The sequence below is a fragment of the Schistocerca americana genome, chromosome 2 (genome assembly GCF_021461395.2).
Source record: "Schistocerca americana isolate TAMUIC-IGC-003095 chromosome 2, iqSchAmer2.1, whole genome shotgun sequence".
NCBI lineage: Eukaryota > Metazoa > Arthropoda > Insecta > Orthoptera > Acrididae > Schistocerca > Schistocerca americana.
The window spans coordinates 592,385,530-592,673,887 of NC_060120.1; the positions used below are offsets into that span (position 1 = coordinate 592,385,530).

The following is a 288,358-nucleotide window of genomic DNA, read 5'->3' on the forward strand; positions in this document are numbered from 1 at the left end:
CATTCCAGGTCATTCCGCTATTGACCGTTAGCAAGGGTGCCCATGCCCGTGGGCAAGAGCGAGGGAGAGGGGGGGGGGGGGGGGGGGGGGGGGGAAGGCGCCCACTAGCTTTCGGGGAAGGGAAATGAGGGAACAACTGGAGTGTAGTCAGGTGGACTTCTTTCAAGAAAATGATTTAAAAGTCGGTATTATGCAGGTCCTTAACAAGGTCAGAATGGGAACTTTATCATGGCTGCTTAAAAATCGCCATTCGCTTCCAAAACATAAAAAATACACCGTACCCTAAGATATAGCATCCCATTCCTACGAACTGTTGTATGGGCGTGGTTGATCGTAAAAATTGTATTAAAGGTGGCTTTATGACACTAATATTTCCTATACCTGAAGAAAGATACAAACAGTGGGCAGTTAAAGTTAACGCAAAAGATGGTAATCGTAAACGCGGTTTGTGGAAACAGACAAATTATTCATTTCTGTGTGAAATACGAGCCAGTGGCGTCCTGGAGAGTTTTTTTGTACAAAGAGCTGGGGTATAACGGAACCTTGCTTTCGGTTCTGGAGAAGTTTGATTGAAAGGAAAAAATACTTGTTAATAAATCTTAGTTAAAATTCACTAAATGAGAATTGGTGCGTAGGTAGTTTTATCTGTATCTAAAAAATCAGCGTCATACACACTTGGACGCTCCCCTGTACACATATTTTTAACGTCTCTATTGCGAACAACGAGACGCCGTCGACAATTGACGATTGCAGACAGTGCGAGATGCCGCCCCGACCGCCCGACAGTTGTGCGCGCTGCGCGGGCAAGTCAGTTGTGCTAGTGTACGTTTCAATCCAAACGTTCGTGCAGACGTTATAACTCGATTCTGCCGTTCCACGATTTAAGTAAATTGGTATCATACATATTCGTTAAGGTTTTTTTTTTAACTCGTAATGGTTTCCTTTGTATCGGTCAACTTATTGTCGACGGCTTTTTTTTTTTTTTTTTTACTTTATTGTAATTTTCATACCTATACAGATACATAGGTAGGCTGGCAGCAGCATCGTGCGCTGCTCTTCAGCCTTCGATTTTCCAACGATAAAAAAACAGTAAGAAGATACATAATAGTTAGAGTGACGGGTAAAAAACAGTAGACATACAAAAATACAAAACAGGGAGCCGTTCACACTCGATGAAAATTACACTGAAACACGTTGGCACGGCGCACAAACACTGATGATTCGATGGCACAGGTGAAAGTAGGAGTGTGACGGTGAACACTAGCACAAACACGACAGCACACACACGAGAAACTGATGGCGATGATCGCTGGCGCGCAAATGTCCACGTAACATGTGCGAGTCCGGGGACCTGTCCAGGGGGGAAGAGGGGTGAGGGGGAGGGAGAGTGGAGAGCAGAGATGCCAATGGCAGAGAAGATGGGAGGAAGAGTAGAGGGACGGGGATAGGGAAAGCCCGGGGGAGGAGTCGGGAGAAAGGGAGGAGGGAGGGAAGGGGGAGAGAAGGGAGAGAGGGTGCCCAAAGGAAACAAACACAGGAAGAGGGAGGGAGGATCAAAGTTGGTAGGAGGGGTAGATGGAGGGGAGAAGGGCATCATCAGGGAGGGGGAGCTGGCGGAAGCCACCTTGGGAGAGGGTGTGGAGAGTGGAGAGATGGAGAGCAGGTGGGACGTGGAAGTACAGGCGCGGCAGCGGATGGGGCGGGAGGGGATGGGAGAGACCAGCAGGTGAGGAGGATCGAGTTTGCGGGAGGTGTAGAGGATCCGTATCCATTGTCGACGGACTGCGTATCCGGAAAAATAATCCGATATGGCACAAATGTCCTGGGTTGCCAAAGTCTTTGTTTGGGGTTGGCAGTTTATTTCATCACTAGCCTTTGTCTAACTTTGTCTACTACAGGGTGTCCAGAAAAGGACTCCCTGATTTCAAAATTAAATATCTCGAAAACAAAGATCGAGAGGAATGCAGTAAACGGTATGTTTATTGTGAAAGCTGTAAGAAGTTTATACAGCAGTTTGAAATAATAATTACAAAAGCTGCTAACAGATGGCGCTGTAATCGCCATACGTAATGCCTAGTATAAATAGTGATCGGAAGCCCAGAGCGATCAGTTCCACTATTGAAACGTGAAAGGAGGTTAGCGTACCGTAGGAAGAGATTAAAACCATGTACTCCATTTAACAACGCGTTTTTCTAGTGCTAGAGTATCACAGGTTAAAATAGAGTCCTACAGCAACAAGGCAAAGTTTTCAAGCATGATTTAATGTTCCAAAAGGACCCAATGCGAAAACCATTTGTACGCTCTTCGCAAAATTTCAACAAACAGGCAGCGTAACTGATGATCTAGTGGGACATGTTGTCCACAAGCAAACCGCAGTTACGCCTGAAAATATCGCCAGAGTTTCTGGAATTATTCAGCGAAATCCAATGTCATCCGTCCGTAGAATTGCATCTGAGACTTGTTTGAAGCGTTCCAGCACGCAGAAAATACTGAGAAAGAGCCTACACATGTTTCCATTCAAAATTGAAACGCACCAAGCCATACCCGTATGAGCTGTGCAACAAAGGGTTGCCTTTGCTAATCAGATGCTCACAATGGTTGATAGTGAAGGGTTTGATGTTGGCTGCATCTGGTTTACAGATGAAGCACACTTCCACCTGAATGGATAAGTGAATAAGCAGAACTGGCGATTTTGGGGTTCCGAAAAGCCATATTGGTGTGAAGCGAAACCCCTGTATTCTCCTAAAGTTACTGTGTGGGCTGCAGTATGCAGCAGAGGCATTATTGGCCCTTTTTCATTCGAGAAGCGGTCACTGGTGCACGTTAAGTTGCAATTTTGGAACAATTTGTCACCACACAGTAAGCGTTAGAGAATCGACCAGGTACTGAATGGTTTATGCAAGATGGAGCCCGACCACATCGGACTGAACAAGTGTTTCGCTTTCTTGAGGAATACTTCGGGAGTCGACTCATTGCTTTGGAATATCCCAAATTTACTGGTGCAGGCATGGATTGGCCTCCATATTCGCCGGATTTGACTCCCTGTAACTTTTTTTTTTTGTGGGGCACAGTGAAAGACATGGTCTACCCGAAGCATCCCGCCACGCTGGACGAGCTTGAATCGGCGATCTCTATGGCATGTGAATCCATTTCGGTTGAGACACTACGAAATGTGATGGCGAATTTCATTCTTCGTTTGCGCCACCTCTGTAGTGCCAATGGCGAACATTTTAAAAACATTGTGATGTGATTGTTTGCAAAGATTGTTTTCATACGATTATTTCACTTATGTATGCTGATATGAGCTGTCCAGCGTACAGCGCCGTTAGCAGCTTTTGTAACTATTATTTCAAACTGCTGTATAAACTTCTTACAGCTTTCACAATAAACATACCGTTTACTGCATTCCTCTATCGATCTTTGTTTTCGAGATATTTAATTTTGAAATCAGGGAGCCCTTTTCTGGACACCCTGTAGTTCCAAGACTACTCAGGGTTGTACACTGTGCGATTTGTGCTTTTACCAGTGGGGGGGGGGGGGGGTGTCTTAGGGGGTTAGTATAATTATACATTCCAGCAAACTGCATCCCTCGAAGTCGTCCAGGGTGCTCTGTGAGTCTGGTGGGGCTGGCGGGGTGGGGGAGGTGCTTTCTGCCGGCAGTGCTCTTCTTCGACAGACTGTGTAGCGACACAGGGGTCATGGGCGGCGCCGTGGCCCGCGATCGGCGGCCTTCCAGGGCTATTGGCATCTTCATGTAGAGCTGCCGCTGTATATGTTACTAGCTTGGACCGTGGCGTTACCGATGGTTAAACAGTTATTTATAATTAGATGTTGATGCCGAAACTCACTATTCACGCGTATGCACTATCAGAAAAGCCATCCCTTGTTATATCTTTAAAAGTACATTATAGGTAAAGCTTATTTACAAAATCGTCTACATACAGGTATACGAGGGAAATTCAAAAAGTAAAGGCACATTTGTGAAACGCTGTACTTATTCTGATGGTAGAAAACTGAAACATACGTTATTTTTCTACGTAATCTCCCTGTACTTCAATGCAGTTTTCCCGACGTTTAACGAGGTTTTTTTTATTATTTCACCAGAAAATACGTTTTTCGATTGCCTCTGTAACCTATTCTGCACCGCAGCAATGACTTCTTCATCATTTACAAATCTTCTTCCCTGTAGTGCTTCCGTTAAGGGTCCAAACATGTGAAAATCGCTTGGAGCCAGGTCTCGACTGTATGGTGGATGTTCCAGCATCTCGAATCTCAACTCCTTTACTGCATCGGCTGCCCGTTTGGCAGAATGTGGGCGAGCGTTATCTTGCTGCAGGATGACACCTCTTCACAGTTTTCCACGACGTTTGGATCTGATTGCAAGTTTTAGTTTCGTACGCAAGACATCACATCCACCATACAATACAGACCTGGCTCTAAAGCCTTGTTTACGCTGGGGCGATGTCTTGCAACATTGTGGCATGCTACGGAAATGTGACGAGCGTCGTCTTGTAGCATGCTACAACAGGCAGCATCTTGCGGCGTATGTTACATGCGGCAGGTTAATTTATACCAAAGCAACAGAACTTGTGCCACACGAGTGTCGGTCTTGCAGTATAATGGGTGATAAAGCGATCGCAGCGACGGCCTACTTGGTACTTGCACATGTAGCTCACAACGGAAACGAAAACCAAAGGAAAAGAAAACGATGGTGGAAGACAAGAGTATTTAAAGAAGGTCCACGAAATAGTATCCTAGGAACTAGAAGCACACTTTGGTGCGTTATTTAGTAATTTTACGAGAATGATGACTGAAGACTTTAATTACTTACTGCAGTTAACGACACCTCTTATTGTAAAGAAAGATAACAACATCCAAGACATTATTTCACCAAGAATTCGATGGGCCATCACATTACGATTTTTAGCCGCTGGCGATTCATACAAGTTACTAATGTACTTATTTAAAGTATCATATTCTGCTATTTCCCTCATAGTGCCAGAAGTATGTGAAGCTATTTCATTGGTGTTGAAGAATTACATAAAAGTAAGCATGCAACAGTCAATACTGATTTCATTTAAGTAATGTTTTATTGGCATTTTAAGCAAGTTAAAATGGATATTAAAGAACTGTTAAAAAATACTTGTTTCTAAAATCGAATTAATACGAGCTCTTCTGTTTCTGTTTGAACAAATTCGTCACAGTTATTATTGTCCACATATACAATTTCACAGCTAGGTTTTGCAACCAATGATTCGATGCTCGGAGTTTGCTGTTCATACTCCCCCAAGGCAGCTTTAAAAAGAACATTTGAAAATATGTGCTTGACATATGTGGGAGGTACATGTTCTTCAGGAGCTACATCACCGTCATCTTTTGATACTGTGTCCTCTGCGTCATCAGTCTGAAAAAATAGGGAAAGTAATGAGTATGTTTTACTTTTCAGATTCCAAAGGATACTGAAGAATGGCAGAAGGTAGCAAGAAATTTCGAAGTGAAGTGGAATTTCCCTCACTGCATAGGACCCATAAATGGCAAACATGTGCAAATTATGTGTCCTCCGAATACTGGAAGTGAATACATCAACTACAAAAAAACATTCAGCATTGTCCTTAAGGCAACTGTAGAAGCAAATTACTGCTTTCAATATGTAAATGTTGGATGTCACAGGGACAGAAAGAGAGGTAGGAGGAGATTGACTTAGAGGGGGAGACAAATTGACCTTAGTGAAGGGGAGAGTGACGGAGGGGTAGGAGGTGATAGAGGAGAGAAGCAGATGGACAGAGAGAAGGGCAGGAGAAGATGGGGAGTGGGAGAAGAAGGAGACGGACATAGGGGGAAGGTATAGACATCTGGGCAATTCCGAGTTTATTTACTTCATTTATACAATTAATAAATCTTCATATGTTGTTAATTAAAAACTTTGTAAATGATTCATGTAATATAGGACACTCAAACTATACTAAAATATGAGATGAATAAAATGTAAAATTAAAATTTTTGTGTTGTTTTGTGCTTAATTTTAACACTGAAATTATAAGTGAATGTTAATTTGTAAAATCATCGTATTATGACAAAGCCACAGCAAAGTGTGGCCGGTTCAGCTAGTACTACAGTATATAATTGTCATTTTAACTTACAGAGTTTAGTTGAAGAGACGAGATGAATGATACTGCTCCAGAAGATTTGAGGGTTTGCCTGTTGGTTTGTCAAGGGCGCTATGGTGCTGAGACCTGATCCACCTTGCAGCAAATTTTTCTGCATCGAAGAAATGCAGTGGAGGTCCATTTATTGAAATAAAAAGTAGATTTGAAAGTGTCGGAATTTGTAAGTGATTTTTCTGATCAGTCAGTGTTAAATTCGTGGCACTAAATCCGCGTTCACATTCGGCCGTAGATATAGGTATAACTTCGACTGCTTTCACAAGTTCCTTCACAGAATTGGGCATGTGTTGAGGATTTTCTTCATAGATTCGAAAATCTTTAACTAGTGGCGCACAAGTGCTTTCACGTAATTTAAAATCCACCTTATTACACAAGCGAGAAAGTGACATGTCACCATAAAACACACGTTCATAATCATCTGAAGGCCATGATCTGAATTTAATACGTCTATATCCGAAAAGAAATCCAGGTCCTCAAAGCGGTTTTTTATATTGTCTACCAAAGAATGAAAAAATTTCTTCCGAAATGTCTGAAATCTGTTATATTCATCACAAGATGGTTCTTTAATTAATACCGCTTTGAATGCACGCTTTTCCTCCAACTCTTGTACTATCATCCTAATTCGTGGCGAGTCATTTGTTTTCAGTGTTTCAAGAGTTCTTATAGACATGTCAATTTCCTGTTTTGCTTTAAGGACTGAAGAATTTCTGTTCTGCATAAAGAATGATAATACTTGCAGAACTTCTAGGGCCTCATAAAGCATAACTAATTCCATTACAAGCAACCACTTTGAGAGATGTTTAGTAAACCTTCAAATTTAAATCTCTCCTGAGTTGATCGGGAATCATCATGTCTCAGTTTTTCAAAAAGATAGACAAGAGGACTGTGACTTTCAAGAAGAGCTCGAACAGCATTAAATGAGGAAGCAACCCAACGTACGCGAAAAATACGGCCTAGTTTTAATAGCTGCGAGGATAATTCTTGTGAAACACTTTGTAGTATTCTCTGATTTTTGGGACTTCGAGAAAACACAGAATATAAGGGAACTAAAAAAACCTTAAACCTGTATATGGTATACATCTGCTACATCATTCATAACATCGTCGACAGCTAATTTTATTTTGTGGTTCATGCAGTGAACGACAGTTAAATCCTTATGTAAATGACGACGCAATAGAGCGGCTACGCCTTTGTAAGGTGCAAGCATTGTTGAGGCACCACCTGTTGCGATACCTACAAGGTGGTTTTTCAGTACATCATTTGTAATGCCATTCTTTTCAAGAGCGGCTAACAGTGTGCTGAAAATGCATTCTCCTGTCCCACTTTCTAATTCAACAATGTCAAAAAATAATTGCAAGCAACTTCTTCAAAGGACAAACGTAAATATATTACTAAACAAGTTTTATTGGAAACCGTTGTACCTTCGTCCATCGTGATACCAAAGTTTGTACCCGATTCTACAAGGAAGGAAGCAAGATTCTGTTTCATTTCTTCTCCTACAAACATAATAATATTTCGGCATAAAATGGTCAGAATGAAGCATATTGCCGACTGATAAACCATTAAGCTTTTGTAGTTCGATTACTGCAGGATACGATTTGAATGATAATTTCTGTTTAGCTATTACATATGCAGATCTGAACAATGAAGCAGTTGCGATTACTTTTTCTTGATGCTTCTTTCCCCACAACTTTTCACTTTCATTCACGCATTTTTCTAAACTTCTCTTTTCTTTTATACTCATGATTTCTACGCACTTCATGTTTGATTTGCACTTTGCATGATCCCCGATTTTATCATTTAGTTTTTTGGCGTTATTAGCAGGAACACCAGATAAAAACGCGATATCGATACGCACACGTTCACTGCTTTCCGCCTTAAGTTCACGAACCTGTGAACACATTGTGCATATTACTAAGTTTTTGTCATTTACGTACAGCCACGGCTTAGTCGTTTGCCAGTTTTGAAAACGTGATAAGGCAACGCAATTTCCTACTACAATCTCAAGAGTACTGTTACTCCCATTCCTACCTTGAGACGTGTCACAGTTTTCAGTCACCGGAGATTCAGTCTCTTCCCCTAGCACCATCATTACCGTTTTATTTTTTACATTCACTGTCTATTTTAACTCTTTTAGCACTACTGTTAGTATCCTGACTGTCAGAGTTTGTACACGTATCAGGTAATGCACTGCTCTTACGGAAATCAGAAATTTTGCTTTGTTTGAATGATACCCTGAAATTCCGTAGTTCTTACAGGCCCGGACGCACTCAACTCACTAACGAAGCTACTGAAGCGGGAACGTGTGAAGATCGCCGTGTGTTTGGCGGACACGAGGCAACGAACGAACGGCACCAATTAATTTGGAGTACGCGATGCTGGGGAGCCTGTGTCCCGTCTGGTAGGTACCGTTGCTCACTTCGCACTACTTTGTGCTTTCGTCCCAGGCGCGTTAGTTCGCGCCATACCGTTGCCAAAAGGCGGCCTAACGGTAAATGTTCGCGCAAGTACCGGGCCGGTCAGGGGCCGGGGTGGGAATTTCAGCCCCCAGCTCACCCAACTCTGCGGTACGACTGCTGCGATATGATTGCCACACTTCTTCCCTCACAAGCTCGCAAGTAAACGGATGGCGCACCTTAGACTAAAGCAACAGTGACAACATGAGAATGATGATTTAGTTCTAAATGTTTTAAAATGATTAACTACTACATAACAATTTTTCAAAATTAATAAGCAAACATATTAATAGTATTAATAGTAAGACTGTATTAAAAACTTGCAGTGTTTGGCTCCACAAATTTAAATTATATGTAAAGTTTTACTCCAGTGCGTGGGAAATAAACATCCCAGGTTGGGATGCATAAAAGAAAACCAGAGGAGGGGATGGTCTGATGCAGACGGGGGGGGGGGGGGGGATTCCCCCCATCCCCCCCTGCAACCCTGCAAATCGCACACTGGGGTTGTGGTGTACAGTTTTATGTTGCTAACGAAGTGACGAATAGAAGAGCCATGTTTTTACTATTAAACAGGTGTGATGTGGTGGTAGTCTCTAGTTGCCCTAAAAACGTTGAAATTATTCATTTGGTGTATTAAAATACAGGCTAGGATGTATATTTAATGCGGTATGTTTCTGTGGCATCTGTGTTGGGAAGAAGCAGTATGTGTCTGACTACCTCTCTATGTATCTCACATTCAAATCTTGATCAGTTCATTCGTTCGTTTCTTCAGTTACCGCTACCTTTACTCTCATAGTGTAGGCTAGACCATCAGTGAGAGACAACCTGCGTTCCTGCTGCTGATAAACGCGATTACACCGTTCGTTTGCGAATTATATTTCGAGAACTGTGAGCTGACACAGCTCAAAAGAAGCGACTTACTTTACATTTCGCTAGTGTTCTTTAGCTTCAACTCATACTATTCGTGCGTGTCTGAGTATTTATGAGTCTGTTTTTGGTACGGACAGGAACTATGATTGCTGTGTTCAGATGAGAGCCGAGTTGGTGACTCCTCGCTCACAGCTCCAGTTATGAAGCTTGAGGGTGTTGCCAATGAGCATCACCACAGGGGGTCAAATGGAGTGATCCTAGGGACGTCCAGCAAGACCCTTGCATCCACCGATCGTTCAACTACTGTGACCACACCTGGCACTGCCTGCTCAGAGGATGATTGCTCACCCATGGTCGAAAAATTGGAAAATTGTGGTAAAGGTCTTATGGGACCAAACTGCTGAGGTCATCAGTCTCTAAGCCTTTCTTTCTTTTGCTTGCGCCTTGTCCCACGGGGTCGGCACGGTTAATCGGATGTGGCAATGTTAGTTGAAGGGGTGGCTGGATGCCCTTCCTGCCGCCACCCCGTACCCCCTGGGAAGGAATTAGAGTACCCCAACTGTCTTCGACTAGTGTAAGCCATGGAATAGTGCGAAAGTGTTCAGATGTCTGCAAGCCATGTAACTGAGGCGGGACGTGGGGACCAACCCTGTATTCACCTAGGGGGATGTGGAAAACCGATCGGTCCCTAAGCCTATACACTACTTAATCTAACTTAAACTATCTTACGCTATGGATAACAGACACACCCATGCCCCAGGGAGGACTCGAACCTCCGACGGGGGGAGCCACACAGACCATGACAAGGCACCTCAGACAACACGGGTACCCTGCGCGACTCACCCACGGTCGAGTGGGAGGTTGTTCCAAGGTGTGGCCAGTAGACAGAAACTTCTCGAGAAGCCTGTGGGAGGGCTCCACAGTTCATGCGACAATCAGGTTTCAAGCAATATCTTGACTTATGATCTCCCAGAGCCAAGTGAAGTCGCTCGGCCTGCTCCACAGGAATCCTTTTGGCCTGCAAGGTCTGGGCATTTAGAGAGAGTGGGATTACTGGTAGTTGGAAGCTCCAGCATTAGGTATGTAATGAGACCCCTTATAGATATGGCTACAAAATAGGGGACAGAAACCATTATGCATTCTATGAGTGTATTGGGAGGAGTGATTCCAGATGTGGACAGGGTGCTTCTGAAACTCATGAAGAACGAAGGTTGCAGCCAACTGCAGATGGTGACTTATACTGTTACCAACAATGTGTATTACTTTGGATCGGAAGAGATTCTGTCTGGTATCGGGCAACTACATAAAGTAGGAAAGACTGCCAGTCTTGCTCGCGAGATGAAGGCGAAGCTCACCATCTGTAGTACCGTCCACAGAACCGACTGTGATCCTTTGGTACAGAGCCGAATGGAGGATCTGAACCAAAGGTTCATGCAGTTCTGCAACCGTGCAGATTGCAGATTCCTCGACTTGCGTCATAGGGTGGCGGATTTCCAGGCTCCACTAAATGGGTGAGGAGTCCACTACTTGCAGGAAGCGGCTACATGAGTAGCAGGGACTGTGTGGAAGGGACTGGTCTGTTTTTCTTTTTTTAAGTTAGAAGGTCTCACAAACGTGCTGAGAGGGCTTCAGTTTCAAAGGATGCAGGATGAACACAGGAAGAGGGTGGACACAGTAACGATCAATATTGTAGTTGTAAACTGTCGTAGCTATGTTGGAAAAGAGCCAGAGCTCCTAGCGCTAATAAGAAGAACTGAAACTCAAATCGTTACAGGTATCTTGCTGAAATGTCAGTAGTAGTTTACCTGGTAGTGAAACTGAATTAGATAGTTCCTGCGAGCTAGTATGGATAACCGGAATAAATTAATAACTGGCTTCTTTCACCCACCCCCTGATTCACACTACACAGTTACTGAACAGCTTAAACGAAACTTGAGTGTTATTTAAAACAGATACCTCAATCATACATTTATAGTTGTTGGTGACTACAGTCTACCCTCAATGTGTTGACGAAAATACGTATTTAACGTCGTCCGAAATCGTGCTGGATCATTTCACAGAAAATTATTTTGAACAACTAGTTCAGAAGCTCACTCGAAGTGTAAACGGTTGCGAAAACATATTTGGCCTCTTAGTAACAAATGATCCTGACCAAATAAGGAGCATCACGGCAGATACAGGGATTAGTGAGCACAAGGCTGTTGTAGCTAGACGGAATACTGTAATACACAAATCCACCAAAAATAAATGCAAAATACATCTATTTGAAAAAGCAGATAAATCTTCGTCTGACACCTTCCTAGAGAGAGTCTCCACTCCTTCAATCTAATTATGTAAGCGTAGACCATATGTGTTTTAAATTTGAAGAAATAGTATCGACGAAATTTGAGAGATATATACCAAATAAATTAATAAGAAATGGTACTGATATCCCATGGTGCATAAAACAGATCAGGACACTACTGCAGAAACAACGAAAACAGAATGTCAAGTTTAAAAGAACGCAAAATCCCTAAGATGGTGAAGTTTAACAGAGGCTCGAAATTTAGCACGAACCTCAATGCGAGATGGTTTTAATAGTTTCCGCAATGAAACTCTGTCTCGAAATCTGTAAAAAACGCAGAGATGCTGGTCATATGTAAAGTGCACAAGTTGCAAGACGCAGTCCATACCTTCACTGTACGATGACAGTGGTGATGTTATCAATGACTGTGCCAGTAAAACAGAGTCATTAAACATGGTTTTCCGAAGTTCCTTAGCAAAATAAGAAGAAGAAAATATTCCAGAATTCGAATCAAGAATAACAGCCAACATAGCTTCGAAGTAGACATCCTCAGTGTAGCTAAACAGCTTAAAACACTTAAGAATAGCAAGGCTTCCGGTCCAGATTGTATACCAGTCAGGTTTCTTTCAGAGTATGCTGATCCAATAGCTCCATAGTTAGCAATCATACACAGCCACTCGCCCGTAGAACGATCGGTTACCAGATATTGGAAAGTAGCACAAGTCACACCAATACCCAAGAAAAGAAATGGGATTAATCCGCTGAATAGCAGACCCATAACATTAACGTCGATTGGCAGTACGATTTTGGAACATATACTGTGCTCGAACATTATGAATCACTTCGAAGAATACGATTTATTGATCAACATCCGAAACGGAATCCAAAAACACAGTTTTTGTGAAACTCAACTAGATCTTTCTTCTCACGAAGTAATGAGTGTTATCGACTGGGGACGTCATATTGCTTCTATAAAGAGAAAGAGCTTCACAAATTGAGCAAGTCTGTAACACGTTGGGTAACTTTCGTTCTTGTGCAAGCAGTTATTCGGCTTGATATTGACTGATAGAGTTGTGATATCCACCTGAGGAATATCGTGCCAAATCCTGTCCAACAGGTGCGTTAGATAGTCAAAAATCCAGAGAGGGATCCTGCCTATAATGCTGCAAACGGTATCAACTGGACAGAGACCTGGCGACCTTGTTGGCTAAGGTAGGGTTTGGCAAGTACGAAGAAGAAGCAGTTGAACATCTCGCAGTGCACTTGAGGGCATTATCTTCCTGAAATGTAAGCCCAGGATGGCTTGCCATGACGGGCAAAGAAACAGAGCGTAGAATGTTGTCGACATACTGCTGTGCAAAAACAGACATAATGTCTATTGGGATAACAGCAATCAGTGATTTTATGTTACTTTAAATCCGTCTTGATTGCAAATTTTTTTTTATTATTCATATGACCGGTTTCGGTTCATTCAGAACCATCTTCAGATCTGTAAAAATAATTATACTAATTTACTATTTCACGAAAGCAAATCTTTTTCATCCTATCTTATCAACATCAAATGCACCAGAACGTACCTGATATTTAAGTTACAGGAGTAACCCGTCCAATTCAGCAACTTTCACATGCTACGTCACATAAAATTGGTTGGCAGAGTGCACGTCATTTATATTAATTATGACACTATTACCGACAGGTGGCGTCTGGTACATTTGTTACATTCCATTTGCACATACTGTATTCAGTAGATCTTTTTTATATTAAAAATATTTAATTAAAATATGTAGATGTCAAAGCTAAAATCTGTACTTGTCAGGATTAAAAAACAGTAAAATTATCATTTTTATACGATCTAACAGGCATAGGGCGATTTATATATCTATGGTGCTGGTGTGAACTTGTTTTCTTCAACGGTCTGCTTCCGTGGTTCCCGCCACTTTGGTGTTGTGCCGCGGCCGCTCAGTCGTCTGCTGTCCATCGCCGCGGGCAAGAGGGCCGCACAGGAGGGCCCCGTCAACGACGCCAGGCGTTGCACGCGTCTTCCGGCTTCTCCACCGCGCACCATCTCTCATCCCTCGGCCGATGTGTGTCAACCAAAGGGATCCTGATGCAAAATGAAAAAGCACCCCAGACTATCACTCCTGGTTGTCGGGCCGTATAGCAGGCTACAGTCAGGATAATATCCCAATGTGGCGTCTCCAGACATGTCTTAAGTCTTGAATCTCATTGACTGGAGTAGAATTATCTTCATTGATGAGAACTACTTCGAACTGAGCGCCAATGACCAGTGAAGACCTGTCTGGAGACGCACTAGACGGTAGTGGGATACCAACCTGACTGTTGCCCACTACACAGCCCAACAGCCAGGAATGATGGCCTGGTGCACATTTCGTAGCAAGACCCCTTTAATTGTTATCTGCGGCACCCTTACAGCACAGCAGTATGTCGATGGTATTCTACAAGCTATTTTTTGTGCTTCGTGGCAAACCGCCCTGGGCTTACTTCCAGCAAGATAATACCCTCCCACACAAGGTGAGTGCTTTTAGTGCTGGTCTCCGTGCATGCTCATCACTACCTAGGCCAGCAAGGTCGCTGTATCTCGCCCGCTTTGAGGAAGTTAGTAGCACTATGGGCAAGGCCCTCTAATCACCTCGCGAATTTTAGAATTTAATGCACCATTTGGACAGAATTTGGCATGATATCCTTCAGGAGAACATCCAACAACATTGTCAGTCAGTGCTGAGCCGAATAACTGCTTGCATAAGAGCAAAAGGTGGACCAACGTGTTACTGACTTGCTCAATTTGTCAAGCTTTTTCTCTTGAAAAAATCATCCATTTTTTCTGAAATTGTAATAATTTGTTTGTTTGTACATGTACAACACATCTAGCGATTTCCATCAAAGTCGAATAAATCTTTCGTGGTGCCTCGCTTTTTTTCTTTTCTTTTTTTGTCTTGCAGATTGGGAACAATGAAAGTGATCCTTAAAATGTTTTCAACATTGACCACGGTTAATTAATATCACAGAAGATGCTGGAAATGGCCACATCACTGATTGATGTCGATACAGTGCTCAGCTCAATTTATCAAACTGTAAGATTTGCAGAGCATCTCTGCCTGAGGGATAGCAGGAGTAGTATTTCCAGAGTTTTGCTGTAGCTCTTGCAGTGGGTAAGGAGTTTACAGTACACCTGACCCTTCAGTTTGCCTCACAGGTAAAAGTCCCAGAGGGAAGGATCAGTCAATCAAAGTGGCTGGGAGATTGCATGTCTCTAATGATTGTCCTCTTCTCACCGAAAACCACATGCACTGTTGCTCAGTGTTGGAACAAAGGTCATATGAGCCCATTCTGCAGTCTTGCCAGATGTATCCAAGATGGCGGCGATGACTTCATCCAAGATGGCGGCGTGTCGAGTGGAGCACAGTGCATGACTTCATAAAAGATGGCGGCATGTAGACTTGGTAACAGTGCATGATGTCATCTAAGATGGCGGCCATGATGTTATTCAAGATGGCAGATTTTGGCGGAAAGTTTTAATTTTGACAGGAAAGTGCTACGCCCACCCCCCCCCCCCCTCCCCTCACCCATAAAAGTGGTGGGAAATCCATATTCCAACAGGATAATGCATTACACCACAGTTATTTATACTAACCTAAGAAAATCACATGAAGCTAGGACAACTGGGCTACCTCCACTAACCCAAGTCACCCAACTGTCACATCTTCCTAGGAAGTGGCGCCAATCTAAGAAAATTGCCGGAAGATAGATCAACTGGCCTACCTCCACTTACCTAAGTCACCCAACTGCCACCTCTTCCTAGGGATTCGTGGGCAATGGAATCAGCCTGCACCGGGCTACTGGAGTGAGCAAGAAGTGTACTTTACTTATTTTCGAACAATTTATTCAGGGATGGAGTATATTTATCACAGTGATACAGAACACACACTCTGACATGCCACACAGCATACAAACCTGCAAATTGCTCCCAAATAACTCATGTATAATGCTCTACACACGCGCCTCCTAATTGTAAACTGACAAAATAAAGCATTGCACAGCCTACAGACATGGAAACCACTCGTAAATAATGCAATACATTTACATCCAGAGACCCAAACAATGTCTAAATTGTAAAAATAATAATCCATCTAAAAGACCCTGCAAACATGCTTGTTAATTGTTAACTATCAAAATAATGCACCAGTCTTTATTTAAACAATTATAGTCAGCACCACCATCCAGTGTGTTCGCCAGGAGGTCTAGACTCCAACTGACTTAGTGCACACTACCACCAGCAGAGGGCACTGTCGTCTGTGACCTCATCTGATGAAGCAACTACCGTTATTCAAGATGGCGGCATACATTGTGTTTACCACAAGGCCTAGTACATATTGCCAGCAGCAGAGAACGCTACAGTGGACTTGGAATGAATTTTTGTGAATGCCACGCCCACCTGTACTTGGAAGGAAATAGTTAAAGTCTCCACCACGATCCTCAAATGACCGCCACGTCCCCTTACCAACCCACATTGTCAGGCTAACCTACGCTAACGTGTACTAATGTATACGAATGTGCACTAACGTGTACTAACCTGCACAATGCATGATGTCATCCAAGATGGTGGAGGGAAATGGCAGGAAAACTAACTCTGCCTATAATGGGCAATTTTTTTTTTATGCAAGCAATGTCTCCACCACAAGATCTAGACTCCATCTGAGCTAGTACACTTTACAGCCACCAGAGGGTGCTGCTATCCCTCCTGTGATGTAATCCAAGATGGTCTGTAGGGGGAAAACGGCGCGAAAATGACTCAGCCTGCGCTGGGCTGCTGGGCAGAGTAAGGAAGGAGTGTACTCTATTTCTTTTCTAACAAATTAATTAGGGAAGGTGTATTTTTGAACACTGATACAAGACACATGATCTGACATGCCTGGGATCACCCCACACAGCCCACAGACCGGTAAACCACTCCTAAATAACACTTTCCAGACACGCAAACAACTCCTAATTTACCGAAATAATTTCAGTACAGACACGCAGACTCCTCCTAAATAATGTACACAGTAATGTGTAGACACCCTCAGTACTCATAAACTGTCCAAATAATTCACATCACAGCTTACAGACCTGCTCGCAAAATAATGCAACAGACACATAATCAATGTGCGCAGACACCATCCCCCCTCTCCAGTAGAGCACACTGGAGGTTAGCGGCAACTCCAGCGAAGTGACGCTGCCGTCAGCTGTCAAACTACACATAGATGCCCTCAAGCATGAGGCAGCGAAATCCCATTCATACCTGACTCCAAAGAAATTTCTGTCCAAATATGTGATCACCTAGGCACTGATGTCGGCGCGACTGGCCAGGAAGACGTGTGCAGACAGAGTCATCGCCGGATGCGGGTGAAAGCTGCATCTATTTTCAGGTATACAGCCACTGTTATACTGATGTCACAGAACTTCAAGGCACAGCCCCATATGCAAGACACCTCCGAACAGCACTTGGCTTTACTGTTGATGACAGAGTAGCTATAAACCTTCGCAAACACATCTAACAAAGTTCTCAATCTTATACTCATTTCACGTGACTATGTAAAAAAAAAAAAAAAAAAAATGAACTTAGTCGACCTTGCGGAAATTGTACACTGTCCCAGAAATAGTTAACGCTCTCTTTCTTTGTGTCTCAGCTTGTATGCACGAAAATTCTTGCCCTAACAGAACCTGTTTACGAAAATAACGCAGGATAATGTCGAATGCAGTCCTCTCAGCGCTCCTAACCTGATAGCCTTCTTGCTCTCAACATACGCAAATGTTCTTCAAATGGCTCTTAGCACTATTGGACTTAACATCTGAGGTCATCAGTCCCCTAGAACTTAGAACTACTTAAACCTAACTAACCTAAGGACATCACACACATCAATTCCTGAGGCAGGATTCGAACCTGCGGGTAGCAGTTGCGCAATTCCAGACTGAAGCACCTACAACCGCTTGGCCACACTGGTCATCGTGCAAATGTTCTCACCACTATGTAGAGGCTCCTATATCCTAGCACAAAGGATCTGAATGACTTGAGCATTATGATTGGCTCTTATCGAATTTATCCGCCAAATTGCTGTTGTTTCTTGGTATCGAAGCGCCATCCACGTTTTCTTTCTTTCTGCAGATCAGACTTTCAGCGGTAAAATTATTCGGTACAGATCGCTAAAGTGCATTGACAGTTAAACCTGTAAAGTTGTCTATAGACCATTAAGTAGATACGATTCTCACAAGGATATTGGAAGCCAGGAACATATTTACCAGTGTATATACAATTAAATATTACGATTGCTGTTACAGTCTGACACCGATTGATGTACAGATAATGTCTCCTCTTGACAGCTGTGCTTCAGGAACGATTCTCAGTATCTATAACACACATAATTTTTCACGTAAAAAATCTCTCGTGGTTATCGATGTGCTGAATCTATATGTATCTCACGATAGGACACACAGTCATCCTCTCTAGTCATGCCGCAACATAAACCACAGTAACTTTATAATGCAATATATACACATTTTACACAACATAATCCACATTGACTTTACAATGCAATATATACACGTTTTATACAAACAGATCTTTTAGATCTGTACAGCATCTAATAAATTATGGTATACCTACACTCACACCAGCTCAGTCCTAGGGAAGCACCGTCCACCTTTTCTTTCTTTCTACAGATGAGACTTTCAGCGGCAATTAACTACACTCCTGGAAATGGAAAAAAGAACACATTGACACCGGTGTGTCAGACCCACCATACTTGCTCCGGACACTGCGAGAGAGCTGTACAAGCAATGATCACACGCACGGCACAGCGGACACACCAGGAACCGCGGTGTTGGCCGTCGAATGGTGCTAGCTGCGCAGCATTTGTGCACCGCCGCCGTCAGTGTCAGCCAGTTTGCCGTGGCATACGGAGCTCCATCGCAGTCTTTAACACTGGTAGCATGCCGCGACAGCGTGGACGTGAACCGTATGTGCAGTTGACGGACTTTGAGCGAGGGCGTAAAGTGGGCATGCGGGAGGCCGGGTGGACGTACCGCCGAATTGCTCAACACGTGGGGCGTTAGGTCTCCACAGTACATCTATGTTGTCGCCAGTGGTCGGCGGAAGGTGCACGTGCCCGTCGACCTGGGACCGGACCGCAGCGACGCACGGATGCACGCCAAGACCGTAGGATCCTACGCAGTGCCGTAGGGGACCGCACCGCCACTTCCCAGCAAATTAGGGACACTGTTGCTCCTGGGGTATCGGCGAGGACCATTCGCAACCGTCTCCATGAAGCTGGGCTACGGTCCCGCACACCGTTAGGCCGTCTTCCGCTCACGCCCCAACATCGTGCAGCCCGCCTCCAGTGGTGTCGCGACAGGCGTGAATGGAGGGACGAATGGAGACGTGTCGTCTTCAGCGATGAGAGTCGCTTCTGCCTTGGTGCCAATGATGGTCGTATGCGTGTTTGGCGCCGTGCAGGTGAGCGCCACAATCAGGACTGCATACGACCGAGGCACACAGGGCCAACACCCGGCATCATGGTGTGGGGAGCGATCTCCTACACTGGCCGTACACCACTGGTGATCGTCGAGGGGACACTGAATAGTGCACGGTACATCCAAACCGTCATCGAACCCATCGTTCTACCATTCCTAGACCGGCAAGGGAACTTGCTGTTCCAACAGGACAATGCACGTCCGCATGTATCCCGTGCCACCCAACGTGCTCTAGAAGGTGTAAGTCAACTACCCTGGCCAGCAAGATCTCCGGATCTGTCCCCCATTGAGCATGTTTGGGACTGGATGAAGCGTCGTCTCACGCGGTCTGCACGTCCAGCACGAACGCTGGTCCAACTGAGGCGCCAGGTGGAAATGGCATGGCAAGCCGTTCCACAGGACTACATCCAGCATCTCTACGATCGTCTCCATGGGAGAATAGCAGCCTGCATTGCTGCGAAAGGTGGATATACACTCTACTAGTGCCGACATTGTGCATGCTCTGTTGCCTGTGTCTATGTGCCTGTGGTTCTGTCAGTGTGATCATGTGATGTATCTGACCCCAGGAATGTGTCAATAAAGTTTCCCCTTCCTGGGACAATGAATTCACGGTGTTCTTATTTCAATTTCCAGGAGTGTATTTTATACCGATCGCCATATTTCAGCGACAAGTAAACCACGCAAAGTGCCATACTTATTGTCAAATATGGAAATTACACTGCTCTCCCACTGATGACAGGAGCTTGAATACAAGAACAGAAGTATTTTTGCATGGTTTACCATAATATTATATCATTTTCGCGGAACTTCTCGATATCAAGCACACAGCAGTAACCTCCCGATCGCTCACGCAACGCAATTCCGAACATATAAAACTTTAGCTATGTGGAGCGTGCGTGTGAGACCACTCAGTAACTAGAAACAAACAAATGAAAAATGATATTCCCACCCGCGAATACTGATCTCTCTGATGTAACAGATGCAAAATTATTCTTATAATTTACAAACCAACTAAGCTTTTCCTCATGTCTAGAGAACAAGGAAACGTCTGTTTCACCTACTAGATGCACACCCCACAATCGATCTTCTCGCAACTAAATAAAGGCGCGAAATGTGCAGAAGCAGTCAACCGAACAATTTACATGGGAGGGAATAACAGTCCAATTCAAACGCACCTCCGTATTCATTCTCAAATTTCCACTTGATCACGAAATCTATCCAGCGCATACTAAGTATTAGTTCGCTATTCGATATAGAGGATGGCAAAGTTAACTCAGATACAATCCTACACTCCAACAGGCCTTTGCTTTCGGACGGATGCTGCCGTTAACGGGAAACGTGAATCATTCTAGAAAATCCGTTTCATATATGCTTTATCATTATATTTACAATTAAATGTTACGATCGTGGTCTCAATTGAACGGCATTCAACAATGAGCGAAGAACCGGAAATACACCCTGCTGAAGGCTGTGGCTTTGGAAATGGAAATGTATGTACCTTCCTTACGACTGGACATAGTCGTTTCCTTTACACAGTCACAAACTTTATATACCTGATGCTCAAATGTGAACATATCATGCATCTCCTACTACTAGGTATAATACTTCATCAATAGTTGATTGATACGATACAAAATAATACTGACCGAAAATCAGTGATGGGTGTGCCTGTCTCTTAGATTTCTCCCTGCGAGTGCTATCATTGCGTCTTAGAAAGAGAAATGTATTCGGCTGGTGTTAAAAAACCCGATTTCAACAACTGCTGCATGTTACTGTCACAAGCGATCTTGGTTCTACAGGTGCACACAAGTATCCACTTTAAAAGCTACACCCACTTTACGAATAGAAGTACGACACTACCTCTGAATGAGGTGTTTTTTTTCTGGACAAGCACAGTCATGATGATTGTAACAATGTATATTATCAGCCCATGATGCAACCTCGTCATAAAATTACTGCATTTTGAAACTGATTCAGCTGAGGAATGTGGTATGTAAGCGGTATTTGCGACTCCCTCAAACCGCCCCCAGATAGATAATTCTATAGTATTTGTAGCGCATTCTGTCTTGAGACCATATCAGAGGTTCTGCAATATATCCACAGAGTTATAGGTGATTACTGATTGAGAAGGAACAAACACAAACAGTAGTAGTAGATGATGTGCTGATTGATGTCGTAAGAAAATGTACACTAGCTTCCCAGATCTCCAGTGTTACACTATCCTCTAGAAATGATATCCATGATTTGGAATCACGTCTTTCCATTCAAGCACATACCTGCATTGGATCCTATTGACAATTGCTTTAATGATTGCAGGCACTACTCAATCATATTTCTGGCACTCTCATATCTCTAAACGAGTTACCTTTCCTGAACCTAGCTACTACAGTCAAATTCCAGCGTGTTTCTAGTCACCCCCTACGCATCTTGCAACTGCTTCCATTTCTACAGCTTTCTGCATGTGATCGTTCCAGATTAAGTCAGTACTGTGCACAAGTCGGAGAAAGACATATCCGCCACCCTCTGCAACCCATGTAGAAACAGAACGACCTGAGTTACTGCAACAGGACCCTGTTTTGACCATTCGGTAGAAATGCACGCAGTGTGGTATGTCTCCAAACTAGATACAGATACTACAGCCCGAAGCAGATCTGCATCCATTCAAATCATTCAGCATGCTATCATCGTTATTCTCTACCCCCCAACAGAGAAAAATTGTGAACTATAAAAGCTCAACTAACTTCATCTGATATAGAAGTCACCCAGGCACTGATGCTGGGGCGGTGATGCAAAGCTGTGGTGGGGCTCCAGCGAGGAGAAAGAAATTTTGCAATGCTCTCCAGAATAGCGCAGCGTGCATCCATCCAAGCATTCCTAACGGTATACACAGCCCCTCACCGAATTTACAACTCAAACTGCTGCTGCTGCTGCCTCCTGTGTGTCACGATCCTATTAAATATACAGGCACTGCAGAGGATACTTTAAAGTTTGATCACCTTTACTCTAGATGAATGATCGTATCACACAGACTATACTAAGTCGCAAAAGACGCTCCCTCTGGTCCTGTTTAGTTGTTTGAAACACTGTTTTCTAACACGCTCTTGTACAATGCCAAACATTTCGTTTTTCTGCCATGGCTTCGAGGCCTGTGCCACGTTCTGAACTAACACTAAGAAGTTCTGATCCATGGCTTTTCGCAGGAAACTAGATGTTGCACAATGTAAATCATGTCTTGGCTGCAGATTTCTAGACTTGCGCTATTGTGTGGGGAATTGTAGGACGCCCCTAGATAGGTCAGGGGTGCACTAAACAAAGGAAGCGGCTACTCGGGTAGCAGAGTACTTGTGGCGTGTACATGGGTTTTTTTTAGGCTAGGCAGTAGTGCGAGGTGTCCTGATGAACACTCACCAGTCGACGTGCAGGCAGGGAAATCAGGAAGCGGTCAGTGTAAAGACACTTCAGCTATCAAGATATTAGCAGTAAATTTTCAGAGTGTTCGGAAAAAAATTCCTGAATTTACTGCCCTCCAGGAATCTTGTGGTGCGCAAATTATTCTCGGGACTGAGACCTGGCTGAACCCTGAGATAGGAAGTTCTGAAATATTTAGTGAGGGTTGGAACGTGTATAGGAAGGACAGATTATACACCATAGGAGCTGGTGTCTTCATTTCAGTTGACAAAAATATTGTGTCTACTGAGGTCGAAGTAGACTGTGATTGTGAAGTTATCTGGACACGTTTAACAGGGATAGAAGAAATAAAGTTAATAGTTGGGTGTTATTACCGGCCACCAGGTGCCACCATGACAGTTCTAGAATCATTCAAAGAGAGTCTACACTCTGTATCGCAGAAGTACCGAGATCATGCTATATTAGTCGGAGGCGACTTCAGCCTACCTAGTATAGACTGGGATGTCTATGGATTCATTACAGTTGGTACAGACAAGCCGTCGTGTGAATTACTTTTGAACACATTATGCGAAAACTGTCTTGAACAGCTAAATCGACAGCCAACGCGTAATGGAAATATTTTAGATCTGGTAGCCATGAACAGACCAGACCTCATCGACGGTGTCAGTGTTGAGACAGAGATTAGTGATCATGATGATGTCATTACGACTATGGTTACGAAAGTTAAAAAGTCGGTCAAGAAGGCTAGGAGAGTGTTCTTACTAGAAAGAGCAGGTAAGCAGTTGTTAGCGTGCCACTTGGTAAATGAATCGACTTCATTTACTTCCGGTACGATGGACGTGGAAAAATTATGGGTAAATTTTAAACACATTGTAAATCACGCATTGGAGAAGTATGTGCTGAAAAAGTGGGTTACGGACGGAAAAGACCCACCGTGGTTTAACAGCGCAATTCGGAGAATGCTCAGGAAGCAAAGGCAATTGCACTCGCGGTACAACAAAGATCGGGAGAATGAGGACAGGCACAAGTTAGTAGAGATTCGTGCTGCTGTAAAAAGAGCGATGCGCGAAGCTTACAACCGCTACCACCGTCGTAGCTTAGCAAAAGACCTTGCTGAAAACCCAAGGAAATTCTGGTCTTACGTAAAATCGGTAAGCGGGTTGAAGGCTTCCATCCAGTGACTCACTGATCAGTCTGGCCTGGCAATGGAAAACAGCAAAACGAAAGCTGAAATTTTAAATTTAGCATTTGAGAAATCTTTCACATCGTGCAGACATACCACCGTTTGAGTCTCGTACACATTCCCGTATGGAGGACATAGTGATAGATATCCCTGAGGTTATGAAGCAGCTGAATGGGTTGAAAATAAATAAATCGCCAGGTCCTGATGAGATTCCAATTCAGTTTTACAGAGAGTACTCTACTGCATTGGCTCCTTACTTAGCTTGCATTTATCGCGAATCTCTTGCCCAACGTAAGGTCCCGAGCGACTGGAAAAAAGCGCATGTGACGCCTGTATATAAGAAGGGCAGAAGGACGGATCCTCAAAATTACAGACCAATATCCTTAACATCGGTTTGTTGCATGATTCTCGAACATATTCTCAGTTCGAATATAATGAATTTCCTCGAGACAGAGAAGTTGCTGTCCATTCATCAGCACGGCTTTAGAAAGCATCGCTCCTGCGAAACGCAACTCGCCATTTTTTCACATGAATCCTGCGAACCATGGATGAAGGGTATCAGACGGATGTCATATTCCTTGACTTCCGGAAAGCGTTTGACTCGGTGCCCCACTGTAGACTCGTACGAGCATATGGGATTGGTTTCCAAATACATGAGTGGCTCGAAGACTTCTTAAGTAATAGAACCCAGTACGTTGTCCTCGGTGGTGAGTGTCCATCGGAGGTGAAGGTACCATATGGAGCGCCCCAGGGAAGTGTGGTAGGTCTGCTGTTGTTTTCTATCTACATAAATGATCTTTTGGATAGGGTGGATAGCAATGTGCGGCGTTTTGCTGATGATGCTGTGGTGTACGGGAAGGTGTTGTCGTTGAGTGACTGTAGGAGGATACAAGATGACTTGGACAGGATTTGTGATTGGTGTAAAGATTGGCACCTAACTCTAAATATAGATAAATGTAAATTAATGCAGATGAATAGGAAAAAGAATCCCGTAATGTTTGAATACTCCATTAGCAGTGTAGCGCTTGACACAGTCACATCGATTAAATATTTGGGTGTAACATTGCAGAGCAATATGAAGTGGGACAAGCATGTAATCGCAGTTGTGGGGAAGGTGGATAGTCGTCTTCGGTTCATTGGTAGAATTTTGGGAAAATGTGGTTCATCTGTAAAGGAGACCACTTATAAAATATCAATACGACCTATTCTTTAGTACTGCTCGAGCGTTTGGGATCCCTATCAGGTCGGATTGAGGGAGGACGTAGAAACAATTCAGACGCGGGCTACTAGATTTGTTACTGGTAGGTTTGATCATCACACAAGTGTTACGGAAATTGCTTCAGGAACTTGGGTGGGAGTCCCTGGAGGAAAGGAGGCATTCTTTTCGTGAACCACTACTGAGGAAATTTAGAGAACCAGCATTTGAGGCTGAATGCAGTACAGTTTTACTGCTGCCAACTTACATTTCGCGGAAAGACCACAAAGATAAGATTAGAGAGATTAGGGTTCGTACAGAGGCATATAGGCAGTCATTTTTCCCTCATTCTGTTTGGGAGTGGAACAGGGAGAGAAGATGTTAGTTGTGGTACGAGGTACCCTCCGCCACGCACCGCATTGTGGATTGCGGAGTATGTATGTAGATGTAGACGTAGATGTTTTCACGGCAAATGCTATAATACGCACCACATCGGCTGATTTTAAATAAAACACGCTTACAACATAAGGAAACCAGGAGAGTTTGCTCGCGTAGTGTAGAGTCTCCAAACTACAGTCCAAACGTGATTCACGAGCTCTACATTTAGACTCATGTCTCTCACTGATGGAATAGCTGTTAACTCTACGTTCCGTTTCGACTGATTCCTCATATTGCAGCCATGTATGCGATCACTGTTTCGGTGCAGTCTACCCGCCTAAACTCTCTCTCCAACTCAAACAAGCGATATCAGTCAATCATTATGTGGTGACCAATACCATGCCAGTGCATGGATGGGATGGAAAAAGACACCATCAATGTACACCAATAATAATCATCACAGTTGATAGTGCGAACACTTTCAGCAATTTTACAGTAACATCAACACCTGCCAATGTTGTGACAGCATGTTTCCCCCAATTTCAGTATCATAGCTAAACCACCCCTCCTCCACTTTGCGAGTATCATTGAAAACGTGAATAGATGACTGTGCAGTACGTCCATTCAGTGTTAATTCTCGAACACATAAATCATCAAAGTATACCACACAGTGCTCCACATATTTCTGTCACATCAAGCATTGTTTCTAATTTACGATCTATCTCTCTGCTTATGGGAGTCACAGAGCATTCTCTCTGACTTAGGGTAAAATTAGGGAGTGAAAGATCCTCCTCAAACTGTCATTGACCAACACGCCCTGCTACACCGTGTAATGACACATTCCGACGCAGAGACATACAATACCTTAAAGGCTGCACCAAAGATTAAATTGAGAGGCATGTAGGTTATAATCTTTGTAATGTTCACATTGGATTCTCTTTTGTTTCATACTCCAAGAAGGGGCTAAGGGAGACTTTCGATTGTTGCCTCGTGGAGGATGGACGTAATTTTTGGTGTCTGCGGAAAGGCAGCCATATTGTTAGTAATTATGGTTTGTGCGACGAGCTGAGCAAGTTTTATTGTCTTGTGAATAAAAAAATAGTGAGAAGTATCGAAGTGTTACGAAAATTATTTAAAGCAACGTAGCATTGTATTCCTTGGTTTCCACCGTCTTCGTGAAGTGAACCGATGCCGACTTAGGAAGATACACACGGTCAACAAAGAGCAGAGCTTCGATGGTGACTGATGAATTAATATGATGGTGACTGATGAATTAATATTGTGGCAGAAGGACTAATTCTACGTCTAAGGTGAGAACTCTGATTAAATCAGCAATAACGTAGAATTCAAAATGTAATTAATCGGAATGGTAAATTATATTACAGGCATATTTCACGCAGCACTGTATTTGTCCTCATTCAAGCCGGTCAATACAATCCGTAAAAAAGCCTTTCAAAAATTCTAAAGTTAAAAAACACAATAAAAACGAAATGTTTTTTTATTTATTTCGCCACACTGGCGACCGCTGACAGGGACAGTGCTGGTGGAACAAAGAGTAAGTACTTCATTGTTGTGCTACAAATGTACTTGTACTAATTACTGTTTCTCTGTTACATGACGCACATGGAAAATGACGAATAAGGTGAAACAATATTAACTGTATAAACGGATGGCACAATAACCAGAAGGAACAACGACAAGGATTAACAAAACTAACGTAATCGTGAGTGACGCAGCTGAGCCGGAATTAAGGTAGGAAAGCGCAAACGCATGCAGCGGCTGCACCTTGGCTTAGCTCCACTTAAAGCAGAACCTTTTCCTTTCCATATTAAAATCCTGGTAGTGTTTGTGGCAACACACAATGACACTTTGATAATTACTTTTTTATGTTCAACAATCGCAGAATTAGAAGACGTAGTGCGCCATCTTGTAAATTTCCGACGCGCAACAAATAACAATCGCGAGATATTTTTATTAATTCAACTGCGAGAGAATTTAAAGATTTAGATTAACAGTAAAGTACAGATAAAGATAATATCTTCACAATGGAATCGGAGAACTTTAATTTGACAAATGTTCATGGACACGTCACCGATTCTGACAATAGTGACGTAAATGATGACGCAATTAGTTTTTCAGCACAACATAATGTAGAAGTAAATACAATTCAATTGCACTCCACAGGGATTAACAATAACGAACCACTTGCAAATGAAACCTTGTGCACAGTCGATGAAGCATCGATTACCAGATCAGATGAAAATATTTCGCGTGAAATCAGTGAACCTAGCCCGGTTTCGATTCAATCAGACCGTGGCAGAGAAACAATGGCAACAAATAATGGCATAAATACAAACACACAAGCTTCGTCAGTTACGCTTGAGGCATTATATAGTCTGATGTCAAACATGAGCGAGAAACTGGCGAATCTAGAAATCAGCCACAACACAACGAACACAAAACTGGCGAATCTAGAAGTCAGCCACAACATGACAAACACAAAATTGTCAAACATGGAAATTGGGTTCCAACAGCAGTTTTCAAGTGTAAACACGCAATTTGAACACATACACAGACATTTCGATCAACGCTTAAATAAACTCACCAATGAAATCGATCAAAAGATCGAAGACAAAGTCATCAAAACCGTCAATAGTGTATACAATGTATTGGCAAATGACTTAGAAATGAAATTGTCAGATCTTACAAACAAACAGGAACAGGAACTGTCAGAAATAGTAGAAACACACAATCAAACACAAACCGTACAAAAAGAAATACATGAAAACGTACAGCCTATTCAATTAAATTTAACAAGAGTACAGTCCGCATGTGAAGAAATACCTGACCAAGTTAATAAAGTTAACGAAGAAGTCGGTTTTCTGAAACAGGAGACTCGACGTATCAACGCGGACATTATCAAAATAAATGAAACTTTAGAAAACGGTAATGTAAATGAATCAATAACTGACCTGGAAACAAAACTTTTTGAAAAATTAGGTAATGAAATCAAAGTAGCCGAGGACAGAATACGCAAGGAAATTGCTGGTAGACTGAATGTTTCAAATGACTTGCCTACGTCAAGCAACAGGCAGCGCGACACTTATTCGCCCGTGCCAGATTACGATGTCAATAACGCAGAACATCACGCGCCCAGTCCGGCGTATGTGCACGCACCGGCACAGGCAAACAATGGCTATTCGCCAAACGCGGTGCTGCAACAGGCAGTAGGCGTGTCGCCTTGCATCTCGACGATTCTAGTCGATGAGAGCTTGTTGAAACATTAACAGTTTCCAGTTTTCTCCACAGAATCCAGAAAAACTCATCCAGTCGTATTTGTAAGAGCATTTAAAAATGTCTTACCAAGAAACTGGACTGAGGCACAGAAGATTAGATATGTAGTAGGCTTCACACAAGGCGACGGACTTTTGTGGGCCACAGACATGGCTGAACAGTGCGTCACCTACGAACAATTTGAACGTGCTTTCTTGGAGAAATATTGGTCTGCTGGGGTCCAAGAAAGACTGCGACGTGAGGTATTCAACCCACAACCGTTCAACCTCAAAAACGGCGGGTTGAGAAAGTATTTCGAAAAGTACTTGAATAAGACGCGCTGTTGGAACAATCCAATACCGCACGTAGATGTTCTCAAAATTCTGAAAAACAGACTACCCGCGAACTTACGCGAAAAATTGGTAACCATACCGGAGAACGACCTTGAATACTTTCTTTCCGTGCTTGACTCAATTGATCTAATATACGAAGAAGAGCCGAGCACAAGTAATCGGAATGAATATTCCGGAACCAATCAAAACAACGGTAACGGATATCATTTTAATGGCAGTGGACAAAACCCACACAGTTGGCATCCGTATGCGACAAGGCCAAATAATGGAACCTGGAATTACGGAAATCGGAGGAATTCGGCGCCACAGAGACGTGAAGACCGAAGGTATAGTACAGATTACGGTCCACGCCGGTATGGAAATGATAGAAATCACGTGAATGATTGGTCAGGCCCGCGTGATGAAAGGCGGCACACAAATGAAAATTACAATAGTTACAGTAATAGGAATGACAGACCAAGGAGGAATAGCGACGGCCGGTCGCAAGAAAATGTTGCACGCAGCGGTCCGGAAACTAATTGGCGACAGAATAACCACTCACTACACTTTGTAGAGGTAACGGACAGTACTGAAGCAACAATCGGTCGTAATGAGCCCCCACCGGCCGACCGATTTGACAACAGGGGGCACAAACAAGCACACATTACATCTTAAACAATTATTTTTAAGATATGATCAGGATGCGACCGTAGAAGATGATCTATGTGAAGAAGAGATGAAAGCTACGGACAAGGTAAGTGACCTCGTGCAGGCTGTAATAACAGCAAAGATAGGAACTATAATTACCAACGTAATTTTAGATACAGGCGCATCTACGAATATTATTTCTAACAGTTTATTTAAAGAAGTTTCGAAAGTATTAAAAGTACCAGTGTTGCCAACGGAAAATTGTAAAATCTTGACAGCTATAGGTAACAAGTCAAAAAGTATTAAGTGGCAGACGCAAATACCTGTTACCATAGCGATGTCACGATAAACTGTACATTCTTAATCGTTGACAAGTTAATCGTCAATTGTATTTTAGGCATGGAAGTTTTCCGGCAGTATAAAGTGAACATCGACATAGGCAGTGGACTTTGCTATTTCCGAGTGGGCAGTCGTAGTGCGAAGGTCAATCTTGTAAAGTCAACAATAGGTCGTAATGGCCAATTACAGAAACAAGCTGAAGCAACGATAAGGCATGGCTATGTGCTTCGTGCGGCTGCCTCGAGTCGAATGAACATGCTGCTGCCTCCAGGCACAGTTATCAAGCCACATGACGTCAGAACTTCCTGCCCCCACTCGCGCGCACAGCGCCAGCGCGCCTTATCAGTGTTGCGCAATCTTGATTTTCCAGCAACACGGGCCTAGTAATACTAGGGCCCGTGTTGCCCGACAGCCTCGCTCAGCGGCTAAGTCCGCTTCAAGGTCACACGCCTTACACAGCAGCATAAGGCAAGTTTTATTGATAGATATTCCTTTCCCCGAACAATTAGACACGGAAATAATTAACGAACAGGCCGCCCACGAGAAGGTAGGAAAATCCACTTGTCTTTCAGAAACTCAACAAAATGAACTAGCAGATCTTATTTATGAATACCGAGACATTTTTAGAAAACAGCCGACAATAATCAAAAAGTATGAATACAAAATGGAAGTCTACCCACATAAAACGTACTGCCATAAATCATATGCGATACCATGGGCAAAGAAGGAAGCGGTTCGCAAAGAAATAGATAGAATGGTTCTGTGGAAGGTGATAGAACCTTCGCATTCACCGTACTGCAGTCCCATCCTAGCTGTCAGGAAACCTGACGGGTCAGTCAGATTAGTACTTGATGCGCGGGAAATTAATAAGATCATCGTACCAATACGCACTAGGCCGGAGAACTTAGATGAGCAATTGCTCAAATTTCATGGAGTGAAGTATTTAACATCCGTTGACATGAAGGCTTCGTATTGGCAAATAGCCCTACATAGTGATAGCAGAAAATATACTGCGTTCATTCATGCTGGCGGAAGCTATCAATTCCAAGTACTGCCATTTGGACTCAACGTGAGTGCTGGGGTGTTTATAGAGGCTTTAGACAGAGTATTGGGTCCAGAACTGATTAGCAAAGTGACGTTGTATGTAGACGATCTCTTGATAGCCACGGAGACCTGGCAGGAGCATGTGGAATTGGTACACAAAGTGTTCCAAAAGTTCCGAGAATATGACGTCACAGCAAATTTTAAGAAGTCCGAATTCGGAAGGGATCGAATAAAATTTTTAGGCCACATTATTTCACCAGGCGGAATTTTACCAGATCCAAAAAAGCTTGATGCCATAAAATATTTCCCCTCACCACAAACACGTAAACAATTGAAAGCTTTTCTGGGGCTCACGTCATTTTTTCGAAAATTCGTGCCCAAACAGTTACTGAATAGTGATACCCTACTCAACCTTTTAAGGAAAAACCACACATGGTTGTGGACAGAAAAATGTGAGGAAGATTTCGTAAAAATCAAACAGGCACTCATAAACGCACCCATTCTGAAGCATCCTAACATGAACTACAACTTTTGTTTGAGCACGGACGCCTCATGTCAGGGATTAGGCTCTTGTCTGTTCCAATTAGTAGATGATAATGGAAAACAGAAAGTAAACATAATTAGTTTTGCCAGTAGAACGTTAACGGAATGTGAAAGAGCCTATTCGGCAACTGAACTTGAAGCGTTAGCTGTAGTGTGGGCTTTCCGCAAGTTCCAGTACTATCTCGGGGGAAGGCATACACGAGTGTTTTGTGACCATCAAGCACTATCGTTTTTACTCACATGCAAATTGTTGCACAAACGGATTGCACGTTGGTGTTTATTCCTCCAGGAATTTGATTTCGAGATAGTTTATATCAAGGGTGAACAGAATGTAATTGCCGACGCATTATCGCACTTGCCACAAGGTTTGAGCGAGTTCAATGAATTGATCGAACAGACTTCCGATTTTAGAGTTTTTCTGATGCATGATGGCACATTTCAACCATATTACAGAAATATGTGTAAAGACATGAGCAAACTACAAAAGGAAGACAATAGATGGAGACAAGTTATGCAAAAACTGCAGGCAGATGACAATAGTACATTGAAACAATATTACACAATGTCAAACGATGTTCTTTTCTACGGGCGCAATCCACAATCCAACACCTGGTGTGTCTGCATCCCGGAGGAATACATAGACAATTTGATAAGACACACACATAGAGTATGGGGACACTATTGGGTATCAAAATGTACAGCGAAAATATCAACGTATTGTTACTTCCCGAACCTCAGACGCAGGATTGAACAAATAATAAAAAAGTGTACAATATGCCAGAAGGTTAAACATCTTAATAGATCTTGTTTGGACGTATTACACCCTATCATTCCAACTAGACCAAGAGAACTAGTTTCCGTGGACGCAGCAGGACCATATCCACGAGCTCGGGGAGGAGTTAGATATGTGATCGCATTTTATGATGTCTTCACAAAGTACTTAAAAATGTATGCTATAAAAGCAGCACTGTCGGGATCAATAATCAAACGCATGATAGAAGACTACATACCACTAGTGGGAAAACCGAAAATTATATTAACTGATAATGCAACAAACTTCACTAGTAATTAATGGAAAACATTTCTCGAATCTCAAAACATAAAACATTTATTGGTATCCAAATTTCACCCAGAATCGAGCCCGGTTGAGAGAAATTTTAAAGAATTTAATCGCTTTATAAGAACTTATATACCAAATAAACAGACAAAGTGGGTGGAATACATAGCCCCCTTTCAGCATATTGTAAATAATTTAATTCATACTTCAACAAGCTTTACACCCACAGAGTTAATGTTTCAAGGCAGAGAACTTGACGAATGGGCTAAACCTTTACCTAAATTAGCCACAAAGGAAATAACACTAGACGAAGAGGTACGGCAAGCATTGCTACAGATGGAAGAACAAGCAGAAATAAGGAAAAAACAATTCAACAAAAAGATAAGAAAGGTTACAGAATTTAACATTGGACAGGAAGTACTATTACGTACCCACCCAAAATCCTCTAAAATTAAGGCATTAAACAAAAAGTGGCAGTTGTTGTACGACGGCCCTTTCATTATAATAGACAAACCCCACCCAGGATGTTATCTGTTAGGTAACACACGAACGGGCAAGATGAAAGGGTTATACCCCCACAAGGATATCAAGGAATTTTTTCATTAAAGGTTATATATTATTTTAGCAAAATTGAAATTATACAACCTTGGATCACATAGTAAAATTGCTGTCGTTAACCTAAGAAACTTGCGAAAAAAAAAAAAAAAAAAAAAAAAAAAAAAAAAACTTTTAAGTCCGGTGTTCGTAGTTTAAGAAGTACATTGAAAAAGACAGTCAGTTAGTGAAAAACATGCATTAAACTAGAAAACATAACTGAAATTTCAGTTAAACATCGAAACTAGTAATCAACTGGGGGCATATGCCAGCTGAACAACGCATAGTTAACCACACCTAATGAAACATGTGTTACTGTGAGTCTTTAACACTATAAAATAAACCATACGGTACTTTTGTAGTCTAACTCAGTTATTTAAGAGAGAGGAACGAAGACAAATTAGCGCGAAGGTCAGAGTTTGTTCGCTTGAGACGAGCAAGAAACCACGCTTCGAAGTTGCAATCCAACGCTCAGCTCATGAGCACGCGATAGCTGCATGTCAAGACGAGGTCATTGGCCGCGCTGTAGGTAGCGAGCCGGTGAGAAATCTTCCCCCTTCCCTGTCCGATCAGCTGAGTGTATACAAAGCAAGAAGGCGCATGCGCGGTCGAGTCCAGGCGTCACGTGACTCTATTACACGACGGTGGCTATCGCGAATAGTGTTCACCAACAATGCAGAGTTTTCCCCGCGCCTACAGTCCAGTCGTGGTACATAAGCGCGCTTGCGCGGAACGTTTAAAAGTTTTGAGACCATGCTTACTATGAGACACAGAGATGAAAGCCATTCAAAAACAAGAAAGAAAATGGTACACAAGTCTTGTAAATAGTAGTTTAGAAAGTTTAATTATAAGCTGGTACTACATTTGCTGATGACATGGTCCTTCTAGCCACAGGGGAAAAAGAATTACAGGATTTGGTGGACACCATTGCAACTAACGGAAAAAAAATATGGAATGAAAATTAACACAAATAAAACAAAAGTATTGGCAATAAAAGGAAATAAGGAACTAAAAATTGTGCTGAATGGAGAAAAACTAGAACAGGTGCAAAATTTTAAGTATCTTGGAAGCAGGATAGACACCGACTGGAAGTGCACCACAGAAATTAAAACAAGGATAGCAATGGCAAAAGAGGCGTTTTATAAGAAAAGGAGAATCTTCTGCAGCGGTATGGACAGAGAACTCAGAAAGAGACTCATAAAATGTCTTGTATGGAGTGTTCTTCTATATGGCGCTGAAACATGGACTATGAGGAAAAAAGACAGAGAAAGGCTGGAGGCTTTTGAGATCTGGACATGGCGGAAGATGGAAGGAATAAGTTGGATGGACAGAGTAAAAAATGAAGAGGTACTGAGAAGAGTGGGAGAGAAAAGGCAGTTACTAGATGTAATAAAGAGAAGAAAAAGAAATTGGATTGGGCATATATTAAGAAAGAATGACGGACTGATAAAAACAGTTTTAGAAGGTTATGTAGAAGGGAAAAGGAAGCGAGGAAGGAAGAGATTCCAGATACTGGATGACATGATGGACGGTACAACATACAGCAGCCTTAAGAAGGAAGCAATGGATCGCAGAAAATGGAGAGGCAAAGGACCTGCTAATATAGCAGATAACTGATGATGATGACTACGTAATAAAAGTGAACATGCAAGTACATACTGGTCATGGATGGTATTGTGATATTATATTATACTGAGTAAAAATCTTAGCTTGTACGGAAGGAGAAAGAAAAAAAAATAAAAATAAATAATGCAGATATATAACCGGAAGAAAGGCCATGTACACGAGAACAACACACAATTACATATAGGGAAAAAGCAGCAAAGAGGAAAGAAAAGAGGTAACGCATGCATTTACATTACACAGTAGCGAGCGATTTTCAGAATGAACAACAAGGCAAACGCGTTAATTTTTGTGACTAAGGAAGAGAATGACACAAGCTTTAAAATAGGAAAATAATAAACAGATCTATGCAACGTGAGTAACGAACTGAATCGCCCTCAAAACAAATACCTAGGGTTTATAGAGAGAGAGACACACATTAACGTTAGGAAACACCTGAAGCACTCTGCAAACAACTTTGTAGAATATATAAGCTATACACGAGGATACATGTACGAAAGCTAAAGTGTAAAGGAGGAAAATAGGGAATGTTGCGCATTAATGGACTGTAAGGCAGTTATGTATGTAAGAAGAAATATTTAGTTGTAAGTATTATTAGTATAAGGGACGATGCTCATCACACCCTGAATTATTTTGGAATATTGAAGGAATGGTGCAGGGTACCGAAAAAGGGCCCCACCAGCAATGTGTATATTATAGTGGTAGATATTTTTTTGTGTATAAACGTATGTATGAATGTGTGAAAGGCGAAAGAAGCTCTGTACATGTACGGAACTTAAACAACGTAGAAGTATATAAGGAAAATTAAACTGTAAGACAACCTCGTATAAACAGGTATACCTAACGTTAAGAAACAATTTAATTAAGACTTTACGAGTTTACGAGAAAATGCGAAAAATCTGATACAAAGTGCAACATTAGCGATGCTTCACTCATGTATGCAAAAGGAAGGTATGAATTACTTTACCCACTTGAAACATGAAAGGAAAAATCATGTCAAAATTATATCTTTCACACGTATAACAATTTACAGTCACAAAGAATGAAAATGATATCGCCGCTATACGAGAAACAGGTAAGTAGTGTGATCGACGACCTGTAAGCAAAGGAATCGTCTATAAAATGAATTATGAACAAAAACGTCATAAAGAATTTCATGCTGCACTGAAGCTATGAAAGTCTGATTGTTCGTGTACATAGATTTTCATGACAACCGATGCATTAAAATGTCTGTATTTTTTCTCCCATGATAACACAAGACGCCTATAAGCGCACTTTAATTGAAGATGATACACGCAAACAAGGGCGTGCCGCTATTATGAAACTCTGTGCATAGTAATAGTAGTTACACCCTGAACTTCAAAATTTTATGTTTATATGTCCATGTTAAGGTAGGAAGTTTTATTAGGGTTAATGATTTACAAGCACACCAGAATGTGCTTACGCCCAAAAACACTGTACATATTAGGGTTATGCTGCATAGAAATGATTATTTCGTGCATTTTCAGATTTTATACGCAAAAAACCGTAGCATACACGTAGTCGTTGCCACTACCCTAAGTAGAAGGTAGAAAATTGCCTTCCCAAGCTTCAGTGGAGCGGCTACAGGTGTATTCTCTGCATGCTGATGCATGTCGTTGCGTATGAAAAATATGTAACGGAGGTAAACCTTAACTTATACTCGAGCTCAAGAAGGAAAACAAAGGACTTGTTCCTTCTAACAGATTAATGGAAAAAGGCGAGTCTGTGTGTCAGTAAAATCCAAGACGAAGAAGCCACTATGAGTGGTCAAAAATTTTTTCAATTTTAGTCGATAGTTTTTTCCTGTAGTTAATGTAAACAATGTATTGTATGTATTATATGTTATTCCATTGTATGTGATGCATTTTGTATTTCATGACAAGTCCCGTGACTTACAAATTATGTACATTGACCAGAAGTATTGAGGGGAATGAATCTCAGTACAATAGGTAAAAGGGGTTAATGCGAAGAAAAAAAAGTGTAGTGAAAAGGAAGTTTCGATCGCAATACTCGCGGTTAAAGTGGTGTGTGTAGAAATTAAAATTGTGCAAAGTAGTGCTACGTTGCAAGTGTGAGCGAGCCTAAACAAGTGACATCGAAAATTGAAGCTTGTATCGTCAAACTACCCATGGCGTCACAATAGGAAAGGACAATGCCAAACAAGTTTGACACGGTACGCTTCTTACCTGGAGCTGCATCGACGGGATCGTCCTCCGCCTCGCACATAGTGTGGTGTGTTCTTCGGGGCACATATTCCAGTGTACCTCGTCATATCCAGTCTAAGTACTGGAAGGAACTACAAAAAGCACACGCATGCTGAGGTTCGGAAGTCTCGACGGTACCTGCACGTCGGTGTATATTCAGTGCACGGGCGCGTGCATTCAACCAACGTCGCCAGCTAACGGACGACCAAACAATCAGGCGCGAGTATCACCCGCCCATATTCAACACTGGGTCTAGCGAACAAAGCTCGTCGCCCCAGAATAAATACAGAAAGCAATACAAGGACTTAATTTTCACCTCTGATGAGCAAGGAAACATTTGTAAATAACGTTGTATTCATTGTATATTTTATTGTACAAACTTTACCACATGATGTCGTTTTCTCAGTATTGACCAAAACTTTGTATATTAGGATTAAGGTTTGTAAATATTAGCATAAGTATACCAAAAACTGACACACACTCAGTAATACCAAAGAATTCACAGTGCCGTGAAAATGAGACAATAGAAATGAAGTTTGAAAATAAAAGACCCCCAAACCTATCAATTGCAAGGTCGACTACTGTATCCTGTCAACCAAATAAAATTTTCTAGTGACAGTATACAGTAGGGGGCCAGTTGTAATGACACATTCCGACGCAGAGACATACAATACCTTAAAGGCTGCGCCAAAGATTAAATTGAGAGGCATGTAGGTTATAATCTTTGTAATGTTCACATTGGATTCTCTTTTGTTTCATACTCCAAGAAGGAGCTAAGGGACACTTTCGATTGTTGCCTCGTGGAGGATGGACGTAATTTTTGGTGTCTGCGGAAAGGCAGCCATATTGTTAGTAATTATGGTTTGTGCGACGAGCTGAGCAAGTTTTATTGTCTTGTGAATAAAAAAATAGTGAGAAGTATCGAAGTGTTACGAAAATTATTTAAAGCAACGTAGCATTGTATTCCTTGGTTTCCACCGTCTTTGTGAAGTGAACCGATGCCGACTTAGAAAGATACACACGATCAACAAAGAGAAGAGCTTCGATGGCGACTGATGAATTAATATTGTGGCAGAAGGACTAATTCTACATCTAAGGTGAGAACTCTGATTAAATCAACAATGACGTAGAATTCAAAATGTAATTAATCGGAATGGTAAATTATATTACAGGCATATTTCACGCAGCACTGTATTTGTCCGCATTCAAGCCGGTCAATACAATCCGTAAAAAAGCCTTTCAAAAATTCTAAAGTTAAAAAACACAATAAAAACGAAATGTTTTTTATTTATTTCGCCACAACCGTTAGCGAATTAATCTGCAACCGATCAGAAGTAGACCTCTACACTTCACGCCTCGTGAATGAATAGAGCTTTCCGAGCCCTCATCTATCCAAGTGCATGAAATTTCTCTAGATGCGCCCATGTCAAGGAGCTTAGCACTCCTTATCGATGTACAGTAACAGATTTCAAAGTGTTGTCTTGTAATAGCACATGGTTAAGAAGAACAAGAAATGAATGATTTTTATATATGATTGATCTCCAGACAGAAGAGTTCGGCGCATTTTTAATTAAATCAACCAAGCTATCAACTCTAAAATATTGTTCTAGAGTCTAGGATCGGTACCTGGAAGGTATTGGTAAGAAAGAACATAAACATACGCACTCGTATGGCTACAACGTTCTGCACTTAAAACGCGCTATAATGTTAGATCACATGTGTTTCCAACCTATCAGCCAAATGGAATATAGCACTGGAAATATTCCAATGTAAGAAATATATTTCAACCGCAGGACATACATCCTTCTTCCCGATATCTCTGCCATAAACTGTCTTACCGAACCGTAAAAACAAAAAACAAAATTACTTCCTTAAAACATTGACTCAGTGTGATACGAGTACAATACAGCTTTCTGGAGATGTATAGCGCCCACTGTTCACATCTAATCATGGTTCGGAAATTACACTATACATGCATCAGCCCTACATAAAATGATCGTTAGTAACGGCGAATACCTCTTACAAGGAAACAGATAAACGCATAGCAGCAGTGTGCAACATTCGAAAATTACAAGTTTATGTTGCTCGATTCATTCAGGTTCTTTGTGCTGGGAAATGGTTAGAACATTTGCGTATGTTGAGGGCAGGAAGGCTATCAGGTTAGGACCACTGGGAAGACTGCATCCGACGTTAACAGGTTCTGTTAAGGCAAGAATTTTCGTGCATACAAGTTGAGACATGAATAAAGCGAGCGTTAACTATTTATGGGACAATATATGCAAGGTCGACTAAGTTCTTATTGTTTTTACATAGTCACATGACATGAGTAAACGATTGAGAACATGGTTAGATGCGTTTGCGAAGGTTTGTAGCTACTCTGTCATCGATGGTAAAGACAAGTGCTGTCTGGAGGTGTCTCGCATATGGGGGCTGTGTCTTGAAGTTCTGTGACATCAGTATAACAGTGGCAGTATACCTGAAAATAGATGCAGCTTTCACCTGCCTCTGGCGGTGACTCGCGACTGTGACAGCGTGCGTGTCCCTGGTTGGTCGCACTGACATCGGTGCCTAAGTGAACATGTATTTGGATAGGAATTTCTTTGTAGTCAGGTATGAATGGGATGTCGCTGCCTCATGTCTGAGGGCATCTGCATGTAGTTTGACAGCTGATGGCAGCGTCACTTCGCTAGGGTTGCCGCTAACCTCCAGTGTGCTCTACTGGAGAGGGGGTGGCGGATGGTGTCTGCGTGTGTTGATTGTGTATCTGTTGCATTATTTTGTGAGCAGGTCTGTAAGCTGTGCTGTGCATTATTTGGACAGTTTATGAGTACTGAGGGTGTCTACACATTACTGTGTACATTATTTAGGAGGAGTCTGCATGTCTGTACTGAAATTATTTCGGTAAATTAGGAGTTGTTTGTGTGTCTGGAAAGTGTTATTTAGGAGTAGTTTACAGGTCTGTGGGCTGTGTGGGGTGATGCCAGGCATGTCAGAACATGTGTTTTGTATCAGTGTTCAAATATAGACCATTCCTAATTAATTTGTTAGAAAAGAAATAGAGTGCACGCCTTCCTTACTCTGCCCAGCAGCCCAGCGCAGGCTGAGTCATTTTCGCGCCATTTCTCCCCTACAGACCACCATCTTGTATTACGTCACAGGAGGGATGGCAGCACACTCTGTTGGCTGTAATGTGTGCTAGGTCAGATGGAGTCTAGATCTTGTGGTGGAGACATTGCTTGCAAAATAAAAATTTTTGTCCATCATAGACAGAGTCCTTTGCCCGCCATTTCCCCCACCATCTTGGATGACATCATGCGCTGTGCAAATTAGTACACGTTAGTGCACATTAGTGTACATTAGTAGACGTTAGCGTAGGTTAGCCCAACAAAGTAGGTTGGTAAGGGGACGTGGCGGTCGGTTGAGGATCGTGGTGGAGACTTTAACTATTTCCTTCCAAGCACAGGTGGGCGTGGCATTCACAAAAATTCATTCCAAGTCCACTGTAGCGTTCTCTGCTGCTGGCAATATGTACTAGGCCTTGTAGTAAACACAATGCATGCCGCCATCTTGAATAACGGTAGTTGCTTCATCAGATGAGGTCACAGACGACAGTGCCCTCTGCTGGTGGTAGTGTGCACTAAGTCAGTTGGAGTCTAGACCTCCTGGCGAACACACTGGATGGTGGTGCTGACTATAATTGTTTAAATAAAGACTGGTGCATTATTTTGATAGTTGACAATTAGCAAGCATGTTTGCAGAGTCTTTTAGATGGATTATTATTCTGACAATTTAGACATTGTTTGGGTCTCTGGATGTAAATGTATTGCATTATTTATGAGTGGTTTGCCTGTCTGTAAGCTGTGCAATGCTTTATTTTGTCGGTTTACAATTAGGAGGCAAGTGTGTAGAGCATTATACATGAGTTATTTGGGAGTAGTTTGCAGGTCTGTATGCTGTGTGGCATGTCAGAGCGTGTGTTCTGTATCACCGTGTAAATATACTCCATCCCTAAATAAATTGTTCGAAAATAAATAAAGTACACTTCTTCCTACCTCCAGCAGCCCAGTGCACTCTGATTCTATTTCCCACGAATCCCTAGGAAGAGGTGGCGATTGGGTGACTGAGGTTAGTCCAAACGTCCTTTTTTTTTGGAGCAATTTTCTTATATTGGTAGCAAAACCCCAAGTGACCTTTCTTTCCTGCCAAAATTCAAACTTGGCGCCAGTTCCTATGAAGAGGTGGCGGTCGGGTGACTTAGGTTAGTGGTGGTAGCCCAACTGTCCTATCTTCGTACGATTTTCTTAGGTTAGTATAGATAACTGTGGTGTGATGCATTATCCTGTTGGAATTTGAACTTCCTGCGTTTTTCTGGGGAAGAGCACTTTCTTGCCAAAATTAAAACTTCCTGTCCAAATCCGCACTCTTGAGTGACGTCATTCCCGCAATCTTGGATGACGTCATCGCCGTCATCTTGTATACATCTGGCTACAATCCCGAGTGGACTTGTACAAACTTTGTTCCAATACTTTGCTCCACTGTGCTGAAAACATGCATACAGATGTCTGTGAGTTCATCCTCATATGGATTAAACTGTGTTTGGTCTTAGCAATGAGCATCAGCAGTTTGGTGAAAAAATCATGTCACAATACAGGCACCAGATACTGTATTCCAAATGCCAGACTTGAGATTATGCAACAGCTCTTCATTGTACTAATGGGGATTTTCTGTCGTATAATGACGCATGTTCTGTAAGTTCATATATGGTAGGCGGGGGCAAAGGTGCACATGAGGCAAAGATCTGAATGTAGTGTTTTTCCTACTTGTGAGTGTAGTGTGGTAGCCCTGCATCTTCATGAAAGAGTTAGGTGTGTTGTGTCAATTGTTTGCGCTTTGAAGCTTTCGAGATATGAGGTGGGTCAGTCTTTTGAAACTTTAAATCTATGTTTTTATCACATAGTTGATGGCTAACTGTCTGCTTTAACAAAATTCTACTTTGTATGTAAGTGCATAACCTATATCACGCTTTAAGTTCAGTTGTTAATTTAACAAGTAGCTGATACCAGAAGTTCATAAATCAGTGCCATGGGGCAAAGATCCTACGAATTTCGAAGTAGCTGGGCTGGAAAAATGCCTGCATGCCTACCTTTCCCACAAAAAGTGTGTCTTTTTTTCTTTGGTTTAACTATTGAACACATAGGTTTGTAACGTATTAAATGGGCCTTAATTTGTATAGTTATATATAGTTATATAGTTCATAATCGGAGGGACACTTCATGGTATACAGTCACTGTAGAGAAACTTCTAAAGGGACATAGATTAATGTGTAACAGGTGGAAAACAAAGCATAGGGCTGTAGATAAAGAGACTCTGAATGAAATGCATTTGGCTATCAAGAGAGTAATGTGTGATGTCTTCAACGAATATTGTCAGATGATATTTTGCACAACGCCAAAGAAATTCTGGTCATATGTAAAGGCACCAAAGTTAGTGTCAAGTTCCTAGCCAATAAGGCAGGAACTGCGACTGAGGATAGCAAAATAAGAGCTGAAATGCTTAACTTGACTTTCAAATGCTCCTCTACAAAGGGAAGCCCAGGGGAACTGACCCAATTTAATCCTTGTACCACTGAAAATATGAATGAAATAAGTATTATTATTAGTGGTGTTGAAAAACAGCTGAAATCGTTAAAATTGAACAAAGCTCCAGGACCTGGTGGAATCCCTATCAGATTCTATATGAATTTGTGGCTGAATTAGACCCTCCTCTAACTAGAATCTGTCATGGATCCCTTCAACAAAAAAACAAGCCCATTCCTTGGAAAAAAGCGAAGGTCACACCTATCTACAAGATGCAGTACCACACCTATGCTTATTGTCAAATGTATGATCATATGGGGTATCAAATGAAATTTGTGACTGGAGTGAGGACTTTTTTGTAGGAAGGACACAGTACATTGTCTGGATGGAGAGTTAGAAGTAACTTCAGGTGTGCCCCAGGGAAGTGTGTTGGGACTCTTGCCATTCATGTTGTATATTAATAAGCTTGTAGACAATATTAATAGTAACATCAGACTTTCTTCAGATGATGCAGCTATCTATGATGAAGTACTCTCTGAAAGAAACTGCTTAAGTGCTGAGTCAGATCTTGATAACATTTAAGACTTGTGCAAAGATTGCCAACCTGCTTTAAATGTTCAGATATGTAAAATTGTGCACTGCACAAAATGACAAAAAAGATAGTATCTTATAACTATAATATCAGTGAGTCACTGCTGGAATCGGCCAACTCATAGAAATACCTGGGTGTAGCACTCTGTGGGGTTATGAAACAGAATGATCACATAGGCTCAGACATCAGTAAAGGAGGTGGTTTATTGGTAGAGTACTGGAAAAGTGCAATCAGTCTATGAAGGAGATTGCTTACAAAACACACATGTGACCAGTTCTAGATATAGCTCAAGTATGTGGGACCCATACCAAATAGGACTAACAGGTGGTATTGAATGTATACAGAGAAGGGCAGCACGAATGGTAACAGGTTTGTTTGATCCATAGGATAGTGTCACATAGATACTGAAGGGACCAAACTGGAGACTCTTGAAGACAGATGTTAACTATCCCATGTTCTTCTTCTTTTTTGTTCCTTTTCCCCCCTCCTACTTGCCCCACAACTTCCTGTCACTGCACCTGTTGGCAGTCTAGTCCTTGCACACTCCACCATACATTGTTCGTCCCTCTCCCACCCATACACTACTATTCCTATCCCACCCACTCCATGTGATGTTGCAATCCATCCCAAGATGCTGGAGTTGGTGGTCGTGTGTGCGAGAGGTGTGCTTGCTTGTGTGTGTATGTGTGTGTGTCTTTATTGATGAAGGCTGTGGCTGAAAGCTATATGTGAGTGTCTTTTAATCATGCCCATCTGCAACTTGGTGACTCTTCTTTATGATACATAGCAATCTATCTTTTCCTACATTGTTGACATTCCTACCAGGAGTTTCCATTGTTTGAGTTTACATAGTTAGAAAGAAACACTCACCAAGCAGGAAGTCAGAAATGTGGTCTATGATAATTTATTTAAGAACATGCATGAAGACCAGAGTACATTATGCAAGAGGTTACTCATCACGGAATATGAAGATTATACTATCATAAATAAAATAATCAATTATTTAACACAAATATTTAATACAAACAGCAAAAGATTTCCAGGTACGAAGATCATAAAAAGAAAAGAAAATCTCAGATGGAACAAAACAGCTATAAAAGAGAAGATGACATTTGGGAAAGCAGATTTTCTTGATGAATCTCAATGATAAAGTTTCCTTGGGTTATCAGCTGAGTCAAGGCGTCATTATGCAGCAACATTTTGACAAGTATTCTACTTTTCATATTCAGGCAAAGTGTCAGGTTCATGTCCAATGCATGTCTTTATAGCCACTGGACCACAGGCTCCTCTGCCTCGACTGCAACGGCTGCGCTTATCACATGCTTCTGGAAGTGGTATCACAGATGATGAAAGGGAGAGCCACAGATGGGGCTGGGGCGGGATGGGAGAACCTGCTGCATACTGAATGGCTGGAAGTCACATCCTGGCACTGCTTGTCTATTCCATCTGCTGCCTTTGATGAGGTCACATCATAGCACTCATGGCATATTCTTGCAACCTCCACATCCCATGTAGAGCTCAGTGGGATACTGTCATCCCGAGTGACGAGATTATCATGGACCCATACAACCACTGCCTCTTTGATGATCAAGTTCCAGAATCCATTTACCTGGCTCAGCACCTTGGTCTGCTCAAAGCAATTATTTGACCTTAGTTGAGGTTGTGCTCTACCTGCAGATTTGTCCATTTGACCATGGCAAACACTTCTCACATGTTCTGAGTGGAGCTGTGAAATACACCGTTGCATCTGGCAGTTGTCCTGTTTGTACCATTCACAACTGATGCTATAGACTTCAACTGTCCATAGTCCTAATCTGTCTTTCATTGAGAATGTTTCGAAATGCCAAACACTTTCTGTCTTCTTCTGGATAATCTTCTTTCTTCCTCTTGTTTGGCTGGAGAGCACATCTTATTTCTGTCTCTGAGTAGCTGTTCCTGCAAAAGGTTTCCCCAGGATGCCACAACTTAGTGGGTAAGAATCTCCTTTGTGCGTAAGTCTCATGCTCTGCACACCAAGGTGTTGAGCACAGATTTTCATTCTGTTGGATGGTGGCAGCTACTGGCATTTAGGTACAGGTCTGTGTGCAACTTTTTTCTGTAGACAGAATGTCCCATCTGTTTTCCTCTTTGTCAGGATACTGAGGATAGGTAGGCATCTATTTTCTTCTACATCCATAGTGAATTTTCTACTGTCATGTATGCTGTACTGAAGAAATCCTTGCAGGTTTTCTTCGCCATGACACACTGTGAATGTGACATCCACATAACAGTGCAACACCTCTGGTTTCAGGTGCATGGTTTCAAGAGTCATTTCTTCGAAGTGTTTAATATATTTTTTTGCAATGCCTGGTGCTTGGTGGTTTCCCATGGTGACTGTTGAAGTGTTGGTAGAACTTTCCACCATATTGGAAGTAGGCAGTAGTGAGCGCATGACAGAACAACTCCACAGTGTGTCAGTCAAGTGGCTCCCTTGTAATGACAAGGAGTCCTCTAGTGGTATCCACGTGAAAAGTGATGTGACATTGAAGCTGGCCATATCTCCCTTGTCCAGATACATTTCCTGAAGCACCTTCACAAACTCCATTGAGTTTTTGCTATGGTGTGACCCACGGGAGGCTTCAGTAGCTGTGCTAAGTGTTCAGCTATCCCATATGTTGGTGAGTTTATTGTGTCCAATATTGGACCTATACTTGAGTATTGTTCATCAGTGTGGGATCCGTACCAGATCGGTCTGACGGAGGAGATAGAGAAGATCCAAAGAAGAGCAGCGCGTTTCGTCACAGGGTTATTTGGTAACCGTGATAGCGTTACGGAGATGTTTAATAAACTCAAGTGGCAGACTCTGCAAGAGAGGCGCTCTGCATCGCGGTGTAGCTTGCTCGCCAGGTTTCGAGAGGGTGCGTTTCTGGATGAGGTATCGAATATATTGCTTCCCCCTACTTATACCTCCCGAGGAGATCACGAATGTAAAATTAGAGAGATTAGAGCGCGCACGGAGGCTTTCAGAAAGTCGTTCTTCCCGCGAACCATACGCGACTGGAACAGGAAAGGGAGGTAATGACAGTGGTACGTCAAGTACCCTCCGCCACACACCGTTCGGTGGCTTGCAGAGTATAAATGTAGAAATGTAGATGTAGATAGTGGAACTCCCTTCTTGTAGGTCTTTAGGAAATCATACAGCCATGGTGGCTTTAAAAGGCCATACAGCTGTGGTGGTATCGATGCTCGTGGGTACAACTTACTGACCATATCCAGAGTTTTTTAGGAGTGAAATGGTCTTCCTTGTCACCATTGGCATAGGATCGTTTTCTAGTTGCTTGTAGGCTACGTCTTGTAATAGCACATCAATCCTCTTGCAGTAGTCAACTGATCATAACAGTACTGTTGCATTGCCTTTACCAACTGCTAGGATGACTGTTCTTCATCTTCTCAGTCATGCATCATCCTGTGTTCTGCTGCAGAGATGTTTGTTTTCTGCACTTTGGGTTTGTCAAGAATCCTGCACCTCTCCTCACTTCTTCGCCGGTATTTGAAGGAAGTCCCCAAATGGCTAGCTCAATGCTGCCGATGATTATTTCTCGTTTAGGTAGAATGTTATGCACCAGTGCAAAATTAGTCCTTTTCACCCTGAGATTTTGTTGCCTGAACTAATTCCTTTCCAGTCAAATTGATGATGGAATTTGAGCCCTTAGTGGCAGTGTTCTGCATATGAACCCATGGAAGTTGGTGGAACTTGATGCATTGCTTCAAGGTTCCTTTGTGCTTGCAGATTTAACCAAATGCAAAGTTACTATCCATCCTCCACATATGCAGGATGAGAGACTGGATGTCAGTTGCAGGGGGCAGGTGAGAAGAGTACACCTGATTTTGTCTAGTTCAAGCATCATGGTGTGGGTATGTTCCCACACCAGGGCTTAATTAGAACACTGTAGAATATGTTATGTCCTCATTGTGTTGATCAGGTGCAGATGTAAGCAAACTGCAGCATCATGTCCTCGTCCTGACATCACTGTAAGAAAGCCAATTTGCTAAGGAGACTTGCTTTCTGGAGTCAAAAGTTTCAGCAGCTTCTTCAAGCTGTGCTGGATCTCTTCCCCACAGAGGTGTGATATTTGGGAATCCAGGCTTTCTCAGATTATCAGTTGAGTCACAGCATCATTCTGAAGCATTCATGACAACATAAAGCTCACTATAGAGATGGAAGAAAATGGATGCCTATCTTTCATTGATATCCTGATGAAGAAGAAAACTGACTTTACAATGGAACATCCTTTTCAGGAAATGAATGCAGATGGACCTGTACCTAAACCCCACTAGCTGCCATGATCTAGCACAACAGAAATCTGTGTTTACCACCTTAGGACAAAGTGCACGAGGCATATGTGACAAAGATGGTCTACCCACTGAGTTACAACATCTGTGGGAAATCTTTTGGAGACACAGGTAAGATGCGCTCTCCAGCTCATAAGAAGAAGAAGAAGAAAGAAAGAAGACGCAAAGCATCTGGTGTTCCTTCTGAATGCTGGACCATCCATGCCCAAGACTGCCAGGATTTTGGAGAAAAGACACATCAGAAAAATTTTCTGATCACTGGCTAAAATCAAACATATGCTTGGCTCAATAAAAGGCAAATTAGCACTACAGACTCCTCAATAAAAGACAAATTAGCACTACAGACTCCTGGAGTCCATAGCATCAGTTGCGAATGTGGTTAACAATACATTGGCCAGATGCAATGGTGTATTTTGCAGCACAACTCAGAACATGTGAGATGTGTTTGTCTTGGACAAACAGGCAGATCTCCAGTCGCAATCTTGTCAACTGGGATAGCAGTTTCCAACTGAGATCTGCAGGGATGTGGAAGGTGCAAGAATGCACCAGAGTGCTCTCATGTTAAGGCAATGAAGGCAGCAAATGGAACAGATGGACAGCGCCAGAATGCAATGGAGGGACCCTGCAGCATACCACGAGGTCTCCCCCCCCCCCCCCCCCCCCCGCACTACTGTCCAGGATTCTCCCCACTATTGTCAATAACAACCATTCCAGACATGTGCAATTGGCACAGCTGTTGGAGACAAGGCAGGGCAGCTTGTGGTCCAGCAGCTATAAAGACACACAGTGGACATGAACCTGACACTTCGCCTGCAGATGACACATAGGAAACTTGTCAAAACGTTACTGCAGAACAATGCTCATCAATAGAAGGTGATACAAATATGAGAATTTGCTGAATGAAACAAAACTATTAATAAATATCTTTGAGAAGATTTAAGTATGGTAAAGCAAGCAATAAAACTTTTAAAGCAAAACTAAAACTTATGGTGAAGGAAACAACAGAAAATAACAAAACTTAAAGAAAGCAAAATAATTTAAAATAGCAGATGGTGCAGTATCTCACAACAAAGACAAAACATATAGAAATTCCAAGATTTCTTTAAATATCTGAATAGTTCAAGAGATAAATCACACATATAGTTAGTCAATAATGAAAATAATGACATTCAGAACAAATACCAAATTAGTTATATAAAACCATTTGAGGTATGAAGAAAGGGATAATGTCACATATAATGATGTTTCAATACAAATTTAGGCAAAGTAATATAAAATGAGCTTGCAAAATATTTTACAGGCTGTTTGTAAAGAAAGACAATTCCTCAAAACTGGAACAATGCTGCAATTTCCTGCTCCAAATAAAAGTAGAAGATACCCATAAAAAACTATCGATCTATCATTTCAACCTCTGTAACATACAGTTAGTAAAATTATCACTACCTATTCAGAGAATACATTGGATTTTAATCTGGAAAAAAAATCTTGCCTTAGAAGGGGATACAGTAAAATGTACTATTAGCAAGAGCTAAAGCAGAGCAATAGTTATGAATTATCATGTAGCTTGTGACTAATTGATTTTTATGAAGTTTTTGATTAATTTTCAACTACATTTGCAGTAGTAGGCCTGGGGAAAACCATGATTCAAATTATGTTAGTATATTCAAGAATATATAAACCGATGCTGCATCAGCCAACAGACTTCATCAAGATACAGAAAAATTCAAAATTTAAAGCAAGGAGATTCCTATCACAGAAATGATTCTCATCATTTCAAGAGGAAGTGTTCATTTACAGGGTGATAGTGACGGGGCCAAATATTTCATGAAATAAGCATCAAACGAAAAAACTAAAAAGCACGAAACTCATCTAGCTTGAAGGGGGAAACCAGATGGCACTATGGTTGGCCCGCTAGATGGCGCTGCCATAGGTCAAACGGATATCAACTGTGTTTTTTAAAATAGGAACCCCCATTTTTTATTACATATTCATGTAGTACATAAAGAAATATGAATGTTTTAGTTGGACCACTTTTTTCACTTTGTGATAGATGGCACTGTAATAGTCACAAACATATAAGTATGTGGTATCACGTAACATCCCACCAGTGGGACGGTATTTGCTTTGTTATACATTACCCATGTTAAAATGGACTGTTTACCCATTGCAGAAAAGGTCGATATCGTATCGATGTATGGCTATTGTGATCAAAATGCCCAACAGGCGTGTGCTATATATGCTGCTCGGTATCCTGGATGACATCATCCAAGTGTCTGGACCGTTTGCCGGATAGTTACGTTATTTAAGGAAACAGGAAGCGTTCAGCCACATGTGAAACGTCAACAATGACCTGCAACAAATGATGATACCCATGTAGTTGTTTTAGCTGCTGTCATGGCTAATCCGCACATCAGCAGCAGACAAATTTTGCGAGAATCGGGAATCTCAAAAACGTTGCTGTTGAGAATGCTACATCAACATCGTTTGCACCCGTACCATATTTCTATGCACCAGGAATTGCATGGTGATGACTTTGAACATCATGTACAGTTCTGCCACTGGGCACAAGAGAAATTATGGGTCAATGACAGAATTTTTGCACGCGTTCTATTTAGCGACGAAGCGTCATTCACCAACAACAGTAACGTAAACCGGCATAATATGCGCTATTGGGCAACGGAAAATCCACAATGGCTGCGACAAGTGGAACATCAGTGACCTTGGCGGGTTAATGTATGGTGCAGCATTATGAGAGGAAGGATAATTGTCCCCCATTTAATTGATGGCAATCTAAATGGTGCAACGTATGCTGATATCCTATGTAATGTTCTACCGATGTTACTACAAGATGTTTCACTGCATGACAGAATGGCGATGTACTTCCAACATGATGGATGTTTGGCACAAATATCATGTGCAGTTGAAGCGGTATTGAATAGCATATTTCATGACAGGTGGATTGGTCGTTGAAGCACCATACCATGGCCCACACATTCACCGGATCTGACGTCCCCGGATTTCTTTCTGTGGGGAAAGTTGAAAGATATTTGCCGTCGTGATCCATCGACAATGCCTGACAACATGCGTCAGCGCATTGTCAATGCATGTGCGAACATTACGGAAGGCGAACTACTCGCTGTTGAGAGGAATGTCGTTACACAAATTGCCAAATGCATTGGGGTTCACGGACATCATTTTGAGCATTTATTGCATTGATGTGGTATTTACTGGTAATCACGCTGTAACAGCATGCGTTCTCAGAAATTATAAGTTCACAAAGGTACATGTATCACATTGGAACAACTGAAATAAAATGTTCAAATGTACCTACTTTCTGTATTTTAATTTAAAAAACCTACCTGTTACCAACTGTTCGTCTAAAATTGTGAGCCATGTTTGTGACTATTACAGTGCCATCTATCACAAAGCGAAAAAAGTGGTCCAACTAAAACATTCATATTTCTTTATGTACCACATGAACATGTAATAAAAAATGGGGGTTTCTATTTTAAAAAATGCAGTTGATATCTGTTTGACCTATGGCAGCACCATCTAGTGGGCCAATCATAGCCAATCAGTGTGAACTGGTTTCCTGCTTCAAGCTAGACAAATTTCATTATTTGTAGTTTTTTCGTTTGACGCTTATTTCATGAGATATTTGGCCCGGTCACGATCAATGGACCACCCTGTATATATAACTTCTGGACCCTCTTTAGTCTGCCAATAATGTGGTAACATCTATGTATCATATAGATAAACTTTAACACTTAGAGGAAGAACTTAATGGGAAAAACGTGAAAGTAGGGTAGAAAATGGGTTATAATCACACTAAAATTGTGGTATCATCTAAAGAACAAGGTGCCATGGCAAGGACGGTACCTTGTGATGGACCCACAAGCACAGTTGCTGCCAGATGCAATGATGAATGGTGTAGACACGCCCTCAAGAGTTTCAATATACCATTGCTGGTGAAGACTTATGTCAGAGCAGAGTCCCACTCAGCCTGTAAAGGGACATCCTCCTCTAGCATTATTTTCCCTCAACAGAAATAGTTGTCATCAAAAATATTTTTGAATTTTGAATAGGTTAATATTATCTCAGCTGTTTTTCTAAAAGAATTTTATACGATTTTGTACACAATGTATTACATTTGAGGCTAAAATCTGTAAAAAGAAATTACTTCATTTTCTTTGTTACAATTGGTATGTATTAGCTCTGAATGTACAGTGAAATAATTTTCTTATAGAAACATCTGGAATTATGGAATATTTGGCACACTTAAAATTCTATTATTAATTACACAATTTAGTACCATTTATTGTATTTATTTCTGGATTCATTTATAAAATAATAATATAAATTAATAGATATTCATTTGTCAAGAGAATTTGTACACCCCTTGGAATATTGGTTGTACCACAGAGTGAAGCAGTAGTGGGAATGCCTCTGATGTGATCGGACATGTGTTTGTAATTTGGAATAACAATGTAATTTTGATTTGTTAATGTGAAAATTCAAAAGACAGTTTGATATAGAAAAATGTGAGAGAATAAAATATTCGTGAAAACAAAAAATTCAGTGCAGGCTTACTTCAAATTTATAATGTCAATTGGAACCATGAGAACCTATAATGCCAAAAAATTTCAGCTTCAAGAATCAGCCCCTAGACGTGAAGAACTGGAGCCAACTATGAGAAAAGAAGGGAAGTAAAAAGCTTACTGTGAATCTTACTTCCCTCAAAACTTATTAAAAGAGTTAACAATAAAGACAGCGACAATCAACAAACGATGCGAGGGAGGGGTAGATTACAAGTGGTGGCATTATCCCGTCCGGGATCAATTGACTAACAATGAAGTTGTGTCTGTTGCACAAGAAGGGAGAGTGATTTGTGTCATTTGCAGTTTATGTATGAACAGATTTCTGATCATGTGAAGAAAGAAGACTGAAGGTTGCCCACCAAAGTAAATATTATCAACAGTGATGGTATACTATCAACAATGACGGACCAGATTGAATGAAAGAGGCCTTTACAACTATAACCATGGACATTAAAAAATAAAGATAAGAACAAACTATTTGTGAGGTTAATTTGTTTGTGGACTCGTGTGCTTGTTAACAAATGAACAGAGATGAGGGTACGAGTAAAAGCTGTAGAATCCAATCAGGACATGATTGAGCTGAGTGAAATCATAGTCAGCAAAGAAACAGTAAAAACTGATATTTTACAGTTAATTTTGGCAAAACTAGAGGTAATGAAGACAGATAACAATAGCAAATTTAGTGCAGTTAATGATCAGTTGACTGAAAAATTTACTTCACTACAAGGACAATTAAATGACCTGAAAACTGAAAACAATAGTAAAATGGGCAGATTGCAAGACCAAATGGACCAACTTAGTAATCAGGTTTCAGAGCTAAAAAGCAGGTTGTTAGAAAGGTTAAAAAGTATGAATGAAAAAATTGATGTTTTAGAAAATAAATTTATTGTTTTGGAAAATGAGTTCATAGTTGAGTCAGCAAGACAGTTGAAGAATGTTAATGACATCAGAGATGAACAGAAGGCCCTAGCAAAAAAAAAAAAAAAAAAAAAAAAAAAAAAAAAAAAAAAAAAAAAAAAAAAAAAAAAAAAATATGGAACAAAACATCACCAGTTTAGACTAGAAAATTTTAAACATTGAAAACATATGCAAACTAATGTAACTGTTTGAGATGAAAAAATTTCAGCATTTCAAGAAATTCAAGAGAACCAAAGTCTATGCGCAAACAGTGGTATTGCATGGTCCAACACTTCTATCAAAAGTTTTCCATCAGACAATTTACATCCAGTGAATTTTCTGCACCACTGTATAGATAGTTTTGTGTCAGGCATGAATGACAATCAAAAAATTAAATTTGTTAAAAGATGTCTTGAAGGTGAAGCACTATCATGGGTAAATTTAAATTTAAGTCAGTGGGAAACATATCAAAGTTTTGAGAAAAGTTTTTTAAATAAATAAAGCTGAGCATGGGAGAATTAAAAGTGAATTTTTGAATGGTTCTAATTATAGGAATAGGGATGATACTTTTGAAAGAGTTTTGTAAGAACTAACTTAAAAAATTAACACACCTTAACAAACCATTTGACAAAATTACATTGATTAATTCACTAAATAGGAGATTACCAGAAAAAATGAATTGGGATTTAGTACACGGACCTGACAATTGTCTTGAACAATTTTTACTGTAAGTTGACAGGCTGGATAGGGCAGTAGAAAGAAGTGTGTACCATAATAATCGTAATTATAGAAATCACAATGGGAATAATTACTGAAACAAAGATAATGGTAACTTCTATCAGGATCAAAATGTTAATAGAGGCATAAATTTTTAAAATCAGCAGCATGGGAAAAATGGGGATAACCATGGGCATTTTAATATAAGAAACAATCATAGAAGTAACTACTCGGGAAATGGCAGTTTGCCTCAATGAAGGTCCACAGTTTTGGGATAAGGAAACACAACAAGCACAGGATCCCTAAGTTACACTTGCAATTAGAGGATAATAACAGTGTTAGTGATATGGCACAGGTATCTGAAACTGAGCAGAAAGAATAACAGACTTCTCACTTGTGTTTTGATCAAAAGTTTTTGGGTACTATGTTTAATTATGGTGATGTAGGAGCTAGTCACAAACCAGAACGTGAGAGTAGTGAAACTTTTAATGTAGTATATACTAATGATTTCTTTTTTGGTCAGAAAACTGTGTTATTGATGTATATTTTTGATGTAGATGTGAATGAGAGCTGTGAAATAACTGAGGTTTGTAAGTCTGAGACTTGTAGCTTATTGCAAATGAATGTAGATGAGGTAAGTGCCTTTGATGGAGATGAGACTTGTTTAGTTAGTAATGTTGTTGATGAGGTAATTTTGAAGGAATATGATGATGATGAGTATCAAGTATTTGTTGAGTTTAATAATAATGAAGTTTCAGAGTTTTTTGTGAATGACATTGACAATCATTAATGTCATGCAAAGTAATGATCCAAACAGTAAAGGTGAGTTATCTGTAGGCCCGATACGGGTAGCCTCATTTGTGGTATATCTGAAAAAATTTAGAGACAAGATTAAGTACAGTAAGAATTTTGTGGAAATGCCCATTGTAGGTGAAAAAGATAAGAGGAACTACTGGCAACCAAAGCAAATTGGTAAAATGTCAATTACTGTTAACTTTTAGTATAGAAGACAGGAACTTTGAACATGGATGCATAATGATCCCTAGTCTGGAAGGAAATATACACTATGTTTTCAGATTCATACGACTGTATACTTGTGTTTTGTTTTTCAGGAATATAGTATGTAAGATGATGTGATTTCTTAAGTTCTATCTTATCTATTGACTGATTTTAAATCTATGACACACTGTGTTTGGAGGTTCACACAACAATATATATATGCTTTGTAATAGATTTGTGCTTTATCATCTTATTAGTGTAGTTATTTCATTACATTTAGTTCTCTTTATTAAAGTTTCATATGTGAACACTTTTTAATCCTATCCGACATAAATCCTATATACTTGCTTTTGGAATATAAATAGGCAGAGCATATGCCATGTGATGTGAGGGAGGAACTGAACAGCATACTTAGTGCACAAAACAATGTTTTTAGTTTGATATGAATGCTAGATGGAAGAAACCCTGTCCGTTGGACCGTGTGATCAGAAATCTAGGAAGGAAACTGAGAGATGTGGGTAGATCCACTTCCCACATTGCCTTATGGCTGTATCCTGCTGGTCCAGTCAACTTACAACAGTTCATGGGTGCTTGGTATTGTACTCAAACGTCTGTCAATTACATCAGTGTTGTAACTGATATTTGTAAATTGTTAGCTAAGAAATTATCCTATATGAAGAACTCATGGAACTATCTGTTTAAGAAAACAGGTACTGGCAAAGACAGTGTCATTTTACATTAATGTATGTTTTTTCAAGTAGGGGGTTTAAATTCCCAATACATTATGTAGCTTTAAATCAGTATGCATTTTCTATCAATTGTAAATGAATATTCTAGGCCACCATGTACATAGATTAGTTTATATGAACAATTAGTAAATAGTGTGGAAGACATTTACGAGTATAGACAGTACAGCAAGATGTATACATGTCTGAGTTCATACACTGATCTTGGTCCTCAAGCTACTCGACTACATCATCATTCAAAGCTATTTTTGACTCTGATTACCTATATTTATCCCGAGTACTGCAATATTGTATCTGACTGGAACATGAGTTGTGGAGATACTCATGCTTAACTCTTGTTTTGGGTACTCCTAGTCATCGCAACTGTGTGGGTGTATTCAAGGAGAGTGTGTGACAATTGATTGAGGGTAGATGTGTCCAAAAATTACTCCTTACATATGACTGAATTTATTGATATGATTATGAACTTTATTCATTTTGTTGTGTCAAAACATCTTTGCTGGTCTGTACCCAGAGCGGTTTGGATTTATGGGTTGGTCCCCACATCGTAAGCCCAGGCCCTGATATCTTTCCATTATTTTGTCCTTTCATGAGTCAACATATCCTAAAATACTTCTGGTCTATGTGGCTGATTGATTTTTTGTTATATTCCCACTCATGATTGAGTATATTCTTCTGGTCTGTACCTGTTGTTGTGAGTTTTTTGAGACAGCTGACTTGTCATACATTTAGGCTCTGAATTTTTTTCTCTTCTCTTTTGAAGATTTTGAAGGTGTGACTTTATAGATATAAACTTGCAATTTGTAATTCTAGTAATTTACCTTGCCTCTGCACTTATTTCTATAGTTCAGTGTTGTAATGTAGTTGTTTTGACTTTATATCATTTGTCTTGTGACAGAATGTTTCAAAGATTTGAAAATCTGAAGATTTGAAAATCTGAATGCAATGTTCTGATATACACCATGTGATCAAAAGTATCTGGACACCTGGCTGAAAGTGACTTACAAGTTCGTGGCACCCTCCATTGGTAATGATAGAATTCAATATGGAATTTGTAGCTTCCACTCTCGCAGGTATACATTCAATCAGGTGCTGGAAGGTTTCTTGGGGAATGGCAGCCCATTCTTCATGGAGTGCTGCACTGAGGAGAGGTATCGATGTCAGTCGGTGAGGCCTGGCACAAAGTAGGCTTTCCAAAACATCCCAAACATGTTCTATAGGATTCAGGTCAGGCCTCTGTGCAGGCCAGTCCATTACAGGGATGTTATTGTAGTGCAACCACTCCGCCACATGCCATGCATTATGAACAGGTGCTCGATTGTGTTGAAAGATGCAGTTGCCATCCCCAAATTGCTCTTTAATAGTGGAAAGCAAAAGTGCTTAAAACATCAATGTAGGCCTGTACTGTGATAGTGCCATGCAAACAACAAGGGGTGTAAGCCCCCTCCATGAAAACCATGACCACACCATAACACCACCACCTCAGAATTTTACTGTTGGCACTACAAACGCTGGCAGATGACGTTCACTGGGCATTTGCCGTACCCACACCCATCAGATCACCACAATGTGTACCGTGATTCGTCACTCCACACAAGGTTTTTCCATGGTTCAATCGTCCATTGCTTACACTCCTTACACCAAGCATGGCGTCGTTTGGCGTTTACCAGCGTGATGTGTGGCTTATGAGCAGGAGCTCGACCGTGAAATCCTTGTTTACTCACCTCCCACCCAACTGTCAGAGTACTTGCAGAGGATCCTGTTGCAGTTTCGAATTCATGTGTGAAGTTCTGGATAGATGTCTGCCTATTACGCACAACGACCTACATGTCCCCTCATGTTTCCAATTCACTAACACATTGGAAATAGTGGACATAGGGATGTTTTAGGAGTATGGAAATCTCGTGTACAGGTGTATAACACAATTGACACCCAATCACCTGACCATGTTCGAAGTCCGTGAGGTCTGCGGAGCGCCTCATTCTGCTCCCTCACGATGTCTAATGTCTACTGAGGTCTCTGATATGGAGTACCTGGCAGTAGGTTGGAGCACAATGCATCTAATATGAAAAATGCATGTTTTTGGGGGTGTCCAGATACTTTTGATCACATAGTGTATTTATAGATTATGAATTGTACAGCAGATATTTTTCTTATGTTTCCTGTAATGTGTTATGTATCAGATACTTCTATACACCTGTATTCCATCTTTTGGCACCATTCTGTACACTGTTTGTCAAACCTTATATATGTCAAAAAATATTGTAAACACTTTGTTTCCAAATTTTGTAGGGGTTGGGGGGGGGGGGGGGGGGGGTGTTCGGATAGGGACACCCTCCTCTAGCATTAATTTTCCTCAACAGAAGTAGTTGATACCAAAAATATTTTAGAACTTTGAATAGGTTAATATTATCTCAGTTGTTTTTCTAAAAGAATTTCATATGATTTTGTACATGATGTATTTGAGGCTAAAATCTGTGAAAAGAAATTACTTCATTTTCTTTGTTACAATCGATATGTTCTAACTCTGAAAGTACAGTTGAAATTATTTTCTTTTAGAAACATTTGAAATAATGCAATATTTTGCACACTTAAAATTTCTATTATTAATTATTCAATTTAGTACTGTTTATTATGTTTATTTCGGGATTCATTTGTAAAATAATAATAGAAATTAATAGAAATTCATTTGTCAAGAGAATTTATAATCCCTTTCAAATATTGGCAATACCGCAGAGTAAAGTAGTAGTCAGCATGCATCTGATGTGAACAGAAGTGTTTTTGTAATTTGGAATAACAATGTAATTTTGGCTTTGTTAATGTGAAAATTCAAAAGACAGAGTGATATAGAAAAATGTGAGAGTAAAATATTTGTGAAAACAAAAAATACAGTGCAGGCTTACTTCAAATTTTTTATTCCAATTGCAACCATGAGAACCTATAATGTCAAAAATTTCAGCTTCAATAATGAGCCCCTAGACTTGAAGAACTGGAGCGAACTACAAGAAAAGAAGATAAGTAAAAAGAGTATTGTAAATCTTACTCCTCTCAGAACTTATTAAAAGAGTTAATGATAAAGACAGCGACAATCAACAAACGATGTGAGGACGGGGTAGATTACAAGCCCACTCTGCAGTTATTGCTAAAGATGTAGCATCATCTCACTATATGGTCAACAATGTGAGAGTTGTATCTGACAGAACTGCAGCAAAGTTTATAGACTACTGAAGTTTGAGAGGATAGACTACTATCTTGAACCATATCAAGTAATATGTTACTGTTCAGTGCCAGTATCAAAAATACATGACATTCCTATGGCAGTGGATTGTTTCAAAATTAGGTATTTCATCTTGTTCAAGTTATAATAAAGTGATCTAATATATGTTATAGTATCAACTTGGCCTCCCCCAGTAATAATCTATGGACCGACCAATGTGCCAATGATTGTTATTTTGTCCAGCGCGCGCACACACACACACACACACACACACACACACACACACACACACACACAAAAATACAGAGTGTATGCCAAAAAGACTAACAGTACACATTAACTATAAAGCATAGAACCAATTGCTGATGTTTTGTGCTTAGAGCAACTGATAATAACCACTGGAAAGGGGGGGGGGGGGGAGTAGAAGAAACATGTGCAGATGAGCAAAAATGGTTTGGAGTGATTTTGATATGCTAAAAAGAGTTTTCAAAACTAAACTTGTTATGTGTCATAAACACAAAGATTAAAACGAATATGCATCACCAAGTTTTGACATGCAAACACTGAGGGTTGCTGAGCAATGGTGGAAAGGGTTTTGAGTATTACTAGGAAAACCAAGGAAACAAGAAAAATGGATCAGGCAACAAACAGAAGCTGACAATGTAATTATGACTAATTAAAATAAACTTGAAAGGGCAAGAGAAGAAAACAGCAACATGTTTGTGCATAGTTGAAGAGAATAATACTGTATAAAAGTTAGAGACCAGCTCTATCCAACAGTGTATGTCAAATGGTTGATGATTATTATGATACACACTCATAAAACAACTGCTGGGAGCAGCTGCCTTTCCTCTTCTTGCCGTTTTCATCCTAGTATTTCCATGGTTGTAACATTAATTCATAAAATCTAGAACACTAAAATATAATCTTAGAACACTTTTTTCCGTAGTTGGAAAAATGAAGACATACCACGAAAGTGTATAAATATAGGACAGTGTCTTATTAAAAGCCCTCTGTATACCAGAATGAGCACTTGAATAAGTATTGATAAATGAAAACATACAGGTACGTATGAAGTCCTAATTACTACTATAGGACTGAATGTTGCATGCCATATGATTTTGTGTGAATATGGTACAACAATAGGAAATTCAGTAACTATAAAATGCAATTTTTCCCTAGAGTATAAAAATGGAGTGAGAAATACAGAGTTCACTGCTCACTCTCTGTAAAAAGAAAATGCTGAATGGTTTGTTTTCCTGTTTGCCTGATTTGAAATGTATTGAGGTTTAGAGTATAAAAATGGAGTGAGAAATACAGAGTTCACTGCTCACTCTCTGTAAAAAGAAAATGCTGAATGGTTTGTTTTCCTGTTTGCCTGATTTGAAATGTATTGAGGTTGTACTGATTTAATGTTTTATTTAAAACACTCTTTTAGACCTTTGTATTGACACAGTCATTCATGGTGACAAATGTGACATGCTACATTGTAATCTACCATTCACGATCTAAAGATCTGACTGAACTAGACATGTTTGCTTATTTCTGTTCACATCTATCACTGAAATAAACCACCCATTACAATCTTTTATGTGTTGAAAAAGAATGGATAAAACAATTTTAAACTCTTAGTTCATTCTGCCTGTTGCGGGATGTATTCTGAATGCATTAACACAAACAACAATAGCTAAAATAATTAAATGCTTGTGGCTATTTTAAAATAAAATTGTGACAATAATTGGCTAGTCCCATATGATTTTGACTCATGTGCCTGAAATTGTACAAGTAGTAAACAAGAAAGAACTCATTTTTTTTAATAAACTGCTAGTGACTGAAATCAAAGAATAAAGCTATATTAAAATGGATCATCCCACGAGAAGTCTGCCATTCTTGAAGGAATAATGTAGGGTAAAGAATGGAGGAAGGAGTAGCCATACATAAAATGAGGGGGGAAATCAACATTGATTAATGTGAGCATTCAGATGGAATCCAGTCCTACAGTGTTGATTCCCTTCCTTTTGCTGCTCATTTTAACTCCCTCTTTAATGAAAGAAGGCGAAAATCATGAAACACATTCCTCTTGCTAATGGTATAAAAATCTATTTGGCATGCTGGAAGAACATCCAGCCTTCATTCTACATTCTGTAATCATAAACAGAAGCATATAAAGCTCTGAAGTATTGACCAGCTTCTGAGGAAACACATTTTGGATACAAGAGCATATTTTCAGTTTCTCCAGGCACTCAGATACTGATACAAGGTCAAAAACTGTAAAACGTCCAACACATAAATAGCTTTTGTTATACAACAAATTTGTATTTAACAGACTGATATACACAGGAGGAAATGGGAAATGCTCAATATTTGTGTACTGAGCATGACAGTATTTTTCTTTTATATTCACAAAGCCAGTTACTACAAGGCACTCCATTTTGTTATGGCATATTTTTGCAAGTGGATATCGGTTATAAAAACAAGATTATCAATAACTGCACATAATATATTACACATTATAAAATGACATTTTACATGGAGGCAGCAGATATTAAGTTTCTGTAAATGTATGATGATGAACAAAATTATATTATTTTTGTCATTTGGACTATTCATATACACTAACATTCAAACTATTTTAAGGTATGTGATTATATACAAACTCTGAATAATGAGTCAAACAAGTGACTTCTGTACACTTTAATATCTGCTAAATTAGAATACCGTATTAAAAATACAATTCTTTCAACTTTCATTGTCCATAGTATCAATTATAATTACAGTACTGCTATATAATTTATACATCATTAACTAGAAGCATACCTGTACAAATTTGCAATTAAAATTACGGAAGAGCACTGTGTTCACAGCTGTAACACATTTTTGTATCTGTACTCAACACGGCAACATTTTACCTAATCAGATTATTACAAACACATTTCAAAACATTTATTGAGCAAACATTTTTCATAAAACGGGAACTGCAAAATTACAATGAAGGTAGTTTGTATTCCTGTAGGAATTTCTTTTGCTGCATTCAGAACCTAGCACACTTGAAATTTTTTCATATGGAGATATCACAGTGACACATCAGAAAATAGTTCACATCACTTTCACAATTTGGAAACCATGCACACAAAATGCAGCAGAAGTTATACCAGAATACACTACAGTTAGATTACATAATACTTTAATTCATTACAAGATTGAAAATCAAAATAGATGTTTAAATAATTTTTTTACTAATTGTTCTAGCTTCACACAGCCCATATACCAACTTTCAGTGGCTCAGTAGTTTGTAACTGAAATGCTTGTGCAACAAATACAATATAATATAATATTGAAGAAATATTTTATGTGGTGCACAGTAGTTCAACTACACTGGCTTACCACATCAACACATTTGAAAATGTACTTATTCATATGAGCTGATGGTCTGGTGCTTGTGATACAGTAAACATTCAAACTGAAAATAGCTTCCCACTTCAGGGAGGTAATCTTAAAAGAAAAATGTTTTATTATTTATGTTAAAAATATCAGAAAAAATGAAAAACCTATTTTAGCATGCCCCATTACAAAATTGTACAAAGTAAACATAATATTGATATAGGTGATTATGTTAATGAATTGCTTTGAATTTTATATTGAATGGTGTCTTTTTATGTTGCTCGAAGCAAATCAAACTGTGTGATATTCATGAATAAGGGGTGTTACTCTTCAAGAAAGAGACTGTTCAAGAAATTTCAAAGTGCAACTGCAAAAAGATAACCTACACAGTAATACTGATTTATTTTTGAAATGATGCTCACTCAAAGTACTGGCACTAAAATAAAAAAAGTCCATTAGGTGTATAAGATTCAAATTAACGTATCAGTGATCATACCAACATTAAAGAGGGAAAATAAAAAAAAAATACATTTCAGGGGAATTTCCTCAGATGTTTAGTAAATTTGAAATTTTCTACACCTGATTTCCTCACAAAATTAAGCTATTACTCTTCTTCCTGATGCAACAACAATCAGAATCCAAAAAAAATTCAAGAACCACTGTTTTGCAGTGCACATGGAAATTTCAGTTGGGAGGCCTCTTTGATTCATCTGATGTTGTAGCTAACATATTAGTCTACATCCAATTATTACAAGACACATATTCCAGCAATTCTTTTGTAAGATATGATGAGCATTTCATTGATTTTACTTACAGCTACTATCACAATTCTTTCAAGGGATTATTACGTCTCCTTACATTAATAATTTTTCATGAAGAGCAACTATGAAATACTATGGACAAACAAATTTATTGTATAGCAGAAAATGCAAAATATGGAAATGGAGTAAAAGGTATTAAGGCTTACACTGCATTTGATGTAAGACTGTATTGTCAACAAATACACACATATTGATCAAAATTGATTTATAATCAGAAACATGGTTGACATATGAGGAAGTATTCAATATACTGCTAATCTTTCACTGCTAAAGTTTCTGACCTCAGTACCATGAGTACAAAAGGAACTGTAACAGCATACCTGAAACTGACGGTGGTAAAGAAAAGATAGTTCTGTGTTTGGTATCAGTCACTTTGGATCACAAGATTCAGATAATCACGATTAAACAGGTATAAGTGCTTTAGTACTAAATAGTCAACAGCATGGAATGAACATACATAGTCAGGCGAAAAAATGAAAAAGTATATCACACGAGCAAAACATTGCCAACTGACATCTCATTTTCCCTTCCAAAGCTACTGACAACCAACTTTAGAATTATAATTTCAGATCATTTAAAAGTAAGATCTTAGTGGTAGATACAAGCTGTGAAAGATGAATCTTCTAATTTCTGAAAGAAGGTGCCTTGAAAAATAAAAAGTTAACTGAAATATGAACAAAGAGATATTACACATAATGCAGAATAATACATCATTTCTATTTAGATGGTGTTGATACAGATTTGGATGAGTGCAAGATACAAGAAATGATGGAAGGATGAAACATTCTGAATAAAACAATGTAAAACTGTCTCAAAGAGAATTGTGTTGCACTCAACAGGCTTCAGTTTACAGGCCCATCTAGTATGAATCTGTGCTGATGCTGTGTAGTTTGAATAGCAACAAATTTAAAGGTTCTACTGTTACAGTATATTTAGAGAAATACAACATTTCCTATTTCAGCCCTGTTTCCGGATGAATTCATTGTTCATATACAGCCAGTGTACTCGCAGTTATCTTTGGCTGTTAGATTCCGATTAAAATAAATGATGTAATTAAAGTAAATATCAATTCAATACTGAAATTTTAAATAGCAAATATCCATTACTTTTTGTCACTGAAAACAATCTAAAATACTTCTACAGGTAAACAGTAAGTGAAATTTAGAACTGTTTCTAGATTGCATACAAATGCAAAAAGGGCCTTTTTCCAAGACCCAGTGAAGACATCTTCTTTTCACAAGGAGATCTCTGTACATGCACAAAGCAGCAGTAATTTGAAAAAATAAAATTTTTCACACTGAAATATATGTACCTACAACATGCTTTTATAGTAAGATACCTCAAATACAAACAAGAAAATTGAGATCAAAAGACATTAAGTGGAAGATTACATGTATCCAACTGTGTTGTTTATCTAAGTTCAACTATTCAGTCTTAATGCAAAAACTGTGGAGTCACCTGAAATTCTGCAGGTGATTGAGCTGTTTGTGGATCACCATAATTACAGTGAAACTTCTATACAGAAGAGATTCTTTCTTGTGTATAACACAAATCTGTATCGAGTATAAAAATCTCATACTGATAGAAGTCTCAGCAGCTTACAAAAAACGAAGCTGGCATGTTCAACGCAGTTTATAAATTATTATTGTTCTATCACACAAGTAGCTCAAGATAAACTGTTCCTACAATATGAGAACAGCGTCACATTCTGTTCAAACCAGCACCTCGCAGTAATTTTACATTGTACTGTCAATACCTCACACTTATGAACTCTTTTTTTTTCATATGGAAGTTTGTTCACACTCCATCCATACACAGAGCACAGCAAGTAGTAAGCAATTCACAGCAACAAAACAGCACCATCTGCACTATACACTAAACTGAATGATCCTCAATGTCCCTAGAAACAGTCCAACACACTTATAAAATTACACAACATTTTCAACAAATTTACTTCACTAGCGGTGAATTCCTGCAGATTAAATTTCTTTTGAAAGTGGAACTGTGTAAGACATCTCATAACAAAAGAGATTTGTTCTAGAGTAAACTCTTCATTCTTATACACATTAATGCTCAGAATGTAGCATTTTGAAACCGATAGTGCCAGAAGTTCTCATAGGCCTTTGGCACATATATTAACACACACTTCAGTCATTATATGACTCCATAAAACTGTAACCAATTTTCTTAAAAATGTTGAAAACACAAGCTTCAGTTTCCACTGGAATCAGCTTCAGTTTCCACTGGAATCAGCAACCACCAAAGAGACCACACGTGAAGCTCTTCTACTCAAAGGGAGCACAATCACACTAGATGTCCTTCAGCTTCTACAGAGGCTGGGTAACCAAGATTAGGATTGAATGTCGAAAGTAGCGGAGTGGGACCATTCTGCACAACAGCTGGTGGAGGAACAGGAGGAGGGTTGTGGGAAACTGTGACGTCAGGAGGCGGCACAGTAGACGGCGCACGCACTGCACTTCCCATACCAGCAGCAGCTGTCGGTCGCCGCAAGGAGCCTGTCAGATGTGCAAACTCAAGCTGGGGTGGATATGCCACATAACGGGCATCAGGCGAAATGTTGTAGTATGGACCATCTGCATGGCTAGGCGGTGGTGGTAGTGTCGCATAATGCAATTTTGCTCCTGCAAAGAAACCAGTTAGAAATTCAAATACTTGCACTGAAACAATTTCATTTTAGTTTATGCTTCAAAAGTGTTTGTGATGGTTAACACAATATTCAGATTAAAAAACATGATCACAATCAGCCTCTTTCAATCAATATGGTTTTGCAAGCAAGATACCTGACGAAAATTTACTGGAAAAGAACAAGGAGCACAGTGCTATACCTAAAGACTTACACAACATTTCTCAATAAATTCATATTTTAACTGCAGAAGACAATGTAATAATGTGCAAAGTCGAATGCATTCCTGAATTATTAAGAAAATAAGAGCCCCTGCACAACCTTTTACTGTTATCAGAGTACATATTCTGTTACCTTCTACACTGGGATTGTAAGTATTTCTGTTCATTGTCTCTGAACCCTCCTCGTGATGAGGCTTTGGCTGATGTTGGACCTCATAAGCAGGGTACTGGTAAGGATACTCCATCTGGTCAATCAAGTAAGTACTTGCTGCTGGTGGTTTTGTGTTGTCTTCCTATTGAGAGAGGAAATTTGATTTAAGTTTATTTAAACCAGCTACACAAATATACAACAGTCTACATTTAATTTACTCTTTGAATGTATATAAGCCATGCTGACTGTTATGATAAAAAATAGATCTGGGGTCACTTCAATGTGAAAATATTCCATTTGCAGTAGATTACTTTACTATGTTTTCAAGTACTCATCTTCTATTATGCAACAAGCTGACCTAGGTAAGATCAGTTTGGGTCCTGAGGAATGTAGATGAATGCAAGGCAATACTGACTCCACAACTTATCCTGGAATATAGGTTTAATAAAGGCAAACTGATATTAATCGCACTTGTAGATTTAGTGAAAGCTTTTGTCATTCTCGGCTGGGATACAATCTTTAACATTCTGAAGATAGCAGGGTTAAAATACAGAAAGTGAAAGGTTATTTCAAGGGCGATGTACTTCAGGACAATATTATGGAAATGGAAGAGGATGTAGATGAAGATGAAATGGGAGATATGATACTGCGTGAAGAGTTTGACAGAGCACTGAAAGACCTGAGTCGAAACAAGGCCTCAGGAGTAGACAACATTCCATTAGAACTACTGACAGCCTTGGGAGAGCCAGTCCTGACAAAACTCTACCATCTGGTGAGCAAGATGTATGAGACAGGCAAAATACCCTCAGACTTCAAGAACAATATAATAATCCCAATCCCAAAGAAAGCAGGTGTTGACAGATGTGAAAATTACTGAACTATCAGTTTAATAAGCCACAGCTGCAAAATACTAACGTGAATTCTTTACAGACAAATGGAAAAACTAGTAGAAGCCGACCTTGGGGAAAATCAGTTTGGATTCTGTAGAAATATTGGAACACATGAGGCAATACTGACCCTACGGCTTATCTTAGAAGCTAGATTAAGGAAAGTCAAACCTACATTTCTAGCATTTGTAGACTTAGAGAAAGCTTTTGACAATGTTAATTGGAATACTCTCTTTCAAATTCTGAAGGTTGCAGGGGTAAAATATAGGGAGCAAAAGGCTATTTACAATTTGTATAGAAACCAAATGGCAGTTATAAGAGTTGAGGGGCATGAAAAGGAAGCAGTGGTTGGGAAGGGAGTGAGACAGAGTTGTAGCCTCTCCCCGATGTTATTCAATCTGTATATTGAGCAAGCAGTGAAGGAAACAAAAGAAAAATTCGGAGTAGGTATTAAAATCCATGGAGAAGAAATAAAAACTTTGAGGTTCACCGATGACATTGCAATTCTGTTAGGGACAGCAAAGGACTTGGAAGAGCAGTTGAACGAAATGGATAGTGTCTTGAAGGGAGGATATAAGATGAACATCAACAAAAGCAAAACGAGGATAATGGAATGTAGACGAATTAAGTCGGGTGATGTTGAGAGTATTAGATTAGGAAATGAGACACTTAAAGTAGTAAAGGAGTTTTGCTATTTGGGGAGCAAAATAACTGATGATGGTCGAAGTAGAGAGGATATAAAATGTAGACTGGCAATGGCAAGGAAAGAGTTTCTGAAGAAGAGAAATTTGTTAACATCAAGTATTGATTTAAATGTTAGGAAGTCATTTTTGAAAGTGTTTGTATGGAGTGTAGCCATGTATGGAAGTGAAACATGGACGATAAATAGTTTAGACAAGAAGAGAATAGAAGCTTTTGAAATGTGGTGCTACAGAAGAATGCTGAAGATTAGATGGGTAGATCACATAACTAATGAGGAGGTGTTGAATAGGATTGGGGAGAAGAGAAGTTTGTGGCACAACTTGACTAGAAGAAGGGATCGGTTGGTAGGACATGTTCTGAGGCATCAAGGGATCACAAATTTAGTACTGGAGGGCAGTGTGGAGGGTAAAAACCGTAGAGGGAGACCAAGAAATGAATACACCAAGCACATTCAGAAGGATGTAGGTTGCAGTAGGTACTGGGAGATGAAGAAGCTTGCACAGGATAGAGTAGCATGGAGAGCTGCATCAAACCAGTCTGAGGACTGAAGACCACAACAACAACAACAACATTTCCAATTGTATAGAAACCAGACTCTAGTTACATGAATCAAAGGACATGAAAGAAAAGCAGTAGTTCAGAAGAAATTGAGCAAGTTGTAGACTATCCCTGATGTTCTCCAATCTGCACACTGAACAAGCAGTAAAGGCTGGCTGGCTGGCTCTGAGCACTATGGGACTTAACATCTATGGTCACCAGTCCCCTAGAACTTAGAACTATTTAAACCTAACTAACCTAAGGACATCACACAACACCCAGTCATCATGAGGCAGAGAAAATCCCTGACCCCGCCGGGAATCGAACCCGGGAAGCGAGAACGCTACCGCACGACCACGAGCTGCGGACAAGCAGTAAAGGAAATCAAGAAGAAATTTGGAAAGGAAATTAAAGTTCAGGTAGAATGGACTTGGAAGAGCAGTTGAATTGAATGGATAGTGTCTTGAAATGAGATTATATTTTGAGAATCAGCAAAAGAAAAACAAGGATAAAGGAATGTAATCAAATTAAATCAGTCAATGCTGAGGGAATCGGATTAGGAGATGAGACACTAAAAGTAGTAAGTTTTGCTGTTTGGGTAGTCAAATATCTGATGTTGGCCAAAGTATAGAGGGTATAAAATGCAGATTGTTTATAGTGTGAAAAGCATTTTTAAAACAGACGAATTTGTTAACATTGAATACAAACTTAAGTGTTTGGAAGTCTTTTCTGATGGTATTTGTATGGGATGGAGACTTATGCAAAGTGAAATGTGGATGATAAGCAGTTCACACATGAAGGAAATAGAAGCTTTTCGAATGTGGTGCTATAGAAGAAAGCTGAAAATTAGATGGGTCCATTACATATCTAATGAGGAGGTACTGAATCACATTGGGGAGAAAAGAAATTTATGGCACAACTTGACTAAAGGAAGAAATCAGTTGGTAGAACACATACTGAGCCATAAAGGAATAGTCAATTTGGCAAACGAGCAAAGTGTGGTGGGTAAAAACTGTAGACACAGACATGGCTGCAAATACAGTATGGAGGTTCAAATGGATGTTGGGTGCAGTAGTTGTCTAGAGATGAGAAAGCTTACATAGGACAGACTAGCATGGAGGCTAGCAATACATTATAAACACAATTTGCATGTGAACAGAACTTTCAGCTTTTGTGCATCCAACAATGTCATTTGGACGCACTGAGTTATCTGTATGATTAGCCATCAACATAGCTTAAAATTAAGTGATGCTCAATTTGAGTCATGTGACACATCATAATTCTGATGCAGTGCTTGTCTGACACCTCAGGATCAACATCACAAACCACTAAAATAAAAGCAAGAGCCTCCTCTGAAGGGAGGTGCTTTGCTCTTGGCACTTGGGCAGTTATGGTGACAGTCTTGTCATGATATTGATGAGTGCAGCTAGCAGATGCTTTGCAAGCCACAGATGTGTATGCGCATTTTTCCAAGATTGTACCGTATTGTATCTTTTTTAGGGTGAAGGTGGCAACATTGACTCACTGAGACAGTGAGATATTTCAGTGTATAAATCTCATGTTATTGTTATTGTCCTGAACAATAAAAAACAAATAGTATTTCAAGTTTTAGTTCGTTATTTATAAAGTAAAGACAAGTAATTTAATCAGGGTAGTGGATTTGGGAATCTACATTATTATATGGATTTTAATTAATGCCTTTTATATAAACTATAGGCAGATCTGAACAATACAAATGTACACTATAGGTAGGCAAATGGAAAAGCTGAAAAAAAACAGGCATTATTAATAGAGCATTTGTAACATCTCTCAGAGCTCAGAAGGAGGGATCAATTCCTACCTTACTTTGACTCCCTTTAGCCATTGTTTCAATTTCATTTTATTACAGATCCTATCATATTTTTCAACATTGTGTTTGGAATTAATAGACAGCTGAATGAATGATATCTATTTACAAATACTATAATACCAGCAGTAGAGAGAGGAAAAGCAGTGCCTCAAAGATTGTGAAGACAAATATTGAAATTCTGGGACGTGAGATTACTTCACTAACAGCTACAATAAATTATGACAGACAAAAGAAAATGTGAATATTTACAGGAAGGATTCCCAAAGAGCAAAATGTTAAGACTGTGTGTGGTGCAGCAATGGTTAAGGATGTAAAAGCCCTTTCAAGTCAATCTGGGTTCATATCATCATCCATTTTACGTGCTTTCTCTAAATAGTTTCGTGAAAATGGTGAGCTGATTCTGTGGAAAAGACAAACACCACTATCCTTTTGTATCCTAATCTATTGTTCTACCACTAATGACCTCATTTAATAGGATGTTACATCCTGATCTTCTACCATACTTTTTACCAATTTGATCTAATTTTAAAATTATTTTTTATCACTTTAGCATTTCTGATCTTTTCCATTCTCCTATAACATTGTACTTTGATGCAACAAGAATATTTTAACAGTTCAGCCCATGACAGAGAAAGGCAAAGCCATTATTATTCTAATATGCAGAGCCAAAGGCTTGATCATCAGAAAAAATGGGGTATGGTAATTATAAAAATCACGTACAGCATCAGGGAAGCACAACAATTCATCTCACAAATAAATAACTGCTAGTAGTTTCAATAATTTTTCCCCTTTGATATAATCCTGATGTGTCTCCCTTGAAGCAGAGGCCTGCTTCTCCTCTCTAGTATCAATCCCCCCAACTGTGCCCCCCCCCCCCCCCCCCCTTCCACGGCTTGGTGTCAATTTGTTCCTTTCTCTCTTCATAGTATAAATAGCTTTCTCAACTTTTTCATTCATTTCTATTTGTATCAGCTGATTTTATATCCCTTAATGTGGCCGAAGTCCCCCGCATGAGGCCTCCAGGCCAGCAATGCCATACGATCATTTCATTTCATTATTTTTTCATATCCCTTAACATTTTTCATGTCAAATGTTCATGAGCATCATTTTACAGGTCTCCTAGTTTTGTATGTATTTTGATGTAATTTAGTCTTTTTTAAATAATATACGACATTATCTTTGTCTATGTTGTAAATGTTGGAGGAAGAGGAATATGGTGTTTGAGGTTTGCAGACAACATGGTCCTCCTAGCAACAGGTCAAAAGTAATTACAGGATACTGAGGGTACCATTACAGCTATGATTTATTGAATGAAAATAAATACAATATGGAGGCTTTTGAAATGTGAACATGGTGGAGGATGGAAAGAATAAGTTGGAGGGATAGAGCAAATGATGAAGAGGTACTGAGAAGTGTGGGAAAGCAAACACAGTCATTGGATGTAATAAAAAGAAGGAAACAAAACTGGATTGGGCATATATTAAGAAGAGTGGGAAAGCAAAGACAGTTATTGGATGTAATAAATAGAAGGAAACAAAACTGTATTGGACATATATTAAGGATGGGCTTATAAAAACGGTCTTAGGAAGATATGTCGAAGGAAAGAGGAGGACAGAAAGGAAGAGATTTCAGATCATGGACAATGTGATGCACAGCAGCACATACACCAGTATTAAGAATGAAGCAGTGGATCACACGAAATGGAGACACAAAGGACCTGATAATATAGCAGAAAATGATGATGATGATCATCCTTGTCCACTGACTACTGCACCTACTGGTTGTTAAGATGCGGCGGTGTAGAAATTCTTGAAGAATTTCTTATCATCGGAACTTGGTCAGTGAGGGATAGTGGCATAAATTAATTAATAATCAGTTTTGTTGCTGTTCTCCTGGATTAAATTCCAAACCTCTTGGCAGTGGTTTATGAAGAGAGAACATGTCAATGGTGTGCCATCCATTGGAAGGGCATGTCAAGCTTTGAGCTCTTCGAGAAGAATAGGCTATGTGTCACCACTGATTTTCATTCCTCCCTTTTCCTTCAAAAATAACAGTAGAAACAAGACTACACTGAACAGGTGCATATAATAGCCACCCACATCTACAAACATGTACTTGACATTTCATAAAAACAAATGGATCAGGAAAAAGACAGGAATGGGAGATGTAATCAAAATGAACTGGAGATGGGTGTGACATGTGAATGCATTGCAGATGGATCAGGGAAGTTCGTTGCTGGAATCCAACAAATACAAAAAGACCCAGTGCGAAGATGGATAGCTGACATTAGAAAGCAGGCAGGAACAGCATGGGTGTATGTAGTTGAAAACGGTAATCCATAGAAAAATGTAGAGAAGCCCTTTACTCAGCAATAGATACAGAATGAATGATGATGATGTAAAATATTTTGTGATATTTTATGCATTTACTTGTTCCTTGCCAGCTGTTGCAGTCGGTAGACTTAAAATCATCTTTCTTTTCAAATAATTGGTAGTTTATTTTTTCTCTTGTTCAGTACTGCTGTGCTTTCCTTGACTCTGTGTCAAGGATCACTTTTCTAATAGATTACTGATCAGGCCCATTGCCTCCATGTGCTTTTTCCAATTTGCTATTGTTTTAAAAGTTAGAATTTTTGTGACTTTCTGTTTGTCTATGTCCCTACCACTTCTTGGTATGTATAATATTTTTATAAACATATTTGAGGAAGATGTTAATTTAAGTTGAATGGAGTCTGTGGTATAAAACTAGCAGTTAATACTTAAAACAATCCATAGCAATTATTCTCATCTTTATAATCAAGAGTACACACACACAAATCTTAGAATCACAGTTAATGACAGATATTCACATGTAAAGTTGTAGACTGGGTGTTATTTTTGATTCACATTATGCTATTGTTCTACTAGCACTTTTCTGCAACACAACACATTAACAGGTGTCAAAAAATGGTGAACACTGGCCTAATTAAGAGACTGTCACAAAAATTACAGCCCATTAATTAATATCTTACTGCTGTATGTTAACATCTATCAATTATATATATTATTTTTTGTTTGTGGATCAAAAATTGGAGTAAGCATTAAATTAAATCTTACTAGATATTCCTGATTGCTGTCTCCATTTGAGTAGCTTTCACTCTTTTCTGAAACTGAACTTAGTGTTTCACCAGTGACCGTTTCATTATAACTGCTAGGGGCATACATTTCAATGGTTGCCGACTTACTGCTGCTCTGTTCGCTGGCAGCTGAAATACAACATGAGAAGCATTTGATAAAGTGGATCATTGTATTTTGTAACTAAATATTAAAGAGTGAAATTGTTTAAAAAGTCAAGCAGAAGTAATACTAAAACAACAAATCAGCAGTAAAAGTCTCCTATTAAAGAAATAATAATGGACAGCAACTATGACATATAAGTAACATAGTGCAATGACATATCACAATATCATGACAAACACACTGCCCCTTTAGCAAAGCAAATGATCTGCCATGTCATGTAAGTCCTAATGTGACACAACAAACACTGATAGAACACAAGCAAAAAGGAGAAAAAGATGTTCAATAATCTGTAGCCAAATGGTGAACAACATACAGATGCACATAACAGATAAAAAAAAACCTCAGGCATGATCAGGACTTCAGCAACCTCCTATCATGACCTGAGATGAGCAAATCCGACCTTATGAGTAAATCCTACCTTCATATTCCACGGCAATCCTAACACCTGTTAAACTTGTGCAATATTCTAGTCCATTCCTATGCAACCTATACATCAAACTATGTATCATATTGGTTAGTCCATTGTCAATAACTCAGGTCCAAGACCCACCACAGATACTCGCTCAAGACAAGCCTCGTAACGAAAGTTTTTCTCCAACCACAGGCAGAGCTCCACATGAAAGCAGCTGTCATTTCCCAACTGCACTCAAATGACTGCACAGCACTTTATGTGTGTATGACACCTAACCAGCTCCCTACTTACGTGGATGGCAACCATAAAAGGCAGTGGCTACTCAAGCATCCCGTTTGCTGTAGTTGCTGTACTCTGCAGTGCCAATCACTTTACTTACTGCACTGAGTGAGGTGGTGCAGCAATAAGACACTGGACTCATATTTCTGAGGATTGCCATTTCAAATTCCCATCCTGCCATCCAGATTTATGTTTTTCATTTTTTTATGAAATCACTTGGAATGGCTGCCAAGTGGATCCTTTCAGAGGGCATGCTGATTTCCATTACAATCTCAGCTTGTGCTTCATCTCTAATGATCTCATCATTAATAGGGTGATAAAACCCCAAACTTAATTCCTTCCTACACCACCTGCTTCAGTGCCTATGCAATTTTGATCCCCACTGCCACCCAGGAGAAATGCTGTTGAAATGCATATGTAGGAACTGCCCCTACAGCAAATCTTCCATTCTCAACATCCCACTTGCTAAGCTAAGAAGGTGGGTGGTAGGGAAATGTACATTAGCGGTGTGCAGTATCCAATGCTGCTGGAGCCAACAAAATTATATTGCTGGCCGTGCTTTACATAGTGTGCTCTAAACATTTATTGGTGATTTTCACTTTAGTGAGCATATTTTGTTCTCTTAATATTTGTTATGGATGATGGTAAAACGAAGGTGCTGAGGGTTAGACATACGAGCTAAGCTACAAAGTTCTGTAACTTTTCCACAAGTGTGTCAAAATTAGAAGATGAATACACCTACAGTGCTTGCCCCATCATTGGCAGCTGCCATTGGTAATTGGACTGACAAGAGAACCATGCAGCAGATATTTAGTAAATGTATTATAGATAGTGGCTATGCATCTTCCAAATCACCAAAAAATGGCGCAATTAGCAGAAAGAAGTAGACAACTAGACAATTTTGCTGAAAAATCTTATGTTCCACAATATTAAATATTAATATACCTCACACAGCCAACTTAGTTTTGTGAATGAGAGCAACCTGGAATTTTAATGGCATTCAATGAACAATGCTGAGAACATTCAAGGCAAGGGTTTCAGGTATCTGACCGGAATGACAGTAGTCTAACAAATAACAATATTTGTCATGTCCTGGCAAGTGCTTGTACCCAGATCATTGCCTGTCTGTTCCTAAATGATAGCATGAAAAGGCAAACTCATGACAGAATGAAGTATTTTCCCTCTTTCTCTGTGCAGAAAGGTACAGTCAGTTGCCTTACTTGCAGACCACTCTCAATCTGTGGTAGTAGCCATCCTCAATGGTGCTGTTCCTACTCACTTGTCCTCAGCATATCCTCTCTTGCAGTTTTCCAACTCATTCCTCCCACTTGTCACTACCCCCTTCCCCCTTCCCTGAGAGTCACCATTCATGGCCTTTCCTCCCTTATAATACTCCCTATAATACTAATGTCAGAGTAAGTGTGTGTGTGTGTGTGTGTGTGTGTGTGTGTGTGTGTGTGTGTGTGTGTGTTTGTGTGTGTGTGTTTGTGTGTGTGTGTGTGTGTGTGTGTGTGAGAGAGAGAGAGAGAGAGAGAGAGAGAGAGAGAGAGAGAGAGAAAGAATACTCAGACTGGGACAAAGAGTGTATATCCAGATTTTCTGATCTGTTACATGTGGCTATGGCTGCTGCCCCTCATTCGGCTGCAAATGAGTGGTTGCATTTCCTCAATCCTCAAATGTTTAACATTGTAATATTAGAGCAAACAAAAATCAAGATCACCTACAATTCTGTTAATGGACCACTGTTTATTTATTTGAGCTAAACTTGCTATGGCACCCTTACAGTTAGTTTCTTGCTTTCTTTTTTCAAACATTTTGTATTTAATGTTTACACAGTGTTTAAAGTCACTATGAAGACAGTAAAAGTGTTTTTCACTATTCAGACAAAGAACATAAAATCTACAGTGCAAGTAAGTCTCGTATCACTCAGATTTTTAATTATGTCTCACAATAAACCCACTCTGTATACAAAACTTGAATAAATATCAGTTATATTGTTCTGAATAAGAGAAGGAGACACATGATTAAAAATCAGCTTTTCATAACTGTTGTAACTCTAGAACCAATTACATGTTCTAAGGAAAATAAATACTGTCCAATTGTAGAGGCTATGCACACATTTAAAAAATAAATAAATAAAATATGAAAACACAACACTGTCTTAGCAGGTCACCATTCAGTCCTCAAATATTCTTTCATCTTTTCACTATGTCTCTTTTTTCTTTCTTTATATCACTTCTCACATGTTCTCTTACTGCTTCTACCATGAAATGAATCAAACTTTTAGATTTTATTTCTGAAAATATCTCTCTGCTCTGTTCTATGCATCTATGTTGTGTATTTCCAAATCTATGTTAACTTTTGACATACACCTTGCTAATTTCTTTTTCCAGAGATACCTGAGAATCTGTTTTGTCAGCCTTTTGTCATCTTTCCCTGACTGCTTCTGTAATTTTTTCCAACTTTTGATATACTTCATTATTACTTCTTTGCTTCTTACTGGACTTAAAATTTTGCTCATGATTCTTCTCTCCGATACTTCTAGTTCGTCTAATTTATAATTCAGTGCTAGGCATTTACTTGCTCAGAGGCATTCTGTTTCACTATAATGCTGTAATGGATTATTTTTGCATCTCTTGACATGCATATTTTTTGTAAATTTTTTTGTTATTCATTCTCTATATTTTTCTTCTTTTCTCTTATTTTAAACATCATCTTTGTTCAAATTCTACTCTGTTAACACAACTACCCTATACTCTCAGTTCTCTAATTCATTACTTTTATTTCCCATAAGATTGGGACATTAAGTTCTCATGAATTCAAATTGCATTTGAGGGATTTTTAGATCCCAACAACTCCCTGAACATTTCTCTAAATGCTTTGTGCTGAATGAAACCTTTCTGCTAAAATTTTCTACATTTTCCTTTTTACTCATATGTTATGTTCGCATAATTAAATGAAGAAATGTAGTCTCTATATTATGTCAAAAAAATTGGAAAATGTGGTTATTAGAAAATTATTGTGACAATCATCATATTGCAATATATCACCAAAAATGTTTATCCTGTACTGTTGTATATGTCTTTCCAGCACTACTAAGTACATAGATTTACTTCATAACACTTCTCTTTTTTACATCACTTATTATCTGATGTTACAGAAATAGAAATTCTTCATTCATCTCATTATTACACTAGCGTCAATTTTATATTTCTGAAACTGTGACTGCCATACATTTATAAACTGAATCTTTTTCATTCATTGTCATTTAGTTACAATTCCTTTTACAACCATGGCTTAGTAGCTCAAATTCTAGGAATGCAACATTTTTAACATACCTGTACGCTTACCCTTGGCTCTCTTCCTGTACACAAAACAGGCAACAAGAGCAATGTTGAAGAGAACAAGTAGTGCTCCAGTCACTGAAACACCAACAATGACGAGGCGTGGAACATCGGCCTTCCCGAGCAGAGCATCAGGCACATCAGGGCCAATCCCGACACCAGCAGTACCTGATTTCCCAGGAGGTCCACCTGTTAGGACATGAGATAAATGACGTGACTCACCTGCTGTGAGACGTTTTGCAGCACGGCCAGCTGAGGCAGCCGCCCCACGCCTGCGCAAACACCAGCCTGCCAGTGCCACATTCAAGGCTAGTAGTGCTGCACCCACTGTTGATGCAACAGCTACAACAAGCCCCGGAGTACGGCTACTCGGCCCCCCACTGGAGCCGCTGCTGCTTCCCCCAGAGTCGAGTCCCAGTTCACGGCTCGTGGGAGGGCCCTCGCCTGCAGAGGAGGGACGGACATGGGGTGGAGGGTTAGTGATGGGGAGGGGTCATTAGTAAGGCTCTGATCTATCACAGCAGCTATGCAAATGATTCTCCCATAGAAAGTGACACTAATCCAGTTTAACTGCCATGACAGTGTAATGGTTGCAAGACTCAATAAATGGAATGCCACCATGAGTGAAGTGTATTTAGACTGTGACTGTGATAGATTATGCACCATAGAAATTTAAGTGCAAAATTTGCTGGGAACATTGATCTATAATACTACTGAGCACCACTGTGCAAACAGTAGTCTGGCTTTATGGTGGCATTTCACATCTGGGGCTTTACTCTTTAACAATAAAAGCATTACATTATAAGCATGCCCATGTATTTTGGTTTTGACCAGAAAATGTATACGAGAAAGGGTGTGGTGATCAATTTATCCTTGATTTATCAACGAAAATACAAACTGCAGATGTCATACAGTTGAAAATACAAAGATCATGTTTTCACTGATAAATATTGCACTTTTCTACAAAAGCAGCAGTGGTAGAATCCACCAGATATAGATGTTTGTTTATAATAGAAAAGGTACAAAACAAATTTCAAATTATTTGTAGATTAAATTTACTGAACAAGACAAATAATAAAGCTTTCAAAAATGTGCAAATAACATTTGGTATTGCAGCAATTCCTGGCAAATGACAGGTGTTGGTGTTCTCAAATTATAATAAATGAATACAAGGTTATTCAAAATGTGCAATAAATAACACAAGCAATATAATATAAATGAAGTGCCAAATGTTCAAATATTATATTGGAAATAATAATACAGAAAGAAAAAATGAAACACAGCTGTAAGATACAGCAATTGCTACTTCTTAGCATTCGCTTATCACCATGAACAAATGGAACACAACAAAAGGGTTGAGCAAGAAACACATTACAACATGATAGACAGTAGACTGAAAGTTATGTTACTGTAACAGTGACACATTTAAGTTGTGTTTGTGTTTTCCGATCATTATCAAACTGTATTTCTGCTCTCATACTCACAAATTACCTCATGGAATTTAGCACAAAATTATTTCAATACCTGAATTGTAGGAATACAAGAAATTGTTAGTGTTGAAGTGAGCTACATTCAATGTGTCAATATTCTGAAATAGTGAGATAAGTGTCCATGCACAAAATAAAATAAAAATATTTATAATCGATAAACTGAAGGTACAGCTATAAGTTGGAAAAATAGACATTTTCTTTCTGAATAGTGACTTCCCTGTGTGTTTAGACAGATGTGCACTACAATCCTGGATGTATTTGATATCCATCAAGATTCTTTTTACACAATTTCTATGAATACAATGTTGTGCAAGAATGAATGAATGAATGAAAAAATATCAAAGTTAGCTAATAAGTATGTAATTCTTCTATATTTCCCAGAAATACAAGCTTACAAAGTGACAGAATAAGTTTATGTTGAATAAAAAGATGAAACAATGTTCTGATCCAGAAACAGCATTGAGCAATACTATCTTCCTTACTGTTGTTTTCAAACCTACCAGTAGTCTATTTTCATTTTTCCTCTGTCCTTTATTCAATATATCATCCCCAGTCCAAAACCACTCATAAATATTCCCATAGTAAAGCTGACAGCCCACTTACTCAATAAATCGGCTTCCTATGTCCCACAGTTTCTCCTTATTGTCTATTACCCACAAATTCCTAACCTTACACTCTTTTACTCTCCAAACCATGTCAGGAATCTGGAACAGGTCATGATATATTTGAAACGAGCCTACTACTGGGTTACAAACTCTCAGTTCTTCGACATTTCCGATTATGGCAGCTTGAGGGCAACACCACTGCACTAATCTTAACAAACATGTCTCATAATTTTTGAAATCTCCATTCTGGACAACCTTGAAGGTCTATAATTTTAATTAATAGTTTCACCTACAGAAGATCAATTCTTGGAGCATAAAAATGCACAACAGGAAACAGCATTCACACTGTTTATCAAGCACTAGCTCTTTTTCCAGCAAAATCACACATTTTCACACACACAACCATACCGACACCTAATGGCATACTCCTGTGGCCATGGCATCATCTCAGGATCGGACATATTTTATTTATTTATTTATTTATTTGTCCATATAAATCTCTTTTTAAGTACATATATTGTACACAGGATATTGGACAGAAAACATTTTTTGGCTATTGGATTTTCAAATATCAAACATAAATGTTATAAATTTTTATGACAAATTGGATCTATACAGTTAATAATTACAAATTTTTGAAATACTGTATATTTATAACTTACTTCTACAATTAAAGATACAAATTACATTTTTTCTTGCATAAGATACTGTGAGACTGAATAGTAGCAGTTTTTCAGAAGGTAGGATGTCACAGACTTTTTAAAGCTTTGTAGTTCAGTAAGAGATTTTATATGTCTTGGTAATCTGTTGTAAAGTTTTGTTCCTGCATGATATACACCTTTTTGGCATAATGTGGTGTTACAATGATTGACGTGTATGTCACTGTCTGACCTGGTACTGTAATCATGGACACTTTTGTTTTGAGGAAAAAGGTTTTCTTTTCTCAGTATGCTTTTTTTGACATGCGTGACTATTTCCAGTATATAAATGCAGGGAAGGGGTAGGATCTTTAGATCTTTAAAGAAAGGTTTGCATGATTTTCTGCTGCTCACTTGTTTCATTATTCTTATAATTGCCTTTTGTTTCCTGAAAACTGTTATGGCCTGATGTACATTTCCCCAGAAAATGATACCGTACTTCAGTATTGAATGTACACGAGCAAAGTATACAGCCCTAACTGTTTCTGCACTAGTACTGTTGCAGAGAATTCTTACCACATAGCTCATTTTTGCTAGTTTTGAATTTAGGGCTGTGATATGAGTGTTCCATTTAAGATTTTCCTGGATATGAATCCCGAGAAATTTAGTTTCATTGACAGAACTAATGTTTTGGTTATCCATACATATTACAGGTTGTGCCGGATTTTTATTTTGATCAGTGTGGAAATTCATTAGTACAGTTTTTTGGGGATTAACTATTAGCCTGTTTCTGGTAAACCATTCAGACACTCCTTTTGTAATATCTTTTGCAGATGCAGTAAGATTTTCTTCATTATTCCCTTCAATCAATAGACTGGTGTCATCTGCAAACAGTACTGGTTCAGAATCCCTAACGTGTGATGGGAAATCATTAATGTAGACCAAAAAAAGAAAGGGACCTAAAATGGAGCCCTGTGGAACACCATGAGTTAGTCCACATGGTTCTGAAACGTGTACCTGGAGTTCATTTCCTTCTGTGTACTTAATTTCAGTTACCTGAGAACGATATTCCAAATATGATTTGATCCACTGATTTGGCACACCTCTTACACCATACCATTCAAGCTTCCTCAGGAGTATAGAACAATCAATCACATCAAAAGCTTTTGTTAGGTCCAAGAATAAACCTGAGATATTTCTGTGGTTGTCTACTGCATTTACGACATGGTTTATCAGATTGAAAGTGGCAGTTTCACTTGATCTCTGTGGTCTGAAGCCATGTTGACACCCAGAAATAATATTATTCTTGTCGAAGAATGTAATTAGTTTTGAAAGGAACACTTTTTCAATAATTTTCGAAAACCCTGACAATAGAGACACAGGCCTATAGTTACCCATACATTGATGATCACCTTTTTTATATAGGGGTATTACTTTTGACATTTTCAGTTGCTGAGGGAAGACACCACATGATAAGGATGAATTGCATATGTCCAATAAAGGTGAAAGTATTTGTCTTGCTGTTATTTTTATAATATAATCTGGAATATCATCAATACCAGTTGAGTACTTACTCTTCAGTGAATTAATGGTATTTAGGAGCTCTGTTGGGCTTACTGGACTGAGGAACATGGATATATTATTTATTTCAATAGATGAAAGTTCTTTCCATGTTGTATTAGGTGGATTTCCAAATTTTTCCTTCACTAATTTCCCAGCAACAGTTGCATAGTAAGAATTGAAACTATTTGCAACTTCCCTAGGGTCAGTGACATTATTGCCATCATGTGATATCACAATATTTTTGTGAGTTGTCTTCTTCCCAGTAAGATCCTGCACAGCTTTCCACATGGACTTAGTTTTATTGGATGACTTCATAATATATTTGTCGTTTTCCTTAATTTTTGCCTCCTTTATGATGCGTTTCAAAACTAGCTTGTATTTTTTGAAATAATTAATAAATTCTGGACTGCTGTTAGTTTTTGACTGCAGAAAAAGTTCCCGCTTCCTTTTACAAGATACTCTGATGCCTGATGTAATCCAGTTTCTGAATCTATCTGTGCTCTTGGAAATAACTTTCCTTTGTGGAAAAGCTATGTCAAAGTTATGCTTGAATATGTTCAAAAAATGTTCCATCTTTTCGTTAGTATTAGAGGTATCATATACTTCTCTCCAAGATTGTTCACTGATTAGGTACTGGAAGCATTCAATATTTTTCCCACTATAAATCCTTTTATGGATAACATTTTCTATACTGGTCGAAGTGTGATTTACAGGTATGGTCAGTAATTGTGAAAGGTGGTCACTATAGCCGGTATCAGAGTTTTCTGATGTACACTTGTCCATGTTTACACATACCTGATCAAGGAGAGTGACACTAGTTTTAGTTACATGTGTTGGAGAGCTAACAGTAAGACAAAGATTGTAGGCTTTTATAATATTTAAAAACGTTTCCCTGTGAGGGCTATGGCTCAGAAAGTCAATATTAAAATCACCACATAGTACCACTGTTTTCCCAGTTGTCTTATACCATTAGACTTACAGAAAAATATCATCAACATAATTCTGAAGATGCGATGAGCAGACAAGTGCAAGAACTATCGCACATACCAGCATAACAGCTCATGCATCCAAGTGGCTGACAAGAATAATATAAAAAGGAATGGGAAAGACAGCTGAGGATCCATTACATGACGATCAGTTTGGTTTTAGGAAAGGTAAAGGCACCAGAAAGACAATCCTAACATTGCGCTAGATAACGGAAGCAAGACTGAAGAAAAACAGGACACATTTATAGGATCTGTGGACCTGGAAAAAGCATTCAACAATGTAAAATGGTGCAATATGTTGAAAAGGCTGAGAAAAACAGGCATAGGCTACAGGAAAAGATGGGTAATGTACAGCATCTACAAGAACCAAGAAGGAATAATAAGAATGGAAAGCCAATAACAAAGTGTTTGGATTGAAAAGGGTATAAGACAGGTGTGTGGTTTTTCAACCCTGCTGTTCACTCTATACATTGAAGAAGCAATGATGGATGTAAAAGAAAGGTTCAAGAGTGGGATTAAAATTCAAGGGAAAGAATATCAGTCATAAGATTTGCTGTTGGTATTGCTATCCTCATTGAGACTGAAGAAAAATTACAGGGTCTGTTGAATCGAATGAACAGTCTAATTCATTAGACTGAGGTGAGAAATTTAGTATCAGCACTGGGGATCATGAAGTAGATGAAGTTAAGAAATTCTGCTACCTACACAACAAAATAACCCATGATGAATGAAGCAAAATGGCCATAAAAAGCAGGCTATCGCTGGCAAACAGGGCACTCCTGGCCAAAAGAAATCTACTAGCCCTTAAGTTGAGGGAAAAATTTCCAAGAATTATATGTTTGGAGCACAACATTGTATGGTAGTGAATCATGAATGTGGAAAAGCCAGAAAATCAAAGTGTTTTAGATGTGCAGTTACAGAAGAATGTCAGAAATTGGGTGGACTAGTTAGGTAAGAAATCGGAAGGTTCTCCACAAAATCAGCAAAGAAAACAACATATAGACAAGAAACAGGATCAGGGAATCACTTCCATGATACTAAGGGGAGCTGTAGAGGTTAAAAATTGAAGGAAGTCAAGAGACTAAAATAGCTGCAGGCTGCATCAAACCAGTCAGAAAACTAAAAACAAATGGGGGGGAGGGGGGGGGGGTGCTGGGAGCCTTATGTGTTGGCACTGGGTTTCATCCCCTCTCTTCTGTCATCGTACAACACAAACTTAACAATGCAATGTATATGCATCCATTACACTCACCTACATTCTACAAATACACGTAGGATAAAACTCTCAAAGATCTGCATGGAAAGAGGGCAATGTGTGTGAAGAAAGAACACTCTTTCCAATTAGGTGGCTACACCCATCCTGTGGGATTTCCTAGTTAATAATTCCATACTAAATTTAATGTAATTCAATCGCCTGGCCACAAAAATGTAGTGCTTTGACAGACCACAAAGTTAACTTTTCACAATTTTTGTGAAGCAAAGAACAACTACTGATGTTAGATATGTTCACAAATGCTCTAAGAAACACATGATGATAAATCTCTGTGACTGTTCACAAAACAGATACACAACTTCAGTGCTCATTTGAAACCTGCAATCTCTTGTCTCAGTCATAGATTTAGCAATTCATTCTCATATTATGTTCCAAATATGTTTTGACATTTACAATTGAAGACAGCAATGGAGTAGTTTATCATGAAATTAATTTTATCATGAGTGAAGGATAGATTGGAGTATCTATAATTTAATTAAGGTACTTGTGCAAACAGCACAATACATTGCAGGTACATAAAACACAAAGGAAAATAAAATCTCAAATGGTACAAGGCAGCTATTAAAAATAATAACAAGTTTCAAGCAAATAATTACAGGTATATAGTAGAATTTGCTGAATTACACAAAACAATTAAGACATGGCTTTGAGACATGTGAGAAGATACACCGTAAACTTGGAAAGAGACATAACTGTAAGCAGTTAGAGTGTAAAGAAAACTATAAAGAAAACAAAACAGAAATATATGTTCAGCTGATGCCATATTTCATTGCTTGAAAAGGTTGGTAGCACAGTAACTAATGACAGAGACAAAAACATATTCTTAGAAAAGTTCTCTCTCTATCATTAACAACATAATATGGACACCGCAACCAACAGTTATGCTGTCTGATAGCAATCCTAACCTGATAGTGTGATTATCATTGTACAATGTTGCACAGACTGTCAATACAGAAAATGCACTTATTCCCTAATCTTTGTTACACAATCTGTTAACTCTACTTAATTGTTCTAAAATTGTGACAGATAGAAATTGACACCTACACTGTGTTTCACAGTTGACACAGAGAATGTTAATAATGGAGAGTAACACATACTCTGTATAATGAAGTGGAACTGGTCAATGAACTTTTAGTGAGACTTTCTTAGGTGTGAAATGAAGGAAGAAATTAGAAAATCTACTTTCTATGTAGAAAAATGGAATTTTATGCTGAGTAGACTGCATGTCAGGAAAATCTCAAAGCAGAGGATGTGTATGAATTACTTGTTTTACACTGCCAAATTAGTGGGTCATTCATCAAAGAATTGTATCCAACCAACTTTGTGGAGACAGTGCATAAAAAGTAAACCTGTTGCTAAAGATCACAAGGAAAAACATTTCAATACTGATGAAACTGGTCTTTTCTCCAAACAAATTTTCACTCTGACATCATTATAATCCCTGTGAATAATGCAATGTTACAATTTTGAGTGGTTTCTTCTTGTGGAAAGGAGGCAAGTGGGAGGGCACCAAATACATTATTCGCATAGGGAAAAAAATATCTACAGCTGAATAGCACAGATAGAAACACATACAGAATTTTGTGTAAATTATATAATAAGGATATTTTGTGCCATATATATAAAAAGGAAATTGATTGTTCTTGATAAAGCCTATAGTGTACAGATAAAATGTATTTCACTAGAAACAGCAGATTGTCAACAAGAATTTATAGCCCTGTAGCATATAACGAAAATGCCAAGTTTTGTGATACTTGAATACAAATGCATAGGTTTTCCACTGATGCCGGTAAGAAATATGCAGAGTCAAAGCAGAGTATAGCATCCATCAGAAATTCAATGTTGCAATTTTGAATTACATTCAGCTTCATTTGTGAAAACTTTATTGCAGTATAAACAATTGTATCTTCTTTTTAAATTGCAGATGTAGCAAAAACAAAAACCAATAAGAACTGAAGGCATTTTAGTATTATTAAATATCTCAGCCTAGGACTAGCAGTTGGTACAGCCTCATGCAAAAATGCCAGCTTTTATATTGTAGACTGCATTAAAACAGTCCAAAAATGTGGTGTTCATCAGCACAAAGCACAATTCAATTTATAAAATATGAGGTGTGTTTATTCATTTTTAACAAACCTTTATGCACAGCACCAATACAGTAGAGAAACTTACTTGAAGTTTTTGCACGCAGCAGATCTGGCAGGTATTTACTAGCACCAAGTTTGTTGAAGGCCATTATACTAATAGTGTAATCAGTTGCTGCATCGAGTCCCGTAATTGCATATGTGTTAGAATCCGGTTTAGTTACATCCACATATTTGTATCCTTCAAATGTTGCTGATGTGGGACGATACCTAAAATAATTTTATAAGCAAGTCCAGAATGGATCACAAAATAGACAAAAGGATCACTAGAGATAAATACTCATAAAAAAAACAACATAAATTTACTGATCCAAATTAATAATAAGAAATCAAATGCAAATTATTGGCTCAAAGTCAAATGCTAGTAAATAGTCTACATTTGCCTGAAAATTGTTAAATACTAAGCAAGAGTAAAACATGCAGAGTGCTCTGAGTAATGCAATAACAGAAATCATCACATTCAGTAGATCAGTTGGATATTAAGAACATGAAACTTTAACATAATCCCCCTCTCCAACAAAATGTGTTTGCATCTCTATTGTCCGAACAATATCATCAGTTGACTGACATTAAAGTTTGCAATCTAGATGTAAATTCCACTCTTCCCTATAATGAACAAAACCAGCAATTTAATTTTTGTATTCACTTATAGTTAGCTAAGTTTCTGAGATGTTGCACATATCAGCAGTTATCACTGGCTTATTTTCTTTATATCCACCAAAATGGCCTAGTTGTGCTGGTACTGCGAACAGCTGAAAGCAAGGGGAAACTACAGCTGTAATTTTTCCTGAGGGCATGCAGCTTTACTGTATGGTTAAATGATGATGGCATCCTCTTGGGTAAAATATTATGGAGGTAAAGTAGTCCTCCATTCGTATCTCCAGGCGGGGACTACTCAGGAAGACGTCATTATCAGGAGAAAGAAAACTGGCATTCTACGGATTGGAGCGTGGAATGTCAGATCCCTTAATTGGGTAGGTACATTAGAAAATTTAAAAAGAGTAATGGTTAGGTTAAAGTTAGATGTAGTGGGAATTAGTGAAGTTCGGTGACAGGAAGAACAAGACTTCTGGTCAGGTGAATACAGGGTTATAAATACAGGCAATGCAGGAGTAGGTTTAATAATGAATAATAAAATAGGAGTGCAGGTAAGCTACAACAAACAGCATAGTGAACACATTATTGTGGCCAAAATAGACATGAAGCCCATGCCTACCACAGTAATACAAGTTTATATGCCAACTAGCTCCACAGATGACGAAGAGATTGATGAAATGTATGATGAGATCAAAGAAATTATTCAGATAGTGAAGGGAGATGAAGATTTAATAGTCAGGGGTGAATGGAATTCGATAATAGGAAAAAGAAGAGAAGGAAACATTCTGTCTGGAATGGGGCTAAGAAATGAAAGAGGAACCTGCCTGATAGAATTTTGCACAGAGCATAACTTAATCATAGCTAACACTTGGTTCAAGAATCATGAAAGAAAGTTGTATATATGGAAGAGGCCCGGAGATACTGGAAGGTTTAAGATAGGTTATATAATAGTAAGACAGAGATTTAGGAACCAGGTTTTAAACTGTAAGACATTTCTAGGGGCAGATACGTCCTCTGACCACACTCTGATGGTTACAAACTGTAGATTAAAACTGAAGAAACTGCAAATAGGTGGGAATTTAAGGAGATGGGATCTGGATAAACTGACAGAACCAAAGTTGTAGAGACTTTCGGGGTCAGCATTAGGGAACGATTGGTAGGAATGGGGGAAAGAAATACAGCAGCAGAAGAATGGGTAGCTTTGAGGGATGAAATAGTGAAGGGAGCAGAGGATCAAGAAAGTAAAAAGACAAGGGCTAGTAGAAATCCTTGGGTAACAGAAAATATATTCAATTTAATTGATGAAAGGAGAAAATATAAAAATGCAGTAAATGAAGCAGGCAAAAAGGAATACAAACATCTCAAAAATGAGATCGACAGGAAGTGCAAAATGGCTAAGCAGGGATAGCTACAGGACAAATGTAAGGATGTAGAGGCTTATCTCACTAGACGTAAGATAGATACTGCCTACAGTCAAATTAAAGAGACCTTTGGAGAAAAGAGAACCACTTGTACGAAAATCAAGAGCTCAGATGGAAACCCAGATCTAAGCAAAGTAGGGAAAGCATAAAGGTGCAAGGAGTACATAGAGGGTCTACACAAGGCCGATGTACTTGAGGACAATATTATGGAAATGGAAGAGGATGTAGATGAAGCTGAAATGGGAGATATGATACTGTGAGAAGAGTTTGGCTAAGCACTGAAAGACCTAAGTTGAGACAAGGCTCCAGGAGTAGACAACATTCCATTAGAACTAATGACAGCCTTGGGAGAGCCAGCCCTGACAAAACTCTACCATCTGGTGAGCAAGGTGTATGAGACAGGCGAAATACCCTCAGACTTCAAGAACAATATAATAATTCCAATCCCAAAGAAAGCAGGTGTTGACAGATGTGAAATTTACTGAACTATCAGTTTAATAAGTCACAGCTGCAAAACATTAACACAAATTCTTTACAGACGAATGCAAAAACTGGTAGAAGCTGTGCTCGGGGAAGATCAGTTTGGATTCTGTAGAAATGTTGGAAGACGTGAGGCAATACTAACCCTAAGACTTATCTTAAAAGATAGATTAAGGTAAGGCAAACCTACGTTTCTACCACTTGGAGACTTAGAGAAAGCTTTTGACATGTTGACTGGAATACTCTCTTTCAAATTCTGAATGTGACAGGGGTAAAATACAGGGAGCGAGAGGCTATTTACAATTTGTTCAGAAACCAGATGGCAGTTACAAGAGTCAAGGGGCATGAAAGGGAAGCAGTGGTTGGGAAGGGAGTGAGACAGGGTTGTAGCCTATCCCCGATGTTATTCAATCTGTATATTGAGCAAGCAGTAAAGGAAACAAAAGAAAAATTGGAGTACGAATTAAAATCCATGAGGTTCGCCAATGACACTGTAATTCTATCAGAGACAGCAATGGATCTGGAAGAGCAGTTGAACAGAATGGACAGTATCTTGAAAGAAGGATATAAGATGAACACCAACAAGAGCGATTTGAGGATAATGGAATGTAGTCGAATTAAGTCGGGTGATGCTGAGGGAATTAGATTAGGAAATGAGACACTTACAGTAGTAAAGGAGTTCTGCTATTTGGGGAGCAAAATAACTGATGATGGTCGATGTAGAGAGGATATAAAATGTAGACTCTCAATGGCAAGGAAAGCATTTCTGAAGAAGAGAAATGTGTTAACATTGAGTATAGATTTATGTGTCAGGAAGTCATTTCTGAAAGTATTTGTATGGAGTGTACCCATGTATGGAAGTGAAACATGGATGATAAATAGTTGGGACAAGAAGAGAATAGAAGCTTTCGAAATGTGGAGATACAGAAGAATGCTGAAGATTACATGGGTAGATCACATAACTAATGAGGAGGTATTGAATAGAAATGGGGAGAAGAGAAATTTGTGGCACAACTTGACTAGAAGAAGGGATCGGTTGGTAGGACATGTTCTGAGAGATCAAGGGATCACCAATTTTTGTACTGGAGGAGAGCGTGGAGGGTAAAAATCGCAGAGGGAGACCAAGAGATGAATACACTAAGCAGAAGGATGGAGGTTGCAGTAGGTACTGGGAAATGAAGAAGCTTGCACAGGATAGAGTCGCATGGAGAGATGCATCAAACCAATCTCTGGACTGAAGACCACAACAACAACAACATCCACTCAGTTTCATTTTTCATTATCAAGAACCTTACACACAGAGGAAAAATGTTGCTCCTTTCCAGTATTTCATGTAGACATCAAAGCTATTTATGTTGTTATGATACAGGCAACTTCCTTAAATATTTTGACAATTCTCCGTGCAAAACTACATTAAAACTGCAAAACTGCATGTAAAGAACCTGTTAAGATGCAAACTAAATAATTTAGACTTTGTGATTTCCTGACGGACTGAAAATGTCATCTGGTAATGTATGGTTTTAACCGGACTGATTATACTTTATTGTACATCCTAAGCCTTCGTTTGCACAGATCTGTTTCTAAGTTTGTTAAAATTAACTTTTTGTGTAGTAGAATAACGCCACACTTGTCTTCTTGTGAAAAGTATACCTTGCTCTAAATCTATATTCAAAATAGAATATGTACAACTGAAGTCAATCTTTTGTATACTAAAACTAAACGTAGCACCATTATTTTTATGCTCTTACCGAATGCGATATGTTGGCTGCACTCCACCATCAAATCCTGGAACCCAAGAGACAGTGACTGAATCATGAGTCACATTGAGAACTGTCAATGCCGAAGGAGTGTCAGGTGCAGATGTTACATCCAGTCGCACAGTAACTGTGGCAAAACTTATGTTGTTCCTAGCAATGCATTCATAGTTTCCATAATCTGATGGCCTAACATGATGGATGAGGAGTGCTGATTCATAAGTAACTAGGTCCACCTGAAATTGAAAATTTTGTAATTGTCTAATACTGTAATACGCTTAATGGTCCAGTTTAGCATCATAAAGAATTTATATTTCATATCTATTAGCAAATTTGAAATAAGTCCCTTAAGTGAGAACTGAAGAACAGTAATAAAAGTGTAATGTTTTGCGTATTTCTGGTAGTTATGAATTACAACCTAGTTACTCCAGAATTACTGCTTCATTAATGCACTTCGTTCACAGCTCAAGTATCTTTCAAACAAAATTATTTAAAATTTATTTTGATACTTTTATGACTAAACACATTAGATGTAACAATATAGCATTATTAGGATGAAAGAACAAAGTACATGTTTAAGAACTACTAGAGGCAAATACAGTCTCACAATATTATGTTGGCAAACTGCAGGAACTCAAATAGCTTGTGAAAGTGATCACTGAAAACAAACATTTACTGTCATAAACCCTGTTGTGATACTGAGACAGGTTGGGATATATTCAACCAACCATTAACAACTTTAACTGTGTCTCACATACCCATTTCTGTACAATTTTCAGTTTTTCTTCCCCATCAGTATAGTTAACATTATTCACATTTGGTGTAAAACTGAATATATCTAAATATGAATGGAAGTTGGTAGAACAAATGAATTGAGATAATAGAATAAAAACACTCACAAATTAAAACCAGTGCTGCAGTCACTGATTTCCAAAGAACTTAGACTGAGATTGGACAGGAACTTCATACAGAAATACTCAAAATGTGTTACCAACCATAAAAATTTCTTGGCTGTTATTTAAAGAATGTTACACTGTGCCATTGACCTACATAGAGTGAATCTCTTTGCTTCATACTGTCATATGACAGACAGGTAAACTGTTATTCGTGATGTGGTTCTGTGGAGAGCTGTGTTGTTAAGCTAATATTTTTTTCACCACCCTTCTTTAGACATGGAATTTATTCACTTTTTTTAAATACAAATAAACATTCAGCAAGCAGAAGAATCTAAAACTAACAAGCATGAAACTGCAGTGGAAATGTATCCAATTAGCTCACAACTACTCCGACTCAAATTCAGGAATTCCATTCTGTGAAAAACATACGTCTTACATAATCTGATAATGTGGCAGTTACTCTCTTGAAATGAGTAGCCTTAACGAAGAAACGGAATCAGCTAATGCCCTAAATGTACCCTTTTTGTCTATGATCATTGTCATTTAAATTTTGTTTACTGAGCACACAATGTGCAACTAACTTCTTAATTTAAGGTTTACAGATTTTATGTTGTAAATAATTAGCAATTTGTGTCCCCCACTTCCATTTTCAGTTTGGTGTTATTTTACAATCATCCCAATAATATATGTGGGGAAATGGTTAGATACGTAGAATAATGGAAAGGCAACCACTCACATATAGCATATTGATGGATGGAGCACGGAAACACATGATAGAAATCAGCATTAACGTTAGTTTTTGAGCACTCTCTCTTTTTCTAGCTAAAGTATACACATTCACACAGACAGACACACAAACATACACCTCGGCCACAGTAAGACCTGCCACGGCCACAGGAGTATGCGTTTTGGTACCGTGTGGTTGTGTATGTGTGTACTTTTTCTAGGAAAGGAATTAGTGATCAAACGCTAGTGTGAATGCTGCCTTCTGTTTTGTGTCTCTGTGCTCCACACATCGATACACTACAGGTGATTGATTGCCTTTGCTGGCCAGGGTGGCCGTGCAGTTCTAGGCGCTACAGTCTGGAACCGAGCGACCGCTACGGTCGCAGGTTCAAATCCTGCCTCGGGCATAGATGTGTGTGATGTCCTTAGGTTAGTTAGGTTTAATTAGTTCTAAGTTCTAGGTGACTGATGACCTCAGAAGTAAAGTCACATAGTGCTCAGAGCCATTTGAGCCATTTGATTGCCTTTTCCTTATTGTATGTACTGCTCATTCAGGAATTTCCATTACTGGTTGCATACTTAAATATTTACACTCATAGATTATATAAAATAACCTGATGATTTTACTTCCAAGTACTATTTAAAAACAATTTCTCAATACCACTGTCATCTCTGACGATTCCAAGCCCAAATTAAAATGTGAGACTGCTATAGCTCCAAGATCCTGCCATAAGAAAATATGTAATCATCTGTCGCCAAAGAGGTAGTAGCACTGAAGTACACACCAACATAAGAAAAGAAGAAAACTGTTGTGGTTGAAAATAAAGGTGGCATTATAGACATCATACAGTTACTATAAATATGAATGAAATCCCTCTTTTACATTTTTCAGATGACTTTGAAAAAACTGTGTAAATTGTGGGAAGTAACTGTTCAAGCAAATACATAAGTTTTCCATTTATGAACAAGCTGGTAGTTCATAATTTTTGACAAAAAAGAACCAAAATTATAGTTTGTTTTCAGTTCCTTCTGGTGATTTATTTTCTACCTCATTTTCTAGAAGACATATATGCTCAAATGTTTTAACACCTAAGCCAAGAATTTAGAAGTCCAAAAGCAAGTACTAAACCTAGAAATATGTTACTTACAAATGTATGACATCAAACTGTAAATAATAATTATATCTCACTGAAACTTTCTGCAGTTCAAATTAAATATGTTTTTGATTTGATTTTTTATTGGTCCATTGTTATGATATAGCACAAATTGTACAATTGATATTGGATAGGTCAAAGATAAGTTACAATATTAGCAAAATAGTAGGCAAATTAAAATTAGGTACCTGTTACAATTAATTTTGTTACCTATTCAGAAATTCTCTGACAGAATAAAAATATGCATAATACAGGATAGAAGTTAGCAACATGTGATGCTGATTGATTAGATTAGGTGGTGGACGCAGTGACAGAATTATGTTCTCTAAATTACATCATGAAGCTAAACATATTTTGATATGTGGTAGCATAATGAAACATAATTCTGTACGACCTAATATAGAGCAGAATGCACAGTCAGATTTTAGCTGTGCTGTCATACTCTATCCTAACCAATACCTCAGAAATTGGGACAGATTTTGAAGGAAGAGTCAAAAATGAGTGACACTTATGATTGTATTTAAAATATCTCCCTACAAATTAAAATTAATGTATTTTTTAATGAGACAATATGGCAGCAATTCTCATGTAGTTCACACTTTTTTTGCAAGAGGCAGTACAGTTGTGAGACTTAAGAGGTAGTTCCTACGTCATCTGGAAAAGGTGCTAACCTAGCTCTTGTTTTCATTGCCAACTTTTATTTGTTTCGGACAGCCAAGTTCTAGCCAAACCCAACACCGTTCAGCAACATACTAAAAACAACACTACACAGGGTATAGTTATTGTTTGGTTGGCAGTGTTAGGAGACAATGAAATACAGGCAGGAATTATCCCAACTTTAAAATGGTTTCTACTGATTCAGAACTAGAGAGACCAGAGCTCCAAGAAAGTTCATTGTGTATAACAATAAACGAAATTAATGGATGGAGCAATACATGCAATAAGGGAAAGGCAATTATTCACTTATAGTAGCCCAGTGTGTGGAGCGGAGTAACATGTAACAGAAAACAGCATTTGCACTAGCTTTGAATCTCTAGCCCTTTTTTTTAGCAATAGTACACACATTCACACACACACAACAACACAGATATCCAAATGCACACCCACTAAAAAGAGCTAGTGCTTGAAAGCTAGTGTAAATGCTATTTCCTGTTATGTGATAATGTGCTCCATGCACTGATCTGCTGTAGGCAAGTGGTTGCCTTTCCCTTATTTTATGTAAGTTTATTGTATAATGCTTGTAAACACTACTTTAAATTCAATGTCATGCCAGTGTCATTATTAACTACATGTTCTGTTTTTCTTTCTCTTCACTGCATAGTACCAATAAGTGTAAATGGCAAGAAATTTGTAACTATGGAAATGCAAACATCAGTTGGGAATAAACATTCAAAACGTACAAAATTTGCAAGGGCTGCTACCAAAATGTTGTTAAGAGAGAAAAAAAACATTAATTCTGAGACCATGAAAGGGGGTTATAATTTAACACAAACAGGATGAAATGGTTTTTCTTCTCATTTTCTTTCATGTAGCTTCCTCTGTGTAAGATAAATTCTGCTTATTATGATTTTGGGGAAAAATGTGAACTAATCATTTACCTGCCTAAACTGCACATCATATTTATCTGTGTTTGTAGGTATTGGGGAACCTTCCCGGGCCCATGCAAACCGTACTTTGGGTGCCCCAGAAGCTCTACATGTAAGACGTCCAGTATCACCAGTATTGCTGGCACCTTTTGCAAACATAGGCGAGTTGTCTATCTCTGGTTTATCTGTAAACAGACAAAGAAATAACATGTAATGTAATCTTTCTCATGAATATTTTCATTATACCATAAAAGCTATAGAAATAGTTCAGCTAAATGTAATACACCATTCAAATTACAATAAAGTAGTAAAAATGTTTAAACAGCAAGGAAAGTACCTACTCACCAAAATCAGAGGAGAAATTTGTTCATATGATAAAAACCAACATACAAAACCAGAAACAATGTAACACAAGCAATAATCATATGTCATTTACATTTTTTTAATACTCAGTCTCAACCAACAGAACACTTGCTGGTACTTCATATAGGAAGATCAGTAGCAACCAACAAAACATACCATATGAAGTTCATTGTTCTTTGGCTTCTAAATAAACTTTAAAAACTTGGTGGCACTAGAACAAAAATGTGCTTTAAGAGCTATAGAACTACAGATGCATTTAACTCCATTGCAGCCCTATTTCGCATGATTCCCTCCAGAGAACTGAGAGTAAATTATTTTTTCTAAACCACACATAGTGTAACTTACACCATTTTCATTTACTTTTTCACTGAATAATTACGTGAGTATATCAGTTTTACTTCTATAATGTAGTGTTTGTGATACTTACACATTACAATTAAATGAACATCCTTGCTTGAAGGTTTCCCAATTCCATTGTTTGCAATGCACGAAAACAGACCATTATCTGCTCGTGTTGGCTGTACGACATCTAAATATGAAGTGCCATTTCTGAAAGATGAGCTAGTTCGCTTTTTCATATCGCTTTCAGAGAATGCCTTGTGTTTCCAAGTGATGTGCTTTTTTGCTAGAGGATTTCCATCAACAACACAATATAAATGTGCATCTTCTCCAGGTGCCACCATTATTGACTCTGGTGCTTCCCTGACAATTGCAGCATCTGTGAAAACAAGCAAATACAATCAATATAACTGTCCTGGTCTTGGAAGAGTGTTTGAACAACTATGACAAATAAAATCACTGTGCCAAAACATTTGCCCACTATGGGAAGATTTTTCACAAGGAGGTTCAGTCGGTAGAGCACTGTCTGTGAAAGACAGGCATTTCAGTTTCAGCCCCAGTTTGGGACATGATATTTTGAACTATCATTAACGATCAACTCAGTGTATTTAATGTTAACCAGGGGCAATTATATTTCTTGTTTATTACTCTTACTTACATACTTAAATAAACAAAATGAGTTGTTTTGAGTACTTTCTAGAGAGTTCCATGTGAAAAGTATTATCTAGAACAATTTACACTGTGTGAAACTTAAGATATACTTTTGTTTTGGTCTTCCATACAAATTCTCTATTTCCTATATTCAATGTCACCCCATGACCCATGGACCTTGCCATTGGTGGGGAGGCTTGCATGCCTCAGTGATACAGATAAATTTTCTATTGCCTATATTCAATGTCCCACCCGTGAACCATATACCTTGCCATTGGTGGGGAGGCTTGCATGCCTCAGCGACACAGGTAGCCATACTGAAGGTGCAACCACAGTGGAGGGGAATCTGTTGAGGAGTCAGACAAATGTGTGGTTCCTCAAGAGAGGCAGTGGCCTTTTCAGTAACTGCAGGGGTAACAGTCTGGATTATTGACTTATCTGACCTTGTAACATCAACCAAAATGGCCCTGCTGTGCTGGTATCAATGGATTCCACAGGAAAAATTGCCCACACTCGAATCTCCAGGTGGGGACTACTGAGGAGGATGTCTTATCAAGCAAAACAAAACTGGAATTCTATGGACCGGAGTGTGGAATGTTAGATTCCTTAATTGGGCAGGTAGGTTGGAAAATCTGAAAAGGGAAATGGATAGGCTATAGTTAAATATAGTGGGAGTTAGTAAAGTTAAGTTACAGGAGGAACAGGGCTTTCTGGTCAGGTGAATAAAGGGTTATAAATACAAGATCAAACAGGGGTAACGATGAATAAGAAAATAGGAATGCAAATAAGCTACTATGAACAGCACACTGAATGTATTATTGTAGCCAAAATAGACATGAAGCCCACACTTAATGCAGCAGTACAGCTAGCAGTAAAACACCAACTAGCTCTGCAGATGATGAAAAGATTGAAGAAATGTGTGGTGAGATAAAAGAAATTATCCAGATTGCTAAGGAAGATGAAAATTTACTAGTCATGGGGGACTGGAATTCAATAGTAGGAAAAGAAGAAGATGGACAAATAGTAGGTGAATATGGCCTGGGGGAAAGGAATGAAAGAGGAATCTGCCTGGTAGAATTTTGCACAGAGCATAATTTAATCATCACTAACACTTGGTTTAAGAATCATGAAAGAAGGCAGTATATGTAAAAGATATCTGGGGACACTGGAAGATACAGATTGATTACACGTATAATAATAACACAAAGATTTCTGAACCAGATTCTAAATTGTAAGACATTTCCAGGGGCAGATGTGGCCTCTGACCACAATTTATTGGTTATGAACTGTAGATTAAAGGTGTAATGCAGATGAAGATGAAAACTGCAAAATTACAAAAAGATAGGAACTTAAGGAGATTAGGCCTGGATAAACTGAAAGAACCAGAGGATGTTAAGAGTTTCAGAGGCAGCATTAGGGAACAATTTACAAGAACAGGGGAAGTAATACAGTTGAATAACAGTGGTTAGCTTTGAGAGAGGAAATAGTGAAACCAGCAGAGAATCAAATAGATAAAAAAGACGAGGGCTAATAGAAATTCATGGGTAACACTGGAGATATTGAATTTAACTAATGAAATGAAGAAATATAAAAATTTAGTAACTGAAGCAGGAGAAAGGGAATAAAAATGACAAAAAAATGAAACTGACTGCAAGTGCAAATGTAAGGAGATTTAGAAGCATATATCACTAGGGGAAAGATAGATAGGAAAATTAAAGAGACCTTTAGAGGAACAGGAAACACTGGTACAAATATCAAGAGTTCAGATGGAAAATCAGTACAAACCAAAGAAGGTAAAGCTGAAAAGTGGAAGGAGTATATAGAAAGTCCATACCAGGGAGATGCATTTCAGACCAGTACTATAGAAATGGATGAGGATGTAGATGATGATGAGTAAGGAGACTGGACACTGCATGAAGAATTTGACAGAGCACTGAAAGACCTAAGTTGAAACAAGGCCCCAGGAGTAGACAACATTCTGTTAGAACTACTGATAGCCTTGGGAGAGCCAGCCATGACAGAACTCTTCCACCCGATGAGCAAGAGACAGGCAAAATACCCTCAGCTTAGGAAAATTGTCAATCCAGGTCCCTAATGAGCTGAATGTTACAATAAATCAATCTGTACCAAGCAACATGAGGTGAAAGCTGTAATGAAGCAGCATAAACAAGCAAAATCAATAAAATGAATTATGCTTACATTGGACTGTGACATTAATGGTGACTGAGGTAGCTCCTTCACTGTTAATTGCCTCACAAGTGTAAGAGCCAGCATCATCCTTCTGTAGTTGGGTAATGTTCAACACTGGACCCTCTGTTATGATACGAGACTCATCACTTTTCCCTACAACATTTCCATCTTTTGTCCACGTGTAAACTATATCTCCAGGGTGTGCTTTTGCTTTCACTGACAGTACAAGGCTTTCACCTTCCACACCAGTCTGCATGTCTTTTGGAGCCTCTTCAAAGACTGGCTTATCTGCAAAAGGGAAACAGTTTTTTATACTCATTAGCAACGTAAGACATTTTGAGGAAAAAAAGATTTTATACAAAACTTGCAAAAAGAGCTCCAGGATTGGGATACTCACACAAAACATTACAATGTGATAAGTAACTGGACAAAAAGGCTAGGTATGATTACAAAAATTAAATTACTGCAGTAGTTATGTTGTAAGTACCAGTCCTAAATTATTTTTGGTATGACCATCATTATCGGCTCCTTCAGTTAATACATTGAGATCATTACTACTCATATAAACAGCTTCTGATAGTAAGTGTATCAGACATATTTTGTCATATGAACACACAAACTAATGTTTGGTGATGTGATGAGATGTAATGTAATGTAACACCTAAAACATTAATAATGTCATCAAGAATCTGCTGATATTTTACAATCACAAATATTATTGAAATTAAAACTGATAAAAAATTGTGACTCATCTTGAATGATGCAGTCTGAACATAGCGAATAAACCTACTTGGCATTATAGACATCATACAGTTACTATAAATGGCGATATATGTACTTGTACTTAACCACACATGAATTGAAAAATTTGTAACTCTCTTGTTTTTTAAAACTGAAAATACTGCAGATAATCTGCAGCTGCAGTCTTCTACAAAATGTGATAAAACCTTCTTATCACGAGTATTGTATTATTGCACTTAGTAATGTCCTGAACTACTGGTCTGAGTGAGATAGTACTTACAAAAAACGTGCAATGTGAAGGCATCATGAACACTCCTCTGCATTGCTGTATTTGTTGCCTGACATGTGTATACATTGCCATCCAATTCTGGAGTCACGTCAAGATTTAGCATTATGCTTGACACCTGCAGGAAGACAATAGCATCAGTTCCAATAGTAATCACTACAATTATAATAGAAACAATAATAAAAACAGTACTGGGAGCAGCAACAAGTAAAAAAAAGCCACAGCTGATAACTGATTCTATGTGAATACTAATAGGAAAAAGTCTAAGGTCAATCTTTGAAAAGTAAGAGTCCTTGGATAAAAATATACATGAAAATAATAGAGGAGATTTGAATCCTGCTCTCCTGAATATGAGTTCAGTGATTGAAGTACTGTGCCACCTCACTAGTAGTTGTATAGACACAAGCTCTCCGGGGATATGATAATCATAATTGAGCAAGATTTCAAAAAAAAAAAAAAAAAAAAAAAAAAAAAAAAAAAAAAAAAAAAAAAAAAAAGGTTAAAATACAGTTACTGTTAGTAATACCTTGCCTCCATGCAGACCAGGGCGAGTAACATTGGTGACTCCTGGAACAGCAATGCCCTCTCGCCACCAACTTAATTCTGCTTCAGGATTACTGGAGCTCGAATCACAGGTCAGAGTTGCTCTCACACCAGGTGTTAGTTTCTCTGGCTCCTTGCGGATCACCACATGGTCTGGAGGAACTAAAGAAACAGAGAATACAAATACATTTTTCCATACTTAGAACCTGTGTTCTCCATTATAATGATATCATATAATTCTCTGTTACATCTGATGTGAAGAACATTTGTTTCTTAATCATCTGATTCCTGTATCAACTTTCAAACTATGGTAACTAACATAAAAATTAAGCCACACTTTACACCAGTTCAAGATTTTCCCCCCTAAATCTCTGTCACAAAACTTTTCCATTAGAAAGTAATGTCTACTGTAAGCACATTCCTAAGACATTTATGATATATTCACACTGTGATTATAGATACTTAGCATGCTTTCAGGTTTTCAGTAAGTGTGTCACATTTTCAGCAGTGTAATTTTTCTCTTGATGTTTTATATGTCTTAGTATTCTTCTATCACTTTGTTGCAATACGCAATTATTCCACACTATTTCACATATTTTATATGCACTAGGTAAATCTTGCAAAACTACAACTTTCAATTTTTCTAAAGTTATTTCCACATTACTGAACTAAATACACCTACTGCTTATTACTAGGTAAACAACATCAATAGGGTCAGTAACACTGGCAGATCATGAGAAAATTATTAACACATTCAAGAATATATTCAAATGAAAAAAAAAAAAAAAACTAGACTGGTTCCCTGTTTTATCTGATTCATATATACCTTACAGATCCAGACAAGTCAACAGGGATACTTATGAGCGCTGAACAGTTACAAAATGTATGCAGACATGTTATTTTTGAGGAGGGTGGAATTTCTCATGTGGTATACTACACTAAAATGTTGTTGTGCCATTCACACACAACATCCTTGGCACTCAGTAATCAATTGTACTACTCTGGGTATGTCTCTGCCCCTTTTTTGGGATACCAGAGGATGCCTGCTTGCAAGACGGCACGTGGGTAGTGACGGACACTGATACAATGGTGTGCTCAGCAAGCAAGAAGGATTTGCTAGCAGCGGTGTGGAAAGTTGGAGGTCTGGTTTTGCCCAGGGCCCATAAGCTCTCTATTGAGACAAACAGAGATGAAAGGCAGGGGCATGCCCTGTGGGTGTTATTGGCACCATCACACTAGTTGGCACCATCACGCTAGTTGGAGTTTAACTGTCAGCAACTGTACTGCTGGAGAAAGTGAGCCTGCCTGGGGTACCAATGTGTATTCCTAGTGTGGACTGTATGGTAGGGCAGTATATGGTGAGGCCTTCTGAGGGCGCAGTAATCTTGTTCTTAACTGATATATGACCTACGGCATCCTGGTTTCTTTCAAGTCTGCCTGGTAATTGTGGTAATTCCTCTGATTTTCTGTTGTGAGCAAAGGTGTTCGTTGGTACTTTTTTTACCAGGCTTTTCTGCACACGTAGCCGTGATTTGTATTGCAAATGGATTGTAATTTGATTTTGTTGCCTACTCCCTGTGTTGCTGGGTAGCATGGTTTGGTTATCTGTGTATAAAAGCCTGCACTTTATGTCTAATTTTTCTGTAAAATTAAATGTGAACAACTTCCCCAGATGTATTACCTATTCAGTGCTTGTCAGCTCTGTTTTATTCAATGGTGTTATATATTTTATTAGAATGGTGTTTAAATCTACTTACCGAACAGTTTAGCCATTACTTAATGCCTTATTTAATGAATTCAGGAACAAACCCAGAAAGGGGGGTTACTGATATTGTGGCATTCACCAAATCATTTTATAATGTAAATTCCTCATACATCTCTGAATTGTCCTTTAAAAAGTAACACCACATGGCAATCAGTAAGTTTTGCTGAAACTTTGTAGTACAATAAACTATTTTGGTGATTTTATTTTGGTCTGTCAACATGCAGCGATATCTCTGATATTACATTTATGTATTTCGAGATGTGTTGAGCCTTGGGTCTTACCAACATATTCACTAGTCACCAATACCCCCACTAATAAATTGTGTATTTTCTACATTAAATAATTTAATTGTTTTGATAATAACCTGATGTTTAAATGTCTTACCACTCCCAAACCAGCTCCCTACCACTTCTGTACTGTATTGTATTCAGTTGACTAGTTGTTTGAAGTACCCACAACATATAAGACTTTAAGAATTTTCTTAACTGATAATGAACACTTGGTTCTGTAGCATGTTCACTGCCAAGCAAAACAAACAGAAGAATGTAGACCGTTGCAGATCAAATATAAAGGACAGAACTTTGGAGAATTTTCAGCTTGTGTGTGTGTGTGTGTGTGTGTGTGTGTGTGTGTGTGTGTGTGTGTTTGTGTGTGTGTGTGTGTGTGTGTGTATGTGTGTGTGTGTGTCTACAGCCCACATTATGGTATTACTATTTATTATGACATATATGTATGATATGAGGTCTATTCATAAAACCAATATACACACATAAGGATACTTACAGTACACATTTAATGTGATAATCTGAAACAGAGGTATTTCAGTTGCCGAGTTTGAAGCTTCACATCTGTATCTTGCCTCATTGTCAGATACATTTGTTAAAATGGTTATTTCAGCAGATACAGAACGATCACTGACTTTTGTTGTTGAGCTTATCTAAAAAAGAGAAGTAAAAATTGTTCATCAGTAATTTGCCTGTAACTTTACTTTTGTTCATTTACAAACAGGAAGCAGTGTGTGTCTATTAGCACTACAGGGGAAGCACACAAATCAAACACCACTGACATTAATTTTGGTATTCCACAGGGCCAACATTAGGACCACTCCTTTTTACTATTTTTCTTAATGATATTCAGTCTATAACAAATCCCAATATAGCTATATTATATGCAGGTGATATCACATTAATATGCCGTAATCCTCGCTATTTGCAACTTGTAGTGGAATCCAATACTGCAGCAGGCATAATTCTGCAGTATTTTAATCAAAACAAACTAAAATTAAATATAGATCAATCAATCTATACTGAATTTGATCTTGGGAGGCAAGAAACTCATGAAAACCAAATTTAAAGGCGGATAAATACATTAAAAAAGAATACTTGACCAAGTTTCTTGGCCTGACACTTGATGTAGAGTTAAATTGGTTTGATCATGTAAATGATATTTGCAAGATGCTATCTACTACAACATATGCCCTAAGAATACTGACACCTTTTTGTAATATTACCACTCTGAGGCAAATATATTTTGCACTATCTGAATCCCATATAAGTTATGGAATGGAGCTATGGGGACCTAGCAGTAAAGGTAATACGAAAAGATTACTATCCTACAGATGAAGGCACTTAGAATTATGGGAAAGAAATGTGTCAGAGAATCCTGCAGAAATCTGTTAAAGGAATTTAAAATACCAACTGTTCATAACCTGTTTGTATTTAAGATAATCATTATGGCAATAAACAGTAACAAAACACTTAATAAAGAAATATACAACCACAACACTAGAGGTAGAGAGAGACTCCACAATCTCTCTCATAGAACCACACTTTATGAGAAAAACCATCACTATTCACGCATAAAACTACTGAATTGCATACACCCTAATATCTCAAATTGCCCATTATAGAACTAAAAAACAAATTAAAATTATGGCTCCTAAACAGTCCTGGGTAGTCAATAGAGGAGAGTCTAGCTTTAGTACACTGGTATGAAGGAAGACCCTTTCTCTAAAAATATATGAATCTCGGATCCTAGAATGTGTCACAAACTGTAAATGTCTTAATCTATGTATTGCACTAGCAAATTGTTTTTATGTATAGTCCATGTATGTAATGTTGTTCTCTTGACTAAATTTAGAAAAAATGGTGTAGATATTAATACCAGAAAATAACATGTAACTCTAGTAAATAAGGCTTTGACTTTAGTAAATAAGGCTTTGACTTATTCAGAATACAGGGACAAAAAAATTGTAACCAATTGATATTGGCTCACAATAAATAAATAAACAAACAAACTTATGAAAAGAGGGAATATGCAACACTCTAAATAAAATATACAACATCATTTAGGACAGTCTGACATACATTTCCTAAAATTGTATTAAACTGTATTACCTTTTTGTCATTTTTGTACCATGTTAGAGTTGCCAAAGGATTTCCCCCCGATGAGATGCAGGAAATTTTCTGAACAGTTCCAGCATGTATGCTTCCCTCAGTATATCCCTGTATAATTGGTGGTCCTGGGGGATCTGCATGAGGACAGAGGAGAATATTTGTAATAAAGAAAAATTTTGTAAATAGATCAAAACAAAAGAGATCACTTAAACTTTGAGAAACCATATGCTTTTAAAAACAATGTGAATAAAACTGATATGGTGACAATACACTTCAGACTGGAAAGGAAAGACAAGAAAATACTATGTTTTTCAGAGGCTGGTGCAAGCTTTCCTATCTGAAACAATTTTGATGCCTTGTCTAAGTTTTACTGGTTCTGTATCAATCAGGTACTCTGAGTAACTTGCAAGGCTGAATCAACTCTGTTCTGGAGAATACAACTGCAGCAAAAGGAGAGAGTAATTAATAATCAAAGCCTGGATAGCCGGCCGGGGTGGCCGAGCGGTTCTAGGCGCTACAGTCTGGAACCGCGCGTCCGCTACGGTCGCAGGTTCGAATCCTGCCTCGGGCATGGATGTGTGTAATGTCCTTAGGTTAGTTAAGTTTAAGTAGTTCTAAGTTCTGGGGGACTGATGACCTTAGAAATTGAGTCCCATAGTGCTCAGAGCCATTTGAACCAAAGCCTGGATCTCCATACCAGCAGCAAACAATGAAAAATGCTACACCAAAGATGTCAGTAGCAACCTGCTTCTGTGTGAGCCCTCGACATTGCAGTAACATGTTGAGGCATGGGCTCCACGAGGTGATGCATCAATCTGGAAAGATACTGATCCACACATATTGCAGTGCTACCCACATCTGTTACTGTACATCTGGTGCCAAGTTCATGAAGCACACACAGGTATCAACATCATCACATAAATGCTCAGCTGTGTTAAGGTTGGGTGAACTGGGGGGATTGAACACGTTATGATCATGAATTAACTGGAGTGTTAATAAAAATTACGTGTGTGCAACCAAAAATCAATGACATGATACAATGACCTGTTGAAATACTGCAGCTACATCAAGGTATGCTAATGCTACAAAAAAATGTAGAAAGTTTGCGAGAATGTCCACATGTCTTGGTTCCTGTAGCCAGGCAATGGGAACTAATACTGTGAACATAAAAAGCCAAGACCCTAACTGAGCCACTGGAAGTCATTGAGCAAGCATTGTTCTACATAGCCTCCTACACCCTACTCTCTCCATCATCATCAAACACCGCTCGTTCTTGCTTTGAATTAAACATCACGTGCAACCGTAAAATTCCTCTTTTTTTATCTCCAGTGTCTTCATTTTGATATTTTCTTGAGTAGCCAGGAAGCCTTAATTGTGTTTCTCATATGCATACAGAACAACCTGCTACTCCATCTCATGAAATCTTACCCGATTTGGTCCACTGAAGGTTTAGCACATAAAACAGATGATTTCTAAATTAATCTTGACCCAATGCCACCTACGAAAATTTGCTTCTGTGATGTCATATTTTCTTCCTCTTGCACAATTGTTTTTGGCCTCTCCTTCATGAGTAACCATTAACTTACAATTCGTCTGCAGGCTTTTTGGCCACGGTCATTGAAGGTGGAATCTTCGAGGATTTTAGGCCACATAATGTTGCACTTGAATTCCTTCTACACAATGGACGTTTCAGCCTCTCTGCTGGGATCTTCTTCAGGATCTTCTAGTGTTCACATGTTTTCAGATAACCATGAAAACCAGAAGATCCTGGCAGTTGGGTCAAATTGTCCATTGTGTAGAAGAAATTGAAGTGTAACATGATGCAGTCAAACTTCCTGGCAGAAATTCTTTGGTGTCTTATTGTTTGTGTGAACCAATTGGAAACTGCGAACTCCTATGCATGTTCCTCAACAAATTCACGAATTTGATTTGTATCCATTTTCAATCACTACAGTTCACTATTCTTAGAGCATTAAGCAAACTGCACAGCAACAAAATCCTGTCAGCTCCTTATTACTGAATCAGTAGAAATCAGTCCATTTTGCACTGACAGTGTGCTTTATAATTTGTTGCCAACCTTGCAAATCAACAGTGCCAAATTAAATGTGTTGTAAATCACAGTCACAAAAAGGAGTGATTTATATCAGGCACATGAGTCTATGAAGCTTAATTTTAGGAAAAATGGTCCTTCTCAACAAACACCTTTAACATTTGTTGAACCTCATGTTTCATTTGTTGTGCCATGTTTCATGTATTCTGTGTAGACATACTTATGTCAGAGTTTATTTATCTCCTGCATAAACATATACAATTGCTAAATATTTGTCCATCTGTGAAGTCAGTTCAGTTCTGACTATATTTAGATTCAGGTGAGTTGCTGTTCACATGTGGTAGCTGTTCATAAAAAGCATAGCACATGGGATGCATTTCTGTGGTTGGCACCATGACAAAATCTGCTGGCCACTCACCACTGCCTGTGCAGTCACCCCATTTGACTAAGCTGGTGCCACAGCACCCCATGCTACCCTTCTGAAATTGTAAATGTAAATCTGACCTCAACCACTAAAGCTTTCAAAATTTTAGAAAGCATTGTGTAATCAGAGAACAGCAATCAGTATAAAATGCTAAAAATCAAATAAAAACAGTCTCAATTGCATTTCCAGATTTTTTATTTGTTATTAACCAGTTTCAGACCTTTCCTCAGACCATCTTCAGGCTTGTCCCCACCATTATGGTTGCTGGTGGTGGCATACAGAGAGATATCCATAGAAGTTACTTTACTTCTACAAGTCTTGCTCTGTCTGCCACAACCAGCAGCCATAATGGTGGGGGAAAGATTGAAGATGGTCTGAGGAAAGGACTGAAACTGGCTACTAACAAATAAAAAATCTGAAAACACAATCGAGACTGTTTCTATTTGATTTTTAGTACTGAAGCTTTATCTGCAAGTGTACAATGATCCTGTGATTTTTGAAATTACTATGCATAAACAAAAGACTACATACTACTTACGAAGTTATCATACCCATTATGAGAATATTATTCACTGTAAAAATGAGGATTAATTCAGGACAATCCCAAGCAGAAAAGGTAGGAAATAATTTAAATAGACACCACATAAAAACTCCTTCATAACTAGCTACAAATAGTAGTAGTCCAGTTGAACTACACTCCTGGAAATTGAAATAAGAACACCGTGAATTCATTGTCCCAGGAAGGGGAACTTTATTGACACATTCCCGGGGTCAGATACATCACATGATCACACTGACAGAACCACAGGCACATAGACACAGGCAACAGAGCATGCACAATGTCGGCACTAATACAGTGTATATCCACCTTTCGTAGCAATGCAGGCTGCTATTCTCCCATGGAGACGATCGTAGAGATGCTGGATGTAGTCCTGTGGAACGGCTTGCCATGCCATTTCCACCTGGCGCCTCAGTTGGACCAGCGTTCGTGCTGGACGTCCAGACCGCGTGAGACGACGCTTCATCCAGTCCCAAACATGCTCAATGGGGGACAGATCCGGAGATCTTGCTGGCCAGGGTAGTTGACTTACACATTCTAGAGCACGTTGGGTGGCACGGGATACATGCGGACGTGCATTGTCCTGTTGGAACAGCAAGTTCCCTTGCCGGTCTAGGAATGGTAGAACGATGGGTTCGATGACGGTTTCGATGTACCGTGCACTATTCAGTGTCCCCTCGACGATCACCAGTGGTGTACGGCCAGTGTAGGAGATCGCTCCCCACACCATGATGCCGGGTGTTGGCCCTGTGTGCCTCGGTCGTATGCAGTCCTGATTGTGGCGCTCACCTGCACGGCGCCAAACACGCATACGACCATCATTGGCACCAAGGCAGAAGCGACTCTCATCGCTGAAGGCGACACGTCTCCATTCGTCCCTCCATTCATGCCTGTCGCGACACCACTGGAGGCGGGCTGCACGATGTTGGGGCGTGAGCGGAAGACGGCCTAACGGTGTGCGGGACCGTACCCCAGCTTCATGGAGACGGTTGCGAATGGTCCTCGCCGATACCCCAGGAGCAACAGTGTCCCTAATTTGCTGGGAAGTGGCGGTGCGGTCCCCTACGGCACTGCGTAGGATCCTACGGTCTTGGCGTGCATCCGTGCGTCGCTGCGGTCCGGTCCCAGGTCGACGGGCACGTGCACCTTCCGCCGACCACTGGCGACAACATCGATGTACTGTGGAGACCTCACGCCCCACGTGTTGAGCAATTCGGCGGTACGTCCACCCGGCCTCCCGCATGCCCACTATACGCCCTCGCTCAAAGTCCGTCAACTGCACATACGGTTCACGTCCACGCTGTCGCGGCATACTACCAGTGTTAAAGACTGCGATGGAGCTCCGTATGCCACGGCAAACTGGCTGACACTGACGGCGGCGGTGCACAAATGCTGCGCAGCTAGCGCCATTCGACGGCCAACACCGCGGTTCCTGGTGTGTCCGCTGTGCCGTGCGTGTGATCATTGCTTGTACAGCCCTCTCGCAGTGTCCGGAGCAAGTATGGTGGGTCTGACACACCGGTGTCAATGTGTTCTTTTTTCCATTTCCAGGAGTGTAATTACAAATTATGACATTGTGGAGGACATCACAGAAACTCCACCTTTTAAATACATTGAAAAAAAATTTAGTCATGCAGTAGATGTAATGAGTTGCAATTCAAATAAAATTAGTCACTCTGTTATTTCTCATAACACCCATTTAGTCTTTATAGTCAACATGAGTCAAGTACTGTTTTATGAGGTAAATGAGGCACAGGAATCAATCATATTCTTTAGATGGTTAGATTAGCTGCTTGGTTGCTAAAATGATACGACAAAATTAAAATTAAATGTGTTGTAAATCACAGTCACAAAACGGAGTGATTTATATCAGGCACATGAGTCTATGAAGCTTAATTTTAGGAAAAATGGTCCTTCTCAAGAAACACCTTTTCCCTATATTGACACAATCATTCTTCCATTAAATCAGTCAATACAGATTACATGCACATGCAAATGCAGACAGTACAGTGCCTGGACAACAAAACTGATGTTAGAACTGCTAATTGTGAAATATCAAGTCTTAAAAATTGTGACACATGCCAAAAGAAGCTACTTTTGCAAACCATGAAAATAACTACAACCAAACAAATGTCCTAGTTTACCATGCAGTTTGTTGTTGCAGCTGCCTATTTTACTATGTTTGTAACATGCTGGGAGTGCAAAAGACTTAAAGTGAGCATATTAATGGGGTACTGACGTAACACATTGATGGTGTGTGTGCTGACGACATTTTCAGTGAGCTGCATGTTGAGACCATGGCAGATGACGACAACTGAACGACGGTTATGGGCAACAGTTACAGTGATGTTGGAGGTCGTGATGTGTCCACCGTCTGGTGAGGGAATCACTCGCTGTGTGGCATTGCGTACATGGCGGCCACCCACCATCCACTTGATCTCGGCAGGTGGGTTGCTATTAGCTGTAGTGCAAGTAAGCTGCACCTCATCACCAGCACGTGCTTCTGTTGGGCCTGAGATGCTCACCTGTGCTGGTGCAACTGCAACATTAGTGTTGGAGGATACCAATTATTAAAAAAAAAAAAATTAATAGCAATTGCTACTCTATTGTGATGCAATACAACAACATCCCCAGGTCAACAATCATACAACAGAGAACTTTGTATACAAGTTTAGTCTTTTAAAGGGACATTTAAGGTCATTTTAATCAAACTTAGCATTTGTGACCACTTACATAAAACAGTGAGTGTGACATCAGCCTTCAATGGAGCAGGACTCATAATATTGGATGCCTGGCAGCGATAGTGTGCATTGTTATCACTAGCATCTGCTGTGAATGAGTACACATTTTCAGAGAGACGACCAGCAGTACGGTAAGCCATGCGGATCTGCTCGCCATTCTTGTACCAAATGAGCTGTGCTGGTGGGTTCCCTCCTCGAGATCGACAAACCAATTCAACTGTCTGGCCTCGTCTGATCACCTCACCTTCTGTGTAGCCCTCAATGTATGGTACGCCTGGTGGATCTGCAACACATTGACATGTTTGTGCCTACAATGTTGGGAAGAAAAACTCTTTTGAGGAAAAAGTATAGCAAATTGTATACTGCAAGCTTCACTGCACAATGCAAGCATTCAGTTATTGTAAAAATATTCTTGTTGAGTAGTTCACAGATAATATTCTTATTATAAACCAAATTTAAATGAAGTAATTAAAACTGAATCACCTGTCACTTGAATTTAATTTATTTATTTTTATCAGTGTAAAGTCACATTTGAAATCTCGTTTTCTCTACGCAAATTTTTTTTGGCTTGTTTGTCAATTCTGATTGAAGATGTCTGAATTTTGAAATGCAGATATAATATCACAAGAATGTAGCAACACTACACAAATGTCAATCACATTTTTACCTTTGTATCTCTACTTACCAGCATTTCTCACATTACTTCCAGTTTTCAAGAATAGCTCTTGCAACAAATTACAAATTAGGCAAGAGTTTATTTTACTGTAGAATGAAGTAGTAAACCATCCAACTTCATTACATTCATATTTTAACATAGTATATAGTACCAATATGTGTGATAAACTGATTTATGTATGAGAACTGAGGAACCCATGTGGATTTCACTATTGGATTTGTCAACATGTATCAGGTACTTTGGCTAAGTCTCCGAACAAGACCTATTGATCATTAACTTGAAGAATTTTGTTACAAGTATGGAAAACAAAATTAATTGAGTCCTACATTGTGTAAAACAAATACAGATTAATGTTACTTTAAAGATGCAGAGATAACTCACAGAGGACACTGAGCTGCACAGTGACACGGAGTGGCATGTCAGGTGGTAAAGCCTCGTGGCGAGCTTCACAAGTATAGTCTGCATAGTCATCTTCTGCTGTTGGTCGCAACTTGATTCGACTCAGTACGTTATAGCGTTTTGCACGTCCATTGGCACCAGCATTCACTTCTGTTGTTGTATCTACACGTTTCTCTGAACAAGAGAAAAAAGTAAAAGTAATTATTTTTATGAGTCACTAAAACTACACAATGCTGCAATTATAGGCAAGGCTCACCATTACTGTAACAACGTAAAAGATTTGCTTAAATCATGGACCATTAACTCTCTGATGCATCACTGAAATTGCATCTAAAAACGTGAAAGGATATATCTAAAAGCAACATTCCTGTTAGTGCATGAAGACAGCCTATGTTAAAGCAGATATATAATTTATACAGAAATGTTCTAGTACCATCGAAACTTCAGTAATGAAAGTGACAAAAGACTCACGTGATGCCTGGGCAAATCTACTTAGCATCTTAAAAGACCCTTAAAAACCCAGTGAGAGCTCATATGTCAGAAAAAAGGGAGGGGGGGGGGGGAGGTGGAGGGGAAGTGAGGACTTACTTTTCTTTTGAAGACTATGTGTAGGTCATAAAATATGGATTTCCGGAGACTGAAACAATTGACATAATTGTAAAAACTTGTCTTCAGCATTTCTTAAAAGAAACAAGTTAAGTGACCCATGGGGTAAGACTCTCTTCTGATACTTCTGTTTCAGACTATCTGGCATGGTACTTCTCTCAGTGAGGTACTGACCTGGGCTTGTCATCATTGCAATGTGGTGATATTCTGCTGGTGGTATTCTGTAGGTTTTCAAAATAGCCTTCATAGGAAATTATTGTCCAGCTCTGTGTATAAATATTATAGGACCATATTGTGTCTATAGCACAAATACTGTTCCCCAACAAAGAACCAAGCCAAATGGTGCAGCAGTAAAAACACAGGGTTTTCATTTGGAGTGAAGGAGCTGGTTTCAGATCCACATGTGGCAATATAGATTTAAATTTCCTATTAGGAAGGTCACAGCCAAAGCCTTCCCCAACCCTTTTACAGCTGAGGTAAGTCTTTACAAATCTTAACAGCTACAGCTAAGAGGTGATATTCTCTTAGCCCTCATGTCTTGTGCCTGCGCTTCGACTACTGACTTCTCACTGTTCATCAAGGTGTCAGCTGCCTGTCTCGTATGTGTTGATGGCAGTTTGACTGCATTTTAATTTGTCAGCAGCACTGCAACACCTGACAAATTGGGCACAATTTGTAAAGCCAAAGAGGCATTACACGGCAACATCTTTCCCACACACACTAATGCTCACTACCTTGTGATTACTGCATTGCTATGTGCTAGCAACGAATAGGGTTATATGAAAACCTCTATGTCAATGCCATATCACCACTAAGTTTTGGATTTTAAATTTATAATATGGTCATGCTTAACTGATTGCTCAGTATATCACGGTCAAATTTTTCAGTTGAAATGAATGAAGAATATGTGATATTATTGACTATGAGACCCCAACCTGCTGTTCATTTGCCAATCAGAAATGATTTCTCCCTTTGTACTGACTGACAACTTTCCTTCATGATGTATGAATGCTGTGGGTTTAGTATATTTGTTTAGCATGATGGGAGTGTGTAAAGTAGTACTGGCACAGAAAGAGGATATAACCTAGCTTAAACTTCTGGATAACATCAAGGAGTCACTGAGCTTTGTGTTCCTCTCCAATGTCGTATTTCATAGGATTCTACAAGGGGGATGGGGGGGGGGGGGGGGGGAGGGGCACTTGTTCTCTCTTTCTTAGAATCTGGGTTATAGGCTTCTCTTTCTTACAGATATTTCATGTCTTTCTAAACATAACTTGAATTTGTTTGGTTATCAGGTTGTTCACAGTGAATTATGTCATATTCTCGGTATTGAGGCAGTTTTGCAGTCACGGTGGATTACAGAATATTGTCCAAACAGAGCCCCAGTCATTTCAACCCTGTGCAAAAAGTAGTCATAGAGTTACAGACTGTGGAGTCAATATGACTGCACAATAACACATCAAACTACTAATACAGACGTGGTCTGTTAAGAGTCAGGTCTGTCAGCATATTTGATGGTTGTTTCAGGAAGTTTTTCACATCTGTTTAATCAAAAGCTGACTCTAAGTTTCACTTTACCCAAACAACCTGGGATGTAGCTCTAAAAAAAACATATTGTTCGCCCTTAACTGTCAGTCAACATTAAAGAATACAAGTCATTTAAATAATGCAATACCCGTCGGGTAGACCGTTCGCCTGGTGCTTAAACTTCGCCACTTCGGCGACCTGCGCGTCGATGGGGATGAAATGATGATGATTAGGACAACACAACACCCAGTCCCTGAGCGGAGAAAATTTCCGACCCAGCCGGGAATCGAACCCGTCACGCTGACCACTCAGCTACCGGGGCAGACAAAATAAATTTGATCAATGGCTCTGATTTTTGTGTGTTTATGACTTTTAACTTTTAGAATGACCCAAACATTATTGGTATATTTTATTTCTTAACTCGTTGAGTTTAATCCTTATGAGGTGTAATTTAAGATTGTTCAATCATAAAGGTGGCGTTCATATTAATACTAATTACTGTCAAAAGATGTACTCTCTTCATAGGCTCTACTAATGAAATATGCTTCTCTCTTGGGTATTAAAGCAATATTATCTTCTAACACTTAGGTGGTTAACTGTCAAACGTTTGTGATACACTAATTTTGAGTACTTCCTCTCGAATAAGTTCCTATGCGATACTTACTGAAACTCACCGAATTAGTTACACAAAAAATGCCCAAGCCAGAATCGTGGCCCCTCTTGGATAGTTTTCGTTGGTCGGTCAAATCACTATTTCTCGCCAAATGAAACACATCTGAGAGATCTGGGACATACAACCACACCTACATGTGGTAATCTTTTCTTTCTTTCTTTTTTCCCACCAGTTTAGGTGTAGAATCTCAGGCCAACAATGTAGACAACTTCCGCATTGTACGGGACTACACTGAAGCGACAAAGAAACTGGTATAGGCATGTCTATTCCGATACAGAGATATGTAAACAGGCAGAATACGGCCTTGCGTTCGGCAACGCCTACATAAAATAAGTGTCTGGCGCAGTTGTTAGATCGGTTACTGCTGCTAAAATGGCAGCTTATCGAGATTTACGTGAGTTAGAACCTGGCGTTATAGTCGGCGTACGAGCGATAGGACACAGCATCTCTGAGTTAGCGATGAGGCGGAGATTTTCCCTTGCGACCATTTCACGAGTGTACCGTGAATATCAGGAACCCGGTAAAAAAGCAGTCTCCGACATGGCTGCGGCCGGCAAAAGATCCTGTAAGAACAGGGCCAACGACGATTGAAGAGAAATTTTTCCCTGGCTTCTCTGATTACCACTGAGAAGATGTGCACGCAGTTCTTTCACGGAACCTGACTGATCAGCGTTATAAACAGCAGTTGCGGGGATAACAGCAAGTTTCGTCTTTACGTCGGCTGCGAATTTCTCTACAGCATTGTCTATCACTAGCAGCTGCTCTACACGTTTACGTGACGTAAACTTTGCGATTTTGCGACTTCCTATTCTGTACGATTTCTGCGTTGCCAGGTCGACGAAGCCTGGAAATTGGCGATGTTCATATCAGATGCAATTCGGAGGGCCCAGTCTCGTGGATCTCCATCGGTAATGGTGTACAGACTCTCACGAGCAGTTCTAAATCTTCCAAACAGTTTTTCATTCGGATGGTTTCGGGTTTGCGTTTGGCGCATTTTTATAGTTCACGCTCCAGTACTACGAAACGAAAACACCTTTGCACACTGCATTAAGCGCTTTTTCCCTCCTTCGTTTAACCAATATTTCACTGCCATTTCTTTGTCACTGAAAGCTGTTGCAGTATGTGTTTTTTTTATGGTTTGAAGGTATTCTTCTTCAGAACTGTTACTGGCGCAACTGACGTCGTCCGAACCACAATTCGTGCAATCGTCACAGTTATTTCCTATTTCTTCTGACATAACAACAACTTCAGACGAAATGTCGATATCATTCGAATGAATGTCAAGGAAATCAACCAGCAAATGACACGTATGTACGTCGTCAGGAGAAGTAGGTGATTTCGGCTGGAAGCCACGTTCTTCATATTTCATCTTTGCTAAATTGAAAACGTTAATTGGCTTCCACATTACAGTAAAACTGGAAGAAAAAAAAGATACTATTAGCAGGCATGCCTTGCTAAAGCGCGCGCGCGTGCTATGCGTGTGTGTGTGTGTGTGTGTGTGTGTGTGTGTCCAGTTGCATGCGCAGTTGTTACAGCGCCAGTAGGAGTGTACATTTCTATCGCCGCATGGCACGCTACGAATTTGGCAATTTTCGGCTATTTTTTTAATACTTTAAGTGCCTCTTAACAGCTATAATTCTGACACTGCATTTCTTTCGTTGTCTTCTTCCTGTGTAAAAGATTTCAGGGTTGGTTTCGACACGTCTTATTGGACCATTCCCTTGTAAGAATGAGTACCAAATTTTTCCACTGGATGAACCACTCTTTTATCTTACGATATTACATCCTCCGCGGGTAGAGAATCTACAAGCATGAAACTCTGATGCTCAGATGAGCCAAAACATTATGACCAGTGCCCATCGCAAGACTGAATGCCGCCTAGTGGCGTTGCAGGCACGTGGCTCGGTATGAAAAGTACAGTTCTTGACAAATGCTACAGAACAGAAACGTTGTTGGAGAGGAATAATCGCAGGCAATGATGGACGACATGAAACATAGTACATACGTAATAGAAATGGAGTGGCGTATTTATAACGAAAAATAGTACAGATTTCACCACATGTGAACGCAGGGTAGCAGACATAAATAACGTTCATGTTTGACACAGGTCAGACTCGCAACACAAAGGCCGATATCGGACTCTCAGTCAGAAATATGCCCTCCTGACACTAATGCTTATTTTGCACCCTGTTATTCAAGGTGCTGCCAAACTCTTGAGGAGCCCTTGGGGGATATCACCCCACTCCCGTCTCAAGACGGTTTCCAGTTCCTGCACGGTTTGGGGAGGTGGTGCTCATTGAGAAACATGTCTGCCGAGAGCATGCCAGGCATGTTGTATAGGGTTAGGTCCGGGGGAGACCTGGGGGGGGGGGGGGGGGGGGGTATTCAGGCCGTTCCATATCTGGATTTTCTAGTGCGTCCGACACCTCAGCGGTCCTGTGTGAGCCGGCATTGTCGTCCATAAACAGAAAGTCGGGGCCTGCCACGCCCCCAAACAGACGGCGATGATCCAGAATAATCTCCGTGCAATACCGCTGTGCTGTAACGAGCGAAGATATGCAGCGGTGTTCGACCATTGTGCGTAATGCCTGCCCACACAATAACGCCTAGGTCAAACCGATGAAGTCCGTGGACATTCTGTGGTGTGTAACGTATTCCGCCCCCGCCCCCCTGCCCCCCCCCCCCCCCCCCCCCCCCCGCCTTCCCTCTCTCCACACTAACTGGTGGCCATGTCACTTGCCACGGTAAGGCAGAATTCGTCGGAGAACATCACTCTCGACCAGTGTTGCTCACCCCAATAACGTGCTCTCTACACCAACGAATTCTTTCCCGATGACGGCGTGCTTGAAGTGGGATGCATTTAACAGGCTTTCGAGCATACATACCAGCCTGATTTAATCACCACGACAAAGTTCTGGCAGCGACACGCGTAACAGCAGTGGTTGCAAGGTTTGCACCGACATGCCTAGGAGTGAATATCAATTTCTTTTCTCCATTAGGGCTACGTATCGATCGATCCTCTTGCGGTGGGGCGTTCCGTCTTCTTCCCCACAGCATTTCCACTTTAACAGGTTTTTTTTTTTTTTTTTTTTTTGCGGTGTGACACTTTTGGGCACATCCATTACTGTGATCACAGTACTGACACTTTAACCGGTTCAGAGCCGTCCAGCTGCTCGTCCACGATCGTAAGCACTGATACGGTGTCTCGCAGACATGTTGCCATACCATACGGAATGTAGCACTAATCGTCTCCACAACAACCTTCATCAAGCACCGTACTGCGTGCACTACCTTGAATAGCCTTCGCTGCAGTTAGCAAGTCACGCCCTCTACGTTTTCTTTTACTATTATTGGCTGCTTGTTCAATGGCAATTGTCGGCTTTTCCATAGCAACTGTTCCTTAGGAGTTGTGAAGAGAGCAGAGAAGAATGGGTAGTCACTTCGGCGACGATACGGGCCGCGGATGGGGTAAATACGTTGAAATCAGCGCCTTTGTCGAGGGGCAGATTGTTATTGTCCGGCGCCTGGCGACGAGCAGCTCAGAAACTGAGAAGCTGGACGATCGTTCGTGTGTACCTACCGGAAGTGGTTGAAGGACGGTGAAGTCCCGAGTAGGTGACAAGGTGTTCGACACCAGGTCGATAGTCGTGCCCGGACACGTCAATGCGAACGACTGCTCGGCTCGATACGTGCAGCTCGCGGCGGACGCGGGCCACTGGTGACAGTATTATGCTACGGGGGACGTTCACCTCGGCTTCCGCGAGACCTGTGGAAGTAACCGAAGGCACTACGACAGCTAAGGACTGCGTGAGTGTCGTTGCGGATCACCTCCATTCCTTCATGCTTGCTGCCTCCCCCAACGAAAATGACATATTTCAGCATGGTAGCTCTCCGTGTCACATTCCCAACATCTTGCTACGGTGGTTCGTGGGGCAGAACACCAGACTCACCTGATCTGAACACCACGGATGCTATTGGGCGCCAGCTCCGCAAACCACCGGCCTGTAATTTCCGGGATCTGCGTCTCCTGTGCTTAGACATCTGGTGCTACATACGTCCAGTAACCCACCGAAGACTTGTCAAATCCATGACACGCATAATCGCATCCTATTGCGTTCCCGCTGTTGATCAACACGTTATTAAGCTGACGATCATAAAGTTTTGGTGCATCAGCGTACATTGCTGCGTAAAGCAGCTGTCTATCACAGAGAAAGAAACGCATTATCACGGAAGACCTTTTAAACAGTGCTGACGTGCAGCGGCTTGTGCACCAGCACGTAGTAAGGCAAACTGTAGCTCATGCCAGACGGAGGGGGCGTCCAGCTTGCAGTCTTGACATATGCGCGCAGGACAATGTGCAATAAGTCTCTTGTACACTGAAGCAAGGCAGTAATCCCTCTAGCTAATTATCAATAGTAGTTCATCACTCTGGTGGTAGATTAAACGTACTCGTCCTTTGATACGTAGGGCGGACGACCATGTGCAAACAGGACGCGAAGCTACTACGATCGCTAACTTCTTACAATGAATACGCATTTCAGGTTAAATGACCGAAACGGTATGTCAGTTACTAACTGTTGTTTCCTTGCTTACAGCTTCTCTACACAGTTTATATTCAGACAGTATTATTACACAAATACATGTACTGCAGAAGCAGTCTCTATCATTCTAATTTTAGACCTTTAGTGCTGGGCGGGGTTTACTAAAATAAAAACCATCGACTCACTGGCAAACATTATTAGTCCTACTCGTGTATTGTTAATGCCTACAAGAATAGCTTGCCAAACAGAGTATGAACTATATCCGAAACTAATGCCCACAACTGATCACCATAATTCTGGTCCACATGCAAACGTTTCGTGTCCCTCTAGTGACAGTCCACATTTTGCCTCGTGTGCGGTTCGTTACAATAGACAGCCACACGTAGTGCACTCGAGTGGAACTTCTTACTATGTTTCGTGAAGAATCTGAAACAACTGCTGTGTTTAAGCGATACTAAAGTTGAATGACTATATGGGAGACAGCTGTATCTGCTAGAAGTGTACTTAGGGAACACACGATGTTCCATGGCGGCTGTTTCAGTCTAGTGTCTTTAGGAATACGCACTAGAAACTGCCGTAAGTTATTTCCTGCATTTCTGTTGTTCCTGTTGTTGTGAGACAAATAGATGTTGTATAATATACTATAACTTTGTAGAGGATATTGTTAATTCTTCAGTTGGAGAGTTTTATGGTGAAAATTTTTTTAAACTAGTTACATAATGTGTGATGGTCAGGCCATACTTCGTCGTTCGTGCACCATCTTGTACCTCGACAAGGAGAAAGGTCTGCTACCATGGTACGCGTGATATCTGCAAATGAACTAATTTTCTCTAATGTGTTAATAATTTTCCTAACACACATTTCTATTTTCAGAATGGAAATTTGTGTTAGGTACCAATAGCTTCTGTTTAAAAATCCTGCTAAATTTTAACTCGTTTTTGATAATACTTCTTGTTAATCTAATTTCACTTACGGATGATTAGTGTGTAGCAGAGTACCGCTGATTAAATACAGTATTCAGAAGATATTCTCGACTACAACACTTAAAATTTGAATAGGGCATTTGTTCCAAGGTACATGACAATGTTGTAACTTGGAACAGTTCCAGGGTAATTTTTGTAATTGCGGAAGAAGATATTGTTTTGTGCGAATAGCCGATTTGTTTGTCCTTGTTTCCATTGATTTTTATTCCTCGTCTTTATGTGAGATTAATTCTTCAGATGAGCGCGAAATGTGCGATAGTCCTGTTTTGGACCGTATAAACTTGCCCTGCCTTCGGAAGCAAGATGGCGGATGTATTATCAAACCACATTAGTTTTTTTTCGGTCAACATGGACCCATGTATGTGTCCCATATATCACCTTCATCGCTGTGGTGTCTCCGGCGACGATGTGTTTGGACATCATTGTTATATATCAGACATTGTACTGGTTACGCTCATTGAGTCACGTTCCACTTCTGCCTCATTTCACGCTGTGAACTCGCCTCGAAACTTCCTGCTTCAGCAGCAGACGCATTCAAATATTTAGACGAGTAGGACAAAGGAGCGTGCACTGTACTCACCCAGTTTGAGCTCGACGTTTCCTCGGTACCATATTATCTTAGCGGCCGGTTTAGAGTTCTTCACCTGACACACCAGCTCGAATTCCTCGTTTTCTTTTATCTCTATCTTCGAATTTGGTGGGTGGTCGACGATTTCTATGGAAGACGGAGGAGCTGAAACAGAAATTAGTTAAACAATAAGGAATAAGGGTGCGCTTTCAAACGACAGCTAATGCAAAGACAAACTGAGACACTTTTGTATTAATAAAATCGTTAAGTGCAAAATATGAGGACTACGAGATGAGAGAATATATGGGAAGAAATACAATTTAATCTACATATATGGGCGCGTATAAAGGACCTGTCGATTCGGTTTACGAATTTAACGACTACACAAGGAAAATGTCTGGCTAAACTACTATAACTTTCTCAACAATCCTCTTATTTATGAACATCGGAAAAAAGAATCCTTCCTTCTTGCTGTAGTCGGATAACGGATCGCCTGAGAAAAAAAGTACAGCATTTGTTAATTATTCCACTGCAATAAAACACATCAGGTCACTCAAACTTGGAGCTAGATATGGTAAAGCGTATTCTGTGTGTGTGTATGTGTCTGTGTGTGTGTGTGTGTGTAAGTGTGAAGATGGTTATAGGCAGAACTAAAAGTAAAAATTCAGAACCTTTGCCGCGAGGGGTAGCCGCGCAGTCTCTGGACGCCTTGTCACGGTCCGCACGGCTCTCCCTCGGGCATTGTGTGTGTGTGTGTGTGTGTGTGTGTGTGTGTGTGTGTGTGTGTGTGTGCGTTGTCAGTGTAAGTTAGTTTAAGTTGGATTAAGTAGTGCGTAAGCTTAGGAACCGAAGACTTCAGCAGCTTGGTCCCATGAGACGTTACCACAAATTTTCAATAAGAACCTTTCCTCCCTTCAACGCGAACAGTGACACACGCTCTTACAGAGGGTACAAAACTACTTGTGAAATCTACTTCTAAGAGATTCGGACAGATACACTTTCAGCTGTATTCTGTATGAACTCCGGAGGAAGCTTGTCGAGTCCCTTTGTGCACCATTATACATTATGAGTCAAGGAAAATCTATCACTTCAATGTCTGCTTTCCATCGTTTTCCATGTTGCTGCCACTTGCCATGAGATATAGCAACATAATTATGTCTACCATGTTAAATAAAATACACGAACTCATACGTCAAAGCACTTGTCCTGCAGTTGAGATATTACGCACAACTGTTGAATAGACGATAAAGGATTAAATCCACTCAGGATTCTTTCTTATGAAACCACTCACAAGAGGTGTGTGAGAAAAGTAAAGATAGTGATTTTTTATCTACCAAAGTTCTTAATTTTTCAAACAACAATACTGCCCTCTTCAGAGTAGTTCCCTTCGCCAGCTATACACCGTCGTAGTTCCCAGTCTTCGCAGCGGCGGCAGGGCCTTTAACATGTCGATCACCCCCTTTTTGAATGTTCTTCAGAGTCCCAAAATGACGTCCTTTTAAGACTTTTTTTCAGTTTCGGGAAAAGAAAAAAGTCACTAGGACTCAGATCAGCGAATATGGGGGGCTGTGGAACAACAGGAGTGCCTTTTTAGATCGAAAATTTCGCGACGGAAGTGGCCATGTGACATGGGGCGTTGTCTGCAATGTCTGGTCTCACTCGATTCACCTCTTCCTGAGCCTTTCAAAGACATCTTTGTAAAGCACTAGGATGGCAGTTTGTCCTGGAGGAACAAATTCTTTACAGAAAATACCCCTATTGTCAAAAAAGCAAGTCAGCATTATTTTGGTCTTTGATTTGCTCATTCGAGCTTATGTCGGTTCCACGAGATGTCTCTATGTGCCACTTCTCACTTTGCCGCTTTATCTCAGGATCGAATTCAAAATCCAGGTTCATCACCTGTGATCACACTATTTTTATAGTCACTACCAATCCTCTCAAGAAGACCAAGACAAACGTTTCTTCGATTGTTCTTCTGCTCAGCTGCGGGTTTTTTGCACCATTTTGGCACAAACTTTCTTATGTACAAAACTTCGGTCAAAATGTTGTATACGGTGAAGTGTTGAACAAGTCACCCATCTCCCTTATTTTTAAACGTTGGTCTGATCTGACAAGAGCATGTATACGTTCTACGTTTTCGTCAGTTTTTGAAGTTGAGGGTCATCCTGAGAGAAGTTCATTTTCAATGAGTTCTTGGCCTCCCGAAAATGATTTGTGCAAGAGAAAAACTTGTGCTCTTCTAAAGAACCCTCCCCATAGCTCTGTTTGAACTTCTCAAATCAATTACACTTGCTGATTCTCCAAGCTTAACACAAAACTAGACGGCATGAAATTGCTCTAAATTCCTTTGTTTCACACGTAACAAAAACACAACTTCACTAATGACGCTCTCAGAAAGCACGCGACGGCTGTGGGGTGCTGAAACTAGTCGGACTGCGCATCTGGAAAGGATGAACACACCAGCTACACAAGCAGAACAACACAGCGTTGCCATATCATCCACAGTCAACCTCATTGCTTTTCTCATACACCTCGTAGGCGTCCGGCGATATTTAAGTTGGATTACTAGGAAGGTCAGGAGAGAAGTTGACATATGTGCGTTTATTTCTGAAAACCACACCTCAACATTGTTTATGGGTGTTTTCACTGTTATCTTACAAGACCACAGCTTTGTCAGAGTAGATCTACACCAAAAAGCACACATCATAGTACGAGTGCTATCTGGGAGGCAATGTTCGTTAGTCTTTTAACTAAAATACTGGAGTTTAGAAAAACCTCTAGAATCTCAAAATTCTGTGTTCATAACCGATCGGGCTGACAGATCTTTGAAATGCTTTTTTTGTGTGTGTGTGTGTGTGTGTGTGTGTGTGTGTGTGCGAGGCGGTTTGACACCACATCACTGACCGATGTTTTGCGTGCACCTTATCGCATGAGACCCATGTCTGGTCATCGATCACCAATTCTGTTCAGTTGGCCTTCTGCTTCCAATCAAAATGAAAAATATAGCCCAGGGAAGCAGTCATTCGTTATGTCTTGATCTCAGAAAGGAGTTTTCCAACTCAAAGAGTACAGCACTTTTAGTATCCTTATTGTTTCGCCACGATCTCATGCAAACAACTGCGAGACATCTGCGGAAAGACGTCCGATAGCTGAGATAATGTGAAACGCCGGGTTTCTTGAATTTCTCTGTTTCTTTCTTTTTTTTCCACAAGTTCGTTGGTGAATTCGGAGGGACAGTTACTACTGTCATCATGATCGTTCTCCGAAAAAAAAAAAAGACACCACTGACGCACAACACTGTCTGTCATTACGTTCGGTCCGTATACATCACATATTTCGCAGCGAATGTCAACAGTTTTGAAGTTCATCTGCCACTAAAAACCATAATACAGAATGAATTTCGTATTGCACCGGACTTTCAATTGTACTGCTCATTCTGACGGACCTATTGGTGGACGAGAAACGGGTAGCTTTCTAGCCATCGGAAGTCCAAGAATACTGACCTATTGTTTGATTCAGTGCAGCGAATGTTTCGTATCCCGAGAGCCCTCGCACATAGCTCCATCTGCTGCTATGTCCGAAGTGGTTAAAGACGCAAATCATCGATGTTGCACTTGAAACGCTCTCGGCTCTTAATACGTCATTTTAGTGATTTTCTCATGACAGGAAGTGTAAAGACTGCAGTCAGCTCGTCTCAGACCATAATACAGAAATATTTGTGTTCCTTGTTACAAACCTCTTAGATGTTTGGCGGTCCCCAATTCTCTCGACCCACTGTTGTTCATACTGATGATATCTGGTTGTGATTCATGGAGCTCAGAAGCTGCTGCTGCAACCGACAGAATTAATTAACTGTCTTTTAGAGACATTTGCTCCAAATTGCTGCCCTGCAACTACCATCACGTAAAGAGTGAGAACATAGTTTTCCGTTATGCCCCACCTCCAGCTGGACAACTGCAGTACGGATTTTTAATACATGTATAGTGTGACGTATACTGCTCAATATACTCGTAAATTAACTTCATTTCAGTGAGATTCTTGTGAGCACGTGACTGCGCCGTGGTATTATTAGGAGGAATATAAACGTGCACAAGGACATGATCCTTCCCCTGCTTGCTTTTTACTGTCCATTTTAACATGCTGATAGGCAACTGCTGTCTGTGTAGTCATTACAAGAAAGTCTCTCAAGTCTCTAACACACGTGGTATCCCAGGAGGAAAGGTCAGTATTCAGGGATTTAACAGAATGTTCACGGATATGAGAAACGAGCTTTCGAAGCAAAAACGTCTAGTACACATGGGCTGTAAAATGCATAACTTAAAAACCATGAGCACTTCTTCATCTTCGATACTGTGAAACAAATTTCTTCTGCTGCTAGCTCTTTGCTTTCCACATTTTTGGAGGTGGTAGTATTGTAAATAGGCTGTTTAGGTTTTTATGTTGGTAACGTCACGTAGCGCTCTGTATGAAAATCACTGGCTGTGCTGTGTGCAGTCTGTGGCTGATTGGCATTGTTGGAATATTCGCTATTGTAGTGTTGGGCAGTTGGATGTGAACAGCGCGTAGCGTTGCACAGTTGGAGGTGAGCCGCCAGCAGTGGGTTATGTGGGGGGAGAGAGATAGCAGAATTTTGGATGTCATAAACTGATATATATATATATATATATATATATATATATGGATGTCATAAACTGATATATATATATATATATATATATATATATATATATATATATATATATATAGGGCTATTACAAATGATTGAAGCGATTTCATAGATTCACTGTAGCTCCATTCATTGACAAATGGTCACGACACACTACAGATACGTAGAAAAAATCATAAAGTTTTGTTCGGCTGAAGCCGCACTTCAGGTTTCTGCCGCCACAGCGCTCGAGAGCGCAGTGAGACAAAATGGCGACAGGAGCCGAGAAAACGTAGGTCGTGCTTGAAATGCACTCACATCGGTCAGTCATAACAGTGCAACGACACTTCAGGACGAAGATCAACAAAGATCCACCAACTGCTTACTCCATTCGGCGATGGTATGCGCAGTTTAAAGCTTCTGGATGCCTCTGTAAGGGGAAATCAACGGGTCGGCCTGCAGTGAGCGAAGAAACGGTTGAACGCGTGCGGGCAAGTTTCACGCGTAGCCCGCGGAAGTCGACGAATAAAGCAAGCAGGGAGCTAAACGTACCACATTCGACGGTTTGGAAAATCTTACGGAAAAGGCTAAAGCAGAAGCCTTACCGTTTACAATTGCTACAAGCCCTGACACCCGATGACAAAGTCAAACGCTTTGAATTGTCGGCGCGGTTGCAACAGCTCATGGAAGAGGATGCGTTCAGTGCGAAACTCGTTTTCAGTGATGAAGCAACATTTTTTCTTAATGGTGAAGTGAACAGACACAATGTGCGAATCTGGGCGGTAGAGAATCCTCACGCATTCGTGCAGCAAATTCGCAATTCACCAAAAGTTAACGTGTTTTGTGCAATCTCACGGTTTAAAGTTTACGGCCCCTTTTTCTTCTGCGAAAAAAACGTTACAGGACACGTGTATCTGGACATGCCGGAAAATTGACTCATGCCACAACTGGAGACCGACAGCGCCGACTTCATATTTCAACAGGATGGTGCTCCACCGCACTTCAGTCATGATGTTCGGCATTTCTTAAACAGGAGATTGGAAAACCGATGAATCGGTCGTGGTGGAGATCATGATCAGCAATTCATGTCATGGCCTCCACGCTCTCCCGACTTAACCCCATGCGATTTCTTTCTGTGGGGTTATGTGAAAGATTCAGTGTTTAAACCTCCTCTACCAAGAAACGTGCCAGAACTGCGAGCTCGCATCAACGATGCTTTCGAACTCATTGATGGGGACATGCTGCGCCGAATGTGGGAGGAACTTGATTATCGGCTTGATGTCTGCCGAATCACTAAAGGGGCACATATCGAACATTTGTGAATGCCTAAAAAAACTTTTTGAGTTTTTGTATGTGTGTGCAAAGCATTGCGAAAATATCTCAAATAATAAAGTTATTGTAGAGCTGTGAAATCGCTTCAATCATTTGTAATAACCCTGTATACATATATATATATATATATATATATATATATATAGTACCTTCAGTAGTTAGAATCTTTTATTCAGCTGGCAGTATTGGCGCACGCTGTATTGCAATAGTTTGAGTAACGAAGATTTTTGTGAGGCAAGTGATTCATGAAAGGTATAGGTTATTGTTAGTCAGGGCCATTCTTTTGTAGGGATTATTGAAAGTCAGATTGCGTTGCGCTAAAAACATTGTCTGTCAGTTTAGTGATGATCAGAATAAGTAAAGAGAGAAATGTCTGAGTACAGTCAGTTTTGCTCAGCTGTTTGAAAATCAAATAACGTAAGAGGTTTATCAGCACAGTAATTAATAAATTTTTAGAAGGGGACGTTTCAGTATGGGCAAAAAAAGTCATTCCTAAATATTGTTTGTTTTAAGATTCTTTCTAACAACTCAATGCAGCATGGCTCGTGACTTCCCGAGAGCCCCCACCCAGCTGGAAACGTTCGCGTGCCGTCCCGTCGCAGTCCAGAGAGGTGCATATTCACGGCAAGTTAGTTATAAGCAGCGGAAACGCACGGGCTGCCGCCACCGTTCCGCTGGCGGGTCTGCCCCGACACATTCCGCGCGTCGCAGCTATGTGCAGAATGTCATTTGACGACGGCTGCTCACAATCACAGCAAATAATTGAATTCTAGGGCTCGCCACCCGCAATTAATTTTACACGGCTCCGCTGACGTCGGAAAGCCACATAAATAGTTTCACTGCTCGCAATAAATTCGTACGCTTCGTACCACTGAACATTCCAATCTCCTCTTCTTTATTATACAATTTTATTTATACCGAAACAATGACGACAGAAGTTAAATGAAAGACTTTTCATTCCACAGATAAATGTGCGTTGACTGTACTTGTTACTTCCATGATTGTATTTTGATGCTGAGAAACGATCTAGAAATTTTTGGACTAAACATCTGTAACTACCAATTGTGACGGTATTTTGTTTTGCTGTCACCGTTTGTGGCATGAAAGAAATAGCCATCTGTTTAGCGAATTTTGTATTAACTTCTTCAGTTGGCATTCGTACTTGTTGCTCACAGCTCCACCGGCAAAAGTCTTGCTTCGCACTGACGGTCCCGCCTCGTGGGCAGTTTTCACTTTAGCTATTCCCATATATTCAGACAGCTTTGCTTTATTTCAAGATTCTTCACCAGGGGACTGAGAAATGGGTAACGTTACATAGGTAATTGTGCGGCTGGACTGTCTAGATATATCTATGTATACTGCATGGAGAACACTCTCACCTACTGCGTCAGTAGCCTACCTGGGAGTTGAACGGAAATCGACTTAAATTTATTTATTTATACGTGTCCAGAACATAATATATTAAATATGATTTATCATACATAGCATATCATACATAGCATATGACTTAAATTAGAAATATCGAAGGCGTAAATTCAATAGCTTTTGGAAAACGGGCTGAAATAGCTACGCGAATAACAACTCACGTCATATGCATCCCATAATATGTTGTTATTAATCATAATACTGTTACAGTGCCGAGGCGTGCTCCAAATGCTGCGAGAGTCACTGAGATCAATAAGTCATAAAGCATTCTGAATATTCCTTACTGCCGCTCATAGTAGCCCTCACTTAACTAGAAGAGTATTTACGTCTGGTAGTACACTTTCATAAAGCTCGGATCATCGTGAGAAGCTGTTACGCACTGACTTGTACACTACGCTTTAAATCCAACCCAACCCAACTTACCACAGTAAGAAAATCTACATATTTAAACGTAATTACTTTGAAATATGATAGTTCTAAAATACTTGAATACAACTGAAAATTATTTTAGTAATGAAATTTTCCGCCTGATCTGTCATTAAAAAGTGTATTTAAGATTGCGATTTGGGCTGTTGTGCATTTTTCAAGTAACAGCTGTAGCAACAGAAATTTCAAAAACATCAAAGCTATTTTAGCAGACATTCTATGCTCAAAAATTTGCACAAGTCAAATTATTTTTCTAAAGTTACAAAGTGGTATAGCTTTTAATATTAAATTTCGCGCTCACAAATTTTTTAGAAGTTAATGTATCCCTGACAATGAATAGGTCTTTTAGCTGTTACTTTAAAACGGGACACTAGCCGAAACTGTGCTCGCAATTAAATACACATCATAATAGTCCAAGCGGGTTATAAGAAATGAACATAGAAATACACACGCTAGTTGTGGACCTCGATACTCAGCACTAATGACCAGCGCTGGCTGTATCATACATCATGACCAACACCTTTCCCGTAATGGCTTAATTTGTCGCATTATGATTTTTTAATCAAAACATCTTGATACATTCGCGTGTTTTTATTTGTTCGTATTAGAACCCATGTCATGTAATGCAATGCATCGTGTCACGTAAAGTAACAAGACACATGATGTCACATCGTATTACATGACACATGTCATTCAACATGGCATTAGTCATGTCATGCAATATGATACAACGTGTCATTAAGGTTTAGGATGCATGCATTCTCACTCTGGGATATTTCCTATTATAGATGCACCCACACTCAAGGATATTTCCTGTTGTAGATGGATTCCACTTTCTAGAAACACATAAATTTGTGTCTATTTGTTCTTACATCATTCCCCGTACAAGTAACAGGAGGTGGGTGTAAGAAAACTCGCTGCTTTGTGGAAGTGGGTTTAACTCGTAAAACACAGCGAATATGTCAAGATCCTTCATTTAAATTTATCTGAAACTGCCAAGTAAGTCGAAAAGCTAGTACTTCTTTTTTCCATCCCTAACTCTGCTCAGGACATATTTGCCTTTTTTGGTGCTACGATAGGAGCGTTTTTAATTCTGCTTCCCAGATCTCACTCTGACATAATTTTGAAATTTTTATTGACTGGGGACATGCCTGATCCAGTGTATGTTTTTATTATCTTTAGAACCATGTTGCTTATATTGTGGCAACGGCTAAACCTTTCACAAAACAACAGGACAGCAATTAATTACACGCATTTGTCTACCTTCCTACAAAATTTCTACCGTTTCGCACAAGTCTGAAACATAGAAGTGGTGCGCCCCAAAAACTCACAAAAACGTGTTTCTTGCGCGTAAAATACGAATGAAGCTAGATTTTTGAAAGCGAGTTTTCAATTTTATCGCAGGAATGCATTTCTTATTTATTTAATTCACGTTAAACCGTTTCCGCGCGTTCAGTTCACGGATGAACGTATTTACGTGCTACATTTAACTTACATCGTACCACGACAACGGATGAACATTATTGGATAAGAAAAACTTCGCTTTGACTTTATCCATTTATCTACCTACTTGCGAAGTTTCGACCAATTCATAGAAGTTGAAACTATAGAAGCGGCGTGCTTGAAAAACTTCCCAGGAAAACATGTAAATTCGAAACGAAGCAAGAATTTTTCAAGTTGTTAAAACTTATCAGACTAAGATCGGACACACCGGTGGACCAAATGTGAACCGTCAGCCTCGCTCCAGTCCGAAGTTTTCTACAAGTGACGTTTTGCACGTAAGATCCGAACTGTTTCGCATACAAATGGTGCCATTCGTTCAGCACTCATTTCATCCCATTTAAAATATTTTGCAAAATGAATTAATCGATTCGCACAATCTGTCTGAGCGCCAGCTCCGGTTCGTCGTTCAAACCTTGCTGTATATACTGTAACATAGCTACAGGAACACGGACGCCCGAATGGCTATACAAATGGCCGCTGGTCCGGGCTAAACCAAAAACTTTTATCCCATGTTCCTAGCTCAAACAGGAAGCCAGCATCAGCACCCTCCCTTTTCAGGCACATTTCACGCATATTTGTTAAAATTTTTTGTTTCTGGAAATTTGTGGTAAGTTCTTATGGGACCAAACTGCTGAGGTCATCGGTCCCTAAGCTTACACACTTCTTAATCTAACTTATTCTAAGGACGACACACACACCCATGCCCGAGGGAGGACTCGAACCTCTGACGGGGCAAGCCGCGCGTACCGTGACAAGACCCCCCCAGACCGCTCGGCTACTCCGCGCGGCATTTGTTACAGCGCGTATATGTACAGGGTACTCATTTTAACCGAAGACATTGAAATATCTCGAAAACTACATATAAGCTATAATTCCAGTTTCTTTGTCTCGGATGGGGACATCCAACGATATCACATCGAACCCGCCATGCCATCCCGTGCGTGGGTGGCGAGGCCAATTTTGAAATCTTCAATGGGAACCCCCATTTTTTATTGCGTATTGCGATTCTACGGCAAAATCTACATACGTTTTGTCTGAAGGATTGTCTTCGTTTTGCCACAGATGGCGCTGTAATCGGAGGAATAGAAATTCGTACACAAACGTAATTTACGACATACTACTGAACGGCCCTTGAATATCCAGTGGGACGTGAGACCCCCACCTCCATGCTGCTAGGGTAGGACAGGACAGTATTTGACAACTTCTAATTGAAAACTCTATTCGCAATTTAATATTTTTTTCATAATGTGGGGCCACAGTCATAATATATTTCTTTAAAGTCAGTATTTTAAATACGACAGTATGCCATCTTAGGCACGGTATAACATTAAAAAACTTGATAATGGCACTTTAAAGCCGAAATCATGATCGTGTAAATGTAACACTGCAAATAAAAAACAGTCTAATGGAGGTACTGACTTTAAAGAAATCTACTCACAATGTTGTTCCCCTCCGACATATCGAACAGGGGACTGTTCGACGCGCGACTGTGGCCGTGGCTCGAGGCGAACGCTACTCAACTTTTCCAATCAGAGTAAGCGTTCCAACGAAGTACCACCAACTTCGATAGACTTAGTGATCCCGTTTTCAAATGACCGTACACAGGACAGAAGCATATCTGCGGGAATGTCAGCACAGGCGTTTCTGATGCGGTCGACCATGTCTTCACGGCCTATTGGCACTTGCTTGTACATATTATCTTTTAAATATTCCCACAGAAAGAAATCCGGCGACCTAGCGGGCCAATTAACAAGTTCACCTCTGCCGATCCCCCAACCATGTGTAATCACGGTTTAATACGTCACGTGCTTCGGTTGCATAATGCGCTGGGCAACCGCCATGCTGAAACCATGTACTCGTACGATGTCGAACTTCCAGTGCAACATACCTGCGAGTGTGTGTGTTTGTGTACGCTTTTTTTTTTTTTTTTTTTTTTTTTGCATTTCATTATCAAATTCGAAACAAACTCATTAAGGACCAAACAACAAGCTAATTTATTTCAGAATGCAATTCAAGTGGGTGCAGGAGGTAGCTTATGCTCTGCATAACTTATGAACAGGGCATTAGTTTCTTCATCAGAGTACGACTGTGATGAAATTGGAATTCATTTCTTTTAATCCAATGTCTAAAATGAGTAGGAGAAATACATTGACGAATCGAACCATTAGGTACAACTATTTGCGAAATATCATGAAAGAGTGAGAAATACAGTCGAATTCCGTCACCATTCATTTATCAACGAACTGATTCACATGATACGCGTCAGCCAGCTGCAGTTGTGCCAAGCTGGAAAAGTTGGGGCCTGTTCGATTTACTGGCGTGGCCGCAAAAAATCCGGACATGTCTGCTACTGGAAGGAGGCGGATCTCCTGTCGAATCCGGAGCCGCCGCTGCTGCTGCACTCAGCGAAGGCGTCGAATTGGGTCACAACAGCCCAAAGGGAAGGCAATCGCGCGTACTCGTCTCCCCTTTTTCCGGCTGCGGTGCAGGAAGGTGGGGACGCGCAATCGCAGACGCAGCTGCCCGTGCTGTGCTGTGCTGTGTATCGAGCACAGCGGCTAACCTTCACAGTTACTGGCTCTCTGCCACTGGACTGGGTCAGAGTGTGCGACGGTTAGCCGCTGTCCGACACTGTCTGCTTCGTTTAATTTAGGGCAGATGTTGGTAGAAGCCGAGTGACGCAGTCTACGCCTAGCACTCCTGCGTGGAAGGCAAAGGAAGTGGGAAGGAGGATAAGGCTCTGATCCCTTGGGGTAGGAAAGTGACGGGGAAGGAAACTGGCCACGTATTTTTCATTGGATCCATCCGGACATTCATTTTAATCGCTTTAGGGACACCACGGGAAACTTAAATCTCTCGAGAGACTTAGTTCATGTTTATATTCAACCTCACTGATCTTCTTCTTGTTAGTGTTCTGCATGCATTCCTTTCCTCTCCGATTCTGTGGAGAACTTCCTCTTTTCTTACCTTATCAGTGCACTTAATTTTCAACATTCGTCTGGAGCTCCACATCTCAAATGCTTCGAATCACTTTTGTTTCTACTTTGCCACAGTCCAGAAATACAACGCTATAATTAGTCTGCTGCCACTGTCGTATATAAAGCACAGGGATTGACACATACAGTGGCATACAGTCATTTTTCAGTACGTGAATGTGGAGGCATTTTCAACTTTAGAAGATGTCAAGTGACATATAGAGCTCTGTGATGTGGGCCTGTTACTGAACAATAATAACAAATTACAATAAATGCCAATGGCTGCACCGTTCAGAAAGAAGGTGTGCACGCCATGAGGGCGAAAGGTAGATGCGCACAAGGTTAATGTAATCGATTTGTACTCGATACGTTCCACTGTCTTTCCAAGCTCGTGTCAGTGTTTCGGAATTTTGAGTCTGGCAAACGTTATCCTATATACTGAAATATTTAAGACAAGGCTACTTCAGTTAATTACGCAGCGATACAAGCACAAGAAGAGGTAACGCGGGTAAAACACTTTTCTTGGTTTTCAAAGTATACTTGTCGCATTCGTAGATGCAGCTGTAGTAAGTAGCCAATATTCATTCGGTTTCGTAATGGCGGTAATATAATGTATTTATAATTCGAGAAGAGGGAATTGTCAGACTGAAACCAAGTTCCCTTTAAACGTAAAAGTTTATGATAATACCCGTTCTCATACGACACATCAGTTTTATTTATTATTCAGTATTTATTTAATCGTTTGCAGCACTCGTGCACCTACCGTGAAGACAGAGGTTTTGAAATTTCGCCGGCGTCCCTCAGCAGGCGAGTTGTGTGCTTGTAGTTCGGCGCACTAATCGAAAGCTGGCAAAGGCAGGCAAACAACTTCCCCAACAAGACGTTGATTGATTGCCCAAAACTTCCGAAAACTGTCAGCTTAACACATTAAAAGTTGCTGGAACACGGATCGTTATTTGAAAGGGTATCTCAGCGGCAATTTCCTGTAAATCAGAATTGCTCTAATTGACAACTAGTTCGTGAAGTAGCCAGTACGTGTTATTAGAATGAAGTTTTATACGTTTTGTGGCCGGCAACGTGTACAGTACTTGCAGTGGGGAATACTTCCGTTCCACGCCAAATCCAGGAAGAAAAACCATAAAAAAATGAAAGTAGTCCGGAAAGTGACGCTGCACGGCCTGCAGCAGCCACTGCCATACCCCGACGGAAGGAAATGCTATTTAAAAATAGATCCGTTGCTGAACACTTTTTTCTTTCGTTTTTATTTCTTTCCCTCGCCCATCAGTGCGAGGGTGGACTAGCAGAAGTACCTGTAGACTGCTGCTATTCAGTCGAGTCTGTTTATAAAACATACAAACATGGTTTCTAAAAAACTAAAAAGTGTAAAATATTTACATGTTTAAACATACTGGAACAGGCGGTTGGACATCGAAGATTTTAGGTAGACTATGTTGCCTTTTTCGAATACAGTCAGTCGACGATAGTCTTCATTTAAAAAAGTGGAGCACTGCGTTTTACTGAAGTTATAGGTAATGGGCAAAAAATGAGACAGGTTGTTGAAAAGAGTTTGTAGAAAAGAGGGTTGTTTGGATAAGATGTGCCGCGAAGGAGTTCCACAGGAGGACACCAAACTCATCGTTTGGAAAGAGAGGGAGGGAAGTAAGGCTGAAGGCGAAGAGACGTACTGACGTGATGAGGGAGAGTAGAATCCTTTTACAACTGGAAAGTGGGATAGAGCTCTGACTTCATAGCCAGGTAGGGGGAGGCGGATAACGTCTCGTTGGGATAAGATGTGGAGTGTGTGTAGTGTTGAGGTTGGGTTGGGTTGTTTTGGGGAAGGACACCAGACAGCGAGGTCATCGGTCTCATCGGATTAGGGAAGGATGGGGAAGGAAGTCGGCCGTGCCCTTTCAAAGGAACCATCCCGGCATTTGCCTGGAGCGATTTAGGGAAATCACAGAAAACCTAAATCAGGATGGCTGGACGCGGAATTGAACCGTCGTCTTGCCGAATGCGAGTCCAGTGTCTAACCACTGCGCCACCTCGCTCGGTGTTGAGGTTGCGGGTATGTGTTGGTACAACCGCGACGGAGTATAAGTGGTAATAATCAGGGCTGTAACGACACCGAGCTTGGTGTCGAGAGAAGGGAAGTCAGTAACTACACGCCCCTAGTGCAGTATAGTAGACGGAAACGGAATGCGAGGAGGAATGCATGGCGTAATTTTGGTAGAGTGAAAGAGTCATGTACATGGGCAAATAGGAAATTTGGAAATTTGTGGGAAGGTCTGATGGGACCAAGCTGCTGAGGTCATCGGTCCCTAAGCCTACACACTACTTAATCTAACTTCAACTAACTTACGCTAGGGACAACACACACACCCACGCCCGAGGGAGGACTCGAACCTCCGACGGGGTGAGCCGCACGGACCGTGGCAATGCGCCCTGAGACTGCGCGGCTACCCCACGCGGCCACCGAGCGAGGTGGCGCAGTGGTTAGCCAACCGGACTCGCATTCGGGAGGAAGACGGTTCACTCCCGCGTCCGGCCATCCTGATTTAGGTTTTCCGTGATTTCCCTAAATCGCTCCAGGCAAATGCCGGGTTGGTTCCTTTGAAAGGGCACGGCCGACTTCCTTCCCTGTCCTTCCCTAATCCGATGAGACCGATGACCTCGCTGTCTGGTCTCCTCCCCGAAACAACCCAACCCAACCCAAGCGGCCCTGGGCAAACTGATTTGGGCGGATTAAGGCTTTGTAGACAGTGGGTGTGATGAGGTTCTCCTGTTCGGCTTTTATTGGAAGCTCAGGTCCGTGTCGTCTCTACTGAACATGAGATGTATAAACGCCACTCAGCTGGTAGCAGAGCGCCATAGGACGTCGGCAGTGTATAAGATCAATAACTGGGTCCTTCCTGTCTTCTTTTAATTACAAACAGTGCCCTTCCTATTTTTAAAATATGTTTTATTGTTTTCACGGCTTCAGCTCCTTGTATTGATATGTAACGGATGACTGATTCTTAGAAATTACTAGTGGCAGTAAATAAAATTGTGAAGAATTTGAAATCAAAAAATAGCGGGTATAAATGCAAAGGTAGTTGAATAGATTCTAATGAAAGTAAGCACGTAGGCCTATTTCATTGTAATTTTTTTATACTTTATCTTTTTCACATTTGAACATTTTCCAGCTTCTGCTCTGACGTATATAGGAAGCACGCATCTAGCGCAAGCAGCAGTGGAAATGTGCATCACTTGGTTTCCCTACACAATTCCCCGGTCTTTATTCTCTGATGCAGACGCAAACCGTTGTCCACTGAATCGTCTGCGGTCGACACCGACAAAGGAACACTGCATATCTTGTGCGACTCGTGGCGCAGTCGTTAGCACAGTGAACTAGCATTCGGGAGGAAGAGGGTTCAAATCCGCTTCCAGCCTTCCTGATTTAGGTTTTCCGTGATTTCCCTAAGACGATCCAGGAAAATGCTGGAATGGTTCCTTTGAAACAGCACGGCCTATCTCCTTCCCCATACTTGCAACAATCCGAGCTTGTGTTCCGTCTCCAATGACCTCAATATCGACGACATCTTAAACCCTAATCTTCCTTCCTCGACTCGAGTGAGTCATTGACTCTACTCTGTCTCAATGTCAAATTAGAAATAATTCTCATAAATCGCTCTTACCTAAGTTTTTGGGAATTTTTCGTCGGCTGTAAGGCAAATTATGGAACTGGAAATGCCTTCGCAAACATTCCCAAAGTGGTTTCCTACTAACCTACTACCAGCTATACAATATAACTTGCGAATTCCACTCTACTTATCCAGAGACTGTGAAAAATATATACTGAAAGACTGGAGGGACATCCGACACAAAATATAAAGAACACACCACAGCCCTGAAATACAGAAAAAACCACACAACATTTGCAGGTTATCTAAAAAAGGAATACCACAGACCAAGCAATATTGCAAAAGATACAACATCATAAGAATTAGTAAAGACGGACACCTACTCACCCTCCAAGAAAATTTCCACATGTCAAAGCATTAACACAAAATAGATAGTTACTCAATGACCAAATAAATATTGGATACCACACACTATGTAAATAATTGAAAATATCGCTTGAAAAAGAAAAGAGTCTTTTCCATCCTTCACTCTCTCCCACCCCATCCCGTCCCCTGGCTCCCCCAATTTCATTTCACTTCTTGCTCCTCACCTTTACCTCCTAACTGACTCTCCATCACACAACTAATCACTTATGTCCACTCATCCTTGCTTCTCCCTCCCCTACCTATTTTGTTTTTTAAACCTCCATCACTGTTCCTTCAGAACTCTTACAAAATATGTAAGTACACAGCAACACAATTAAATAGAATAACTCACATGTAATTAAAATTAAAGATTGTAGGTGAAAGACAAACTAGTGGCAATGTTATGTTGGCAACATTACAAAATACAATACACACATAGAAGTATAAAAATAAACAGTAAACAGTAGTCTACCAACAAGTACGCTGCGTAATACGTAAGAAATGCATAGTTCTACAGAACAACGAAAAATTAGATTACAAGTATCAGTGTCTAATGAAGAAAAGCACCAATCACGTAGTAGCAGGCGGCATTCCTGATGTAGGCGAGAAACTAAGCAGAATTTACCGTTAGTAAAATCCAACAAATTGGTAACGAACTGTTTATCGATCTTAAAAACAAATCAAATTGTAAATATCTTTAATTACAGACCACTGATGATGCTTTACGTCAATAAAGGGAAACGTGTCTGGTGAGTAAAACACGCATTTGTTTTTTATTGTATCGACGGAACTAAAATACCCTCAGGAATTATAGAGTCATTTTCAAGAAGAAAACTATAAGAATGAGTGTCTCTACGCAGAAAAAGGTATTTTATTAGCGCATCAGCAACTTTAACTTTGCTGGGCCTGCTGCATTTCACGTGGAGCAAATGACTGGACGATAGGCAACACACATTGCATACGACCGCCGCAGGGCTCCTACTCCATGCCGCCTTTCATGTGCACAATCAGTCTCAAACGATGCGTTAGTGAACATTTTGAGTGTAACAGAAATTGATCCCCACGATGTGATCTATCGCCCCTAGATGTTTGCCGCAGAGCCTTTGAAAGCCCCATACATTCACGACACAGAAGTAACTTTTCCCCGCGCCATATGAAATGCAGGCGTTTCACCGGTGTGAGAGTGAAGGAGAGAGGGTACTCACAGATGACGGTGAGGCGGGCGTTGGCGCGGATGGCCTTGTGGAGGCGCGCCGGCCCCACCTGGCACTGGAACTCGGCGTCGTCGTCCAGCGTGGCGTTGCTGATACGCAGGTTGAAGACGCCGGCGCGCGCGTCGCCCATCACCGAGTAGCGCGGGAAGCCCGGGATCACCGACGAGAAGCCTGCAACAGCGTCACCAACACACTCGCACTCTCCGCTACCAATCTCTATCATCGCGGTTGTTGTCAAGTGATACAATTCTAATTTACAGGCGTCTTACACATCTATAAATACAGTGAAACTTATAAATTCGGTCTAATTGGACTGAGTCCCAATCCGAATTACTGCAAGTCACAATCATAGAAATGTTTTCTAAACCAGTCATCCTAGATTGAAATTAGGAGTATGAACTGCTCTTCTTTGTAGCCTGTATATTGTCGGGAAATGGACTTCCAAAACAAGCCAGTTCCATCTGCGTTATAGATCTGTGCCAAAGACAAATTTCCCCTTTTAAAACAGGCTTTCACTCTTTACGAAACTGATCAACAGATGCTACGTCTGCTCTTAAACTTCCACCATATATTTTTCTTTCAGAAATATAGTACCGATCGCCGAAAGAACAATCATTCAGTATTAGCCTTGAAACTTTTTGGGCTTAATTTATCAGCAAATCTTCCCCGTTGCAGCCGGCAGTTCGGCTGCTCTAACGGGAACTCCGGCACAGCGTTGTTGTTTCTACCAGGTGTACACAGACAGCATCGTCAATGGTGGCCAGCGTTGGTCCAGTAGTCGTTTCCCACCTACTTTTGTTTTAACTCAAAGTTCTAAGTTTTATTGCGATTCTTCTCAATGTCTTAAAAAGTCGACTTAGCAATGCCAAACTCTTGTCGTAACACTCTGGACAGAAGAACCGGCTAGGACTGTATTATATATTTTCATCTTATCTTCTAAATTTATATGTACTAGCTTCCAACTTCCCTCTTTTCCTTTTGCTAGCGTTTCTCCCGTCTAGCACGGGGTCAGCTCTGTCAGGATTCGCCAAATTTTATTTCATTATTTAACTTAGTGGGCGAATGCCTTCCTGAAACCACAATCGTCACGGTAACCTAGGAAGGAAGTCGTGTGCGCCACCTGTTTGTGAATCCCCGAAACTTTGAGGTACTGTAACTGTTTGTGCACCGTTTTCACTGAGGCGCTATTTAGAGACCAGCCCAGCATTTGCGTAAGCGAGCGTAAAAAACGGCCTAGAAGCCACACTCAGGCTGGCCAGTGTACCAGTCGACGGTCGCTAACACACCACACGGATTCATTCTGGGTCCGTCTCACCCTCAGTTCCGAAACCTAGGTCCTGCGCGTTACGCAATACGAGCAGGTTATAGTAACTCCCAATAATAATTTCTCTTACTGCGTTGTTCTGTACGGCACTTTAATACACCATTAAACGATCACAATGCTATTCATCATGTGGGCTTCAGCAAGAGAAATGAGTAAATACAAAGTTGTAAAGGGTTTCATGGCCACTTGTTGACAAATTGCATGTTGGCTCCTGTCTCGGGTTCTCCGACCGACGTTTGTTTGAAGATTTTTCTGATTTGGCTGGCATTGTCAAAGCTTCACCCTCCACCACCAGCAATGGAGAGCGAAGCTTTGACAATGTCAGCCACTCGTGCTGGCGGAACGTCACGAAAACCTTCAAATAAACATCGGTCGAAGGACTGAGCAAGCTTTATATTTGCTGTGTGTCGGTGACCAACATTGATAAAAAAATTCTCCCACGGGTGAAGCCAATCAGAAGGGAAGGAATGCACCGAACATTTTACAAAGAATGGGCTTAGAGCAATTGATGCCCGACACTATCAGGCAAGGCTTCCATTTTGTGATAACAACTATCGTGAATTCCGAATTAGACAACTTCGAATTACTGAGGATTTATAAAACCTATTTCTCTACCGCAAGGATAATACTCGACTTAATGCAAAGCTAAATCTCCTGGAAGTGTCCCAGCGCTGTTGTCCCCCTCTTTGTGTTGTGAAAGTGTTTTCACAGAAACGACTGTAACTGTGATAACAAACCGAATAAATCTAATTATTACTTTGGAACGAGTAGTCGGACAATACGTGACCCGTACACCAAAATAACCAGGAAATATCCCTGGACATCCTCCGAAATTCAGTCGCTGCAGTTCAGGTTGACCCTGTAGATGCAGAATGCGGACATTAATATACCATAAGTTATCATGTTCACGATTCCGCCATAGTACAACAATTATAGAGTACTCCTGGACTCCCGGTTTAGCGGAAAACTATTTCAGGAACAACCAATTATGTCACCTACCACAATCGTAGTGAGGTTCTAGCTCTTCCTTTTGAAAGTATTCAGGCTAAGTTTAGATTCACTATTGACCACTGATATTGCGACTTTTCGGAATACATGGCAGCTTCATTTGCACAAAACGTTATTTAATTCACAACAGTTTCAGGTCCTAGGCCATTCTCAAGTGATCACCAATGACCTAATACGACAGGAGTCTTGCTCAGTGTGTTCGAGCACTTAATGAACTCGGAACAATATTCCTGTTTATCATTTGAGAATGAATACCGTGCTCCAGGGTGCTTACTGTTCTCCAGTGTGGCTTAATATGTCATATGTGAGAAAAATCTATGTTCAGCTAAATGCAGCATTGAGGGCACTGACACGCTGCATCGGGTCTAGTACTCTTCACTGCTTACCATATCTAAGCTACATTGCACCACCAGATATTCGAAGACAGAATGCCCTTCCCAAGGTTTATGAAAAATTATTGAAAATTCCGCACCTTCCAATTCACTCTGATGTCGCTGCACGAGCCGATTGAAATCCAGGCTGTCACCCATCATATAGGCAGAATCGCTGCAAGCAGTGGATTTCAACACGATCAGAAACGTGCAACAGCATTGCCCACGAGAAATATAAGACGCTCATAAGAGCTGGTACAAGGCCAGTCGGCATGGGATTACCGCGGCGAGCTTGGAAGACAATTAACAAGTTTCGTACAGGCCATGGCATTTGTGCAGAAAGTTTTCACCGATCGGGATAGCTTCACGTTCTCAATGCCACTGTGACAATGAACGTAAGACCATCAAACACCTTGTAAGAAGCTGTAGGAGATGAGCTTATCGTGAAAATCTAGAAGATTTCTTTGAACTGAGACAACCCTTGAAGGATTACAGTCCTATATATTTTTACAGTTCGTGTATGTTAGTCGCACTTTAATTTATATTGTCATGTGTTAAATAAATAAATAATTTGATAATGTAATAAGTACCTGACATTTCAGTTTTGCACGAGATGATCTTTAAAATGTCTGAATGTCTGTGTAAGCGTATTGTGTATCAGTTTTGTGATTTTAGACGTACTGCTGTAGGATGCAGTTTCGGGCATTTTACGTTAAATTGTTTACATGTGGTTAGGTGTAATGCGTTATCGGAATCCATTGGCTCTAACTATTTCTGTAGCTTCCATGTTTTAACATGCTAAACATTGTAATGTACTCTACATCTGTTTTTATTGTATTGTTACTGAACTGCCACCTGATGGCAGCTTCAGTGAATCAAACGTCGGTGCAAACAGTACTGGCCAATCTGCCTGTTGCTTTCCACTGGATAGCTTCTCCCGATACTGTCAACAGGCAAGATGGCTCCTTACGTTGCCTCATATCATTATGATATGGTACATGGCGTATATAGAAACTACAATTTCTGAGGTACGTGTATTCTAAAAATCTCTCAGTACATAACTTTTTACCGATAATTGTGGATCACTTCTGTATGTTTTAGTCGATTTTAACTTACACTTTCGAATTGTAATTGTGATTGTGACAAAGCGTCTCGCTTTCATAGTCGATACAGAGACTGCTTTCTGTTACGTAGTATGTGCCATTCCAACTAATATGGAACCATTAATTTAGTCTGCTCTTTACGTTATGAATACTGGCCTTTAGCCTTCTCTATACTTTTAAGATTGGAAGATGGCTATTTAGCATTGTGTTCTTCCTTGTGATCCTGGAAAATTAAGTTTTCCAAAAGCCGCAACATTAAATCTGAGAATGGCCTATGGCCTGATACCGCTTGTGGTACGAAATATATTTTTTTTGCACACGGTGCCGTTATTTATTCCAACTACTAATAACCTTAAACGTTTCAAGAGCTTAGAGAGGGCGCCTATAAATGTATATACGTACAAGATAATTCCGTGTTTCTAGGATGATGGAGAGGGATAAATGTATCAGTTTGAGGTAAGAATCCCTCTACCGGAAACGACTGAGTCGAAAGTCATAAGCGAAAACCGCTCTGATACCTTTGACACTGGAATACACCTATCGACACTACTGTCGCTAAGACTGTAGGGTAGGCAACTTTCAGAGGTGGTAGTATGGATCAGAACAAGAAGAAACGTCGAGTAAACATGTGTCCTAAAATGCATTCCTTAACAGCTATGAGCACTTGCTCAACAGAGATGTGTTTCACGGTAGCGAAGATGAATAAGTAAATATAGCTCCTCAAGTACGCATTTACTGTACATTTTTTCCTTTCTTGGTCCATACTTCCACTTCTGAAACTTTCTTACTCTACAATCTTAGCGACAGTTGTACCGGTAGGTGTATTCCTGACTTTCGACTCGTTCGCTTCTGGTACGGGGAAACTTACCTCAAATTGATACGTTTATTCTTCTCAGTCATCCTAGAAAGTTTGTAACATCATCACGAACTCACCATGTATATAAGAGGGTGAGTCAAATGAAAACCTTAAATTTGTAATAACAAATCGGAATTTCGCGCCGTTATCCTCTAAGTTGGTAAGCGTGCTACAAACAGCGTGCAGAATGGCCTGTAGGTGGTAGCATAGTGCAGATGTATACATACCAACGCAGTATCGGTATACAGATGGCCGTCCCACTTGCGATTTGCACCAGGGAAGAACAGCGTTCTGTTATTCGATTTTTTCGTAGTGAAGGTGTGAAACCTATTGAAATTCATCGACGAATTAACGTTCAGTACGGTGATGCATGTTTGTCACAGCAGCAAGTCTACGAACGGAGTAGGAAGTTCGCAAATGGTGTGACTTCAGTGGAAGATGCTCCTCGTCCAGGTCAGGCACAACGAGTTGTGACTCCACAGAACATTGCAGCAGTTGAAGCCATAGTGAAGGAAAACCGCCGAGTGACACTGAATGACATTGCAGCATGTTTACTGATTAGTCATGGGTCAGCACACCACATTGTGCATGATGTGCTCCAGTTTCACAAAGTGTCTGCAAGATGGGTGCCACGGCAGCTGAATCCTGAAATGAGAGAACGACGTGTTGATGCTTGTGAAGAACTTCTTCGGCGCTTTGAACGAGAAGGTGATGGCATCTTTGCAGGAATAGTTACTGGGGACGAAAACTGGGTTCACTTCCACCAACCGGAAACGAAGAGAGCGAGCAAGGAATTGCGCCATTCCTCATCACCAAAACAAAAGAAGTTTCGAACAGAACCATCGGCAGGGAAGGTTGTGCCGACTCTCTGTTGGGACGAAAAAGGCGTCATTTTGGAGCATTACATGCCTAGAGGGACCACTGTCACCAGTGCATCATACACAGATCTTCTAAAAAATCATCTTCAGCATGCAATCAAATCAAAGCGACGTGGATTGCTGTCAGCAGGTGTCCTTTTGCAACATGACAATGCAAGGCCCCACGCTGCCCATACAACAGTTGCAACAATCACAGACCTGCATTTTGATTGTCTTCCTCATCCACCATACTCACCAGACCTTGCCCCGAGTGATTTCCATATGTCTGGACCACTCAGAGACGCAATGGGAGGAAAAAAGTTCCGTTCTGATGAAGAGGTACGCCACGCGGTGCATGGGTAGTTGCGCGGACTACCAAAAGAATTTTCTTCTAAAGGAATATAAGCACTTTGTAAGCGCTGGAGGACTTGCATTGAGCGTGGGGGAGATTATGTTGAAAAGTGATACAGCTTTGTACCACTTCTGCACACTCAATAATATTTAAAAAAAGTATTTAAGGTTTTCATTTGACTCACCCTCGTACATACACTTGCAGGCACCGGCGCCTATAACTATGACGCTCTGCAGCGTCGTTAGATGATGTTTCTGTACATGGCTTCCTACGTAAAACGATCTACTAAGCCCCCTGTACAACCTCTAGAAGTGCGTAACATGAATTGAGAAACAGCACCATTATATAGGGTGTTACAAAAAGGTACGGCCAAACTTTCAGGAAACATTCCTCACACACAAATAAAGAAAAGATGTTATGTGGACATGTGTCAGAAAACGCTTAATTTCCATGTTAGAGCTCATTTTAGTTTCGTCCAACTACGCTCAATGGAGGACGTTATCATGATTTCATACGGGATACTCTACCAGTGCTGCTAGAACATGTGCCCTTACAAGTACGACACAACATGTGGTTCATGCACGATGGAGCTCCTGCACATTTCAGTCGAAGTGTTCGTACGCTTCTCAACAACAGATTCGGTGACCGATGGATTGGTAGAGGCAGACCAATTCCACGGCCTCCACGCTCTCCTGACCTCAACCCTCTTGACTTTCATTTATGGGGGCATTCGAAAGCTCTTGTCTACGCAACCCCGGTACCAAATCTAGGGACTCTTCGTGCTCGTATTGTGGACGGCTGTGATACAATACGCCATTCTCCAGTGCTGCATCAGTGCATCAGGGATTCCATGCGACGGAGAGTGGATGCATGTATCCTCGCTAACGGAGGACATTTTGAACATTTTCTGTAACAAAGTGTTTGAAATCACGCTGGTACGTTCTGTTGCTGTGTGTTTCCATCCCATGATTAATGTGATTTGAAAAGAAGTAATAAAATGAGCTCTAACATGGAAAGTAAGCGTTTCCGGACACATGTCCACATAACATATTTTCTTTCTTTGTGTGTGAGGAATGTTTGCTGAAAGTTTGGCCGTACCTTTTGGTATATATATATATATATATATATATATATATATATATATATATATATATAGAGAGAGAGAGAGAGAGAGAGAGAGAGCAGCGCCTAGCCATGCACGCAGTTTTCAGTTAGCGACAAGTATCAGGGCTCAGCTGGTGTGAGCGGCGGGCCGGCAGCAGGGAGTGCTGGCGGAGTGCGGACAGGCGGCGTTAACATTTAATTGTAGCGTTAGCCGGGCCGCCAGTCCCCAGACGGGTGTTTGCTCGCCCTCCCACAACAAGCGCCCCGACCGCCGCTGATAGATTAGCGACTCCGCCATTAACGATATTTGCCGCATTACTGCCGCCGCTGTAATCGCCGCACTGCCGACAGCCATTATTAAAATACTCTGAATGGGGATCGAACTGCCGCGCGGCCGCACGCCGAGCCCGATTCCAACTGTATTCACTGCGCCCGCCCGTCCGTGCCGAGCTCTCTAATGGCACGCCTGTCGCTCTGATGACACAGAAGCGCGTTATCATCTGGACAGCTGTTAAACCGCTCTCCACCGTATTGCAATCGCTATTCTCACTGACATGTCGGAGGAATAGTCTACACAGGAAAGTGCGGTACACCCAAATGGGTTGAGAAACGCCAGAGGTAAGAATGACTTCGCCAAGCCACGTTACGAAGCGTGACGGAGGGAACTTTGTGTACAACTTTCACTCAACCCAAATTCCCCCCCCCCCCTCCCTCTCACCCTCTCACATGTACACGCGCCCGTTCTCCCTCTTCCAGTCGCCAATGGTGAATGGGGAAAACGAGTGTTGTTTTCGAATTTTTATTTTGTTTTGTAAGGTGTCAGGCAAATCCAACACCTTCCATGAAAAACCTGACATGATAGCAAATCTGGCAGTATGTCACATAGCTCCGAATAAATCCTGGCATTAAATTAACCAAAGTAATACAATCAACGAGTGAGCAAATGGAATACCACAGACTAATACAAGAACGCTTCAATGCATGTCATACCTTCCCACCGTGAAACAGACGCAGTTCCAAGGGAAGAAACGAGAACAGAAGCCGAGAGCAGAGTCGTGTAGGCTAGGAGGCCCTACGATAAGGGACGGACACCCACGTCGCCAGCCGACCGCCAGGACCACACCCCAGCCCATGTTAAAAGATAGAGCCCTCCAGAAGAACAGTATAGATCTTACGATAACACTAAAAGGGCCACACCAGCTGAAAGTTTTAGCGTGAGGCTATACCCGTCTCTGTTACGTTGCAAACGTTAAAAACATTGCCCCACCACGACAAGTATAACGTTTCTCATTGGATAGACAGAATTTTTGTAGGTGGAGCTTAAGGTTAACATTGAGACCCTGACTGGTCAGTTGAAAACACAGCCGGATACCTTTTTTTTAAGCCAACTTCGGTAAATTGTAGTAAGGAGAAGTTAGGAGAGAGTTGCTTCCGAGACGGCGAGGTGCGTGGAGCTGTGCCGCCCGCCGCCCCCTGACGCTGCCTAAACACCAACAAGGTAATGAACGCACGTGGTGCCGCAATAAGGCTTCACTCAGAACTGCAGAAGTCTCATCTGTTACATCCTCTTTTTACGTAATACTAGTGTCGATCGTCAAATAAACTTCGTGGTATTCACATTTGCTGAAACGCAATGATTTTTCTGTTATATAATTATTGAGAAGCCACATCAGCCACTGTAATTTACGACAAGTTAAAAAAGTAATTAAAGATAATTAAGGGTCACTGTAGGCCATTTTGATAGTTTTCTCTTTTATGAAACTTAACTTAAATCTAGATTATAGATGTGATATGGCATAGGTCATCCTTCGATCCATTGTAGAACTTGGAAACCCATTCAGGGAATATTCGTTCACAGTTTTGTTGAACGCAGTTGGTTTTTATCATCCTGTTTTAAAATATTTCCTTTTATCAATAGTGTAATTTATAAACAATGTTTTGTGAGTAGAATAAAGTTTCCAATGGTAAACTTAACTGCTTTTTCGACATTATTTTACCAGCTAACTAAAAATAGGAAAGCCTTGAACCTCTTCCACTAAATTTAGTTAGTATTAAGATTCTTTTACAGGGAGTGCAGTGGAGCTGACGCTGAAATCATTAAGTATTTGATTATATCATCGCTAGTCTCACTGAACTCTTCTGAACTCTACATGTCATGTGTGGTCTGGCATCTCCTTACCAGCAACAGGTCCCAGGTTCAAACTAGCCAATTCCCTAAAAAACATGCTCAGAGCGTCGTTGCGCGAAAGTGGTAGGGAGACACGACTTAGAACAAACAGACACCACGCAGAATGTTAGAGTTTCCAGCAGTATTTTCAAACGTGTAACAGATAAATTGATACTGTGTAGTCATTTGAAACCCGTTCTGCTACGGTAAAGTTACAGGATTTGTACCTCGTGTGATCGATGCACGGCGAGCAGATTCCTCACTTTTCGGGTTTCCTGAGCGATATAACTGGCGCCATCGCGATACGACCAGGAGGTAATTACGGTCCTTCTCGTTGGTTTTATGTAGGAGTTTCTGGGCCGGTGATAACGTCCGACTTAACTAACACGATGTCCCACGCACGGGTAACCATTTCTCCTGAAGTCTCTGTCGATATGTCTTAGACCAAACCTTTAGCTCCCACAAAAACAAATCCACAGGACGTCAGCAATATCTCTAAAACAACATTAACCGCACGGCAATTTGAATACCGTTTCTAAACATCACTAGCATGAAAACTTTCATCAGCCACTAACGGGGAAACTTTGAACCTGAGCCATATGTGCCAAATAAAAAAGTGCTTCTTTTCATCTCGTCACAGTAAACAATGTGCACTATCTTGCCGAAAGTGGAGACATTTAGAACCATGGCTGTAGAACAATTGTAAGTTGTATATGTGTGTAACATTTTTTTTTTTTTTACGATCCGGTCAGTCCCGAAATTAAAACAGTGAAAATCCGATGAAGCGCAGCGTCTCGAATACGCCCGCCGATCACGTCACGTCGCACAGTGAGCACATACAGCTACTTCGAATGTCAGTCTCCCGGCAAGTTTGAAGTGCGTGCTGTCATCTGATTTCTTCCCGCTGACTGGTTCCGCCTGATTTCCATACAGCCCACGTAACATAACTAACATGTGTGACAGAAAAGTGCGGTAATGGTGCAGGAGCTTTGAAGCACGACGTACAGGCGTTCATGACGCAGCCGATCAGGGAAGGAAGTGATTGTCAACCGACGATCTTATTCAGCGAGTGGCCCAGGCAATTCAAGAAAATCGTCTGCGAAGGGCAATTCACAACAAGTGAACAGGAATATTGGACTCAGGCATTGTCCTTTTACATGTCAATATTCCACCGCACACTTCAGCTGCAACAAAGATACTCCTGCACTGTTTTCGAACGGAAGTGTTTGGTCACCCACTATGCAGCCCGGATTTGGCTCCCTTTGATTTTCACCTCATTGTTCACATGGACCACTGGCTATGACACCATTTTGACACAGACAACGAGCTGCAGACCAGCGTAGAGAAGTGGCAGAAAGTACATGCGACTGCCTTGTATGACGAGGGTACTGGAGAGTCGGTACAACGCTACGAAAGCTGTCTAAGTCAGAGCTGCAGCTATGCAGAGAAATAGCTTGAAGGTGTAGCTAACTGTTGCAATAAAATATTTTTGATTTTCCCTCGTAATTTAAGCAGCAACAGCAATAAGTATGATTTAAGGAAGTTTATATAGATCAGACAGATTTAGTACAAACCCATTTTTAGATGGCTCTTACAGACTTCCTTATTTTCCTGCTAGGCATCGCTGTACACTAGTTACTGGTTTCGGTGCAGTGGTGTATACAGGGTGTTTCAAAAGTTACGTTCCATTGGACATATAAGACGAATCAGATCTCCACCGACAAATATTCAAAGTATGTAACAATACAAGAAAAAACGTGTACTAAACATGGGCTCTAAAATGTATACCGTAAGAGCTATGCGCAGTTCTTCATTTTCGTTATTGTGAAACAAATCTGTTCCCTTTGCTTTCACACTTTGAAATGCATACCTTACGAGCAATGAGCCTTGTTCATCTTCGCTACTGTGAAACACTTCTCATCTACTGAACAACCAAAGCAGTTCCCAAAGAATTCAACAGCAGTCACATATTGCATGTGAGAAAATGTGTTACTTTTAAAACGTCTAACGCAAATACACGACGTATTCGTCGCACAGAAATACACACCACATCACAAAAGCATTAACAAGTGCAGAACGAGGCCTCGTCAGGAAAGCGATGGAATATGTAAGAGCCATCTGAAAACGAGTTACAGTAAATCCGAAACCGGGAATGGTTAAATTTCTACAATCTTTTTTAAACCTTCTTTCTGACGGGTTCATGTTTAATCCTCAAGTACTATAGGTCCATGTCTGTCACACTGCTACGATTCTTCTGTCTCATGATATTACGCACAACCCTGCGAAATGGACCCTTCTATTTACCTATCTATTGGATGGCAAGCTACTCGGGCCAGAACTCTTGCCTTGTACAGTGCTTTGTTTCTTATTTTTGGGTCCTGAGAGGTCTCACAGACGTACGACAGAGTTTGCGGGCGCTGTTTTTGTTGAATCTTCTATGCCATGTCTTTTACGTGAGTTATATGTGGATGTTCAAGAAGGAATCAGCGAATCCTCAGATGAAGACTTAGACCACAGCGATAATGCCCCCGATTTCGAGATATTTAGTGATCACGACACAAATTCGGAGCAGGAAACTGAAAGTGATGAAGTTTTTAAGCTGACGACGATGTAGAAACTTACTTCTTCGGCAAGAACAAAGTTTTTTCTATGGCGAAACCAGCAGCTGCAAACTAACGTACGAACAAGGCAACACGACATCGTTTTACAGCTGCCTGGACTGCGACAGATGACGAGAAGTTTCCGAGAAAACTTTGCTGTTTTGGAGCTATGGACTCTATTGTTTATCGAAGAATGAACTGTCTGAAAAAAGAAAAAGACATGCCTTTTGCCCCCTTCATTTGAAGTGGAAATCAAGATATTCGTGTCAACAGTGTGGTGTTTCATTTTGTTTGGAGTGTTCTAAGACGGTCTACAGGGTGTCCGAAGAGTCTTTCCCTGATTCCATAAATTGATAAGTAAGGCTAGAAGTAAGATACAAATATGAAACGTGTGTCGAATTGTTTACAACTATCTAAGTTTTTTTGTTTTAGGTTCGCAGTACGCAAGTAGTGCATGAGGTGCAGTGCCCAAGAAGCCATGCTAACCAATCAGGAGAAGGTACAGTGTGTCCTGCGGTACCATGAGACACAATCACCAACCACAGTGCAGAGACACTTCCAGACAACATTTGGAAGGAATCCACTTGATGTCAAGAGCATTAAAGCCTGGTATGAGAGGTCCAAGAACACAGGATCGGTTGCTGACCTTGCGAGGTCTGGTCGACCAAGAACCTCAGCTGACAGGGTGGAAGCTGTAAGGCAGTCTTTTCTGCGAAGTCAGAAGAAATCGGTGTGCAGAGCCTCACGTGAATTACAGATGCCAAAAAACTCTCTCCATGACATTTTACACAAACGTTTGGTGTTTCGTGCATACAAAGTGCAAATCGTTCAGGCCTTGTTGCTCAATGACAGTATACGTCGATATGACTTTGCGGTCGAAATGCTATCACGTATTGAGGACGATGATGGTTATCTCAAACGAATTGCGTTTTCCGACGAAGCGACTTTTTTTGTCAGTGGAGTAGTGAATCGCCATAATGTGCGCATTTGGGGTTCACAACCCCCTGGCGAGGTCATGGAGTGCACCAGAGGCAGTCCAAAGGTGAATGTTTGGTGCGCGCTATTGCACGATCGAATTATCGGGCCATTCTTCTTCGCTGACGCTACCATCACATCTGCAGTGTATCTGGACATGTTGCAACTGTATGCTGTTCCTCAGCTGCTTCAGTATCACCCCAATGTCTTGTTTCAGCAAGACGGTGCACCGCCTCATTGGGGTTTGGACGTCCGTACCTATTTCGATATGACCTTTCCTGGGCGATGGATTGGTCGTGATGGGCCAACGGTTTGGCTTCCACGCTCTCCTGACATAACCCCATTAGACTTCTTTTTATGGGGTTATGTCAAGGACGAGGTCTACCGAACACGTGTACCAGATCTTGAAACCCTGCGGCAACGGATAACCACAGTCGTTGAATCGATCCCTCCAGTGATGTTGGCTAATGTGAGGACGGAAATTGAATAGAGCCTAGATGTGCTACGTGCTACCAAGGGTGCTCATGTGGAAGTTTACTGATGTGTGAAAAAAAAAAACTTTGTAAACAATTAGACACCAGTTTTATATTTGTATTTTACTTCTAGCCTGAGTTATCAATCTATGTAATCAGGGAAAGACTTTTCGGACACCCTGTATTATGTGCGCTGCTAGCGTCAGCCTTCGAAGTTGGTGGAAGCGCACAGAACGAGGGAATTCCACAAGGCGTATGAGAAGCGTCTTTTTTTTTATCACGGAACGAAAGAATCTTATCAGGGCCGTGTGAGTCCGGCAAGAAACCGCGTGGTCCGCGCTGGGAGCGGAAGGGGCGAGTGTACAGGCTACCTGATCTGGCTGGCCGTCCAGGCAGCGCTGTAATGGAGCCGGACCCCCCCCCCCCCCCTCCACCCACTCCTCTCCGCCACCGTATAATGCAGTTGGCTCCGTCCATAATACATAGGCGCGCCGGCCTGCGGACGCCATTTACTAAATTAAAGCAATTAGGGGGACCGCAGCGGAGCCGACGACGGCGGCGGCGGCGCGTGGACGCCGGTGCGCCCCGCGGAGGCGCTTCCAGCATCCGTAAGCACTCTTAAATGGCCCGTGCTTAATGCTCGCCCCCGTAAGCACTAAAGCAGTCGCTGGGTTCAGATACATTTCACCACTGGATCGCGTTCGGGAACCCGTTAACATCCGTTAGTTTTTTCTCTTCTTTATTGGAATTCCGATCCTCCGAGAAGCAAGATGCCTACAGCCAATGACGTAGTCATCACAAAACGTGCACGAACAAGGTAGTAACTATCTCGCGGTTAAAATATTGAAGTAATTTCTAAAGACATGGCTTGACGACGATGACGTGTTGCAATGCCGGAAGGGGCGAAGCTAGTGAAGACAGTTAAATACTGAGAGTGGGCGTGAATGTAAGGTACTGGTGAGCGCGTTGCCAGACGCAGAGTTAAGATGACTGTCTGGGTTGGATACTTTCAACGGCCCTCTGTCGATTTCCGTCACTACCCACGATTAACTGAACACATGCTCCATAATTAATCTGCAACAACCATTCCATTGTCAAGACACTAAACCCTAACCTTCTAGCCGGCCGAGGTGGCCGAGCGGTTCCAGGCGCTACAGTCTGGAACCGCGCGACTGCTACGGTCGCAGGTTCGAATCCTGCCTCGGGCATGGATGTGTGTGATGTCCTTACGTTAGCTAGGTTGAAGTTCAAATGGTTCAAATGGCTCTGAGCACTATGGGACTTAACATCTGAGATCATCAGTCCCCTATAACTTAGAACTACTTAAACCTAACTAACCTAAGGACATCACAAACAGCCATGCCCGAGGCAGGATTCGAACCTGCGACCGTAGCAGTCGCGCGGCTCCGGACCGAAACGCCTAGAACCGCACGGCCACCGCGGCCGGCCTTGGTTTAAGTAGTTCTAAGTTCTAGGGGACTGATGACCTCAGAAGTTAAGTCACATAGTACTCAGAGCCTAACCTTCTATCCTTCAACAAAACGTCCTACCTCCATTCCAAGTAAGTACTAAAATTAAATGTGGTCCCACTGACGATTTTCGATATCTGATAATACCTTTTTACTTTCATTGACTTCCTTTTGTGATATTTACAGGGTTATTCATAAATACCTGTATGGTTTCAGAAAATGGCTGCGTGAAAACTTCCAAGACATACAGAAGTAGATACATATCAGTGGACAGAGCAGCTCTTCAACTTTTTAACTCACACACTACAGGAGCTCAATGTGAACTCCGCTTGTGAAACGTCAGCGCTTGTGAAACGTCAGTATCCGCGTGCAGTTACTTGAAGTCGCTTGCATGACAGCCTGAGAAGGCAGCTCACTTTGGCTACCTGTTCGCTAATGAGATGCGACAATAGGGGGAGCTGATGGTTTGTCTACGCGTTCTGGCACGCCTGCCCCCTAGTGCAACTGCACCATGGCGGGTATTACGAATCTGAACTTGGAGAGACGCTCTATGCACTGATATGTGTCATTTTTCGGTATGTCTTGTAGCTTTTGAGCAGTCGTGTTCTGAAACCTGAGAAGTACTTGTGAATAAGGCTCGTACAACCTATCGGCCTGGTCATACAGTACAGTTTCCGTGGCAGATGTAAGGTTTCTTCAGGCCCAATCCAGGTCTCGGATTAATGAACTGGTACTCGTATTAAGACGACTAGCCATCTACGAGACACTTACAAGCCAGTTTTCGTGTTCACCGCAGATATTCCATTCGTTAAGTACGGCGAACACACAGTTCTGAGGCAGATGGGATACACGAATCAAAAGGACGGGAAGGTTAACCTAAATGTTAACGGGTAGATAAACTTTAATGTTCCCTACAATTATTGATAATATGGAACTCTGTTAACACGAGAGGATAGCCTTACGATTACAGTAAAATAGGTGGACAAATACCAAAAACCTTATTTTTTGTGTATGTAGAATTAATGTCCAGATTAGTAGTGAGTGAAATAAAATTCCCAAAAGTCTATATACGGAAAGTTCTTCACAATAAAATTTCAGGAATAAAGTTTAAGGACCACAGGTCCGGAAATCGAATGGTGCCATAGTAAAAAACTTTAAATAAATTTTGATATGGTGGCTGTCAACCGACAGGTGGTAACTTGTAATCTGGGTGTCGGAAAAAATTTTATACGCCAGGCTTAAGGTGGCAAGGAGACGTAAGGAGATGAAATTTGTTCATGGCTTCCAGAACGTCAGTGCCGGCGGCTTCCGACTCAACCTGCATGTAAAGAGAGAGCATGGGACGAGGCTGAGTGATCTGTCCGTCGGACAAGTTTAAGAAACTAGCTGCTGATGCGTCTTCCGACTTGTATGGTCTTGGTCCAAGAAACTTTTCGGTCCCTGACGTTTCATCCAGAGATGCGCTGGACACTGTGGAGGGACTCGTGGCGACGCTGAGTCTTGCCTACTGAGGAGTCCAACGTTGGAGAGTGACATGAACACTGTGTAAAGTGGGAGTTAGCGAATCTACTCCTGATCAGAAGAGATAATCTTTGTCAGAGATAAAACTTAAGTATCGGTTGTCACCTGTCAAATATAAAACTCTTTCGATTCTGCAGAGCCACTGCCCATATATTACTAAGTTTTACGGATTCTTCTCTTCTGTTAAAATTATTCCCTTGCTTGTATATTTGATTGCTTCTCTGTACAGCAGTGAATAATACTTTGTCATTGTACATAAAATTTTGGTTTCAGAAAACTTCACTTCATGGTTTCCTGACTGAGGAGCAAGCTCCGTTACACCTCATTTCTCTGTTTTCCCTAGATTTTTATGTTCTTTCACTCACGCTTCTCCTGGTAGTTCCAATGTACACTTTTCCGCAAGTACATGGAAGACTCACCAACAACTGAGAAAGTCCGTCATGGAAACCTTCAAAGTTTAACAAACTGTCTGTCAGCTTAAACCGCAGTGATGCACCGAGACTCAAAACCGGAAATTTGAATTTCGTGGGCAATGCTCTTACCGACTCAGCTATCCACGCTCAACTTACGACCCATTCTCACAACTTTTTCTTCTGCCTGTACCTCTTGTCCAACTTCACAGAATCTCTCCCGCACCATACTTGTGATGCTTTGAAAGCTGTAAAGAGCTATTGGCAGAATTGGAAGTGTCGGGACGGGTCGTGTGTTCGCCCGAATAGCTTACCCCGTAAGTGCAATACTCTCTACAGAAAAGGTTCCGGATTCGAGTCCCGAACCAGCATACAGGTTTAATCTGCATGGGCGTTACTAAACAGCACACATCCAGTTCCAGAGTGAAATATTAACTTTCAGTTTGTCTATTATTTTGGTACTATTTCTGTGTGAATCTCATCTTCCCTGTCGTCGTCGCACAGATCTTTGCCGGCTTGTAGATAACTGTCCGGATATTTTTGGAGTTCGCAACTTGTAAATGTGTTTCTTCCTATACTTTGCTGAGTTTCTGGACATCAGCGGTAAAAATTGAACCCATATAGGATCACCTTGTTGTCTATATGTCCATCTAAAAAATGGTTCAAATGGCTCTGAGCACTATGGGACTTAACATCTGAGGTCATCAGTCCCCTAGAACTTAGAACTACTTAAACCTAACTAACCTAAGGACATCACACACATCCATGCCCGAGGCAGTATTCGAACCTGCGACCGTAGCGGTCGCGCGGTTCCAGACTGAAGCGCCTAGAACCGCTCGGCCACAGCGGCCGGCCTATGTCCATTTGTTAACACCCCTTTTTCTTAGTAACGGGTAGAGGCATCAAGTTGAAATTTATGAAAAATAATATGGTCTACAGTTCCTTGGCGGTGTAAAAAGAATTAACTTTCTAATTCAGTGCAGTCTAAAGATACGGCCATTTATGTCTCATATTTCGATATTTGCAAAGTGAAAACTGGGTCTTCTTGTTCATTCGTTTTATTTAATGTCAGTAGCAGCTGTCTTTGCAAATGCCTGTTGTCGCCATCTTGAATGGCCACTACGCTGAAGTTTTCGGCCTACCATCAGAATGTTCGTATCGTGCGACCGCCGCTTTTTTCGCAGAATATGCTGGCAGACGCTCTAAAACCATCTCTTAGACGTGGGAACTCTCCATTTCGGGCAGCTGAGTTCTGTGGAAAGTACTCGGCAGGCGGAGAACAAACCACAATGCGCCTTTCTGCCCTCTTTGTAGTGTGTCTGTATGCTTCTCTACTTTGACCATCATCAGTTGTTTTGCTCCCCAAATAGCAAAACTCGTTTACTACTTTAAGCCTCTCATTTCCTAATCTAATTCCCACAGCATTGCGCGATTTAATTCGACTACATTCCATTATCCATAGGATATAAAATGTACACTGGCAATGGCAAGGAAAGCGTTTGTGAAGAAGAGAAATTTGTTAACATCGAGTATAGATTTAAGTGTCACGAAGTCGTTTCTGAAAGTATTTGTATGGGGTGTAGCAATGTATGGAAGTGAAGATTAGATGGGTAGATCACATAACTAATGAGGAGATATTGAATAGAATTGGAGAGAAGAGAAATTTGTGGCACAACTTGACTAGAAGAAGGGATCGGTTGGTAGGGCATATTCTGAGTCGTCAAGGGATCACCAATTTAATATTGGAGGGCAGCGTGGAGGGTAAAAATCATAGAGGGAGACCAAGAGATGAATACAATAAACAGATTCAGAAGGATGTAGGTTGCAGTAGGTACTGGGAGATGAAGAAGCTTGCACAGGATAGAGTAGCATTGAGAGCTGCATCAAACCAGTCTCTGGACTGAAGAGCACAACAAGAGCGTTAGACGGCGGTCTAACGTGACACTGTGTCACTCCACGGAAGAGGGCTGCGTGCGATGTTGGTAGGCGGTAGCGCTGTAGGGATGGTGTGGCGAATAACTTCCAAGAATTGTGTGTTGGTAGGATTGAATTTAAGGCACCACTTGATGCTCCGATTGCGCAGATTGTCAGAGTCGACCTACGGTGTCGATAATGGAGAGTGTCTGCCTTCATGTAGTGGCTGAAGATCGCTATATCACCAGCGCACAGTGCGTGCTATATGTAGTCGCTCTTAGATGCGTCAGCGGTGTAGAGCGCTTACGGCATCGATACAATGACCAAATCTCCTTACCAACACGAACACTACAGAAAAATACTCACGAGGATCAACAGGAAACAGTTTTAAAACGCAGGAACCGAAATTCGACATCAGAATGTACCATCGTGCGTACGCAATGATTTACCATGTTTGAATTAAATGACCGAAGCTGACCCTTACGGGCACCCAATGAAGAGTGTTACATTTAACAAACGGAGCAGGAATACGAAACGGAAGACTGTGCTATCCTTTTGGTGAATATTATGACTGTGGTGTGATCGTACTGTTAAACACAGAAAAACGTTGTAACGTGGCGGGGACCACCTTTTTTCTTTTTTTTTTCCGTGTATATTTTTACCCCAGAGCCGCGGCCGGCATAAGGCAGGCTGCGTTAGCGCATAACTGTAGCGACCGCCGCGCGCCGAGGCGCAAGCGTCTGAAAGGGGGCGGCTTTAATCGAGGAGCCCGCCGCGCTCAAAGCGAATTCTTCGCCTCTCTCGTCTTCTTTCTGGCACTCCTCTCAAACAGGAGCCTCTTTCAGCTGGAATTCCAATTTCGCTGTGCCGTGCCGCAAATTTATACGCGCGCCACACCTACTGCGAAAAGAGTAGCGCGGGAACAGCTGCGGCCCACAGGAAGCGCGCGTCTGCTTCTCGCCGAGTACCGCTTACAAATACTGCTGAGAGGTGGCCGAGCCGGGGGCGCCGGTCACCTGCTGTCGAGGGGCACCCGGGATACCGTATTGTGGATACGTGTCGCGTGGCAAGTCCAAAGGTTTGTGGTACAGCCCTAAGTCGGTCCTAAAATTTTACTGCCCCTAACGCATATTTCACTCCGACAATGATGTGTATATATGCAGTTATTAAGTTCTGATACTTGGTGTGAAGGACAAGAGTACATAGGTGGCGCCGTGGTGTGGTGCCAGCTAGAGACAGCTGACTCCCCGCACTGCTGCGGTTGTTGTTGTGACGGTGGTTTTACTGCGCGGTTCGCGACTCGAGCATGTCGCTGTTGGAACAACGGATAAACATCAAGCGCTGCCAGAAGCAAAACCCCTACAGACTTCTCAAATGATGCAGCAAGTTTACGGTGACGACGCATTAATTGCAGTGTTGTGTTCAGGTGGCAGCGACGTTTTTCGCAAGGCAGAGGCAGTTTGGAGTATGATGTGCCTACTGGTCGGCTACAAATGCTACGAACTGATCGCAATGTAGGGGCGTGCCAACCGCTCCCGACCAGAGGGGATCAGCCGCGATATAAGTAAGAAAATTATGACTGATGACCTGAGTATGTCGCGTCTCACCCACCACGGTGTGCCGCGCATCATGACGAGAGACTAAGGTGATGATCGCTTGACGATTTGTGGTGACCTGATCAGTAGTGCTGACGATGTTCCGACGTTTCTCAACCGGATCTTAATTGGAGACGAAACTTGGCGTTTCTTGTACGATCTGCAAGTGAAGCGACAAACCGCCACCTGGGAAACGCCACTATCACGACAACACAGAAAGCTGTGATAAGGTAATACTTGAACTGTTTTTGACGCAAACAGAATTGTTCGCCGGGAATTCATCCCAGACGCTGCACGTAAACAAAACCCGCTACAGGAAGATCCTTAGCCGTTTGCGCGATTCAGTTTGCAGTAAGCGTACTGAGATTTGGCATAGGAACAAGTGGCTGTTGCTACACGACAACACCCCTGCAAATCGCTCTGCCCTTGTCCAAGAGGAACCTGCATGACAACGGGTAGCTGTTTAGCCACAACCTCCGTACTCACCTGATCTCTCACCATACGATTTTTGTCTCTCATGAAAGCACTCCTACGCGGGCGTAGATTTCATTCGGCTGAAGAAGTCCGATCTGCCTCAAGAGAAACCGTTAGAGGATCCTCCTGCCACCAAGTTTCAACTGTGTTCAAAAAGTTCAAATGTGTGTGAAATCTTATGGGATTTAACTGCTAAGGTCATCAGTCCCTACGCTTACACGCTACTTAACCTAAATTATCCTAAGGACAAACACACACATCCATGCCCGAGGGAGGACTCGAATCTCCGCCGGGATCAGCTATACCGTTCGACTGTGTTCCCAGGAGCTACACGGACGTTGGCATACGCGCATAGCGGCCAACGACAAGGAACAATGTCGATTTGCTTAAGTGTACGCCGTAGTCGTTTGGTCTTCAGGGCAAACGCCAATAAAATAACTTTCAAAATTGTGTATGATATGCTACGCGGCAGCTGGTGAGACATACGGGCTCTTGTGGGTGCCTACTTCCCACGCGTCATCTCAAAACTTAATGACTATAACATAAGGAGCGATCAAATAGTTTCAGATTGAGGGTGTTTCTGCAGCGTATGGTGCGATTCGGGTATATAAACACCGACATGTAGGCAATCGCTCTTCGAGGCATTCGTGTCTTTCCGACGTGCGTGCGGTAAATGCGAAAACGTGAACTATGGCGACGTTACAGCCAAATGCTTCTAAACAGGACCATCGTGTTGCTATTCTTTTCTTGGCTGCCGAAGGGCAAACACCGGTAAACATCCACTGGAGAATGAGGAATGTACATTGGTCAGCATGCTGTCGACCCACCATTGTCAAATGCGACAATGGGCGGGGGGAGGGGGGGGGGGGGCTGCTGCTGCTTCATAATATCGCTGGCGTTTGTTTTATCATTTTTGTGATATTTTGCGAGCACGAGTGACTGACACTGCCTCCACTGCTGGTGGCGGCCTGGAGTCGGGCCCGAGCGTGATATTACATGTACTTGTCGCGCCAACGTCGCAGGGTGTTTGCCTGTCATTGCCAATTTGGCCTGCAGCAGAATTCGTATATCTAAAGGCTTTCTTATTTCTTATTAAGACTACTGTCACGTTTCTGTATTTTCAATGGCTTATGAACAAGAAGGCGTGACAGCTCCCCTCCACAGCGCGAACTTGCATCGGCGATTTGTATAGGGTGGTCGGTCTCGCACAGTGAGTGCTGTGCCACGACCGAATTCTCCACCTGTCGCAGCCTGCAATACCGTTTATGTTCTATGGGCCTGACATTGATTATCGTCCAGTCACTCCAACACAGACTCTTTTATATCTGTATGCGGTATATTCCCGACATTGCGAACTAGTTCCTTATGTCTTGCTCAATGTGACGACCACCTGCATCCACGAGAGCCCGGTACCGCAACAAATATTGGTCTACTACTGTCCGAAAGAACTCAGTTGGGATGTTGGCTATCTCCCTCGCTACGCTCATCTTCAACCTCCAACGTTTATTAGTGTGCCATTGATGAACTCAGACCTTCAGGTAATCCCACAGCAAGAAATCACACGAGTTCAAATTTGGTTATCTTGCTGGCCACGCAGTTCGGAACGATTGGCCGACGATTCCGTTTCTTCCAGATGCGTTACGGAGTAATCGAGTCAGCTCACGGGCAATGTGAGGCCGAGGGCCATCGTGCATCAAAACAGATGAGTCAAAGCATCTGTCTCCCGTAGAGGAGGTATCACATGTTGGCGAAGGACAGCACAGTAATGTGCGCCGCCCATGAAGTATGTTCTTCATCCTTGAGGTCCGAGTTTCTCATAGAAAAATGGACCAATCATGAATTGCGCCGTGAAGCCACATCACACAGTGACTCATTCACTATGTGGAGTAACATCATGGACGTTCGCTGGCTGTGATGATCCCCAAGTGCGACAAATGTGAGTATTCATAGCCTCAACGAGGGTAAAGAGTGTTTCATCACTCCACGAAATGCTCGAAGGCCAGATGGTATCAACTTCAACCTTTGCAAGAAACGTAAGAGCACAGTCTACTCGAATTCTGCCTCAAGGCGGCAAAAGTTGATGAGTACTATGAAGTTTGTACACAGCACTTAACGGATACCATTTCACAATTGTTCACAGCACTTTTAGAATGGGGGACCATGCAACGTTCAGCTGTCGTGATACAGCTCGCGCACCGCTTGAAGATCACACATTGCATCTTGCATTTTCAACTAATGCAATAGTAGCTTCTTCAAAAATCTCTGCCGCAATTGTCAGTCGGCGTCTCCCAGGAGCAATTCCCAAATCGCCAGTTAAGTAGAACTTTCAAATCATGTTCTTCAACCCCGCCGCGTAAAGAAGAGCTTTCCGAATTCCTTTAATGCGTCGGTACTCGGAAAGAGCAGCAGCACTATTTATGTTGTTTTGGTAAAACAACTTTGCGAGCATAACCCTGCTCACCTTGTCCAGTCTAATGTTGAATGTCAGCAACTGTAATACAAGTGAATCGTGGCCGTACCAGTACCGGTGCGTAGAGCCAAGTCATGGCACGAACACTACTAACGTCGCAATTCCTGCAGCGCTCAGTCTGAACGTCATTACTAGAAAGCTGGGTACCCATACGATGGATAGCTTTATATCTACACTGGGTCAGGTAGCGAATGTTTGACTAGAACCACCTTGTGCATCAGAGGATACAGACATGGTTCAGGTCATAGTTTTATTTGTTTGGTTGGTGAACATTAGGGAACGTTTGGATGGCGAAAGGAATTTCAGTCCTTCTGCCTGATACTTTTGTCGACGCCTTTTCTTTTCTATCCGTGTCAAAGGCCGACAACTCGTGTAGAGGGGAAAGCACAAAAAGGTATAATATGTTGTACACGAAATCAGTAACACCCAGCTCTTCCACGCAGAGTTTCGTAGACTGCGATAGCTTCATTACCCACTAACCGTCTCACATAAACACAGGGAGTGCTGCACAAATATGTCCGGAAAGTTCTGCTTAAGCGCTTATTTGCAAAGAAACCGGAAAAGAGGAGAAATGAAGCTGTTCATAGAGTCTCTGAAAATTCCGTAGCACTCCGTTCTCAGGCCACAAGTGGGCCATCGGGACCATCCGGGCGCCGTGTCATCCTCAACAGAGGATGCGGATAGGAGGGCCGTGTGGTCAGCACACCGCTCTCCCGGTCGTTATGATGGTTTTCTGTGACCGGAGCCGCTACTATTCGGTCGAGTAGTTCCTCAATTGGCACCCCGAAAACAGCGCATGGCGGGCCGGATGGTCACCCATCCAAGTGCCGGCCACGCCCGACAGCGCTTAACTTCGGCGATCTGACGGGAACCGGTGTATCCACTGCGGCAAACCCGTTGCCCGAAAATTACGTAGACGGGTAAGAAATGAAGTGGCACATTTTGTAGACTTCACCATCGTCACAGAGGCACTGGTATCATTGTTCGATGAACCTGTAGAAAAACTACTGCATATCGTCAGATTAACGCCGCAGCAAACCAAAAATACTCCAGTACGTTGGAAGTACTAAGACTAAGGTACGCTGCAGGTATTAAGACTAAGGTTAACGTTCGCTGTGCCCCAATGACATTTGTGTACGTGCTTAACTAAATATTCACTGTCTTTGTGCTTAAGGAAGTTCAGTACTGCTATTTTAGTGGGGCAGCCGCTATTACTACGGGTTTATGCCGTTTTTTTACACATTCTGTAACAACTAGTTTACAACGATGTCACGTTGGCATACTTCGTCATGTCGTTCTTAAACTGGAAAGCTCGCAGCCGAAGGTTGTGACATATGCGACGTCACGTACCAGCTACGTCAGGTCTGGGCCCGTATCCAAGGTGCGCGACTGTATTTAGCAGTCTGCGCGGAACATCGTGGCGCATTGCTAATGGAGGCCTGGAAGCAAGTCGCCACGTCCCACCCCGCCAGCCACCACACGTCCTACGCCGCAGAGCGACGTGCGGGCGCAGTCGCCAGCGAGATGTTCATTCCGAAATTACTGTTCTGACAGCGTGAGGGGTAGGGTCGGATCAAATTATTTTTCTTTCAATAACATTGTTGGAAATCAGTGATATAAATTCCATTCTAATAAAGTCGTCAGTCTTGATCCCAAAATATTTCATTCACGGAAACCGATTTCAGTCTTTGAAGATCATCTAGAGACCACATTCACTTGTGGTTTCCGGCGGATGTTTGGGTCCGCTCGCTGCCTCTGCAGATCTCTAGAGGAGACACTAAATGGTCGGATGATGATTTTCAAAGATTGAAACCGGTTACCACGAATAAAAAAATATCTTGGGATCAAGAGTGATTCCTCGACCAACATTTTTTTCAATTTTACTTTTCATTCTAGGTCAATCAGGCAGGTTGCATCAAACATACGGTAAGATAAAGTAAACACCGTGGCTTGTGACATCCTCCGAACAATCAAATATTCGTGAAATTTGTTTGTATTCTGAGAATGGAATGCACTGTAGAAATTTCACCTTTCATTCGTGAAATGTACCAATGACAAGACGGTGACACCCAACAAGATTTCCTAGTCTTGTCTTGTCTTGGAAAATCAGTCTTGTCTTGGAAAATCAGGAGAATTGGATGAACAAGCACTTTCAACGATGATTCAGTGTTATTACGTTAGGTTAGTACGGTTGGTTCTGAGCACTATGGGACTTAACAGCTATGGTCATCAGTCCCCTAGAACTTAGAACTACTTAAACCTAACTAACCTATGGACATCACATAACACCCTAGGTTAGTACGGCAACTGTTAAATTTAGTAATAGCTGTCTAATAATTAAAAGAATATTTTTGTGTTTTGGCCTCCAATAGCTAGTAGCAATTACTGAAGACCGTAGCTACTTTCCCATTCACATACAGCATTGTAATTATGACTATATATGATTATCGTAATTAACGGCTTAATCTCATACAGTTGAAAGGACACGATACTATAAGCAAACAACTGTAGTAAGTAAGGATTCTAAAATGCATACCTTACGAACTATTAGCTTGTTCATTTTCGCGACAATGAAACACAGCTCTTCTACTAAAGAAATACTCGCAGCTCAGTAGGTATGCACTGTAGAGACCATGTTTACGAGACAGTTTTTTCTTGTCTAGGTCCATACAAAAGCTCCCAAAATATGAAAAGCAAAGAGCTTGCAGTAGAAGAGATTTGTTTCGTAGTATCGACGATCAACAAGTGCTCATAGCACCTAAGGTACACATCTTCGAGATCATGTTTAGAAGATTTTTTGCTGCTAGTTTCGTGTACTTCCAACCGAATGCGTTTACGCCATCAATTATGATTCATCCTGTATATGCGAGTGTTTTGTTTAGAATCAATTCGTTTCAGGATATTCACAGGAAACCACAGGGAACTTAACACAAACAACTGAAGCGATCCGTTATTGTTCGGTTACACACTGGCGGAAAATGGCTGGGTAATCGTAAAATACATAGTAATGTAATGACCACACAAAACTAACTGTAAGAAGAACAGAGTCGAGGCCGAGAGTCATTGGAAGAATCCGGAAATATAATTAATCAACGAAAGAGGTGACTTACAAAACTCTAGTTCACCTGAGTCTAAATTACTGATCGTCACTCTAGGTCCTTCCAGTTTGCATTAACAGAAAAGATACAATGCGACTAAAGGGGGGCGTTTCGTGATGGATTGGGTTTGTAAGCGCCAAGTGCGAATGGAAGGTTCGGTTCTGGGGAGGGGAGAGTGGAGATGGACTGGGGTAGATGGATGGATCAGTCTTTTACTCTCTCCCTGCACCAAATGTGACCTACATATCCACATTTAACATCACACAGAAGCCTAGCATTTTTAACAGAGTTAAAAATAGTATATATAAAACGTTTTAATGTAACCATAATAATTTGTTTAAGCGAGTGATTAGCACAGTATTTGGTTTTTGGAGGTGGGGCAGGAGGTACAACCCCCAAGAGCCATCCCCTGCCCCTGTTTCTGGAGCTCCACTCCTAGTACAAGAGAAAGGGGGGCGTCCATTAATTACGTGAGCTCAGAATGGGGAGGAGTCCGGCCAAGTTTCTCCAAACATTATTTAAAGGGGGCGGAACAATGAAAGTCACGTCAACTTGTAAATTCAGAGAATTTATATTATTATAACAGAAGTCATTTTGTGTTAGATAATTAATCCCAAGCACAGACAATATTAAAGTGACGACCATTCTTAATGGCCTCTCTAAACTGAACTGAATGCTTCACACGAGTGCATGCCCGGGGTTCCCAATATGAAACAACTGCCACACAACTGTTACATCTGACTAGGAGATATGCCTACCACGCCGGTGAGGGAAACTGCAGAAACACAAGTCAGCGCTGCATGCAATCGCGCGAGCGCCTGTGGTCAGGGTTGGACCAATGCGTGTGGTCACCCGTAGGACTGAGAAGATGGTCGCCGCGGGCTGTAGGCTGGATTGACTGCACGAGGAGCATGTAGATACGTCTAATGATCTTCTCCCTGTACTAGCAAAAGACATGGATGTCAATTCGCCAGTCATTGCAGCAGAAGAAGCGCATGAATGCCCATGGATAGAGTGAAGAATAAGCGAAGGTGGTGTCGCAGCTTAATTTGTATTTGCTTATTTGCGAAAATTCTTTGCAAAAACCATGATATGTCTAGAAACGCTTGTCAGCTTTCAAAACAATTAATTTAATTTATCTCGCTTTTGACGACCTTAAACGTAGTCATCATTTTCCGCTCTAATTTTACAGAAAAAATGTAGTATGTAGAAGATATGTGTCAGGTACTTTTAGCGGTATAAAGCAAATACATGAACATAAAAAACTTTTTTGTTTAAAAACTGTAGGGTAAACCTTACGTGAGGAGGAGGGGAGGGGGGAGGGACCTACCACATCTCACCAAATCTCACCAACGGGGGAGGGGTCCAAATTAAAAAAAATTTCACGTAATTAGTGGACTTTTCAAAGGCGTTACGGGAAACAACGAAATGTATTATAGTGCGAGGCGCTACACAAGAGGCGTTGTGTCTCACGGGCAGCTTTACTGTGGAAATTCCGAGACAGTATCTTCCAGAAAATCTGGCAACACTTCCTCCCACATTCGTCTCACGAAATGACAAGAAGGAGAAAATCAGTGAAATTAGCTCTCGTACGAGAACTTCCCACGCACCACACACAAATGAAACAGGGAAGGTAGAAAAATAATAGTAGCAAAGTGCCCTCTGCCACACAACGCGAGGTGGCTCGCGAAATACAGATACAGAACTACTAGCATTTTACGAGGACACGCGTGAGTTGTGACTGTGTTCTGGAGCAGTTAATGTTTCCAGCGCAATGTATTAAACGACCCCGAGAGCAATAATTTTTCGTCCTCTAGTGGGGAGGCGAGAAATTTCTTTTGACGAAGCGAGGTTAACTGCAGCGCGTGAACTGGAGGCGAAAAGGGGGCTTATGGCAAATCCAGGAGGGGCCCGTTATCGAATCAGCGCGGCCGGCGGCCGGCGGCGGGCTGCAGCGGCCAAATTAGGGCGGCTGCCGACATCAAAGGAGCGCCGGCATTATGTAACGCCGCCGCCGCCGCCTTCCACTCGGAATCCAATTAGCGGCGCCGCCTTCCGACTGCCCCCGGGGCAGCCCTGCTTCCGCCGCGGCCTCACCTGCACCCCGCCGCCCTCTGTTGGGGCAGTGTTCAGTCATACACCGTAATATGTTAACATACCTCCCGTGTCTGCTTCTCTACACCCACATTCCGCCGACGACCTTACTTTGTGCGCCGGAGAGTGCTTCGTATGCCACTGTCTCCTGGCCGCGAGGAAGGGATAGGGAAAACCGACCGGTTAAAACCGACACCGGTATTTTAGTTCTGAATATCCAGCATTTTCCGGTATTTATTTGGTCTCGGGTTATAACAGGTGTTCTATATTTTTTACTAATAACCAAGTAAGAAAAGGAAAATATCAATTAGCCATAGCAGCAGTGCTAAGATTTTCCTTTTTAAACAAACCTTTTATTTCCAGAATCCGATTTTCACTCTGCAGCGGAGTGTGCGCTGATGTGAAACTTCCTGGCAGATTAAAACTGTGTGCCCGACCGAGACTCGAACTCGGGACCTTTGCCTTTCGCGGGCAAGTGCTCTACCGTCTGAGCTACCCAAGCACAGCACACGCCCCGTCCTCACAGCTTTACTTCTGCCAGTACCTCGTCTCGCACCTTCCAAACTGCGAACCTTGCAGAACCAGCATTCCTGAAAGAGACGAGACGAGACGAGGTACTGCCAGAAGTAAAGCAGTGAGGACGGGGCGTGAGTCGTGCTTGGGTAGCTCAGATGGTAAAGCACTTGCCCGCGAGAGGCAAAGGTCCCGAGTTCGAGTCTCGGTCCGGCACACAGTTTTAATCTGCCAGGAAATTTCATATCAGCGCACACTCCGCTGCAGAGTGAAAATCTCATTCTGGAAACATCCCCTAGGCTGTGGCTAAGCCATGTCTTCCAAATAGCCTTTCTTTCAGGAGTGCTAGTTCTGCAAGGTTCGCAAGAGAGCTTCTGTTAAGTTTGGAAGTTACGAGACGAGGTACTGGCAGAAGTAAAGCTGTGAGGACAAGGCGTGAGTCGTGCTTGGGTAGCTCAGACTGTAGAGCACTTGCCCGCGAAAGGCAAAGGTGCCGAGTTCCAGTCTCCGTCCGGCACACAGTCCTAATCTGCCAGGAAGTTTCAAACCTTTTCTTTATTTTATTTTATTTTTTAATGGAGTAATTTTTATTCGTAAAGTCTGCATTGGTTAGAAATTAGAAAAGCGATCAGTGCTATTTTAATAACAGTGCCGACAGCAGCGAGCCACAAAGACATAACATAAGATCGGGAACAGCTTTGCTCCTACAATAATTTCAGTGTTCCTGTGTGTTGTGCCTTAAGTTACACGTGTGCGTGCAGCGTGGAAGCCTTGCTCCCACATGGTCTATCGGTAGTGTCCGCCGCTTGTGGTATCGCGGTAGCGTTTTCGCCTACCGAGCACGGGGGGGTCATGGATTTTCACCAGTCTCGAGATGACTGGGTGTTGATGTGTCGTCTTCAACATCACCATTCATCCCCAGTACGGTTGGAGAAATGCAATGGCAAACCACCTCCACTAGAAGCTTGCCTACAACAACAGACTCGAAGGAAACGCGCCGTCAAATCCCTCTCGGCCGCTAGTATTTAGATCGCCGCTGCGGATCCGAAGGCGAGTCGGTCGCTAATTCAGAGACAGGCAGCACACAGTGAGCAGAATAGTATTCATAGTGGAATTTGTACTTCACCAGCAGTGAGGCTAACGTTAACTATAAAGAGCTTGTAACACAACGAGTGTCTTGAGTTAACTTTCCATTCTTATGAATAAAGAACCCAGTTAATCTATGCGTGCAGTTTGTGTTGTAGGAAGAGCATACTGGCCACTGAACAACATCTTCTCCTTGCTTCCCATGGTACAGCTCTACAGAGACAACGAGACGACATAAGACAAAGTGACATGCATTCAGATCGGGTGATCTTCCAGTGTATGCATCCGGAAAAACCTATGAAGATAACATGTTCGTCGAATGTTGCATTAAGTAGATCTTTCACTGAGCGATCGACGCGAAGCCTTGACCCATCTTGCAAGAAAACGGTGATTTCCACATAGTTGCGCTCTTCTACAACACTAATCACATGCTATACAAAGAGGTCTCGATAACGTGCAGGCGTCACGGTACACCTGATTGGCTCTCTGGCTGTATTCTCTTCAAAGAAGAAAGGACCGAAAATGAAGGTGCTTGTTAATCTACACCACTTAGTCACATACGGCAAGTGCAGTGGTTCCTCGCGCACAACATGCAGTTTAACAGAATTCCAAATTCGACGGTTCTAGGTATTCCTTACTCTCTGTAGTGTAAGCAGTGCTTCGTCACTCCATGAAATTTTGCCCAGCTGCATTTCATCAACTTCGATCCATGCAGAAACCGACGAGCAAATTGAAATCGTTGTTGCGGACCATGACATTTCAGTTACCGCACCGTATGTATCTTGTGCGGTTAGAAGTGTAATATAGACCGCAAAACTTTTCATACTGTTGACCAAGGGATGACCAATTCTCGCAAAACTGCACGAGCACCACACCAACCTGGGGCACGTGCTCCATGGTCAGTTACGTAACAGAAACCTCGTCAATAATTTCCACCTGGATAGGATACCTTCCTCTTCCAGGTGGCACTCCAAGCCCATCCGTGTTTTCAAATTTCATTATAATCTTTTTTAAACTACACTGAAGCGCCAAAGAAACTGGTATAACAATGCGTATTCAAATAGAGAGATATCTAAACAAGCAGAATACGGCGCTGCGGTTGGCAACGTCTGTATAAGACAACAAGTGTCTGGCTCAGTTGTTAGATCGGTTATCAAGGTTTAAGTGAGTTTGAACGTGGTGTTACAGTCGGCCGGCGCACGAGCTATGGAACCATCTCCGAGGTAGCGATGAAGTGGAGATTTTCCCGTACGACCATTTCACTGGGGAACCGTGAATATCAGGAACCCGGTAAAACATCATAGCTCCAACATCGCTGCGGCTGGAGAAAGACCCTGCAAGGACTGGACCAACAACGACTGAAGAGAATCGTTCAACGTGACAGAAATGTAAACCCTTCGCACAGTGCTGCAGATTTCAGTGCTGGTCCATCAACAAGTGTCAGCGTGCGAACTATTCAACGAAACATCATCGATATGGCTTTCGGAGCCGAAGTGCCCACTCGTGTACTCTTGATGAATGCACGATAAGCAGTTTTACGCTTCGCCGGGCCCTTCAACACCGACATTGGACTATTGATGATTGGAAACGTGTTGCCTGGTCAGACGAGTCTCCTTTCAAATCGTATCGAACGGATGGACGTGTACGTGTATGGAGACAACCTCGTGAATCCGTGGACCTTGCAGGGAACTGTTCAAGCTGGTGGAGGCTCTGTAATGGTTTGGGCCGTGTGCAGTCGGAGTGACATAGAACCCTTGATACGTCTAGATACGACTCTTTGACAGGTAGGACGTACAATCCTGTCTGATCATCTGCATTCATTCATGTCCATTGTGCACTCCCACGGACTTGGGAAATTCCAGTAGGTCAATGCGATACCCCATACGTCCAGAAGCCACTCTGTAGCGACAGAGTGACTCCAGGAACACTGTTCTTAGTTTAAACACTTCCGCTGGCCATCAAACTCCCTAGACATGAAAATATCCGGGATGCCTTTCAACGTGCTGTTCAGAATAGATCTCCGCTCCCGTATTCTTACGGATTTATGGACAGCTGCTCTGCAGGATTCGTGGTGTCGGTTCACTAGCAGCAGTACTTCAGACATTAGTCATGTTGCGGCATTTCTGCGTCTCGCGGTGGTCCTACACGATGTTAGGTGGGTGTACCAGGTTCTTTGGCACTTCCGTGTACTCGTACTTAATGACATCAGGTCTCTCCTCACTCCTTCCAGTCGGCGATATTCTCTGAGTAAAGCACTGTAGTTGCTGCCATTCACATAAAACGGTTTCACTAACAGCACACGGTCTCTCTTGATAGGAGGAGATTAGTGTTTAACGTCCCGTCGACAACGAGGTCATTAGAGACGGAGCACAAGACGGATTAGGGAAGGATGAAGGAGGAAATCAGGCCGTGCCCTTTCAAAGGAACCATCCCGGCATGTGCCTGAAACAATTTAGAGAAATCACGGAAAACCTAAACCAGGTTGGCCGGAGACCGGTCTCACGTTCTGTCAAATGACAGCGTGGATGTCATACCGTCATACAAACGGTGTGCTGAGCCAGATTTGCACCTGTAGCTAAAACTGGAACTGATTTGTTTTCCAGCGTTAATCGGTTTCGCTGTAACGTATTAGCACATCTACCAAGTTTCGCTGCCATACGATAGTCACACCCCACACTGGATCCCGTGAGTAGTTGCACTTTAATTATAACCACCCGGTATGATATGGAAGAGGATGGTAGGAAATGTTCTTTGACATCAGGGAAAACTTTCACGGTACTACAGGGACCTATATAGAGGAAAAGCTGTAGGCGAATGGAGAGATTAGAAACAATAAATTTCGTGCGGCCCAATGGCCTGGTACAAGTCTTTCAGTTCGATACCATTTCGGCGATTTGCGTGTCCCTAACCTACCACAGTAATTGTACTGGGGAAATAGGAGCTACAGTTTAACGTGGAATCCGAACCACGTGTCTCTCTTGGCGACTCGTCACAGCACTGATAGGTGAAGGCTAGATTACCGGTAGACTGAAAATTTCCACTGCCAACTGGGCTTCGACATCGCGACCTCCCGGTTTCTAGGTGTGCGTTTTACAGTTAGAACACTAAGTCCGACAGAGGATAGAATATATACGAGAAATAATTGAGTAAGCTGGGCGTAAATGGTATTCTGAGATGGAGAGATTGACGCGGGAATAGTAATACTTAAGGGCTGCATCAAACCAATCAGAAGACTGAACAAAAAATTGAAAATATTTTTATCCAAAGAGAATTGTACTAGTTTGTGAATTCCTGAGTATGAGCTGAATGAATATTCTAGTGTTTCATTTCGATAATAATCAAATGACGATGAACTAAACAACTACGTCTTACTGTCGCCTTGTAAATAATGAAAAGCTGTCTTCACCTCGAAGGTTGTTTTGAACACCCCAATACCTTACTCGGATGGTCCCCTGTGGATAGTATTCCCGCACTTTCCTCCGACTTAGGAGCTGACTTGTCCATCCAGTTCCAGAGGATCTACAGTGGAACATGGCTTCTGGACCATCGCGCAGTTTGCTACTTTCACGTGAACAAACCACTAAGAGGGCCAAACAAACGATAACTGACAAGGAAAATCCTAGAGCCGACTGGGAATCGAATTCCGGGCCTTTAGATTACTGCCCTGACACCTGCGCAGCCACCGATCCATACACATCCACCTCATGACAAACTGCTAGTCCCACTCAGTGCCATCTGTGAGAATCATGCTTAGCTTGATGCTGATGTGACTGAAGTGGAAAGCGAAGGAACAACCGCAGTTAAACCAAGACGAGGCACGGGGACAGGGACCGTCGAGTATACCGGACGGCAGGACTAAAAATTCACAAGAAATCAATGAGAGGAATCACTCGTGAGTTCCAACGTGCTACGAGCAGTCCAGTTAGCACAATGACTTTGCGTTGGCAGTTGAAGTGAAAATCATTGGATACAATGGTCGAGCATCTCGTCAGATGCTATACAGTTGCACTGTCAGTGCTAAACGGTTCTTGAAGTGACGTGAGGAGCGAAGCCACTGGACAGTGGATGACTGGAAACGAGTGATTTTGGAGTGACGAATCCCTCGATACCCTGTGGCAATCCGAGAATGGGTTTAGGTTTGACGAATGCCAGGGAAACGTCACATGCAGTCGTGTGTCTTGTCAACAGTGAAGTACGGAGGGAGAGGTGGTTCTCGAGGTCAGGGTGTGTTACCCCATTGCGCTTAACAAAATGCTAAATGCGGCGGGATACAAACACAGTTTAAAGCATTGTGTATTGCGTACAGTAGAGAAAGAGTTCGGAGATGATGACGGCTTGTAGCGGCAGGACAGTGCACCTGCCATAAAGCAGCATCTGTGTGGCAATGATTTGTGGAAAATAACACTACTTAAATGGACTAGCCTGCCCAGAACCCGACCAGAACATCTTTGGGATGTGTTAGCACGTCGGGACGCGTCCCATATTAGTGTCCACTAACTAATAGGTACCCGGATACTTTTGGTTGTATATTGAATCATCTGTGTGTACTCGTTTTGGCGGTTATATGAATACTCTTCCAAAGCAAGCTGAGGAATATGTGAATGATCAATTAAAAAATAAGTATAGTGATACATTTACAAGAAGGCATAATGTTTCAGACAAAGGTACTCAGAGTCATTATGAATCGAAATGTGCTTCTCTTTGATTTATCACATTTAAATTTCTTTTTGTTTCGTTGTAAGAGCTTTTATACAGAATTAAAACTGTTAAACGAAAACTATTTTGTAAAAATAGTTACGTGTCAGTACTGCGTTTGTAAATGGAAAGATCTGGTAAAGTGCTAGACTTTTGATCCGAATGTTGTGAGTTTGATCCTCAAACAGTCTGTCACTTATAATTTCTTTCATTTTTGACAATGTTTCTTAAAGTGAAAAAGGTCTAAACACGCCATGATTCGGGGTTCAAGTTCGACTTGCGTAGTCAGTTCAACTGTCGGAGGGAAACAAGAGCTACCACAGTCGGACTGTTCCTTAGTAAAGCACTGCGGTGCAAGAGCCAACCTTCGGGTTGATGTCAGCTTTACTTACTTATTCAGCCGAAATACACAAGAAAAATTACAAGAAACAGACAAGGGCGCTCAAAGGAAGGAAGAAACAGACAAAAAAAATCATTACGATTAAATCTGATTATTGTTTTATGGAAGATATGTTTTTTGTTTGTTCACAGCAAGACGGCTAAATATCAAAGTGATCTCGATGTATAGTTTCACTGATGTTTCTTTCTACACATTTATTTATTGTATGCTTATTATTAAGAAATGAATTGTGTAGTACAAACAAAGAAATAATGTCCATTTAATGGTTTTTCTTTTGTAAATATGTTTGATTATATTTGTTCTTACTGGCAACAAACAAACCGTCTGATACCAGGGCACGACCAGGTTCCCTCCTTACTACTGCTTCATCAGAGTAAACATTGTCCCCTCCCAGGGGTGTTACCACCATTAACCTGACAATCATGTTGAGTGCCTACAGCGGCGGCCTCTCCACGGGGCTCTACTAATTAATCTTCACCATTGCAGGAACGGTGACGATGCACACAGCATCATCACTGCGCCCCTGAGCGGCTTCTTATTTTTAAGCCCGGCGAACAGAAACCTCCGTTCACATCACTGACGTCATAGTTTCACCCTAGTTGTTCTAACAGTCTTCTATCCAAAATTAGCGTTACTTAGCCTGGCTAATTTTTTTCCATATTTGTTAGTGAATTCACTCATTGCTGTTATGTATCGGGTCGGCTGGCTAATGTACTGAAGTTTCAAATAGTGTTAATGTCTTTGTCCCAACTCTAGTGTGAGTTACATTATGTAGTTATATGATTTTCGTAAATTCCTCCGGGGCATCAGAAGGCGACCATATGAAAACTGCAAGACATGCAGAAAATAGACATGCGTCAAGGATAGAGAATCTCTCCAAGTCTTTAACCCACATTTCAGCTGATCGTTACACGCACCGTTTGTGACGTACCAAACGTCAATACTTGCATACAGTTCATTGAAAACCCCTATATAGGTGTGCGGTGTCTGTTCTGAACACCACAAATCTATATAGTATCACTGCCTTGATAACTTCAGTGCGGATTCACAACAGGTCCGTGCCTCTTGCAGGAATACAGGACGCGCAGCGGGTGAGTAAATCAATGGACAGTGGACCCAACCAGCTGTGAGAAGTGGACAATGCCATTCAGATGAAAAGCCTACCCGCATGTCCGAGGCTTTTAAGACAACGGCTCTCGTCAAGCGGGAGATCCGGGTTCGAGTTCCGGCCCGGCACAAATTTTCAACTTTCACCATCTAATTATTTCGACGCCTGATTGCGGCTGGAGTCGGTCACTCCTTTGCAATTCAATGAAGTCTGAAATGGACTGCCTGAGAAGTTGTGACAGCAGACTGCTCTGGCTATCTGTTCACCGGGTTGCCTGTATGGACACGCGAAGTATTCATTGCGACAACACGGAGTGGATGACTTGTCTGCTTGTTCTAACATGCCTGCCCACGGTGCGTATTATGAATAAAAAGTTGGAGATATGCTCAGTCCATTAATAACTGTTATTTTTTTTTTTTTTTTTTACTTTCTGCGTAGTTGTCTCCTGTAACCCCGGATGTACTTGTGAATAACGCTGAATGTGTTATACACACGCAGCTAGTTGGTGCAGTGATTAACATAATACGTGAATCGTTTTCGGAAGGACCAGAATCAAATCTTCGTCTGGCCATCCGCTTCAGGTTCATCTAGAAAACGAATCTCCAGAACACTTCCCTTATTAAGGTCACGGACGATTTCCTTCCAGACGGTATGGCATTATTGGCCGGGAGACCCGTCATATCCATCTGAGATTTCTACCGTCCTTAATTACTTTTATGTCAACTCTTCCTGTTTCTGTACTAACTTCTTACTAAAAGGTGTTTCGCTGCATGAAAAAATTATAATTATTTTCGAATATAGAACATGAATACCGACACTGGCGCTGAGAAGCAGATCAGTCTTTCCTCTCAAAAAACAGTCTACTATTGTTGAAGACGAAGACGTTGTAATCCATCTGTTTTATAAAACCCAATTTTTTGTGATTCAACGGCAGGGAATTCGCGCTACGTATGTTAGCAGAAAAATGTTTCCAAAACCGTTATTTATATTAAGACTGAGAGAATAAAATATTAAAATTTGAGCAACTTCCCGTTCACTACTGGATTTTGTACAATAATTATAGAACATGTCAGACTGACTTAATAGAAAGGTGTTACACCAAAACTCATCTCTTGAACATAGAATTAATATCTGTCAGCATATAAGAAAACAGAATATTCACGCCTGTAACAAAACACGGTTCTGCAACAAAAGGAAAGCGTGCAGTTACTGTTGCTGTATGAAATATTTTACCCTGTTCACAACGCAGATCATTATTCTTCTGATAGTGTGAATAATGTTGAATATCTGTATAATACTAAATTATCGCCTGAGCCGGAAAAGTGATAACACACAGTTGTGTTTCTAAAAGCAACAGAAATGCGAATGGCATGACTGAATAACGGGTGACGGTAAGAGGTCAGAGGGGAGGGAGGACGCCTCATTTAAATAACCTACTTATCGTATGGCATATTAGGTTACATGAAATTCTAGGTACCGTTACTTATGCCTGTTCGCATGTAAGGAAGACCAAAACGAACTTAGAATGTAAGATGGCTTCATGATAAACAGAATGAAGAGTAATGGGAAGCAAACGACTTAACGCGGGCCATGTTGGACGTCAACTTGTAATACCCAATCGCAGACGGCAGGTGGCAGCACTAGCAGTGGAAGGTATATATAGAGTCCGGAGGACGCGAAAAACAGTGCCGTCGTTGTCATAATGCGGAAACGGAGCGACTTGCTTGACGAACAGAACGGCGTGGTCATAGGCTTTAGAGCCAAGGGTACAAGCATTTCCGAAATGGCTAAGTCTGTAAACTATTCGTTTGTCGCCGTGGTAAAAGTATACCGTGCGTGGGAAAATGGCGCAATTCAAAACGGGCGCCGAGGCGGCTGTGTTGCACCACGGCCCGTAAATGACAGGGATGAAGGACAGCTGCGGAGAGGTGTATGGCTGAATAGATGTGCAACTGTTGCGCAACTGTCCGCCCATATGAACCAAGGGGCTACCAATAGCGTGTCCTCACTGACCGTTCAGCAAACGCTGCAGCGTTTATGTCTTCGCAGCAGGCGACTGGTCCATGGACCTATGCTGACTGCTGGTCATCGGCGACGAAGACTGGAATTTGCACGCCAGTACCGCAGCTGAACGTCCACTGAGTGAGATACAGGTGGGCTTTTCAGATGAATCACGTGCTATGCTCCATTAGCGTAAAACGACTGGAAGTAAACACTTTGCTACAGTAGTCGGAGGGATCCAAGTTAGAGGAGGGAGCGTTATCGTCTGGGGAATGTTTTCGTGGCATTCTCTGGGTGATCTGGTCCTTCTGCAACGCACAGTTAATCAACACAAATACGTATCTATTCTTGGCGACCATGTCCACTCCTCTATGTTGTTCAGTTTTTCCTCTACAAGTTGGCATCTGCCAGCAGGACAATGCAACATGTCATACAGCTCGCAGTGTACGCGTGTTGTTCGAAAAGCACCAGGATGAACTTACCATACTCAGCAAGCCAAAAACTCCCCGGACTTAAACCCAATCGAGAATCTGTGGAAGCATCTCAATGTGGCTGTTCGCGCCGTGGATCGCCATCCGAGAAATCTAGCATAGCTGGCCACAGAACTGGTCGCCATGACTCCACATAATTTTTGGTACCTTCCAGAATCTCAGTGACTCTCTTCCAGCACATCTAGCAGCGGTCCGCACTGCAAAAGGCGGCTATTCTGGCTTTTGATAGGTGGTCAGTTAATGTGACTGGACAGCGTACGATAAGGCCGAAATAAGAAAGATACCAGAAACAGGTTGGCGCGGGAGAAGAAGGATTTTTTTCAATAGAAGAGCTGTACTGATATCAAATATTGGTAAGGAATTGACAAAGAGACTCTGAAAAAAGTTTGAAAAAGAATAGGGGGCGTTGCAAGTCTATGGAAGACACATACCGGAAGAAGGGACAGGTTAGAGGGACATTTGCTTCGACATGCAGGCATGGTTAACCTGACGCTGGAAGGTCAGAACAGGGGGAAAACAGTAGAAGATGATCAAAACTAGAAAATGAAAAGCAGTTTGTGGGAGACATTTGGTGAAATAGCTGCGAAGAGGTTAAAAGATTGGTACGACATAGGAGAAGGTTGGCGAAAACAAAAACTGCAGCAGTAGTGTTTGAATTTAATGTAGCAGATGTGCGTGCCACAATTCAAAGTATATGTAGAAAATTGCTCAACCGCTAAGCAGCAGTGCGGAGGTAAACCGAGAGCCATAACCGCATGCACTTGGCGTTCATGTTGCTGGCGCCGGAGGGGAGCGCTGAAGTTAGTGGTACGTCAGCGTCACGCCGCCGAAGCTGGGAGCTGGAAGCTGGCGCCGAGTTGTGCCAGCAGGCCGCTGTCCTCCTCAGTGCTGCATGGCGCCCTTCCTCCCCCCCCCCCCCCCCCCCCCGCCTCATCAGTCTTCCAGGAGGTGCCCCACACAAGAACCACGAGACAGTCGCCCGCAAATGTTTGTCCGGCCCCACGCTGGCTACAGAATATGCCCCCCTCCCCCAATACACCCACCCTCAGCGAGCAATTCTCTGACTCAATACGTTCGGTTTTATCAAGTGAACTTACGAGGGGTGTTCAATAAGTAATGATACACATTTTTTCTCGACCAATTTCGGTTGAAAAAATGCGAAATTTGTTGTGTTACATCGTTGAATATTCCTCCTTCGGTCTCTATAGTTTCATGAAGTTCCAAAAGATGGCGGAGCTTTACGTAGCCTTTAAAACGCCGTCTGTAGCGAACGTGCGTTCCAAGCAGAGAGCTGTCACTGAGTTTCTTTTGCCGGGAACATCGCGGATATTCATAGGCCATTGCAAAACATCTACGGAGACCTGGCAGTGAACAAAAGCACGGCGAGTCGTTTGGCAGGGCATCTGCTATCATTGTAACACGGTCGCACAACCCTGTCCGATCTCTGACATGCTAACCGGCCACACACAGCTGTGACTCCTGCAATGTTGGAACGTGCGGACACTCTCATTATAAGTGACCGACGGGTTACAGTCAAACACCTGGCTGGGGGTACTCAAAGATGTGTGCGCGCTGGGTTCCTTGCCATCTAACGGAAGACCATAAAAAGCAACGAAGGATCATTTGTGTGGAATTTATTACGAATTACGTTTTCTGTCGAACATCGTCACAGACGAAGAGACGTGGGTTCACCACTCCGAACCAAAAACAAAACGGCAATCCATGGAGTGGTGCCACACCACCTTTTTTCCGCAGAAAAAGTTCAAAGCCACACTCTCCGCCGGTGAAGTCATGGCAGTGGTCTTCCGGGAATCTGAATTGGTTGTTCTGTTTGATGTTCTCTCTCAAGTCTGAAGTGGATTAAGTTACCCTCAGGAGATTGAAGAAACAACTTCAGCGTGTCGTCACAAAAATGCAAACAAATTCTCCTTCTGTGTGACAACGCAAAGCGTCACACAAGTCTGCGCAACCCAGAACAGCTCAGAAAACTCCATTGCAGCGTTCTTCCTCGTCCACCCCACACGCCGCATCTCACATCTTCCGACTTCAATCTGTTTGCCAGAATGAAGGATGCACTCCGTAGGAAGCAGTAAGTGGATGATGAGGAGATTATTGATGCAGCAAGACGTTGGCTCCGATGTCGCCCAGTGGAGTGGTACCACACAGGCATCCATTCAGGCCCTCCCAATAAGGTGACGTAAGGCTATTATACTGCATGTAGAATATGTTGAAAAATAAGATTTTGTAGCCAAAAGAGTGGGGAATAATATGGTGTACTGGAATGCTGAATAAAACCCACCTGCTATTAGAAAAAAAAGTGTTGCCTTACTTACTGAACGCCCCTCGTACGTTTTATGCCGGCCTTAGAGAAACTGCGAGCAATGTGATCATCAAAGAGTTTAATGTACAGTTTACAATCCCCATCTTAATTTCTTGTAAACGTTCAGCAATTTCAAGCTGCTTCTGAATCCTAAGTTTTCCTTCCAAATACAACTTAAGAAAGGAGCTTTCACACTGTTATGATTAGCAAAAACGGAGAAAATATTATCTGAAACCGAATAGAAAAAAACAAAATGCATTAGGAAAAACGTATTCCGGAGTATGTTATACAACAAAGTGATCTGGAAGGGTTTACTATCGGCATTAATATACCCGTTTACCTCATTTTCTACGAAAAACAACTATCATAGTAGATGCTGCAAAGGGATTACAGCACGCCTTCTTGCTGCTTCACCCTTCTGGCTCTAGTGAGGCTCCTCCTCCGAGGAAACTTAACAAGCGACAACAAAATCATATTTGAAGTAAAATCATAATTCTGGAGACTACAAGAAACACTTCGCGCTCGAGAACACCGAGCTCTGCAGAGGTAAAGTAATGAAATCTATGAAAGTTTCAGATAGTACTTCTATCTTGGGAGCCATGACATCAGTATTGACCAAAAATGTTTCAAGTGAACTACAATTAACAGAAACATCCAAAAAGGGCCTCCGCTTGAGGCAGCAAGCTATCTCCTTCCCTCGCAATGTGCATGTGACTCCTTCACGAGTAGATTATCCATGAGTACTGAAAACTATACCCCGAACCGAGTCTCGGATCTATATTCGAAATTTGATACTCTGACTGCGCTTTCCAACTGAGCTGTCCGGATAACCATGTGAATCAGCTCTGGCACTGATTGCTTTCCATTCAAAATGCCAGAAAAGCTTTCCAACGATTATTGAAAATGGAACGCAAAATCTTTCAAATTTTGAATAGTACGGTACACGATAATTAGTGACAAGTTAAAGCTGTGTTCCGGAGAGGGACACGAATCCGAATGACTACTTCTCATGGGCAGCGATCTTACAAGCAGTTACGCTCAGCACATCTGGTGTACCTATCCGAAATTATGACTTATCGCCGGCCGCGGTGGTCTAGCGGTTCTAGGCGCGCAGTCCGGAACCGCGCGACTGCTACGGTCGCAGGTTCGAATCCTGCCTCGGGCATGGATGTGTGTGATGTCCTTAGGTTAGTTAGGTTTAAGTAGTTCTAAGTTCTAGGGGACTGATGACCACAGTAGTTAAGTCCCATAGTGCTCAGAGCCATGACTTATCGCTGCCTCCGTTGCGTTCTTTCCAAACACCGCTCCACTATGCAGTGAAGCATGAGGTAACATTTGTCGAGAGAATTAGTTCAAGAGTCAAGATCAAGCTCTTATCCGGGAGTAGTGGCGTTCAAATCAGTGAATAGCCATCTAGATTTGCGTTTCCCAATCGCACAGCGGTAGGTATGCACGAAGGAGAGAGAATGTACTCTTTTCTGACAATGCGGCACTCTTGTTGCGCGCTGCTTCACATGTGATTGGAACGGGAAGAAACCCTAACATATGATAGTACGCACTGCCATGAACCTCACTGTAGTTTGCAATAGTCAGGATGTTAGGAGTATAAGCGAAGGTATTGTGCTCGTTAGTTCTTTAATACGCACCAATAGCGCGTTAATGTTTTTTCCCTTTCTCGAACAGTCTTCCTGCAAACACGCCATGTAATTTTCTAATGCCGCGCGGTTTGAGGCGTCATGTCACGGATTGAGCGGCCCCTTCCGCCGGAGGTTCGAGTCCTCCCTTGGGCATGGGGGTCTGTGTTGTTCTAAGCATAAGTTAGTTTAAGTAGAGTGTAAGTTTAGGGACCGATGACCTCAACAGTTTGGTCCTCAGGAATTCACGCACATTTGAACATTTCAATTTTCTAACTGAAGTTTTCTGCACGGTCGTAACTGCACCACTAACGACGAGAACACGGCAAGTACTTTGAACTGTGGAAGATGGTTCGAAATAAGTGAACACGTATCTCGGCATATCCGTTGGTACTCGATCGTTTCTGAGAAAATGGCAGTGACCGTTTTCAAGGAACTGTATGTGCCTTTTAGCGCATAACGAAATCAAGCAGAGGAGCGGCACGGCGGCTAGCGTCGCAGCTTCACACTTTCGCGGTCCGTCTTCGAAACCAGATAACTGTTTTATCTACCCGTGTTCCATAGATGATTACTACACTAATGTGTAGAACAATATATAAGCGCATCAAATCTTCCTGAAGAATAAACATAAGAATAAAATATAAGAATTAATATATGGAGTGTTATAAGAATAAAGTACAGGGCTATTACAAATGATTGAAGCCATTTCATAAATTCACTGTAGCTCCATTCATTGACATATGGTCACGACACACTACAGATACGTAGAAAAAATCATAAAGTTTTGTTCGGCTGAAGCCGCACTTCAGGTTTCTGCCGCCAGAGCGCTCGAGAGCGCAGTGAGACAAAATGGCAACAGGAGCCGAGAAAGCGTAGGTCGTGCTTGAAATGCACTCACATCGGTCAGTCATAACAGTGCAACGACACTTCAGGACGAAGATCAACAAAGATCCACCAACTGCTAACTCCATTCGGCGATGGTATGCGCAGTTTAAAGCTTCTGGATGCCTCTGTAAGGGGAAATCAACGGGTCGGCCTGCAGTGAGCGAAGAAACGGTTGAACGCGTGCGGGCAAGTTTCACGCGTAGCCCGCGGAAGTCGACGAATAAAGCAAGCAGGGAGCTAAACGTAACACATTCGACGGTTTGGAAAATCTTACGGAAAAGGCTAAAGCAGAAGCCTTACCGTTTACAATTGCTACAAGCCCTGACACCCGATGACAAAGTCAAACGCTTTGAATTTTCGGCGCGGTTGCAACAGCTCATGGAAGAGGATGCGTTCAGTGCGAAACTTGTTTTCAGTGATGAAGCAACATTTTTTCTTAATGGTGAAGTGAACAGACACAATGTGTGAATCAGGGCGGTAGAGAATCCTCACGCATTCGTGCAGCAAATTCGCAATTCACCAAAAGTTAACGTGTTTTGTGCAATCTCACGGTTTAAAGTTTACGGGCCCTTTTTCTTCTGCGAAAAAAACGTTACAGAACACGTGTATCTGGACATGCTGGAAAATTGGCTCATGCCACAACTGGAGACCGACAGCGCCGACTTCATCTTTCAACAGGATGGTGCTCCACCGCACTTCCATCATGATGTTCGGCATTTCTTAAACAGGAGATTGGAAAACCGATGGATCGGTCGTGCTGGAGACCATGATCAGCAATTCATGTCACGGCCTCCACGCTCTCCCAACATAACCCCATGCGATTTTTTTCTGTGAGGTTATGTGAAAGATTCAGTGTTTAAACCTCCTCTACCAAGAAACGTGCCAGAACTGCGAGCTCGCATCAACGATGCTTCCGAACTCATTGATGGGGACATGCTGCGCCGAGTGTGGGAGGAACTTGATTATCGGCTTGATGTCTGCCGAATCACTAAAGGGGCACATATCGAACATGTGTGAATGCCTAAAAAACTTTTTGAGTTTTTGTATGTGTGTGCAAAGCATTGTGAGAATATCTCAAATAATAAAGTTATTGTAGAGCTGTGAAATCGCTTCAATCATTTGTAATAACCCTGTATAAGAGTATGCGAATATAAAAAGATAGGAACCACTACTATAAAGCCCTTGTAGCCCCTAACTTGATAATAAACATTCGTGTACTAACCTACTGGCATGGGTAAAAAAATGAAGTAAAGAAAACAACAATAATCAGATTTCCAACAGAGCGCAAAAGCGTGGAGATGCGACGCTGGCCAAAGTGCCTCCTGTTTGGCTGAACTGATGGGGCCACAAAGGCACCTAAGTTATATCTAATACTTTGACAGTCGTTTTCTCAGAAACGGTCGACTATCTGCGGATAAGCCGGGACACGTGTTCCACTGGACGACATTTCTGGGGAATGGCGTTATGGCACTTACTGTGTTCTCCTCATAAGTGGACTACGCCTGTCTGTGAGACTAACCGGTTTGCGTCCACGTGTCCACAGTTCAACACCTGACCTGCTGACCAGTCTCATTAGCTCTCGCCACTTTGTACTGGAGCTACTAATCAACCTAAAAGCATACTACTCCTAAAAGTTATAATTATAATTTTGCAAATGAAGTAAATACTCATTTAACATGGTAAGTACACTGTCCTTAGTCACCAATACAAATATTTTCAATTGTACACCCAACACCGAGTATGCAGATGTCTCCAGGACGCACTTGCCCTCGCGGGTTTCACGCCCAGTGAGGGCGGTGGTGGTAGAGGTGGGGGCAGGGAAGTCTGCGACAGCGAGCTGCCGGACACGGCGCCCTAAGTCCCGGGACTAGTTCCATCGCGGTTAAGGCGAGAACTCGGAGATCCGTAATGCAGCCGGACTAGCGCGACCCCAATCCGGCTGATCCCCTTAGCACTTCGGCTGCTCCTTTGCCGCGTGCTGCAAATAGGGGGCGGAAGGCTTCAGACGCGCCGAGTCTTTCATCACTAACGACCAAGTACTGATTTCAATTTGACGCACCGGTTCCAGGCAAGGTACACAGTTTGCTAATTGCACAAATCCTTCCAGTGACATGTCTCTTGTGTGCTGAAGGACACCCATCGCAAGATTGGCGCACACCTGAGGCAGGAAACTGCGAATATCCGCAAATGCTGCAAGAACTCATCTGTCACTCATCTTCCGTGGCATCTGAACTCTACTCAATTTTCGAGACTTGTACGACGACGAAAGCGTGAAACATTTTCTGTCCCCTCGTGAGCTGGGCAGCGATTATTTTCTTGTCTCATCCCGCAATAGGCCGTTATCATGTGTTCCGTAGATCTCATCAAGGAAAAGGACCTCAGCGATGTGGAACGAGATAAGTCATACGTTAAAGAAAGGGAAGCTAAGAAAGGGAAGCAGCTGCACCTTGCATTAACTACAAAATACCACTACACTGCTTAACACTATTTGTGCATATGCCAGATAAATATAACCAAGTAAACTGGAAAAAGAGTCTGGTTATAGTACGCTAATCCTTGGTGTGTAACTTTGCAATGAACTACTTGTAATTTAATTAATGGGAATTTTCGATTCTTGAATCTAGATAGATAATTCGTAGAGCTGCCTAAAAAGGATTGTCTTTCATTTTCATTTGAACTGGTAGGGGTTGCCATTTTCTTTATTTGTGTTAGCGGCCTGTCGTATCGAATACACTTGCACTATAGCACGTAGCTCCAATCCCTGTCTTAAACTCGGAGGCAAAGTGTAAATGAAACTATTTTCGCGTTTATATTGAGATCACAGATCAGAACAAATCTTAAAACCAACAAACACAGCTAATGTTACGCAGAAATGCGATGAACCATCTGTCGCCACGACAGTGGATGAAATTAATCTCTTAATTTTAATGTAACTGTAACATGACAATCACTAACACTCTCGATTTGCGTTGGCTGCATCCAACCTGGCTGCCGTCGGTTCCCAGTTTACATCATACATCATATGTCTTACACACACACACACACACACACACACACACACATTCACCTAAAACTTGCACCGCATATATTGCGGAAGTGGAAAATACTATTGATGTGCGGTGAATGTTTGGTAGTCAGGGGCTCGTATTGTTGGCCAATCAACAGACAGTTATAATACCTAGAAAGTGAACTCTCCATGCAGTCATACGCCTTTTTTTTTAGATGGAACAACGCCTATACACAAACAAATTAAAAACAGTATACATTAGAATGTCAGTGGCGTTTGTTGGAGGATTCTAGTGCCAGTTGTTTACAAGAAATCGTATTTTGAAAATTTCCAACACAGACGATTGTACAATACACTAAAGAACAACACAAGTGCGTACACTAGTTATGTGGATTCTGACAAGCAAGGAGACCATTGACCACCACAGGTTGTGTTCAAAATGATCACCGGCAGCAGCAATATAAGATACTGGTATGGAACGACTGCTGCCCACGTGCTAGCATTTCAGCGGAACTGTCCGAGCAGGCTGCAGTAATACGTTGTTGCATATCATCGGATTTAGTTGGAACGTCCTTGTAGACTGCATCTTACAGCTTTTCCCACAGAAAAATTCTACGTGTGTCAAAAGTACAGGCGTCTGCTCCAACCCAACGATTTGGAAAGAATTCGCGAAGACATGATGTAGTACTTCTTGCACGATGGGCTGGACAGCCATCATGTTGATACCATATATTCCTCTTAGTCTGCAGAGGAGCATCTTCTAGCATCTGTGGAAGACGCTCTATTACGAGGCTGCTATACTTGGACGCGTTCAGAGTTCTTTCTATGAAAAACGGGCCTAGAACTTACGGTTCATTATCCCACACCAAATGTTTACACTCGATGGATGCTGACGTTCCACCTGACGAAGCCAATGGGGATTGTCAACAGACCAATAGTGCATGTTATGGCAGTTTACCTATCCACGATTGGTGGGAGTGGCTTCATCATTAAACAAGATACATGATACGTATGCAGTATCGTATCTTAATGCCCATGTATAGAAGTTAACACGAGTCTCATAATCGTTTCCATAACGCTTTTGAGGGAGAGAGGTGTGATAGGTTACAAGAACGAACTACATTCTTCCTGTACTCTCCATACACCCTGAGCTTGTCGGCTTTTTCTACGCTGTTAAATCACATAGTTCACTCACGACCTACTGCTTGGGCTATCACACACTGACTGCCTAGCAAGTCGCAGTGCATTCAAGGAACATACAATCACACTGTAAACAAGCATAACAACATCGTACCAACCAACCACTCAAATTGAATGGAACAAACAAGTGTCGAGATGGAAACTTTTCAAAATAAAAGTGTCGGTGTGGAAACTTTTCAAAATTCGATATTTTGTAAGCGACTCGCACTAGAATTCTACAGCAAACACCACTGACATCTGTTTACAATTCTTTGAGTTTGTTACTGTCAAGAAGCATCACTCCATTCAAAAAAGGGTATGTTTGACCTAAAATTATACTTTCTAAGGATAATTATATCTGTTTTTTGGCTAGCAATACGGGCTCCTGACAACTAATATATATATATATATATATATATATATATATATATATATATATATATATATATATATAGAGAGAGAGAGAGAGAGAGAGAGAGAGTTTATGGAATAAATTTAGCAAATAATCCAGCCCTTCACTTAAAGTATGGTTACATCGTGCTAACAGAGCTGCCATTTCTTCTACTGAACACATAACTGTGCCTTACCACGTGCTACAGCATATCATTATGTATCAGTAACCCCCTATCCTTCAAAGAATTGGTAATATACGTTCAAACTTCTGATTACTTTACCAATAAGTTTTAAGGTGTTAAACATTTGACGTTAACCATGTATGGAAAAAAAATTGAAATTATGTTTATAGTTTGTTGGAACGCGTGAAGTTATAAAACGTTGGATCAGTATCCCCTGGGTACTTTAAGCTCCATTTTAAGCAGAACGTAGTTTTTCACAGATCTCAATGTTTATCACGTCGCATTTCCTGAAATATGTATCGTAAAATGATATAATTTTGGAGGTACCGGTACATGAAGTGGTGTATATGGATACGATCTGCCAAATGTGTTACGAATAGAGTTAGTAGTAAAGAAGTTTGTAGACCAAGCTTCGATCTCGTCACGACAGTGTGTACGGAATGTATTCACTGGACGCAGAGAGCGACATGCTGTTGGCCGTAATGAATATTTCTTCTCTGAGGCTGATAAAACGGTCGATAGCTCCCTTGTAGCAAGTGGACACTCTGCTTCAACAATGTGTCTTCTAGAGGTACTGGACACAGGCCTTGGATTTGAAACATAACGACCTATGAATGAATAGAAACAACGCCGTGCCTGATGATGAAGTTTTACTGCGTGTGCAGAAATAAACATTTTTCATTTTTATCAATCTGTAGATGACGGAGGTAGGGGAGGGGGGGGGGCGCTCAGTGAGAAAAAATTTAGTAAAAGTTTCAAATTATGTGTAAAATTCGGTGAAAGTCGCTATGCGCTCTCATTCTTAAATACCGGCCGCTGTGAGCAAGCGGTTCTAATCGCTTCAGTCCCGAACCGCGTGACTGCTACTGTCGCTGTTTCGAATCCTGCCTCGGGCATGGATGTGTGTGATGTCCTTAGGTTAGTTAGGTTTAAGTAGTTCTAAGTTCTAGGTGACTGATGACCTCAGCTGTTAATTCCCATAGTGCTCAGAGCCATTTGAACCATTTTTGAACCGAATGAATATAGTCTGTATGATTTGTGCGCTGTAAGGTAAGCTGGCTCAAGTCATATACACTTTTTCTTACTGTAATACTTGTCTTTTTGTGTTAAATTTTTGACCTAGTACCTATTAACGAGTAATTTATGACACTGTTTTTATATTTTTAAATTCTGGCGATAATTATATGAAATACTGAAAACGACATTTTTGTTGCCCCTAGAAGCCGTTAGATCGGCAGCCTGCAACTGGATCCGTGTACCACAAACCGTGAAAAGGGGGTAGCTGTTCGGTAATATAGATTCTATTATAATTTTGAAAAAGTGACTAATTTTCCTGCCGCATGGCGCAAAAGGTGCCAGACTAGGCTTAGGGATTTGCGATGAGTACTTACAACAATTAACAACAACAACAACAACAAAAAGGCTTAGCAGCACTTTGGCGGCAGGCAGAGCATGATAATGAGCTTGTTTACGCGTCAAGGCGGGACGAAGCAAGTTGCCAGCGAGCTCCGACGTTCCTCCCTGTTTTGATGCCGTCGGCTTTCCAACGGCTGGCCTAAGCTAGCTAAGCGCATGACGGCCATCCACTTTAAGCGGCTTGACACTTTAGTTCAATTTTTTGTGTTGCAGAATGCAAGCGTGAATCTCTGTGGAGAAATTACTTGAGATGTCGCGCGCTGAAGCGGACTAGGCGAGAGGGACAACTGTTAAAATCAGTGATGTTTGTAGACCAAGCTTCGACCTCGTCACGACAGTCTGTACGGAATGTATTCACTGGACGCAGAGAGCGACATGCTGTTGGCCGTTATGAATATTTCTTCTCTGAGGCCGATAAAACGGTCGATAGCTCCCTTGTAGCAAGAGGACACTCTGCTTCAACAATGTGTCTTCTAGAGGTACTCGACACAGGCCTTGGATTTGAAACATAACGACCTACGAATGAACAGAAACAAGAAAGATTCGGCGTGGCGTGACATTTGGTATGAATAACTTCTAGATTTTGCAGGACATTCAAGTAAATAGAAAAAAATCTGTTGTTAGGTATTCCTTTTCACCTCTTCGTTATTATAACAATACTATGGGTTAGAGGATCAGTCGGAATTGTAACAGAATTAGCGACTTAATTTCCCCAAATGCGTTACACATTTTTATTCAAAGCATCATTAACTGTGACAACTTAGAGAAACTCTTAGTTTTCTCCTGTTGTTGACAAGTTAATCTTGCTTCTTCTGACACCATCTGTCAAATAGACTAATTCAACTACAGTTGTGAGGAAATCCGATAATTAGTTTTTTTAACAAGAAACTGAGACAGAGTGCATATTTGCGAAAATTGAAAGTGATGCAATAGCTAAAATTCTCCCGGCGTGTTTGATTTACGTCTGGATACCGGGAAAACATGCAATATACTTATTTTTGATATAGAGATAGATATGTAATTTTTCAGTTATTTCGTTGTAAATATGCACAATACATTAAATGCAGGGCCGATAAAAGTGAAGCATCGGTGGCAGTATTCATTACAAAGTCTTACAACGTTTGAGAAAATATACTGTCGCACACTGTTTGAAGAACCAGCAATAATGGATACAGTTCCGTTGCATCACATGTATTACACCACATGACAGCTTTGGGCAGTTACATTATAGGAAAGAGTGCTACATACATCAATAAAAATAGAACAGAAAACTAACCAATTCACTAAGCACTGCTCTACAATAATTTGTGGATGGTGTGAGAAAGAGTCAATAGTATCAGATCAGTTTCTTGCATTATGCCAAAGGTGACTATCGAGATAAAATAAAAGTAATAACATTGTACATGTAAAGGGAAATGCATATCACTGTTCATATACTGCGCTATGTAATAAATCAGATTTTTCCGTCGTGCTCAGGCACTTTGCCGGCCTCATGTACAAAATAATCACCCATTTGCATCTCTATTTCTCACTAGTGACACATTTCCTCTTCTTTCATTCAAGTTTGTGGCAGATTCAAATCCTTTCACAGTTGGTGACTGTCTCTCTGGCATACAGAATTATGCTGTACGTAACATTATTTGGTTATGTCAATAGCAAAACCCGATTTAGAATTCTTTCTTCACTGGAACACATATAATTTGTTCAACAATAGATGAAAAAAAACAGTTACTGAATGTTTCATGAGTGAAAGTATTAGTGCAGACAAGAAAAAATTACTCACAGAGTAGATTACTCTGCCACTGGATCTGCGATTGTTTATTACTAGTTTTAAAATGAAAATAAATGTTTTGTTAACTTAGAGTGTGACAGTGTATGACTTCATAAACCATATAGGAAAGAGAAACACGTGGCACAAAAAAATGGTTCAAATGGCTCTGAACACTATGGGACTTAACTGCTGTGGTCATAAGTCCCCTAGAACTTGGAACTACTTAAACCCAACTAAGCTAAGGACATCACACACATCCATGCCCAAGGCAAGATTCGAACCTGTGACCGTAGCGGTCGCGCGGTTCCAGACTGTAGCGCCTCGAACCGCTAGGGCACTCCGCCCGGCCACGTGGCACAACTGAACACAGTGTGCAACTATTGTACTACGTGTGATGCGCTGTAGACTGTAGCAGCCAACCACTAATACGTATCACTTAATTACTGAAAGAAGATATTGCTCTCCTCCCAACTTAAAAAACAATTTCGATGTGTTAATTACAATTCATACGCAGCAATGTATGACCAGAAATACACCATATGTAAACTGGCCGCAACTACATTTTTTACAGTAAATTTTTCGAAATACGTGGACCATGTTGTTTAATTTGGAAGTATAAAAGCTATGAGCAATAACAAAAAGAGAGCTAGTTCAGTATCTAGCTGTGATGTGACACTGTACAATGCGAAAGCGACCAATATTTTACCGAATAGTTTCCTCAAAACTGAACGAGAAAGACTGTGTAGTGGAGAACACACACGAATCCAAATACAGTATTTTTTAATTTTTTAGGCGAAAAGTAAAAATTATACGAAAAAACTAAGAAACGAGACAGGTGCAAATTTTCTTCATTTACATAAAACAGTTATTTAGAGGCACTATTGACTAGATCGATATTTAGCTCTCTGCATTCCATTGTGTAGCTGGCCGCACGGTTACAGGACTTCGTGTCTCGCCGCAATACGTCTTCCGCTGCGAAATCATTTGGTCCCCGTGCCGCCGACGAGCCCGCGACGCGACGGCCAGAGTCCGGGCCTTTCATTAGCTGCAGCGGTTCCCGCACGCTCCGGGGCTCCTCTTTTATTAGGTGCCTGCCGCTAGAGACGTCGTTCTGTTTGTAAACACGAGCGACCCCGACGTCGCCGCCACCACTGTTTAGTGGTGGTAGCACAGACGCGGCTGCCACAACTAAACGGCACGCGAACATGTTGACACTGAATGGGTCGGTGCCCAAGACCGATGAACTTTCAAATATTCAGCTGAGCCTATTAATATTCAAAATTGCATGCACACTCATTTCGATGCAAGGAATTTCATGAAGCACAGCGATAGGCGAAAAAGGTGCCCTGGATGTGACGTCGCTTCGCCAATGGCCGATGCTAAATCATTGAAGACGAAAGGGGTTAAGTCAAATATCAACCGAAAGCGAACAAGACATCTGTGAATCTGTTTATCTGTGAATATCTGTTTACAGTCTCTCATCTTCCATTGGTGGAGTAATACCGCAACACGTTCTGGCTGTTAACTTTCGCCTCAAACCAGTGTTCCTTATGCCTAGTTTAATTGTTTGTCCTCCTTCACCATCATTTTTCAAAGACAGTACCAACATCACTCAAAAATCCTGTATGAAAGGACTGACACGCCATCTGTACTCATTTTTTCACTGTTACCACGGGTAATGGAAAACGCTGTCGCCGAGTTGCTAAAGCGCACTATACTGTCGGGCTTAAGGAGTCAATGTTTTTCATATAGTGAAGGTTGTGAATTACTTGTGTGCGCCGGTACGGCATGTAAAATATGAATGAGGTAACGGAACCTTTCGTTGCCCAGTCGAGTACGATTACCGACGCGATCCTTACGTTCACCTAAGCAACTATAAAATTAACTAACGATATGTAGTATTACAATTTTAGTCAGCAGAAACATGTCTTGTAATATTTCCAGGGTGTTCAGTTTTGTATATCTACACGAAATGTAATACGTGCGTTCTGAATGTAATTTTTTCACAGAAGTAAAGGTAAATATCGGGGTAACATTAGTAAGGAAGAGCAATATCGTCTACGAAAGAACACCGATGTAGCTACAGCATGTTCCATGAATGCCGCTGGAAACGAAAACTTCGTTGTGCACATTGTCCAATTTTATATCCATCGCGAGAAAGCTTGTCCCAAGACCATTTTGCAACTGCTTGTAAATGAGGAAAGTATTTGTTTTTTATTTCCACATAATGTACTAGAACAGGGGACAGTTTAGAGAAAATAACCAGTGACCCATCTAGGAATAATTTTTGGTGGTGGCTGCAGTAAACCGGAAAACTGTTGAGGAACTGAATCACGCTGATTTAATTGAGGAACCAAAACCAATTATTCTCAACTAGTTATACCGAAAGTGAAAAACAATTGACAGCTAATGGCAACTGTGCTGTGACTGAAAACTAAGCGAGTAGCTTGTGCCAGTTATCTTAGCTCACTTACGATACAGAGAATGTGATAGTGTTAGCATAAGATGCAACAGTTGCCAACACCGTTCTTTCCATTCTCAGCGTCAGTCACGAAGTTATTTTAATCAGTCTGTGCCATCGAAGAAGCTACACTGATTTCTGAAATCAAAGTCCCTTTGCATTGAGTCTCCACTGGAAGGCGCGTATCATACACGCATGTCTGCAGGTACCGTTCACGCAAATACCGTTTCGTCATTATTACATTCCAGGCAATCCTGGAACGCCGGCTGTAGTCAGCAGCGGTGCGCACTGGTGCACCCCATTATGTGTAGGGTCAGCAGGGCCGCCAACTTTACAGCAGTCGCAATTTACTCCGAGCAGGCATTGTGCACCGCAAGCGCGCATTGTGTTTCGCCGATGAGTATCTTTGTCGTACGGCACGTATCTGCAGCAGCGATCTAAATTCCTTCCGTCCTGCCTCAGTTCCGCGGGTCGCACTGCTGCAGCGGAGCTCAAAAAGAGATAAATGGGCGCGCTTTCTCGGCTCTCGGCGGCAATTATGTGATTCTGGTGCTGGCGGCGGCGGCGGTGGTGGTACGCCTGGAGAGCGCAGCTTGGGCCGTTGCAAAGCTGCGGCCACTTTACCACGGACTGCCTGCTTGCCTGCTTCCACTACCGTAAACGGAAGCGAAGCGGAAGGCGGGTCGTGGAAGAACGCAGTAACTCCAGCGGATAATAGTATTTTTTTGATGAGTAATTATGCAAAACATCTACATGTTTTTAAAACCATATTTTATTGATTTTTCTTGTGATGGCCATCTTTACACACATTGTCTTTTCCTCGTTAACTACACAGAAATGTTTCACTGCATGTACCCCAGGCCGGGCTCAGAGGTACTTTTATTTCACCTTCTTATTACTTCAGTGGCTGCCTACTGAACAGCTTCCGGTTCTAGGCGATACAGTCTAGAACCGCGTGACCGCTACGGTTATGCAAAATATCTACATGTTTTTAAAACCATATTTTATTGATTTTTCTTGTGATGGCCATCTTTACACACATTGTCTTTTCCTCGTTAACTACACAGAAATGTTTCACTGCATGTACCCCAGGCCGGGCTCAGAGGTACTTTTATTTCACCTTCTTATTACTTCAGTGGCTGCCTACTGAACAGCTCCCGGTTCTAGGCGATACAGTCTGGAACCGCGTGACCGCTACGGTCGCATGTTCGAATCCCGTCTAGGGCATGGATGTGTGTGATGTCCTTAGGTTAGTTAGGTTTAAGTAGTTCTAAGTTCTAGGGGACTGATGACCACAGCAGTTAAGTCCCATAGTGCTCAGAGCCATTTTTTTGAACAGCTCCGTATCGATCTGATACAACGTTAATGTTTGTATGCTGATGTTGAAACTGTTTAAACCGTCACATGTAATCTCAAAACGAAAGAGAGGAAAACAAATCGACATTCAAAACTGCACAATTATCTGTGAACTCATACCGCAATAACAACATTAGGCCGTTCGTAGGTATTTGGCTGGTAAAATAAACAAAGACTTGCTAGATGAAGACTGAGCAACTTGTAGTGCAACAGGTCAATAGTTCGTCTGTTGCCATATACAGTACCTGTCCATACGTTAAAAGAAAGGCATTATTCCACACACTCAATTTCAAAATTGTAATTTCGTATAGTTTTAATGACATCAATAAAGTAGTTTTGTACGCTTACACACAGAATATGTGGTTGGACATGAATCCAACATAACTGACATTACTTTACTATTTTTCGAAAAAAAATGTTTTGCACGTACTGGATTTATTTCGAAATTTACTTATTCGATTTTATTTCCATTTGAAGTCACTGACAATAAAATTGTTTATTATAAACTTTGAAAATAACTTCAAAGAAAATATTCTCGATAAGTAACTTATGTTTTCCCCGTGTACAATCCTTGCCCTTCTTGGCAAGTAGTTGTGAGAGATGGTTGTCATATGCAATTGGCGCACGAGAAGTAAATGCGATTACGGTTTACCGTCCCGATAACGACCTGGTAATAAGAGTGGAGCACAAGCTCGGAACGGAAAAGGATGGGGAAGGAAATCGGCCGTTTTCTTTTTCGAAGGAATCGTCCTCGTATTTGCATTAAGTGTTTAGAAAAACCATAAGAACACATTTCCGTTTATAACTTTCGACTCATTCGTTTCCGCACCATGGTTTCTTATCTCACGCCGATACTCTTGCCCTCCTCCGTCATCCCTGAAAGTTTATACCGAAATCATGGTAACACTAAGTACAGGGTGGGCGAGAAGTCCCCGTACGCCCTAGTATCGAATGCTAATAGATTCGATTTGTTAGAGCACAAGTACTTACTTACGTATTAAGTGTCCGATACACCTGTACGTTCCCCCTAGTGCTGTAAACAAATTTTCTTACGACTCCATGTTCTTCTTGAGATATGAGTATTTTCTGAGCATATCCAGTGTTACAGTGTGAAATGCATCCTGACCAGCATTACGCAGTTCTTCGTTTGTAGCGTAACAGCGTGCAGATACATGAGTCTTAATGACTACCATAACGGGCTGTCAGGTGTGAAGAGATCGGGATTTCCTGGTGGCCATTTCAAGGGAGCTGGTGTTGCTGATGACCTATCCACCGTCATGGAAAATGTTCAATTAGGAACATGCACACTGCCAGAGAGAATGCTGCATGTTTCTAACATGTGTAAATAATTTGCGCCATTCACAGTCCCTTCGGAAAAGTACGGTCCAAACATGTGATGACACCCGCTGTCAAATGGTTCAAATGGCTCTGAGCACTATGGGACTTAACAGCTGAGGTCATCAGTCCCCTAGAACTTAAGAACTACTTAAACCTAACTAACCTAAGGACATCACACACATCCGGGCCCGAGGCAGGCGCGGTTCGAGACTGAAGTACCTAGAACCGCTCGGCCACATCGGCCGGCTCATCGCTGTCCATAATCTTTTAAACTCGACTGTGTAATGAGAATTCTCTTCGGCCCAAACGGCAATATTGCTGGCATGTGAGCTTCGATAAATGGGACATTTATCTGGAAGTACAATCCTGGCACGGTTGGCTGCATCTGGAAATTAGCAAAGTGCGGAATGCTAAAACTCTCCTGTTCCGGTCTGTATCCGATAACTCGTTTACGAACTTCGGTCGCAAAGGTCTGATGTTAAAAGGTCCCTTTTCGTGTGATCTCGCATTGTTGTCTTCAGTATACCGAGTTCTGAAGCACGTTTACGGGTCGGCCTCATAGGGGATTGTTCAATCGAAGCAGAGTCGCCGGCGCATGTTTCTCCTCGTGCCTTCTTCCTTCCACTCCACGGCCTGAGCCGGCCGGGGTGGCTGAGCGATTCTAGGCGCTACAGTCTGGAACCGCGGGACCGCTACGGTCGCAGGTTCGAATCCCGCCTCGGGCATGGATGTGTGTGATGTCCTTAGGTTAGTGAGGTTTAAGTAGCTCTAAGTTCTAGGGGACTGATGACCTCAGAAGTTAAGTCCTATAGTGCTCAGAGCCATTTGAACCATTTTTTTCCACGGCCTGTCTTTAACACTGCCAGAAGCAAAAGCACGTTTCTGCCGATCCAGAAGTGTCGCCTTTCGCGGTGGAATTTTATTAAATCTCTCCTAGAATGCTCCGATAATCAGTCTCATTGTCTGCGCTGCGTGTTGTCGATCATATATCCACACCCTTATCGCTAAGCGCTCCTCAGTGGTGTAACTACGACCGCCCACTTTTGCCATGGGTACAAATTAAAACTCGAGTGCGGCTGTGAAATCACGTAAACATAAATTCCAACAATTGTTAAGCAGTAAAGTACCTACCAACCTCCAAAGTAACATTTGATACTAAACAGGGGTTAGAGGAGTAAGGGGAGTTTTCGCACACCCTGTGCACGATTACACCCAGGCGCACTTGGCGTGTGTTCAGTGAGTTCTCCGGTGAGTCACCAGAAAGGAGGCGTCCGCACAGCTTCCCTCAGTAGCGCCCGCTGTGATGAGCGCTGTGCGAGCGCAGCTGGGCGGCGCCCGGCCAGTGTGTGGCAGGCGCCGTACCGCAGAGCTGCGGCTGTAGGCGTAAGCCGGCTGCGGCGCTGATCGCTGGCGCCGCGCTCCTCATTAGGGTTTCGCGGCCGCAGCCCATTAGGCCGGGGCCGGGTCCCCTCCTGCTCCTCGCCGTGGCCCTGGCTGACAATAACGAGGCCCCAGGTCGTGCCGCTGCCACCTGCTTTATATTAAGCGCACGCTCGAAAGAACAGCGCCGGCCTCGTCACAAGTTGTTACTCCACTTTATCAAGTTACACTTCCATCATCAGTGTGCGCGACCCTTTCACCACCTCTGAGAGACAAGTGGCTCCTTCTTACATCGACATTTCATGCATTCGATCTGAAACCCTAAAACAGACTGAGTCATAACTCTATTGGCAAAGTTGTCCCAACAACTTTGCCAATAGAGTTGTTTGCATACTAGCATCCAGCGACTAGTTATTTGCTCCATTTTTGTAACTCCAAGTTACCTTTTTGGTGCCGTCTTGCCCTGCCGATGCGACACTTAAACAATGTCAGCCACAGAACTTTCATACCTACAAAATGGTTCAAATGGCTCTGAGCACTACGGGACTTAATATCTGAGGTCATCAGTCCCCTAGAACTTAGAACTACTTAAACCTAACCAACCTAAGGACATCACACACATCCATGCCTGAGGCAGGATTCGAACCTGCGACCGTAGCGGTCGCGCGGTTCCAGACTGTAGCGCCTAGAACCGCTCGGCCACTTCAGCCGGCTCATGCCTACAAGAACAAATACTGCACACAAGTGCACAGTAAAGTACATAACGACATATAGCCTATTTCCTTACAACAGCACTTCAAAGTGACGAGCGTTATGATAGACTGTATTGTGACGCAACCCTGAAAAGACGTACATGGGGATGGAGCACAGCGTCACAATCAAATTGACCGGTGAGTGTACGGTGTTGAAAGATTTGGAGGTCAGTATGCTTATGCAACATTCTGCCTCGCCACACGATAACAAAAAATGGTTCAAATTGCTCTGAGCACTATGGGACTTAACTTCTAAGGTCATCAGTCCCCTAGAACTTAGAACTAATTAAACCTAACTAACCTAAGGAGATCACACACATCCATGCCCGAGGCAGGATTCGAACCTGAGACCGTAGCGGTCGCGCGGTTCCAGACTGTAGCGCCTAGAACCGCTCGGCGCGGCCGGCACACACACGATAACATCTGGACAACTGAACTGATAAAGTTCAACAAAATTCTTGGGTCCATTACGTGTTCCCAGCTTTCACCATGAGGGTACATGTAGCATTATCAAACATAATAGTTTTGGTGGTGTAGGTGTAATGGTGTATGAGCGTACTGATCTGAAAGTCTTTGAATATACGCTGGTGGAGGAATGGAACGCCCTAGGACAAGAAATCATTACCAACATTGTGGTCAACATGGTAGCACGTAGCAGAGTATGCGCTGCCGTCCTTTGTTATCACACGCGCTGTTTAGACCATGCCCGCCTTTTGTAAGTCTACGGTTGCCTAATGAATCGTGGTGACTTCAGCGTCATTACTGTCTTTGAATAAAAGTGTCAGTTCTGTTCGTCTCACTGCGTATTTCTTTCGGTTACTTTCTGTATTACAGTGAAGCACTTCTATCCACGTTTCGCAGAGGTTTGTTACTTGGCAGGGACACATCACGCGAAACTTACTTTCGACCTTAAATTTTGCACATCAGTGTATCTACATCTTCACGCTGGTGGCAGCAGGTCTGTTGTATGGCCTTCCACAAATATCGGTACTCTAAATTTACGCAGAAGCGTTTCATGAGAACTACACCTTTCAGGTTAACAACACCCTAAACGTGCGAATAAAACGTAAACTGAAAGGGAAGTATGTTTACGCATGACTCTAGTATGTTCTTGTTCCTTCTCTATTCATTTCATAGACTGCATTAACCAGATAATGTGAGTCATCCACTGTTACGGAATTTTATCATTCTTTTCTTGCAACGGAGTGCCGTAGGGTACGAGGGCCCTCTGGCGGTCACGTTCCTCCAACCACTTCCCGCCTGTGCGGATTTCTGGGTTAGTGCTAACAGAAGGCGCTGATTATGTGCAGCACTATGTTTTCTTTCATTTATGGCTCCTTGAACGATTTGTTTTATGGTTGTTTAATATTACCCGGTGCACTATCAACGGTGTTTGATATTTATGTCATTATCTAGAATATTCGCACTAGAGCGTATGTCAACCACTGTTTCTTAACTCTTCCTCTTTTTAACCATCTTACTTTTGTCGTGTTCTTCTTGTTATTGCTTTTTATTACTGTAATGCCTTTTATACGTTATAAGCTCATTACAGAATTCAACTATTGTGTCCCCCTTTATTTTCGCTGTTTCAATTAATTATTGAAAACTAGTGTACGCCGACATTAGCGACATCTGGTGAACTTACAAGACAAACATCTTGTGGCTACTGTACTGCAGCTTGTTTTAAATAGTAGTACTACTGAAAACATGACTCGTTCCTTTGATGTTATTTATATGTATTTGACGTTGCTGGTGCTGATTCCGCATTTAACATTTGACGATGTCACTATGGCTGCACTACATTAGGACTTTGTTCTTATGAAACAGGTATGCCTCTTCATACTTAAAGCACACAAACGTATATATTATCAGTACTACTTTTCATTATGACCTATGTATTGTTTTTAAGCTGTAGACAATCTGCGAGTGTATTTATGTTTTTCCCATTTTTGCTGCAGATCTGATGATGGTCATTAAAGACCGAAACCGGTAATCTGCTAACAAAAACATTGTGGCCAAAGACGTAAATTAAAGGAAACTTATTACATACACGGGTCACTGTTTTTTCGCGACAATGTCACATCTTGTGATACATCCCCTTTCATCCACACTTTCCTATATGAATTCCCCGACCACCTCCGTGACACTTTCGTAATGACTATTACGATCTGTTTCGGTCATATCAGAGCTTCTCTGCATTCCTTCCACGTCGCACTAGCAGTTTGTATTGGAGTTCCTTTACTGTGCTTTTCTGTACGCGTTATTTTAGATTTATCCATATTTACAAAGAGCTGTCCCAGTTTTCGCTCAAATGGAGACAGCGGCAATACTCGATTAAATCCATCGATAAAGAACTTATATTGTGCTATAAAAATCTGAAAATTTCATTAAACGAGAAAGCGCCTACTGCATACTGACTTTTGGCTGCACACCGTGGCACAGTGGTGTGTGCGCCCGTTGTGCCGCTACATCGCAGCACAAGCAGGCTGCGGGGAGGCGGCTCCCGAGCAGATGAATGGTCGCCCCTAATGCGACAGCGACCCGCATAAAACTGAAGCACGTGAAGGCAGGAAATCATCATTATTCCCACACTACCTTTTCGGAAGCAACTTAAACGTAGCAACACAAACAGCAGGGATTTATGCCGGCCGTCGTCGGCAGTTGCCTGCGAGGCTAACGGATGGCGACCGCAAGTTAAGGGGCCGGTGCCCCTCCCCCCCCCCCCCCCCCCCCCTCCTTACGGTTACCAGGCCGGCGGCTACTGCTGCTCTCGCCCTGAGTTCTACGCTGCACCGCAGCAGCAACGTCGCCGCACTCTCCAGTCCTCTAACACTGTAAGTTCCAAGCCAATAAATCTCCAGCAAGATTACGTGGACGGGATTTCGTATCAGAATCATGCCTGCCACACAAGAACACACGGCTTAAATTCTCCGCCACTATCTTTGAAAGTGTTTTCTGTTTCTCAAAACTAACAGTGTTTCATTAAGTCCACGTTTACAGTAAATCCATGTTTACAGTAAGTCTAAGTTTACAGTAAGTCTCAGTTTACAGTAACTCTAAGTTTTTCAATCAACATATTGAAATCATACATTTTATGTTCTCCGTCTTCCTCTCTCTTCAAGGATTATGTGATTTCCTCTATTCCAATCGACAAGTTTCACCCATAAGTTCCGTGGTCTTCCCCCTGTCTCGTCTATCTAGGTTTGTAGTCGAGAATTTGTGCTGGTAACCTATTTTCATACGTTCTGCCTATAAATTCACACCACTGTTTCTGCTTAGATCTATTTCTTGTTACTTGAATCAACTTGTAACGCATTTCTTATGTCTTCAAGCCAAATTGCGAAAGGAGGAGGGGGATAAGTAACATTTCTTTAAAAAAACATGGTTCACATATCCCTGGTGTAGTACGTTGTAAGCGCCCCTCGCCAGGTTTGCGTTGAAGGCTGGAACGATCATGGCGACAACGTGAACCAACACGCTCCCCACATAATTTAATGAGCAGAACCAACAGCCCTCTCAGTTGTGGTCAATTATCACAAGCGCTGGAATCGAAGCTTTGAGATAGCAGCTTCGTCACCTCCATTACCTTGCACAGGGCTAGAAACACGGCCAGAGGGGTTCCAAATTACCGACAAGTCGATCAAGGAAAAAGAGGGTGGATCTTGCATTTAATTTTCTATCTAAATAAACTACATTTTTAGGAGCGACAGTACGGTAAAACCAATCCATCTACAGGTGTTTCGATTTCATTTTAGAAAGGTCGACAGTAATGCTACGTGTGTATTGGCTCTGCAAAAAGATTATTGTAAATTGAAGAAGTTACCATTACTTTCTGCCGGTAGTGAGAGAGTGCTTAATACCCGTAAAGGCCAAATGCGGACCTGCAAAGCTCCATCAACCCCCTCACCTCCCCCGCGACCAACTAACTCGCAGAATCGCCATAGCTACCTCCGAGAATGAGACAAAAAACACGAACACCCTGGTACCATTATAAGTCGAATGCTATCACGCTGTGGTTGTAAAGTTGTTGCACGTCTGTTATTTTCTACAATGGGTGAATCAATAACGGTCACTTAGTGAGTCTAATCGATACTGATGTGTTTCAAGTTTCATAGCTCAGCAAGATATGACTTTAGTAGTCACCTAATCCTCAACATATGAAGCATCATTGGCTAGGGTATTTTAGCTACTCCGTCACATAGGCTATTAGTATCCAGTAGTTTCAACAGGACATCAACTAACGAAATAACATTAAAAGCGAACCACAGCTTCTGCTCGAGAAGGACCTGTCTGAAACCAGTTGCTACGCTTTCACAGCTACGCAACAAGCGGCTCCAGTTTGGACGTTAACGCCGCTGTACTTCGCGACATGGTCAAGATTACGTCGTGCGAATATAGGGTTCGTCGCATAATTCAGTTCCTTTGATTTTTTATTTTTGCAGACGAACTGAGATTCGAGACTGTGCTGAATTTTCCACCGCTCTGCAGAAGCTCACTTTATTCCGAAATTTTGGGTGTTATTCCAAATGCTATGTACCAAGTAAGATGACATATTATTGATATAAATACCTGCTCATTCGTTTTAGTACAACAGGTCAAGGTTACCCTGGATTACAATAGGATTCATCCTGTAATTCAGTTCTTTCCCTTTTTGATTTTCTATGTTTTTGCAGACATCAGCACAAACTGAGATTCAGAATGCGCTGAATTTTCTACCTTTCCACAGAAGTTTGCTTTATTGTGGTACATCAGATGTTATTTCAAGTGTTCTATACCAAATAAGACAACGTATTATTGATCTAAATACCCGCTCATTCGTTTGTAATTTTGATTTGGATAAATTATGTATTTTCATTTCTCGACTGTTTTAATTTGAAACTTCATTGTGCTGGACAACTGTAGGATACAAAAGACTTAACATATGACAATACGCAGCTGTTGTAACAAAACAACTCCCCCCCCCCTCTCTCTCTCTCTCTCTCTCTCTCTCTCTCTCTCTCACACACACACACACACACACACACACAAACAAACACGCGAGCGCGAAGACCAACGCACACGTGAAACAGTTAAAAAGTCGCAATGGCCTGATACTAATTAACTCGGAAGTGGTGCAACGTATCGAATTTTTATCTTAACAATTATTTCTCAGCACAAACTACCCTGCAATACCTTTACAAGCTTTTCAAACTGTTTCTGACCTCGCTATGTATGGTATTATAACACTTTAATTTAAATATATTTTAATTTGAATAGAATTTGTGTAAACCCTAGTTCATGCAAAGTTTTATATTATTTTATAACAATATGACGTCATGGAGCTGCTGATCGTCAGAATATATGAACAGCCAGAAGTTGAAAATCTACAGCCAGTGACATGAGGTCTTTGGGCAGTTATAGCAATAGACAAGGTACTAGCGTTGTTCCAGGCGTGTTAATATTTACATTGGAAGGCAAATGTACCTGTGTTTGATTTCATACGTTATATTAAAACTGAGTATTTCAGGAATGATTGCTTCTTACAATTGTGGAATGCACAGTTAAATTGTATTTTGTATCTATATTATTTGTATAATTGATACCCTGTACAAAGAATGAAAAATATTTTATCAGACACCACGTATAGTTATTGCACGCAATTAACGTGTAATTGTTCTTCTTTGAAACAGGTAGCCAGAGTATGGTCAGAAATCGTTTGTTGAAATAAAAATATGCACGATGCAGCTCCTAACCTGTATCACATTTTTTGTCGAATAATTATTGGTGCAATGTGCAGTAGTAGAATAATTACCGTACTGAAGTGCGCGGTAGCTTCTTCGCTAGCACGCGTTGTACATTAATTTGTGTTCGTCCGGCGGCGAGGACAGAGGGAAAGGCAGAGGGCGAAGGAGAAGGCAGGCGCGGCCGCAGACGGCCGCGGTGCGCGGGCAGCATAACGAGCAGGCGCCGAATTAAAACCGCTGCGCGCCGGGCAGCGCAGCGCTACAAGTTGTTAACGCGTAGTCGCGGCCAACTTTTCACGCTGCACCACTGCACCACGTGCGGAGAGGAGGAGAGAGGGAGACAGAGATAGAGGCGCCGCTAGCGGTTGTACTGTTTTATTGTTGGAACCGTCTGTGCTCTGGAGGGCGTATGAAAAAAAAACAATAAAAAAACAAAACAAAAATAAAAGCGAGGAGAGGCCTCCGTGTATACGTGGGAGGGCAGTAGAGGCGGTACCGGGCTTTCCGGCGGCGCTTAACGGCCTACGCCGGCCCAAGTCCACCGCCGTGCGGCAATTTTTATTCGCAGTCGCGGAATTTGCTCCGCTGTTTTTATATATTAAACGAGGAACATGCAGTACAAATTTTTACGATGCCAGCTGGCTTTTGGCGACTAGGACGGCCGCGGAAAGCGAGAGTGAGAGCGAGAGCGACGCGCCAGGAAAGAAAGGACAGCGACGTCGCAGAACGGCAGGCGCCTCTCCCCGCCTTTGTCTGCTCCGGCGAAAGACGGCCGCAGAGGTCCAATAGTTACCACTGCCGCGGGACGCTACTCAGGACAGGCAGGTCATTCTAAACACGGCCAGGTCTTGTACTGCCCCTCACGCCACAGCTTTCTCTTTGCGACACAACGCGCTTTCGAGTCCAGAGTGCAACTCACAGTTACGTCGTCCGTACGCAACGTCCGCTGCAGTGTTAGCAGAGGACGTTTGCGAGGCATCAGCGCTGTTTTGTTACGAAAAAAAGATCCATCTCAGTTTACGATTACTATTATTTCAAATTCAAGATCACGCAGGCTCTGAGTTTTCACCTATCTTTTACACAACACTGTTTGGAAGTTTCAAAGAGTGACACTCTGCATTTCACGGCATGCAATATATGAACTTAAAATAACTGTTGAAAAATCATCGCGACATTAGCCCGCACCGTTACAGGTTCATGAGCTCGTAGTTGTCGCGGTAATGGTTATTCGGCTTCAGTGGTAGAAGCCCCAAGAAAAGCGTTGACAACCACGCTGTTGTTTATTGTAAAAGTTTCGTCAACGTATGTTCCTAGAAAATTCAATCAATATATTCCTTCCTCCTCTCGCGGATAGACCATGACGTTAAATCTAGAGACAATCGAATTCATACTAAGGCTCACCAACAGTCGAATAGTCGTTCTTCTAGCGTGACATTCCCGACTTGAATAGGAACGACGATGATGAAAGAGGGAGGATTGGAGAGGGGGGGGGGGGGGAGGAGTACTGAGGAGTAACGGTTGTACACGATGCCTCGGGGTGACTTCAGTGTAATTATTGTCTTTGAACAAAAGTGTCATTTCTGTTCGTCTCCTTGTATATTTAAAAAATGTTCAAATGTGTGTGAATTCCTAAGGGACCAAACTGCTGACGTCATCGGTCCCTAACTTAAACTAACTTATGCTAAGAACGACACATACACCCATGCTCGAAGAGGACTCGAACCTCCGGCGGGAGGGGCCGTGACATGACGCCTCAAACCGCGCGGCCGCTCCGCACGGCTTGTATATTTATTCCAGTTACCTTCTCTACTACACTGTAGCAATTCTTTCAACGAGGGTAAGTCAATCATTATCCGCAATTTATTTATATTTTTGTTTATTTTGGTAGTACTGTCGTTTTACGTTGATGACGCATGCTTTGTTTATTTGTTGTTATATCTTTGCAATTTTCAAGCTGCTAGGTTAGTTTCGTTATCGCTGCCGTCCTGTTAATCATGGCTGCTCCGCTGTCTATTTGCACCAAAGAAGAGCAACGTTCAGTGATCCGTTTTTTGAGGTCGGATGGCTATCAGGAGCCGAAATCCGGACGGCCGTTTACCGCCGCAAATGAAGAAACCATTGAGCGTTCACGTGAAATGATTCTCTTAGACAGACGATTAAATAGTGACGAAGTGGAACATCGTCTGCAAATTAGTCACGGTTCTGCCTACGAAATCATCTACAACAGATGTGTGTTTCATAAAGTTTGTGCAAGATGGGTCCCAAAAGAACTCACACAGTTGCATAAACAAACACGCTTGGACATCTGCAAAAAACATTTGGATCGCTATGGTAACAAAGGGGACAACTTCTTAGACAGGATCATTACTGGTGACGAAACATGGATCCATCATCAGTAGCCCGAGAGTAAACAGCAGAGTATGGAATGGAAACATCCAAATTCGCCGTGCAAGGTAAAGTTCAAGACCCAACCGTGCTCAGGAAAACTGATGCTTACGGTTTTTTGGGACGCACAAGTTCCAGTACTGGAACATTATGGGGAAAGGGGCACAACAATAAACAGTGTACGTTACAATTAGATGCTTACTGCCAGGCTAAAGCCTGCAATTCGAAGCAGACGACAAGGATTGCTGTCAAAAGGTGTGTTGTTGCAGGACAACGCCCGTCCGCATACTGCTGCCCACGCTACTGAAACGCTCTAGAAACTCAAATTTGAGGTACTGGATCATCCTCCATATAGTCCCGATCTTGCCCCTTCTGACCAACAATTGTTTGGTCCACCCAAACAGGCATTAACCGGCCGTCGATTTTCCTTGGACGAAGCAGTGAAAGAAGCAGTGCATTCCTGGCTCGCAGCTCAACCGAGAAACTTCTTTTATGAGGCATCAGGAAGCTCGTACAACGGTGGACCAAGTGCGTTAAAAATCAAGGCGACTATGTCGAAAAATGATGTTCTTGTAAGTTTCCTATTTGATTACAATAAAATTTTATAACTACTATGCGGATAATAATTGACTAACCCTTGTATATATGGTTCAAGTTTCATCGAGCTATGGTACTTGGTACGACTGGGACATCATGCATAAGTTACTTTCGTCCTTAAGTTCTGCACACCAGTGTATTACCCAATTTATGGACCCGAGGTAGTGATCGTTGTACTCATCATCATCTTTATTGAGAATACAATACACCATACAGGAATGTTAACACATTTCCAGAGACAATCTCTCATCATGCTGTCTGTGATTAAACAATCAATCGTAAGTACCTGGACATGCAAAGTAGCAGTCATAATGTACAGTCATCTGGACAAGAACTCCTCGCCTTCCTTTAAAAATAGCAAACACGGGTCGCTCTGTTCCGTTGCATAACATCACTGCTTGTTAATGTATCTGTGTGTCCCTCTTACTCAGCAGGGTCTCCAGCCGCGTTCACAAGCTATCAGCCGTCGACCAGCATAAATTGCTTGGTCAGTGAACGCGGAGTGCGTTGCGTCACACAAAATCACCGAGTTGCCATCTGTTTCCTCCCACTACGATTATGGCAGGCAGACGCCGTAGGAGAAACTGCTGAAGCAGATGTGGCACTCTGGTGACCGTGAGACAGTACGATGCGACGAGAAGACAAAAACTTTTGTCCAAAATACTACATTTTGTACCTTGCTGCTTTGCATGTTCAGGTATGTCTGACTGATAATTTAAACGCGGAAAGACAGATGATGGGAGCATGACCCTTAAGACGCGTAACTATGAGTCAATATTACATTATAATAGGTTTGTGCTTTAAATAGTCTCATACTCATGGAATGAGTGTATGGGGAGCAGATACAGGAATCCTGCACCACCGCTCGTGGTAAGGTGCTAGTGGAGGTGCTCTGGCGTTGTCTTCCTCCGACCTGTTATGAAGTGTCAAGTGTGTACCTGTGTCGGATAGATTGTTATAAGTACATGTACAGTGTGGTGTTGGGGATGGGTTGTTACGGATTAAGGAAAGGAGAAACTCGGTGCCGGCACATAAACCACTCCTCTCCAAAAGCACCGAGAGGGCCGTCGAGCTTAACGTCCCTATCCGGCGGACGGATCACCATGAACAGTGTCATATGTCCTCACTTCGTGAGACACTGCGGAGTGGTTTGGAATTTAATCCGGGACGCTGTCGCAAAGACTGGAGACCAGCACCTCTCCAGCCCACGTCGGCCAAATAGTGGCAGTGAAAATTTCCACCACCACCAGATATCTAACCGGCTTACCTCCGAGTTGAACGCCACAGAACAGACCTGCATTAGCGAACTCGTCTGCGGGGATGGGTTTATAATTGGTTATATGCAGAATAAGGAAAACAACTGCTGCAAAAGGAAGACCAGTGTTCAACGACCCAACATCGGTGACGCCGCCAACATCGGAATATACCATCGGATTCGACGAAGGGAGATCTTTTTAAAGGAACCATCTCGACATTCTCCTGAAAATGTTTACAGAAAAACTAAATAATGATGAGCAGGTGGGTATTTCAATCCCGATCCTGCCAAATGCAAGTTCCGTTTTTTATCTACCGTGCTGTGCGAGTGGTTACGTATAGCAAGCTCACCGAACATAACCCCAATGCGCAAGCACGGATGACTCTTTAAGATGTTACAAAAATGGCTCTGCGCGCTATGGTACTTAACTTCTGAGGTCATGAGTCCCCTAAATCTTAGAACTACTTAAACGTAACTAACCCAACGACATCACACACATCCATGCCCGAGGCAGGATTCGAACCTGCGACCGTAGCGGTCGCGCGGTTCCAGACTGTAGCGCCTAGAGCCGCTCGGCCACCCTGGCCGGCTAAGATTTTACAGAAGGCGCAGTAAACGAATCATGATATTAACCGCGCACTCTCTGCCTCTACCTGAGAATAAGGTAGTGAAAATCAGTGAGACATTTATGTTTCATGTGGACATTGTTTATAAACATAGGAGTGTAAGGACGTGACAGGTTGACAAAAAGGGACAATGGTATGCGAAGTTTCTGGATTTGTCGGTGTTTCGCGGCGGACTGCTCAACGTGTCTGCATGCAGTGGTATAACACACTTGATCACGAAACGCGACGTCAGAACTGTGGTCGGAAAAAGATCCTGACTGAGAGGGACCGCAGACGCGCTGCACGGCCTTCGAATCAAAATCGCTTGCAAACCCACCAGGAATTGCTGCAGGGAGTGAACAAATATCCATCCCCATCTTGCGACGGGAGCTGCATGCAATGAACACGTGGAGTCAGTCGACTCGAGAGAGGCCATTGCTCACACAGGCGCTTGAAGACCAGAAAGGCAAAGTACGTCGGGCTGGAAGAATATGAGATTGGCTTTCTGAACCCTATTACATCTCGATTGGCCTCCAAAATCATGTGACTTGAACCCCACGGAATATCTACGGGATATATTATAACAGCGGATAAGGCACCAACATCAACAACCCCACAATTTGATGGAACTGCACGATCGAATCCTCTGTGAGTGGTTTAACCCAGATGTAAAAATATCAAGTCCGTGGGCGCAGTTACATGGTATTAAATCATGCTTGTAACGATTCCTCTAGGAATGACTAATGTTTTGTCCGGTAAGCTTAGGTGTGTCTCTACGAATAGATTTCCTGAAGACAGGAGGGAGATGAAGGTCGGCGTGACACTAGTTGCGGGACTCGTTAGTTACATAGAAAGAAGCGACTGGACGTGATGGAAATAAATAATCCTTCTGGACCCCGAAAAACTCTCCTGTAGGAATCAATATGGATTCTGTAAACAACGGTGGACAAGATATAGTGATGCGCAGGGAGTTGGAGCTGTGAGCTTTAATTTCGGAAAAGTGTTTGCACACTGTTCTACATTGTCACCTAATGAACAAAACACCGGGTATGGCATATCACACCACCTCTGTGAATGGATTGAAGATATTCTACAAAGTAAAGCACATTGTGACTATATATACAATAAAGTCGAGACCTCAGTCCTGCTGCTAGAGAATGATACATGGAAGTATAAACGCTCGAAAACTGTATCCAAATAGAAGAAGTCTTGCAGAGGAACCACACTCGATACAGGGAGTGGCGGTTGATCCTTAAAATAAATAAGAGAATATATGCACTTTTGTTTGATTACACGACTGCCTAACAGTCACTGGAAACTGATACATACACGAAATATTAGGGACTGCTCGTATGGAACGAAGTGAAACTAATACATAAAATAGCTCGTAGGAAAGGTAGATGACAGAGTAATTCATTAGAAGAATCGTCAGGAAGTGTAGTTTACCCATAAAGGATATAGCTTAGAAAACGATGGTTCGACTGATACTTGTGTATTGTTCCTGAGTCTAAGACCCTAACAAGGAAAGATCGAGAGAAAGAGAGAAAGAGAGAGAGAGAGAGAGAGAGAGAGAGAGAGAGTCCAAAGAAGAGCAGCGCGTTTCGTCACCGGTTCGTTCAGCAATCACGAACGACACAGACATGCCTATACAACGGCAGCGGCAGACACAAGAGAGAGGCGTTGTAATTGGCGTACCCAGCGTGGGGCAGTGCAAGCAAATTCCCCCCCCCCCCCCCCCTTCTTTCGGAAGTAGATGGACTTCACCAAACGAGTTCTCATCTTGACCGCTCTACACAGACTGGCATGTTAGCTGAGTATTGTTATTATCAAAGGCTGAACCTTTAATGGATACTGACTTGTAGCAAATTTACTCCGAACATTAGTAGTGAAATTTCAAAATTGTTTCGCCGTTCAGCACGAAACTAATAAGAGTTGCCACCGTCCCCCTCTCCACCCTATGCTTATATCCTAAGCATGCTTTTGGGCTTTGTGCGTGACTGTGTTATTTATTGTCGAAATTCCGAGAGCTTCGGTTCCAAGAAGAATCAGGCAACATACAGATACGAGATAGTGTGTGACTTGCACTTGAGCGCACGTGGAAGACACTTAGGGAGGATGCAACGTGATTGCTTACGAAAAATAACGGTTTGTCGCATTTCTTTTTTAACTGCTGTTATGTTATACTCAAGTTTATGCAGCTTCGAATTCTTGCCGCATCTTTTACTCTGTACTCTTTGCAGGCATCAAATAGGCTCAAGAAATAAGGACCGAAACTGTGAAAATGACTACACGTGATATGTAGTTCAAGGTACACGTAGAGTGTTTATGGGAAAGAACAGGAATGAAGATGTATTGAAGTCTTATGGAAAATAGTTTTGATACATACAACAGGCAGGGTACAGCGAGACTATTCCGCCGAGGGGGCTAATCCCCTTGAAATAAGAAATGCTGCAACACTGCGCTCGTTTCTCAGAGAGTCGAGGACGTTTTCCCTTCAGTATGAGGCAGTATCTCAGTGTCGCCGCATCTGGTTGTAGTAAGGGTGTTTCCTTTTACGTTACTGACAGGACAGAGGGTAAAAATCTAGAAGTAGGCGAACAGTGATGGATAACTGCTATAGCTAAAGACTACAACTTAATGATTAAGGCATGCCACGCACAATAACGTGAAATTTTAAACTCTCATAGTTACTTGTATAAAACACAGCTTAAGCAGTGTGCGCATCAACAAATATTGCTGGCTTTTTTGGCGCGTCTTTCGAAATGTCTGCACATGGGGCTACTTCGCCCCTATACGTGAGGCTATTTCCGCTCAGTCAAATTATTAGTTTAAGTGATGTTTTACTGCGAAATCCTCGACAACGCATTTTCTTGGTTTCTTTCCAAATGGTCCTTATATACAAAAGGAAAAAGCTAAGCGCTTTACGGTCCGAGGAAGATATGAAATAAACAGTAACAAGTGCTGTAGGCAGCTCTTCTGGATAAAGTGCCAGGAGTGTGCTACATTTCTTACATGAAGTGTGTGGGTACGAAAGGGCGAAAAACATTTACTTGTGATAAATCATTGTGGTTTTGGCATTGATATAAACTGGGCGGAATAGCGTCTTGACTGGGTGGAATGGCCGCGCCGTTCTTATATATCGTGATTGCTGCCTCCCTTCTTCATATTTTAGTTTAATACTTTGTTCGTGTAAAGGAATTTCGATCTTTTATACACTAGGATGCATTTACAATTAAAGTACCGTAATTGTATCACAGTGATAGATTTTTTAAAAGTTCCGTGGCATATTTTACAGGGCTTACTGCTGAAATGAGTGGAACAGCCCCGCTGTCCCCTAAAGAAGAAACTCGTGCACGTTAAAGTGGAAGACAGAGAGAAGAGTTTTGCTGACAAGGGGAGGCCGCCAATTGTGAAATTCAGATTCGATTCATACTGCGCATAATAAAAGCTCATGGCCAGAGGTGTAATGTGGCAAAGCACCAAGATGCACTTCTCAGCCGCTGTCGAGAAAATCGACAGTTAAAATAAACCGTTGCGGTGAAATGCCCTCTACGGTTAATAGTTTTATACAGCGTCGTGGCGCAGCGGTAAGCGCTCGGGTTTGTAATCGGAAGGTCGCCGGATCGAATCACGCGCCATGCAATATTTTTTTTATTATTATTAGGTTTTTGTAATTCAAATATATATATATAAACTATTAATGAATTGCTTATGCATTTTGGTGAAGGCGGATCGCTCTCCAATTGTATCGCCTCCATTTTTCCGTTTGTTCAACAGGGTGTACCAAAGCTCTCACGTCCGCACTGACTTTCGACGATGTTATAAGTTGCGCTAGGGGCCGCATCTACCTTCTTTCGAAGTTAGTAGGCAACTACGCTTTTATGCGGCGGCTCGTTTCGGCCCATTCAACATCTGTCCTTCAAGTGTAACGAGCGAGTAACGGAGCTTATATTTCATACCTGCCACAGCAAATTTGTGTTCTTGGGGTCTGTATTCTAATTCGAACGTTTGACTTACGCTACACGTATTCGTTTCGGAATATCGTTTCTACGTCTTCCGTTAACTATACGTGGTTAACATTATGAAGACAATTAATAACATTTGTGAAATACAACTTTGTTTGCGGAAAACATAATGATGTTGGAAGTCGCCAGTTTTTCCACGACAAACGACCTTCAACAACTTATTATATGCATAATTGTTGCAACTGATTGCCGGGAATTATATATATATATATATATATATATATATATATATATATGTGTGTGTGTGTGTGTGTGTGTGTGTGTGTGTGTGTGTAGACACATTTGAATAACAAAAAACAAATACTAAAAAAAAAAAAATTGCATGGCGCGAGATTCGATCCGGCGACCTTCGGATTACGAACCCGAGCGCTTACCGCTGCGCCACGACGCTGTCGATAACTATTAATCGTTGAGAGTATTTCACCGCAACGGTTTATCTTAACTGTCGATTTTCTCGACAACGGCTGAGAAGTGCATCTTGGTGCTTTGCCACATTACACCTCTGGCCATGAGCTTTTATCATGCGCAGTATGAATCGAATCTGAATTTCACAATTGGCGGCCTCCCCTTGTGAGAGGAAGAACAACATAAAATTTAGTAAGAGATTCATGTACAGTACTAGCCATTAAAATTGCTAAAACAAGAAGAAATGCAGATGATAAATGGGTATTCATTGGACAAATATATTATACTAGAGCTGACATGTGATTACAGTTTGGGTGCATAGATCCTGAGAAATCAGTACCCGGAACAACCACCTCTGGCCGCAATAACGCCCTTGATACTCCTGGGCATTGAGTCAAACAGAGCTTGGATGGCGTGTACAGGTACAGCTGCCCATGCAGCTTCAACACGATGCCACAGTTCGTCAAGAGTAGTGACTAGCGTATTGTGACGAGCTAGTTGCTCTGCCGCCATTGACCAGACGTTTTCAATTGCTGAGAGATCTGGACAATGTGATGGCCAGAGCAGCAGTCGAACATTTTCTGCATCCAGAAAGGCCCGTACAGGACCTGCAACATGCGGTCGTGCATTATCCTGCTGAAATGTAGCGTTTCGCAGGGATCGAATGAAGGGTACAGCCACGGGTCGTAACACATTTGAAATGTAACGTTCACTGTTCAAAGTGCCGTCAATGCGAACAACAGGTGACCGAGACGTGTAACCGATGGCACCCCATACCATCACGCCGGGTGATACGCCAGTATGGCGATGACGAATACACGCTTCCAATGTGAGTTCACTGCGATGTCGCCAAGCACGGATGGGACCATCATGATGCTGTAAACAGAACCTGGATTCACCCGGAAAAATGACGTTTTGCCATTCGTGCACCCAGGTTCGTCGTTTAGTACACCATCGCAGGCGCTCCTGTCTGTGATGCAGCGTCAAGGGTAACCACAGCCATGGTCTCCGAGCTTGTAGTCCATGCTGCTACAAACGTCGTCGAACCGTTCGTGCAAATGGTTGTTGTCTTGCAAACGTCCCCATCTGTTGACTCAGGGGTCGAGACGTGGCTGTACGATCCGTTGCACCCATGCAGGTAAGATGCCTGTCATCTCGACTGCTAGTGATACGAGGCTGTTGGGATCCAGCACGGCGTTCCGTATTACCCTCGTGAACCCACCGATTCCATATTCTGCTAACAGTCATTGGATCTCGACCAACGCGATCAGCAATGTGGTGATACGATAAACCGCAATAGCGATAGGCTACAACCCGACCTTTATAAAAGTCGGAAACGTGATGGTACGCATTTCTCCTCCTTAGACGAGGCATCACAACAACGTTTCATCAGGCAACGCCGGTCAACTGCTGTTTGTGTATGAGAAATCGGTTGGAAACTGTCCTCATGTCAGCACGTTGTAGGTGTCGCCACCGGCGCCAACCTTGTGTGAATGCTCTGAAAAGCTAACCATTTGCATATCACAGCATCTTCTTCATGTCGGTTAAATTTCGCGTCTGTAGCACGTCATCTTCGTGGTGTTCAAATGGCTCTGAGCACTATGGGACTTAACTTCTAAGGTCATCAGTCCCGTAGAACTTAGAACTACTTAAACCTAATTAACCTAAGGACATCACACACATCCATGCCCGAGGCAGGATTCGAACCTGCGACCGTAGCGGTCACGCGGTTCCAGACTGTAGCGCCTTTAACCGCTTGGCCATCTTCGTGGTGTAGCGATTTTAATTGCCAGTAGTGTACATCACCTCAAAACAGCTGCTATGTAACAACATTAGTGCGTTCAGTCCGGGTTTCTTTAGTTTACAGGGAAGTGTCACGGAGGTGCCCATCCAACTCCAGTGGAAGCTGCTGGAAGAGAGGTGTTGTGGTTCACTGTTTGGGTTACTGTCGAACAACAGAGAACGTACAAGAAGAATCAATATATTGCGTACACCTACCTATATATCGTGGAGAGGCCAGGAAGGTAAAATCGGCGATATTGCAGTTCATTTAGAGGCTTAGCAAGAGTGGCGCTTTACGAACACGATTCGTGATTCGAACGCTGTTGGGGGGGCAAGGGAGAATCTGACGCGAATTCCAAATGACACAAAAGACGACGTGACTTGCAGAGTACGGACGTAGAGGTAGGTGCCTGACGGGCGGAGATGCAAAGCGCGGCGTGGCGGCGCCTGTGTGGGCTGCGCCCGCGCAGGCAGCCCGGCGTTGCTGGAGCCCGGCCCGGCGGGGCAGAGGCGGTAATCGATAGCGGCGCGCAGCGGGCGGCAGCGCCGAGCCGCCGGTTGGCCTGGCGACGACGCCGCAGCCGCCGCCGCGACGCCGGCCGAGTACGCGCTGCTGGGCGCCCGCCACGTGCCGCTGCCCGCGCTCGCTCCGTGTCACGTCGCCACCTCCACGGCTGGCGCGCGCAGAGGGCCGGCGGCCGTGCACAGTGTAGCAGCGCGCACGTCGGAAAGGGGCGAGGGACAGCGTACCACGTGACGCATCGGCCAATAGCGTCATTTTACTGCGTCGGTTCCTAGCGTTCGCTTCGGGACTGCGTAGGACATTCGGCGTCCGTATCACCACTCTGCAATTCACATCTAAAAGCTTGGCAGAGGGTTCGTCGAACCACTTTCAGATAGTTTCTCGACGCTCCCACCTCCACACAGCACGTGGGAAGTATGAACACCTAAATCTTTCCTTGAGAGCTCTGTTCTCTCTTACTTTATTACGATGGTTATTTCTCGCTACGAAAGTGAGAGTCAACAAAATATATTCGCATTTTGGGAGAGAGTGACTGAAATTTTGTGAAATGATGTCACCACAACGAGAAATGCCTTTGTGTTAAGGATTGTCACCATAAGTCGAGTATCATACCCGTGACACTCTCCCATCTATTTCGCAATAAAACAAAACGAACTACTCAACGATTATAAAGAATCCGCCTCGATTGCAAATTGAAACCGGATGTTGACCTAGGTTTCGCCGCGGATAGCCACGCCTTCTTCGGGACACACTGCCTAAAGAGGCATGGTCCAACATTAATACAGAACGCCCAAAAGGGCAAAAGACTCGCATAAAATGTTCAATAAACGGTGCGTGTGTACCATGTCAATAGCTGTACTTAGCTCAAACGACAGAAGCGTGCTTCCTCACCCCAGCCAACATTCGGTGGACACTGTTTACCTGAGAGCCCGCGGCCCACGGAACGCCGAACTCTAGGTAAACATCCGGTTTCAATTTGCAGTCGAGGAGGATTCTTTATAATCATTAAATTATTCACGGTTTCTGACGCGCTGCAATGTTAAAAGTTCTCAAAAACGAACTACCCTTCTTTGAACTTTTTTGGTGTCCTCCCTCAATCCTGTCTGGTAAGGATCCTACACTGCGAAGCAATACCCCAGAAAAGGGCAGACAAGCGTAATGTAGGCACTCTCTCTGGTGGGTTTGTTGCATCCTCCAAGTGTTCTGCCAATAAAACGCAGTCTTTGGTTCGCCTACCCCACAACATTTTCTATGTGGTCGTTCCAATTTCAGTTGCTTGTAATTGTAATCCGTGGGTATTTAGTTGAATGACAACCTTTAAATTTGTATTATTTACTGTTTGACAGAAACTGGAAGACCTCATACTTTTTATTGTTCAGAGTCAATGGCCACTTTTCATAATTACAGTTATTCGTACTGATCTTCTGATGACTTTACTAAACGGTAAGGGGCACCATCACCTACAAACAATGGCAAAGCTAATAAGTATTCTCGGTTCCTCTCTGCGCAGAACACATCATGCAACTGCCTCCTTACTTGAACAGTACTAACAGTGGTGGGCAGAATCGAGAAGTTCCAGGAGTCGAAAAATCTGTTCGCGATGATCGAAAGGAATCGAGTAGACATGAGGGAATCTGATCGACACCACCCTCGCTTGTGCGCGCTTAACTCTAGGAAGCGTGCAAACTAGTTGTGGAGAGAATAGAAAACGTAACGCAGTGTGGGAACTCCGTCCAGCAAGGGGAATGAGAACTGTTTACCAGTACAGTCTAGCTGCTAGGGGCATCGTGGTCTTTCCGAGACGCAGTCGACTGCGCTCATAGTTACCGGTTCTCTTGTGTTTATTCTGTGTAGCTGTGTACGTAATGTGAGATTTCATGTCGCCTGCAGCTACATTGTTTTTTAAAGTTAGCAGTCCACTGTTTTTGGAATAGCGCGTTTCCTTTGCCATGCAGTTTTCCTTATAAGATTTTAACGACATTATTCTGTAAAAATTGTTCCATGACGGGAAAAAAGTACATTCACACACGTATATCTAGTTATTATTTCTCATAGTTGTTACCATGCCCCGAAATTTAGTAATAACAGATCGGAGTATAATCAACAACTTTTGTCGCTCTGGTTTCGAGTGTTGTAACGGAAGGAGATGGCGCAGCGGTAATTTGCAGGATATGAGAGTAATATTCCGAAGGACAGAGATTAAAGTCGCCGTTCGACTACCCAGATTTACGTTTTTGTGATTTTCTTACATCGGAAATGCGAAAATGCACGAACAGTTTCCTTCGTGATCCTTCCCTTAAAAGAACTTGTGCCCCAATGACTGTCTTCGACGGGACGTTAAACCCGATTCGTGGGGATCTGCAAACTGAAACGGGAAGTCTTATTCTGGGACGTCGTACTCAAACAACCGACGTCAGTTCTCAAGAATATAGGAAACATGTTGGAAGCGAAAACGTCTCAGGCCTCGATTCTCGGATTGCACATCAGAGCAGATGTGCACGTGTAAACGAATTTTCTGAATGACTCATCCAAGCAAGTCACTACAAGGAGAAACATACTCGTTTCCACTGTTAACTGCTCCCGTTGTAGAGCAACAAACAGCACTGGAACCGCTGAAAGCTTGCCTCAGAATCTCTCACTTTGAGAGGGAGTGTTTCTTGGTAGTGGAAGGAAACCCGTAGCTACACCCTCCTCCCTCCTCTACGCAGTAACATCTATCCCTGGCCGCGCACTAAGCGGGAGACAGCCGGCTGGCAGGGAGCCAGTTGCTGATGACCAGCAAAGAGCGCAGGCATTGCCACGTGAAGCATTACTGGGAAAGAAAAATCAGAATGTGGACATCACCTTGGCAATATTCCGTATAACCAGAAAGCAGGTTCGGGATACATAGAGTATGAGTCTTCCAATGTGATCGGAAATGTTTCAATACCTTTAGCAACCGCTGTGTACCATGAGTTTCCAAACGTGTCTACAAAAGTAGATGTGAACGACTGAAACGACACTGACAGAGCGACTTCCGAGAAATCTAATACATCATAAAGCAGCAGTACTTCATCGAGTCTCCTGGTACCCACCACAGGTAACATTATAGACGGAGACAGGATAGTAATGTAAACATTGTATTTTATTAACAATAACACCGTTCTACAAAAAAAACTTTTTTTCTATTTCTGATAAAAAATGTTGTGATCCTAGTTGTATTTTGAGTGCTGAATTGAAAACTGTTTTTGGTTTTTTTCTGTCAGGGATAGTTTATGAGTAATCACAATTTTATTTCTCTTTTCAGTTTCTGATACAGTGCAGCAAACGTAAGGTGAAATTCGACAAACAAATGCACATCTTTATGATGTTATAAGTTCATCACATTAATGGAGGGTGGGATCTAACACAGTAACCTTTGTGTATACACTTTGAAGCATTTATTTTACATGAGAAATTACAGAAAATTGACAATGAGCCACTGCCTTGTAATGCACATCACTTTTTTCTCTTATATTGTGAATCTTTCTTCTCTCGAATGATATTCCAGCAATAATCTGCTAACATAGAAGGTACCCATTTCCCTTCATAGCGCCTTTCTATGGTAGAGATATCTTTATGGAATCGTTCCCCATGTTCATCCGATATGTCACTACAACTCTCTGTGAAGTAGTCCAGATGAGAGTCCATCATATGTACCTTCAAAGACATATTGCACCCCAAATCCTGATACGCTTTGATCATATCCTTCACCATTGCTTTGTAGTTAGTAGCTCTTCATCTTCCGAGGAAGTTTTTCATCACCATCTTGAAACAGTCCCATGCGGTTTTTTCTTTATAAGTTAAACACGCTTCAAAATTTGCATCTTTCTGCAGCTCCCTGATTTGTGGGCCCACAAATACACCTTCCTTTATTTTTGCAGCTGAAAGACCGGGGAATTTGGTAGCTAGATATGCAAACCCACAGCCTGTTGGATCCATGGCCTTCACGAATTATTTCATCAGGCCAAGTTTGATGTGAAGCGGTGGAAGTAGTATATATTCAGGAGCTACCAGACTTTCACGTTGTACATTCTTTTCGCCAACTTTCCATCTTCGCCTAGGCCATTTATTTTTCACGTAGTGAGAATTTCGGTCTCGACTATCCCACTCGCAAAGAAAGCAGGCATACTTTAAGTAGCCTTGTTGCGTTCCCAGTACCATAGCAATTACCTGGAAATCTGCACATATTTTCCATTTGTGTTCATTGTATTTTAATGAATTTAGCATCCTTTGTACGAATTCGTAATTGTCTTTTGTCAAACTAGCGTAAGCTACTGCAACAGAGGGTATTTTATTTCCGTTATGGAGCAAAACACCCTTCAGACTTGTTTTCGATGCATCTATGAAAAGTCTCCACTCCTGTGAAATATAAGTGCAGTTCAGCACTTTCATCAGGCCAGCAACATCATTGCAAAATGTCAGTGCTTCGTCAGTTGAAAAATAAGAAATAAAGGCATGTTCCCTGTGCCTGAACACACTGATTTTAGTACTTTGGTGCAGTAGATTATACTCTTGTAATCTTGAACCAAGCAGCTGCGCCTTTTGTTTACTTAGTCCTACATCACGTACTAAATCATTTAAATCTGCCTGTGTTAACAAATGTGGCGATGACTCACTTGTGCAGTGATATAAAGAATCATCATCTGTGATTTCTTCAGTACTACTTATTTCACTGTCACTCGGAATTTGACCTCGAGCTCTTGAAGGTACAGGAAGGTTGTCGGAATGCTGCACTGGCATTCTCGCTGAAGGCAGATCTGGGTAAACAATGTGCCTCTTCGACTTTTTGTTTGTAAAACCCTGAATTTTTGTTAGACAGAAATAACAATCAGTCACATGGTCCTTAGGCTCCCTCCACACCATGGGAACAGCAAACAAGGCCACATTCTCTTTACCTTTCCACCACTGAATTAGTTTGCAGTAACATGTAGCACAACAGAAATGTGGTGCCCATTCTTTATCTTGGTCTCCTACCTCTTGGTCTCCTACCTCAACTCCAAAGTAATGTTTGTATGCTATCTTTATGACTGAAGAAATTTTCTTCCTATTTATGGCAAAAGTGAACTTCCCACAGATGTAGCAGAAGTTGTCCGGCTTATATCGACTTCCACGACGACGTGGCATTTCTGCAAATTTAAAAATACCACTTTGGTAATACACCTGTATTAAATTGATAGTAGGGAACTAGAGGAACGCTGCTGTGTAAAAACAAGCAGTCGTTTTACCTTCAGCACCAGGCTCAATCAGTTTACACACAGGAACTAAAAAATTCACCCGTGCTCGGAAATATGACAGACAGTTACTTGTCAGCCAAAACACCCACTCGTTAAGACTGACACAAATTGCGGCTAACACCACTGTTGTAAACTCGTTGCACCTGCCCCTAGGAGGCGTGAAGCTTTACTGCCGAGGCAGCGACCGGCTGTCGCCGTTCGAGTTAATGAGATGTTTCAGGTGGTCTTAATGAAATAGGTGTGGCGGGGGATAACGTAATGATGTCTGATTCTTCCCACCTGCTGTTGCACAAGAAATTATCACGTTCTATCACTACTGGATGCGGCAACACACCCGTATTTCTCTGTAACGTCTCTGTGTTTGCCATGAATTGTGAATATACACACATATATATATATATATATATATATATATATATATATATATATATATATATATATATATATTACATAAAAAGTATCCCTGACAACAATATTTTGATAACATATTTGAATTTCCCACGGTAAAATGGTCTATAAGCACATACTTTAATATCAGAAATACAACCCATGACGAACAGTGTAATCTGCTGATATAGCAGCGCAATGAGGCAATGGCACAATGTGTTCGCAGACACGAAACGGTGTACGATACACGACGGACTCACTAGACCTCCACGGCATGGGTAATGCAGTTGTTCTTACTATGGTCTGCATACATACTGCAAAACTTCAGATATTATTAAGTTTCATCATTATTTTCGTGCTTTCTCGGCCCCTCAATTTTTTCTGGTTGAACAGTTACTAGGTACCTGCAACAATAATTTGGCTGCACATATAACCTGACATAAAACTGTAATTTAAATACCGTCACGTCGAAATCATTAACGACGGAGAAAACAATCGGACGGGGAGGGAAACGTCATGCCCTTATTTAAAGAACCATTCAATCACGTTCCAGTTGAATACGAGTGCAGTTAACCACTGCGCTACCTCACTCGCTTGTATAGAGAGCATAAACTGGTTCTGCAGAGCAAGATTAATAACGTACTACACTCATTTAGGTTTGGCACCCGTGATGGCAAGAAGCTAGAAAGGTAAACGTTTGGATTCGTTCCCCAGTTGCCTTTTGAACGGCAATGCTTTGTGTGTAAGCAAAAATATCGAATAGCACCATAATGCAGATTACATTTTACGCTGTTTGTTCTCATGTAGCTGTTTTGATATGTCACTCTTCAGGATAGAGTAAAACATGGGTATCTACCTGTACCGTACGCCTGGTACAGAAGAGAGATGTTTAAAGTAAACTTGAACTTTGATACTAATTTGTTGCACACCTCTTACTAAATAAACTATAACACACCCTCACTAAAAACTTAAGTTGTTCTGGTCTGCCTCTCATCAAAACTCTGCTTCCTCTTAACTTTAACCTGTGCGAACTTTTCCTTTATCTATAAATTTTGTGTATCAAGACTATTTTCCGAAAGAATGTGATATATTCTTCATTCATGTTATTTCATACAAAAACTGTATATTCTTATTTATCCGATGATCACGCAAAAACTGGGTGGCTATTACGCTGCCGGTACGTATGTCTTGCTCAGGGATTATGACAATAAGATAGGAGAGTATAAGGCATGTAGTCGTTTTTCCTTCACTCACTACCCGAACAGAATAGGAATGAAAACCGATAATACTGGTACGACGCAACCTCCGCCATGTAGCAACTTCATGTAGATTTAAAGGCTTCGTCACCGCGTTCCGCTGTCATTCAGTCGCACATTGCCGGTAGATATCAAGAATTGCGTCCTTTGTGACCTACAAATACACGTACGATCTATTGGAGGAATCGTTCAATTATACTTTGTATTGTATTGTATTGTATGGTATGTTAACCGGGGTCCTAGAAACGACGGAGAGGCTCCGTCCCCGCCGCAGTGGTCCACAACCCCAAGACGACTACCGCTGTCCACTTCACCCTCCGCCGCCCCACACCGAACCACTCTTTCAGGGTTATTGTGCAGTTCGCCCCCCGGCGGACCCCCCAGGGAACGTCTCACACCAGACGAGTGTAGCTCCTATGTTTGCGTGGTAGAGTAATGGTGGTGTATGCGTACGTGGAAAACTTGTTCGCGCAGCAATCGCCGACATAGTGCAGCTGAGGCGGAATAAGGGGAACCAGCCCGCATTCGCCGAGTCAGATGGAAAACCGCCTAAAAACCATCCACAGACTGGCCAGCTCATCGGAGCTCGACACATATCCGCCGGGCAGATCGCGCCGAGGATCAGGCGCTCCTTCCGAATTCGGAAAGCCGTGCGTTAGACCGCACGGCTAAGCGGGCGGGCTCCATTATACTTACTGCTTTGTAGTCAAGCGGCACCTCCATCGAAACGAATTTATTCGGCTTTTTACTGATGATGAAGAAATAAGTCATAACTGTTCGATAAGGGTCGGCAGTCACCATTTTAGCACACAGCAGCGAGAACTGGACAATAAACGAATCAGACAGAATTAGAAGCTATTCAGATGAGATTTTTAAATTCTGCTACAGTCTGTACAATCTTGGATAAAAATCGATGATAAACGGAAGGAATAACTCAGCAACTAATCTCAGGTGGTACTGGCTTTTCAATTTAAGTCTAGATAGCTGAAATGGGAAAGCCGACGCCAGGCTTTAAAGATAATCCTCAGACGCCTCGGAAAGAATAATAATAATCTCACCTGTTGCCAAATGTGAAACATCATCTACCACTGTTTCTATTCCTTTGTGATCATTCACAACAGTCAGCATGTCTTTTGGAATAAGAAACTCATATTGGCTTTGCCATGCTATAGATAATTCCAAAACACCACAAGCTCTGCTTCAGTTGCTCTTGATTAACAGCAACAAAGAGGTGCTAAAGTATGGGGCTAAATAACTGTTTTTCTTCGTAATAAACTTAATCGCCCCATCAAAGTACAATCTCGTCAGCTTTTCATTAGTTTCTCCTTCCTTAAGACCTATTCTATTAAACGACACAAAACTGAGCACAAGTAGAGACAACGTATGACTGTTGACTTTCATCTACCTTTCTCTCTCTCTGTGTTTCCTTTCCTTAACTCTCCCATAAAACAATCGTTACAGATCCCTTCTTGATTTCGACTCCGCTTTAGGTCTTTTCCCATTAGCAAGGAAAAAAGAAAGATTAGATTTCAGCGTTCCGTCGATGAAGAGAACGTCAGACACGAAACTCTTAGCAGGAATACCGTTACAGATATCATATTGAAACGTAGCTGAAACGTAGTTGAAAATCACTGAACTGACATCCAGACATATTGTTCGATCTTCGCCTTAATATTACATTTTGCAACTGTCAATTCCTCGCTATTGCCTTATAATTTTCGCTATACTATCTGCTTATTTTCCACGAGGTGTCGAGCATCCAAACTGGAACGGTGTCATTGGTGAAACGGTCCGTCGTTCGTAACATCCGGCAAGAGATTTATGCAAAATACCGAAGCTCTGCCAATTAGTTTTATTGGAGCTATCTTAACTTTCACATTATTTGTGGGCCCTGCTTCTGAGATTGTAGTTAGTTCCCGTATGTATGTTACATATGTGTAGAAATAGTCGCAAATACAATATTCCTAACAAATTTAAAAATATTAACTCTACGGTGGCCACAAATGTAATACAAATTAGATACAGCTGCAATAAAAAATTGCACGTACTGTTCAGCATTTATTCATGCTGTAGTATGTGTTTTCATTTAATTCTTTCAGTTCAAGGGTGCTTTTCCACAAGCTGTAAATGCAATTACTCGTAATATTTATGATTAAAAGCACTTCAAAGTCAGATTCTACACAGTCTATAGTGTCCATTTACGTGCACTTTAAAATTTGACGGGCTTTTAAGAGACAGAGTTTCCGACTGCTGTAATCAGACATTCACATCCAGAAACAGCAAAGATGACAAGTGGATTTAAGTCGCTCGAATATCAGTGTATGCGGCCAGTCTGAAGGCGAAGAAACCAATTAGCTGCAGACTGTGCATCGCTCTCCCAGCTAGTAATCTATTTGCTTCGACGCTAACTTTTATCATACCTGAAAGAGGCCGTGGATCCGAAATTACCACTGCTAATGGGGAGGGTCGAATAACACGCAGCCCTCCACGGGTTACATTCCGAGCACTCCTTAAAGCCAAGTTACGACGAGCTCTAAGTGAATATCGCTACTTAATTACGGCACAGGGCGTTGTAAAGAACTTAGTACCCCGGCACCGTTTAATACACTCGTAAAGAAAGTCTCATAAAAGGCGCTGAATGATGCATGGGGAGGCGAGCCATTCAGCGGGCCTGCCGTTTTAAGTGCTAATACCCTCTCGCGAGCGAGCCCGTCTTCTGAGAACGCGTATAACAACAACAAGAGAGAAGCGGCGACAGACGGGACGCGGCCTCGTAATTAAATTCAAGATGTATGACAGCGAGCACGGGACACAAGTACGTGACGCGACTTCTTCTTTTTTCTCGTTTCTTTTAGTTATAATAAGGGCACGTCGTGAAAATTAAATTTTAAGGAGGCTGCGCACCTAACAGATGCGATCAGCACGAAGAAAAGTTAGCTTTTTTTGTTAGGTCGAGTTTCGGTCGGTAGGTGACACGCGGTGTGGTGGTGACGACCGCTACGTGCAAAAGATGAAGTGGTTTAATTTCTGAGTGCCAGCCCCGGTAACAATATTTTCCAATCTGGCGGCCGACCTCGCCATTAATAACGCCGACCTCTACCTCCGACTGCACGGGCCGGCGCGTTAAAGAAAGCGAGGGAAAAATCCGCGCCGGCACGCGCTCAGAAGAGAAACGCAATTAACAAATTAAAAACGCGCCACATTATGAACTATAAATCCGGTGCTGATGAATGCGGACGTGTCGCCGAGCGCCGGCCGACTTAATGCCGCGGTTCCAGCTCACGGGCCGGCAGCCAGATTAGCGACATCCGCCAGGGAACTACTTAGCACCCTCCACAAACGCTCCTCTCACCGTTCCCAACCCAAGACTGACAACCTCTGCCGAAATTACGACTATGGCACCTAGCGGTCCTGTTGTTGATCGAAAGTTTTTCATCCACAAAACACATAAACAATACGTCATTATATCAGGTCAAATCAACGATTACAATAGCGATTTAAGTGAATACGTTTCTTCCCTTATTCCGAAGATGGACGTCACGTAACGTCAACGTAGTGTACGTTCACAAATTGACTAGCTTCATGGTCTAAAGAATGCTGTGGAGTCACGTAGGGGTCCTAGTGGCACTTGATTTGATTTCCGATGGCCGAATGTTTCTGAGATGGGCAGCTCGGCATCATAATGAGAGATGATACACTGAGGTGACAAAAGTCATATGATAGCTCATAATATCGTGTCGGACCTAGTTTTGCCTGGCGTAGTGCACAAACTCGACGTGATATGGACTCAACGAGTCACTGGAAATCCCCTGCAGAGATATTGAGCCACGCTGCCTCTACAGCCGTCCGTCATTGCGAAAGTGTTACCGGTATAGGATTTTGTGCACGAACCTCCCGATTACGTCTCATAAATGTGCGATGGGATTCATTTCTGGAGGTCTGGGTGGCCAGGTTATTCGTTCGAACTGTCAAGAATATTCTCCAAACCAATCGCCAACAACTGTAGCGCAGCGACATGGCGCACTGGTATCCATAAAACTTCAGTCGTTGTTTGGGAATATGAAGTCCATAATGCCTGCAAATAATCTCCAAGTTGCCGAACATAATCCTTTCCAGTCAATGGTCAGTTCAGTTGGACCAGAGGACCAGTCCATTCCATGTACACTCAGCCCACACCATTATGTAGCCACCACCAGCTTTCACTATGACTTGTTGACAACTTGGGTTCATGGCTTTGTGAAGTCTGTTTGTCACGACTCCAGGACAGGCACTGCAGGCGATGTCGTTCTGTTAGCAAAGGCACTCGCGTCGATCGTCTGCTGCCACAGCCCATTCACGTCGTAGGCCACCGCGTTGTCAGTGGTGAGAGGTAGTGCCTGAAATCTGGTATTCTCGGCACACTCTTGGCACTGTGGACCTCGGAGTACTTAATTCCCCAACGATTTCCGAAATGGAATATCCTATGCGTCTATCTCCAACTACGGTTCCGTATCTAAAGTCTGTTAATTCCTGTCGTGTGGCCATAATCACCTCGGAAACCTTTTCACATGAATCACCTGAGTACAGATGACAGCTCCGCCAACGTAGTGACCTTTTATACCCCGTGTATGCGATACTACCGCTGTCTGTGTATGTGGATATCGCTATCCCATGACTTTTGTCACCTAAGTGTTATCTGCACCGCCCGCATCTCGTGGTCGTGCGGTAGCGTTCTCGCTTCCCACGCCCGGGTTCCCGGGTTCGATTCCCGGCGGGGTCAGGGATTTTCTCTGCCTCGTGATGGCTGGGTGTTGTGTGATGTCCTTAGGTTAGTTAGGTTTAAGTAGTTCTAAGTTCTAGGGGACTGATGACCTAAGATGTTAAGTCTCATAGTGCTCAGAGCCATTTGAACCATTTGTTATCTGCACCAGTAAATAAGATGCGGCACTGGCAAATAAAAGGGGCATCATATGGGAAAACCTATTTCTGTCTGAGAGCCAAGCTGCAACTCCTTCACTTCACATTAATGCCGAAAACGTGATGATGTGGACTGGTTGTTAACAGCCATGCACTTCATTTAGGCTTACACTTGCAAATGTACACATCAGACACACTTCAGGAGTATTCTATCCACTCACCTTACGTCTTCAATAGCTGTGTCCCTGCAATTGTAGGTTCATTGATAACACTCATCTTGATTGCAATGAGGATCGCTATGATTGCCACTTTGAAATGTGCACTACAACTTTACTACAGACGTAAACACTATGAAAACAATGTCACATAACTGAAACAGAATATAACACAGTCTTGCACTACCTAGGTCTTTCTCCGTGTACATTCACCATCAAACTAACGCCACCTATCCATGTGAGCCTGTTCTGGACTCTCCGTCCTCAAATGATAGTCAACCAAAGATCAGGAATGGCGAGAATTCTTTCTAACGGTGTTCTCTGGACAGCCAGTAGTATGGGAGAAGAAAACGTATTTCTCTATAATTTCACATGATCGACCACGCACCCAGCGCGCGATCACGGTACAATGTACGTACGTTGCCCGGTTGCGTTTATCCCGTATTGCGCAACATCACAGTTCACGTATACTGCATTATTTGAATGGAATAACTTTTTTCCCATAAACTAACATCACGTCTGAGATTATTAGAAATAAGCCTTAGGACCAATTAGCTATTAATATTACAAAACTATATTCCTTTTTATTTTTCAAACGCAAAATTAAGTTTTTCAGAACTTTCCACAAATCAATCGCTTTCAAGCGAATCTGGAGTCGTGGTATATAAACCTTTTTCCAACATGAATGAGAGCACTTGGGACAGTAACAGTGTTTTGGGAACATTTCGAATTTGGGAGTAGTTTTTATCAAAAAAGACGGTAACGTAATTTATACTGGCAATAGCAGTTACTTTTGTGACAGGAAGTAGGTTGCTGTGATATCACAACAGCGTCCGTAAAAGTACCTTCTTAGGGTTTGTCGAATTTAGTAGTGTCGACGCAGTTCGACGTACGTTTATAGACCTATATAGTAGAGTACGGTGTAGGGCGATAAACTTGTAATTTTTTAAGATGTGTCAAAACAGAGTCGGTGAAAAGAGTAAATACACGGAGACCGCCAATCAGTGAAGATAACGTCGAACATATTCGCCAATCATGCATTCGTTTGCCGAAGTAATTTGTTACCCAGCATAGTTTGCAGGATGGCACTAAAGAATTGATTGGACATAATGTTATGCCAAAGAGGTCACGATACAACATGTACCCAAATTATACAAAGATACCATGTAACACTTAGGGCTGTTCAGAGTATGATTAAGGGAAAAAATGCGACTGCAGGATCCTGTTAACAAACCACGTCATAATTATGTCATATACTTTCGATTAGTTGCGAGTCGTCTTCCATGCCTTCCTGCGTGTAGGCACTTCTTTTCTGCGACGTCATACTACGTGTTGCACTATCTAATCTGCCCCAACTATTTTTCTCAAATGGTTCAAATGGCTCTGAACACTATGGGACTTAACGTCTGAGGTCATCAGTCCCCTAGAACTTAGAACTACTTAAACCTAACTAACCTAAGGCCTAGAACCGCTCGGCCACCTCGGCCGGCTAGTTTTCTCACGTTCACTAATGTATGTCACCTTTTTGTAAGGATATCCAATATAGTGTTATTTTGAGCCTCTTAATTTCGTATTTGCTAATTCTCCAGTTTTCAACTTCGTTTTGTAGCAATTACTTTCAGTCGCTTTCAAGTTTTTGCTCTCCTATCCTTCCCCAGTCCATGTTACAATTTCACACGGTGCTCTTCTCAGATGTCCAGATTCAAATTCTTATTTCCCAGTTCTGTACCAATAGCATGTGCCAGAAGACTTTAACTACATCTGCATCAAAACTTTGTAAGCTGCCTGGCGGTGTGTAGTGGAGGGTACTTCTGGTACCACTAACTGATTCCACCTCCCGTGTTCCATTTGCGAATGGCGCGGGGGAAGAAAGACAGTCGGTAACCCTGTATATTACATCTAATTTCTCGAATTTTCTCATTGTGATCATTTCGCGAGACATGAGGGGAGTGTGAATTATGTCGTCCGACTCTTCCCGGAAAGTATTCTCTCCAAATTTCAACTTATCATTTTTCACGTAGTATTTTTTTAAATTTCTTCGTCTTTTCCACCCTTTTCCTGGTATCTCTCCGGGATAGAAAATGTTGTGTAATCCCCCAAATGAGATAGTATAATTCTTTCATTGAATATTTCGTGATTTTATATTTATCAAGTCGTCATTCTCTGTGCAATAGCGTATTTAAGATTCTTACACTGCAGCGTGTTACTTCACACGTAAATTTTAGCAGTTTGTATTTCTGTTACCTGTAGTTAAAGTTCCTGTGTAAACACTTCAAATAATGTACTGGTGGTTTTTATCACGTTGAGGTAAGGCATATCATCACTCACACAACTTCAATCAGAAAGTATTGCTTGGGGTTCGCTGGCTCGGCTGACTACAGTTATACCATTGAAATATATGACGTTCTTCTGCCACAGTTTTCCTTTGGTGATCATTTTCTCGCTTTGCAAACGCATACACACTTATCAGTGGGTGCATAAGTAAGAATGTCGAGATGTGTGAAACTGAATTTCCCTCCTACGTAAATTTTTCTTTGTGTCCGACTTTGCACGGATTTTCATGCTCCTCTGGGACATACAGCAATCTGTAGAGAGGAAAGCAAAAAAATGGCTCTGAGCACTATGCGACTTAACTTCTGAGGTCATCAGTCGCCTAGAACTTAGAACTAATTAAACCTAACTAACCTAAGAACATCACACACATCCATGCCCGAGGCAGGATTCGAACCTGCGACCGTAGCGGTCGCTCGGCTCCAGACTGTAGCCCCTAGAACCGCACGGCCACTCCGGCCGAGAGCAAAGCAAAGACAAAAGCTGCACTGACATAAGGTGCAAACAAATCTGGGTGGTTACCCTCCAAAGCTGCGTTACTGTCAAGGATGATGTGATCAGTTTGGCTGATCAGGTCCATCCCGTTGTACAATGTTTGTTCCCCGATGGTGATGCTGTGTACCAAGGCGACAGCTCGCATCGTCCAGGACTTGCTTCTCGAGCACGAGGTTGAATTGTGGCACCTCCCCTGGCCACTACGGTCACCAGATATCTACTTTAGAAAGAAGAGTGCGTGACCTCAATCCACCTCCATCATCGTTACCTCAACATGACACTATTCTGCTGGAAGAATGGTATAAGAATCGCTTGAAAACCACACAGGATGTGTATTTATCCGTTTCGAGATGACTGGAAGCTGATCTGAAAGTCAGCGTATTATACAGAGTCCGGCAAAAAGACCTTCCGTATTTCAAAAAGTAGTTACAAACAGACAAAGATACAGAGAAAATATTTTCATTTGTGAACAATATGTGATTTTTACGGCAGCTGATCTCAAAAATTATGTCCGCTAAAAGGCATTATCCGCTGTTGACACATTGATGAAGCCTTTCCCGGAAGGTCCATAGTTGTTAGTGCCATATCCAATGAAATTGCGGCCACTTCTTGGGTGACTGCCTCCTTAAGTGCTTGCAGGTCAGTGGAGGCGATGTTCTTACATTTGGGCCTTTAAGGGTACACAAGTAAAAAATTACGAGGAGATAAATCGGGTGAGTTTGGAGGCTAGGCGATGTCTTCTCGTGAAGAGAGAAGACGTTCAGGTAACAAGTGCCTCCAAATTTCAAGAGAAGGCCTTCAAGTGTGAACTGTCGCACTGTCCTACGGAACCAGACTTCTGCCTCTTCATGGTCCCCAACAAAGTGGTTTAACTTAGGTCGGAGGAAGTTCTCGTATCATGTGACATCAGCGGGTCGCAGGATGGCTGTGAAGTGGTCGCTGGTGAAGTACCTGAGGGTTTTCCGCAGCCCAGTAGTGGAAATTTTGTTTATTTACAGTACTTGACAAGTGGAAGTGGGCCTCATCATATAAAATCAAAACAGCGCCAGTAGGAATGTTCTGAAGAATTTCATTACACAGCTCTGAGAGTTTCAAAATATCCCTCACTTAATTCTTAGGTAACCATAATTTTGTACGGGTGCATGTAAAGATCTCTGAGCACGGTTCTTCTTCCATTCCTAAAAAAGAATCCCAGGGCAGCTGCATATTTAAGTGACGAACGCTCTGGAGATTGCTAGACGGACGCTCTCACACGCGCCACATTGTCCAGCGTTGTTGCAGTCCGAGGTCGGCCTGTAAATTTTCTTTTCAGTGCAGTACCTGATGTTCCAATGTTTGATACCCAAACTCTAACAGTTCCTTTCTGTTAGGAACAGAGTCATGTGCGCCATGTTCTGGCCGAATGCGAAATTCTTGCTGAGTAGCAGTCGTAGATATACTATACTGATCCACAACAAACGCACTATTCTCACCTAGACAAGTCATTCCGCCTGCTGAAAATGGCAGGTATACCGCTACCGATCGATATCCCCTGGACAGCTTTATCCCCTCCGCAACCGAAACAGCGGCCTCTCCGAATACAGGAGATATTTTTGCCGGACACTGTACATGGTAATGTGTTGTGTCTTTGGTGTTTCCATATTTCTGTCCACATCTGTAAGTGCGGATACTGGCGGATGCTGCCGCAGTTGGGCCCTAGGACAGACTCTAGCAAGAAGTCGCGCCGCGTCCACCCGCCGGAGGCGAGGTGACACAGAAATTTATTGCCAAATCTGCCGGCGCGGCGTGGTGCGGCGCCGGACTGTCTATCTGCAAATCGACGCGGCCGCTGACGGGCGTTCCATGTTGCACACGGAAACGCCATTAACAGCGGGCGTGGCGCGTATACACGCGATGGCCGCTGCCTGCCGGTTGCCGGCTAACGAGCGCCAAATTTACTGCCGGCAGCGCGCGCTCTCCGGATGATATTTCGACAGCGGCGCGGCGCGCAAATGTGAAAAAGAGGAGGGGGGGGGGGGCAGGGGCCTGCACCGGTAATGGCCGGAATTGGCTAATTGGAAAGGTGACGACGACAAAGTTTTTTTCCTTCTTTTGCTGTGTTGCTCTTTTTTTCCTGTCCGGTTTTTTTATTATTTGTCACTCTGCAAGCGAGCGATCAGTTTTACATGACGCGGCGTTTGTAATAAATATTAATGCGGCACGGCCTGCTGGCAAATTGGGAAGTCCTCTCTATATACAGCTTCCCGTGTATGGCCCTCTCCTGGCACGGCATTCGGTTCTCCAATCTGGAGCTACAAAATCTGGCACCTACGTTTTCCCCAGATTTTTTCTCAGTAATGTCTAAGCATTGTGCAAACAGCTGCTGCTCTTATTTGTAGTAAAAATGGCTTTGAGCACTATGCGACTTAACTTCTGAGGTCATCAATCGCCTAGAACTTAGAACTAATTAAACCTAACTAACCTAAGGACATCACACACATCCATGCCCGAGGCAGGATTCGAACCTGCGACCGTAGCGCTCGCTCGGCTCCAGACTGTAGCGCCTAGAACAGCACGGTCATTTGTAATAACTTGCAAAAATACCTGGCCAGAAGATCTCATTCCATCACTACTACGTTTCGTAAATTAAGTAACTAATATCTATTTATATGAATGTGTGATGTCCATTCTTTCGGACATGTCCGGAAGAACAAATACCTCATTCAAGTAGTTGATTCACCTCGATGGGCGCGCATTTGCGAACACTGCCCGGGTGGCGCAGTGATTAAAGCAACTGCCTAGTAAGCAGGAAATCCCAGGTTCGAGCTCCGGTCTGGTACGCATATTCACTAGTCGCCGCTGATTCCGCATAGAGTACCGATGCTGCTGATGTCATTATTTCCTTCCCTTTCCTTTCTCCCCCCTCCCCTTCAGTTTACATACCAACATATTTCTGCCATAAAATTTGTCTGAGTGTCGAACCGCGTCGTAATGTAAAAAACTGTGCTGCAGAAAATAAAACTTCGCTCACCATCACAGTGGCCTCTATTATAGGTTTTTACATTATGACTCGGTACGATAGAAAACTTTAATGACAACTGACTCTGGCTGCGGAGGCCTACATATTTATATAAACGTCTGTTTGGTTTGCGATCCGATGTTCATCCACAAAATTGCGTTCTCACAACGCAAGGAGATGGCAGACCATATACTGTAAAAGATAACAGAGCATACATATACGGTTCATGAAATGATCATCTACTGACACTTCCTTATCCCTCGCATTATACAGTAAAATGACCACCGACAGCGAATTTAGTTACTGAGTATATTTACGCCCACAGACTCTATCAATGATCAAAATTTAACGCCAGCTCTGTTCAGAGTATCGACTGGACTTCATGGACAAGCAGATGATATCCGCCATGAATACATCAGCAGCGGATATCATGCAGTCAGCAAAAACCATCTTGGACTTGCGCGTGTGCACTGCTGAGAACCGTCAGTTTACGGTTCCGGAAACTGTTAGCCTTTATCGCAAAAAGCTAATCCCGACAGCGTCTAGAAACACGATATTCTCTCCAACATTTCTGCAAAGTTTCCCTTGGTTATACGATAAAATCCGGAAGTGGAATCCGAAATATTCCCAACTTGGATTCCGTTTGTAATACTATTAAGCTCGCCTGGTATCTAGCTGAAAGAAAGGTAATTCTACTGTGGTCCGCCGGGCGGGGTGGCCTAGCTGTTCTAGGCACTTCAGTCTGGAACCGCGCGACCGCTACGGTCGCAGGTTCGAATCCTGCCTCGGGCATGGATGTGTGTGATGTCCGTATGTTAGTTAGGGTTTAAGAAGTTCTAAGTTCTTGGGGACTGATGACCTCAGAAGTTAAGTCCCATAGTGCTCAGAGCCATTTGAACCATTTTTACTGTGGTCCAAAACTGGGCTAGAGAATGAAATGTATATAATATGATAGAACAAAGACGCAGTGAATTCCACAAGTTTTTCTTAATGATCAACAATAACTTCCTGTTTATTCTTAATTTAACTGCAACAGAGCAACACTTCATATAGAAGAATAATTCCAAGCCGGCCGCGGTGGCCGAGCGGTTCTAGGCACTTTAGTCGGGAACCGCGCGACTGCTACGGTCGCAGGTTCGAATCCTGCCTCGGACATGGATGTGCGTGATGTCCTTAAGTTAGTTAGATTTAAGTAGTTCTAAGTTCTGGGGGACTGATGACCTCAGAAGTTAAGTTCCATAGTGCTCAGAGCCATTTGAACGATTTGAATAATTCCATCGCTGGCTACACCACTTTCGTACCATTCTGATGAACCGAAAAATATCAGTGGTGGGGGGAGTGTTGTTGCGGAGTAGTCCTGGTACAGGAGGCGTGGAAGAAACGTGAAATCGGGATTTAGTATACTAGATGCTTCGATATGCAAATGACGAGCGCTTCAGCGCAAGCTCACAAATTGAGTTGGAGTAACACCATCTTCATTCAGTGCATAAGGAAAAAATATGCATTCGAATGTTCTTTGTTTGTGAGAAGATCGTGTTTCGCATTGTCTAAGAAAGCTAGAAGTGTACTTGCAAGCATCGGGAGTCAACAGCAGAAGGAACGCGGCATATCGAGACTGCTGTTCATCGTTAGGCGATCTGCTTGCTGGGTTCAAGAGGGCCATGTCGGACGACAACGGCCCTTCACGACTAGCAGTATCGACTGTGTAAGGTCATACAACCACGTCACATAGCTATGAAATGGACTCAGTCGCAGCAAGACAAATACCCGTAAGGACAGAGCGACGTCGTCTGCAGCACTACGGACTCTCAGCACGGCGACTGCTGTTACGCTTCCCTCGGTGCGGTAGCAGACGCACGTCGACAGTGGCGCGCCCAACCACCACACTGGGCACAGGAGTGGCGCCGCATCGTATTTTGGATGACTTGTGCGGCCAGCACCGCTATAGACATACAGGTGTGTGCAGATTTACGAAGAAAACAATCGTTGCCAGATCTTGCTTGCTTAACTGCTAATTTAGACAGCAGCCGTTACACTTCTGTACTGTTATGGCCAGTGGCTGCACCGTATCTCCGAGGTTTCAGTCACGATAATTTTCAACACGATAACGCAAGACCGATGTTATCTGCGCTTCGGCATGTGTTTTTTTCTGAGTACTGGCACGTCTCAGCCGGTACTAGGCAGCAAGTAAATAGTGCTACGCTAGTACTGCCGACCGTTTCTCACTCGCTTGTTTTCATCAATGGCTAGAAATAAAGCAAACGCCAATTAAGGACGTCTATTTCCACCAATAACCAGAAATAAAGCAAATACCAATGAAGGACATCTTACATCCCTCTTCTTCATTCTCAGTACCCTATCAGATTACGAAAAAATCTTGATCCGCTAGCATGTACGGAAGAAGTTAAGTTTTTCTCCTTCAGCCGTAAGTAAAACAGCCTGAGGAAAGCCTTTTGCAACAGTAGCCGAAATTCGAAGGGATTTTACATACTGAAAATCCGGTCACATAACCTGAAGAATTTTATGGACCATGTACTCTGACCAGGCTAGCACCTGGATAGCTAGAGAGAGCTGTGGTAGGCTGATTCGTGGCCCCTGCTTCTCGACTCGCCGAAACGTCAAGCACAGAGTTACTTTAATCGAAGTATAGATCGAGCGTTGTTCGTGAGCCGAGACCGCAGGCCACAGAAAGCCAATTGGTGTACGCCCACACTACCTGAGCAAACGCTGACCGCCACTTGTCGCTTTCCCATCGGGAAACGCGAGCCAACGAACACGTCTACAACATGCCAACTGGCAAAGTGGTTCGGCCCATCGCGAATGCCCCCTGAGGGACGAGGGGACCCCGCAGTTCACAGTGGGCACGCGCCAGGTGTGTGTGTGTGTGTGTGGGTGTGTGTGTTTGTGTGTGTGCTGCGCTCTCGCAGGCGCGTCGTTATGGCTGCGGCCGGCAGGGCGCCTGCTGAACAAGCTTGGCGCCGCCAGCTGCCGCGGCCCGCGACCGGCATACTAATCGCCAGCCCGGCATCAGCGCCGCTCCTCGCCGACCCGCCGGCCAAATCCCCGAATAAATCCGCCAATGCGGCGGCTATCTGGCGCGGAAAGCCTCGGGCCCGCACTTCGCTAATTGACTCTCCGCACAACAAAAGTAAATCGTAATATTCGAAATTTTTCGCTACACGACTAATCGGATGGAGCACCAACGTTTTCGCCCCAGATTTTTCGGTTGAACGGTCTAAGCCTCGCAATTATGCTTCCTGAACGCGCGGGAACTTTTATTTGATTCTGAATGTCCGACGCAACACTAGTAATCTTCACTTTAGAGCGAAATGGAAATTCGTAGACTCCCTGCAGACGAGTAGCTGAATTAATATCCTCCTGTTTTCGAGCACGTCTGTCATAGTAGTAAACGTCGCAGCTATTTATTTACAATGATAAAATGACAATTTACTAAAAATTTATTTTTCTCTAACCTTTCCCATTACGTACGTCACAGTATAATCATGGCACATAATCCAAAGCATTCAAAGCATTAAAGATACCTTAAAAAATCTGTGCATGACCTCGTTCAGTATTCAAATACTTCTTTCAACTACGTCATAGTTCAAAAAAACTTTGAAGCGAAAGTATGAGGCCCGTAATTGTCTCAAAAATAGAGACGATATAATAATAACAATTACTGGCTGCCAGGAGCCTTTTTGTAATACAGTCATTATACAGGATGAGTTTCAAAAAGTTCGAGAAATCATCACTGAAAGGAAAAGAGAAACGAAAACATTTGTGCAAGTGCAACGTCACTTTCCTATATTCCATCTCATTTATACTCGAACCGTACACAAAATAATCAATAAATTAATTTCCTTCGAGAGTCAACAATCATAGTGAATGATTTCGTGAATAAAACCGTCCAGATCGTGTTACAATTTTCTTTGTTATACCGTTCCGGCAAGTGCCATCATCAGATATCAGAAGCTTAGAACTTGTAAAACAAGGTTCAGTTTCAGTATTAAAGACCTATACCTACTATTAATATACGTATTGGTTCCCAATACCGACACTAAAGCTTTTTTTGCGTGTTCTAACCTTTTGATATATGATGACGGACGATAGTCGAAACGGCGTTTAAAGAAATGAATTAACCGATATAGACGGTTTTATTCACAACATTTGTACAAAAGCTAAGTCACCGTGAAACACAGTCTCCAGCCTTGATAATGGCCTCAGTTCGTCGAGAAAGACAGTCCACGAGCTTCTTCACGTATATCATATCTAGCTGAAGCGATTCATTGATTATATCCTGCAGAGGTATCAAACTGCGTCGATTTCACTGCTAAGTTTCACCCGCTCTTCCAGATAGATATACACATTTTGTAAAATACTGAAATTCAAAAGTTATGTGATTTCATGTAACTTAAACCATTCTGATGAAGATAGTCTTAGAACTATCGAAACCTGGTTAATGTGTGTGTGTGTGTGTGTGTGTGTGTGTGTGTGTTTTTTTTTTTTTAAAAAAAAAAAGGTGTGCATCAGTGTAGGTTCCATAGAACGCACGACTGGTGCTCAAACGAAAAAATGTATCACGCAGTCTCGTAAACGCGATTGTTGCACTTTTGGAAGACGGCGGTGTCCGCCAGTCTTCATGTAGATGTAGACGAAAGTGCAATACTTTGTCACCGATAACATTGAGATAGGCATCCTGGTTCATGCGGGAATGCAGGCTTTCTCGGCGAATTTGATCGGCGAAATCTTTTTGGGTTATCAGCCGAGTCAAAGCGTCGTCTTGTGGTGCGTCGACAACTTCGCCTGATGTTGACGAGTAGGAAACTCGCCGAAACGTTCCGTCAAGACGACGATACGACACGGCTGATAACCCGAGAAGATTTCATCAAACACGGTTCATGTTCGCGATAACATGAACTAGTTTACCCTAGTCCTGGTAAATAAAACACTTTCAAAACATCAAAGAGCCACCCCTGGCCTGAATTGCATCTTGCACACACTGCGGTTTAAACGCCTCATTGGGCATTCGACGCCTGGCATCATTGTGACAGACGAAAAATCAAGATTCGTCGGACATATTTGTGCAGCACCAGTGTGCTAATGTCCAGTTAGTGTTGTTTGACCTAGTGAAGGCTTTTACGCCACAGCGAGCAATGGCGTTTTGCGAGCCTCCCGACTCCCAGCTGTCCATTGCTTACACTACCTCTCAGAATGTTCGTTCGGAAATTGTCTGAGATGGATCTGCGCTCGTTGACACACATAATTCCTATGGTTTTGAAATCTATTGCCAGTGACAATGCGTGACACTCCCCTTCGACTCCTGTCAGTTACTATCTTTTAACGACCATTGTTCTTAGCCATGTTACATAGCTGAGGTACTTCTACGGATGTAGTGAATTGTAAGTCTCTTATAGCATTCAAAGCAACAGTCGGCACAGAGATTGTGCTATGTGATTGTAGGAGATTGTGACATGCGACTTTTTATAGTGACCATATTGAGGAGATCGCTGACAGATAATGTGTGTATCTAACGTTATTGTGAAGTAAACTTGACTTTGTACTACTGGTTTTTTGAGTGGTTTCGAAATGAAACCACTGGAGCAGCACGCAGTCTCGATGAAAACTTTATTCAAGTTTAGACCCACTGTTGCTTGTTATTTAGGACTATAATTTATTTTCGTCGTTGTGAGTTGAAGGAAGTTTCGAGATGCGGGATTTTGTCTAGGACAAATGCGACTCTAGATTCAAATACATTACATGAGGTTGTGGGTGGTTGGAAACTATGTCTCAGTGGTTCCAAAGTGGAAGCACACCCTTAAAACAACTCACTGTGTTCTTTTTTGCAGTTTTTTCTTCTGTTCGTCGCTTTCTCTGACAATAAAGACTGATCTTGTGAAAAATTTGAAAATTATAGTCTAAAGTGAAATAACCTCCTTAAAACAATTGATTGCTCACTTTTTGCCAAATTCTTCTTGTATTTGTTGCTTACTACGATAATAAACATTAGTTTCGTGAAAAATTTTAAAACTGTATTTTTTCATACTGTGAAGACTTATTAGGTTAGGGGGTGAATAATATTTTGCCCAGCGAGCTTACCATGCAGACACCTGTACAGACATTTCAGTCGATGACACTCCACACCAAAGTATGGTGCTGTTCTCCACGACAGTGGAGGCAATTTTTCACTAGATCATATTAGTATATGTTGTCTACACACGACCGCAGTACTTTCACAGCACCTGCAAGGCGACACATATGTGGGCTCCCCTGCTCGAGGAAGCGCTTTCGTGGGACGAAGTGTCATGTCGTTGCTACTTGATGGTACTGCAAGCCGCTTACGTCCTATGGCACGAACGTTGTCATGGCTTCCACTGGAATGCTATGTTCATTGCACTGTCTTTCGTGAATGCACCTAACATGCGTTTTCGGACGTCAAACTTTATTTGTGACTTACCTCGTCAAAAAATGCCTACCAATTTTGCACGCTCCTTCGAAATCACCTCGCATTGTGGGGCGTTTTGCCGGAGATCCCACCTACATGAAGGTACAGGGAGAGCGAGGGTATGGCGCGGTACTCACCGAGCGCGAAGCCGTCCTTGGTCCACTGGACGCGGCCGCCCAGGTTGCTGACCTCGCACTCCAGCACCGCCTCGCCACCCTCGTGGACACGCACGTCCTTCGGCAGGATGCGGAAGTACTGCTGCTGCGACGCGCCTGCAACACCGACAACACGCTCATAACTTGACGTCCGCCACTCCGGAATGCTACACATTACTCATCTCAGAAGCTGAAATAATTCACAGACAAGGTGAAAGAGAGTAAGAAACAGAGGGTTAGAACTTTCTAACCTTAAGGAAAATGGAAACCTAAAACTATTAACTTCAGGGCGTGATGAAAAAAAATTATTTTTGTCACATTTACACACAAATAATGTGTCTTGAATTGCAAATGGTTCAATAACAAGGAACCGTGTTTTGTGGTCGGTTGTTTTATCGTTGGTGTACAACAGACGGAAATTTGCTTATAAATTTCTGCGTTACTCTTTGACACTGTTAACGTGATCTGTTGATTTAAAACCTGTGTGGGAAAAATCCTACGTCAAATTATGAATTTTTTTTATTAATTATCGGTTTCGCCTCATTGACGAACCATCTACAAATGAATCTAAAATGTTATTCAGTGTGTGTCAGTCATTACACATCGTCGTAATCTTAAGAGCTAAGTCGCCCTAAAATGAAAAATCGAAATTGTTTACGTAAGTTGACAACGTTAATCACAAATCAAATGCTGTTACTGAGTTTAGGGCGACTTACCTCTAAGAATACGACGATGTGTAATAACTGTCACGCACTGAACAATATTTTATATTGACACGGAGATGGCTAGCCGATACCGATAATCAATGAAGAAAATTTGCTATCTTGGCATAGGATTTTTATCCGCACATGTTTTATACATTCCTGTTTTCGGTCTGCTGCATCATATAAAATTACATAAAACTTTAAGGTATAAAAACACACGATCATAACATTATTTTACACTATGCAGTAAAAATAGAACCTATTTGTAGGTGAAACAAAATATTTCTACTTCCTTGAGTAAAGCCGGCCACTGTGGCCGAGCGGTTCTAGGCGCTTCAGTCTGGAACCGCGAGACCGCTACGGACACAGTTTCGAATCCTGCCTCGGGCATGGATGTGTGTGATGTGCTTAGATTAGTAGAGTTTAAGTAGTTCTAATTTGTAGGGCATTGATGACCTCAGATGTTTAGTCCCATAGTGCTCAGAACCATTTGAACCTTGAGTAAATAGCTACGAAAAATGTTACGTATTGCTCGTTAGGTGTAGCCTTACTGGGCACTGAAACGATACACGCAGTGAAAGCGCGAAGAGCAGCGTTTGTTGACATTCGAAGTATCGTTTTCGAAGAAGGGAATGAGTGTAAACTTTAAAGGTAACGCGGATGTACCAAACCCATGAACGAGAAACGGCAGTTGCTAAGTAAACTCAGGATTAGGAAAATACATTGGTTAGCTACAGCGTTCGATGAGAACGGAATGCAAAAATAAAATGCTTCAAAGTGAACCTCTCCGCAGGGGTGTGTCACTGAGTGAGCGCATGAGACACCGCTCATGCTGATCCTTTCATGATGGATGGGGACTTTGAGCTGTGGATCTGCACAGTGGCTCACCGTCTCTTTTCTCTCATTATGAAAACAACTTTCGTTCCTTGTTGTTAGTGTGTACCCCGTTTAGCTATAGGCTCCACTGCACCCCAGATTCGGAAAATTTGTTTTATATGAATGGGTCGGACATGTCCGAAAGAACACACCAGGAATTCATATAACTGATCCGCCTCGATAGGCAATACATCGACCATTCTCAGTCCGGATGCAGACTTACGTTCGACCTGCCTGCGGCAATCTCAAAGTAGCGAGCATGGAGGACATGGAGGGGGCGGCGGACAGGTGGCGCTAGGTGGGAGTGTGCGCCAACCGGGAACCTTGCGGAGATAGTCCGTGCATTTGCGACAAACACTATGTTCGGGTGGCTCAGTGCCCAGTAAGCAGGTGAGCGCGGCTTCGAATCCCGGTCCGGCACACATTTCCGCTCGTCGCATAAAGTCCCGATGCAACTGACATCAATAGTTCCTTCCCTTTCCTTTCCTTTATCTCCACTTTCAGCTTTACTTTACATCAATTTATTTTACTTAACTTTTCCGTCGGATACCCTTCCTGCTGCCACAACTTAACTGTTTGATCGTATTTTAAATGTTTGTGTATTGCATTTCATGAGGCGGAATACGAGGACCAGCCGAGCATTTGCCAAAAGGTGAGTGGGAAACCGCTTGAAAACCATACCAGCCACGGTGCAGATTCGATCCGGCTCGCAAGCTGCCGAGTTACGCTTTACGCTATACGAACAGGCCTTTCAGTGTGCAACAACGCAGTAGTAAAAGTAATGGGACATAGATTCGCTCCAGGAACAAGGTACAGTCGGTTTAATAACCAACCAAGCGTAAACAGTAAAAGCAAAATGAATTACAGACTAGAGCGTAACGCCCCGGCGACGGAGAGGTCATTAATGGTGGAACATAAAGCACGGAATGGAGAAGGTACGGAAAGCGTCCGTGATGTTTGCACGATTCATCTGTAAGAACGGACGGGGATTTGAAATGCTGCCTAGCACCGGCCTGCTCTCTCGGTTAAAAGGCACTACGAGAACACGGAGAACGCAGCTGTTCCGGGGCATTTGGACAACAGCAGGAACACGTGCCCAGCAGGGAGAGCGTGTATTTGCGTAGGCGGTTCCACAGGGAACTACGAGGGAAGGGAAGTCGCGGTGTGTCGCTGTACAGAGGAGCGGCCAGCGCGGCGCAGCGCAGCGCAGGCGGCCGAGATGGTATCTGGGGGCAGGCGGGCGCGCCGGCACCTGCCAGGGCGCCGTAATCTGCTTAAGGCCGCCTCTATCAGTTTTAACTGGATTAAAGTTCGACTTCCGCCGCTGCCGGCGCCGGCCGGCGCTAGCGTAGGCCCCCGGGCTGTGCAGCGTGCAGCGCGTGCGAGCTCCCCTCTCCCCTTCCTACTCCACAAAACTATCCCACGTACTTCCCAGAGGCGCCAACCGCTGAAGGGGTCTTCAGAAAGCTGAGGCGTCCTTTAGTTGTCCCACAAGCTCTCAAATAAGTTGTGCGCTTGAAACATGTGGTGCCATGGTATTTAGTAGATCAGAGGTCCATTCTAAAAAAAAAAGGTTCAAATATGTGTGAAATGTTATGGGACTTAACTGCTAAGGTCATCAGTCCCTAAGCTCACACACTACTTCACCTAAATTATCCTAAGGACAAACACACACACACCCATGCCCGAGGGAGGACTCGAACCTCCGCCGGGACCAGGCGCACAGTCCATGACTGCAGCGCCAAAACTACAGTTCAGTAGTTTTGATACACTACATAAATGACGTAGTAAATGGTAAGGTTATCAGTAGTAGTGGTAGCAATGGTATCGAAAGAAACACAAATGAAAGTGTAATGAGCAACTGGGAACCACCAATTCTCTTTCTTTGTTTGTTCGTTTCGTTTGTTTTGCACATAATTAGAACCCCACATCATTCAGTGTTAGTCCACTGTGTATTTTATTTCCTCACAGAATATAAATTTCATTTTGACAGTTCCTGTTACAACTGATAAATGCGAAAGCTATTTATCAATAACAGAAACATGTTTAATGTAGGTATTGAAGCGATGTTTGATATACTTTTGTTTTCTGCCTCTTTTACCTTCCTGTGGGGAAACTGCGTTCTCTATCGCTATATAATAAATGTATAAAGTTTTCTACATTTTCATTACAACATACCTCTGTTTCACACTACAAATCGACAATTTTCGAATAGACCCTCAATTAAACATTGACAGTTTCAGTTTTCTATAAATACTGTTTATTTTTAAGTGATAGACGGGAGGATAATTATGTGGACCAAAATTGTTGTATAGGTTACATAGCTCTTTGTATATTCTTACTCTGTTTCTAGATGGTATATCGATTCCGATTTTCTAGTGAGACACCGAGCGGTCTAAGGCGCTGCAGTCATGGAGTGTGCGGCTAGTCCCGGAGGTGGTTCGAGTCCTCCCTCGGGCATGGGTATATGTGTTTGTCCTTAGGATAATTTAGGTTAAGTAGTGTGTAAGCTTAGGGACTGATGCCCTTAGCAGTTAAGTTCCATAAGCTTTCACACACATTTGAACATCTAGTGAGACACTGATCGCATACATAAACAAATTGATCGTTATGAGGTAAAGCCAAACAGGTATTCAACACACTTAACATATAGGTAACCCAGGAACGACCTTAACTGACCAAAGCTACTACGAAAACTACCAAACTGCCGTAACACACGCTTAGTTCCATATATGCAGTGGCCTATAGTAGTTTTACACCTATAAGTAGTACACTTTTCTTCAATTCCCGATCAATTAGGACTGGCCAATAAACTGCGACTGCTGAGCAGCGTCTCATACACATAAATATCGTGAACCCGAACTCCATCTACAAATTTCACAGAATATTTTGGTACAAGGATCCGTCATGTCTCCTGCCTAGTAACAGGGCAACTGCACAAACACATGTTTAGTAGCCTGTTCCGTGTCTGTCTGCTCAAATCTGAATACGCACGTTCACATGCAGTGCTCTCGGGGAAAGTACGCAACGAAGATTCACAGGACTGCCTATACATCTGCATCGCTGCTTTCGCTGGTGCAATGCACCTGAGCGAAACACCGGACTATCACTTGATGATGAAGAAAATTTTCGAAACGCGTAGCAAATAAAAGATTTAGAATTTTGTTTTTATTTATATTTCAGTTCCATTTCGTTTATTACCCCCATCTATCTTTATGTATGTTGTACTGAAAATGTCTGCACATAACCGCAAATTTCGACGTTATGCGATTGTGTCTTGTTTGCAACCAAATTAGTTGTAAATATACATTCCCGGTACTTCCTGTTGACAACAATAATGCCCAGTGAATTCTTCGCCTTCAGGCTCACCTTCAGTAGGGGACAGTGTTTTACCTCGAGAATAGTGTACCTAAGAGTATTAGATCATTTTTTGGTGGGTACTTCAGTCTAGTGACTGATATTAGAAGCACATGGAGGCGTGCGCACTGAACATGCTCACAAGCAGCTTCCGCAATTTTCTACAATGTTTGTTGTTGTTATACAAGAGGTTCTGTTTTGTGCAGCATTTGTAAATATTTTACGTTATGCGCGTTTAGGTGCTGCGTAATATATGAAATCTACTTCAGTGGTTCACGGACATTGCTTCGGACAGTGTTGTGGAAGCTGCACAGTATTTCGAGACACCTGCTTACTGACGTGTTGCTGCAGCGACTCGCCAGTATATACGCTGGCTCGCTAGAAAAGCGCAGGCGCAAAGGGGTGGGGCTACAACGTCATCGTAGACGAATCATACAGCCGGCCGCGGCGGCCGAGCGGTTCTAGGCGCTACAGTCTGGAACCGCGCGACTGCTACGGTTGCAGGTTCGAATCCTGCCTCGGGCATGGGTGTGTGTGATGTCCTTGGGTTAGTTAGGTTTAAGTAGTTCTAAGTTCTAGGGGACTGATGACCTCAGATGTTAAGTCCCATAGTGCACAGAACCATTTGAACGAATCATACAGCATGGCGGCATCCTACGCCCCCTGCCGAAGAAACCGATCACGGTCTTTGTATACGCGACGCGGGAAAAGCGTGGCCGCAAATCGCGGCCCAATGCGCGCGCGGCTGATTGTTGGCGACCAGTTTAAGTGGGCAGACTCCGATTACCCGTCTGGGTTGACTTGTAATCGTTCATCTGTGGCCTAAAATGCCCTAGTACCACCAATGCTGATTCCCATGCCTTGCCAAGTTGAAATCCAGTGTGTTTGTTAATCAGTGCGTATTTCGACAGCTCTTTAATGATGGATTCCCAGTACGCGGAAGCGGACGAAAGGATCATTGTCTCTCGGTGGTTCATGCCGTGTCCCGCATAGAGACAAAGCTCAGCCACAGGAGACTTTTCTGGCTGTTGTGACGTCTATCTTCAACGCATCTATCCTTAACAGTGCGACGCGGCTGGCCAATATATGATTTCTCACACTGGTACGGGATTTTATATATCCCTGGTCTCCTTAGATCTAGGTTGCCTTTAACAGAATCCAGCAACGTTTGCACTCGCGCTGGAGGGAGGAAGACATATTTTATTTGATGTTTCTTGAATCACCAACATAGGGTATAAAAATCATCCTCGTGGAATTCTCCGTTTCTTCTGGCTGTTCTTAAGCTTTAATGCGTGCACATTTAAACTGGGCGCCAACACTCTGCCCACACGCGGGCTGGGCCACGATTTATGGCCGCGCTTTTCTCGTTTTGCTAATACGAAGATCGTGATCCGCTTCTTCGGCAGGGGGCATCGGATGTCGCCGTGCTCTTTGATTCATCTACGATGTTTTAGCCCCGCCCCTTGGCGCCTGCGCTTTTCTGGCGAGCCAGCGTGTATACTGGCGAGCCACTGCACGAACACGTCAGTAAGCAGCTGGAGATGAGCAGCAGCTGTCTCGTTGAAATATTGTGCAGCTTCTACAATAATATCCTTCGCAACGGCCGTGAACCAGTAAAGCAGTTATTACGTTGGGAAAGTCTCAAACAGCGTATGTTAAACCTATCTGGAATATATTGTTGATCCTTTAGGTACAAAATTTTATGGGGAGTAAAATGCTACATACTTTCAGAACTATTTATACAAAACGTGGTCGATTAAACGATACTTCGCAGTCGTGCACCATCCTGTACCTTGAAACGGAAGACTGTCTTTTACCATGGAACGTGTGTTACTTCCAAATAAACTCAGTTCCTTTAATGTCTTAACAATTACATCAGTCTTGAAAATCGTAATTGTGTTAGTTTACAATTGCTTCTCCTTCAAAAGGTAAAATATCTTCCTGTAGTGTTGGTGGCAAACAGGGCGACAAACATCTATTTTCCATTATACTCCCTATCGTAGATGTAAATTAGACTCTTGATGTTTATTTTTCTCTGAAACCTAACCATAGAAGTCTTAGAGTCATAGTATACTAACTACAGTGCAGAATTATCTGAGGTAAGACGGTGGTAATAGCTGAAACGTTGCACAGAAATACTGTGTACCATGATCTGGCGATTCTCGTGGCACAGTAGTATTAGCACCTCACTTGGCGGTTGCGGCCACCACTGCTGCTGTCTTCTGCCACGAAATAATACACCTGCATCAGCAAAATAGCCGCTTGAAGTATGACATGTGGACAGGCGTGCTGTCACAGTGAGAAGTTAGGAACTGAACCGCCAAGTCAACTTCGAGCCAGAGCCAGGCGCCGTAGACTGCAGCAGATGAGTCTTTGTGTTCGACAATGGGTCATGCATGACGTGCCGAGTGTGCTCACTTACACTGAAGAGCCAAAGAATCTGGTACACCTGCCTAATTCATGTAGGGGCCCCGCGATCACGCAGAAGTGCCGCAACACGACGTGGCCTGGACTCGACTGATGTCCGAATTAGTGCTGGAGGGAACTGACACCATGAATCCTGCAGAACTGTCCATAAATCCGTAAGAATACGAAAGGGTGGAGGTCTCTTCTGAACAGCAAGTTTCAAGTGTCCCAGATATGCTCCATAATGTTCATGTCTGGGGAGTTTGGTGAACAGCGCAAGTGTTTCAACTCAGAAGAGTGTTCCTGGAGCCACTCTGAGCAATTCTGGAAATGCTGGAAATGCCCAAGTCCGTCGGAATGCACAATGGGCATGAGTGGATGCAAACGATCAGATTGGATGCATATGTACGTGTCACCTGTCAGAGTCGTATTTAGACGTATCAGGGCTCCCATATCACTCCAACTGCACACGCCCCACTCCATTACAGAGCCTCCACCAGTTTGAACAGCCCCTGATGACAGGAAGGGCCCATCAATTCATGAGGTTGTCTCCATAACCGTACACGTCCATCCATTCGACATAATTTGAAACGAGTCGTCCGACCAGGCAACATGTTTCCAGTCATCAACAGTCCAATGTCGGTGTTGAAGGATCCAAGCGAGGCGTAAAGCTTTGTGAGATGCAGTCATCAAGGGTACACAAGTGGGTCTTCGGCTCCGAAATCCCATGTCGATGATGTTTCGCTGAATGGTTCGCACGCTGACACTTCCTGATGGCCCAGTATTGAAATCGGCAGCAATTTGCATAACGGTTGGACTTCTGCCACGTTGAACGATTCTCTTCAGTCATCGTCGGTCCCGTTCTTACAGGATATTTTTCCGCCCTCGGCGTTGCCGGAGAGTTGCTGTTTTACCGGATTCCTGATATTCACGGTACACTCGTGAAATGGTCGTACGGGAAAATCCCCACTTCATCGCTACCTCGGAGATGCCGTGTGCCATCGCTCGTGCGCCGACTATAACACCGCGTTCAAACTCACTTAAATCTCGATAACCTGTCATTGTAGCAGCAGTAACCGATCTAACCGCGCCAAACACTTGTTGTCTTACATAGGCGTTGCCGACCGCAGCGCCATGTTCTGCCTGTTTACATATCTCTGTATTTGAATACGCATGCCTAAACCAATTTGCCGCGAGGGATTAGCCGAGCGGTCTTAGGCGCTCCAGTCATGGACTGTGCGGCTGGTCCCGGCGGAGATTCAAATCCTCCCTCGGGCATGGATATGTGTGTTTCTCCTTAGGATAATTTAGGTTAAGTAGTGTGTAAGCTTAGGGACCGATGACCTCAGCAGTTAAGTCCCATAAGATTTCGCACAAATTTGAACATTTATGAACCTATACCAAATTCTTTGGCGCTTCAGTGTGTATCAGATCGTGGCTGGCCGGAGGAGCTGCACGTGACTGCGGTCCCTCATTTGCTGAATGTGGCCGCTGCTGCCGTCAGAGTGGAGCCATGACGGAATGGAGGCAGTTAAAAGACAGCCAGCTACGAGGCGACACAGCTGGCAGTTTTAGAGGAGAGCAGCTGACTGGACTTAGCTAAACAGGATGTCATAGAGCAAAGCAGCGAGGCAGCCTGCTGGACTTGCAGTCGGGAGTAGCCGTGGCATGCTGACAAAACGAGACACCGTTCCGGTTTGCAGCAGCGGACAGTGCTTGCCTTCGTGTGCTCAGGAAACACATCCTGTGTTTCCTGAGGCCAGGAGTCTAATGCTGTTAGCTGCGATGTGTTTTGACTACGACAGTTAAAGGAAATGATGCTGGTTGTGATCAGTGCAGTTCTGTAGTACAGACGTGTGTGGTTGGGTTGGCCAAATTAAGTTACCAGGAGATCACAATTTTTAACTATGCCGAAGTCACTGTAGGGTCTAGTGTATTAAAGTAGGAAAAATCTCGTTTGCTATTGCTGTGTTCAGCGAAATTTTAATCATTACTTGTCAGTGGCATTCACTATTTTGTTATTTTCGTTATTGTGTCCAGCAGTGAGTAACTTGGGCTAGTGTACTGGATTGCTCATTTTCGCTTTCTTGTTAATTGCTTGCGCAGTGTTAGCTACGGCGTCCAGTTTTGACTGTGAATATTTCAGGCATTTGTATGTGTATTAAGACTGATTATTTTCTGTTGTCTTATTCTAATTTTACCGTTCAGAAATTAATTTTTGTGTAATATTTCTTTCCTACCGTTATTGTTAAGTTGGTGAAATGCAAAGGCGCAGATTATTTTACTGTGTGCATTTGCATTTTGGTAAACTGAATGCTGAATACCTTGTTTGCGTCGCCGGGTGGATGCGTTCAGTTTGTGAAACTGATTAATAAATATATTTGAATGTTGTTAAGGATTTACGCCTACACAACCCGCCAGTCATTTTCTGCTCCCAGTCTTCCCTGCGCCGTAATTGCGTTGACACGAACGTGCTCGTTAAACAGCGATACAGCCGTAATATTTTGCAGGCACTGGAGCACCTTAAACTACGCAAAAATCGAATAAATATACCGCACACTGTCGGATCAAGAACGAATTCCTTGTTCTCCGGTCACGAAGCAGGACATAAATTCGCCGAAATTCAATAGAGAATTGAAATTGACGAATGCCTTCTTTCCGTCCTTGCGTCAGCCGTTGGCAACTGTAGCAAGTGGATGGGAAACGGAGGAAGAAGCTAGTCCCTCTCCTCTTTTATGATTCAGACGTCTGGAAGCGCAAAGCAATATTTCCAGGGGAGACGGCTCCAGGCAGCAAATTTTCCACACTCGTTGACAGTGAACAGACCTCGGATAAAAGTTTCTTTGAAGCGACCACTCATGTAAAGCGACAGTTACGCCAATATTCTGAGTCGCTTTTCTTGTTCAGTTTCCATCGCTGTGATGCAGGCTAAAAAATGTTGAAAGCGCGACGAGACAGTAGTGAGGATCTTCGCGAAACAGTAGCTAGCCGTGCATCCCGATATTGGCTCAGTTCTGCACCGCTGTCCAAAAAACAATATTATTATTATTATTTACGGCAATAATAAAGTGATGAATAGGAAGAAGTGTGTCTACTGTAATATCCTGCATTCAATTTTCTGCCTTCGGTGTAGGTGTTACTACTTGCAAATTTTATGTACCATAATTAAGTGCGAAAACTAATACGTGTAACAGAACACGATAACAGAAGAAAAAAGATAATTATGAATCTAAGGTTACAAGCCGTCAATCACTTTAGTATGAAATATTGTCCTAGTTAGTACGAATTTAATTTAAAAGTATACTGTTCCATTGAGTCACCTTCAAATTACCGTTACGTACAAACAGTTCTGTTTGCTGGGTTTGTTTGTTTGAAAACACTAACGGTGCTATTGTAGTTTCTAGTGACGCCTCTTGCACCGACCAGACTGGCGCAGTGGTAAGAAAACTGGGTTCGTATTCAGAAGTACGGCGGTTCAACCCCGCGTCCGGCAATACTGATATCAGTTTTCCGTGATTTCCCTAAACCACTTCAGGTAAATGCTGGGATGGTACCTTTGAAACGGCACGGTCGACTACCTTCCCTGATCCGATGGCACCGATGGTCTCGCTATTTGGCCCCCTTCCCCAAATCAGCCAACCAATCTGACGTCTCTTGCATTAAAACACAACAGGTTTGGCACAGAAACATACCTTAGACGACGAATCATACAACAAAAATAAATACATTTTTAAATTCCTGAAAACTTGCACTGTATCCTAATCCATACGTATGTATCAAAGGGATGGCGGTGAAGAGGAAGTGTAACTCACGACGCACAAACACCCAATCTTTACTCATCCAGTATTTGAGAATGGGAGCACTTAGTCAATTGCAACAAAATTTATACACAATTTCAAACCTGTAGGAAACTTTTTCTCGCTCAGACCCTACACAAAATGGTGAAAGAAAAAAATTTATCGCTTACTACATTTTCGCTGTAACTGCTGCATCAGAAAGTTTATCGCTTACTACATTTTCGCTGTAACTGCTGCACCAGAGATGATGCTATAATTTGTCGCTTCTTGACTATTAACTCTATTCGCTACACATTTCGCGGACTATTCACATACACCACTGAATGTATCTTCGAAATAATATCACCATAGGACACATAGCTCTGGAGATGACTTCATACACACTGGGCTGTGTGGAAACGAAGCTGCATGGCGAAATTCGCTGAAATATGTGTGAAATATGTTAAATCAATGTGAAACATACGTTGCAAATTATTACACGGGTGAAGCAGCGGCTAAGAAGCTTCTCCTGGATCAGTTTCAACTAAACTTTGTACACATGCTCCTCACTGTCTGGAAAGAAATACTGTGAGGTAAGAACCACCAACCTCCTATTGGGGTGGGATGATGAACAGAGAGAGAGGGTGGAGGGGAGGAGGAGATGGATAGAAAGTGGGGGGAGGGGAAGTGGACATGGAGACAGATAGAGGGGGGAGGAGATGGACAGAGAAAGGGAAGAGGAGGAGATGGATAGAGAGAAAGAGAGAGAGAGAGAAAGAGGAGGACAAAAAGAGGGGGAACGAGGAGATGATCTAGTAGAAGATTGGAATAAATGCATACCACGACCACAGTGGACACTCATCTAGCGATATTTATAAACTACCTGTTACAGATGAATGGAAATATTGTGATCATCAGGAACACGCGGTGCAAAATAATAGCTCGTCAGTATGATCTAGCACTGAGCAAGGTAACGCAATGCTTAACACAATGAACTTCTGTTAGAGACGATAGAGGTTCGTATAGCACGCAGGCCAGTTTGCTTGAGGTTCCATTTTTTCCCCAAAGCACCCAATGACCGATTTTCTTCCCACTTTTCTGACAGCGAAATAATGCTCCATCTCTCCTGAACTTGACGTCGACGATATTCTAGCAAGTCTTTAGTTTAGCATTAGTGTTTGAACTCGAGACAAGAAAATAATGTACTGCATAATATTATCAATCTCCTGTACCTTTGTTTAACTACGTATCACTTCGCCAGTCGAAAACATTCCGACAGCATAGTATTAGAGACTACCTGCATATTCAGTAATGACAGTCGGAAGCGCGTGAGATGCCTGTAGACTCTTCATCACGCTCTTCTCCGTTGTGATCCTGTTCTACGTGGCACACCTTACCGACGGCTGGCAAACAGGACGCGAGCGGTGTAACAAGTAGCGAACAGGCAACAGCGCCAAAGGAGATTGCCAACGGCGAGTGCGCTTCCTATGCAGCGACAAAGCGGCGCACACAGGGGCGCGTCTCGCCAACTGATGACACGTTCGCAAGGCGCAACGCTGCCTCTCGCCGCCGACTACTGTGCGTCGAGGTGCGCGCCCGCGCTCGACTAGACGCAAGAACAGGCACCACACGCCAGCTAAATGAAGAGCTGAGCTGCCATCCGCGTCCTGCACGCAACCAAAGGCAGCAAACAAACGGGAGCCAGTAATTCCAGGGTGTTAGTTCTGGTCCAACGACGCACGTACTCTTCCGCAATAATAGTGCTGTACACATAGAGAGGGAGAAATCGGTTAACATTTAAATGTATGAGAGCAATGATTTTCCTTTTTCTCTTATCAGTTTTCTGCCACGAATTCCTGTACTGTGCCAACCTCATCACCTCATAGTAGCACTTCAATCCAACATCCTCGACTGTTTGTCGGATATAGTTATATCTCTGTATCCCTCTGCAGCTTTTACCCTCTACTGCTCCCTCTAGTAACATGAAAGTTATCCCATGACGTCTTAACTCATGTCCTGTGACCCTGTCCCTACTTCATATCAATGATTTTCATGTGTTCCCTTCTTCTCCGATTGTGTACAGAACCTCCTCGCGTCTTATCATTGCACCTAATTTTCTTCATCCTTCTATAATATCACATCTCAAACGCTTCGATTACCTTCTTTTCCAGTTTTTCCGCAGTTCATGATCCACTGCTGTGCTCCAAATGTACATTCTCACAAATTAATTTCTCAATTTACGGTTCACGTTTCATAGTAGTAGACTTCTTTTGGCCAAGAATGCCCTCTTTGCCTGTGCTAGTCTGCTTTTTATGTCCTGCTTGCTTCATGCGTCATGTTTAATTTTGCTTGCAAGGTAGTAGAACTTTTTAATTTCTTGGTTTTGATGTTAAGTTGATTGCCAGTCTCATTTCTGCTACTCCTCATTACTTTCGTCTGCTTTTACTTTGCTCTTAATACATATTCTGCATTCACTAGACATTTCATTTCATTCAATATGTCTTGGAATTCTTCTTCGTTTTCCCTCTCAGCAGTGTCATCAGCGAATCTTATCACTGATATCTTTTCATCCTGAATTTTATAGACGTTATTGCTTCTTCGATGTGTAGATTGAACAGTAGGCAAGAAAGACTACCACATTTTTGATCCGACCTCGTCCTTCTCCGTCTTCTGTCCCTTGTTCCCTCTTGGTCCTTATGCATTTTTATACCATCCATCTTCCGCTATAGCTTACAAACATTTTTCCCAGTATTTTGAACATCTTGCGCCATTTTACATTGTCGACCGTTTATTATGGGTGGACAAATCTTGTCCTCAAGCCAACTGCTCCCTTGCCTTCTTTCAAAAAGCCGTTGGTACAACAAAGGTCACCCTCCGTATACCTAAAGTCCTCGCCCGTCGCTGATGATGATTTTCATTAAGCGTTTAAACAGCGGCTGAGTTCGAATCCGGGACCCAGTGCGTTTTGATTACTAGTCGAAACCGCCAACATTAGACCATGCGTGCCAACTGAATCTAATTACAGTGCTGAATAACTGACAATCCATAGCTTATTCTTAATGAAATCATGGAACACTGGAGTGATAACATACATTTTAACACAAAAGCAACTGAGCTGTTCCCACGCCGTTGCATAACGTTTGTTTTGGGAATCCAGGTGAAAATGGTCATTTCAGTACAGTGATAGTAGCAGTATACGGTCGCATAGGGCAGAGGGCGCAATGTAGCAGGTGTTCGTCTTGCGGTTGCGAGCCCACAGTTCGCATTTCGCGCTCAAGCGCCGTGTAGGCCAGCAAGTATACATTAGAGAAGAAGTCGCGAGTAGGAGCTAATAAAGCGAAACCCGTCTGGTTAGGTAAGAGAGTTTTAAGATGAGGTAAAGGTGAGCGAGAACGGTAGGCTGAAGACCCTAGGGATACGGCATTGTCTACTGGTGTCATAAATTTTTGAAAATTCTTCCAGTCCATATGTGGCATAACAGCAAACCAGTTTTTTGAAAACTTGCTTAATTACAGGACCACAGCGTCATATGTACATACCAGGTGCATACCCAAGAGAGGGTCATCGAGGACATAACACCCTCCAAAGAACGATTTACTAAAAGCATTTGTATTTTATGAACTCCAAAAAATTGATACAGTTATTAGGAAAGCTTTGGCGTAATTTCAATTTTTTATAATCGACGACCAACTAACCATTTTCTGTCATCGTCTGCTTTCTTCAGACTGTATTTGTTCTGCCATATATGATAATATGACTACTGCTGTTATAAATACTCTCTCAAGATGGAATGAACCGGTTGTTGCGTTATTGACTACACAAAACTGTGATTGTATCGGTTTCCCAATAAATGATTTATCAGAATCAAGATCACATAGCTTCCAGAGGAGTGGTGGTGATTATTGTGGCGCTAGGGGGGAGGTGGTGTGTGTGTGTGTGTGTGTGTGTGTGTGTGTGAAGGGGGGCATAAATATATAGGCGGATAAAGAAGAACATTAAAGACGGAAGGTTGGTCAAAATTACAACAACAAAGAAATACTCGCAATGAGATGGCGTGACTACAGAAACAAAAGCGGCATGCTGTCCTAGAAATATACAGAAGTGCTGTGAAAGCTCTCTAAGCCCTAAGTAGCGGTAGGGTTTGCATTAACGGAACTCATTTTTGTTCTGGCAAAAAAGGCCGGCGAAACAGTAAGCAGAAAATAGGAGAATAGAAAAGTTATGACTTACAAGGAGTAGATCTAAAGGGGGAAGTGGCAAAATCAGTTTGCCTCAAGGCGGGTTTGGGTCGAAAAATTCGGGTCGCGAAATGACTCGGTATGTCGTGGTCCAGCAGCGAACAATCACATTTCAGAGGATGTCAAGTTTCTTAGTTCGCTCGAAAGAGATTGCACTTCACAACGAAGTACGAAGAAGGAAGTGAAGTCCGAGTTTGCAGTATCGACGACATCCGGTCATTCGAAACAAAGCACAGCCTCGAAAGTACGACTCGGTTGCTCATCACGTGTAAATAAACACAGACGCACATATCCTTATCTTTTAGATGCTAGTTCGGAGAGGTGAGTCGCCTTCTAATTTCGACGTCGGCGTATCAGTAAACTCCTGGAGATAACTTCTGCCGTGCTCTGCCAACGGGTCAGTTAGACGTCACGTGGGAAGCTGACTGCAGAGTGCCGGAGCCGAGGCAGAAGTTTCCCCGGCGTCGCATTATCGGACAGGCACGGTCTGCCGTATGAATGGACAACGTCAAAGCAGCACTTAATTAAGGGCCACGTCCACGCCAATCACGGGTCGTCCGGCTAGTAATTATGGGTCCTCGGCTGGCTTGTTGTTCGCACGGCTCCCCGCTGACAACACGCCGTTGGGCCACACGGTGCCTTGAAATCGTGTAAGCGGAGCTAAGTTGTACACAAAAGCTTAGCAGCGTCTGCCACACTGTATAAATTTCTGTCATGGATCTAGCTTTGCTTGTTTGTGAAAAAGGTAGTCAGTTACCGGGCTATTGGCATATGCAACCTTGGATGCCCCAGACTGCTAAATGGAGAAAGGAACGCGCGTGTCAGCACTTCGAGACGTAGTAACTGTGCACAGCCTGCTTCTAAATATAATAGGTAGCTAATGCGGCTAATGCGCTATCGACGAAGTCAAAGATACACTGTACATTGCGGTTTGTTACCGAACATACACTCTGTGGCAGGTGGATACGACGTCACACAGTGGACGTTATAACAGCGTCCATAGGAAGGGGATATCCTTTTCTGCTTTTGGCAGCCATTACATCAACAAGTTACGGAATGAGTTCGCATCGTACTGACGTCAACTATTTTTGACAAATGAAAATTTGTGCCGGACCGTGATTCGGATTCCTGCTTATCGGGAGCGGCCGCCGTAACCACTTCGGCTACCCGAGCACGCCTCCAGGACCGATACAAACTTCAATATGTCACGAGGTCCTTAAGTCCTACACTCACACACTTCGTCATTCCGCGAAGGGAGAGACAAATACTTTATCGTCATTTTCGGCTGCCAGTACATAGAAAAAGCGAATCCATTCCGTAATATTTACCACTGCTATAACCGTCAAACACAGCCTTTTCCTTCAGGCTTGTATGTCTGAAGGACACTGTAAAATCTAGCTGCAGACAGTGCATTATCAGAGACATTTTAAAAATCGACAAGTACTGCATTTCAGTGTGGTGGTATAGTAAATGAATTTAGAGTACACGAGACTTCACTTAAACTATTGCGACAGTCTGTCTTCGTGTACTTGAAAAAATTATCAGACTGTATTTTCAAAACTGTGATACAAGAAATCATCTCCTCAAAAAATGAGTGCTGTACGACCAGGCAGCTAGACTGTGCACATATGTTTCTGATCACCACTGCTGTTTCGTTAAATGTCAGCAGCAATATCACAATAAATGAGCAAGAAGCCTATGAGCGACGGGCAACGTGACAGAACCACAAAGTGACAGAACCGTAACGGACGTAAGGGAGTGAGAAATGGCTTTCCAGGAATGTGCGTATACAGACCTAACCTCAGATCACACTTTGGTTATTATAGACCGCAAAGCTTCGGTATTGGAGATTACGGATGTGGCCGGTTCTGATCAGTAAATGCTACCATAAGCATCTGTGGGGACACAGGCAGCGCTACCGCTGTGTGTCGCTAATAAGTAGAAACAAAGACTACTTCGTAGTTAATTCTCTCCTGCATAGTCAAGTTTTCCTCTCTTTCTTGATATGGGGAGCATTTTTCACGAAATACTAAGAGCGCCAAGTTAACGATGAATGACTCGTTGAACGAAACTCAGTACCTGTACTGCGTAACCAGATAACACACTACTGAGTCTACCGTAAATTAGAGTCTCTTAACGCCGCAGAATTATTAAACGAAAACGTAAGTTGATGAAGCAGTTATTAACATAGCAGCTGTTCGTTCAGACATACGTCTGCAATTTTAAATGAATAACATACGTCGTCCTAAAATGATTTAAAGACCGATTTACTGATATTTCGAATGAGGAAACTGTAGTTCCTCATGTATCTTGAACTAAACTCAAGTGATAATCTCGACAAAATTAGAAATATTATATATTTTAAAGCCTTTTGTCTGAACATGGTCGTGTAGGCGAAAGCCAGTTACCAGAATTAAAAATAATTTATTGCGGTCTGTACCGGTTTCTTTTAAAAGAGGCGTTCTAAAAGTTCAAAACAGAATTAATGTTGTTATTCACGTCGTCTACATCAGTATTTAGATATATACTCCGCAAGCCAACGTATAGTGCATGGCGGAGTGCACCATGTAGCAATATTAGTCACTTCATTTCCTCTTCCACGCGCAATCGTGGAGAGAAAAATCGACTGTGTACGAGGTGCAGTCAAATTAAAACCGAACACCCACCACAATGGTGCCGCGGAATGGTTCCATTCAAAAGTAATCATAACACGTGTTCAGACATTTTATCCCACTGAAAGACGAGACGATCAATTCCTCTTGGCAGAACGCAGTCGGCAGCTGGCGGATCCACAACCGCACACTCTCTTGCACTTCCTCGTCCGACTGAAAGCAACGTCCAAATGGTTCAAATGTCTCAGAGCACTACGGGACTTAACATCTTAGGTCATCAGTCCCCTAGACTTAGAACTACTTAAACCTAATTAACCTAAGGACATCACACACATCCATGCCCGAGGCAGGATTCGACCTGTGACCGTAGCAGCAGCGCGGTTCCGGACTGTAGCGCCTAGAACCGCTCGGCCACAGCGGCTGGCAAGCAACGTCCACGCAAGACATTCTTCGGGTCGCCAAAGATCTGAAAATCACACGGTCAAAGATACGGGCTGAACGGAGGATATTGTGGTGTTATCCAATCAAATCGCTGAATCATATCCTGGCAGTGTGGGTGTCGGCCTTATCGCGCAACGCAGTGATTTGGCCCGATAACATTCCGACAGGGCAAACGGCAAAGCCAAAGTGAAAGCATCCAACATCTCCTCCGCCAAGGAAATCAAAAGCTGTTCACACAAGCTTCATCTGCTCGTCGAATTCCTCAAGCGTGGAAACACCATCAATGCTCAACGCCACGAAGAATCATTGCACAAACTGCACGCAGGAATGTTGTCGGACGGAATCATCCTGTTGCACGATAACGTCCGTCCACACGCTCCCAATCGGATGAAGGCTACACTTCAGCGGTTTTGTTGGGAAACACCTTAACATGCTCCGTACAACCCGGATTTTTCACGGTGTGACTTTCACATCTTTGGCAATCCGAAGAAAGACACGCGTGGACGTCGATTTCAGTCGGACTAGGAAGTGCGGTTGTGGATCCGACAGCGGCCGACCGCGTTCTACGAAACAGGAACTGATTGGCTCGTCTCCCAGTGTGATAAATGTCTTAATATGTGTGGTGATTACTTTTGAATGCAACCACTCCATGGGTCCGTTGTGGCGAGGGTTCAGTTTTCATTTGACTGCCCCTTACGTATGCCTCCGTACGTGCCCTTCGAATACTATTCAAATAAGCAGATTGACGCAAATGTAATGGATGATAATAGCCTGTGGCCTCCCCCCCTCCCTCCCTTCCCTCGCGGCACTTCACAGAGTTTAATCGACGGTCAGCGACTTTAGCAATCCGTGCTCCACTTCAGTGAAAGCGCGACTCACTCAACCACAAGCAACAATTACAGCGTAATTTCACTGCCTCGCTCACGTCATTTTACGGGAAAGTCCATACTGTAACAAACTGAATATTAACTGGACGAATAGCTCTCATTTGTAGCTGGCATAAAACGCCCCGGAAAAGTACCAGAAAATCTCTGATACTGCAAAATTTCAGGTAAAGGAGTATTTAATCGAAAAGGCTTCGTTTGCTCCACGCGCTTTTCCGAGAATTCTATTTTCAGTGTCCGCTTTTAAATCAAAAGTTCGTCTTGCCGTGAAGCTGGAAAAGGATTACCAGATTTAATCGCGTTATTCCGTCAGAAAGAATTCAATTCACCAGCGTGGCACAATCCATACTTTATTTTTATTGCGTATTTTTACGAAAATACTCGGGGAAAGTATTTCAGTGCACTCCGGACAGGTTGAGATTAAACTGTAATGGGAAGAAATGCGTTAGTTAGAATTTAACTATGCAAATGGGCTTTACAAAGAGGGTTGTTGTGGTAATCTGTCTGTTCTCGAAGCCAGTCCATTCTGTGCAAGCCTTTTCATCTTACTGATATCTACGTATACTCGAAGCTGCTAATTGAAGACTAGCCATGGTCCTCCGCAACAGCTTCTACACCCACCCTGCATATTTCCATCCATTTCTAAACTGATTACTCCTTGATGGCTCAGGCAGGATGTGCCATATCAACGGGTCCAGTACTGTACTCAAGTTGTCCCACAATTTTGATTTCTCTCCGATTCCTCGCACTACCTCTTCATTAGTTAACCGATCCAAGCATCTAATCTTGAAAATTTTTTTTGTAGCGTATCATCTGAAACGATTTCATTCTTCTTCTGTCTCCACTGTTAGTTGTCCACGTTGCGCTTCAGTAGAAGGATACAAAGCAAATACTTTCAGAAAAGACTTCGTAACACTTAAATTACATTATGCCAAAATATTTCTCTTTCCGTGGTAAGCTGGCCACCGTGGCCGAGCGGTTCTAGGCGCTTCACTCCGGAACCGAACGACTGCTACGGTCGCAGGTTCGAATTCTGCCTCGGGTATGGATGTGTGTGATGTTCTTAGGTTAGTTAGGTTTAAGTAGTTCTAAGTTCTAGGGGACTGATGACCTCAGATGTTAAGTCCCATAGTGCTCAGAACCATTTGAACCTTTCCGTGGTAAACACGTAATGCTATGACTAGGAGAAAAAAGGAAACATTGAAACATAAATAGGCAAACTTCCGCGGCCGATGTGTCTCACTTAAATCCTTTTGGGTGTACTGCCCGGTTATTTTATAAAATACTAAAATAACCTAGGCGTCTGTCGTTTTCCTCAGGGCGAATGCAGTTTGCACCCTGAGGAGGGCCACTGCAACACTACCGAAACGTTTGGTATTTTAGTATGTACAAAATTGTTAAGACTTTCTTAACTACTTGTTGACAAACTGCCTGTTCGGTTCTGTATCGAGTTCTTCGGCCGACGTTTCTTTCACTATTTTTCTGACGTTTCGCCAGCACGAGTGGCAAGCATTGTCAAACATTCATGCTCCACCCGCCACCAGCAATGGACGCCAAGAAAAATCGTCAAACAAACATAATACGAAGGTCCCGACGCAGAAGCCAACTAGTAATTCATTTTAGTATGACGCAGCAGTATGCTCAGAATGACGTTAATAAGATCAAATGCGTGTTCCCCCTTCTAAGTGAACCAAAAAGTCTAGATACGACATTTCATTATTTGAAAAATAAACAATGTCTCGAAAAAGGCAGGGCGGTAGCATACAGGTGTCCGCCTGTAGTTGAAAAGCGAGCTTAGATGGCTGCCATGCGGAAGACTCGCGTTCGATTCCCGGTACTGCGAAGATTTTTCCTTGGGGGAAGGACTGGTACGGGGTGCACTCAGCGCCGTGATGCCAGTTCAGGAGCTACTTGACAGAGTATTAGCGGCTCCGCTGTCTGAAAAGTAGGCAAACCGGTCGGGAAGCGATGCGCTGAGTGCATGCGCCTCCGTAGCGCATCCGCATGACGCCACACGATAGAGGATGACACAGCAGCCGGTTGGCATCCCTTGGGAATTCACGGCCTGGAAGAGGAGGTCGTTTTTAGGGATCCGTACTAAAGTCTGAAAAAAATGGAACTCTTGTAGGATCACTTTGTTAGTCGTCCGTCTGTCTGTTTGCCAATTGTTAAAAACCATTTTTCTCAAGAATTAGTAGACGTGTCAAGTTGAAATTGGTGACACATACCGAAGTCTACGATCCTTTGGCGGTGTACAAAATTTTAACTTCTATGTCAATACAATCAAAAGATACAGTCATTTGTATCACATATTTTGGTATCTTGCCAATATCGATACCGATAACAGCCAAAAATTGTCGAAATTCTCTACTCCCTGGATGGTTGGACAATTCTGCACACATAATGAAGCCTTTTTGTACTAATCTGAGTCCACTGCGTTTTATATGTCATATAAGAACATTATATACTATGCTAGGAGACGAAAACGCTGCTTTATTCGATTATATGAGTATTGTTTACTAGCTGCAATATCCGGCTTCGCTCAGTGAGCTGATAAGAGATTGTGTTGTAGTTGGAATGAAAGGATAAACTTTAAGTGTAAGAGGTAAAAAACTTTTATTGTAAACATATTCTAAGCATTTACAATGCTTGTTTATAAACAACATTTTTCATATCGTTATCTGGTGTATATATGAACAAATTTTTCGAATTTTCTACTTGGGAGTAAATTACGTATGGTGAACCGTGAGAAAAGCAGGAGTCTTTGAGGTAGATGCCGCAATATTTTAAAAATTGTCCTTGCGCTTTGATAATTGTAAAACTCTAGGCTAATTTGAGTGGAAATTGCAGTCTTTTAAATTGGAATGGCAGTTCAGTAGAGATCAGTGGTATTCTGGCGAAAATAGTGTGCATCTTAAGTACTGTCCAGGCATAAGTTCGGCATCGATAATGTCCAGTTGTGAACAATGTTTGGATAAATTTGGTCGATAGTTCTTTTTTTGCAGTGGCTATGCTGCAGAAATCTTTGCTGAGTTTAATGAGGCCGGTCATCTAGTCAGTAGGATATGTGCCTACTCCTGTTCGTAAAAGTTGTTGAGCAAAAAGTGGTGTTGTTCCGTCTTTCAATAATTTAACTGTCATACTTTTTGTTAGTGATTTTTTAAGCATGCTTTGATCTCGTCTGCTGTTTCTTCATTTCCGATGAAATATACTTGCAGAAATTTACGGCCTTCGTTGGGTAGAGGTAGTAATGATCTAGGTAGTAATGATCTCATGCTGTGATAGACTTGTCCTTCGATGAAAAAAAAAACAAAACGTAATCGATTTCATCTCTGTTAGTGCTGATCGAAGTGACACCAAAAGAAGTCACTTGGAAGCAGGCGTTGTCACTGCACCACTTTTTCGGTTCCTTCCTTCGTCACTGGTAAGAAACGACGTTCGAATCCACGACGTGTCTTGCTTTATATACCCCTACCAATTGGTAGTCCCAGCAGTGGCGAATTCCAGAACATACCAAAAAGGTTTCGAATGGTCCACAATGTTTCAGAACATCCCACAACATTTGAGAGTATTTTGGGATGTTCCATAGTGATCTGGGACGTTCCGGGATGTCTCCGAATATTCTCGAATCTTCCCGAATGTTCCAGACTATTCCCGAACATTGCGGAACATCCAAGATCATTATTGAACATTCCGGAACATTCTGGGATGTTGTGGAATGCTATCAAATACTCTCGAACGTTCTGGAATGTTCTAGAATACTCTCGAGTGTTCCAGAAATTTCGAGAAGGCGGTACTTCCCAGTCTTTGTATCTTCAAAAGCACGTCCTTCATGTAAAAACTGCAACCTTTTTCATGGAGGGGGGGATAAAGGGCTACCACACCATATAACTCCCTTGATTGCACCAGGATTCGTTTCTGAATTTTAGCGGGACGAACACTATACACTTACTTTTACAATATATATATATATTATAATGGGACTATTTCGCCGTGATTGCTGCCTTCATGCTGTCTGTGTAAAGTACGCAGCTCGGTACAATATTTCAATTTTTGAAATTTAATCTATTTTTTTATTAGTTAGTTATGCCAGACATTGTTGTAATGCGCAATGTTTATGACAATTTCCAGATGTCGTTTTATTCTTAAACTTATGCTTTCCAGCGGTTATTTTTAATTTCATGGTAACATGATCTCTGATATGTTTGTAGATTTTGTTTTTCTACTCATTTTGTGGTTGAGAGGATAAGTTCAATAACATTTTCTGTGTAATGTTTCTGTTTCAAATCGATCTGTTCATTTAGAGTTTAAGTTCGTACGGGACCCTCGGTGAGCGAGTCCTACTTGCACTTGTTCGGATTTTTATTAGCATAAGACTCAATTTTAAAAAAAGATACGATCTCTATGAAACTCTCCTTGATCTTGGGTTTGAAGACTTATGTTTACACATGCATTGACAGCGGAAGCGCAGTGTAAGGTAATTGCATGGGTTCGCGTGTGTCTTTTATCTTCGACACAACTAAAGGTCCACGTTCTGAAGCACTATGCAATCCAATTTGCCTCGAACTCGAGCTTACAACCATAAGAACTGCCTCGGCTTAGCGCTAAACCACGCGGACGAGTTATCTCGTAGAGAAAAGAGCGGCTCATTCTAATTTTCCCCGGTGGATAAGCGCTACAAAGTTGCCTAAATTTACCCGCCTGACGGGCATGGAGCGGCGCGGAGCGCATTTCTCATATCGCGCCAGGTGGGGTAGTCCTGTGGAGAGCCGCCAAGAGCTGCGAGGTGGCTGGGGGTAGGCCGATGCTGCCGAACGGCGGGCGCCGCAGATCCGCCGGACTTAACTGTTAGCCCGCGCCTGCGTAGCTCTCAGCAGGGGCTCCACGCTACACTGCCCAACTTCCGTCTGACGACAGCTCTCTTTCTCGCACTTAACAGAGGGAGGGGGGGGGGGAGGGGGGGAGGGGGGGGGAGGTGGATAGTAGCGCCAGAATACTAAAGAATGCAGTGAGCCATTTCTAGTGTTGCAAAATAGGTATCACACTATCACGCCACTTCCATTCAAAGCACTTAATATAGGCAAGTCTTTCGGTCCAGATTGTATATGAATTAGATCCCATTCCGGACTATGCTGATATAACAACTCCGTACTTAGCGATCATGTACACTTACGGAAAAAATCCCAACACGAAGAAATAGTTAATGTAGACTAATGAAATTTTCGGAATATGTTTATCTATGTCACATACTTTAGTGATTGATGTTGCAAGTTCACACTTTAATGTAAGCCAGAGAAAAGCCTTTGCAAATGTGAAATGCTGGAACATTAATAACCAGCGTAACTACCGTAATGTTAAATGTAAGTATGTAAACGTGTACGAGTTGTGTCGAACAAATGCCGGATTTCAGTTTGTGATTTAGCCTTCATGTCCGTTGCGCTTAGTCGATGAATACAGGGACGGTTAATGACGGTTGTGGGTGACGCTGAAAGCTGGCGTCGGATGATGTCCAAGTTGTTCTCGATTGGAGACAGATCTCGTGAGCAAGCGGGCCAAGACATGTCGACACCCTGCAGAACATGTTCGCTTCACATCTACATCTACATAGATACTCCACAAATCACACTTAAGTGCCTGGCAGAGAGTTCATCGAACCACCTTCACAATAATTCTCTATTATTCCACGTCGAACAGCGCGGGGAAAAAACGAACATCTGTACCTTTCCGTGCGAGCTCTGGTTTCCCTTACTTAATTACGATGATCATTTCTATGTAGATCGGAGTCGATGAAACGTTTCCGTACACGGAGGAGAAAGCTGCTGATTGAAATTTCGTGAGAACATCCCGCCATAACGAAAAAATATTTTGTTTTAGTAGTGTCCACCCAAGATCCTGTATCACGTCCGTGACACTCTCTCCCCTACTCCTCCATAACACAAACGCGCTGGCGCGTCTGCGATATCGCGGAAGGAACATCAAGCTTCTCGTAGCGAAATCTGAATAGACGTCATCTTTCAAATGCAGAAACATGCCTACCAACTTTCGTTTATCTTACACAGCTTCTTCATTATGTTGCGATTGAGGATCCGTACTTACAAACTGGAAAAGTTGTACAGGTCACACCTATACCCAAGAAAGCACATACGACTAATCTGCTGAGGTACAGACCAGTATCACTGGCATCGATTTGCTGTACAATCTTGTAACATATGTTCGAACATTATGAATTAAATCAACATCTACATCAATACACTGTAAGTCATCATGAGGTACATGGCAGAGAGTACGTCCCGCTGTACCAGTTATTAGAGTTTCTTCCCATTTCATTCACGTACGATGCGCGGGAAGAAAGATTGTTTGAATGCCTCTCCGCATGCAGTAATTATTCTAACGTTATTCTCACGATCCCTATGTGAGCGATAGGTAGGGGATTATAGTATATTCCTAGAATCATAATTTACAGCCTGCTCTTGAAACTTTATTAATAAACGTTCTCGGGATGGTTTACGTCTATCTTGACGTCTTCCAGTTCAGTTCCTTCGGTATCTCTGTGACCCTTTCCCACGGATCTAACAAACCTGCGACAATTCGTGCTGCCCTTCTCGGTATACTTCTGTATCCCATGTTAATCCTATTTGGTTCGACTCCCACACACTTGAGCAATATTCTAGAACCTGTCGTACAAGTGATTGGTAAGCATTTCCCTTTGTGTACTGATTACTCTTCCCTCACTATTATTCCAATAATGCGTCCTCCCTACCAAAAAGTCCTAAATTCAGTCACAAATTACACTTGCTACTCCACATGACAGTACTTTAAACAATAAGCGCAGTTGAAGTATTGAGTGAAAAGCTTTTCAGAAATCAAAAAATTCTGCATCTACCTGACTGCCTTTCAGTATGTCGTGTCAGAAAAGTGCGAGTTTGGTTTCACATGATCGATGTTTTAGAATCCACGCTTCTTGGAATTGAGGAGGTCTTTCTGTTCAGAATACCTCATCATGTTTCAGCTCCAAATATATTCTAAGATTCTTCAACAAATCGACGACAAGGATACTGGACGGTAGTTTTAGGGATCACTTCTACTATCCTTCTTGTGGACGCGTGTGACCTGTGCTTTATCTAGAAGATAACGATATAATGACACGTAACACGGATTCAGATAATATGGTTCTTGTGCAACACAACCAGTTCTCTATTCTCATGAAGTAATGATTGCTATAAACAAGGGTTCTAAAATTTAGATAAGTCTTTTAATACCATTCCTGAGATGCGGTTTATAATGAAATTGTGTACCTATGGAGTATCGTCTCAGTTATGCGACTGAATCCGTCATTAATTGTCAGAAACGTCTTAGTTCGTAGTAAGTCATCCCGTAAATCAGAAGTGATATCTGCCCGAGGAAGTGTTATAGGCCCTCTGCTGTTGCTATTCTATATAAATGATTTAGGAGACAATGTGAGCAGCCATCTTACATTATTTGCATATGAAGCTGTCAATTACCTAAAATAAAGCCATCAGAAGATCAAAAGCAATGGCAAAATTATTCAGACAAGATATCTGAATGGTGCGAAAAGTGGAGGTCGACTCTAAATAACTAAAAACGCGAGATCATTCACATGAGTAGTAACAGGAATCCGTCAAATTTCGGCTACACGATAAATCACACAAATGTAAAGGCTGTCAGTTGAGCTACATACCTATGGATAACAACTACAAACAACTTAACTTGCAACCATCACGTATGTAATTTTTGGGAAGGCAAACCAAAGACTGCTGCTCATTAGCGGAACACTAACAAGATGCAACAAACCCTCTACCTGCACTACATTTGTCCGTCCTCTGCGAGAATACAGCTGTGCGAATTCTTATCACACAGGATTGCCGGATGACACTGAAAAATGCATACAAGGGCAGCTCGTTTCGTATTATCGCGAAAGGAAAGATTGTGTCACGCATATGACATGCAAATTGGAGTGACAGTCGTTAAATAAAGTCGTTTTTCTTCGCGGCGAGATCTGTTCACGAATTTTCAATCACTTACTTTCTCCTCCGAATGCGAAAATATTTTGTTGCCGTTCACCTACATAGGGAGAAATGATCATCATAAGAAAACTAGGGAAATCAAAGCTCTAACGGACAGATTTAAGCGCTTGCTTTTTCCTCTCCCCACTGGGGAGTGGAACATCAGAAAAATTGTGTCAGAGGTGTTCGATGAAGCCTCGGTCAGGCACTTAATATGAATTGCAGAGTATCCATATAATTGCACACGAGAGCGACGTATGTGGGTTACCGCCGGAAACTGAGAATTTAGTTTGGAAACTATACTTAAAACACATTGTGTTTCTTATTACTTGCTTTCAGTTAGCTTCCGGGAAATAATCGCCCAGTTTCGTTACTTTTATTTTTCATTCACTATTTTCTCCGGGACGGTTCAGATTCTCATTTTTCGGAGGGCAAAAACGTAAGTATAGTCAAATGAATTTTGTCTTTCATCTAACAAGATATCAGTGCATTTCAGAGCCTCGGTCTTCTGTGAGTCGTAAATTATGAATGTTTAGCTAATAGACAAAGAGGTAGGCAGAACTATTGACAGGAAATCCGTCAGGGACATGTCACAAGGGTACAATCCCCCCTATTTACCTGAAGAGGAAGCGGGAAATAACAGAAAAAAACATATTTTACGGACGTAGTTCCCACGTACAGTAGTGTAGTGCCAACGAAAGATTCATTCCAGTTATAAGTGAATACCAGAGGCACAGTTTTTTTTCTTTAAATCGTCGAATATTTACAGCTAAATTTTTCCGCACAGCTTTCAAGAAAGAATGCTGTCCTTCCCCCTCCTCCCCCACCCCTCCTGAAATTCTGAATCCACTATAGTACACAGTAGCATAAGCGATAACCTCAGTAAATTATCCACCCGCTGAAAAAGCTGTTTCATACTTGCGTCCACGTGAACTGTAAAGAAAGCTCCGCCTAATGATATGGTACGTACTGTCACCTACCAAGATACAGAAATCTATTTTCGTATCTGACGTAATGTATTTCTACAAACAGTGCCATACCTCAGTCTGTCTAAGTCAGCAGTTTATTATACTCCGAAAACCGGATAGTAATTGAACGGAAGAGAGCGTTCAGAAGTTAGTTTCCGTGTCGGGCATGCACAACGCGTACCTAGCGCTCATAGGGAAGTGTCTTACTGCTTCAGTCTGAACCGTACATGGCTGATAAATGCTAAACTTTTATAGGGCAAGAAATTGTATTTAACTAACACAGTAAAAGTCTATTAGGCCTGAGGATGAGTAGGGAAAATAAGTAATTTTAAACTACATTTTAATTAAAGAATTCTAGAAAATAATCTTAATTCAAGAATAAATTGAGTTGTGTTACATTAATTTACTGTGTAACGATTTCTATGCTCTAAGAATCGTGATACCGATGCTAGTAGATATTTCTTCTTCTAAAGTATCGATTTCGTCACCAGTCCAAATACACAACTTTCACATATTGTTTCATCCTCACGTCACTCCAAGCTTGCCAGTAATTAACTAGTTCCAGGCTCACTAGCGTCGTTGGCGCTTGTGTAGTTTTTTCGTGTGCAGCGGTTATGTCAGGGCGGCCTGGCCGCGGGTCGTGCCCCGAAGCGGAGGGCGCTTGTTTGTATTACAAATATTCCGCATGCATAAGAAGTCCTGTTTAGAGTTCGTGGGAAACAACTGCACATGTTGCGTCACACAATGTTCGCAGTTTTGCACAAACATTCATTAGAATAATTGTTCAAATGGCTCTCGTTTCGTTCGCTAATGTTTAAAGTGATAACGGGGGCTACATCTTTAAACAAGTTGCAAAAATTGTGATACCAAGCGAAATTTGTGTAGAAATTTCACACAACCGACTAATTACAAGTATCAGATGTAGAGAATATTGACAGAAGCGATCATGTTGGATTTAATAGGTAGCAGGTAGAACATCCGGCTTAATTCGATTGTTAATTAGCAAGACAAATTGCTAAAAATTTCGATTTCCTTGAGCACCTGTCTTAACATGTAGGGCGTCGAGTGGCGACATGCGACCGTCTGCGTTGAAGTTATTACTCGAAGGTTAAAACGGAGAACGGTTAGGGGTGGCGAATGTGGGGGAGTGAGTGTACGTGGGGTGGGGTGGGGGGGGCGTTATTGACTGCCTTACCTGCAGTTTAAGGAAAATTCACGTTGTTATTACGTCTACAGTGAATGCACAATAAGTCCGCCAAATTAAAGTGACCTATCAGACAAGATTTGCAACATTATTTACCCATGCGTCAGACTTGGAAGCAAAATGAACAGGATTCGGATGAGCAACTTTTTTCTCCACGAGCTTATAGCTACAGGTAGAACAGAGACTTTTTTTCACTTTCATTAGTGGGATGCAAAAAAAAAAAAAAAAAAAAAAAAAAAAAAAAAAAAAAAAAAAAAAAAAAAAAATATTTATAAAATGTGCGTGAAATCTTATGGGACACACTACTTAACCTAAATTATCCTAAGGGCAAACACACACACACACACATGCCCGGGGGAGGACTCGAACTGCGCCGGGACCAGCCGCATAGTCCATGACTGCAGCGCCTGAGACCGCTCGGCTAATCCCGCGCGGCTGCAACGAAGCACCACCTATTCATACAGAGTGGGCTTAGCATTTTCTTAGTGCTGGATGAAACAATAAATTTTTCGTTATAGCAATGTAGAGTGCTAGCAACACAACATACAGAAATTCTCCAAAAATCTGTCCTAACTAAATATCTCCTCTGAAACATACGACACCAAGGGCGATCGATAAAATGTAATCAAATGGTTAACCGCGAGGATATATTACCCGATAGAAGTTGTGGTAATATCCAGTGACATCCAGATCAAATATCGGTCTGGTTCCATTCGTCTTTAATGGAAATGAGCGTTTGGCGTCATTGGCCGGGAGGCCCCTCGCGGGGCAGGTCCGGCCGCCATATCGCAGGTCTTATTACAGTCGGCGCCACATTGGGCGACCTGCACGCCGGATGGGGATGAAATGATGATGAACACAACACAACACCCAGTCCCTGAGCGGAGAAAATCTCCGACCCAGCCGGGAATCGAACCCGGGCCCAGAGGACGGCAATCCGTCACGCTGACCACTCAGCTACTGGGGTGGACTTCGTCTTTAATGAAATGATATTTGAAGTTGTGTACATCACGAAATACTACACGATTACACAATTACATGTGGAGCTTGTTAACGGACGATTTAGTTACCCATCTTTGACAGTCTCGAGAGGTGATCTCTCCCTAAGGACTACGTCGTTCGCGGGGCGTCAACTCTAAACTTCTTTTTTTCGTTTCGTGAGGGTGAACTCTAGCGTACTTTCTAACAATCCTCTTTTAATGTTCAGTGATCATTAAGGCTCGATATACATCCGCTATTGGTCGCAGCAGATACCGACTGTTGCTCTTCGTGATCATGGTCACACCGTTATAACAAACGGAATTCACAGTGCACTAAATATCGGCGTTGACACTTCGTAGAGACCTAAGAGTAAGAAACATTGGTGTACCCATTATTATGAAAACCGTCTGCAGGTACCTGAGTGTCTTCAAAATAGCACTTTCCTTCCTTCACAAAATTGCGACATGACGTAGAGAAAAGAAACGATGTTTTTCGTGTCGGGCGATATGAAGACGTTAGCAGGAAGGTAGGGATGGGGAAACCCAGCGACTCTCTTGATCGCCGGCTGGCGTGCGTAGCGGGATAAAGCAAGCGATTTCCGGGCAGAACTCGCGTGAGCCACAGGAAGGTCTGCCTTGCAGCTCACTTAGGTTCGCACAGAACGCAGGATGGTGCTGGCGTAGCACCGCAATCATTAGAGGGGGCTCGTCCTGGGAGCTGCACACCTGGCAGAGGGGGAAACAGCAGTGCTGAGCACCCAGGGGCACCGAAATTCTACCTGGGTACATTGCCTCTTCTGGTTTCGGCTCTAGACTAACATCATGGCGCCATTCCTCCACATCCATTCAGACACTTCATTGAAAGTGCCCAGGAAAGTGCAAGGCTCCATAAACGTGAAGGGTGGACACATACCATACTAACGCCCACTAGTAGATGTCCGGATACTTTCGGCCAGATAGTGTATGTCTGGAAAGATCGCACACAGCCTGCGTACGTGTAGCGATTTTTGTAAACAAGTTACGGCTTCCTGCTGATCGCAAATGTAAGTAATACTGCAGATTGCCTTTGTCATAAGTAAACCGGTACAGTAATTTCTCGCACCCTGGTTATTTGCGCTACGAAAGTGTCAAGAGTAATAAATCGTCTGGGTCAGTATCTTACAGTGTTTTTACTTTTGTAGAACGATCAACTTAACATTTAGAATGAGTTATTAATTTTATTTCGCATTACACGCTACAGTCACCTGCCTCCAAAATGAACTGTTTCGTGTAAGTGAAAAACAGGGGTGTACTGAAAGCATTCGTAAGTAAATAAGATTCAGGAGTACTCAACAAGCACCCAACACAGAAGCAGGAGAAAATTTACACGGAAAACGAGCGCAAGAAAAAGAAAATGTTAGTACTGACGACGAGGACGTAGGAGACGAAGCATAAGCAAGGACTGCATGCATTAGAGGAAGTATGTCACCCGTTGCCTTGCTCAAAAAGCCTTCCTTCGATGGCGTAGGGAAACCTTTGAGTATCGACATCTAGTTGGACAGAGAGAGATCTGTACCTTTCTCCTCCTGAATACGAGTACTTATATCGTAACTAGTGCGCCACCTTCCTCGATAAGGGAAAACTTCCGAAACTGAAGACATTGTCATATGTGATATCGTGCTATTTTGGCCCCGGAGGAGTTATAGATCCAACACCAAACCGATGGGAGCGCAAATAATCCAGATACCATGTTGAGACGCATGACTAAGTTCCTTCATAGGGAGCGTAGGCAGTCTCATTAATAATGCCATTGTTGCCCCACAGCTTGTTAGTGTTTGTACAAAATGATACTCAAACTACTGGGGAGAAAATGGAAAGAAAAATTTTGCACAATTTTGGCTTCTACAAGTGACACCTCCGTTATGTGTCACATAGCGAACTGGCACACGAGTTATAATACTGAAGACGTATTCGAGAGAAGTGCCGTTATCACTCCCAACCCGTTATCCTGATTTGTAAAAATGAATATTTCCTTAGACGTATTTACCGATGCAAGGTATTAACTATCTCTCTACATACATGCAAATCATTTTCTGTTTATACTACTATTCTACTATTTGCCCTATTAAAATCATTGTTATTTCTTAGGTAAGTGTGAAGTAAACTATGTATGCTCTATGTGTGTAAGTCTGGTCCATTGTAAGAGAGGGACTGAAGGAACTAACATAAACGGATTGAATAAATAATATCTATCTATCTATATACATATATACACTCCTGGAAATTGAAATAAGAACACCGTGAATTCATTGTCCCAGGAAGGGGAAACTTTATTGACATATTCCAGGGGTCATATACATCACATGATCACACTGACAGAACCACAGGCACATAGACACAGGCAACAGAGCATGCACAATGTCGGCACTAGTACAGTGTATATCCACCTTTCGCAGCAATGCAGGCTGCTATTCTCCCATGGAGACGATCGTAGAGATGCTGGATGTAGTCCTGTGGAACGGCTTGCCATGCCATTTCCACCTGGCGCCTCAGTTGGACCAGCGTTCGTGCTGGACGTGCAGACCGCGTGAGACGACGCTTCATCCAGTCCCAAACATGCTCAATTGGGGACAGATCCGGAGATCTTGCTGGCCAGGGTAGTTGACTTACACCTTCTAGAGCACGTTGGGTGGCACGGGATACATGCGGACGTGCATTGTCCTGTTGGAACAGCAAGTTCCCTTGCCGGTCTAGGAATGGTAGAACGATGGGTTCGATGACGGTTTGGATGTACCGTGCACTATTCAGTGTCCCCTCGACGATCACCAGTGGTGTACGGCCAGTGTAGGAGATCGCTCCCCACACCATGATGCCGGGTGTTGGCCCTGTGTGCCTCGGTCGTATGCAGTCCTGATTGTGGCGCTCACCTGCACGGCGCCAAACACGCATACGACCATCATTGGCACCAAGGCAGAAGCGACTCTCATCGCTGAAGACGACACGTCTCCATTCGTCCCTCCATTCACGCCTGTCGCGACACCACTGGAGGCGGGCTGCACGATGTTGGGGCGTGAGCGGAAGACGGCCTAACGGTGTGCGGGACCGTAGCCCAGCTTCATGGAGACGGTTGCGAATGGTCATCGCCGATACCCCAGGAGCAACAGTGTCCCTAATTTGCTGGGAAGTGGCGGTGCGGTCCCCTACGGCACTGCGTAGGATCCTACGGTCTTGGCGTGCATCCGTGCGTCGCTGCGGTCCGGTCCCAGGTCGACGGGCACGTGCACCTTCCGCCGACCACTGGCGACAATATCAATGTACTGTGGAGATCTCACGCCCCACGTGTTGAGCAATTCGGCGGTACGTCCACCCGGCCTCCCGCATGCCCACTATACGCCCTCGCTCAAAGTCCGTCAACTGCACATACGGTTCACGTCCACGCTGTCGCGGCATGCTACCAGTGTTGAAGACTGCGATGGAGCTCCGTATGCCACAGCAAACTGGCTGACACTGACGGCGGCGGTGCACAAATGCTGCGCAGCTAGCGCCATTCGACGGCCAACACCGCGGTTCCTGGTGTGTCCGCTGTGCCGTGCGTGTGATCATTGCTTGTACAGCCCTCTCGCAGTGTCCGGAGCAAGTATGGTGGGTCTGACACACCGGTGTCAATGTGTTCTTTTTTCCATTTCCAGGAGTATATATATATATATATATATATATATATATATATATATATATATATATATATATCAACAAAAACAGTTGAAGAATAATTATTTTTATCTATATCGAACAGCAGAAACATTTCAGCTTGGAAGGAAGAAGAACCTCTTATTTGGATTTTCTGTGCTTTTCATCAGTCAGTTAAGGTAGATCCTTGAATGGTTCCACTGAAAACGAGACAAAAAATTTCTTTGCCCTACCGTAACTTGTGCCCCATGTTTCTTCGTAAGCTCTCGACCATTGGTAAAAGGTAAATAAGATATTACAGAACAAAAGTTTTAAAAGAGAAATTCGAAGCTTCACGTATTGTTTTTTCATCAAAATTAAAAATCTTAGCATTCGCCGACTGTTAGAAGATTTGTGATCTATGACGAAGATGTTATGAACGCAACTAGTGTGTCGAGTCAACGAAGCGCGTAGTCAGAGTAGATACCTTGCGTATTTAGAAGACCGATAGATTCTGTTATGCAATTTGTTTAATAGCCATTGTGTCTCACGATGTGGTAGCAGACGACTTATAATTCATATGAAGTATAGCCAAATGACTCAGTGATCGAGGTGACATATGGAAAGTTCGATGGGAAAATGTGGCGGTTTGTGAGTATTGATATTACTGTTATTCCTTTCACATTTCGAGCGACCTTCGAATACTGTAGTTCTTTTATTTCGAGTGGAGACGTTTTTTTTAAGTCTAGACTAGGTGCAACATAAATGTTGAAAATAAACGTTGTCACCTTCACCCTGAAACGTAAGAAGCTGTTTTTCAAAGAATGTATTACCGCCAAGAATCTAGGCAGTCTGCAGTAATTATGTGAAAATCATGTATCGACGTGTCAACCCTGAATTTTACTAAAATTCTCAACTCTCCGTGTGAAATGGCGCAAGTACGTTTGGTTTTCCTCTAACATCTGCCGTTGTTCATATAAGCACCCACAGGAGAAATGAATGTAATATAAATCGAATACATATATTTCCTATTAATACAGACGAGCAGTAACACATGAAGAACGACAGTTCGTTTCTATTATAGCATTTAATTACAATTTTCAAAATAACAAGCACCCGCAGAAGTGAATAATGAGAGGACGATGCTTTGACAAAATAATTACACGCTTCTGCAGAATTAATTATTTGAACGCACTTTTTTTTTAAGTCCCTGAAACTTTCCGGAGGCGTAAACACGGCAAGAGCAGCAGCGGCAGCAACAACAACAACAACTAATTGTAACATCCGCGCTGTTTTCGGTTGAATTAACGCAGCGAAACATTTTCGTGATTGCACAGGACTGAGGAAATTGAGTTTACGTTGCCGGCAAGCTACGCGTAATTTCTATTCGATTTCCGTGACCCGGCTAGAAATCTGATTTGCCATTCCGTAATACCCGGCACCAATTAAGGGCGGCAAACATTACGCAGCCGTCGCTGGGACGAGCCGGAAGAACTGCCTGTCGGCCGGCCGAAGTGGCCGTGCGGTTAAAGGCGCTGCAGTCTGGAACCGCAAGACCGCTACGGTCGCAGGTTCGAATCCTGCCTCGGGCATGGATGTTTGTGATGTCCTTAGGTTAGTTAGGTTTAACTAGTTCTAAGTTCTAAGGGACTAATGACCTCAGCAGTTGAGTCCCATAGTGCTCAGAGCCATTTGAACCATTTTTGAACTGCCTGTCGGCTGCGACCGAGGCGCGTCTTTGACTTGACCGGCCGTCCGGCGCGGCTTAGTTCACCAGAGTGAAATCCGTTTCCTCTCAAGCGTCTATTCCGAGATTATTCAATACGGGACTGCCTGTTCATACTAAAGGAATTAACAAAACATGGCATTTAACACATTCAGATTGCATGCAATGACACTTACAGAAATGGAAAGCCACGAGAGGCAAAATCGTCTCATAAATAAGTGTAAGCTAGGGCTAAAAAATTACAATGTCCATGTTTAACTTGTTCTCGAAAAGACAACGACAAAGAGTGGAAAAAAGGTCAAAAATGGACACGAATGTCAATGTTCGTAGGTAAAGTTCGTTCTTGTTACGATGGAACAGCAGCGTCACTTAGCAGCAACTTCCGTGGATCGCGTGTGCGTAGTAAGGCCTTTGAAGAAGAGATTATCACTTAAATTTGTCATAAGGTTACAAGCTGAAAAACCTGAGAGATGCTCAATGCCCAATAGAAATCGGTTCTACTGCCGCAACTAGTGACTGTTTTAATCGCACTGTTGCTACTGCGTACGCAACTGAAGGCTTGAAAGAATAGGTCATCATTTTCACATCACTGCAATAATCTCATAAATGTTTTTCATGCTTGTAAAAGGTAACAAAGAACGATTTATTAAAAGCGTTCATGCTGCTCTAGTGGATGAGATACTCTCACAGATTATAATAGGGAGGTAACACTTTCACACATATTAGAATCTATCTCGAGATTATAAAAGAAGACAGAATGATACAGTAAACGCCACGCTTGATTAATATTTATTGCTAAGTGTGTGCAAAACTGTTGTTTCGCACATACCGGCATAGTCTTTTAAACTATAGGCATTAACGGTCTAGTGTTATTCACTCACAACATTCACTCCTGGGTGGCACCAGATTGCTGTCTCTCTTTGTAAGTCCATAAATACTTGTGGCATCCCTTATTGACATCAGCGTTCATTGCAGTTTATTATTACGATGAAGTCACTTGCTGAGGGAACTGGCAAAGTTTAGTGATGTGACGGATTTTATAATTAGCATTTCACACTGCTGCCTTCCGCTGATAATATTTGCAGCGGATTGGGAAGGCTTCCACTATCGAATTACTGCCGGAATTACACTAACTAGTTGCTGTTGTCGGGTCTATACTGAATTTAATGCTCTTAGGAAGTTCACCACTTAATAGTAACATAGAAACCGACATAACTTTACAACGTGCAAAGAAGCGCCCTCGTTGACAGTCTGACTTAAACAGTGATTAGTGAAGTTAATTCGTTCAAACGTTAAAGTATCATGAAGTATAACTGGTTATTGTTGAGGATGTTGTAATACCTGAGTTTCTGAATGGCTGTTCAATTCCAGCAGAGTCATATCAGATGAATTTTCCTTGGTAGTCCCTTTCGGTCATATTCGGTCGTGATGTGAAAAATGAAACCGTTTTTGTTTGTGAATAAGAAGTTAGTGCAGTAAGTGTAAGATATTGAAATAAAAAATTACACATGCACTGGAAAGGAATGACTTGACATGAGAAAGAATAGATTGAGATTATGTAGGGTAGCAGGATGTGAGTATGTTGTTTGTGATGGGAGTAGGTACGTGGTGACAGTCGGGAAGAAGAAACGGAGGACTGGGATGGGCCGGAGCCTAGTATTAAGAGAAAAGTGACAGCTTAAGACGAAAAGAGAGGTGGGGAAGAGCGGTCTGGAACAGGAAAGAGTAATAGGAGTTAAGGCGGATAAATACCGAAGCGATTTCATTGTGCGTTTGTATAACTGATGGGAGGAGTCTGTATAAACGCAGTAGCATTCCAGAATTAGAGGAGCAACAATGGCATGTATGGAATCGTGTTTGTGACTAAATTGGGTTGTACTAAGGTGTTCAGTGTTGGCAAGAAGAAGTGAGAAATTGATGAGGTGGTAAATGATGTATCTGGTTGGGCCCGGGGTGGGGGGTGGGGGGGGGGGGGGACGTAAACATAGCGTAAGGCAAGGCGTAGTTTACGACAATCTAACAGCTGTAGAGAATAATAGAGCAATGATGGGCCACATATCCAGGCATCATTAGCGCAAGAAAGGTCAGGCCAGATAAAGGTTTTGTATGTACGGAGGATAGACGAGACGTTCAATCCCCACGTTCGGCCGGTTAGTAATTGAAGCGCTTTTAGTTTATTGTGAGCTTCCTAAGCATGGTTAGTAAATTGGATCTGAATGTCAACTGTCGGTCTAACATTAGTCCGTTTCAGGCTGTCTTTTATTGGATACGACTGTCATAATGGTTAGGTACACGACATGGACGTGCAGGTGATTCGTTGTTCACTACTGGCCATTAACATTGCTACACCAAGAAGAAATGCAGATGAGAAACTGATATTCATTGGACAAGTATATTATACTGGAACTGACATGTGATTACATTTTCACACAATTTGGGTGCATAGATCCTGAGAAATCAGTACCCAGAACAACCACCAGTGGCTGTTCAAATTGTTCAAATGGCTCTGAGCACTATGCGACTTAACTTCTGAGGTCATCAGTCTCCTAGAACTTAGAACTAATTAAACCTAACTAACCTAAGGACATCACACATATCCATGCCCGAGGCAGGATTCGAACCTGCGACCGTAGCGATCGCTCGGCTCCAGACTGTAGCGCATAGAACCGTACGGCCACTCCGGCCGGCCCTCTGGCTGTAATAACGGCCTTGATACGCCTGGGCATTGAGTCAAACAGAGCTTGGATGGCGTGTACAGGTACAGCTGCCCATGCAGCTTCAACACGATGCCACAGTTCATCAAGAGTAGTGACTCGCGTATTGTGACGAGCCAGTTCCTCGGCCACCATTGACCAGACATTTTCAGTTGGTGAGACATCTGGACAATGTGCTGGCCAGGGCAGCAGTCGAACATTTTCTGTATCCAGAAAGGCCCGTACAAAACCTGCAACACGCGGTCGTGCATTATCCTTCTGAAATGTAGGGTTCCGCAGGGATTGAATGAAGGGTAGAGCAACGGGTCGTAACACATCTCAAATGTAACGTCCACTATTCAAAGTGCCGTCAGTCCGAACAAGAGGTGACCGAGACGTGTAACCAATGGCACCCCATACCATCACGCCGGGTGATACACCAGTATGGCGATGACGAATACACGCTTCCAATGTGCGTTCACCGCGATGTCGCCAAAGACGGATGCCACCATCATGATGCTGTAAACAGAACCTGGATTCATCCGAAAAAAAGACGTTCTGCCATTCGTGCACCCAGGTTCGTCGTTTAGTACATCATCGCAGGCGCTCCTGTCTGTGATGCAGCGTCAAGGGTAACCGCACCCATCGTGTCCGAGCTGATAGTCCATGCTGCTGCAAACGTCGTCGAACTGTTCGTGCAGATGGCTGTTGACTTGCAAACGCCCCCATCTGTTGACTCAGGGATCGAGACGTGGCTGTACGATCCGTTACAGCCGTGCGGACAAGATGCCCGTCATCTCGACTGCTAGTGATACGAGGTCGTTGGCATCCAGCACGGCGTTCTATATTACCCTCCTGAACCCACCGATTCCATATTCTGCTAACAGTCATTGGATCTCGACCACCGCGAGCAGCAGTGTCGCGATACGATAAACCGCAATCGCGATAGGCTACAATCCGACCTTTATCAAAGTCGGAAACGTGATGGTACGCATTTCTCCTCCTTACACGAGGCATCACGACAACGTTTCACCAGGCAACGCCGGTAAACTGCTGTTTGTGTCTGAGAAATAGGTTGGAAACGTTCCTCATCTCAGCACGTTGTAGGTGTCGCCACCGACACCAACCTTGTGTGAATGCTCTGAAAAGCTAATCATTTGCATATCACAGCATCTTCTTCGTGTCGGTTACATTTCGCGTCTGTAGCACGTCATCTCCGTGGTCTAGCAATTTTAATGGCCAGTAGTTTATAACTGCCATGAGGGTATCTTCATAGCTTGTCCACGATGCTTATTAGAGAGTATGCGTATGAGTGATTACGACGGAGCTCTATTCGTGAAGAAGCACCCTATACGGCAGATGCAGCAGGCTACCGGCGGTAGGCGGGTAACGCAGCGCACTGCGCCGTAACGCGTGTGGGCGGCAGCGGACGTGCAGGCACTCAGGTTGCACGCGCCGGCTAACGCTGATATAGTGCGGCGTCCGCCTCTGTGTGCGGCTCTGCCGGGCCGTGTAGTGGCCAGTGGTCCGGCACTAGAAGCTGGCTGCGACCCCTGTGTCGGCAAGACACACGGGGAGGGAACTGACTCGTGCACGAATCTCGAGTGATACCCTCTTTAACAGGCGCATCACTCCCACACTTTTCGGACGTTTCAGCTATGGTGAGGGCGAGTCGCAATCCCAGCAGGATGGACTTCGCAACAGCAACGGAGGGTGAGCAGCACAGCCTTTACGGCCAGTCGAAACGACTCCGACAGCAACCTCTGACGCTGCGGAAGTCCCAGCGACGCGGAACTACGTTTCACGTCACACAGAGCAACGTTGCCTGTCTTAGTATGGCTGCTCACTAGTATACAAGCAGCGCGCCGCAGCTTAACCAGCAACGTGTCTTAGATTGAGTTCCTGGGAGAGTTCCTACATAGAGTCTTCGAGTGTGTTCCTCGGAGTTCCAGTTCCAGTCGCAGTCGCCAACACACCTACATCCAGCGCAACTCACTTGTCTGAGGAGAATTCTCTGGTTGTAGACAGCGCCTACGCCGGATAGAGGTCTTACTGTGCATCAGTTGGACTTTGCCTCAGAGCAGGACTGTCATAGACTGGGAACATCGTAAAAAGAGGTCGCAAACTGGCTGTTAAGTTCGCTGTCGCAGCCCTGAATCCTTTATGACGTAGTATATATCTGTCAACTCCTTCATTTATCACAAAATCTAATGTGCGCAGGTACAGAGCCCACAACACTCCATCACCACTTTCACTCTACCTCCTACCTCAGAAACGCAGCGAAGACGCTGTTCCTCTACCACACGAACTTTCAATTTTCCGCTCACTGAAATATTAGTACCCTTCATTCCCAGCATTTTTTGTAGAGCATTACAGGTATTTCGAGAAACGAAACAAGTTTGGAAAACTTGAGAAGTAAAAACTGGTAATATTTCAAATATGGTGCTAAAAACCGCCTTGTAATTTAAGTGGAAAAATAAAATAAGAAGAGCTATTAGAGAGAAGACGAAGAGAAAGAAGGCTTTGGAAATGTCTTCGTAGAGGTAGGGGAATTTACCAAACTGAACAGGAGGGGATACTTGCAAATTAGATAAGCGCGGCTGTAGTCATAGGCATGTTAACACAGGGTACAGATACGTTAAACACGTCACAAGAATGGCTACTTTAGAGGAGGAGGTTCACGACCCGCCAGGTTGGACGAGCACGTTAACGCGCTGCTTCCTGGACACGGGTAGGCGCGCCGGCACCGGATCGATTCCGCCCGGCTGGATTAACGACGAGGGCCGGTGTGCCGGCCAGCCTGGATGTGTTTTTTAGGCGGTTTTCCACATCCCCCTAGGTGAATACCGGGCTGGTCCCGACGTCCCGCCTCAGTTACATGGCTAGCAGACATCTGAACACTTTCGCACTATTCCATGGATTACACTGGTCGCAGACAGTTAGGGTACTCTAATTCCTTACCGGGGGTACGGGGTGGCTCTGAAACAACAAATCAGTTGATTGATCAAATTAATCGCGACCAAATCGATTGTTGTGCAAGAAAACGTCGTCAAACAGGAAAACTTCTGGTCCACACACGTGCCGCACAAAGTGTCAGTTACGCTGTCGGGAACATACGTGAGAGTTTCCCAGGGACATACATTTTTTTAAAGAACAAATGATGAATACGTCTTTATTAATGCTGGTCACAGGCTTCTCTTCATGATCTGTGTCAGTGTCCTCCTCACAAGATTCCGCGTTTGGAGCGGACGATTGTGAGGCTAAAACAGGTTTAAACTGCTCGAGGAACACCAACATTAGTTCCAGATAATGTCCTGGCGCACACGTTCGGGGTGTCAGATTCCAGCTGGTTAGTATACACAGCCGAATGCTTGTAGTTCACGAAGTTGTACGATATAATAAAAAGATCGTCAGTTTGTTAACGGATGGAGAGACAGAGAGCTTATATTTCTTTGCATCTACTATAGTCAATTATATTATTAACCACAAATTTCTACAACCTGTAATGCTGTGGACACTGCTGCAACACAAATCCGTCTTAACCGATCCGTGGATAAGTATTCGGGGGACTGCAGCACATTACCTGATTTCCTCAAATACTTCTGCCTCTGAAGCAACACAAACAAATTCTCAGTGTCGTTGACTTCGATCTTTGAGTTTTCTACATTCTTTTTCCACAGACTGTAACATACTCATTTTACATGGCAACCATAGTGGCTGTTTTTGGCAAACAGAGACAGTGAAGTAATTAGAAAACTTAATATAGCGCCAACGTACATTTGGAAGTCACGGTTTCATTCTCAAGGATTCTACTGTTATGCAAGGACCTTCGCCGCGACAAAAACGCACGTCAGTGAACTTTATTGATTTCTCGTTCAAAGTTGCCTGTTATAATTGTCATCTTCCACGTTATCATGTTCTTCGCGTTTGCTAGTAGCCAGCAAGTTTTACAGTATTATCCGTACCCAATATCTGTGTAGTCACTTCTGACTCATCTACGCTGGTTTGTCTAACTAAGTGCTTGGGGCGACCGGTGACACAGAGAGTGAGAAGTGGAGGCCGCTAAGTAGATAAAATGGCCCGAGGATTTAAACACAAAAACAAGATTTCTATTCTGATCTGGCTTCCGTTGTGTTTGGTTCCTGCCTGTGTTACGGTGACTTTTACTGCGAAGGAAGAAGAGCGATGCATGACTGCAGGCTGGGTTTTTGTGTAACAGACAATAATGAGAATCGTGGAGAGCATTTCTCTGTGGACGAGCGCTGGAAAACAAGGTAGTATTTGCCGCACACGCGTTCTTGGCGAGGCATATTGAGCCGAGAGCTTGCTGTCTGTACTGAGCCGTTATGAATAACAAAGTGGGGATTGTGGTTTCGTTTAGCGTGGGGCAGCTCTCGTTCTCTCTGAACGGTGTACTTCATTCGCAACCGAGCTGAGTAAAATACGTTCTTCACTCATCTAACTTTCTTTGCGTTTTCTTTGGTTTCACGAATACTTCGTGAACAAAATCTTTATTGTACCGTGGCGTAGTTATTACGTGGTTCTTGTAATATGTCATGGAGGTGTATGTAAATTAATTTTATCTTTTGGCTTTCAAAAATTATCAAGTGATACAAAATCTCCTGCGTTTATTCACAGTCCCCTCAGTAAACTGAAAATGTATATCTATTTAAATGTTCGTTATTGTCAAGGTGCCGTATGGCCACGGACTTACACAGTATTCAATAATGGGATCTTAATGTGCTATTTTGCCTTCAGCACGGCAATCTTCTCCATGAGAATTAATTTTCAAGTGTTACACACATTTACACTATTGGCCATTAAAATTGCTACACCACGAAGATGACGTGCTACAGACGCGAAATTTAACCGACGCGAAGAACATGCTGTGATATGCAAATGATTAGCTTTTCAGAACATTCACACAAGGTTGGCGCCGGTGGCAACACCTACACCGTGCTGACATAAGGAAAGTTTCCAACCGATTTCTCATACACAAACAGCAGTTGACCGGCGTAGCCTGGTGAAACGTTGTTGTAACGCCTCGTCTAAGGAGGAGAAATGCGTACCATCACGTTTCCGACTTTGATAAAGGTCGGATTGTGGCCTATCGCGATTGCGGTTTATCATATCGCGACATTGCTGCTCGCGTTGATCGATTTCCAATGACTGTTAGCAGAATATGGAATCGGTGGGTTCAGGAGGGTAATACGGAACGCCGTGCTGGACCCCAACGGCCTCGTATTACTAGCAGTCGAGATGACAGGCATCTTAACCGCATGGGTGCAACGGATCGTACAGCCACGTCTCGATCCCTGAGTCAACAGATGGGGACGTTTGCAAGACAACAACCATCTGCACGAACAGTTCGACGACGTTCGCAGCAGCATGGACTAACAGCTCGGAGACCATGGCTGCGGTTACCCTTGACGCTGGATCACAGACAGGAGCGCCTGCGATGATGTACTCAACGACGAACCTGGGTGCAAGAATGGCAAAACGTCACTTTATCGAATGAACCCACGTTCTGTTTACAGCATCATGATGGTCGTATCCGTGTTTGGCGACATCGCGGTGAACACACATTGGAAGCGTGTATTCGTCAACGCCATACTGGCGTATCACCCGGCGTGATGGTATGGGGTGCCATTGGTTAACGTCTCGGTCACCTCTTGTTCGCATTGACGGCATTTGAACAGTGGACGTTACATTTCAGATGTGTTACGACCCGTGGCTCTACCCTTCATTCAATCCCTGCGAAACCCTACATTTCAGGACAATGCACGACTGCAAGTTGCAGGTTTTGTACGGACCTTTCTGGATACTGGAAATGTTCGACTGCTGCCCTGGCCAGTACATTCTCCAGATCTCTCACCAATTGAAAACGTCTGGTGAATGGTGGCCGAGTAACTGGCTAGTCACAATACGCCAGTCACTACTCTTGATGAACTGTGGTATCGTGTTGAAGCTGCATGGGCAGCTATACCTGTACATGCCATCCAAACTCTGTTTAACTCAATGCTCAGGCGTATCAAGGCCGTTATTACGGCCAGAGGTGGTTTTTCTGGGTACTGATTTCTCAGGATCTATGCACCCAAATTGCGTGAAAATGTAATCACATGTCAGTTCTAGTATAATATATTTGTCCAATGAATACCCGTTTGTCATCTACATTTCTTCTTGGTGTAGCAATTTTAATGGCCAGTAGTGTAGGTAGCGTGAGTTCGTTTGCAACATTATTAGTAAATTTCTTACACGTTCCAAAATGAAACTTCCCTCGAGATCTTCCGGTCTATATTTACTACGTCAGATTCCACGCAATTTTCTACGAAAACTCTATATTATCCGATTCCTTATAGAAAGATGTACTGAATTGCAGTTGTCAGCGAAGAACGCTCAAAACCCATGTATTGCATATAATGGCCGCGCGGGATTAGCCGAGCGGTCTCAGGCACAGTCATGGACTGCGCGGCTGGTCCCGGCGGAGGTTCGAGTCCTCTCTCTAGCATGGGTGTGTGTGTTTGTCCTTAGGATAATTTAGGTTAATTAGTGTGTAAGCTTAGGGTCTGATGACCTTAGCAGTTAAGTCCCATAACATTTAACACACATTTCAATTGCCTATAAGGCGAAACATGGGAAACTTTTAATGATCGAGCTGTCATTTTACAGAACTAAATGATGTAAATGCCTGATTTAACCGTTACCAGAAGTAAGTTCGTCTGCCTTAAATTACTCATATACTGAAGAAAGACTGCTTTGTAATATCTGCTATGGGTCAACATTCACAAACAAAAGAGGGTATTTGCATATGGGCAATTTTCTATGGGATTTCAGTGTCAACTAAACTGAATTTTACAACATGGCAGTTTTAATTTTATATATAAAGTGTGTGTGTTGAATTCAAAGGAGTTGTTCCATTGTGATGTCATGCATTAAAAAAAAATCACTCAGTATCACAGAAATGCGTTCCTGGTGTGTTGCCACATTGCTGAAGCTTCTTATAGCAGCAGTGATGACGAAGCTATGGCATAGAAATGTACATTGTCACAGAAACAATCCCACAAAATATAGAAGGCAAATTTTTATACGAAGTTTCCATGCAGCATTCTCATTTGAACCGAACAGAATTGCCTGATCGTCCTTGCTGCTTTTTGTCGCACTTGTCATTCCAGGCCAATGTGAATCTCACGCAATCTCACCAGTAATGTCGTAGGTGGCACTCAGAAGAGCAATTTCATTTACTGTGCGGAGGGAGGTGGGGAAGGGGGAGGGCGGTGTTCCCAGCGCATAAACAATTACTTCCACAACATTCTGACACCTTGTACTCAACAACACATGAAAGCTAATTCAGCTATGACTCTCGTTCTGTCAGCCGCCAATAAATCATGTACCGCGGCCACCGGGCGAATTTCTGTCCGCTGATGCAGCGCGGGCACGCCTGCACTGCCGACATTAATTAAATATCGAGGGACGGCTGCTCTGACAGAGCCGTTCCGAGGAGGCGAACTGGCTGAACGCAGGCACAATGGAAGGAGCGCGCTCGTTAACCGCTCTGACGGCTTGTTAACGTCCGAACGTGTACGACTCAACATATTTCCGAAATGGGGTAATTTCAAAGCGGACAATGCAGAATGACATGCCCCGCGAGCAAATAATTAACAAAATATAGTACTAATTGGATAGTCCGGTTGTTTTTCGAGTAAAAAGGTTGTAGAGAGAGCTGACAAAAGCGAGATAAATAGTTGCGTTTCTTTTTACAGTGCTGTCAGACATCAGATGCAATAAAAACACATCGTGTAAGCCATTATCGGAAATTTACTCTGCATAAAAATTGGTTTAAAAACTGACGCCGTTCTGTAACAGGAAGAATTTACCGAATCTCCAACAAGAGGGCGGAAGTGGAAAAGACATACTGTTAGACAGCTGAAAAAAATAACTGCTTGAATTATACTGAAGGCACTGGTGAAATAGCGAGGTAAATCAAATTTGCATAATTTCCAGCAAAATACAAAAAACTTAAAGCGGTCGTGCCTTTTTCAAGCCTCTACATAGGCCATCAATGCATCGTAATAAACTCATTACATAACCAAATAAAAATTTATTACGATATTGAAGCAATTTGTAAAAATTTGAATTCTCTCTCTCTCTCTCTCTCTCTCTCTCTCTCTCTCTCTCTCTCGCACGCGCCATCAAACAGCTCTGTTTTATGAACAAGATGTCTGATTAGTAAACAAGCAACGAAACAACTTTTAGCACTTTACAGGTTAGTAAATGTGATCAGTCTGAAAATTAAATAAAATGGATACCATTATAAAAGTCATAGCTGTGGAAGGTTACAAAGACGTTCATTGTGCTTTTCCTTCTGGTGTCCTGATGTAGCAACCGTAACGGTTCAGTCGCAGGCCAACTTATTACAAATTTTGTGTCTGAGGTAGACAAATGCTTCTTGGCAAGCTTCATGACGTATTCACATTTCTCAGATTTCGTTTGCAGAAAAGCCAGTGTAGTTGAGGCTTTCTTATTCACGAAATCATGATGAATAAGCTGTGATAATGATGCACTACAGCGAATTACAAGCTTGTATTCAGTGGAGTATTCCAACAGCCTGTACTTCGAAATAGTAAATTTCTCATTATCAGTACTGTTAATATAGACGTAAACGTTTTTTTTAAGCTAGACAAGTAATCTGTACATTCTGTGCAGAGAGATGACACTGCAGAAATACCTGCGTTATCTTCTTCTCCTTTCAAGTGCCAGAATCTGAATACTGTTTGCTGTAACGACAAGGCAAGTCACGATCTGTCTCGTTCTTACCTCAAACAGTCCACGTTTACAAGTCCATTCAGAATGTTATTGTGAATTCGTCCAATTGATAAGTCTCTTTCTTGTATCATATGATGAAGGAATTTTGAAACTATACAATGGTAGCAAAATCTCATTTTCGGCCAAAAGTAGACAATCTGGTTTATGCACCAGTGCCATCAGTTGTCGCTCTGCTCGTTTCTAACGGCGATCGAAATCGTATAGTGATTGAGACACTAGTCTCGTACGTGGAAGATGCAGGGCTTTACTCAGCGTTCTGCCGGTTCCCTAATTTGCTTCTAGAGGTCGCCTAGACTTTAAATTACGTTAGTCCGTCGTTACTCCTTCCTTCCTCTCGGATATAATGTAAGTTAGGCCATGTCGTCAGTACTGATATACTGTTCCAATCAGTAGTTACGATAGTTACATTCTGCTAATTTGTCACATACATTCCAATGAACAGGTCATTCTATCATTCATCGCATACGAAGGATAACACCAAGCACTGCTCTGCCTTACTCCATGAGACTCTGCAGAGAGTTATAGAATATAATCCAATATAGCGACCCGGAGTCTGGGAATCAGGAACTTCACGCCACCACCCCTCCTACCCTCGCCGCTCAAATACTATCGTCGCAAATTTCTTCCACTTCCAGGAGTCGAACTAGCGACATACGAGAGAAACACCACCGCACACGATTGCACAGGCGATCTTGATTGCATAGGCGAGATTCAGTGGAAGAATCCTCAGGAAATATTGGCCACCCACGAAGAAAGTGGCTTACAAAACTTTCTTTTGATAGCTATTTGAGTACTGTAGTGGCGTAATGACTGGCAGCTAGCTCTAAATGTAGAAAAACGTAAGTTAATGCAGATAAGTAGGAAAAACAAACCAATAACGTTCGAATACAGTATTAGTTGTGTGCTGCTTGACAGATTCACATAGATTAAATATCTGGGTGTAACGTTGCAAAGCAATATGAAATGGAACGAGCATGTAAGGATTGTAGTAGGGAAGGCCAATAGTCGACTTCGGTGTTTTGGGAAGATTTTAGGTTGGTTGGTTGTTTGGGGGAAGAGACCAAACAGCGAGGTTATCGGTCTCATAGGATTAGGGAAGGATGGGGTAGGAAATCGGCCGTATCCTTTCAAAGGAACCATCCCGGCATTTGCATGGAGCGATTTAGGGAAATCACGGAAAACCTAAATCAGGATGGCCGGACGCGGGATTGAACCGTCGTCCTTCCGAATTCGAGTCCAGAAGATTTTAGGGAAGTGTGGCTCATCTGTAAAGGACGCTGCACATAAGATACTGGCGCGACGCACTGTTGAGTACTGCTCGGGTGTTTGGGATCCACACAGGCAAGAATAAAGGAAGACATCGAAGCAATTCAGAGGCGATAGGCTAGATTTGTTACCGGTAGGTTCGGAAAACACGAAAGGGTTAAAAGTGTTACGGAAGTGCTTCGGGAATTCAAATGGGAATTCTTTTCGAGGAGCACTATTGAGAAAATTTAGAGAACCAGCATTTGAAGCTGACTGCAGAACGACTCTACCACCACCAACGTAAATTTCGCCGAAGGAGCACGAAGATTAAATTAGCGAAATTAGGGCTCGTAGGGAAGCGTATAGACAGTTGTTTTCCCTCGCTCTGTTTGCGAGTGGAAAAGAAAAGGAAATGACTAGTAGTGCTACAACGTTTCCTCCGCCACGTTCCATATGGCGGCTTGTGGAGTATATACATAGATGTAGATTGCTCCTCTGAGACCCTCACTACGTAGGATTGATAAGAAATAGCTGTGGTACAAAGAGCAGCAGCGCGCATCATCACGAGTTCGTTTAGTAAGCACAAGAGAGATGCTTATCAAACGCCAGTGGTAGACGCCGTGCGTTTTTTGTTAAACGTCCGAGAGCGTACATTGCTACAAGTCAAACAACATACTGCATCCTTCTACACGTATCTCGCGAAAAGGCCATGAATGCAAAAATAGAGAGGTTCGAACTTATACGGAACGTCACCACCAGTCGTCAGTCCCACGCACCAATCGCGACTGAAAAGGAAAGGAAGTGACGGTGGGGGTTGAGGAGGGGTGGGGGTGGGAGAGAGAGACAGAGTGAGAGAGAGAGATAGACCAAGTACCCTCCGCCAGACAGCGTAAGGTGGCTTGCGGTGTATAAATGTAGGATGGAGACAAAGTATCTGGTTTCTCGATGAAGGGCAGGGAACGAAATCGGACGTGGGGTTTCCGATTAAAACATCCTGAGGTTTATTCATTTGTGTATGCATCAGAATTCTGTTTAATTTAAATTAAAATCAAATGCCAATTGTAATCACCAGTAAAAGGCGATTTGGCAGCTAACGCTTCGTCGTCTCGCAGCTAGCAATGGCATACAACCTTTTCTTTAGTACTGTTGTTGTTGTGGTCTTCAGTCCTGAGACTGATTTGATGCAGCTCTCCATGCTACTCTATCCTGTGCAAGCTTCTTCATCTCCCAGTACCTACTGCAACCTACATCCTTCTGAATCTGATTGATGTATTCATCTCTTGGTCTCCCTCTACGATTTTTATCCTTCACGCTGCCCTCCAATACTAAATTGGTGACCCCTTGATGCCTCAGAACATGTCCTACCAACCGATCCCTTCTTCTACTCAAGTTGTGCCACAAACTTCTCTTCTCCCCAATCCTATTCAATACCTATTCATTAGTTATGTGATCTACCATCTAATTTTCAGCATTCTTCTGTAACACCACATATCGAAAGCTTCTATTCTCTTCTTGTCTAAACTATTTATCGTCCACGTTTCACTTCCATACATGGCTACACTCCATACACACACTTTCAGAAACGACTTCCTGACACTTAAATCTATATCTCTTCTTCAGAAAGGCTTTCCTTGCCATTGCCAGTCTACATTTTATATCCTCTCTACTTCGACCATCATCAGTTATTTTGCTCCCCAAATAGCAAAACTCCTTTACTACTTTAAGTGTCTCATTTCCTGATCTAATTCCCTCAGCATCACCCGACTTAATTCGACTACATTCCATTATCCTCGTTTTGCTTTTGTTGATGTTCATCTTATATCCTCACTTCAAGACACTATGCATTCCGTGCACCTGCTCTTCCAAGTCCTTTGCTGTCTCTGACAGAATTACAATGTCATCGCCGAACCTCAAAGTTGTTTACAGAGCAACAATATTTTAGTGATTTAGTTTAAAAGCCGATGCCTGAGATACTAGGAAAGTGGCACACGATTGACTACAAAATAAGCCATTGGCGGAAGTCAGACCCTGTGAAAATCTGCAAATGTTGGGGATGTAAGAGCTCTCACGCGGCGACGCCAAGACTGCAAGAAGAGCATCTAGGCGTGCTCGTGGCGCAGTGCGCGCAGCCTCGCCGCTAATTACCGGGCTGCGTGCGGGGCACAGTGGCTGCGAAACGGCGCCACCTGGGCACGGCGCTGCCGGTGCCGCTGGCGGGTTA

At 42.3% G+C, this 288,358-nt stretch overlaps 1 protein-coding gene across 1 annotated transcript; it reads right to left on the bottom strand.

Annotated features, from left to right (window-relative positions):
• Positions 1 to 61,108: 61,108 nt before the first annotated feature.
• On the bottom strand, positions 61,109 to 237,618 carry LOC124595541 (nephrin). The gene is made up of 19 exons (XM_047134320.1): positions 237,518 to 237,618; positions 137,194 to 137,373; positions 119,670 to 119,822; positions 110,742 to 110,933; positions 109,677 to 109,967; positions 109,183 to 109,482; positions 103,911 to 104,044; positions 102,298 to 102,451; positions 99,733 to 99,911; positions 99,201 to 99,324; positions 98,189 to 98,467; positions 95,427 to 95,717; positions 94,649 to 94,821; positions 90,269 to 90,510; positions 86,051 to 86,232; positions 77,546 to 77,767; positions 73,106 to 73,254; positions 66,018 to 66,177; positions 61,109 to 65,661 (listed from the first exon to the last, which is right to left on the bottom strand). The coding sequence occupies exons 2-19, from the start codon at positions 137,330 to 137,332 to the stop codon at positions 65,324 to 65,326; spliced, it is 3,702 nt and encodes a 1,233-aa protein (XP_046990276.1). The 5' UTR covers positions 137,333 to 137,373; positions 237,518 to 237,618; the 3' UTR covers positions 61,109 to 65,323.
• Positions 237,619 to 288,358: the final 50,740 nt, after the last annotated feature.

Bases quoted from the DNA above. Each gene is read 5' to 3' on its own strand.
- LOC124595541 (XM_047134320.1), bottom strand. From the start codon at position 137,332: ATGGGCGACGCGCGCGCCGGCGTCTTCAACCTGCGTATCAGCAACGCC. The intron at 110,934-119,669 runs GTGAGTACAGTG...TCTCTTGTTCAG, and splicing joins AAACGTCGAGCTCAAACTGG to AGAAACGTGTAGATACAACA. The intron at 109,968-110,741 runs GTGAGTTATCTC...AATGTGTTGCAG, and splicing joins TGTGCAGCTCAGTGTCCTCT to ATCCACCAGGCGTACCATAC.